The 288358-nt window shown below is 43.1% G+C and overlaps 1 protein-coding gene across 2 annotated transcripts; it reads right to left on the minus strand.

The window, feature by feature from the left end:
• Positions 1 to 17829: 17829 nt before the first annotated feature.
• PDZRN3 (PDZ domain containing ring finger 3) lies at positions 17830 to 151585 on the minus strand. 2 transcript variants are annotated; one of them, XM_021538961.3, is made up of 10 exons: positions 150675 to 151585; positions 144520 to 144606; positions 143297 to 143404; positions 33735 to 33976; positions 30914 to 31001; positions 23662 to 23760; positions 23021 to 23083; positions 22344 to 22445; positions 21165 to 21281; positions 17830 to 20253 (listed from the first exon to the last, which is right to left on the minus strand). In XM_021538961.3, the coding sequence occupies exons 1-10, from the start codon at positions 151389 to 151391 to the stop codon at positions 18712 to 18714; spliced, it is 3165 nt and encodes a 1054-aa protein (XP_021394636.2). In that variant the 5' UTR covers positions 151392 to 151585; the 3' UTR covers positions 17830 to 18711. The 2 variants fall into 2 exon arrangements, with proteins under 2 accessions (XP_021394636.2, XP_021394637.2); XM_021538962.3 differs by lacking the exons at positions 143297 to 143404; positions 144520 to 144606; positions 150675 to 151585 and adding an exon at positions 48129 to 48277.
• Between the last annotated feature and the right edge of the window lie 136773 nt (positions 151586 to 288358).

A 288358-nucleotide genomic window follows, 5' to 3' on the forward strand; every position in this document is an offset into this window, starting at 1 on the left:
CTCTGGGTGCCTCTACCCAGCCTGGGAAAGGCAAAGTGTGCTCTGTGAGAGGCAGGAAACTTGGACTTTTTGGGGTAAAGAATTAGAGAACAGCTTTGCTGAGCAGTGATGACAGGTTCTCCATAGCCATCACAGCACAGAAAACATTCCTGTTTATTCCAGTGTTGGTGTGCTTTGGAGTTCCCAAGATAACTTTTGTGAGTTATTTTGATTGACTCTGGGAGCAGGGGAGTAAATATTATCAGCTGTTTTGATTTGTTTATTTGCTGAAAGAAAGGTGGACAGAAATTGTGGAAAAGCTGGGCTTCATCCCAGCTGTTGCCTATTTCAAGCCCCAAAAAGATGTAAATAACCAGCCTGGGAGTATGGAATGAAACTCTGGACAGCAATACTGCAAAATTGCAATGCAATGGCAGCAGTGCAGAGTCAGAGGATTTTTGAAGGAGTTTTGAGTGAGTTAGAGATGGGATCTCTGAGTTTTTACATGATAGGGTTTATTTTTTGTATCTTCTATATAGATAGGAAAGGTGAGTTCAGTTCACATCTTTACTGCATGGTTTAGAAGGTCATAAGACCCTTAGTTACAAGGCTTTTTAAGGATTTCTTGAGCAATAAAATACTGTTAACAAGGATATTTATGTTTCTGACCTAATCTTTAAATATTTTGTCTGATGGACTTATGCTACAGTAGGTTTTCTTAGTCACTCCTATTATGATATGCAAACCTATAATACTGTATTCTAAACTTCTTCTTTGCACAGCAGTTCTGTGGGGTTTGTGGTGAGGAATCAGGCAGCCAGTGATTTCTTTGAGATGATTTTCTTTTGAGATTTCTTTGTTGCTGCTTCCCCTGGTGACCAGTGAGGGTGGGAGATGCTGGAACTCTGCCTGGGAGGAGTCGAGGATGGAGCAGAAGGGTCATCCCCTGGGATCTGTGGCTTGGGCCACATCCAAACAGGCTCAGTGAGACAAACACAGTTTGTCAAAAGTATGGCTGGGGCTCTTGTGCACAAATCTTAACTCAATTTGGGGTTGGCAGCAGTGTCCCAGCAGGAGGGTTTCACTTGGGATCAATAGGAAGGGCTCAGATTGCTTTGGGGGCAGCTTGTTTCAGGGGAAGTTAAAAGTTGTGTCTGTCAACTGGAGAGAATCACAGGAGAATCACACAAGCAATGTGTTTGTTTTAATTCTTTCAGGCATTTCTGCTCCTATTTAAAAAAAAAAAGAATTAATAACATTTCAAACTTAGAAATAATCAGCATTTCCTTGCAAGTGTGCTTGCGTAGAAAGGGAATGTGAGAGCTAGAAGGAAAGCAAAATTGCTTCAGGATCCTGTATCACATCTTCCCCTTTGTTTTTCCAGTTGTTTTGGGATGGGGGAAGAAATTACCAGCTCCACAGCATCAGTCAGTGCCTGGTCAGGATGAGCCTGTCACGGGTGCTGGTACCATTCCTGGCAAAGCACAGCAGTGCAGCTGAGGCTGTCCCTGGCAGATGGGTCTGGCTGTGGCACCCAGCTGAGCCCTGGCCTTTCCTCACCCTCCCTGGCACCCGTGCCATGCCAGGGCAGGGATCTCTCCAGCCCTGGCAGCTCAGCTGCCCCAGGAATGTTTTTATCTGCTTTGCTTTCTGGTTTCAGTAGCCTTTGGTGGTGCTCTGTGCCTCGTGGCATCATTGCAATGGAAGATCTGTCAGCATTTTCAGGGGAAGGTCTTAATTTCAGGCACTTAAAACTCAGCAATAAAAGTTGCTTCAAGCAGGGATGCAAAACACAAGTGCTTAGTAGTGCTGTTAATATTTATGCCCATTCTTTCAGAGCAGCAGTTTAACAACTTAAAAGAGATTTCAGCTGAACTCTCCTCTGTCTGCACTTCAGAAGGTGGATTTCTTTACTGGCCATATGGGCTCCAGGTTTGTTTCACACTGAGGATGACAATTTGCCTGCAGGGGACAGCCATTCTCGAGGCAGCTAAGAACCCAAAATTATGGGTGCCAACAGCAGTAACCAAAAATTTGGTGTTTAAACTCCTCACAGCATCCAGCACCACAGGATCTCCCCTTGTGGCTGAGTGAGGATCCTTTGGAGAATAAACCCCAAAACCAACACATGCTGTATTCCTTTTTTAACTCCAGTGAGAGTTTGGCTGAGACTTCCAACACATTTGCTTTCTTTGGGAGTTTGCCAAAGGTTTCTGTACTTATTCTTTAGTTTGCATCACATTCTCCAAGTTGTAATGCTGATTGGGTGTCTTTTCATGTCAAAACTAGTATTTTATAGTTCAAAAAAAGGAAATCTATATTTTTTTTTTAGTCTTTTGCCATATTGAAGCAAATGGCCACAGTCAATCTGTGAGAGTGAGTTTGCTGGGCAGAACCTCAGCTGTTCTCCAGCACAGCTATCAGGGTTTAACCCAGCAAAGGAGCTCTGTGGGAGCCCCTTCTCCATCCAAGAGTCTTACAAGTGTAAGGGATCTTTCCAACTTGACCATTATTTCAAATTAATGGCAGCAGCTCCTGAATTCCAAACACAGCAAGATTTGAGTGATGTTCACTTACTTCTCACAGTAGCACTATGGTCAAAGCTGAGACCCATAAATGGTGTTACTGACCCATTCCCAGCCAGAATTCCAGAACCAAGGATGCCCTGGAAGGTTTCCCTTGGAGCTGCCTGGGCACTAACACTGGGTAAGAGCCCTCTGGACTGTCTGGGAGTGCCTTAGCTCTGATTTTCCATCATATCTTCCAGTTTTGCAGATTAATATTTGGGATAACCTCAGAACCATGCAGAAATGTGGAATTTGTAGTCCCATATCTCGTGTTAGAGAAACCCTGTGGGTGTGTTCTGGTTTTGGTGGCAAAGACCTGTGGGGTGTTTGGGATTTTGGAGCTTGCTCTTACACCTACATGGTCCCTACCAAAATTGGGGCTGGAAAAACATCCTGCAAGCCTGTCTCTTTCAATATTTTCCTGAGCTGCTTGGCACACTCCTTTCTCTTTACCCTCTCCATGCAGTAAATCCTGCTCTTGCTGACAGGCCTGGTAATTGCCTTATGTAGAATGAAAGTCCTCCATTCTCTTTGTTTTTATAGTATGTAGCCTTCCCCAGTGAAGTTTAAAAGGACAGAAAAATTCATGGTGTTTGCAGTAAGAGCATGTTTTATGCTTCCCTGCTGCTGCAGCAGAGACAATACTGCCCTGATATGGAGATGTCAGGGGCACAGGCCTGTATCTAAGGCAGTAAATGTTTCTTTTATTTCTTTTCTCCCTTTATTCTGGTTGCCATTAATTTTAAACTTTTCTTGGCATTTGCAGCAATAAAAAGGATAAAATCTTGAGGCTTTGTTCTTCTTCTGAACCAAGACTTAAAAGAGACTCAAATGGGGCTTGGGCTTTTTCTGCTGTCAGAGACAGCTGGGAACTCTTAGAAATACATGTGAGCATTGGAACAGCACTGCCTTGGGGCTGGGGGAACATTATCTGTTCCTGATGAGCTCCACACAGAACATGTGCATGGGGATGAATGGAGACAAATGTCTAAAATCATTGTATAAATAATTAAAATCCATTTTCCAAGCCCTTGTGACCACACCAAGTGTGGTGCTAAGGATGCTTTGGTGGCTTGAGCTGCAGCCTCCAAAGGATGGAGCCCTCAGTGCCAGGATTGTGCACACCCTGGAGTGTGCAGAGGGCTCTGCTGTGCCCTGTGCTGCCCAGACCATTCCCCCTCTCACCCCTCTCTGTGTTCCAGGAGATGGGGGGCACGAGGTTCCCCTCCTTCTGCACTGGGATGATTCATTTAAAACTTGTCCTGGCTTTGGCAGATCATCCCAGTATATCAGGATTCCAAAGGCTTTGCAAGTTGAGCTCAAATTAAGGAATAAGTGGTGCTTGGCAGGAGTGTGTAGGGCTGGAAGATAAACTCAGCTGTAGGGAAGTGCCAGACGAATTTCCACAGCCTTTGATTTAATCACTGGGGTATTGACAGGAGGGTTTGGCTGTGTTATTGGGGTCCTAGGCTGAGCAGGTATTGTCATGTTAATGGAGGCATCCCCAGCAAGTTCTGCCCTGGCTCACAGCCTGAACAGCCAGGAAATAGCAGCTCCTTGCTTGACCCAGACTGCTCCAGGAACTGGGCTTGCTGGAACAGGAAAGGCTGTGTTCAATTTTTGGGGAGCGAGAGGCTGTGAGAACCCTGCAGGGGCGCCAAGTGACAAATGCTGACCTGCCCTCAGATGCTGTGACCAGTTTTGTGTTGTTCATCCCACACGACTGTACGAAATTCAGCCCTGTAAATAAATATTTCTTATGTAATTATGTGGTGTTGACAAATGTGGGCAAATTGGGCTAGTGGAAGGCTCTCTGCCCATGATGAGGTGATCTTTAAAGTCCCTCCCAGCCCAAACCATTCTGTGGTTTCACTGTCAAAGTCTTCAGGAGACCTTCAGCAAAGATGCTGCTCCATTATGTCATGGGAAGGAAGATTCCTTCAGAGCATTCCTCTCTCTGAAGTGAGATTTCCATTCTGTTCTGTATAAATAAGCATGGAACTGCTCATCCTCTTTTTCTGATATTACAACAGAGGGGACTTATATGTGAAATAAATCTTTGTAAATCTTTGCAAGGGTGCCTAAATTATTTATGGGGGTTTTATTTTGGCTTGCATGCCATATTGCTCTCTTGTGTTAAACACTTTATTCACCACCCAGCTTTTCACATTAATCACTGCAGGATGTGCTCAGTTATCCCTGCTCAAGTGCCATTTATTACATTCCAGTGGCCACAGCCAAATGGTCTAATTTTTCTGTTAGTTCTTCTACCCAATGGTTCATAAACTCATGGCTGTTATTACAGTAGCAGGGATGTTTTGTTATACCACATTGATGCATTTGCTATTTTCATGCTTTTGTCGTTTTCTTCTCTCCTTTTGTGGAAGAAATCATGATGGAAATGGGGATCTTTGTTCAGCGGGTCCTGTCCTGAATTTCTTTGTCTCCTTATATGTAAATAGGCCCCAGGTATTTCAGCTGAGGCTGCTTTCCAAACCAGGTGATGACTGCTTTTTTGGGAACGTGTCCAAAACCTTACAGACATTGCAACCTTTTCTCATTTTGATTGGAAAAAAAAAATAACCTTGACAGACCACATCTTTTACGGTGTTGTTGGCACAGAGTGGGAGACTGATGCAGGTGACCTCAGCTGGCTGGGATGAGCTGCATTAGAATTGGCCCCAGTCCCTAAATGTGACCTCTGTCACTGTGCCATAGAAATGCTCAGCGTCTGTGCAGCTCTCTGAGTGCTTTAGGATCTGTAAATGCCTTTTCTAATGTTTAGGTAAGTCCTTCTGTGGGTCTCTCAGTGCTGTGCTTCATTACAAACAATAAATGGTGCATTAATTTGTATGTGCACGCACAGCAGAGCTTTATTGTGCTTGTGGACATGGATGTGAGCTCCTAGAGATGATGAACTGCATGAAGATGTGCAATTGATGAAGTTCTGGAGCTGCATTTGCCTCACAAGTACAGCTGATGATGTCTTTGAGGATATTTTGGTAATTCCTGGGGAGACTGAATTCCTTATCTTTGTGAAGCTGAGCTATGGGAGCTTGAGGACAGTGCAGGCTTGTCCTGGTGCTTCTCCTCCCTGGTGCTTCTCCTCCCTGGTGCTTTCCTCCCCTCCCAGGTCCCCTCTCAGCAGTGCAGGCTGATCAGCACAAAAACCCAACACAACTTTGGTGGGAACAGCCAAAATGGTGCATTAAAAATACATGAGTGCAGATGGCTGCAGAGCAAGAAAGTCACAGCTGTTTGCTCTCTTTTGGTTGTCAGGAGCTTGTTTTTAGCTAAGGTGCCTGAACCACCTGAAAACAAGAGAGGGGGAACCTCCTGCCTTTAGGAGAAAAGCACAACAGGAGCCTTGTTCTGCTGTAATTCATGGGGGTGTTGCTCCAATCCCTAAAGCACAGCCATGTGTTCACATCCCAAAGGGGCATAATTATTTCATGATAGCAGCTCTCCCCAGAGTGGCCTTACTGGTATTTTAAAAAGCAATTATTGTGGAGAAAACCTATATTTTTAGTGCTGACAGTTTTAGGAATATCGAACAGTAGTTGCAGCTGAGATAGTGATTCACAGAGATTAATGAAGCTCCTCAGACTTCCCTCTTCCCAAGCCAGAGCCAGGGGGAAAGAAAGAAAGAATTCTTTACATAAAGAGCTGTAAAAGTACAGAACTTTAAGCACCCTCACGCAAATACCAGCAGATGTCAGGTCCAAGGAGAAATTATTCATATTTTTCTTTTAATAGAAATATTAAATAGAAATATTTCTTTTAATAGAAATATTAATAGGCCAAAGTGTGGAGTTCTTTGATCCAAATCTCTGCACTGGTGCTGGCTCAGGTTCTCCCAGGTGCTCTGGGAGGGCAGTGAGTGTGGGTGACATTTGCTTTGTGAGGGAGGAGAGGTGCTGAAAGCCTGCAGGCTGTGGGGGTGAGCTTGCCACTCTCTGAGCACTCCACAAATAACTGCAGCATTGGAGTTGGGCTTTGTCCATCCCCTGGTGCAGATGCCCATCCTCACACACAACTGCCTCAGCTCTTGCTGTGATGCTGCAGGAGAGTTTTACTTCGACCAGCTTTCAAAAGCACATTTCAGAGCTCAGAAGTCATTATTTTCTAACAGTTCCAGCGAAAGAATGAATTTGCACATTTCCTGAGGTTGCTCTGTGTTAATTCTTCAGTGATGCACCTTTCTCCAGTGCTCACAGGAACTGTGTGAGTGAGTGGGATTCCCTTGGCCTGGGCACTCTCCCCATTTCCTCTCTCCCAGGGAAGTTGGGATATAAAAGCACACGGTGAGTTTGGCTGGCTGGAATCTCTCTGAAGGAATCCTAAAGCCTGGGTGTCTTTCACCACTAAATTTCCCCTCTGCTCTGGGGAGGTGGAACACAGGGTGGCGCAGCAATTGTTTTTGTTTTTAATAACAAGCTTTAAGGCAATAACAGGCAGGCAGTGTCAGCCTGATGTATTCTGCTTTGATTTCAGGCATTACACAAGGGACCAGACTATTTTCACATCTCCCCCTAGAGCTCTTTAGCAACAACAGCAGCAATAATAACATCCAGGTTATTAAAAACAAGAAAAGAAAGGAGAAAGCATCAGCCAGTTCCCTTAAGGAGCAGCACAAAGCCAAGGTGGAGGTGCACAGGACTGGGCATCTTTGCTCCCAGGGTAAGAATAGTGCACATAAATAACAATTTCCAGCAGCGTTGCACTTTGAGCATTTCTGGTATTCAGGAAAAATAACCTTCCTTTCAGTGAAGGAAAAATGAGTCTTTTTCACAAAAAATGTTGCCTTTTCAACCTTTGCCTGTGTAGGAAAATGAAATAATTTTTAAAAATCTCTTTAGAACAAGCATTGAGAGAACATATGGGATTGCAGTGAGTCGGGCTGATGCTCGGGGTGCTGTCTGGGACAGAGCAATGAGTTGTGTCATGGGGGCTTTGCCTCACCTGAAGGGAGGGACTTGGGGCTGGAGAAGGGGAATGGCACCAGAGGGAAGAGCTGGTGCCTTTTTTAGGGTGGAAGGGTCAGTGGGTTGGCAGGAGGAGTGATGAAGTGCCCCTAAAACGTGCTGTGTGTAACACTGAGGCTGTGCCAGGGCTGTGTGAGTCTCAGACTTGCCATCCCCTACAGCTTCAGTTAAGTCTTTCCTTTCTGTCTTATTTTTTTTTAATCTAAAATGATTAAAAAAAGAGAACCTCTAGGCTCTTTAGTGCTAGAACTCTCAAGAGGATGCAGTTCTGGATTTCCTGTGTGGTTATCAGGTGTGTTTGATGCCAAAGAGACGAGGTTATGAGAGGAGCTGAGGAGATGGGGAGCAGTGCTGGAGGGGAGAATTGTGCAAATGTTTGGTATGAAGGTTTCGTCAGAGGAGGAACAGCATAAATGAAACTTCTTTGTGGGCTTGGAGAAGGCTGGTAGCACTGCAGAAATGTTTAGAGCCTTATTCAGAGCCTGTGACCTTATTTTTTCCATTCAGAGCCATCTGTGGGCATAAACAGAATCCCAGAGCCAGGTGGGAAAACAATACCCAGGATGGAGCCAGGTGCAGAGCCTTTGTCTTCTGGGCTGTGGCAGACATGGAAGAGTCTTCCAAGTTTTGAGCCATCATCTGCAATCCTGTTGCCATTATGGGCAGAAGATTTCTTTTGCATCAGTTTTAAATTAATTACCAAGTTTTTGCATTGATTTCCCTGGGCAGAGCGTCCTGAAAATCTTTGAGGTGACAGCTGTTGAAGAGTTAAAGAAATCCTGTTTTGCAGTGGAGGGTGTTATGGCTGCCCTGTCAGCTGAGAGTTATGCTAATGGAGAGTGCCCAAGAACAAATGTGAGATGTGCACATTAGTGAGCACACTCCTTGTTAATTAGTGCTTTAACATGTGCATTGTGCTGTGATTCAAAGGCCCTGGAACATCTTTCTGACTGCATTTCCACTGAAGGGCATTTTGCCTTCTATGAAAATGTTTCAGGAATGCACCTAAAATAGCCAATTTTTCAGATTGAGAGAAGCAAAGAAAGAATTCTCTTTGTTTCTTTCTTGGTTTAACCTTCTCCTTGTTCTTCAAAACAAGGCATTAATCAATGACAATAGAAACTGCTACTCTTAGGGCTGTCAATGTTTATAGCTTGGGGTTTAATAGCAAGGACATAAATATATACCTTTCATTACATTTTTGCTGTTATTTGCTCATCATCCACAGTGTCTGATATTATCATAACTCTTTGGTTGAAGCCATTAAAGTTATGGTTTGCAGCTCACACTGGCATGAAGCAGACAGAGAGTCATAAAAGCAAAAAAAAAAAAAACCCTCATAGTCTGAGATCAGCTATTAGGAAACCCTCACAGACAGATCAGCTATTAGGAAGAACTGGTCATTTTCTACCTGGTCACATAACAGCACTCCCATAATCTTTCCTTCCTTTCCTTCTTTTCCTTCCCTTTCTTCCCTTCCTTGTTTGGGATGGACCAACACTACAGAGCAAAGAAAGTCTGTTCCTGTGCAAAAAGTGTTTTCCTATTTTTTGTTCCTGCAAAAGCAGCACCTTGAATAGGAATTAGAGCAGAGAGGACTTGAGGCTGTGCTTGCAGCTGCCATGGTGGTGCCCAGCCCAGTTCTGACTCTAAAGATCCCCTGGGTCACATATTTAGGAGGAAAATGGAGTTTTTCTCCAATCGAAAATTTTTGCAGGGAAGCTTTTTCCTTCTGTGTGTTGGGTTTTGCCTGGCAAATTCCCCCAGTGGGGCCCTACCCACGAGCTTCTGCTCAGCACTGGGAGGCCTCTTTGCTGTCAATACTTTGGCCTCTTTCCCAGTGGGTGGGTAGGAGGACAATGAACTGGTGGAACCAACTCATCCATTGAAGATGGCCAATAAGCAGACAAAGCTTTGGTTGAGACTTGTCAGGGTAGGAATGATTGAGGTGGTGACTTCATGGATATAAATCATTCATCTTCTGGTAGAGGATGTCTGGCTTCCTTCAGTTTGAAATAATCAGCAAGACATTCTAGATCAAATTCTGATCTGGTCGGAGCCGTGCTGGCTCCTGCAGCGTTGCCAGGTTCTGACAGGCATGGTGAGAAGGATCCTCCTTCACAGAAGCCTGATCAAAACCCCACTGCCTCTGGTGAGCTCTGGACCAGCTTCTGAGGCCTCCCAAGCATTTCATACTCTGTGTCTAAATTTCTGTTTGCACACTGTATTCAAAATATAAATTTACAAAGAGCACCAATGCTCTGTCCTATCTCCCCCTTCAGAACCAGTCAGCTGTTGGAAGAGACTTACTTTTGCTGGGTTTTCCCAGCTTTCTGCAAATAATCCAAGCTAATCCTTAAATAGTGTAATTCTGTGTGAGAGAATTTTAGGATTTATTTCAACCTCTAACATTTCCTGTGACTACCAAATAAAATAAAACACCCTTAAAAAAAAAAAAGTCTTTATACAAATCTAATTGTATTTCTCTCCAAAGCAGCAGCAGCACATTTAGCAGCTTCAGAACAAATTTGATTTCTATTTCCAGTAAGGTGTTATTCTTACATTTATATTCTTACATATATCTTACATTTAGCAGTAAGCTGCTAAATGCTTGCAGTAACCCCCAGCGAGGAACCAGGAGTGGCTGCATTTCCCATCTCCCTTTCTAGGTGCTTTTGCTGTTTCTCACCTGAACCAGCACCTCAGGACTCTCCCTGGCTGTGGAATCTATGTCTGAAGGCTCAGGAGCACGAGCTCTACCTGATGCCTGACTTAGCTTACATAGAAAAGTTCTGCCTGTCTTTGTGAGTGCTGTTGGAGTGAAAATCCATCATTTGATCTGAACGGATTAAAACAAAAATATTTTAGTACTTTTTCAGATGAGTGATATGCTTGGTCTCTGAGCTTGTAACTCTGTTTTTTTTCCACAAATGGTTGTTGTCACCCGAACTGATCAAGCAGGAAAGTGAGAGAGGGGGAGAGATGTTCGAGGGGCTGCTGGCAGAGTTTTAGGGAATATTCTGAGTCCTTTGCTGGGGTCTGCTGCTGCTCTTTGTGGGTGGCACATGGGCAGCCTCAGCCAGGAGCAGGTCTCCTCCTCCACATCTGGAGAAGATGAAAACCTGAACTGAGCTGTTAAGGCACCCTTGCTGCCTCAGATGTTGGTGATGACTTGAGGCTTAGGGCTGTGCTGGGAATACACAATCTCTTTGGCAGGCACTTGTTATTTAGCAGAATTACTGCATTTTGGGCTCCTGTGCCCCTGCTGATGGCACTAATCTCCATGTCAGGAGACAAAGTACCAGCTGTGCCTGGCCCTATTTGTACTACTTTAGCCACATGGATGTTCACCCATTTAATCTGGAAATATTTCTCCATGCTCATCAACAGCCACATGCAGGCAAATGAAATTGCCACATTTATTCTGACTTAGTTTTGAAAGCGACAGATGCTGCATTACTGTAAAACAGGGCAAGAGGGTTTGCTAGCTTTGGTTTTGTTCCTTCCTTGTGAGTGTTTGATATATGAGCTATTCATGCTGATGAGTGAAGCTACTTTTCTTCAAGGTTGGCTCCTTCTCTCAGAGCATCAAGCAAAGCTTCCACTGCAGGACTGGTGTCATTTATGCTCAGACAAAGGACTTAGAAACTGCCCTGGGACTCAGGAAGGAGAAGAGCTGGCACATGTGCGACTTGCAAATACAGGCAGATGTGTTGTGTGGTAGTTATTACATTTTTTAAAATAATGTGACTTTTTCCCCAGCCTGAATAATTCAAAGGATGCTGCTGTGCATATGCCTGAAGGAGCAGGACCTTCTGCATCCTCTGGGTGTGGGGTGTGTGCTGCTCCCAGGGATTTTAAGGGAGCAAATACAAAACCAGCTGCCAAATCTGGTGCATCGAGAGTGAGCCTGGTACAGCTGCTTCTCTTCTCACACCTGACGACTTTTAGGGCTGTGCTACACCCCTTTTGCAGGGTGAGGTTTGAGCCTTGTTCCCATTCCTGACCTCGTGGACCAGCTGTGCTTGGGTCACCAGAGAGGACAGGGATGTCTCTGCTCCTTAGAGCCCAAAGGACTCTGTTCATGCAGGCACTGCCCTGTCCCACGTGCCAAGGGCCACTCAGGTCACCTGGCTAAAACCTGAGCCTCTGTCAGATTTAGGAAATCTGGCACTGGGGGTCCTAAATGAAAAGCCCTGCAAGAGCAGGATGTGAAGGACATGCTGTAGTGCCTGGCAGAAAATGTTTGTGGAGGGGAGAGAGCCTGTGTTGAAACTGTTAAACCCCTTTTAGTGTCTGGTTCATTGTCCCTTTGGGATTTGCCTTGAAGCTGCATCCTGCAGCACCTTGTTTGATTATTTTGTGTTTTACAATCCTCCCTAATGCCATGTTTGAGTGGTGAATGGGGCCAGAGGATCTCCAGAGGTCCCTCCCAGCCTCAATTACTCTCTAATGCAGATGTGCAGGGATGCTTACGAAGACTCCTGGAAAGAATAAATTAATCAGAACCTCTCAGCCTCATTGGAAAACACTGACACAGGAGAAAGCTCTGTAGTTGTAGGTATATAAAGGCTCAGTTTTTCCTCACTAGAGACAATTTCTCATGACTTTGGAATGGAAATACTGAGAAAGGCTCATCAGTTCATTACCAAACAATAAGCAGTTTGTGAGTTCAAATACAGCAGAGCAGACAGGTGTTTCTGGAACAGCTTTGTAAGTTTGCTTTTGTGTTTTGTTACATTTTGCATCTGTGTTTGCTGGCTTTTATGGTGTAAACAAGTCATGTTTCTTGTGGAAATTATTTGGATGTGACCTTACTGCTTTTATTTGGGCTGGCCCCTTGAGCCTTAAGGAATATAAATTTTGGGTGCTTACACTGAACTGGAGCAAAGCAGCAATTTCATAAACCTCGGGTGCCTTCAATTTGCAGCCTTTTGATTTCCTTTTATTAAACAATTATAGCTGGATTTGCCTTTTGGGGAGCCTTTGTTTATGGCATTCAAAGCTAACAAAGCCCAGCTAAGCCTGAGGATGGATTATGGAAAATCAAAGCTAGCTCTCCTAATCGGGACAATGGAGCCTCGCCACGACACCTGGGAGGCCACACTCCAATATGATAAAGTATTTTCTTTGAGGGAAGGTCACCAGAAGTTCACTTTTACAGAGAAGTTCTTATTCTCAGCTAATGGGGCTCCCTGTAGCACGATCCTGCAGTTGCTTCACATAAAAAGGATGGATTGTCAAAGAAATTACGTTTAAAGCTCCTCCCTGGCAAACGGATTTGAAAGGACAGCCCAAGCGTTGTGTCCTGGCCAGAGGAGCAGTCCCCGAGCCAGCCACTCAAGCTGTGGTGCCTCTCTGCACTTGTGAAATTTGGGATTTGTCAGCAGTTTGAGCCCAACCCCTGTTGCTGGGCAAGTGCCATTCTTTAGGCTTTGCTTTATTATAGAATCTCCTGCCTGCCTTCCAGAGCAAGCCATTTAATCTTTTCATGCTGTGGAAATGAAGACATTTTCAGTCCTTTGGGGATATTATGGGCTTCTCATATTGTGAGCGAGATGGACTAAGTCCTTTTTTGGTCCTGAAGAACTAAACACAAAATCAAAACACATAAGTGGAGCCAGACTTGGCACTTGTTCTGTGTGTTACATTTGTAATTTCCTGCACATGTAATTGATCCCCAGTCATAGCTGGGCCCACACCCAGCTCTGGGAGGCTGTGGGGATTATTCTTTCTGATCCTGTTCTGGCTTAGCTGGCTCTGTTTTCCCAGAAGGGGGAGAGAGATGCAAGTTGGGTGCAAGAAGTGTGACCTAAAGCCAACATGATCTGCTGGCAGAAAGGAGTGGGCTGTTTGGGCTTGCTTTAACTTGATGGTTCTTAGAGGTGATTGAAGAAGATATTGGAAAAATGTAGTTATCTTTTTAAAATTACTTTGATTTTTCATAGAAGGGAGAAATAATATCAGCCCAGATGTTTATTTGGGCACCGGCTCCACTGATTTGGCTCCACTGATTTTTTTTTTTTTTGCTTTATGCTATTGGCATTATACTTTTGTAAATTAAAACCCTAATTGGAGCATTGTTGCCAAGTCATTATTAATTGATTTGATTAAATCTCCTGTAAGAAACATTCTGTGTCAGAAGATGACAGTTGTTCATAGGCAACTGGTAGAACTTTGTTCTCATTTTGATCAGTAAAAAGCATTGCAGTTATGCATTTAGATCCACAAGGCTGATGTACAAATTGAGGTAAAAGAAATCAGGGAAACTTTTTAATTCCCAGCATTAAAAACTGGCAGATTGACTCCAGTAGAACAGATACGTAGCTTTTAAATTAATTTGGGGTTTTGTTCTCTACCTAGTTCTCAGAGCAGGCAACTGCATTTGTTATGCTGTAGGAACGAGGATGTTTCTTGTGTTTTTGGGTATTTTAGGATTCCAGCAAGAAGCTTCAGGCCCAAGAACGTTGGGCAGTGCTTGCTGGCTGTGAACCCACTTCAAGGCCAGTCCTGCAGCAGCTGCACAATTCATTTTGCAGCAGGAGCTCTGGTACAGCTCCCCTGGAGCTTCTGGAGGAGGAGGGCACAGGTTGGGGTGGCAGTGCTCTAGCAGGGCTGCAGGATGGGTTTTTTTGAGCAGTGACCATTAGAAGGTCTGTGGGAGGTTGGTGAGCAGCAGGAAATGCAGTTGTGCTGTGATGGGCTGTCCCTTCAGATACTTCAGTGGCACAGTGCAGGGTAATTAACTGTGTAAGTTAATAGAGTGTTTCAAACCCTCTGGGACTGCTTGGAGTGGTTCAGCTCACATAAGTGGGCTTTGTGGCAGGCTGTGCATTAAAGCCCTCATGCTTCAGCATGAAATCAGCCCAGCTCCCCTTTCTTTGTGACCCCTTCTATTCTATAATGTTAAATCCATACCACTGCCTCCACCACCCAATCCTGTGTTTCTGCAGACAGGATCTGATGGTGAGAAACCCCTGAATTTGGAGCTGCTTTGTGCCACTGCAGACACCTGGAGAAAAGGGAGGTTCATTCTGCACCTTTGCACTCAAACAGAGAACACATCTCCACCCAAACCCTGCGTGGCTGAGCTGCTGCACTGGTGCAGAAGCCACCACTCCCAGCTCAGCTGTGGATGGGAGCTCACAGAACTGTTCTGATGAAACCCCAAGCAGAATCTTTGCTATTTTGTCACATCAAACAATTTACATCCAATAAAACCAAGGGCCTTGGGATGGAGGTACAGCATCTGCTGTGTCAGTCTCTGTCTCACTTTTGGTTTTTGAGTTTTCTACTTAGTTTATGTATAATAAATCCTTAATACAAAAACTGCTTTCAAACAATTGAAAATAAAACAAAGAGAGGAATTTAAATTGCTTATGGCTTGCTTTGTATGGCTTCCAGGCATTTGAGCAATTTTGCTAACAAGTATCCGGTAACCTATTTCCAAAGGCCACTAGCAGATAATTATATTTGGTTAATTTACATACTTTCAGTTTATAATCCTAATTAGTTCTCCAACCAGTAGTCCCTAGGCAATATGTAGTCTTACCTCATTTTATTTGCCATCCCTACTGTGCAAGTTCTCTTAATTTACAAAAAAATGCTGTTAGGTTTGGTTCAGGGCTTTCCCATTTCAGCGCACGTCTAAACCGGGCGATTCCATGCCGCTTTAAACCCTATTTGCAAATAAGTATTTTACATTTTTATAGATTTTTACATCTGGGAGACACCGTGCAGTTCAGGGAAGCTGACCCCAGTTTGACACAGAGCTGGTTTGCAGTGCAGAGGACCTGCCAAATTCTGCAGCAGCCTGCATCCAGGGTGTGCCCTTGTCACCTCTGGAGGGATGGGGACGGAGGTGCTGCCATGGCAGGAGCAGGGACAGCCTGTGCAGCAGAAGAAATGTGCAGGAGCTGCACACACACATCCTGGTTAAACCCCTCAGCTTGGCAATTCCTTGTTCCCTCTGTTCATTTAGGATCTCTCCCTGCAGACTCATTATTCTGGGATAGTTTTGCACTCAGGCTTGAGATGATGCTCAGTAAAGTGGCGGAGGAGGAAGCTGGGTATGAAGTTTTATACTTCCAGGTTTCAATGGACTTCAAAAACCACTTGGAATGGGCATGCCCAGTGGAAGGAGCACATCTCCCAGTGCTGATCCCTGCAGGACTCTGGAGCTGAAGTTGTGTCCTGCCAGGACCAACCCACCACGTTATCCCACAGGAGGTGGCTGTGGTGGAGGGTGTTGGGTTTTGGGTACAGCCTGTGGTAGCCCAGGGGACAAAGCCTCTGCTGCTGCCTGGAGATTTCCTGCATGAGAGGTCCTTTAGATAACAGAACAATTTCCAGAGTTATCCCTTAATCACTGGGGTATGTACTACTATGTCATTTTTAGAAAAACTGTTGGATGAAATATTTCCTCTTAGGTATCCAAAGCTGCTTTTAGTTGGATTCATTGCTCTGTAATGTCAGGTTTGGATTAACGTTATGGTAATTGCCAATGTTTCCTTGCAAGCAATAAAAAGAGTCCAAATCTCCCTTTTCAACACCTCATTAAGTACTTTGATAGGGCAATGAGAAGTGGGATGACAACTGAAAAAGGAAAAAGGAAAATCTGCAGTTTGCAAAGCTTTTCAGATTTCCAGGATAATGGATGGATTCTGTGAACTGATGCTAATTAATAAATCCTAGTGCTAAAGGAGAGAGGTGATTTTTAACCGTCCAAAATAACAAGTGTTCAGCAGGGAAAAAAACTCAAAGGTGTGAGAGTAATTCTTGGACAATTATTTTATTTCAGCATCTTAATGAATGTAAATTTTATACCGTGGCTGCTTTGCTGTAATTCCTGCATATCACACTGAATTCCCAAACATATTCCTGCTGCTACCCAATGCACAAAATGCTCAGCACTGATGTCACTGGTGCCCAAAGGAACCACTGCATGCCAGCTTATTCCAAAAGAGTCTGTTCTTATGAGGAGCAGCTCGATAATAATTATTCCTAATTAAAACATTTCAAATCTTACTCTAATATTTCCAGGCAGACTAAAGGTGGCTTAGCTGTCTTTCCATGCCTGGTTTAAGGATGGTTATTCCACACTAATCACAGCTCTGTACATCTGAGTGTGTGGGCTTGAGGAGGGGCAGTATTTTGCTGTGGCTCTCACACCTGCAGCTGGGATGAACAGAAAATGAACTCAGGCTGAAGCAGATTTGAGACAGAGATGGAAAATGTCTTACACTGACAGCAGTGTGTGAAAATCTGGTGTTTTTCCCACTGTTCCACCACTGATGGTAACAGCTGGGGCATGTCAGGTGAAACCCCAGCTCCAACAAAGTCAACAGATAAACCTTCCACAGACTGCAGCAGGACCAGCTCTTTATCCCCAAGGAAAATACAGTTTGATGATAAATTTGCAGAGGCTTATTGACAAAAGTGCCAGATTACACAGGCTGAAGGAGCATTTCCAGGTATATAGAAGTTGTCTGTGGAGTGTGGCAGACACATGGCATGGAATTCAGTGCTAGTCCACAGAGGAAGCAGAAAAAAACCTGGACAAAGCTGTTGTTTGCTTCTCCATGACAGACAAAATAGGCACAAGAAGCTGCTAATCTCTCCCCTTCCAGTTTTTGCACTAAGATTGCAATTTTTGCTCATTTGAGTTATGACAGAAAAGTCCAGAAGAAAAACTTGGAAGGTTTGGGAGCAAGTTTTCAAGGAAAAAAGGAGAGGGGATGGAGAATCTGTGAACTATTCATAATGAGTCTACATCACTTAATCCAGCAGACTATTCCAATTTATATATGAATTCTTAATCAGAAATGAAAAACACAGGAAAGAATGTCATACCTTGTTGACACCTCTGTTATTTTTTTCACCATCTCCTTTAATTTGTATGTTGATTTGCTTTAGTTTTTATATGCTTTAATTTATATATTTTCTGGTTTTAATGCAAATCCTCACTGAAGGCTGTAGGTGGGGTTTATACACCACTAAGAGACCACAAATCAAAGCAAAGCAGTAGAGAAGTTCTATTTCTTTCTTACAAGTCACCTTAAATAGCTTGTGAGCTGAAGATAAACACTGCTTGATTTTACTCTTGATATTCCTTGTGCTTCTCCCTTGTCTCTTCCCTCAAGAAAACCTCAATCCAAGTTCTCCCCAAAGTAGGATGCCAATTATTCCCTCATGTTTGGCTCCAGTGGCTGTCCAGGCATTTTTGCAGCACAGGAGCTACACTCCATAAAATTATATCCTAGGTGGTGAAACCAGAAGGGAATAAAAAGAATTTAAAATAGTTTGAAATATAAAACAATAATTTATTTTACTTCATTTTACTTGTTAACGTTTGTAGCTAATGATGATTTCATGAAACTGCTTTTATAATTCAATACATTCAAATCTATAAAGCAAACAGTTACTACCATGGGCTTTTCAAATTCCACAAACTGTCTTATATAAACAAATTAGCTGTACATGCACGTTTCTTCAATAGGTTGCAACATTTGCAAACATGCTTTAAAATCCTTTAAAGCTGCATAATAGTGTACTTTGCCTCAGGCTTTTCAGATGAAACCTCTATACTTCTTTCAGAAACCTTAAAGAGAAAAATGTTTAAATGTTGAGCATAACTCTAAAAACTGCTGTTTGATAAATGTTAAATATTACAAGAGAATGATTCTGAGTTTAAACCTTGAGCTAAGTATTGATAAACAGCACTCTGTGTAGAAGTGAAAAACAGCAAAATAATATCACAAAAAATGGTTTCACAAACAAAAATACATATGTGCAGTTGCTCTTGTGGGTTTCTTGCATTTTTTTTTTTAGGTAAAGAAAAGCACGGGTACCTTTTAATATGAATATAGTTTAAGCAAATTACCTGTGTAAGTATGGTTAATACATTTCTGATATTTAAACACTTCGTGTAAAAGGTAACAAGTAAAAAAGTACAATCAGTACTCCAAAAAGCACTGCTAATATTGCCTTTGAAGGAGATGGGCAAGCTTCCTCTCCACTGCAGAATGGAGATCCTGGCACCCACGGTTGTAGAGTTCAGTATTTGAACTATAAACTCAGTGACTGTATCTTATATACAAAAATCTTGCCACATTGAACGAGGCATGGATTCCTACCCCACTGGTAGTGTTTTATGTACATAATTTAGCACTGGGGATTGATTATACAGTAGTCACTGACAGGAAGGAATTGTACACCCGCGTGCCGTCCGGTGACTTCGTTCCGTGGGTTAGCAGTTCTTGGATTGTCATCCAATTGTCAAATATTTTTTTATTTCTCTTCTTCATCATTTTTTTGTGGCTCAGTTCAATGATGTTCATCTCCTTCTTCTCCTCTGCACCTTGCTGTTCCTTTAAGCACTCTAACCTGCTCTGCATCATGAACTCCCGCCGCCTCCTCTGCTCCTTGGCTTTCACCAAGTGCTGCTTCCTCTCCTCCTTGCTCCAGTACCGGCCCATCTTCATCTCGCTGATGGCATCGTCATCCGTGGTCATCCCGCTGCGCTCCTCCTTGATCTTGATGGCCCGTTCCCTCAGCAGCCTGTCCCTCACCGGCCTCTTGGTGATGTAGCGCGTCCCGTCGCTCCTGACCTTGACCTTCCACTCCATCCTGGGCTCGCTCTGGCCCGAGGCCAAGTCCTTGCACATACTCACCAGGCTCATCTGGCTCTGAGCGTATTCCACGGCAGATTTCTGCTGGATCAGCTGCATGTAGCTCTGGTAGTGCTGGGCGTGGGCAGGGATGTGAGCGTGTTTGTAGGGGGAGTGGTGGTAGGGGGACACGAGGGGCTTCTGACCGTGAGTGGGGCTTTTGCTGCCGTCGCCGCCTTTCCTCTCCTTGCTCTCCAGCTGCTTGCCAGGCTCAGGCTCTTTAGCAGAGGCGTGGCACTTACCAGGGCTGGATTCACGGCTCTCTGAGCCGGCACACAAACTCTTTTGGGAGACGTTATAGGCCGCTGCCCCCTCGTTCCCTTGGCAGCCCACGCCTTCCGCCGTTCTGCGCAGGGAATTGTCGGGGGAGATCTCCAGCGTCAGCGGCGTGCTCCGGCAGCTCTCGCCCGTGTTGTAGGCGCTCGAGCTGTCCTTGTCCGACTTCTCGGGCAGCTCGGTGATGTCCGACAGCTCGTGCCTGCGGACGTCGATGCTGGTGTTGTAGTTTCGGAAGCCGCTGTTGTGCAGCATCCAGGGCTCCCGGTACTGCTCCTTCAGCTGCTGCATTTTGTGCGCTCTCACGATGTTCAGGCACTCCAGCTCGATGTTGCGCAGTTCCTCGTTGAGCATCTCCAGCTCTCTGTCGACGCTCTCTTGGTCGCTTTTGCTCATCTCCAGGCTGCTGTTGTGGTAGTACAGACTGTAGGGGCTGGCAGACTTCACCTGGCACTTCAGCTCCAGCAGCTCCCGGAACCGCTCGCACTCATCCACGGGGATGCCGAGGAAGTCAACGTCGGTGCAGTCAGCTGAGATGAAGGACTCGTTGCTGAACTGCATGTCCCCGCTTCCCAGGGTGTCGTGGCTGTAGGTCAGCTTCTTCTGGCTCCCCAAGGTGTTGGAGGAGGTGGTGTGATCGTCCCCGTTGTTCTCCTGCTCGGAGCTCTCGTCGTTGCGGGTGCTGTCGTCCGTGCGCCCCACGCCACTGTCCTTCTCGTGCTGGTTGGACAAAATCGTGGCTGTGTCTGTGGTGCCTCCGTCCTCCTCGTGCTTCTTCTAACAACAGAAACAGCAGGACACAAAGAAAAATTATTGCAAGCACATGAAACATTTCAAGGTGTTTTTTTTTAAATAGTTCTCCTAATCTGTCACTTTTTACACTTTCTGTGTATTATATGGAAAGAGTATTATTAAGAACTCAGAGAAAAGGTGACCAAGCCCTCAACCTGCTGTGGATGTCCTTTGCAGAAGAACCTGAGGTCTGAGTTTCACCTATGCAGCAGCAGTGGTAAAGTCACATTTTCAAAATATTTCTACTCTCACTTAGGTGCAGAAAAATATCCAGTTGTCCTGAAGTGCCTAAGTGAGAGCATGACTCCTCACAACATGGGGATGGCACAGAGTTCTAGAAAACTTTAGGAAAAAAAAAGCTAGGCAAAAATTGAGAAACTGCTTTAATCATAGCAGAATGATGGAGAAGATAAGCCTGTATCTGTGACCCTGCATAATATTTGTAATGTAAAAACCTTTCCTTTGCCTTTTTCCCCTTGTATAGATCTTACTTCAGTCATTTGCCTGAGTTGTCCATTTGGGTTTCCAGGGCTTGGGAGGCTGTTTCTAGTCTGTGCATGCACATCAAATAGGAGATTCTGTAAATCAGCTCTCTGCTGTTCTACCCACCACACACCCAGGACTCCTCTCAGTGACCACAGTGATAAGAGATTTCCAAGAACTGTGATCATGTTGCTGTAAGGGGCAAAGCACAAAAGGTGCTATTTTAAAACATCTTGCTCCCTGAGTTGAAGCTGTGGACAGCCATGTAATATCTTGATTTTACAGAAAGTCCTTTTTCTTTTTTGCCTTGATCTCAGTGTCACTTGAGACACAAAGTGTATTCAGCCAAGCCCAATATTGAATATTGAGTGCAGTGGGAAGTTTGACAGCCCTGCACACCAGAAGGGCAGTACCTGCTGAAGCATGCTGGCAGTAAATTGCATTGCCTGGTGGTGCTGTTCCTCTAACATGTCCATGTGCAAGTCATCCAGAAAATCATTTCTGTCATCATCCATCCATCCCTCATCCAGCTGTGTGAAAAGGGAGGGAAAAAACAAACCAATCGTTGTCAAAAGAATGAAGACTGACATAAATTACTGCTTTTCTTTGTAGACAGTGGTTGGGAAATCTCAGGAGATTCCTTGCTGTGACAGTGCTGCTGTGTCTTGGGAAGAAGCCTGTCCTTGTGCTAAGTGTGGGTATTGACTGGCCTACCTCCTCCCACAGCTGCCTCCATCTCCAAGAGCAGGGTTTTATCTTCAGCAGCCCTCTACATATGAAAAAAATCAGTCTTTTGATCCGTGGAAATACATGTAAGAGCTGAGGCAGTTTTGGGCTGTGCACAACTTGATTAAGACATATAAAAACACTCCAGAGCCCAAAGCTCTTGTGAGGCAGCATCAAACACCAGAAGGAAAATCTGGCTGGGGTCTGTCGGACGTTTTTACTCCCATTCCCAATTATCCCCACGGGAAAGATGAGAAATATCCAGGCTAAGAGGACAGTGATGATCCTGACCCTGTGTCTCCAGGTGCACTGCAAGGGCTGCTCTCCCAGCACCAGGAGCAGAGACAGATCAAACAATGGTGCTCCTGGCTGTTTGTTCAACACCTTTATTGTGCTAATCCCTGCTCTACAAAGGGATCTGCTTCAACCTTTTATTACAGCTCAGGGGACTTCTTGACAGTATTCAAGTACTTTAAGAGACTGTGTATGAAGGGCTAAATAATAGGTGTTTTAATGAATGAATAATCAATAGCTATAGGAATTAGAGTTCAGCATGTTCTTCAAAACTGTGGCTCAAAACCATTCATAATACCTTGCACCGGTGTTTGTAATAGCACTGCAGTACATATAAATCACCAGATGTCTTAGAAATTGAATTTTAATATAAAATATATATGTAAGTACCCTGACTGCTGAATTCCATTATTTTATGCCATATATATGCATGTGCAGTCAAAGTGTAAAATATGGTTTTAGGCAGATGTGGTAGATTTAGACAGGTTAAACAGTTTGAAAGAACTGCTTTCTACAAAACAGCAACTGTTTTAATTAAGACTCAAGTGAGTTTTTTTTTGTTGCTACCATACCTGAATTTCTGGCCTTGCCACAAGCAAGGAGATATTCTTGCTCTCCTCACTGGAGAGAAGTGCCACAGCTTCCTCTCGGTTCTGCACCTCGATGCCATTGATCTTGAAAGAAAAAAAGAGCACCATGAAGGGTTTTCATGGGCACCCCTGGGTGCTGCTGTGCCCAGCCCCATGGACGTGCTTGGCTGGCTCCACACACACATCCCCAGCCTTGTGCAGAGCAGTGCTGGGCCAGTGGGGTGGTTTGGAGGTGTGATGCTGCTCCACCTCCAGCACGGCAGGTGCAGAGCCTTGTTAGGAGGGCAGGAGATGAAGCTCTGGGGTTTAGGACACTGGAATTTTGGGGTTTAGGACACTGGAATCTTGGGGTTTAGGATACTGGAGTTCTGGAGTTTAGGACACTGGAATTTTGGGGTTTAGGATACTGGAGTTCTGGGGTTTAGGAGACTGGAGTTCTGGAGTTTAGGATACTGGAGTTCTGGGGTTTAGGACACTGGAATTTTAGGGTTTAGGACACTGGAATTTTGGGGTTTAGGATACTGGAGTTCTGGGGTTTAGGACACTGGAGTTCTGGAGTTTAGGAGACTGGAGTTCTGGGGTTTAGGACACTGGAATTCTGGGGTTTAGGACACTGGAGTTCTGGGGTTTAGGACACCTGGAGCATCTCCCACACGTACCTGGATAATGCGATCCCCTTCTCGCAGCCGCCCGTCCTTCGCTGCGATGCTGTTGGGATCAATCTGCAAAATAAGATTTAATAAAATTTTAAACTCTGCAGGTTTGGGAGCTCAGTATTCACTTCCCCTATTTCCTGGGTGGTGCATTTCAATGGAAGGTTTTAGATTTAATTATGAGTTTCTTTCCCCAAATTGGTGCAATTAATTTGAAATGGCTCTGCGTGGTGAAAAAACGTTGCTGTATAAAATGCTACTTTTTTTCATGGAAATGCTACTTTTTTCCATGCAAAGGGACAAGGAGAGAGAAACAGGCCCCAGGTGTTTGCAAATAAAAGTATGTGGGTTTTTTTTGTAATTTATATTGTTTCAGGAATAATCAAGAATAAAAATTAAATGGGGAATATATGAAAATACTATGAAGGCATCATCTGAAATAGAACATTGTTAATACAATGAAATTTGACTTCAGTGGGAGCAGGACTGCACTCAGTTTGGAGAAAAGGAAAATAATTAGATTTCTTCCAATTACTGCATTTTGGCTGTTTATTCAGCATGGTACAAACAGAGGATAAATATCTTAACTGCTCAACAATGCAGCTGAAAATACAAATGGTATCTTAGGGAAGGCAGCTCAGTCTTACCTCACTCACATAAATACCCATGTCATCTTCATCATCCGTTCTGTAACAGACAGTGAGGCCAAGCTTGTCCTGGCTGTTCACTCTGTGTAAATCCACTTCCTGAGGTTTAAAAAAAAAAAAAAAGAAGGAAAATAATTGTCAGTTAGACATTGGTGACTGATGGAAGCAATTTTTCAAATGCAATGAAAATATTTTGCTTAAGTGATATAGTGGATGTCTTTTGATTTCACTTGTAGACGAGGTTAACTTACTGAGCAAAACGTGATTATATGCAGACAATCAATACCTGGGACATTTTTGACCCTTCAATCAATAGGAAGTCATTTTGAAAATAGACCTTTTATTGATCTTAAGGAAGAAAAATTACCTATATTTCATGTAGTGCTAAGACTTCAAAGGCGAAAATACTTATAAAGTATGATTTCAATATTTGTCATAGCCGATACATATTTCCTAATAAGCAGGGTAATTCTCTGGCTTTTCAGAAAAAACTAATACTCTATTACTTTAAATTGTATCATTTTCATGAAGTCATGTAATAAATTTCTCAAAAGTGTGACTGAAGATCAATATATTGTCAGCAAAGCATTTGCTATTGGTAATAGAAACATAATAAGCATTTCAGTATCTTGCAAGCATTTGGTTTCAGCAGGTCATGGTGGTCTCATTAATCTCAGAGACATTTAACCCATCTTAAAAATGTATGCTCTTCCTCTACACTTTTTCTTTTTTTTTCCACAAGGAATTCCTGAGGGTTATTTTCTTTTTTTTTTTTTTTTTTTCTCTTCTGTGTTTGTTGCTGCTGTGTGACACTGGTTGGTGGGAAGGGTTGTAAAATCCATGGAGATACCCCCAGGCTGGGGGATGTTCCTGGCTGGTGAGCATCCCTGTGGCACTTTTCAGTCCTGCCTTTTTGCTTGGCAGGGATATCCCGGGGGTTTAAGGTGTTGAACCCACTGACTGTGACTGCAGGGCTGCTCCTGAGGATGCTGCCCTGGGGAGGAAGGGTTTTGCAGCACACACAGAGGTGTGAAAGCACCTGGAGTTTGTTTTTACCTCCTCAGGTGTGAGCGAGGTCCTGCTCCTCCTCAGGCCAGAAAGATCTGGGCTCTGCTGAAAGGGACAAGTGGGAGCAGCCAAAATATCCAGAAGATCCAGAATGTCCAGAATGTCCAGATCCCTGTCCCAGCCCCAGGGCAGACCCTGCACCCTCTGTTTGTGCTTGGACCTGCCATTCCAGAGGAGAAGTCCTGACAACACAGCTCCTTCTTTCTGACATCTCTCTTGCTGTGCCATTTGGAAGGGGCAAGACAATAAAACAAGCTGATATGAATAATTTATCGGTGTGTCTAGCTGACAGCTGCCAAGATCAGCAATCTCGTGTTATTTACTTGTCAACATGTGTAATTTCTTTTTTTTTCCCCCCTAAAGAAGCGTAGCTGTAAATGTCAGTGACATTTCAGCTGGTATTTAAGTGGTTTCAATCAATAGTATCCATGGTGAACTGCTGTGCTTTTTTTTCCCCCCTCTTTTGTTACTTGAAGGTTTGAACACAATACTTTAATAGTGGGGTTTTCTTCACATTTCTAAAGCTTCGGGGCTTTCTAGAGAGGAGATGAGATTCTTCAGAAGAAAGATGAGACAAAGTGGATTCTGTTCTGGTCTCAGCTGATCCTCCAGAATGTCACTGCAGTCAATGGGTTTATCCTGCATTTACCCTTGGAGTGAACTGGGGGTGAGGTGGGAATTTGTGGATTGAGCCTAATTCAGGCCCAGAACAATTCCCATATTCCCTGCATACTTTAACAAAAAAGTTTCATCATCTTCAGGAATGCTTTTATATTGATTTGAAAACATGGCAAGAAATTTGTGCTGTGGCTCATTCTACTGCTTGCCATACTGGCAGTGAAAAAATATATTTATAATGTTAAAAAAAACCCACAAAACCAAACAGAAATATATGGTGACTTTGGCTATTGCTTAAATAGACCCTGAATAACTACAAACTCTTGGAGTGGAAAGAAAAGAGGGAGCAAGATGTTATTTTCATTCTTACTTGCCACATGTTTTTACTAACAATAGCTATTTTTCCAACAGTGTACAACTATAAAGGCTGTAATAATTACAAATAAAGAATGGGTTTATATTTAAATTGTACCATCTGAGATGTGACCTGTGATATACTGGAAGGTAATAAATCATCTGGTAAATTAAATTATATATATTTTGAAAGGTAAAGCGCTATCTGTTGTTTAAAAACACACAGAAATAAAGCAGCAAGAAAAGCTAGGGCAGAAAAAAATTATAGAGCAGGTGTTTAAAACCTGAATTTTTATGAGTAATTACTTGACAGACTTACTCTTGAGTACAATCCCTCTAGTCCTTGGTAGGAAGAGAGAGAGTGGATTTGATGCTACCCAAATATTATAATTTTATGAACTTAAACACAGCAACAGCTGCTTTCTGTAGGTCTTTACGTCAATGAAGTTTTAATATAATCATAAAGGTTTGAAATATTTGAGAGATAAAAGTGTGCAATTCCAGTTGGAGTTGAAGAATCAACACCAGAGTCTTCAAAGCAAAGGTTATTTTCCATATTCAGAGGCAAGTCTGTGTAATGCAGAAATACATGAAAGGGAAAAATGGAAAACTGGCACCTGCAAGTACAGGTATTATGGCAGCTTGAGTAATTGTACCAGGAATTAATTAAACAGAGGAAAATTAATATGGGCCTGGAGGAGTTTAAAAGTGCAAGTCCCTGTGTTTGGAGTGCCACAAAACTTAAAGTTTTGTCTCGGGGGCTGCACCCTGGGCAGTGGAAGGGACACACTGAGGTTATTGCACACCTGCTCTGCAGCCACAGAAAGCAGCTGGCAGGCAGAGTGGGGGAATGCTGGGGTGGGTTAATATGATAAATGTGAAAATCCTGTCTATGACGATTTTTACACTCACAGATAATTCAAATCTGCTTCTTCAGATCAGGTAAAAGTGACATTTTGAGAAATGTTCAAAGGAGGATTTGGATGCTCTTTCAAAATAGTCTGTGCAAGAGAAGTGTCTGAAAGATTATTGGCTCCTCATCAAATGCAGAGCCAGGGAGGGCTCACAGAGCTGGCTGCTGAAATCCATCTGGCATTTACAGCAAGACAAGAAGAAATGAACGTGCCCTGTGACATTATACCTGCAACCACTCATCATAATGAATTAGGAGCAAGTGATAATAGTAAATTAACCTCTATAAGCTCAGAAGATCCTTCATTTGCAGAGGATTATTGAATTATTGTACTGCTGATTTAGAATTATGGCCTGCCTGCAAATTTATAAAACTCAGAGTCCTTCCTCTAACAAGACAGAAATGAGCAGTAGAGATGTGAAATGACAGCAGTGGGTAAGAATAGTTCAGCCACTCAGAAAGCCTCACCCACAGCTTGCATGGTAAGGCTCTGTCCTCCCTCTCTCTGTAAGATGTGCTGGGTTTTTTTTCTGTGCTGACCTCTGCCATACCTAACCAGCAGTGTCCTCCTTTTTGTGCTTCCTTTTGCTACGTTTCACACAGAAAACAGAGCCAGGGAAATAAATATAAAGAACTATACTGCATAAGGCCCTTTCTACTTTTTATCAATTGACCCTGTTGCAGCAGGAGGGAAAATCTTCCTCATGCTTTCTTGAACCTAAGAAAGTAATCTTTGTGTTTGTATTTTCATATCAAAGTGGTTTTCAACACAGGTGAATGGAAAATAATCCCACCCTTTCCCTTTTCAAAGGAGAAAAGCTATAAGCCAGATTTTCTTTCCAAAATTCTCTGCTCTAGAGAGGTAGAACTCTACCTGGAGGCTTCTGTGGCAGCCCAGCTCTGTGATGGGAACTCTCTGTCAGACCACAGAGGCTGGACCAGCTTTAATCACCAGTGGTGCTGGGGAAGGCTGAGGAGAATTGTTTCTCACCCTGATGAAAAGAGGTTTGGGATGGCTCAGTGAGATAACTTGGAGGATGCCAGGCTCTCTGCCAAGCAGACAGGCAGAGCTCCATCACTCAGACCTTTCTCACACGGCACGAGGTGGCGAGGCCAGGCTGAAAACCTCCAGAGAGCTGAGGCAGGACAACCTTTCAGTGCTGCCTTGTGAGCCAGATGAAATGTTTTACCACTTTTGCGTTTGTTCCAAACACAGAACATACAAATATTTGTGTTAGAAAGTACAGCTGTGAAGCTTTTCCAAACCTTTCCATATTCAATCGCTGCCTGAAGCAGGCCAGCTCGGGCTGCAGCTCTTTGTATTCCCAGACACAGCCCTGCCTTGAGAAGCTCCTGATCTGTGCAACTCCCTGCAGAGCTGGAGTTTTCATAGAGAAGAAATATATTCACATAAAAGATGCTTTGAAACACTTTGTAAACCAGGATGGAATAAAAATTGCAGAGTGCCTGTGATGGAGCCTTCCAATTCACATGCTCAGAGTCGCCTCTCGCCTCCCTTGCAAACAAATTATTGGAGAAGTGAAAAAAGTGAAAAGTTTCAACCAAAGTAGCAAAGTACAGCAAAGGGGAGAGCTTGAAACTCTGGTACTCTGCTTTTACTCATGGTTTCCTAAAAGCAGTGGAGTATTAATTTCAGATCTTGAAGCTTTTTTTTTTTTTGTGCTGTGTTCATCTTTTGCTGATCAGCTGTTGTGGTTTCATGCTGGGAACACTGGGAGCTGTGCACTGGGTGGGCAAAAAGCTCTTTGAACGAATTTGGTGTCCTCCTTCAGTCTTCTGACAAGAATGCTTCATTTCTGTCCAAGACTGAGTGAGAGTATCAGAGGGAAATGTCTCAGCAGTAGCAAACATTGAATGTAATATTCATCTCCAAGCTTCATTGACTTTCAGCTAACCATTCTGCTGAGTTCAGTTCTTTCCTTGGAAAGAAAGACCTACATACAAGTTGCATATTGGGAAGGGTGAAGACAGAAAGTCAAATGGGAGGGAACAGGCCCCTTTTTGATGTAGAATGTTCTCCTTTGTAATGTGAGAAAGTTCCACTGAGAGAGCCCTGGCTTGGGCTGTGTCTGACAGCTGGACAGACTTGTTTGAATAAACATATTAATGCATAACACTGCTGGGGAATCCTGGAGTGACATTATTCTTCCTTTATGAGCCTGAAATGACTTCTAGCTGGGCCTCCGTGAAGAATGAATGTACTTTTAATTTATAATAAAATAGGAGTTCACGATCTAGTTCCTCTTTACTTGTGGCATGGAAACTTCAAAAGAAAAGAAATGGTATTTATTTATTTTTGTAGCAGAGAATATATGGCAGCTACCTCTGAGTCATCAATTTTAAGACAAATGTTGAGATAAAACCGAGAATGCAATTTTGGCACCTCAGCAATAGTGCCAGCATAAATTCCTTGCTATGGATATTTACATTGGATGTTTGTTGTGAACTTGGCTATTTCACCTTTTTTGTCTTGTTTGCTTGTTACAAATCACTAACCAGTCAGTTATAGACCATAAAAGTTTAGATGAGGAGCTTCTGATTTAAATTCAAAGCACATTTTATAGACATAGAAACCCAGAAGGCTGACTTGATGGCTTTCTTACTTTCAACATTCCTGCTGCAGTCAATGAAACAGTGCCTTTGTGGTCTTTTAAAACATATCTATCAAAAGGCAAACAAAAAAGCAACCAGCCAGTTGAGTCCCTGTTAGCACTTTGACCTTACCATTGATCACAGTCTTTACAATTTGAACAGGAATCTTTAGTGGGTTTTAAGAAATACTATTAGGCTACAGAGACTTTCCTAATGTTCATCTGCCTGTGTTACTGAGCTGATCACCTTTTGCCATCAAGTACTATATCAATGTCAAAATTATTAATGTTGTGGTTTAAGGCATATTAAGGTTTGGCTACTGGAGTGCATGTGTTTAAACTGTTTTCAGCTCAACTGGTTGACCTTCTAATGGAAGCAATAGAATTTATCCACAATATTAGATTTCCTAAAAAGTAGATTTTGGAAAGATACTGATAAAAAACACTGACTTGTTCTACATCTTCCTTTGAGACTGAAATCTATATTGTATTTGTTTTTATTTAAGAGAGAGGAAAAAGAAAAAAAAAGGCCCTTGTTTGAAAAGTAAGGCCTTGAAGTCTGCTAAGTAGCATTTGTTTTACTGGCACTTTGATTTTATCCTGCCTTTGATTTACGTTTGTATACAGAGATGAATTGCTACCAGATCCGCAGAATTTGAGAACAGCTTGCAAACTTTTTATGGGGTTTTAGTCCTTGATCCTGCAAACACTTTTATAGAAGGAAACAACCTGGTGCTCATGGAAGGACTGAACTCTGCTCCCACTGAAGCTGCTGATAAATCTGCACTGATTTCAGCAGAGCTTCAGGCAGGTCAGCACAGCTTGCTGTGACAAAGTGGTGTTAGCAGGACCAGGATCTAAGAAATCAGAAGTGCAAGCCAGCTAAAGGTACAAAATATTCCCTTAGTCTTGGATGGATCAGCTGGGTCAGACATTGCTGGCTGTATTTAGAACTATTGGGATACTTTGCTACTATTTATTACAAAAAATTAAAAACATTTCACCGGGTCAGTACTGTTTAAGTGTCTTGCAGAGCCTCACAATTTCTGTGCTGTACCTTGAATGGTTGGGAGCAGCCTATTCAAATTAGGAATGAGAAAACTGAAGATGAACTTCTGATGGGATATACAAGCACTAAAACCAAAAGTGATTTTTTAAAAATTTGGCAGGGAAAAGGGCTTACATACTTTCATGACTGGTTCAACTTTTATTATCTGTAATTTCATATATATACATATGTCACTTAAGTAATGAAAAAGGGAGGAACAGCTTAGTATAGTGGCAAATCTATCCTGGCCTTGTCTTGTAAACTTCACATACGTCAAAATTATATGATCAAGAACATCTGTTTCTCAGCCAGGAAATATTTAAGGGAAACTCACACATTTTTACTGTGGTTATGTGGAACAGGTCCTGCCACTCAGCAGAGCTCTTCAGATTTTCAGAAAGCTTAAATCAGTACGCTTACACAGTATTTAATTAAAGGAATCAATGACTTCATTATTTATGTTAATTTGTTAGCTGATGATCATCAGTGCCTGGCTCACAGTTCAACGGAGTGATAAAGGTATCAGCAACTAGTGAACAATGTTATCACAAAGATCTGCTTTGAAAAGTCTTTCCACTTTATGCAATTCAAAGACCTGGAGGTGCATATGGAAATGAAATAGTCACTCCGATTAAGTACCTCTAATTCCAGCTCATCCCGGTCCATTTCTTGATGAATTCCTCCCATGTAGTCATTTGGGTCATAGTATTCATGCACGGATGGATGGCTGGAAAAAAAAAAAAGTATTTTTTAGGACAACACTCTGGACTTCAGTGGAACTTGTTAATGCATTCCAAGCTTGTAGAGGAGATGATGGAGTGACCCCCACACTGAGGAGCTGCATGTGGTTAATTCTATAAGCTACACCACTTACCCCAGTAAGTGTTTGAAATGAAAATTCCATGTATTGTAGGAGGACAGCCTGCTGCTTTTTACTGCTTGAGCTCTCCCACACTTCCACTGCCTTTACTTTGGAAGTTGTAAGCAGTGTGATGCTCTTGTGATCACTGTTTTCTGTGCTGGATTGTTTTATCTGCAGTGAAAGTAAACTCCCTTTAATTCTCTGTTAACTAGATAGTGGCTGAGGCTATTTATGTAACAGCATCTGCTAATTGGCCAGGATAGTCAAGTTGTTAGAGGCAGGCGAGATTAATCTGAATGGAACTGGGAGAAGTGAGAGGAAACACGAGGGAAAAATGATTTCACGGGCTGGGTGACAGCACAGCCAGAGAGCTGAGTGTGGCCCTGGCATGAGAAAAGCTGTGAGGAGGAGGAGGGGACCTGGTGATGCAGCAGCTGGGGTTAATAACTAAGGAACAATATGGAGCTGCTAGGGCTAAGGTGGAATGATGCAGGTGCATTGCAACCTAAATTACAGAATGATAAAATTGTGGGACAATTTGGGGTGGAAGGCACCTTAAGGAAAATCTTATTCCACCCCTGCCATGGGCAGGGACACCTTCCACTAGACCAGGTGGCTCCAATCTGTCTTGGACACTTTCAGGGATGGGGCAGCCATAACTTCTCTGGGCAACCTGTGCCATGGCCTCACCGCCCTCACAGGGAAGAATTTTTTCCTAAATGATTCATCAGGAACGAATCTTTGCTATTTTCTAAGTGCAGTTGGGAAGTCAGAGGTTCTAAAAGCCCCTAGTGCAGATGAGGTTGGGAGGTGCAGTGTTGAAGTCCTAGGAATAATCATGTCCTCTCCACAGACTCCACAGGCTTGCAGTTTGTTCACTGCAAGCTCAGAGCTCCAGCCTTTTGTCAAGTATTTCCACTAAATGGTGCTGCTGTGCTTGAATTTTGAGTGGGCTGGGAATAGGTGGCTGGAACCACCCTTTGAGTACCAGCAGAGAGTCACGAGAGGAGCAGACAGTGCCATGGAGTGGTCCTGGCTCGGTGTGTGAAGGTTGCTGTGCTCTGGAAGTTGCTCAGGATCAGTTCCTGTCTGCAGCCAAAGCCCATTTCCCAGCAGGGCAGGCAGGGATGTCCGAGAGGTGCCCTGGCAGGTTGGGTGCACACCAGTCCTGCTCTCACCACGTGTAGCATCGCCCCAAAACCACGAATGGCTGTGGCTTGACCAGATCAGTCCCTCACACACAGCAGGGTCAGAATCCTTCCCATTCCCTGTCCCTGTGGAGGGACAGTCCCATTCCCTGTGCCAGGATGACAGGCAATCTGCAGGGGCTCCCTGGGGAGCTGTTTTCCTCTCCAACAGCATGTGAGGGCGGGGGTGTGTGTGCCAGGAGATAATTGTCATTTGTATTTGTAAGTACAAAAGCATCAAATTACCATTAACAATAATTAAAATTTGATTCTAAAACATCCACGACAACACTGGTAAGTAATTTTAGTCCCAGAAAATAACTTATTCGAGTAACAGCGCTGCAGGGTTATAATAAAGTAATTAATACACTGGAACAGAATGTAGCAGCTCTTAGCATTACACAATTTATAGCAGCTATAAAAAATAAAGTTAAAACATAAGCAACCCAAAGAGGCAGTGAGAGGAATTACCAAATGCAATAACTTTATCCATCAAATGCCAGCAAAAAAAATGAGCTTTATGAGGCCATGTTGTGACTCAGTGGCATTACTCATGTGAGTAATGTCTCACTAATGTGTAGGAAAAATGAAAATCCTGTGAGTTATGGTGCAGCAGTGGATGGATTCTGGCTACTTCTGGGAGTAGATGTTTACATGTTTCTGGGAGTACATGTTTATATGTTTCTGGGAGTAGATATTTAGATGTTTATGGGAGTACATGTTTATGGCTCAGTGGTGGATGAATCCTGGCTACTTTTTGGGAGTACATATTTATATGTTTCTGGGCTAATTTTTGGAAGTACACGTTTACATGTTTCTGGGAGTACACGTTTATGGCTCAGTGGTGGATGAATCCTGGCTACTTTTTGGGAGTACACATTTACATGTTTCTGGGAGTACACATTTACATGTTTCTGGGAGTACACGTTTATGGCTCAGTGGTGGATGAATCCTGGCTACTTTTTGGGAATACACATTTACATGTTTCTGGGAGTACATATTCACATGTTTCTGGGAGTACATGTTTCTGGGCTACGTTTTGGGAGTAGATGTTTACATGTTTCTGGGAGTACACATTTACATGTTTCTGGGAGTACACGTTTACGGCTCAGTGGTGGATGAATCCTGGCTACTTTTTGGGAGTACATATTTATATGTTTCTGGGAGCACACGTTTAGATGTTTCTGGGAGCACACATTTATGGCTCAGTGCTGGATGAATCCTGGCTACTTTTTGGGAGGACACGTTTACATGTTTCTGGGAGCACACATTTACAGCTTAGTGCTGGATGAATCCTGGCTACTTTTTGGGAGGACACGTTTACCAGCGAGCGAGCTGAGGTTGTGAACTCCTTCTAACACAGCACGTGAGGGAACACCAGGATTTCTGAGGCTCAAGAAGCATCACTTACTCTTCGGGCAGCAGGAAGGGGTCCAGGCCGGGGACGGGCGGGCTGGGCGAGCCCATCTTGCTGAGGGCCATGATGTGCTCGAAGGTGACGTCGGTCTGGGTGGCCGCGTCCACCAGCTGCGGCTCGTGGGCCTTGGCGCGTGGGGCCCTCCGCAGCACCTGCACCACGATGGGCTCCTTGGCGGTTTTGAACGCCTCCACCGCCTGCTCGTGGGTGGCTTTGGATAAATCCTTCCCATTGACCTGCAGGAAGAAAGCAGCAAAGCTCTCAGGGACCCAGGCTCAGCTCCCAGCCATGGAGATGCCTCAAGTTTTAGCGTTCGTATTTCCATACTCTACACTGCAATGGTGTATTACTCCAAACTCCAGGTAAAGTGCCAGCAGCTCTGCTCACAGCTCAGGCACACAGAACAATCCTTTTCCAGCCTAGAACCAGCTCATCACACAGAACAATCCTTTTCCAGCCCAGAACAAGCTCAGGCACACAGAACAATCCTTTTCCAGCCCAGAACCAGCTCATCACACAGAACAATCCTTTTCCAGCCCAGAACCAGCTCATCACACAGAACAATCCTTTTCCAGCCCCAGAACCAGCTCAGGCACACAGAACAATCCTTTTCCAGCCCAGAACCAGCTCAGGCACACAGAACAATCCTTTTCCAGCCCCGAACCAGCTCAGGCACACAGAACAATCCTTTTCCAGCCCCAGAACCAGCTCAGGCACACAGAACAATCCTTTTCCAGCCCCAAAACCAAGGACACTGCTGCAACTTCAGCCCAAAAAGTGCAAACAGGGAATGGAGGAAAGCAACCTGGGAGGGTGGGACTGCATCACCTAGAGCTGGAATTGGACAATGAACTCCAATATGGAAATGGACCAAAACTTATAAAAGTATAAAATCTCATGACACACTGTCCATCTTGGGCAGAACCATGGCCAGGCTCTTGTAGTGCCCAAGGTGTATCCTTTGAAGGCCTTTTAATAAATCCTTACTTTATTGTTTTAGCTCTGTCCAGCCTCTCTTCTAGGTCAGCCTCTTCAGGCATCACCAAGGTGTGAGCAGCCAGTGCCAGGAACCATCCCCACAACCTTGTGCATCTCTCACTTTCCGTTTTTACTACAGTAACTTTACAAATCCTCTGCTCTGCCTTTTATTTTGATAGATTTTACTGGGCTTGTTCTTTGAGGTGAAGCAGAAACCAGCACCCCATTTGTTTCTTGCAGATTAGAAATCCCTCAGCCCTTGTTCAAACACAACAAGTTATTGATTCTCCTGGCGTTTTTCTAGTTTTGGTTTGCTTTTTGGACTTTTTGCCTTTTTGCTGAACAAAACCAAAACTACAAAACTATGTGTTTGTGTCTGATAAACAATTCTTTAGATGAAACATGATGGTAGTACTCAGTCACAGCAATAAAAAACTCCATTTTTAGAGTAGTGGATATAAATAACAGGAGACATGCCAGGCCATGGAACTGGGGGGCTGAGCAGAGAATTCACACACTGCACTACATACAACTATAATCCACATTTAGTCACATTAAAGTGGGGCACCTGAACAAGAACATTACTCAGCACAATAACTGAATTTAGCCCATATTTAACATATTGCCCAGGGCAAAAAACTGGCTGATATAAAGAGGGTTAACATGAGTGCAGAATAGATTGAAAAGGTTAAATTCCTGCTGAATTACCTTGTGCAACTAACACTTTTCCCCTGCTGTCATCTTGAGTTTGCCTTAGAGAGGTGATGACACCAGGATTTTTGTGAAGCCAGCTGAGAGGGGAAGGTGTTAGCATGACATTTACATCACACAAACACTTGCACTGCACATTGCTCCCAGTAATGCACAGCATGTAAAGTTTGGCCTGGTCAAATTAAATATCATTAACTCGCCCAATTGAGCAGATTACTTTAAAACAGTTTGTACAGCTGTAAAATTAGGTTCAGCGTAATGTTTTCTCTGGAAAAAGGAAATGCTGATTATGCTTTGAGTTTTATTATTTGCTGCAAATTAAATGTTGCACACTTTACTGTGTGCATCCTAATTTTTTTTTTTTTTTTTTTTTTGTATAACAAAACCCAACAAGCAATCAGAACAAAAGAATATAAACTGCAGTGTATAATGTTTTTCAGAAATGTGCTCAGAATAACTCTTGAGCAGGAAACTATTTATGAAGATCCTTTCTCCATCTTCATAGTAAAACCGGTTAAAATCCTGCAAAGGACAGATTTCCAGTTCATTCTCAAATGCTGTAATAACCTGGATTACAAACAGTTGAGTACAGACCTGCATTTTAATTTTGGTTCCTTAGGACACTTTTATTTCTGTAAATCCATGGACTGGCATCCTCTTTGTGCTCTCCTATGCAATTGTTACACAGAAAATCATAACTTCAAGGACAGGTTGATGTCATGCAGGGAACAGGCTGTAGTAGCTGCACTGTGTCATAAATTCTTACTACAGGAATTGTTTCCAAGTAGTTTCCTGACTGTGCTGTCTGCAAGCTGATAATGCCATGAAAAAGAAAAGTGCTGCACAGCCAGGAAGAAGGACATGGGACCAGATTTTAGAACTGGGGTGATGAGCCAGCTACATTTTAATCTAAACCCTCTCCTGCTGCAGAGGGACCTTGTGTAGAAAAGGTTTGTGACTTTCTGGAATTTAGCTTCCAGTCGGTAAATTGATTACTCTACAAGCAGAACTATATTTGATGTGTATATGATTTTAAAGGATGGGTTTGATAGGATGGCAATGATTACAGTGAAATGGAAGCATAAGTCACTGCACAGCTGTTGTTATGGGTTTCTTAGCCCACTCCAAAGAAATGGTTGGGGATTTTGTCTTTAAGAATTAATATTTCTATGAGCTGTGGCAGCACCCACATCATGTTAGGCAAACAATCCTCTGGACAGTAGCTGTCCACATGACAAATAGTTTTGGGGTCATTCTGTGGATTCCTTGCAAGAGATGATTCCTAAACTCCAGCTGAGTGGAATCCTTTCAGCTCTGCAGGCTCCTGTTCTGACCAGCAGCCTTGGCCACTGTGGTGATGCTCATCTATGAGACGTGGTCAGAACTGCCCTAACAAATGATGAAAGAACACACAGTGACACAAAAAATGCACTTAAAAGTGCTTTACAGCAGGGAATTACATTTCTGAATATGGTTCCTAAAAACCTGCAGCAAGTGTCATAATATGTGGTAAATACTGAGCAGTGAATAGTTTGCAATTACTTTTTGTTTAAGCATTTTTTAAGCATTTCTTGTCTCAGCACACCAATAATATCATTTTCCATTACAGGGAAATAAGGAAGGCAGTGCTAAATATTTGGATAATAACAAGCAGTAATTCCCCAGTCTGCTTGTGCATGACAGAGATAAATTGCTTTTTAGTCTAGAAAAAGTAGCAGGTATTGGAATTTTATTTTTAGCAGCACAGAAATGATGCAGAAGAGAAATACACTGGGTTGATCTCAATGGCCTGATTTCTGGTGTCTGTGTTGAGTCAGTACTTGTGACTAATCCTGATTCTAGCAAATAGGTGATACTAATGTGCTTAGTTTCTATCTGGAAAATTTGTTACAATTGACAAATAATCATTCCCAGTGATTAAAAGCCAATAAATACATATTAAAAGAAATAAATTAATAAATCTGTACCGATTTGCTTTGCTAAAAAGAAAGGGGTTTTATATTCTAGACTTTATTCCTAATGCTTCTGAATTGTGCTCAGCAATTTCTTTCCTTATAAACAGTTACATCTGAAATAACACAGAAAAAAAAGAAATCCATGCACATGAACACTTCAGAAGACTGCCAAAAACGACAAACATGCCTAATTTCTGAGGAACATGCCATGTGACAGAGACAATGGGATCTTTCATGGCACAAAGGATGGATAAATTAACTTGTCTGAAAGGGTGAAATGCTTAGCTTTTGGACCTTCTTAGCATTGGAAGTATACTGAATATAGAGAAAGCTGTAGATAAAATGCAGTGACTGGAGCAAAACTGAGCTGAATTGACTTGGGTGAAATTTGTGGTGCAGCCAGATAGTGGCTGCAATGAGGCAGGGACACAAATACTCTGTATGAACAGCAGACAGTAAATAAGGAAGGCATATTTGATTTTTTTTTAATAGAAGCTATGAAATGATTATGAAATAAAATAGCATTTACAGTATTTTATGTTATAGTATATACTGTATGTTCTTCTGCACTAAAGTAGGCTGGAGAGAGGACTAAGAAATCTATAGATGCAGCAAGAAATCTATAGATAAAGATGGCATAATCCTGTCCTGGAGGTCTGTGTCTCCTGGAAGTTTTAATACTTGGAATGAAAATAAAATAGTCACTTGAGCATGATCTGATGCTCACTGGAGTCAAGAGGTGTTTGGCTTTTGCAATGCCTCAGCTCAGGCTCTGACTGAGAGAGGACATTAACAGCAAATCAAGAAGTTGAGTGTGCCACCAGCATTCCATGGCCAAACTCAGATAATGGAAAAGAAAATTCTGCCATGGTCTATTAAGGTAGAAGTGATGTGTATTTGTAATTGAGAAAATGAGGGATGATGCCCAAAGGCAGAACAGGGGAACCCATGGCACAAATCCAAACAGGTGATCCCAGCAAACAAACAGAAGAATGTCTTAAACTCTCATTTTGATCATGGAGGTCTCATTAATTCCTATACCCAAGAAGTAAATGGTCAGAAAAATAAACAGGAATTAAAATAAACAGAAAAATAAACATGAAAAAATCTAATATGCTGTTTCTGGCCCCAAATAGAAGCAGCAGAACTTCATTGAGGAACCCTAAATATCAGGTGGAATTGCTGAGGTACATCCCATGACAGCTTAAGAGGTGTGAATGCAGCAAATATGTGGGTAGAGTTTGAGACCAGACTCCTCAGAGCCATGCAAAAAAACTTTTGAGTGCTACCTTGGAGATAAAAGTATAAAAAGAGGCAGTATAATCTTGGGGGGTGTAGGGTTGGTAAGACCCAAATGCCTTCCTGAGTCTGTTTTCAAATCTCTCTGAGTTGGTAGCTACATATTAAGTAGAAAAAACAAATGAATCTGTGATGATTTGTGAGCAGTGATGCTCTCAACAAGGAGGGAAAAAAAAAACAAAACCAAAAAACAGGGAAACCCCTCATATCTCTTTAGGCTTGTGAAGGATTTGCTCTACCTCACTAGGAGATAGCTTTCCATATAATTTTCCAGTACTGTGAGTGTGTAATATACACTGTGGATTGGATCTACATTGGCTTCTCTCTGCTGGAGCTGTGCAAGGCATTTGGCATCCCTCCTGTTGAAATCTCCTCTTTCTATTAATTCCAGATACATCACAGTGAAATACCTTTTACAAGGACAGATTTTCTCACATTTTTATATTTATATATGTGTTTTTACTTTAACAATTATTCTGCTGAGAGGTTTGGGATCCTCCAGCAGCTCCTGAGCCAAGTGCCACTGCTCAGATTTCCTGAGGTCAGAATTGGCACAGGGTGCAGAGGATGGAACCTTCCAGCTTTCCCACTGGGAGGGCAAGGCTGGACCTCCTGTGCAAGGCAGTGGGAGTTTGCAGGCAAGGATGAGATGACAAAATTGTTCTCTGCTACTAGAAAACACATTTTTATTTTTGCCTGAGGTTTGAGGCAGGATAGGACACGGTTGTGCTATTACATAAATGTCATTTTATCAATAGCTGCTGTTTAATTATTGAGCAAGGTAAGTGATTTACATGCTTTATTTCTCTGGGTGGGAAGAGAAGGCTAATTGCCACTTTTTAATGGCAGACATAAATTAGAGGCCTTCAGGTGTGTCAAAATATGTCACTTGTTTATAAGTGGACAAAACTTCTTTCTGGTTGCCACCAATTCTGATTTTTATCACTTGACACAGCGCTTATGGAAACCCCAGCAGGGGTGATTTCTCTCTTGACATCATCTGCAACAGTGACTTCAGGCACTGGTGGAAGTAGTTACTGAAAGGTTGAGAAAGCCACAAGATCCCTGTGCAGAACAGCTTAGCTAAAATTATTTTGTATTTTGTTTTTGAAGCAATAGTGTGTAGCATTGTATTCTGGGTGTTGGGAGCACACAGCAGAAACCAGATGGGTTTCAGTAAATTATTTTTTTCCCATTAATTTAGATTGATTTTGGTGGGTTTAATGCCATGAATGACAAACATTTGTATGCATTGTACAGCTTGTTGCCTCTTCTATGCCTCACAAATGTCACAGAGAAAAAAACTTTTTTGCCTAAGAATGAGTAAGCAGCTTTTCTTTGTAGAAATTCATGCAAATCCTTGGGAAGTGCACTATAAAAATGCTAGTTCTGTTAGACTACAGATGCCTGTGCTCCATTTAAAATGCTCTTTATGGTCTGATTCACTTCTTTAGCAAGTTCTTAAGGAGTCTGCATGCTAAGAAAAAGCAGCACAACTTTAGAGATTTTTATAGAAGCAAGAACAGCAAAAAGCCTATTTTATAACCCCCCTTTTTGTCAGGAATTGGGAAAAAAAGGTTCAAAATACAGGTTAATTCTTCTTGCAGATCCATCTAATCCCTCTTTTATTTCCCTCATATGTACAGTCTCCCTCCTTTTCAAAAAACAAGAATGATATTGTTTAGTAATAGACTGTTTCCATGTGTGTGCATTTCCCTTCTGCCTTGCGAGCCATCCATGACAAAACAGTCCAGACCAAGGAAAAATTCTTTTCCTTAAGAGCACAGAATATATTTGTTCTCCAAACTGTTAACTTGCAAATGGAAAATCTTGGGAAAAAGAGCCTGGAAATAAAGGAATTTTTATTTTGCTAGTAATCAGCACATTTAGGTATTGCCCAGGCAGTGCCAGGACTGTCTGTAGCATACTAAGATGCTCTTGGTTGGGTTCTCAGGCTCTGCTCCTGTGGATCACTACTCAAAATAAAACCACAGGGAATATTATCATTTGCTTCAATGAAAAAGCAGAGCAATGCTGGGGCTTCTGAGACTCTTGGACTTTCACTAGAAGCAAAGTTTACTTGGAGCCCTTTTTCTCTTAAATATGCATTAATCGTGCTGAATGGCTTTATATCAGGGCAGAAATGCTTTTCCTCATTTTTAAAAGTGATCTTTTGTGTGTCTTTTCACGGCTTAATAACCCAGGTCCACCTAGAACACAGCCAGAAGTTTAGAGGCCTCTGCTTTTCATGCCTCTGCCATTTCTGCAGTGCCCCAGAGGGGGCCAATCAATGGGATCTCTGAGTGAGCTACAAATGAGCCATAAATAACCCTGAATTACTAATGATTGGATTCAGCAAGTGTAATTACCCGTTTTCTCACATCCTCTGCTTTGTCCATCTCTAGCACTGCACCTCCAGTGTGGCTCCTTGGGAAATGCTCGTCTTTTCCACATGTGCTTTTTCCCAAGAGGCAAAAATCTATGTCTACATGTTCATCTAGTGCAGCAAATTACAGATTTTTATGAATGACAACTTTCAAAAAGCTGTGTATTCTATATTTATGTTTAAAATAACACACAATGAGAGTGAACAGCATGAAGAAGTTAAAACCCTTTTAGTTGAGGGTGCAATGTTACGTGGATTCAAGCTGAATTTGAGTAGCATAAGAAACAATTCTTGTCCTGAATCACACCAAAGGCCCCTGCAGAGCAGCACCTCCGTCCCACAGAAAAAGGGAATGGTCAAAAACAGATTTGGAGGGCGCTTTCCCCTGCTATACCCTCCCAGCACTCACAGCTTGGTAAGGCAATATTTATCACCATTACCTCAGCTAAAATCAGAGTAGTTCAGGTTTCTGGTGTAGAGAGCAGCACTTCACATAATCCTGATACCATTTCAGCAGCATATCAGACTGTGCAAGCACAAGCAAAGGGCAGTGCTGCCTCTGGAGACTGCTCCAGGCACACAGACAAAAGGCATCCCTACAGAAGATGAAGCACAGAGCAAGTGAGTGATCTGCCTGAGGTTCCAGACCTCCCATCCCACCACCCAGGCACTCTGCTGAGGATCCTGCTGATTCCCAGCACCCTGTTTTCACACTGCTGCTCATCGTTTGGAGCTTTGAGGTCCATCTTCCCACTCCCTCCCCTCTTCCACAAATGCCTCAGGGATGCAGGGCAGGGAAAGGGCAATTTTGGACAGCTCTGAAGATCACCTGTGTTGAAGAGGTTTATTGAAGCTGGTTGCAAGAAAGGGTGGAAAGAACACCTGGTGTGGTTCTGTGGGAAGCCAGTGACAGATCCCAGAGGGTTTCCCAGCCCTGCTGCTTCAGGAGCTTTGTCACCTTGGGCCTTCCACAGGCAGAGCTGAAGTGGCTGAAGAACATCAACCTCAGGAGGGAGTCCCAGCAGCACCTCCCTCCGTGCTGCCATGGCCATGAGTTCTCACAGTGTGACACTGACAAAAACACCTTCATTCTCCTTTGCCTTGAACTGATGGCAGCTACACAGATTTATCAGGTCAGATGCAAGAGCTTCTGCTGAACTCTGAAGCACCTTGGCCAAATTTAAAAGTTATCAGCTGTGATCTCCCAACATATGATTGCTTTCTCTAAAATATTCAGTTTTCACTTTGCAAGAATGTACAGACTTTTGGTTTGAAGTTGCAAAAACCCCTCTAGTTGCACTTCTGTGTGTAGTTTTTATCATTATTTGGGATAATTTTGATATATTAGTGCCCAGTTCCTATGCTAGTAGACAGCATGTCCAATCACCTCTGTGTCCCTACCCAGGATTATCCCTGGATGGACACATGGAAGAAAACAGTGCCTGATTCTAACCATTTGTGTTTTGGAATCTGGCTTTTTGCCTGAAGATATTCCATATTAATAGGAAGTTTTTCTTCAATTGTCACTGCTTGAATTAGCGAGTATTGTAATATTTAATGTTTATGTACATTTGATATTATTTATTCTGCCCCTCTCCTATCAAATCCCCAACTAGTGCCCAAGTTCCAGCTGGATTTGCTTCCCTTTACCCAACAAATCTCTGCAAGGACCAATCCCAGTGTCCATGTAACTGGAGAGTTGTTCTGTCCCAGTGAAAATGAAGCCTGACCTTTTATTCCATTATTAATGTACACAAAACCCCCCACATTTATTGAATCTGCACTTTTTCATTACTCCATATGTTTCCTTTTTTCCCAGCCCATGTCTGACATGTGACAGTAGAGCAGAGTGATTGTCTCTGGTGCCTTCTCCCTTGTGACTTCTTGCCACCTGCTTTGTAGCATTAAACAGATGTGTAAGTGTAAAGCATCACACAACTCATCCCTTCAATCATTCATCATTTAAAAAAAAATCCTAATAAATCCATGCTATGGCTGAGCATTTTATCTGCCCACTGTAAAGATGAAAGGCACTGTAGATTTCAGGAGGATTATGCAGCACTGAGACATTTCACGTGCAAAGTAGGTCAAATTAGGTATTTATAGCACAGGTGACCATTATGCATTTGTTTATTTCGTATCAGATCTTGTTTATGTTCCTTTAATGGCCAAAATATCCCTCTAAATTCACAATAAAGAATATCTTCCAGAGAAATCCTAACAGAGGCACTGCATTATTCATCATCAAGTGAAGAGGAAAATTTCAATTGCCAGTTTCTGGTAAATGTCTAATTAGTAAAGGAGAATTGTGAGCCACAGACAGGCGCCACGATCATTAAAGGGCAGTTTTCTGAAGATTATGAGTCTCCAGTCTGTCAAGCAGAGTTTTTCTACAGCTGAACTAATTCTGCAGTAGAAAACCCCATCTAGAACAAAGCCCTCTGAATTAACATCTTGTTTAAGCAAACACATGACTACTTTGAAGTAAGTGTGATAGGTTCACAACTGTTATTGAGGTTGAGTTTAATGGTAGTGAAGTGACAGAATCAAACTTCAGCACGAGTTTTAATTTCAGCTGCAGCACAGGCTGCACATACAGAGCACTTGAAGCCATACACTGTATTTCAAGTAGAGCAGTTCCCTATAATTGGCACCACCACTTTGGTCTTAACATGGAAAACTACAGAAACATAGAGCAACTAATTCTCTGGCTACCCAATTAAATTTGAGGGTGTGAAAAGCATATGTACAGAGGCAATTATTTCTGTTTTCCAAATCTTACCATTTTGATTAGGTTTTTTTTTTTTTTTTTGAGCTGAATGTTTATTTTGGCAAGCTTCACTTTGGCCCAGCTTTAGGATAACATCATTGCTCAGTGGGTTTAAATCTAGTTAGGCTGTTTCCTTGAATTAGGCTTTTCTTACTGATTGATTACTTTGGTCTCATTTTCTCACATCTGAACGTGCAAATGGAATTCTGATGCAAGGGGACCTGCACTGGTGATTAGCTCAGTGCAGCAGCTTTGTGTGGGAGTTCTGCTGGAGAACAGTGCCCTGCAAGTGATGCCATGGAAGCTGCCACTGGAAAACAGTGTTGGCTTGTTCCTCATCCCTGCTGACCTCCCATTAGCACAGAATTTGTCTCTGACCTTGGTGCTTATATAGCCTCGGCCACAGAGCATCTCAGCCTGGTTTAAAATGCAAATCCAGCGTGCCCACTATTGTTTTTTACCAACACTGTCATTTTTCTGTGTCTCAGGGACGGGCCAGGCTGGGAGCATGTGAGTGAGGCTTTCAAGTTTCCGACACGCTGCAGGATCATGGCAACAACTGTTTATTTATATATGAACTTTAGTATTTGTGAGGGGTGCCAGCTCAACAACCACAGAGCAGAATCTTCTGACCTCGGCTCAGCTGAACCAAGGGCAGTGGCAACATGAGCTTGTTTCCTGCCAGCCTCGAGGAAGGGGCTGGGCTCTGTGTTCACTTATCTCAGGGTTTCTCAGCTGCAAGTGCCACTTTGGACAGGCTGTTCTCATGCTTTCTTCCCACTGGGTGCACTCCATCATCCTAAATCTCAGGGAACAGTTATGAGCACTGCCCGTGCAAGTTTAGAGTCATCTGTGATTTAAAATTCTATATTGACATCCTTGGAAATTCTTCCAGTGGAAGGTGTCTCTGCCCATGGAGGTAGGGTTGGAATGACAGGATTTTTAAGGTGCCTTCCAATCCAAACCATTCTGTGATGCTGTGAGGATTCTCTAAAACACTGTGTCCATTTAGGAAATTACTTCACTGTATGTTTACCTTCCATACTGTGGGCAACATGTGCTTAGTGTGAAAAAGGCACCAAGAAACTTCCTTAAATTGAAGGCTTAAACTTTTTTTACTCTATTTTGCACTCTCAAAAGCTCTATCTCAGATGACTCATTCTTCTGTAAGTTTCTTCCAATGGAGTTTACTTTTTGATCCCTCAGGAATTTTCATACAAAGGGAAAAGCCCTTATCTGTGTTATTGTTTGGCTAGGAGTTTATGACATTGAGGAAAAGCACATCAGAAACTTGGTGTTAAACATCCTCCCAATTTTCTGGTTTTCTTTCTTCCCCATTCTCCTTCCATTTCACAACTTTAACTATCTTCTGAAGAAGACTCCCATTTAACCAGACACCCGAAAATCTAATAGTGCATGTTACTTCATTTAATATGCTGTATTCAGCTGGGGAAGCCAACCTTGGGACATCTAAGATGGGACATGCACCCCATTGCTGCTCATCAGTGGTGACACTGCTCTGCATCAAGCTGCCACAGACCCCTTTGCATTTGTAGCACCAAGCATTGATATGCACAGCTACGACAGTCTCTAATGACGAGGTGTCTTAATTTGGTTTTTATTATGTGATTAAAGGTACAATAAGGTAAGTGCTCAACAAGAGGGAAGACCATTGTTCTGCATCATTAAGCTCACAGCAGCCCAAAAAGAAATTGTAGGCAATGTGCCAAAGCCCTTAATGAAGAGGATCTCTTTGAATTATCTATGGATGAGGAAGGGATAAAGCCTGAGCCCTGGTATATTTGATCCTCTTTGTGCTCACTGTTAGAGGACTTACAGAGCCAGCAGTACTGGACCTTCTGGAATTGTAATTTATGGAAGCATTAATTTCCCAGCCACACTAAAGCTCTTGGCCTGATAGAGAAAGTGCAGTTATGTACTATTATTAATTCCTTCAAGTGTCTTCTGAATTCCTACATCTTGGAGTCATGAACTTTAAAAAAATAAGACTAAGGAGATTTATTTGCAATGATGCTCAATAGTCCCTAAAACCAAGTTATGCAAATTTTGTCTGAGATTTCTTAAATAGCAATGCCTTCTTATCACATGATATTAGCGTTACATGGGTGACACAAAAAACCACTCTAAGAGACATTTTCTACTCTTGGCAGATTTTGAAACTTTTATCTTCTATATCCTGTAATTTTAAATGGCAGTGATCCTTCACCTCCATCACCGTTAAATTTTAAGTGATTGTTCTTGTGTGTAGGTTATATGAGGACATACTTTTATAGTTGTAGGGACATATAATTATCTGGATGTGCTCCATAAGCTATAGAATTCCCTCCCTCCTATCTTGCAAAAGAGAGAAATCAAAGTAGACCCCTGTTAAAATAATTTTGCACAGTTATTTATATTCTAGAATAATCAGGGATTATATTCTTAAATAATTCAGGTTTTGCTACGTTAGAAATCCCAGTTTTACAGGATTACATGCACCTTTCACTTCTGTGGAAACTTGAGGATATTCCAACAATATTTCCCAAAAGACTTCCATATTTAATGAGGAGCACTGGGCACTCACACAGGCTGCAGCACTTTGCAGGTTGACAGAATCCCAAAACCAAACTCCTGCCAGGGATCTGCACCTGCAGCCAGCACTGGATAGTTCAGTCATCTCAGATATCAGCAGGAACTGTTCCTGGGACTGATTTTAGGACATGTATTTAAAGAATGTTGTCCTGCATCTGTCGGGAGATGTCAGCAAGTGGCAAAGGTTCTCTGCCACCTTCCCTGCACAACAAAAACTGAGCAAGCCCCTGAGCAACCACAGCATTGGTGACTGGGTGCTGTCTCAGTCTGTCCTGGTTGTTGCACTCCTGAAGATGACTAACTGACAGTGCCCAAACCCAGACTGCACAAAAACTTGGCAGGATAAGGAATTATTCCCACAGCCACCGCTGTATCCGAGCGGAGCGTTCACACAAACCATACCTGGCCCCAGGTGTGCTGCTGCAGGAGCATCTGCTTCTCACTTCAGGACACTGGCCAAAAAAATCTGATCACCTCCCTCTAAAATTCCTCCCCCCATCACATGCACAGCGGCTTAGCAAGTGGAAGTGTGCTGGTATAAATAGAAATGACAGTCAACATGTCTTTCTATTTGCTCCCACAGGGTTTTTTTTATTCCGCAAAGCGTCAGCGTCCTTCGGGTGAGCGAGCGAGAATTAGATCACAACTACGTGGTTAAAATTTAATCACTTCCCTACTAGCATAACGCACAGAGCACATCTTTTATTCACTTTGTTGTCGGTGACATCAGTATCTGGGACCAGCTGCAGGTGGGAAGGCAGCAGGACACGGCATTGCCGAGCAATTCCCTCTGCCGGCAGCGCGGAGCAGCGCTGGGGATGTCACCCGGCAATTGTCACTGCCCCTAAACCTCCTCGGCAATGGCGAGGGGGGAAAAGCACAGCTCGGAGGGTCTGGGTAGTGTCTGTCCACCCGGGGTCTTTGTGCAGACAATCCAATCCACCTTCTCAGCACGGAGCACGAGTGGATATATCTGCGAGTATTTCCAGGGAGATCTGCAGGAATACACCTGGCCATCACTTTGCAGGGCTCCATCCCCCTGCCTCAGCCCAAATTGTACTGCAGATATAACAGAGCAAGGAATTTCAGAGGCAAGCAGAAGGAAAAGCAGTAATAGGAAATAAAATATTTGCCACAGAGGTTGATGTGTTAATACATTCACAGAAAACTTCTCAGAAGGCTCATATAAGTAATTTGGTATAGAAAGATCTGTAGGGCAGTAGTTTTAGTCTGGTGTCAAATCTGTTTTTACACAGCAAGGTACAACACCTACCACAACTAGCTACAAACTCTGTGACAGGCACTCACCGACCAGACTGAGCACCAGTGAACACACTGCACATAAGTACTTGAAAACGGGTACAAAACCTTCCTCATGCATCTTTTCCACTTGTGCAAGGAGTGTGTGACCAAGCCATGATCCTTGGCAAGGAATTTAACCTAATATACAGTCTTATTTTGTGATGAAAGTTTAGTGAAAAGTTTCATGTATAATAGCTGGATTTAAATATCTGTTATTCTGCAGATGTGAATGGGGAGATACAGGCTAAAAACATAATCACAATCACACAGATTTCAAACAAGGCAAACTTGCTTTCACTTCCACTCCCCGATGCTCCAGCTTCCCTACGCTTAACAGCGGCTAGAAACCTAAAAGAAAACACTCGCTTTTAATAAAAAAAATTGGAATTCTTTACCTGGCAAACTTCATACAGTAACTTGTACTGCTCTTCTGGCTTCTGCAGAGCGCACAGCCGGCATCCCATGATTAAAGAGCGGCGGCACAAAGGCTCCCGGCTCCTGCCCGCAGGTGAGCGGCAGAATCGCACAGCTCTGCCCGTGCCCGGCTCGCAGCTCTCTGCCTCTCCCCGCGCCCAGCCGCGGCTATATACCGCCACTCATGCATATTAATCAGCTCTCATTGCCTATTCATAACAGGCAGTGATACACAAGCTATAATTGCCAGCTATGACAGCTGAAATTTCTCTAATTAACAGGCGAGTGCTTCAGTAGCAGGCGTAATAAAGGACACTAACAATTTTGTAAAGCGTTTTGTAGCAATTACAAACAAACACGACTGCGTTTTGCTGCGGTCCCTCAGGATAATTCTTCCCACATTTCAGCAGGCTGGGAGCAGGGTTTAAACGTAAGGCGTAGGGAAATGAGTGTCGTGGTAGAGAACTCAGCCAGGGTGAAGTTGAATGTGCTCAGCAGCATTTATTTCCCTCCTGGACTGTGGTGCTATTTGAGAGCCTCAGTTTTACAGCAGCAGCTGACTGAACCGGCTGTTTAACAAGCACAACAGAGAAAGGCATCTCTGTCCCTGAAAGCCTCCACAGCCTTAGGAGGCTGCAAAGCAAAGATATATGTGAATATATGTGGATTTAGGGGGAAAAAACCCCAAAACAACAAAAAAGTGTCTTGTATTAATATAGATTAGTTTTAAATTAATATGTATTCCAAGTGAAAAATGGCTATTTATGCTACTGACTCCCATTGTGTATTTGAATGGTGTAAATGACAGCTTCACATATTATCTGTGATATTAAAAATATGAACTTTATGAGATTGTAAAAATATGTACAATAAAATCAGTATGGCATTTATGAGTACTCAGCATTTGAGTGCGCAGATCTGCATTAAAGCTGCACCACAGATGTAAAGGATAAGACAGCAGTGAACTGCCCAATGAGCTAGAAAAGTACTCGTAACTCACAGGCTTTATGGATATTTTCCAGTCTGTGAGAAGCACTACCTTGTGCTGGGAGTGTGGATCGACCGTAATTTTCCCAGTTGTTTAAGCATTCAGAAGGGGCTGCATTTTTACAACCTCACTGCAACTCATTCTGCCACAAAGAAGATGACAGAGCAGCCAGGAGTGAGACCAAGGGTGTCATTCCCACAGGAATTGCAGGGAGAGCCTGGATGGATCCTGGCCATGGTTATCTAACTGCTTTTGACTATTTGCTCAGCGAGTTTCTGCAGATCACAAGGGAAATGTTGTGCAAGGACCATCTTTCCTGTCCAAACCCTGCACACAGGTGCTTGCTGTGTGATCCTGTAGGATACTCAGCTCTTGCTACAATGGCACTGGCTCACAGTTTGCATTAAAATGTTCATTACAGCAATGCAGTTCATGCTTTAGTACAACTTTAGTCAACTGAGACTGACAAGAAGGAGTGTCTTGATTGTGAGACTTTATTTTGATAGCAAAATTTGCCTGCCTACAGAAAGAAACAAAGAACAGAAAGAAAGGAGACCTCATTTCAAACAAGGGACAACGGGCACAAATTGAAACACAGGAAGTTCTATCTGAATATGAGAGGAAAACATATTTTTGTGAGGGTGGCAGAGCCCTGGAACAGCTGTCCAGAGATGCTGTGGGGTCTCCTTCTCTGGGGTCATTCAAAACCCACCTGGACATCCTCCTGTGCAACCTGGTCTGGGTGACCCTGATGTGGCAGGTGGGTTGGACTGGATGGTCTCCAGGGCTTCCTGCAAATCCCACCAGTGACTGAAAGCCCTGCCAAACACCCAAAACAAGCAGAACTTTATCCCTGAGCTGTGACTGTGCTGTTTCCCTGTTGAGAGAACTGCTGCCATGGTGGAGCAAGGCAGAGGAAGCCTGGATGCTACTGCTGCCCTCAAGGAATGATTCAGGCTATCCCTGGTCAGATATGCCACTCAAACACTGCAGCTTTTCCAAAGCTGCTTGACAGCCAGTGACTGTGGATCTTGAACAACTGGAAAATTCTTGCATGAGGGGACTAGTGTTCCCTAAAAGCAGAAAAAGATGATGTTGATGATAAGTGAATTAAATAAAAAAACCTCAGACTCTATGGAAATTTAGAAAAATAGTTTATGGCTTTGATTAGGTAATTTTTTGGTTGTGAAATTTGATTAAGCAACTTAAGGTGAAGCTTCCAAAAATGTTGTCTGTGATTTTGGTTTTCTTCTTAAATGCAATTAAGTTTCTTCTCAAACACTAGATGCTATTTAAATAAATGTTAGTGTTCTGTTCAGGTGGTTGAGGTCAGTCAGGATTTTTTCTTTTTTTGTTTTTCCTTTTTTTTTTTTAGGAATAGCACGCAGCTGGATCTGCTTAGAAATAAACCAGAAACATGTGGGATATTTAATTTCCAGTTTCAACGGAAACACACCTATTTGTTATTTCCCTATAGCAACGTGATAGACTGCAGGAGATAATGTTTCATCTGATTCAGAGAGATAATCCCTATGTCAGGCCAGGAGAATAATCCCAGCAGAAGACTTGTTTTGATGTGTGAGTGGAGGGTCCCATAAATGTGATGTTTGGGATTCTCCAGCTGCCAGGGCCCCTGGTAAATGAGCTGCTCCTGGAGCCAGGCCAGTGCCCATCTCACTGGAGATGTTTCCATTATTGAAATATAACTTGCATCTCTCCTATTTATCTCATAGGCAAAAATAGTAGCACTGCCTCAGGTCAATATAGATGGTTTTTACAGCATTTTGCCAAACTTTAAACATTTGGGCTGTAAACATGTGTTCTGGGCTTTGTCCGGCTATTTCTACCTTTAATGGTACACTCGAGCTGAAGTTTCAGTCATTTCCAAGAGTAAGATTACAGGGAGGGAAAAGAAGTTTGCCTGTGTTCTGAAATTCTGGATGCTTTCTTTGAGAGGGTTTTAGTATCAACATAATTTGAAACAAGAATTCGAAGTTTGGCACCGGGATGGTTTGCGTTGTCCCTGTGAAATCTGCTAAATTTGGTCAGCTCCTCCTAAACTGTTCCAATTTGTGTGTTCTCAGCACAAAGTCGGTGCAAGCTTCCAGTTTAATTCCTGTGAGACCTCAAACGAGTTCAGTGAGTGGTGCCAGGTCTGGAGAGGCCAGCTCCTTTTCCTGGTGGCTCTTTGTGAGGTGGGAGGACGGATTCCAGGAACAAAGGGATGCTCTCTGTGCTCCTCACCCAGGCAGGGAGCTGCTGGGATGGGCTGGGTGTTGATTAGGTGACTTTTTAAATAAAATATTGACCGAGGAAGCCCTCAGCAGCACCTGCTGTACCTGGGGCAGGTAAACCCAGGCGTCCTTGGCGTGTCCAGGCCAGGCAGCTCGCCCTGGGATCTGTCACCAGCGCTAACGATGTGCCATGTGTGGTCTCGCCGGGGCCACAGATAATGAGCTTAACCAAATGGACGGCAGCGGAGGGTTTACATCGCGTGTAATGGGAATGTTCGAGTGGTCCCAGCTGAATCCCAGCAATCCAGGCTGAATGGGAAGTCAGCGAGCCAGCTGACCGGGAACAATGGGAAATAGCCTTTGAATACACAAGGTGCCAGCAAGAGCTTTCATTAGCATTTATCTAGATTACTCACTCCCTGCCTGCCTGCGTGTGACCGCGGCTGCAAAATCCCCTCCGCCACAATACCTGGCTCCCACTATCAGACATTTGCCTTTGTGTCCAAGAGCTAATTCCCAGGGAACGGGAGAAGGTGGGAAGCAGCCAGGCTGCCACCACAAAGGGGAGGGTGATGCTCTTGTCCCCGAGGTCCTGGACAGACAAGGAGGGAACAGACAAGGGCAGCAACTGGCAGAGCAGGGGGACACAGTCTCAAGCTACGTCAGAAAAGGTTTAGGTTGGATATTAGGAAAAAAATTTTCACTGAAAGAATAATAAAATCCTGGAATTGTCTTCCTAGGGAGGTGGTGGAATCACCATCTCTGGATATGTTTAGAAAAAGACTGGAAACTGGACATGGCACTTGGTGCTGTGGTCTAGTTGTGGTGTTAGGGCATAGGTTGGACTTGATGATCTTAGAGGTCTCTTCCAACCTCATTAATCTGTGATTCTGTGTGATTCTGTGGAATGCTGCCACAGACCACAGGCTGGTTTGCTTTTTGCACGTGTCTTAGCTTCAATTTGCAACCTCTCAGCTTGCAAACCTCATATAAATTTTGCTGTTTAAATGTTTGATTTATTCCCTGATTAAGCCTGCCAGGTGCTGGCAGGTAAGGGGAATCCACAGGAGGCCGATGCACTTCAGGTGTCCTGCCTGTCTGCACGGGATGGTGAATCAGAATAAAGAGGGAAATGAAGCACTCATGAGGGACCTGCACCCTGGAGAGGATCATTATTAGGGAACTCAAAGGCTAAAAAGCACTCTCTGCCAGCTTTTCAAGGGTAGGGACTGGCGCTGCCAAGGGTTGGCTCTCGGACAGCAGTTCCCACCAGCAAGAATAAACTCGTGTCCTTTGTGTGAGGAGCAGATGGCACACAGCTCCTGCTCAGAGCTGGCCACACACCAAACCCAGCTCGGGGCTGGGAGCTCCTCATGCTGGAGTGGCTGCCTGCGCTATCAGTGATGGCTTGGCATTGTTTGTTTTGTTTCTTTAAATGCAAGTTGGCTTTCCTGCTCCGCAGTAACTATTTAGCACTGTATTTCTGTACATATACTTAGCAGGTTCTGTTTAAACAAGTGATTCCTATTTAAGCGGCGTGATTAGGGAAGCGTTTGCTTAATGTATCAATACTTTAATTACTTTTCTTGTTTTTACAAATATTTAAGACTTGTGAGAAACAAAAGCTAGGAAAAAGAACAGCTGTGACTTTATAAATAATTCTTGCTTTGGTGTGTTAAATAAACAGAAGTCATGGAAGTGTACAGATTATGGTTACCCAGAGCGGTGTGAAAGAGAACTGTGTTACACAACCATACTTCAAAGTTAAGTGTCTGGGATTTTTCAAAGTGTGAGAGGTGTTTTTTAATTATAACCATTGGGTTACCTTTATTAAAGCTCGAGTGCCTCTGTTGGGAATGTGTTCAGACTGAGTTCTGTTTCCCTGTGTTTATTTGAAAATGTTCAATAATACAACCCACTGATAGCTGTGAAGCATTGGGTTCTTAATAATACATGTAATTAGTGTGGATCTAATTTAAAAATACCCTTCTGAAAAGTTCTTTGTTGAATATGTGAAAGCAAACCAGGGTTTTCTATGGCATCGTGCAGGCACAATAATTAAATACACACTCTAAATATAACAGAAAAAAAAAATCTCAATTCTGGTGGGGTTTTTTTGCATGTGGGCATAGCAATCTGCCTATGCATTGGAAGCTTCAAGACTGAGCCAAAATATTTAAACTAAAACATACCACAAGAGAGGATGTGAAAGCAAATGTAAAACTTTGGCTTTATTCCCATCAGTTAATGCTGAAGTCTTGAGATCCTTATTTGCTCCACTTAGCGTCTCTGAAAGAGTTCCAATCCTCAGAAGTAACTTAAATGAAATGGTACTTATTGTTAAACGGCTGAAGGAACTGTTCTGTCCTTGAAGCTCTTTAAAAGTCCAAGATCTCTGTAATTTATGCCACTTGAGGAAGGCAGTGATGCCTCAGGAGCATCCCTGCACCATCCCCGCGAGCTCTGCAGATACAACACTATTGTGTTAATTCAGTCTCCCATGAAGCAGAACGATGAGGTCAGAATAGGGTAAATAACTGTTTAATATGCCACTGAGACCCCGAGGTGGGGAGAACCAGGAGAGCTGACCTATGGACCAGGAAACTCCTCCTCCTCCTCCCCTGGGCTGCCTCTCTGGGTGTTGATCAGTGCCAAGAGGTCTTGGTCAAAGCTGAAGACAAAAGGTGATGCCTGAGCCTGAGGATGTTCAAGCTGGATTTTCAGTGATGGAACAGGGTTTGAACCCATCAAAAAGGGATCATCTGCTCTTTCACCTCAGCAGAACCAGCTCCAAAAGCACCAGCTGCCAGCCCAGCAAAGCCCAGCTGAGGGAAGGAGCTGGAGGCAGATCCCACTCCTCATCCTTTAGCTCAAATCCCTCGTCCCTTTTCCATTCATGGCACAATGGAAGCAGCCACTGCAAACCACAGAGCCAAAGGTATGGAGGGCTGGCAGGGAAATGAGAAAATCTGATTAGAGGCTGGATTTGTGTTCTAAAAGCTTCTTCCCTGTTAGCTGAAACCTCAACTTCCTCACAAAAAAGCCTCCTTGATTTCCTGGTTTTGATGCTGCATCAGCCAAACTAATCTCCATAATTTTTTACGGGTTATTTAACTGGACAGCTTCTACTTAAGAAGAATGATGAATTTAAGCTTGCACAAATTGTCACTTTTTACATGGAGAAAAGTGCTGTGGTTATTGTTAGCAGTTACGAGAATATGCAATAGCAAATTAGGAAGATTCAAAGGAAGAAGGTGGATAATGAAAGTACAGGAGTGTGGAGTCAAATGTTAGTTCTACACTTGTGTTTATAAGGTTCACATGCTCACAAATCTGAAATTACTTACAGAGCATCAACCCCAATTTTGATTTTGCTGCAAAATATCACTTTAGAGAGACAGTATTGGTAAGCACAGACTGCTCTAAGTGATGGTTATTTCAAAATAAGAACATTTTCTGTAAAAGTGATAACACACTTTTAATAATCTCAGAGCATGGCAAATTATTCAGTGGACTTGAAAGCGGCATAAAAACTATTGACACAGTACTTCATCTTTAAAACTGATAGACACATGCCCCAAAAGCTAATAAAGTTCATTCTAATACAAACGAGGAAGTAAAATAGTATATCATAGCCTGTGATAGCTTTGGCTCCTGATCATATAACTGTAGCCCAGGGACAAAGAAAATTGAAGTGATTTAGAAAGGTACCCAGTAGGATATATCAGATATTAGGCAGTTTGCTGAAGCAAAACAGTAATGTCAGAGAGATACAAAGGTGTAAAATCCATTTGACTGTGTCCAAGTGCTTCTGCTCTCTGACCTTAATGTCTCCAGATGAACTCCCCTTAGGGTCAGCTGGATAATGCTTAATAACCTATGGCCAGAAACTGCCAGGACCTGCTAAGGATCACAGTCTTCACTTTTGTGTTTTAGCTACTGTATTCATATTAAGAATCTTAAGCCATTTCTATTTGAAAAGATATTATCTTTCATCTCTCACTTTTTACTGCTCCACACTTAATATGAAACAGAGCAAAACAGGAATGTCATCTATGGTTCATTAGGTTTTATATTAACCACCCGATGAAAAGACTATGTGGGAATATTAAGTATTAATGGTAAATGGCAGCACTTGCTTATATGTTTGCCTTTGTTTTCATTTCTAGGTTCAGGTGGACAATGAGGGGTTTGATTGCTAATTCTCAGCTAGAGCTCCTGTGCAGGGAAGACCCAGGAGATGAGCAGACCTTCAATGAGACAGGATTTGAGTGTTTTAGGAACAAAGGAACTGTAAGTGTTCATTTCTGTCTTTGAAGCTGGGAAAGATGTGTTCTCACTGAAGGAGACTGGCATGAGCTCCAGACTGGTGTGTGTGATTAATTCCACTGTGGGCTCTCAGGGGGGACAGCAGGGACTGTGTGAGGCAGCAGCAGAGTCTGTGCTGCAGCAGAAGCACAGCAAAACCAGAGCAGGTGTGTGGGTAAGAGGAGAGGAACAGAGGGAAATGGGGACTCTGGCTGGCTGCAGTCCAGAGCCAGGCTGTGCCTGTGCTGGGAGCTCACCTGTGCTCCGATGTCGGAACCCAAAATGTCCCTCAGACATTTTTGGATGTTCCGGGCCCAGGTCAGAAGCATTTGAGACCCTGGCAGGCAGCTGGAAACAGCTGTGATTTTGGGTTTGAGCCATGGAATGATTTACCAACCTTGCAGGGAGAACAAGAAGTCACAAAAGTTTAGATATTAGAGTAGAAGTTGTCACAAAGTAAAGGGAAGAATTTCTGAGTGCTGTACAGGGGGTTTTGGTTTTGTACACGGGGGTCAGAGGTTTTAAGATGGATTTGGGATTTGGGCCTGCCCTGTCCTCCCTCTTTCTCCTTCCTCACCTCCATGTTCTTGGTGATGTTGGCACTCCCAGATTGGTTTAGAGTAGAAAGGCACCATTTAATATAGGTAATAGGCATTGGGAAAAACTGTAAACATGTAACACATAATGTACCATATAAAAGATAGAAAATCACCATTTAATATAGGTAATAGGCATTGGGAAAAACTGTAACCATGTAACACGTAATGTCCCATATAAAAGACAGCAGCAGCCCTGGCGGGGAGAGAAGAAGCAGTCGGGGTCAGAGAGGATGTCAGGGTGTGTGTGTGCCTCTGCCTGAGCTGTGAGCAAACCACAGCAGCCCCAGGAGAAAATCTTTTAGATAACTTGCAATAAACTGCCTTAAGACCAACAACAGAGACTGCTGAGCCTTTCTGTGGAAGCTCGGGCTGGAGGATGGATTTTTCCACCACACGGAGCCACCCTGACCTAGGGTGAGCTCTGGCACTTCCCCAGCACCACCAATCCTGAAACTATGGGAGGACACAGCAGGTGGCTCAGGTCCTACCCAGTGCAGATTTCCATTGTTTAGCTCATGGAACACACCAACAACACACAGCAATATTTGCTTCCCATTTATCCTCTTTGCAATATAATGTCACCAGCCCGTGGAATTGCAGTGATGCTGCTTCATGTCTCATTTCATTATAAAATCAATCCTATTGCAAAAACATTGGTTGGATAAAAGACACTCTAAGTATTAATGCCTTCTCTGACACAAGAAGGACACTTTTTTATGCTTGGCTCGTCTTGAACAAGAAATTCTGGTTCAATGAGGAAAGTCATAGAAACATTTAGGCTGGAAAAGACCTCTGGGGCCATCAAGTCCGAGCATTAATCCCTGTTGCAGGGCACATAATTCCCAATTTTGTTCCTTCTCCAGGTCACATCACCTGGCTTTCTCTTCAGTGGCAATGGAAGTGATTTCCACCTGTTATTAGCACTGTATTTCTGGAAGCTCTGTGAATCAATGTTTACCTTAATGAAAGACATAAATTACCCATATTGGCTCTTGTATTGGCCAACTGCATGGAGCTATCCCACAGCTGTACTTCCTTTGCCATTTCCTCCTTTAAAATACACATTCTGATAAGCAGCATTGATCAGGCAGTATTGAAATGAATACAGATATAAATATTTGATAAAAGAAAAGGCAAAGTATACAGGGAATCATAACCCAGAAATGATCATTCCTACCAGAAGACATATTCACCCACTAATCTTGTTATTTCCAGTGAAGCCTCAGAGCTGCTGGCTTTCCCTAATCCAGAAACTGCATTCCAGTTTTCCTGCAGACTGATGTTTCTCTGCATTTCTCTGCAGAAATAAACCAATGTCCTCGACAAGAATTTTACAGACAGAATGGAAGTAGGAATCCAAATATCAATGAATGAGTTTATCTAGTAACAGACAAAATAAGTGGTTGTGTTTCTTTGAATTCTTTGAAAGTTGTATTATTTGTTGAGAATTTTCATCTTGGTGGCTGCAGCATGAACTTGGCATGCAGAACTTGAAAGTTTGTGTCATTTATGGTGTGACTGTATTTATTTTAAATATTTTTATGCTTTGAGTTGCAGTTTGACTGTTTTGGGGTGTTAGGTATAGATGGGAAATAAGATTTCGATGACATTTCTTATCCCCTGCCTATCTTTGCTCTCCTCTGTTGTTTCCCAAATGAGAGGGTTCTGCAGAGTGCTGTGCTTTCTTTTCAAATTATTTGTGTCTGTTCTGACCATGATGATGGCAGAAAACTCAGACTCTGTTTAGGACACAAATGTGTTGCACTGCACATGCATATCTTGAGGAACAATCACATGGCTGGGGGATAGAGACTGGATTTCTGAGAAATACACCTATGAAAACATTAATAAGTCACAGATGAAGCCCAGATGATGGGGCTGCCTACTTAAAACACTACATTGGTCACCAGGATGATGATCAACACAATTTTCTGTGCTGTTGAATTTTTTTTTCCTGTTTCTTGGCTGTAGTTAGAAGGTTATAAACTGCCAGGCATGTATCCCTAAGACTTTGAAATTCAAGTTGCTCTCTGCTTTCTTTGGGTTTCATGTTCTTAGCGGAGGAGAGAAATCACAATAATTACAGCTTAAAATAGTCTCATTTCATGGTGTGGCTAACAAGTGAAACTACAAGTAATGATGTAATCTAACATGTCAAAAAAGAAAATGAAAAGAGGAGACAGAAGGCAGGACGGAGCCAAGGGATGCGATGTGCCATGTCATCTTCTAATTAACTAACTGATCCTTTAAACTGTCAAAATCAGCCAGGAAATCCATGGCCCAGTGTCTTATTAATATTCATACTGGGCCATGAGAAGCTCTGATTCCAGTCCCAGTGGTTATAGTTAAACATTAAACTAAAAAAAGAAAAAAGAAAAAAGAAAATAAAGCCTGGCTACCCAGGGCTGCAGGAGCATCACATTGATGGGGAAATGCAGAAAATGCAGGCAGGCCACCCTGCTCCCCAACCTCTGCTGGAGAGCCCTCCCAGGCTGCACATTGATTTCTGGATTATTAGGGGGGGGTCATACATTGAAAAAAAAAACCAAACAATTATTTTTCCTCTTGCTACGAGCTGCCACATTGTTAATCACATTAAGCTCCACGTTGTCAAAGGAAAGAAGGATGCATGGAACGTTTTTTGCAATATAGGCCCATTTTTAATTTTGCCCACGCCAATGGAATACGCAGTTAATAAAGCTTGGTTGTTTGGAGGAATGGGGGAATTCATTTTGCCATGTAGGATGCAATTCAGGATTGTTTTTGCAGAAATCTGGGGCCCGCAAGAAAAATAATCTTCCATAATCTTCTTATAATGCAATTATTCTCTTACATTTCAGCCTGCCAGTCTCTTCCTACTCCCACTAAGCAGTTTCCTGAACCTTGAAGTCTGAGGGAGCAGCTGACATTTGGTTTCCCCATTCATTTTCTGTTTAATTCTTCATGGCAGGACAATGCTTAAAAAAAAAAAAAATCCTCTCTGCTCTGAATTACATGGACTATTTTGGGGCCCAGTCTGCCACAGACAGGGATGTGCCTGTGTGCAGGAGGAGATGGGGATGAGGAGATAATTCAGCACCTTCTGAAGTCAAAAGGAGTTTTGACATCAGCCTTTTACAATTAATTTCAAGCCCAGGCTATTTTGAGGGCAGTTAATCCTGTTTTATTCTTGCCATTTCTAGCTGTGCATGGCATGGTAGAAAGCAATATATTATGTAGTCCTTTATGGCAGCATGATCAGTAAAGGAGTAGCTGAGCTGTAAATCACACGCTGTACCTCTCAATGAAAAATAATTAAATTGTTGGAATCTCATTAATTGATATCCTTTATTTAATTGATACACTAAAGGAAAAATATCTTGGTTTGCCCCCTATTTCTTCTGTTCTTTTCCCTGCCCTTGCCAGTTTCCTGTGATATAACTTTCTGCAGTTTGACAGAGCACTCAGAGGAAATAAAGGCCATATTTCCCATCTCAGCCCCCCTGTGTGTATCCCTCTAAAGAGAGCATTTAGAGATTCTGGCATGGATGTTCCTAGGAATCCTCTGGGTGAGGAGTGGATTTCCTGGGAATCGCCCTCCTGCTGCCCTGGGCTGGGCCAGCACCTCCTGCATCCCACCAGGACCATCCCAGCAGATGGATTTGGGGTTCTCACCACAAACCCTCCCAGCCCTGGCTCACAGCAGCCCAGTTGGTGGGAGCTGAAGGAATTTTCCCTGGTTTTCCATCAGCTGTGGAGCCTGGCTGTGCCCCTGCAGCAGTGTCAGAGTATTCTGGGATAGTGTGGCAAGCACATTTCTCTCCCTCTCAAGATTCTTCATAGAGGTGCACAGAGAGAAATGAAAGAGAAAACAATTTCTATTTCTTCTCCTTGTTTCTCCCATATGGAATGTGTTTGGAGAATTGTTTCCCTGGGGTGATGCTTGGTTGGATTTTGGTGAGGATTGTTTGAGCTGGTGGCCAATCCAACCCACCTGGGGCTGGACTCAGAGAGGGTCACGAGTTGTGTTAGAGTCAGAGAAAGTAGTATGTAGTTTTAGTGTCCTCCTTTTATATAGCATATTAATGTATTTTAGCATAGTTATAATAAAGAAATCATTCAGCCTTCTGAACTGAGTCAGACATTGTCATTTCTTCCCATTGGGGTTGCCTGCATTTACAACAGGATAGCACCAGAACTGCTGCTCTGGAGTTCTTGTCTTCTGCCCTGGCCATGAACACACCAACCCTGGGGCAAAGTCCTGCATCAAAACATCCATGCTGTGCCCACAGAGAGCTGGGACTTCTCTGGGAGCCACCCAGGGCTTTCTCACCACCCCTCAAAAAAAAAAAAATTATCTTCAAGCAAAGATATGACCCAAATATTTAACATCATATATTTAACTCAGTTATTTAAGCTCTATTATGGATGAAAGGCAGGCTCCATTTAAGAAAAAAAATAAAATTAAATACTCCAAAGTGTCTATCAGCTGGGTTACATCAGGCACTGAACTGTCAGACCACAAATCTTGAATATGTTGACGCTAAATGTCTACGAGGAGCATATGTTATGGATCAAAGAACACACTGATTAATCCAGCAGAGACAAAAGTCTGTCACTTTGGTCATGGTGCCATGATACCACAGAAGACAGCACTGAGGAAGCACATGAATAGAGAACAAATGCCAGTGAAAGAAAGAAAAGAGAGAAAAGGAGGTTACAATCTAAAATAACAGTTTTATTGGGTCAAATGCTTTTACCTCTGGATGCAGTTTCCTAATGAATTTCCTATTTTAAAAAAAATAAAGTTCTCAGAATTTTGAGGGGATGTAAATTTCTATTATTTTATGAATAGAATTTTATATTCATTCAAGCAGCCCATAATTTCTCTAGTGAAATTTGTCTACCTGAGGCTGTCTATTTACATTGGAGCATCATGAGGGAGCAGGAACCTGGAATATCAGCAATGCATTCTGAGCTAGGCTGTTTTTCTCCAGTAGTTTGTTGGTTTATTTTGCATTTCTGCCAAGCAGTTTAGCATGTTCATAGGTAGTTTTACTTCAATCCTTCAACTGAGATGTTAAAGTAGAACACACTCTTCTTAAAATCTACTTGAAAGCAGAGGAAGACTTCTTCATTTTTAGTATTTTAAAGTATTTTTCCATTCACTGTCACACCCCTGTATCTGGTATTTCTTCCCTAAAGAATGCTTCAGCAAACCTTTCCCATAATTTACAAAGGAACACTTATTTCAAACATTTTCCATTTAGTTTCAGTGTTTGTTTGAAAGTGTTTCAAATATTTGCTTTTTCTGCATTCATATCTTCTTCCTCACCGTAGCACTTAGTTTTTAATTATAAAGGGAGAAGAAAACAACTTAGGAAAACGAGACTTTCCTAAATTCAAGCTTTAATAGTGAAAATATTTCTTATGCAGGAGGTATCAGAGCCTGTGAGCATCGCCTGCCTGTAAACTGGGGGATCTGTACACGGATTACATTCAGGGCAACCTGATTTTCTGGCAAGAATGGGATTCCCAGCACCCTTTTTAGCTTCCAGAAGGGTTTGTGGTTGAGCTCTGCTGCAGGGCTCCCAGTCCTGCTGTCACTCAGTGGTGTTTTAATGCATCCCCTACATTTTGACAAGGTGGCCACCTTCATCATCATAATATCCTGTCCATGCATGTGCAGTTGGCTAAATTAATGTATAATGCATGAACTAGGTTTCTCAAAAGTAGTCTATGAGGGGGTATATTAACTATACATGTTCTGTCACTTTTCCATCTCATTTGGGTACAGATAAGTTATCAGTAATCTCAGACAAGATATATTTCTGTGTGAGTGGCTGTGCATATTATGCTGGCAATAGCTCCTTATACCATGGACTTAGCAAGCATGTCAGAAAGCACATGCACCCTCAATTTTACCTGATTTTATTGCAAAGTGATGCCAGGGGTACTCTGAAGGAATAACCACAGCTGTATCCAGGAGATTCCTTTAACAAGCCACTGCTCAGCTCTATTTGTCCTCAGCTTGTTTTTCTGCATAATTTACAAGGCAGCTGTCACAGCTACCTGCTGTCCTGCCTGAAACCTGGAGAGTGTTAAATAAACCTGACATTTGTACAGTGCTGAAGAAACCCCACAGTGATGGGGAGAGGCCCAGCCCTCTCCATGAGCCTCCCTGATCCCATTCCCAGCAGCCAGGCTGGGATACATGGAAAACCAACAGCAACAACTCATCACATCACGTTGCACTGCCAGAATGAGCAGGACATCCCTCAGAGAAAGAGTTAAAGTTAATTGCATGGTAAAGACCATGAGATCAGAATCCTGGGACTCAGGAACTGATTTATGCACTGCAAATGTGTATATCCTCTGCAGAAAAGGCCATTTCCTGTTTAAAAATGTAAAAATACTTGATTAAACTCTGCGGTTCCCAAACCAAACACATTACACTCTTTAGTCCATTAAAACTCCGCGAGCCCGTTACTTATCGTGCTGTGATGGATTGATTGTGTTTAATCTCTCCTCCTTCTGAAGTTGTTTTCATTTCCTGCAGCCCCCTGCCCTCCCAGCACCAACACACCAGCAGTGCATTCACTGGCCTCCAACAGAGCTGCTTATAAAAACCTATTGTCACTTGGACAATGTTTATATGAAAACAGCAACATTTTGTGAGTCGTTATTATTGTTATTATTCTCACAAACCCAGGTGGAAGCTGGAGCAGGGATGGCAATAAGGACACCTGAGCAGGCACCACTGAAAATCCTTATCTTCTACCATTAAATTAAGTCAGTGTCAGAAGGGCTGACACATTCAAATGATGCTGCACTCTTTTACTCTATGAAAAACACCCTATAGCTGGAGCTAAACACAGAGTAAACATGTTTTTAAAGGGAAAAAAGAAGTGGATTGTGACCTTTACTCTAGCTGTCCAATAACAGTTTGCTATTTACCAAGAAATAAAGGTAAATACTATTAGTAGAGCAACCTTCCCTGCTGTATTAGAAACACACAGGGGCAGCGGTGCTGTCAGCCCTTTTCTTTCTCACACCTACTCAGGGACTTCTTGTACAGCTGAGACTCTCTTAGAAGTGTTAATCAGGCTGGTTCAAGGAATTTATGAAATAGAAACTCCCACCAAGTTTGAGCACAGTGCAAAGCCCTGGTGTACAATATTAGTGTCGTAGATAATTAATTTCCTTAAAGATCAAGTTCAGGAATCTTTTTCTGTGGAGTTTCTGAGTCATTCCTCATTTCATGGCTTAGGGCTTTGTTTATTCTGAGATTGGTGAACACATACAAACTTCTTAAAGCTGTTTTCCAGGTCTGTGCTTCTAAATTATTTTGTTTCTCTCTGCCACTCACACATTTAAAAATATGAAGTGTAACATAAAAAAAAATGCTATACTGTAGTATTCATCAGTACATCAAATTTCAAAAGCATGGAGTAATTTTTCTAACCCAGTGTGTGTTCTTGAGAAGGTGTAATACAGATCAATTCTACTGTGGACTATTTTATATTGAGAAGGGAACCTGCTTGGTGTTTGTTTTCACTTAAAGAGTTCTTAGTAGTGCCCACCCCAATTTTCCTCACACCCCCTTGTGTATGAATTCTATTGGGAACTTTCTCTAACAAACTTGGGGAAATGCTGATGGGGAGTTACAGACTTCATCATTCTTGGGACACTGAGGTTGGTGCTTTTCCATTTCTCTAAAGCACAGAGATCTAGCTAAAACTCAAGATTTGCTTTTTCAGTGCTTTTTCAGTTCAGCGTGGAGATCAGGAGGCAGAACTAATGGGATGGTTTCTGAGTTATTGCAGGCAATCTGAATATGTTGTTCAGACATCAAGAACAGTAGTAAAGAGGAAGGGAAGAATTACTGTTCTTCCAACAAACACATGGCTTCTGAGTGGTGGGAGGCAAGAATTGCTGTTAGGAAATATAACGCAGCCAGAAATTTCCAAAAGGTGTCATGTTGGGATTTTTAAATGCCTAACATCAATTTAATTCAAAATGATGTCCCAATGGAAATGGGATTATTTTATCTGTTAACTTATATCCAGGAATCTAAAAAGCTTTGACTCAGTCAAAAAAGCTTTATATCAGTCAGGTATAGCTAATGTTACACCTTTCAGCTCTTCAGTAAGTAATTTTTCAGATCAGTCTGACTGTGTGGCTTTTACAACTGACCATTTGCTGGAGAAAGGGAAGCAACAGGAAGAAATGGTGTGAATTTTTCCCTGCTGCTGTGGATATAGCTTTTTGGTTGCTCTGGTAATTACTTGGATCAGACCACAGGGCCTGTGTGATTGGCCTGCAAACTTTGCTCTGCCCTGGAAGTGAAAAGATTAATCTTTTTAATCTTTCCAAGTGTCACAGCACACCCTGGCATTGTGCTCTTGGTCAGGGGGGTAATTTCTTAATTATGAATGTTTGGGGTTCAAGTCTTGCTCTTGAGTTGCAATATGTGTCTAGGGTTTAAGTAACTGTTATGTGTGATTAAGAGTAATTCTGAGCAATTAAAGAAAACAGTTCATTTGTGGCAGGTGGCAGAAAGCTAAAGAAGATAATTACTCTTTTTAGCCATCTGTGTTAAGTGCCATTAGCAGAATTAAACTGGGATTCACCACTTTGAAATTTGAGGCAAAGTTCTTTTCCCTTAACTACATAATATAATATTGTCTGTAGTTTCTAATTACAAAAAAAAAAAAAAAAAAAAAAAAAAAAAAAAAAAAAGAGTAATTTCACCCTGCTTGCCATGAGGTGCCTATTTGTTAACTTTGTTAAAAATGTTGGCACTCCAAGATAAGATAAATTGGACAAGTGCTTGTACTAAATGTCTTTGAATTACGTGTTGCCTCTGAAAAGCTGTTCAACTTCGAGTGAGTTTATCCTGAAAAGCCCTGATCTGCAGTGATGAACTTCTGCTGGAAAGAAGAAACATTCCTACCCTGGTCAGGTGGCTGAAATACCCCACTGCCCTTCCCAGGTCTGCTGAGCACTTCCAGTGCAGTGAGCAGCTCCAGGAACATGTGCTGAGACGTGGAAAATACACATCACCAAAGCAAAAAGGCGACCTGGGAAAACCTTTCCTGGAGGAATAAACTCACAGTGGAGGAATTCCTGCTTCCTGGAAGCCTGCAGGGAGTACTAACCAATCCTTTCTCTCTCCAGCTGCGGGATGATAGCACCAAGCGCTGCTGGAAATGAAAAGTACAATTCTGGAAAAGTAGTCATCTCTGAAAATCTGGATTTTTTTTTCCCAATTTCTCTGTTTTCTGGTAATTAAAAGGAGGCTGAGTTTCATGACTATAGGACCTGGCTCGTGTTTTATCTTCTGGTATTTATCAGTTGTGTCTGCTCTGTAGTCTCACTTTGGGAATTAGGATTCTGGCAAAATTCATGTCACACACCACACACACAGACACAATCAGTGTATTAAGGTCACTCTGGAAAAATTGCAAATTTTTTCAAATACTAATGGAGCTTTTGATTATAGAAGTACTTGGGCTTGGGATTTTTTACAGTAAACTTTAATCACCAATAGGACTTTTCATGTTCACAAGATGATCCCAGCTAATTAATGAATCTTTCTTACTGATTAATACCAACCACATTTCATTTAAAAATGGGTGGATTAGGTTAAGGGAGTTTTATCAGACTTTAATGACTGTAAAGACCAATTATAAATTTAAGGGTATATTAGGATTCCTGGCTTGTGTGAAGCACTTTACAATAGCATTTTTTCATAACCTGAAGCTGTGTTTATTGGCAGTACTTGTGTAATTCTGTGCCAAAATTGGTCTTTAGCAAGGACAGGAACAGGACACCCACAAGGACACTACAACAGGGCTGGGTTCAGAAGGTGCTGCTCTCTGAAGGCAGCACAGGACAGGGATCTGAAATGGTCTTTAAATAAGGGAGAGGTTCACAGCCTGAACCTCAGTGATGTAACAGACATATAAGAAGTGAAGGACTGAGGATGGGAGCCCCAAAATCTCATTTATCTCCTAAGAGCACTAGGAGAAATAATCAGGGCTTTCAGATGTTTCTGGAGCAGCATCTCCAGCTCTGCCAGAGGTTTTTGATCTTTTCCTTTTTCAGCAGACTTAATATGAATGTCAGTCTGGGTGATTTGCGTTGGCAAACTTGGGTTAACAAAGTTGCTTTTTGCTGTCAATAAATTCTACATTTCTCTTAGCATAGTATTAAAACGGAAATGTAGATACAGACACCCAGAGTCACCCAAGATTCCATCAGGCATCCATGCACCTGGCAGGTGGGATGCAGGGCTCAGGAGGACCTGCAATATCTGCAGGCCAGTCCTGACTTTCCACAGTGCCTAAAATGCCACTGAAATTGGATGTTGAGGCAGTAAAATCCCAATTCTGGCATGGTATGAATGCTACTGCCAAGCTGATCAGGCTGGTGGAACAAGATGAGCTGAATTAAACACACATTTACACAGATTAGATGTTATTCTGTATAAGGTTTCTCACTCTGTTTATTGTGCTTTGGTCTGTAAGTCATTGCACTGTTCCTTTAGCTGGTGAGATGTCTTTGTTTGAAATAAAAACAATGTTTGCTATGGAGGCAATATAAGCATGTTGAATTCCAATGAGTAGGTTTATGTTAAATATCCAGGACAGTTATTCAAATCTCCTCTGTGAAGCAGACATTCTGGGAGTGATGTGCTAAGCCAGCCCTGCTGTGGAGCTGTGTGTCCTTCCCAGATACTTCTCCCTTCATTATTTCCTTCCTGAGCTGTGTTCTGGGACTGGTACAAAAGAAAGGAGTGGGAGGCAGAGATTGTGCAGGAGAACAAAAGCCCTTCAAATAACTCTTTTAGACACTTTTCACACTTTAATTGAATAAATTGTACAGAAAATCCTATGTCTGTGGTATACAACTCCCCAGGTGCTCTCAGCTACCATATCCACAGCTGCTTATATTCAAACAAGGTAATTTAATACACTTTTATCTGTGTATATTGTACAGTGTCTTTTAAAATCAAATGGCTGTGAATTTTGACTTGGAACAAAGCAAACACCCTGTGAAGGAACACTGCCTCCCTCCTTGGATGCTGCTGTTCATCTCTGAGTATCTGAGCGCCATTAAAAAAAAAAAACCCTTTATGCTGATGTGTAAACTCTGTTTTCAGGCACTGCGTAATGCCACTAACATGACATCCATGCACAAAAAAAATGTATGGCTCGTGGCAGTTGGCAAATCAGCTCCTGCCTGGTGCTCCCCAAGGGGAAGGATTCATGCATGAGGCTTCCAAAAGAAGGGTCATGATTCAGTTTGGCAGGGGCATAGCCTGGACACATTTTCCTTTAATTGCTCCTCGTCATGTGAGATGTGGTCCTGGGTGACACTGTGGCTAGAATAATACAGAAAATAAATGCTCACTATCTCATCCATGCCAGAATCTCTAAATGCTCTGTTTATTTTGCCAGTGATCATTAAAGAAAAAATAATTAGTGTTTCATTTTCTCCCATCTTTTTTTCTTTTTCCTTTTTTCTGAGCGGTGCAGGAGTCAACGTAAAGGAATGGCAGCACATGAAACCATTTTTCTGGCTGATCCCTAATCTTACAATCAAACTGCTTGTGCCTCACTTTGTAACTTCATCAGCACAGGGAAGAGAGGCTAAAGATATTTCCTAAGTGTCCCTGTAAAGCCTGATGGCCAGGGATGTCCTACAGGTCCTTCACAGCAGGAATTGCTGTAATTGTCAGCTCCGTGTCCCTCCCCTGAAGAGCTGCTCTGCTGAAGGCAAGGAAAGAAATGTGAACAAGATTTTACAAATTTGGCATATGGCAGAGCAACTGCAGAGGCTGGAAGTGGCTCAGCAGCTACAAACTACAGGGAACAGCATCATTCTGAACATAATGAAACTCCCTCTGCACCTGGGCACCCTCCACTCCAGGCTGGGTTTATTGGAGATGCAGTTTTAGAACCAAGGAGGAAGGAACTGCCTCTGCTCCAGAGTGAATTTGCTGGAGATGAGGAACATTACAGGGAGGGATGGGAATGTTTTTTTTGTATTAACACAGGACTGAGATGCATTCTCAGGTAAGACATCGTGCCTCCAGGAGGCAATGCTATGGTCTGCATATTACTGCAGTCTTCTAACAGTTCCTCTGCTGGGCTCAGATGATATAAACTGATATAAAATGATATAAACTGACCATGAAGGATGGCAGAGATTCCACTGGCATCACTGAACCACTGGTACAGAAGTGTCCTGACCTGTTTGGTGGCTGAGCTCTGCCAGGGAACACTGGCCTGGCCTTGGGGCAGCTGGAGAAGCTCCAGCCCAGGGCAGAACTTGTGGGTGAGGGTGGCTGAGGACCCTTGGCAGAGCAGCAGGGCAGGCCAGCAGAGGGGACACTTCAGACAGAGCACGAGCAGTGACCCAAAAACTCATGCAGAAGAGCCAGACCACCCTGGCTTTCCAACTGATCCTTTACAGGCACCAGGAGAAAGGTCTTTGTCTCACTTGTCCCCAGTCAGTTCCTTGTGCAATTATCATTAAGAGTGTTTCAAGTGTTTGAAGGAATTGGCCATTTAATTGTATGAAAGCAAAGGTTTAACCACAAAAGCTGCCAGGCACTCCCACAATTATCATTTATCAGCCAAACAGAATGTCCTCAGGTTATGTATTCATCAAATGGTTATTGATTTAAGCTTTGGGCATTTTACAAGATTAGAAATTATTACTTGTGATTTAAATAGTGTTTAGAGGACAGAAATCAAATATAAACCAGTGTGTTTATAAAATGATGGGCTTTTATAAAATTGCACAACAGAAATATTGTAGAACCGGAGCCTCCTTCCAGTGCTTTGAAACTAAAGAATGGTCCCCATACACAATTAGCCAAGTATTAAAAATACAGTGGCCTCATTTTTCATGTCAAGGGTGCTCTTCCCTGTGACTCTGTTCAAAATATTAGAGAATATCAGGTACTCTGAAAATCTCTGGAATTAATGTGAGAACACAGAAACATGAAAGGCTTCTCCTGTTTCTTCCAGTCTAATTAGTCAGAAACACCTGAAAAATGACAAAATTCTTTTGGTTTTCATTTGGAATGCATACAGTGGTCATGGGTTGGGTGTTTGGACTCTGCTGGAAGTTGTGGCTGCTCACTCAGGGGAGATGCTGGCAAATGATGAGGGAAATGCTCCCAGCCAGGGAGAGCTGATCACCCCACACAGCAAGGCTGAGCTCCTCGGCAGGACAAAGCACTCTGTCCAGGATGGAGAAGTGCACAAATTACCCACTGAACATGCCTCTGCCACGGCTCAATCCCATCCAAATAACCATCCCTGAAGGTGGAGCTGATCCAGGCAGGGCTCAGTGAGGACATCCCAGGAGGAACCCAGCCAGCCCAGGGTGTCCCTGCTCGAACCCCACCCCGAGGGGCAGCCTGGCACATTCCCTGCTCCCAGCCCTTCTGGAAGCTCCCTGGAGGCTGTGTTCATACACACAAAAGCTGTGATCATTTCATGTTTTCCCTTGGCCTTTGTTTGCTTGGCCTCTCCAAGTGTGACATTTGTTTACAGTGGAAGGTGTTTTAAGTGAAGGACATTTCTCACAGCAATTTATCTGTGTCTAAAGAGCCCGGGGCAGGGGGTAGACATTTACTTAAAGAATCTTTAGACTACTTCAACCAGGCCTTTGGGACCTCCTTAGTGACCAGCCTATAACACGGCCTTCTGTAGCATTTCTCTGCGCTATTTCCTTTAATTGACTAACCTCAACTCTGGCTGTTCAAAATCACTTTAACCCAAACATGCCCCTGGTCTGAAGCGCCTAATGACCTTCCCCTGGCCCTAAACACATATGCTGAGACAATGCAAACATCATTTGGAAGATGAGTAAATTCAATAACCCAATTACCACTGCACCAAAATACCATTTATCAAAGCCTGGCCACAGCAGTTCAGATCTTTAGCTCTCTCTGTTTCGATGGCCCGGCATTTGGGTGAAAGTAACTAATCGATTTAGGAATGATTAAATAGAAATTTGTAACACTTGGCATTATTAAACCTTCAATCTTCATTACAACTGCTTAACAATTACATCATGGGCTGTGTAAAATACATTAACGGTAGCTGGAAACAATCTCCTCATAAATAAAGACAGCAAAGGTATTAGGCTAGCATTCAATAGGAAGTCTAATAAAAATACATATATTGTGGCATTATTAGTAGGTTGTAAATTCTGAACTTTGGAGGCGCTTCAAGACTGAAAAATTTAAAAAGCCCAATGAGAATCCCCCAGCTGGTATCTAACACTGAACTCATTTATTTTAAAAGGTCTTATTTAGTGGCAGAGCCAGCAGCCTGAGGGTTAGAGCTGAACAACAGGTCACCCCTCCATCCCCCTCAAACAGGAGAAACAATTCTTCACAGCCATCCAAATCCCAGGTTCTCTCATGGGCCACACACTCTCATCCCTCCCTGAAGTTCAGGGAGTTTCTAATTCCACCTGCTCCTTTAGACATGCAGAGGACTTTTCCTTTCAGTACCAAAATATGCAATAATTTATATAATTAATAAATGTTCTATATAATTTTTAATTTTTAAAATAATTTCCGAAGTCCATTAGAATTCTTTTACTGAATTTTCCTATCATCTTTGTCAAAGCCTGACCTTCCCATGAACATCCAAACTGCGCAAACCATTCCACTCATTTTGGAAGCCTCACTTATTGCTAAAATAAATCACAGCATTTTAAAAAATTACTCATGCTAGCTATTACACATTTGGTCTGTGGATCACTAATCTAAAATATATTTATGTCCTAACACTTGGATGCTAATACAGCAGATTTCAAAGTGAAATATTTGCCTCATTGAAATTCAGTATTTACATTAACTTTTGTGTGTACTGAATTAGCCTTAGACCAGCTCCTTCCATAATCTGACAGATACATTATTCCAGTAAAATGTTTGGATTTAGAATAATTCCAAAGAGCATTTAGAAAAAAATACAGTGTATTTTGAACAGTTAAAGTGAAGTTTGGTATGAATTGTCACTAAATGCATCTCAGTCAATTTCAAATACATAAAGCACTTTTCCCAGGCAGAGCAATGTGTGTTCCACGGATGTTTAATAACAACAGAGCTGTTATTAAACTTCCACAAATCTGATTTTGGGAAGTTCTGCTCCTCTTACCAGGCAGTTCTGATAATCAGCAGTGAAGTCACACATGTTAACTGTAACAATATTAAACCAGGGATTGATTGTGGGCTGGGAACTGGGAAAGGTGTTTTATCTCAAGGCTACTGGTTCGATTTATCCCAGGTCAGTGGCTGCTGAGATTTGTTCCAGCTGAGTGAGCATCACTGTCCCATGGGAAGGAGCTGGGTGGGCCTGGACCAGGATCTGGGGAATCTCATTAAAATCCTACAATGATCAGGATCCTTAAAACACAGCCAAGATGCTAAAACCCAAAGTATTAGCCCATTGCTCCAAACCAACAGGCTTACAAGTCGTATTGAAGTAATGGGAGAGGAAAATTGTTTTGCTTCTGGCTCTCATATCCCACAGTGTTCCTCTAAAAACAGAGCTTGCCCTTAAAAGGCAAGGAAAGCTGATGACACTGTTCCAGAGGGATGAAGCACATTTCTACACCCACAGCTTTAAAAGCCAAGTCCCAAAGTGTCTGAAGCCAACAGAAGGATTTCTGTAGACTTCAAACGCCTTCACATCAAGCTCTGGGGAGCACACGTGTCCCCTGGGATCCTGAAGAAAGTATCAAAGAGACTTGAAATTCAGATGCTTCCAGTTAGGTTTATTTTATGACCACACCACACTGCATCAGATATTATCTCTGGGACTGATAAAAATGTAATTTGTGTAGGGAAGGGCTAACGTCACCAGTGCCCCAGCCAGGGCAGATCACGTCCCAGGGCTGGCATCTCAAACCCTGGTGTGACAGAGTCTGTTTCCATTATTTTTCAAACTAAGATCTTAACCAGAAAATGTAAAATAAGCCTTAACTTTCCATAGCCTAATGAGGTTTATTTGCATTAACTCCCCAGGCTTGAATATAAATTTAGGATTTTGTTGGTGGTCTGAACTAATTCCCACATCACCGTCTGTAGTCCAGAGGTTTTGAATCCTGTTGGTGCAAACAGGTATTTCTAGGTTAATTATCTAAGACTGATCCTGGATTGCATGGACAAATAAACTATTTAGGTCATGCACCTATGCTTTGCATCCAACTTCATACATGAGGCTTGTATCTGAAGTTCAGAATCTTTATTTTGACCAAAATATTTAGCAGCTGTTATAAATCTGAGAATATAATGACATCAGCAATTCAGGCATTGAAAATTCAGCCGGTGAGGAGCAGACAACTTTTAAATGAGGATTGCAAAGGTGCTGCAGCCAGGACTGAAGAATTGAAGCTGAGCCCAGTCCCAAAGGCTGTGATAATGTGTGTTAGTCTGACTGAAGGTTCTCTAACACCAAGTCGTGTCATCTTGGACTTCTCCTTCAGTCCCAGGATGTCTGAAGGTTGGACAGACAGCTGAGCCTGGTTAGGGGTGACAATGGCTGGGCATCTTTTCAAATGTTCAGCTTTGCTGAGCTTTGTTTAGCTTTTGCAGACAGTTTAAAGAGCCGCTACTGACGTACATCCCGCCAAGCTCTGCGGGGTAATGGGCAGCAGATGGGGAAATCCTGCCCCAAGCATGGCCAGGCTCTTATCAGCTCACAGGACACGGTCCTTCCTGCCTCCTTGCAAGAAAGACACTTTGAAATGGTTCCTGAAACAGCCACATATCCCTCGTGGTCTGGCTGCAAGGACCAACTGCTGGAGGGTGAAGAACACAGTTTTGGGGTTACTGGGAACAGTCAGGACTCAAACACAGTAAAGATGTTTGAGTTCAGCTCTGTACATTTCCCCCTGGTAGTTTTTCTGTTTTTGTTTATTTACGGAGAAATAAAGAGTATAATGGGGAACAGTAAAGCTAATCGAAAACATTTCAGCTGGGTGTGTTTGAGTTGGCAGCACAATAATAACTGCAATAATCTCACAACAGCACTGGGTGTCTCAGAGAACGAATCCAGCCTTCACTCATAAATGTCCAAGTGTTTATGGAGGAGGATAAATCCATTCCCTGAGTTCACCAGCTGCTACTGAGCCAATTATCAGCGCTGTGTTTGAGGTTTTCTGTAGGTGTTGCTGGGGAGCTGTGCCTCGTCAGACACCTAAATCATCCGGGCACAGAGCTGTGAGTAACACGTTGTGCTGGCTGCAAACACCGTCCAAGTGTCAGCTGGCTGCCTGGCCCTGCTTTTATTTGGGAAGAAACCACACACCCACTGGTGTCAGCCTGGTGTCTGGGAGATGCTGGCACAGGTATCCTGATGATGTTGTCATCAAGTGCCACCTCTGTGCTGAGCCTGCCCTGTTCTGCTGTGGTTCTCTGGATTGAGGGGGATGTTTGAGGGTAGAGCGGGTGGAAGATGAAGAGACCCATTGCCATGGGATACCCCAATCAGTTCAACAGTAAAATTAACAAACTGATAAGAACAGGGGAGAATTAATGGCCTTTCCTTGAATTTCAGCCTCTCCTGCTTCTCCGTTCTGAATGTGTAAGGCTGGCTCTCCAAAGCAGCCATGGAGAAAAGGACATCAATCTCAATATCCATTTCATTCATTTGCTAGAGCCTAAATACTGATGATTCTTACAAAACATATAGCTCAAATGCACTTTTTAATTCATGCTTGAAGTTCTGAGAAATTAATCTAAAGTTGTAACTAAATGAAGAAAAGCCCAGTGTAACCACGTGATATTTTTAAAGAGACATTTCAGTTCTCAAATGTAATTTTTCTGTTGGTATCTTTGGCATACTCAAACCAACTCAAATTTCTAAAGCTGAATTACAACCTATGAAAAATGCAGTTACTGATGAGGCACCAGCCATATTTGTATTGGTGCAAATGATACCATTCCAACACAATAATCAAATGAGTTTCTCATAACCTCTCCTGTAATGCAATAAAGTAACAGCCTTTGTTATAAAACCTTTATCAATCTCAATCTGTAATATTTACATACATATCACAGGGCATGAAAGGGACCTGGAACAACAGACAAGCAAACCGAGATAAATGACAAATAACCATCATTATGGCAAAAAAAAAAAAGCAAAAGGCAGCATTATGTAGAAACTTTATCAAGTAATTAATGATCTATCTGGGAATAATTACATGTGACTCACCACTCCCATTTTCTTAAATGAATTTAAAAGCTATTAAATATCCCCTCAACAATAACCAGCATGTGAGATGCAGCTTTGCCTCTTTTGTCCACAAAATTTTATCTTAATCAGGGAATATGGAGAGTCTTGAGGAAGAGCGGGTGAGCGGATACAGCTGTCAGGTAGTGAGGGATGTGTGTGCTTGTAAGGACAAGGCTCTGATGCCTCAGGTTTGAGGTTTTATATATTTCACATTCTGTGCTGCTTTAGTGTGTGGGTCTGGGATTTATATCAGGGGATGGTGAGCTCTCTGCACAGAGCAGGGACACAAAACAATTCCTGCTCCAGCTGGGCACCAAGGACAAATGATCCAAACCTCAGCCCAGGAGCACAAACACCGTGGGCTGGAGAGAGAAAAACAAGCAGGGTGGGACTGATGGGCTGGAGCTGGAATGGGACAATGAACTCCAAGGTGCCAATGGAGCAGAACTGATCCCAGGGAGAGCCCCCGGGAGCGCTCGTGCATTTTGGGACCATTTTGGTTCATCTTGGGTTCATTTTGGGACCATTTTAGTTCATCTTGGGTGCAGCCCTGGCTGGGCTCTGGTGCTGCCCAAGGTGGATCCATGGAGGAGATCCTTGAATAAATCCCTGCTTTATTCTGTGACTCTGCCCAGCCTCTGCTCCAGGACAGCCTGCACAAGGCATCAGCTGGATAACAGATGGAGGTGCAGAACCTTGGGAATTATCAGTGGGATGTTACTGCAGTGTGGGATGAACTCGTGGATGAACTGCATCTTTTCATGGCTGGTACAAGATGGGCCCAGGGAAGGCCTGTCACAAAATTCTGGCATTTCTGGAGTGCAAAGCCAGGCTGGGAGCAGGATGTTCCCTGATCAGGGACCCCAGAGAGCAGAAAGGTCTGAGGGGGATTTAAGTGCAGAAGATGTTTTATGCACAAGCAGTATGTGCTCCTCTGAAAGTCTCAGTGTCACACTGTGATGTATTCTTGGAGAATAAAAACAAGTAATGCTGAGTGCAACCATGAGGACCTAAACCCAGCGAGCTCACAAGCTCAGCAGGAGAGACAAAATGTATTTTCAGTCCTTTTCCTGTGCAAAAAGTTAAGGTGTTACTCAAGGCTGTAACCTTGATTTACACAGAGGTATGCTGTAAGAAACCTCTGCAGTTCCGTCCTGAAATCTACACACAGGCTGAATTTGAGGACAGAACTGCACAGAGGTTTCTAACTGTGTACCCTAAAGACTCTGAGATTATTATGAAAGTTATTTGAGGCACTATTTTTAAAATACTGCTTTTTTTTTTCTATCATGGGGATAGGGATGGAAAGAGCCTCCCCACCAGACTGACCAGATCAGGTTGGGTGACTCAAGCAAGGAGTGTTTTGCTTTTGCAATTTAGCTTAGCTAGAATGGAAGTGCTGAAACACTTGGAGTGGTGATGGCTTTGTGAAAAAAGAGAATTTAGGGCTCCTGAAATTTTTTAAATTGAACCAAAAATAAGAACCATTTCTATTTTACCAAATTTCGTACCAAGTCCTGTATCTTCTTCAACCTGTTCTACTTCATCACCATGTTTTATAATGAGATTATTTTGCTTGTATTTTAAGATTTTATCCCATTTATCTACCTAGAATGTAACCTTTAGGGGAAAAGTCTGTGTTGATAAAGGTATGCATGAAAAAGTCAGTGCTTCAGCTGCATTCTCTCCTCGTGGACAAATAATGCAGCAGAACTCACATGCACAGACACCAAAGTTTTGTTCCTCATCAAACAAAACTCCCTCTTACACTATGCAGCTGTTTCAGTTCATGATTACAGCTGGGTTTTCTTCTAAAGCTAAAATTTGCTTAAAAATCGAACAGAAATTTCACTTATGAGTCTACTTTACTGCATTTTACATACAAGCTAAATATCTCAGAAAAAAAAATTATCAAAACATCAGCAACCTTTAAATCCTAGTTCAAAAGACACAGTCTTTGCCATTAAATCTTTTTATTTTCACCAACAAAACTGTATTATGAAAACTTGAGATAGTTTATTGTCATTATTGGTGTTCTGTATGAGTGCTAACAACCTTGCAGAAAGCAGACATAAATTATTTTCACATGTCATCCCTCGAGTAGCTTTATGGAAATGCACAGAGTGATTGTGTACCGAGCTCTTCAATTAAATGCCAGAGAAAAAGTGACTTTGGTATGATTTTGCCATTTGATTTCATGGGATGATCCCATTCCCCAAAGTGACAGTAACCTACTTTAATGCTAAAGGACAGTGGTTTGAAGGATCATATCAAAAATCTGTGCCTGTTGTAGCTAGCATTTAATTTCAACTCAATTAAATTGCAATTTGACTGGGGAGACATATATTTTAAATATTCAAATGCAAGCATTCAAAGACAATATTTTAATCTGAAAGGAAGGAAAAGGAATACTTTTTGTGCAAAATTATAAATTCTGTATCAAACCACAGGCCATGTTCATGTTGGACTTTTCACAGCACAGAGGATATGCGTGAGATATGCAGGTTATAGATGTTTAAAAACATGAGTTGGTTTGATGTGGACAAACTGCCAGGAATGTGGTACACACACCCCTACTCAGTTTTGTAGTTATTTCCAAACCAATGTATGTTATGAGGGAAAGACAGTTTTGCACAGGCACACTGTAGGCTACAATTAAAACAGATATATCTGTAAATATGTCTTTTTGTGGAGGGATCAGGTTTTGTTGCAGCTTTTGGACCCAGATGTGAATTTTGGAGCTGCCAGCTGCCGTCCTGGCTCTGACCATTTGCTGTCCTCTCACTTGAGTGCTTGATTTAAAACTGGCTTCAATAGCACACCTGATGTTCCCAGAGAAGCCTTCTGGAACTGACGTGCTGTGCTTAAAGGATTCTCAAACAACTCCATGAAATGCAACACAATGGAGGAACATATGTGTATCCTGTTTGTGTGACTTCAGCTTCCCCAGGTGCTCCTGGATTAAATTTTAAATTTCAGCAGTTTTTAAAAAAAACCAAACCAAACCAAACCTCCCCAGATATTCTACACCGAGTAATAGATATGTAACAACTACATATATATAATTTAAAACAAAACAAAACAAAACAAACCTCCCCAGATATTCTACACTAACAACTAGATATATATTACTTTAAATGTTTTATATCTCAGGATCAAGAAGAAGCATAAGAAAAGAGTTGCATTTTGTTGTTTGCAAGAGATTTTTTTGGTGCAACATATTCTGGTGTCTGCTCACAGGAAAGTTAGTTTTCCTTAAAGAACTCCTCTTTTTTCCTCCTAGTTTGAAGGAGAGCAGCCTTCCTCTGGGAAATAACACCTGAGCTGACACAAAGGATTGTGCAAGCAGCTTGTGAGCTTCACCAGCTCAAGCTGCTGCTTGTGACAAGGTGGAATTAAAGCCAGGGCTCCTCCTGGCCTGGGGACTGGTGCATGGATGGGCTCCAAGCAGGGCAGCTCTTCATTCAAAGCCCATTTTGCAGAGATAGCTGAGCTGCAGGAGACAGACACACCGTGTGAGCTCTGGAGCAATTCCCCAAGCCTTGGCCAAGGTTCCCACTTCAGCCTGACACAATGGCTCACTGTGTTCCCTGTGCCAGGTGCCACCAGCCAAGAAATGCACGCTGCATTTCATCGTAAGGAAAAGAAAACCGGGATTATTTAATTTGACATCGATTTCTCCTGAATTCGTAGCTTAGCAATCATACAGTGCAGTGACTGGGCTTTTTTTGTGTGTAAGGAATAAAATCACAAGCTTGGAAGAGTTTCCCCCTTTCTTGTTGCCCAGCACATAGGGAAAATATGGGGAATTGTTATCTTAGGCCTCCGTATGACGTGATGAAAGTGATGCATATAAAATACGTGTTGACAGAAAGCTGAAGTGGCCTGCTCTTTTCTTTTTGATCATCTCTACTTTAAATAGCTTCGACTCTGTATAATTCTTCCTTTCCATCTAATTTGCGAAGAAAAAGTGAAGACAACTGTTTCCAAAGATAAACTTAAGGAATTAAAATTATATTGTTCTTTAGTTCCTTGCTCCTATGCTGGTAAATTCATTCATAAATGGAAATATTAATACTTATGATGAAAATACATCCTATAATTGCCCTGCTTAATAGATAAAGAACCATGAGAAAGACAAAGCAAAATATGAATTAAGGAAAATTAGTGTTTTCATTTTGAGCACGAAGTTTTGAGTTGCAAATGAAGATAAGAAAATGAACCACATTTCCTGTTTATGTTACCGAGATTCTCATTAAGGTGTCTCCTCTTTGACCTATGTCGTTACAAGAAAGAAGCTAAGGCAAGCAAGCTTATCCTAATGAGAGGCAAGAATATCCTTGCTTTTTCACAATTAGAATAAATGTACTGGTGAGCCAGATGGGGCCTTTAAAATTTTCCACAATTATATGCCTGCTGCAGATAATGGCAAAGACCTCATTGGTTATGTTAAGGCAACACTTAAATGAATAGATTAGCAAATTTTTGGTTTCTAGCTTCATTTGTCCTCCTTTCGTTGTGTTTTGATGTTTAGTGAGTTCTAGGGAAGAGAGGAGAGGGGGAAAAGAGGTGATTTGCTGGAATGTTTTAATTTCAAATGATAAATTTCATACAGCATAACTAGAAACAGTTTTTTACTCGATAAAAGGCGAGCTGAATGAATTACAAAAAAAAAAAAAAAAAGGCAAGCTTATGGTGGCTTTCATAAGCATCAAATAATTCTGTCATTTTTATCTAACTGAAACACCAGTGTCCTTGATACTTCCACAACCTTCAATGTTGCTTCTCTGCTTATAATCCCCCTGATTTCCTCACGTGTCCCACGTCCCTGGTTTGCCACAGCAGCTCCTCCAAACCACATCATTCCTGGGTTTCACACCCTTCTCTGTACTGAGAGCTTTTTGCCTGCCTGTGGCTCTGTACATCTGCTTCTTGCTCGTTTAAGAATGCCCTATTTTCTTCAGAATACACTTTTTCTGGGCTGGTTTAGTTGTGATGTTTCTAAATATTCTGGGACAGAGTGAGAAGAGGAGTCAGAGATGTGCTCGTACACCGTTGTGGTTCGGTGGCTTCAGAGGGACCTGTGCATGAGATATTGGTAATCTCCCAAAATCAGACTCCTTCATGACACCTGAAACTTCATGTTACCAATGAAGTGAACAGGGACACTGGCTGAGCATTGTTTAATTGTGCTGTTTAGTGTAGTTCAAACAGTAATTTCCAAACCCTTCACTTACTCTTTTCTTGGAAAGCCTCTGGCAAGAAAAGGAGTTAATTTGAGTGAATTTGGATGACCATGAGGAGGAGAAAACTCCATGCAGAGTCTCAATACAAGTACAGTAGAAGGTAGGGGAAAGCTGTTTCAAAATTTAAACCCAGTTGAGCTTCACTTGACTTAAATCTGAAGATAATCAGGAAACAAATAACCAATCCCTGCCTTAAACCTCCCTGGGTATCTGGACCATGGGTTTATTTAACTGCACTGACTGCTGAAATCAGTAAGTCAGGAAAAACTATTTTGGCACCATAAACAAAGTCCAATTATTTCATCTTTACCGTGGCACCCAGCAAAATTATCAATAAATAAAACAACTGGCAAGTCTTTAAGATCCATGAGAATATCCAACAGCGTGACAAACAAAACAATCGAGTTACAACTGTTATAAAGTGGGTAATAGACACAGTGGGCCCAATTTTCCCAACTTTACAATGATTTGAAAAGCCCTGCAGAGCTCTTTTCACTTGTTCATCTTACTTCCTTCACTGGGGCTCATAATTAATTTAAACCGTGCAATTCACGTAACAGTTGTTCCATTGTATTGTCGACTTGGTGGAGTTTTAAAATTTGTAGGAGCACTTATTGGAAATAATGATGGAAAAACTGAAATTGTGTTTGCATCTACCTTGGCTGCTTGCTTGAGTGCAAGGGGTGCACTCAAGCAGTGTCTCCTGTGGTGGGCCTGAATGTGGAGAAGGTCTGTTTGCACAAAATCCACAGCAATCACTCCACAAATGTCTGAACTTCCCAAGGATGGGTGTGATCTCAAAGTGATGGGGATGCAAAGATTGCAGCCTGTCACGGCCCTGAGCAGGGAAACTGGGCTGGATGGGAGCTTATAGACAAGAAGTTATTGACAGTCAGCTGATGGATGGTAACTCATTAAGCCGTGGGAATATTATTGCTTGCAATGCTCTGTCCATACAGCTAATCAATTTTCTAAGTGAATGAAACTGCATTAGGGTCACTTTAATTTCCAATGAGAATGTCGACACAAGCACTTAGTGAAGTTTGACTAATCTATTTAAAACAAACTTAGATTTGTTTCTCTGAGTAGCTGTACGTAGGCAAATCTTGGACAGGATCAACACAGCAACTTCAGGGTTAACATGCCAAGTAATTCTGCCATTTCTCATTTCTCAAAGTGTATTTCACCTCAGCATCTTCCAGATATGGCTTCAAGCACCTGCCCTTCAAGCTGATGTTGAAGATTTATTTAAAATCCAAAAGACAGCAGACTTACTTTGTCTTCATGGTTAATGTTTCTATTTTTTCATTATAGGGCTAGATGGAAGTGACAAGAAAGTGATATTAAAAAAGAAAAGGAAAAGAAGAAGGTTTGTTAAAGACCAATAGTTGTCATATCAAGTAATCCACAGGAAACGTGGGAAAAGCAAAGCATTAGCATAGCTTGCCACTCAGAAGAAATCTCCCACTGAGCCCAGAGAACTGAAAAGGCACCCTCATCTCCTTGAAGCTGATGGGAATTTTCCCACTGACTATGGGGAGACGGGTTTACACCCACACTGTCTAAGGGGAATGCTTTGCTGCTGAAGCACACTGTGGCAGCCACCCCAGAAAAACAGCAGCCTGCTGCACCACGACAGATGCTGACTCAATTCAAAACCTGCTCTTAGCTCACAGACTGAGTTTTTGGCATGGCTTTATACCTGCTCCTATTTTATTTGCTACATATGTAGGGATGGCACAAAGCTCAGGGAGAGAATCCACTAACAAACATGAAATGGAGATCACAGGATCACAGAATAGCCAGGATATTGAACAGTGGCAGGACAAGAGGACTGGACACAAATGCTAAAGGAAATAAGCATTTATTTCCTGCTATGAAATATTCAGAACAAAATCAACTGATTAGACTTGATTTCATCCCATGAAAAGATAAAATTTTTGAAATGCATCTCCTGTGTTCAAAACATTTTGTATACAAAACCAATCATTTTTCTTCCTTTCTACGGAAGCAGTTTTGCCACAGCCTTGGATGTTCTGGTAGGCAGAAAACCTGGTGAGGGATAAAAAATAACTTTGTTGTACTGACTGTTAAGGGAGCCTCAAAACATGATGCAGCTACTGTCCTATTTCGGACTTATGCCTCAAGTTACCTGTCCTGTTGGTTTAACATGGATTTGTCTAACAAAAGTGTCAGATTATTTGAACTACTAGCCAGCCTCCAAGGGGTAATTACAGCAACAAAAGAAGCAATCACCTGAACACAGCTGGGAATTTGTTATCTCTTACTGGTCACCCCAATAGCCCAAATAAACCACAGCAAAGGCCCTGATTAGTTCTGAGTTGTGAGCTGCTGGTTCAGCACACAATCAAACTTTTAACCCTCAGCAGAAGACTTGGTGCACCTCAGTGAAGAATTCCTCATCTTTGTACAAGAAATTCATGCACCCAGGAATAGCTGGGTACAAAAAGCAGAGTTTTGAAGGGATTCTCTGCCAGGCACAGACTCCCTGCAATGCAGGAGGGCACTGTCCTGTACGGACTGCGAGGACCCCAGCACAGGAAGGGTTTTCTGGAAAGCATCCCTCTGCAAAGGGGCTGCAGTGTGAAACTCCAGTGAGTGCCTTCCCCTGTTCCTCTCCAGAGCTGTCTCCACGGGATCCAGTTCAGCAACCTTGTCATGGCTCCATGTGGATGGGCCAAGAGGTGAAGGAGGGCGAACCTCTCCTGTCCAGGGGGATTGTCAACCACGTACAAAGAGTATTCAAATGATCTCATTAGCCAACAACCCTGCTTCCAGAGATCCTTTCAGATGCCCACGGAAAGACAATTCCTGTTAGCCTGGCATGATTTCCATCTGATGTTTTTCTCTTAAAAAGAAATGTGCACAGTTGGCTGCAAGCTTTTTGTGCTTATCTTGGAGTAAATACCATAAATTTGGGGCTCAGCAATGTTTTTATTTCTAGTAATGTTCCTTTTGATTACTTCTCACATGAGAAAAGATATCTAATTCTAGAAAATAGCTGCAATATATTTCATACCGTGCAGGAAATCAGCTTGCACCTAACCCAACACAGGCATGAGAGGGAGTCAGATATTATGGAAGGAGAAAAAAAACCCCAACTTTTAAAGTATTTCAGCTCCATTCCCCTCTTGCTGTCTTGGATGCTGAAGAGCCATCCATCTCTGCATGTCTACAGCCAGAGCTCATCCCTTTCCCAGGGAAGCCAATGCCATTGATTAGGAGAACTGCCTCGTTAGCCACCTATCCATTCTGGAGAAGGGAGAGGTCTGCCCATGTGTTACATCCTCATCTCCAGTTACAAACAGGCCCTGCTTTGCCTGAATTAATGGTTACAGACACATCGATCCCATGGCAGGAAGGTCACACTCCCCAAAGCCAGACACATAAAAGAGAAAAATGAAGATGAAGAGCCTCCACTTCCAAGTGAGTGCTCTGCCTGCTGAGCTGCTCAGCATCTCTTCAGAACTCTGCCTGTATCCAGGCCTGGGAGCTCAGATTTGCCTGAGCTGCAATATCCCAGTTTACACAGCCCAGTCTGCAACATCCCAACCTTTAAAAGGATGGCTGTGATTACAACAAAGCCATGTTTTAATCACAAAGAATGTCACCTTCATGTTAAAACCATCCAGACAGTTTTCAGCGGATGTGGTTCAGCAGGGTCCTCTGAGGCTGAAGGGTGCCCGTGGTATTATCATTGTTTTATACTGAATGAAGAGAGAAACTAATTCACTGTCCTTTTGTACTGGGAATAGAATAATGCATGTGATTTTCCACTTTGAAAAGGTATTTAATAATCCCATTTAATGTTGAGTTAAACATTTCATTGTTTGCCATGACTAATCCACAGATTTGAAGGGAAAATTCCACTTTAAAGTGTAATGGAGCTTCTCTGCTCCTTCATTTTTGAATTAGTACTAACACAATTTTAAAAATAAGTACCAATTTGTGGAGATATTTTGCAGCACGTGTCCTAACACACTTATCCTAAGTGCAGTTAAATAGAGGGTGCTTTGGATAACAAATGCAAATTCGGTAAAACCAGTGCAATCTTCACACAGAGAAACCTTCTAATTCTAATTAAATGAATAAACTTATTCTGAAAGATGTTCAATGAAGGATGCAGAATAGGATTATTCTACTCCATCAAGCACCCTTTTGATGTTTAATGAAACTACAACACCAGGTAAATTATGGGTTTGTGTTCACTGCACACTTTTTAATGGGATTATAAAGAAAAATCCAATATATTACAAGTGGGTTAAATATATTTTTATATCTCTGTCTGGAGAGGCAACCTCCAGAATGATCATTTAGAAATACCCAGCTGACTACGGGAAAATATTGAAAGAAACACACTGTTATTAAAACACAGAAACCACAGAACTGTTGCTATTTTCAATCTGTCATGGCCAGTGAGTACAATATAAAGATATGTAAATATTTATGGGTGCACAGTAATGACCTATAATAATAACTTCCATTACAGTGTTTTTAAAGAAATACAACTGCCACAGCCATTTTTGCTATTTCCATATTTTTTTTTTTATTTAAAAAACACCGTAGGTGTCAGGATTAAGAGGAAGGAGGCACTGAAGCCTCAGGGGCCATGAGGCATGAGCCACACTGCACGAGGTTGCAGCCCTGTTAACATTTCTTAGGAAATGAGCCTTATTATTCAAATACTTCAATTATACGAGCTCTCTGCCAATTTGAAGCAGTTGAAAATGTCACACCTCAGCGCAGAGGGTGATCCTGGCACCAAATGGTTTCTGTGTCGTGGCAGCAGGGATGGAGCTCCCTGTGACTCCCAGGGGACACAGTCAGGCTGTGGCAGCTCCCAGCTGGAATAACCCACGGTGCCAAGGCAGGGATGCTCTGCTGTGCCTCACCTGATCACCAGAGCAGCTCCCAAAGCCACCCAACCCCACTGAGCATCCCCAGTGAGGTTTGCTATGATCATTGCCTCTCCTGAGCTAAAGGAGAGCCTCTCCTGTTGTCCAAAGTGGGTCAGCACGCAGCTTAGCTCTAAACCAAACAGAAACATTTCATCACCCCGAATTCTGCCCAAAGGAGGAGCCCAGCCCAGTGTGGGTGGGAGCAGGACCCATTTATCTGGCACCTCCTGCAAGGCAGGCACTGTGCCTGCGAGACAAAGCCTTTAAATCCTGGCCAAATGGCTAAATCACTCCTCCTCTGCTTGTCAATGCTTGCTTCTGTGGAAAGACAAGTTGTCTGGGGAAGGCTGGATGCACATCTCAGCAGTCTGAGTTGGACACAAGCTAATTGGAAAGTGCAGTGCAGATGAAATATTGCCACCCTGCTCTGCCAGCTGGGCAGCGGCTCCGGGCGCTCTGCACCAGCAATCAAAGCAGGGCCAGATAACAAAAATCAGGGTTTGGACACCACAAATAAAAAAAACCCCAGGGTTTGGATACCACAGGATTCATCTTGCAATTTCTCCTGAGATTCTGGTGTTGGATGGCTCCAAAGCACCACAGACACGTGGGAGTTGTGATTGGAGACAGACAAACAGACATTCTCAAGCACAGATTTGTGAAGTTTGGAGAAAGGTTCACTTGCTTCTAAAGCTTCCATAGCTAAAACCAATATTTGTCTGATAGCCAGGTGACATAAACTGAGTTCCTGTATTCAGCAGTTACAGTTTTGATAAAGCTTTTTCTTTTACTCAGAGATTTTCAGTCATTGATGACACCAGTTCCAATGCTAAAAGCATCTTCATGCAATAAAACTGGTACCTCAGGGAAAAGAATAAGACCCTTTTCTACTAAATCAACAGGGAAAAAACATGGTTACCAGGCTTGGACATACTGGGAAATATATTTTTTTTTTCTAAAAATAGCACAAAACAGGTCTTGAGCTTAGCTCATGTAAAGTACTAAAGGGACATTAAACAGTGGAATAATGTCATAAAACTGTGAGTAATTTTAATTTAAATAATGAGATGGAAGCTCCTCACTTTGACTCCTCGTTCAGAACTGATTCGAAGCTGGTGAGTTTTGGCAGGCTCTGGTTGAGGCATTAACACCCGTGGGGTGGATGAGACTGAGAAGGTGCTCAGTGTTGTGCTGGCAGGGCTGGACTGCCACACACAAATTCTGCAGCTCTGGTGGCACCTTTGGCTCTCGCTGTCACCCTCAGCTCTGGCTGTTGCTCCAGCCCAGCTGGGGGCTGTGTGTCCAGCACAGAGCAGGGAGTGTGTCCATCCATCCCTCACTCCTGCATCCCACACTCCCCCCACCAGTGCTGCCAGCTCAGACTCCAGGCTCTGAACTGGGCTGCCACACGTCCCTTTCTGTCCCCCTCTCCAGGGGATGCTGATGAGGGCAGGCAGGGAGGCATCAGGGGAGCAGCTGGAGGTGCTCAGGTCCTGGGCCCCTGCAGCTGAACCTGCCAAACCACATCAGTCAGAGCACACAGCTCACACATTCATGCATGTGGAACGTGGGCATCACCAAATCGCTGCTTTCCACACAACTGCACCAGCCTGGGTGAGATCGATTAAAGAAGAATGCAAGGAACAACTGGCACAGCTGAGTGCTTCAATAGAAAGCACAACCTTAACACAATTTAGGGAAATACAGGATGCCTAAAGTTTGCATGTAATTTAATAATATTCTTCAGGATAAAGAAAAAAGATGTTATCTGCTCTCTTGATAAATGCTTCAAACTTACAGAGATCTGATCTTCATCTGGTTTAACTCAGAGTGACTTCACTTAAAGTCAGAGGAACCACAAAAGTCAACAGCAGATGAAGAGCTGGCCTTAGTTTGCTATCACTAATCTTCAGGGAAATAGTAAGATTATGGACAGAATACTTTCTTTCTCCAAGATAAGGAAATATAATATCCCTAGAATACCTCTTATCTACCCTCCAATTCAATCTGGAAAGTCTTTCTTCTTTTCCAAGCTCTCTGTAGAACTTCTATTTCACAGGCACGGCCCTTCCACGTTTATCAGCATTTTTAATGTGTTAAAGCTGCTGCTCCATTTTTGGCCACAGCTCTTTCTTTTCCTGAGTCCTTTCAAAAAATCAAAAACCTGTTCTTTTCCTGCTCCTTCCACTCTTCAGAGAAGTTCCTTCCATTTTTGTGGATCAGAATCTTTGCTCCAGTTACAATTCCCTTGAGCCTCTGAGTGGTGTTCCAGGTTCTGACCTCCTCAGTGCAGTGTGTGGGACAGGGCAAACCGGTGTGTGTGAGCTGAGATCTCAGCATTGCTTGCTCCCTGGCAATTCTCATCACCATCACACCTCATTTATGCTATAAAAGCAAACTGGATTCCAGATAAACTCAGGAGCAGGTCTTTCCCATATTCCCGGGGCTGTGGTGCCATCTAGTGAGTTAGTTATAATATCTGTGTGTCCATTATTGCACAAAACCCAAATTATTATGTTTATTTTAAAACATAATACTAAATAAATATACTGCTGTCCTCTGGCAACATTCCATCAACAGCATAATCAAATAAAATAATTTTTTTTTTACCCAAACATTGCCCTGTAGCATTTCATTCCCAAGGCACTGGAGCTGCACATAATTTAACATTCCACTGAAAGTATAAAACTTGAATCTTTGATAAAGTCATTCCAAGCAGAAACAAAGGTGCTTTAGTTAGTGGTACCCAGCTCGTAGACTAAACACATCTCTTGTATAATCTGTCTTAAAAAGCTGCTGACACTATTTGCCACACTGGCAAAGGGATGTGTAAGGGCCTGTTATCTGCCTCAAGTATTTCCTTGAAATCTCAAGTCCTGCAGAGCTTCTTTCTAGCAGATGCTCAAAACCACCAAGAAAAGTGGCTCAGTTTGAAGCAAATGCTTCAAATTGGGAATTTTCCATTTAACCCTTCCTGGACCTCCAGGTGGGACACAGGATTTCTTTCTTTAGGTCCTCACCTCCTTCAGGTGAGCTGGCTCTGAGCCACAACTGGGGCCCACGAGGGGACCCCAAGACAGTTTTAATGACCTCAAAGAGTTTTTAATGTTACCCTGCAGCCTCTGAATATCCCTCACAGCCCGGCAGCTCCATGTCCAGCTCCCGGCCAGCCTGGCCTCCCTCCAGTGCACAGAAATGAAAAAACAGTGCCCACCTGGTGCTGCTTGACCCTGGATATCATCCAGCTCAAACAGTTTGGGAGAGTCAGTGGAACCACACAGGCATTGTTCAAAGCTCCATCATTTGTCTTTGAAACTCCTGTGAAAAATCCCGTGCCATCAACAGCGTTTTCTTTTGTCTCACGTGTTCCATCTCACCTCTGCTATTGCTGCTCCTTATGGTACTGTAAAAATCAGCCCAGGCCTAGAAAACAGCTCTCCTGTGTGATGGCTGGGACAGCTGGAGACACTTCCACCCACGAGGTTGCAAATCTGATCAAAAATCACTTAATGAACATCTTGTCACCCATCTCAGAGGGTCTGGAGCAGGCCTAACACCAAAGATGTTGTCTATTAAGTTAAATTCTGTTTTGGATGACATTTTGGAACTGTTGGCATAGTTCATACTTCAGTTTTCCATTGTCTGCAAACAGATGAACTTAATATTTTACAGCAGTTTTACGTAGAGATTGGAAATCGGATTTAAGTGATTCCTACTGCTGCTTTAATTAATTGAAGGAAATTGGTATTAAATTGTTGGATATATTTACGTGTCCACATTTGTTACTACTTTAGTCTGTCTGAAGTACCTGCAACCTCCCATACTTCATTCTCACCATTAATTAAAACTTTTCCAAGCTTAACACACCCAGGAAGGAGGATTGGGGAGCAAGCGTTGTGTAACAGATGAACTCATATAAAATCTAAATGTGATTTAATTAGTTGATAATGGATCATTAATTACAAAGCCAGTGAAATGAAACACATTGTTGTGGAAACACATAATGGAACTATTGAGAAAGAATGGATTTGTTTTTACTAAGTACTTGTCTGCTAAGAAAACCACCTGTGCAAATACCCGGCTCAAATCAGATGACAAGCAGATTTTTTATTGCTCAAGAAAGATTTGGGTTTCCATGACAATGCACCCAGGTCAAACCAGCAAATTCTATATTTTTCTGCAATAAACATCTCATTTACTCTAAAAGGTTTAACATCCAGGTTTATAATGTGCCTAAAATATATTTATTAGCTAGGAATTATTTAATACAGCAGCTTCTGCCCAGAAATGGCTGTCCAGTGACTGGGGATTCAGCTCCAAGTGTATGGGATCTATCCTAAGCCTTCTGGCATTTTAAACAAATGCTGTAATGCTGTTTGGCTTATAGTAACCTACTGTGAGCTCTGGGGAGAACTAAGCAAACGTTTTAAATGTTATACAAAAATTTTTATTTAATTGAATTCAAGCATTTATGAAATTACATTAAATTAGGTCATATTCCTAGGTTAGCCAGTATTTAACATTTTCACCCTAATTGCCTATCCATCTCATTTAAAATTTAATGACATTATTGAAGAAAAGGGTTTTCTTGATCTGAGGGCAAGCATGCTTTATTTATAGGCCCTTTCTTAGAGGGAGAATGGAAAGTACAAATGTGTTACTCATTAAGGCCCACGTTGTTACGTGGCTGCGCGACTGAATCCCTGCCTCCCCAGGGTGCCTGCACCAAAAACTGCTGCAGTCAGCACAAGGAGGAGAAGAGGTGTTCTCCTTCCCAGCCTGCTCAGTCGAGAAAACCATGAGTAAATCTCCCAAATGATGAGGGGCTCCACGCACCAGAGCTGCTCCAACTCTGAGATCTGATGGAATTTTTACCTCAGCCAGGGAAACAAAAAGCTTCCCAGGCCACAGGCCGGAGCCCACCTTTGCTTTAGGTGTGACTCTGTGCCTTAAAAATGCTGTTCCATAAAATCCTCTCCTTCTCAGAACACTCCACATCCCACAGGGAGGACAAGGAGAAGGAGCCTCAGTGTCCAGCAAATGTTTCCAGGGCCCTTTTAGCCTCAAATGCAGCTTGTACAAAAGTGCTCTCATCTCCTCAAAACTCCTCAAAGTTTTTGGCAGCTGCCCCAGCTGTCCTCAGAGCTCCTGGGGGCTCCTCAGAGCACATTTTGCTCTGGGAAATCCACAGCATGTCCAAGTACTGCCTGGTGGATGGGACACAGAGATACGGGGCTGAGGCTCGTGTGGGAGGAAAAAAAAGGGAGATCCTTGAGGAAAAAATGGCTTTAATTTATACAGAAATGCTTGATTAGTGTTTACGGGCATAGAACAATGTCGCTGTCGAGGCAGGATGGGAATGAAGAGACTCTGACCCAGAAGGCTGTAATACTAAAAACTCTTATTTATTCAAAATACACTGCTCTTTTATACAGAGCTCTGCAAGGACCAAATCCATTGGTTCTGAAGTGAAAACAACCCACAGCATTGGTGCAGAGTGCTTGATGCACAGTGATAGAACTTCATTATAAACAATGTGAAAAACAAGAGGGATAAAGAATTATTTACATTCTTTCCAGCTCTTTCCCAGGCATCTGCCTGGCTATAAACTCTCAGTTTCTTTATTTGACTGAATCTGAGACCCACAGAACAACTTATTTTCTTTTATGGGATCAGCCCAGGCTAGATGGTAGAACCTCCTTCCACCGGAGTGATCACAGTGACAACATTGAATCCCTAACTGTTGGAACTCAAAATGTCTCTCAGACATTTTTAGAGGTTCCAGGCCTTGGTCAGAAGCATTTTAGACCCTGGCAGGCAGCTGGAAACAGCTGGGATTTTGAGTTTGAGCCATGGAATGAGGTATCAACTTTGGAGGTGGAACAAGCAGTCACAAAGGGTTAGATATTATAGTAGAAATAGTTACAAAGTAGAAGGGAAAATTTTTTAGTATTGTACAGGGAGGTTTTAGCACCTGTACAGGGGGGGTTTTTACTTTGTACATGGGGGTCAGAAGTTCTAAGATGGAGGAAAGTGGGCTGATCCTGTTATTCCTCCTTCTTCTTCCTTGCCTCCATGTTCTTGGTGATGTTGGCACTCACAGATTGGTTTAGAGTAGAAAAGCACTTTGTAATATAGGTAATAGGTATTGGGGGAAAACTGTAAGCATGGAACACATAATATATCATATAAAAGATAACAGCAGCCCTGGGTGGGGAGAGAAGAAGAAGACACCAGACAGAGAGGATGTCAGGGTGTGTGTGTGCCTCTGCCCAGGCCGCTGACCAAACAGCCACAGCCTGAGAAGAAAATTTTTTTGATAACTCGCAATAAACTGCCTTGAGACCAAACAACAAGAGGCTGCAGGGTCTTTCTTTGGGAGCACGGGTTGGAGGAGAAACTTGATCACCACATGAGACCCCTGAACCAAGCCCAGGGCTCTCACACCTAACCAAAGAGACTTTTTGAGAGCAGCATTTCTTTCACAAAGATTTTCTCCTCGTTTCGGTCTGAGCCGTGTTCAACGAGGGGTTTAGGGCAGTGCTGCAGCTGAGCCTGCTCTGGGCTGTGAGGGGCATGGCAGTGGGCACAGCAGGGCCAGCTGCTCCCTGCTGGCCCTTCCTGCTCTGAAGTGACACACGGGGCTTTCCCTGCACTCTAAGCATGGGGCAGCTCAGAGGAGAATTGCTGCAGCAGCAGCAGGAAAAGCAGGGACTGGACTCCAGCCACAGCTCTGGAGAGCCTGGGCTGGGCTGGAGCAGTATGAAGGTGCTTAACAGGGTTTTATGGTCACTCTGGAAAATAAAAGTGCAATAATCACCTTCGAGTCTGGAATTCAAAGGTAGATTGTTGTGTTGTGGATCAAACACCTTTTAATGCATGACATTTTTTTGAAAAGACTCTCTGAGGGTAGTTTGGGTAAGTTCTGTTCCTTTTTTCTAAACTGCCAACTAAAAGAATGACTTTATCCTCTTTCAGTAAGAGTACATAAATACCAGTCACACCCCCCCTGAGACTTCTTTAGAACAAAACCTGAATATAAAATTCTTGATAAAAGGAAAAGTTTGCTTTACATAATTCTGCTCCCAATATCCACAACTCCCAAGCGGATAAAGAACAACAAAGTAAAGCTTAAAAGGAGAGACTGAGAAAGAAGCAGTGAAAATCAAGGGCTGGTGGAGCTCAGAAAAATCCCAGCATGCTCAAACACCCGACATGCAGCTTCCAATCCTTAGAGAACATCCTTTAATCTGAACAGACCTTGCACCACAAGTGTGGAAGGAGTTTAGGGGATTAGCTCTGCCCTGCCCATACCTCCGGTCCCACCTATAGCAACATTGCACAACCCAGTGCAGGGAGCATTTCCTCCCCCTCCTGTCTTTGATTAATATCTGTAGTCAATGTGTTGATTACTATTCAAAATAAAGGTTAGATTCTGTGAGCACTGCCATGCAAATCATCAGAAGAACCAAAACATTTCTATATCCTGTCAAGATTCCAGGACAGGACACAAACCTGGGACAGTGGATTTGGCACATCCCACGTGCCTTGGTTTGGTTTGGGATGTAGTTGGGCAGTTCGTGGTCACTCTCCCCATGCAGGGACCAGGCAGGCACTAGATGGCTCCCGAGTGACAGGCTTGGTTTGTTTGGAAATCAAGTTTTCTAATGATACCTTCCCCTCCTGGCTTAGAAAGTTGGCCAAAATCTCAGTTCCCTTCTCCTCGCAGACTTTTTTCTTCAACTCAGCTTTGCTTTCCCAGGCACTGTGGAGTTTGCTGTTTCTTGAAGTGGATGGGACAAAGCAAGGCTGCACTGGGTTTGTGGCACTCTGGCACTGCCAGCGCTGCCCCCACATGTGGACACAGATGTGGAAGGATTTCCTGACTCTCAGATCCTGCAGAACTGGGTCAGCCAGCTTCACTGGCACCAGCTGGCTTCCCTTGGCTGCTCGTGCCTCTCCAGAAGTGACTTTCATGTCACTTTTCCTGACCTTTTGGGTGAATTTGAGCCAATTTTTTGGTGATTTTGGGGAGAATTTCTGCTGATTTTTGGTTGATTTTTGGGTTAATTTGAGCTGATTTTTGGGAAAATTTGAGATTATTTTTGGGTGATTTTTGGGTGAATTTGAGCCAAGTTTTTGTGAATTCGGGGAGAATTTCTGCTGATTTTTGGGTGATTTTTGGGAGAATTTGAGCCAATTTTTGGGGTAATTTTTGGGAGAATTTTTGCCGATTTTGGCTGAATCTGTCTGATTTTTGGGTGATTTGCTGCTTATTTAGGGTGAATTTGAGCCGATTTTGGGATGAATTTCCACTGATTTAGGGTGAATTTATGCTGATTTTTGGGTGAATTGCCGCTGGTCCTTCTGAGAATGTGACAACACTGTCACCCTTTCCCGAGGCAAACAGCTTCTGTCAAAATCAGCTTTTCAAAAGGAATGGGCTTTGTGAACAACAGAATGCTCTTGAAATCTCCCTGTTGTGATGTGGTGACCACACAGGAGTACAACTGCTCCCAGCATCACAGCTCCGAGTTCCACAGAAAATCTGCACTCTGAGAGCTTTAGCAGCCTTTCTCCAGTAAACAGAAATAAACAGAAATACCTAATTTCCTCCCTGAAAACAGACAGAGGAGCACACTTTCTAAACATGGCACGCACTTACCATCCCAAGGTAAAGCTTTCCACATAGTGAGCCTGTCATGGAAAACTCGGTTGGTTTGCCTGGATTTGTGTTCAGTGGCTTGGACACGGACCCTGGAAGTGCTGGGGAGCCCAAGCTCAATAATGATGGGGTTTAGATGTCAGTACAATTGTCTGAAGATTGTAACACTGAAGTTTCTGGCCCATTTAATGGTGGCTGGGTGACAAGGGTTGGCTTTGGGAGCTTTTCAGGACATCATGGGTGTTATCCAAGTGCCCATTCTCCACTCTGCTCCTGTTTCTGCTGGAAGGAAAGGTGCATGTGTGGGCAGAGGGGTCCCAGGGGTGGAATGGCAGCAGGACTGCAGGACACTGCAGTCATGAGCTGTTCTGGTCACCTCTGCCCTCAGGAATTGTCTTCTGTAATTTCAGAGTTGTCTGGGTGAGGAGAAATGTATCACTGCAGTCTCCTGCAAGTACAGTCATCACTAAAAGTCTTTCTGGATGTGTGAAAAGGGTCTAATTAAGGTCACCTCAATAGTCTTGAAGCCCTTTGCTGAGATGGGACCTACTGGGCACTGCAATGAGCCCAGCTGGACTGTTCAGAAAGAACAAAGCCCAAACTCAGACCATTACCAGCAACACTGGGGAATTGCCATCAACACACAGTGGAGGCACGATGTAGAAAATATCAATTCCTATTGAGTTTCTCACTTTCCCATTCCCTGTTAGTGAAACAGTTCACAGGACTCCAGCAGAGAAGCTGAAATAAAGAACAGTGGCAGCTCCTTGTGCATATTAAATAGATTTCCTGAGTCCATCCTCCACATTAGATTAGGCAATACCAGTGTTTAAAAATTTTTAACCATTTTCATTTTGAGGGATGAGACAGAGTGAAATGTTGTTGAGCTGCACATTAAACTTATAAAAGCATGGCTCAGTATCCCATCACACGCCAGCAGCCTTCCAAACTCAGACAGGAAACACCTGGACCTCTGTGGTCAAACATCACTGGCAGTGCACTGTACATTTTGGAACAGATCATTTCGAATTGTTAATAAATATTCATCTTATTGCACTAAAACACTGTGTGTCCCCTGCTATAAACATTGGTAGAGCTAAATTAAATATGTGCAAGGTTAGTCATCTTGACTTTTTTTCTCCATTAAAAAAAAAAATAATAATGCTTGACTTCCCCTCCAAGAACATCCAAAGTTTAAAAACCTTTAAATCCCTGAAGATAATTCTATGGGACATACAATTTAAATATCTCCATTTTGGTTACATTTATTCTTTGTTAACACATTCTTCCATCTTTTCTGAAAGGCTCATTATGAAGCTCCCTAAAATGAAGCCTTTGTTTCCTTTTCCTGGGAAAAGCCTTGCACCTTGGCAAACAGAGCCCTGTAGGCTCACACAGGAGTTCACTTTGCTCCCCTCACGGTCTCAATTTGAAAAACAAATCTGGAGATGTCCCTAATTAATGTGAGAGCCAAAGGGCAAAATGCAAATTGTGTACAAATCCTCAGACCTTTCCTCAAGAAACTGCACCAAATCCGTGACTCTAGGTTTGCTGCATTACGTCTGAGGTAAAGGGCTCCAGAATCCGACCCAAGCTGAGATTTCCCAAATTTTAGAATTAATAATTTAATTGTTGCAAACCAGCCCTGAACAGAATGAAGCCCTGAACTTTCTGCTGCTGAAAGAGGCAGAACAGATGATCCAGGCTGGACAGGATTCCAAATCATAACACAGATTTATTAAAGATCATTTTATACAAATCTTGCTTCCATATCCTTATACGTAAGGCAGATTCTTTATAGATAATTTGCACAGGTTTGGGGGCTGTTTCAATCTTTCTCTTGCCTAGCTATATTTTTTTTAAAGCTTGCTTGCTAATACTGTATTTCCATGTCTTAACAGCTTCCATTGTTTATATTTAACATAAGCATTCACCAATTTTCTACTAAAATATATTGCCTGTGGAAAATTAATGTATTTTTCAGTCTTTTCTCAAAGCATTTTAATACTCAGGAAAACAAGATATCATAAATCTAAGGAAAGAAAAGCTGCTTTCAATTGAACAGAAAAAAATAAAAGGCAAATCTGTTGTGCATGTGTGTCAACAGCTTTCAAAGCTGCGAGTGAAGCACAAAAAGCAATCAGAAAAATCCTACTGCTCATACAAAAAATATTTCCCTTGGTGAGAATTCCACCAGCACTGAAGCAGCTTTAAAACTTGGCTTATTTTTTCTGTCTGTAGCTCCACAAAGAAGACTACTTGTTTCTATTTTCTGAACGTGTTGAAAACTAGAACATGGCAGCTGTAATTCTGCTGCAGAGCTCCCCCAAACAAACAGCAAAACAACCCTGGCCACCTGTTTTCAGCAGACTTCAGCTGTGGAAAATGCCTCTCCAAAGGGAAAGTGTTGGGGAATATTTATGAGACCCTAAAAGCAAGTGGGTTCTAGCTGAGACTTTTCTACGGCCTGTGTTATTTATTAAATATCTGTTGCTTTGACCCCTCTGCCCCAGGGAAGTTGTTTATTTGTGCAGTCATCACTGCTGGGAAGAGCAGCATTTCTGTACAGGCAGGTGCAGGATGCAGGCAGAGCTGAGATTCCAGCCTCAGGTGTTACTGCTGTGCTGTGGGGACAGGAGGAGGAGGATGGACCTTCTGATGGACCTTCCTGACCTTCTCCAGACTTTCTCCCGACCTTCTCCTGACCTTCTTCAGACCTTCTGATGGACCTTCCTGACCTTCTCCTGACCTTCTTCAGACCTTCTCCAGACCTTCTCCTGACCTTCTCCAGACCTTCTCCAGACTTTCTCCAGATCTTCTCCTGACCTTCTCCTGACCTTCTCCAGACCTCTCCCTGGGCTGATGGCTCCTGAAAGGGACCTGCCAGGCTGAGTGATGGTCAGAGGGCACAGGATGCTGAGCCAGGGGCATCACCCATCCCTGAGCTCCAGCTCATCTGGAGCCACCTCAGGTCTGTGAGCCTGGCCCAGGCAGCCAGTGCAGCTTTGCCCCTTGAGGGGGTGGGTGACATCTGGAATTTCCAGCCCTTTGGAGTGACACAGGCACTGCTCACACACTCCTCCTCCCTCTGAACACTGGTCAGCCACCCTGTGGAGCATTCCCTGGGTCCTACAGCAGTCCCAATATCCAGTAGTGAGATAAGTAAGTGGAACCATAGTTAGCAAACCTGCTCTGCAAATCGTCTCTGAACCCTCCTCTTTTCTCCCACCAGTGATTTGTTTCAACTGTACCTTCACAGTGCAGTGGATAAATAATACCACAACCCCCCTGCCCTCCATCCATCCATTGCCTGAGGATATCCATGGAGCTGCTCTTCACCACTGCTGCTCCCCACACCCTCCCAGCTATTGCCACACTCAATTTCCTGTCTTCTGTTGACACAAATAAGCTTGCAAAATTGCAGACATTCTGGAAGGCCATTGTGTTCCACAGATATTGGTATTTCCATAAGTATTCAGGCAGTCTAGGATTTACAGGACACAGAAAACTACTGGAGACGCCCAAAGTGTTCAAATAAACAAATAAATTCTGATAATGAGTGGTTCAAGAGCTTGGAAAGGCCCATGCAAAACATTCTCTGGAAGTTTGTAAAGTTCTGGTTAGCAGCATTGCCTACAAAACAGAAGGATGAGTAACAGACTCAGACACTCAGCTAAAGATGGACAGAGAAAGGTGGAAGAGCTTCCTCAGTGGCTGAGCTCTCTTCTCTAAATCCATCTAAACAGGAGCAATTTTCATGTAATAAAGAGATCATAAATCATCTGACATGAAGACTGTTTCAACTGAGTGGTAGCTAAGCAAATCATCCAGTAGCTTGATTTGTTTTTTTGGCTGATCACGGCCAGTGTGCTGGAAATACAAAGGAGGAATGGAAGAAGATTAGCTCATCCACCTTGAACAGATTTAATAATCCTCTTTTTTTAATTTTTTTTTAAATTTTTTTTTTTAACAACTCCCAACTCTAATTAGCAAAGAAGGAGAAGCTCTCACCAACACCAGCCCAGCATCATTCCCTGCCTGTCCCCAGTGCTGCATATTCCCATGTTTCTCATCTGCTGCCTCGAGCTGCTGCCAGCCTCGGAGGTGACTTCACCACAGACACTCATGTGGAGACCAAACGTTTTCCCTGCAGCCTTCCAAACATTCACAGCCTCACTTGGTATCTGGAGACCTTTCATTTCAGAATTTATTCCAGCTGGACTGAGGAGCTGGGCTGGGATTTCCTTGCTGGCCTTGCCCCACGCTCTGAGGGAAAGCTCAGGCCATGAATGGCTCGTTTGTACGGCGCTTTTGCCACCAGCCCCAGCACTATGAACACGCTCACTGTTACTCTTTAACTGCAGTAAATCAGTTAAAGACTAACTGTGCTGTTCCGGAGAAATATTTTATTTCATGCAACGAGACTGGCCTGCAGTCAGGGATCTGAGTCCCAGGCTGGAAGGACTATAAAGAACAATGATTTTGGACTTTGCTGTGTTTCTCTCTGTGATTTCAACACACACACACACAGAGTAAGGAAGAGAAGGACTTTGTGCCTTAGGAAGCTCACATGTGAATACATCTGCCTTTTTGAGCCTTAGGAAATAGTCTGCTGGGTCTAAAAAATCAGCAAATAGGTATTTTTAATGAAAGGTTTCATTGTGCATTTCTCTAGCAAACTAAAGAGCTAAAAGCAGACATTATTATGATAACTCCTGAGTGACCAGTTCAAACAGGGCAAACACGGCCCTGCCTGATGGATGTTAGGAGAAATGCCTTTCCAGGAAACCTTCCAGATTCTGAATGACAGCATTTCATTTTTCCAGGAGCCTCTCAAGTGCGACCATGTGGATTTTCAGTGGTAGAAATATCCTGCTCACAGCTGATGTTTTGTTTTTTTCCCCCAAGCCAAGTCAGGAGAAAACACATAAATATTCTTCCAAGCAGATCACTTATTTCCCAGATGACATGCATTTTGCATTCCCCTATTTTCACTCTATTTTCCCTACACAGACAGTCCATATTGTAATAGGGAAAACAGTTTACATGAGAACACTGGCCTGGCAGAGCTTAAATTCTCCTTTAAAATCTTGAGTAAAAAACTATGTGGAGGTCTTTTCATTGAAGATTGGAGTATTTCTACTTAATCTGAAGCCGTTAGGGAAGGATTCAACTAAACCAAAGTTTAGTTTAAAGACTAGAGTTTGGCACCAGTTAACTCTAGTTTTTGTTTGTTTGTTTGTTTTTCCCAAAAGACAGATTCAGATTATATAATGGAGATTTTTTCCATGCAGAGAAACCCTTAAACTCTGTGTCCTTTTGAGATCCAAAGTTTCCTGCAACCAAACTTACCAGCTTTAGGATACAGAGGATGGTAAATCTGTTTTGCATTATTCACCATCTGAATAGGGACTAATCCCACTAGAACATGCAGCCATAAAAGCAGTGAGGGATGAAAATCAACTCAACTGATAGGCAGGATGTCAGAGGAAAAGGAAAACCCTTGATGCAAAATACTAGAGAAAATGAGTTTTAAATCCCTGTATGAACAGAACAAATTTCTGGCATCTGGAGCATGATTTAATACTCCACCAGGTGCTGCTGTATTTTGTGTTTTCAGAAAAGCATATGACAATCTTGTATAGGATTTTTGCTTTAATTATCAGTGTGTGAAAACAGCATTAAGGAGGTGATCACAGTAAGTCTGAAGCTTTGCTCTGATTAACAAATTAGCCAGTTCTAAACAGATCAAGTAACAGTCAGAAAAGCTGATGACCCTTGAAAGCAGGCTTAAACTTTCATTGGGCCACTTATTACAGACCACTTGCTTTGGATGCAAACCATATCAGGTGTGCCCCCTTGGACCAGAAAATCTCTTTATTAAAAAATGAAAGAGCCCTCGGTTTTCACTGGATGCTTTGAAGTAACAGCAGTTATTCCAAATAAGAGGGATTTTCAGGAACCAAAGAGTCTGTATTTGAAAAGAGATTGCTTACACTGGCATACTCCAATTTAATTAACTCAGATTTATAAGAAGAAAGTCTGTGTTAGTTGCATTTATAATAGGAAATAAAAAAAAAATACTAAAAAGAGTTTGTAGTGAAATAGAATTCATAGAAAGGGAAATAGTATTTTAAAAGTTAGCACATCAGAAATATGTTGTCGAATGCTCAAAAACTCCTTTTTTGTATTGGGGAGACCCTTTGAAAAGTTTTTGCCAAATGCTGAATGACTCTAAAGTGACATTCACTCCAGCAGGTGCTGAGTTGGGCAGAGGCACACTGAATAATGAAGCTTTTTACTTTTATCTCTGTGGTTTCTCAAATTTTAAAATATTAAATCCTTCAGCTTCTCCTCAGTCTTTACAGGTGTTATTTGGCAGGAAGAGAAATGATTTCTGTGCTGGAGTAACTCAGTGTAGCTGAGGACCTGTCTGGAGGATTTACTTGCTCAAAATAATGTTCTCCTACACACATTTAAACAGGTACAAACTAGGAGGGATCTCACAGACAGGGTCAATGCATTAATGAAGTATTTAACAAACCATTTCAATGATTCTATTTGTGGAAAATTCTATTTGTGAATAATTCATTTTTGGCACAGAGTGAGACTAGGACAGTACAGCAAATGACAGTGTGTATTGAGCTTACAGCAGTGTGAGTGATCTGTTCATTAATTATATCATTGATTACAGATTCCCTGTGGGAATGGCATTCCTCCTCTGAAGCTACACCATCATTTGCTGTAGCGTTAAGTCATGAGTGGTTTCACCATTAACATGCAGCTCATAATTGCTGCTGGGAGAAAATGTAGGTCCTGACCTTGCAGGTACTTCTGCATGAGTAACTTTATAAACAAATGGAGTGCACAAAGAGCTCTCTCTGGAAAAGCAGAATGCCTTTCTCCAGGAATTAGAGAGTGGTGTGTCAGAAATATCTTTACTAGAGGAGGGTGACATGTGACAGAGTCACCAGATTAAAGCTGAGAGCACATCCAGAGTTCATCTCTGTAGGACACACATTGCAGAATGCACCCTGTGATGGGCAGCCAGCTCAGGGGCATCTGACTTTATTCAGGGGTATATTTATTCAGAGTCCAGAACATATTTTCTCAATCTCCAGGTTTCAATCTGCTACAGGATTTCAGTTCCAAACTATGATCTAGTCTAGCTTGGGAATTTTCATGTGAAGGCTGTTCCTGCATCTGGTTTGATTTGTTTCTAATCAACCACTGTGGACTTTTAAAACGTATTCCCTTGGAAAGTTTAGCTGATATTTTCAAGGAAAACAATAAAGCAAATTCAGCTTTGACATGCACTTTTTTTTGCTTACACAACAAAAACTTTTGCTTTCAAGTCTGTGGTGTTCCAGAGACACTGGGGAACAGAACTATTTTTTCATGCCAAAGTATGCATTTCTGTTGTAAGTAGATTATTTAAAGAAACCTGTCCTGTTAAATGAAAACCCTCAGTGCATCAGTTCATAAGTGAACATTACCAGTATCAAATAAAAAAAGATCAGAATAGTCAACAACAACAAAAAATTTGCAGATCTTAGTATTTTTATCAGCTACTGAAATTACCTGTGGGGAATCTAAATTTTCTGTGAGTCAGATCCATGCCCCAGCAGATACAAGACCCAAGGAGGCACCAGGGAGCAGGTTTTCAAATTCAGCTTCAGCAAGCACTGCTTACACTTCATCCTAAATCTGTGTCCCTGCGGTGGGCTCTGATTCTCTGCTGCCTTCTCCTCGTGTTTTCACTTGGCTCCAGCATCAGCCTGTTGGTTTCCTGCTCTGTGTCATGTCCCAGCTCCCATTTTTGCCTGGATATTTGTCTTTCTCCTCGGTTCTCCTTCCAGCCTCAGCCGGCTGCTGTAATTAAGGCTTTGATATCTGCCTTATTTCATCCCTACCACTTTCTGGATCACTGAAATCCAGCCCTTTGGAATATTTACCCACTTCCCTACCCTCTGGTGGGTGCCTGGCTGCAGAACATGCACTGCTCAATAGAACTGCCACCCTTTCCACACAAAATATGAAATAACTAGGCAGGTTTCCAAAACAAGAGTTTTTCACAGCACCCTTTTATTTTCTATATGTTTGAGATTGGTAAAGATACCTGCAATTAGTCATGCTGGGCACCTTTTCAGATTATTTTTAAGCTACTCACACTTTACTAGCTTTATTTAGGAGGTTGAAATTATCCACACTGGATATCTGCTTCACATTCAGTTTTGTGGAAAAATTTTCAAGAAGAAAAAGGAAACAAACAAACAAACAAACAAAAAAAAGCAGGCTCATCTGTTTCTGAGAATGAATATAGGGGAAAATATGAAAATATGCTGGTTTGCACACAGGGAGTGTTAGGACATCAGTTGCAAATTGTGCCTGCACAAGCAGGGTCTAGATGGGGAATTTTAAAGGAGATTTAAACCATGGGGTGCCGTGCCAGGGGAAAGGAACCCAATGGACACAGAGAATCAGAAAACCATTAAAGCTGGAGAAGACAATGATGGGAGAGTTTTGGAGAAAGTATGGCCTGTTTTTTAAAACACTCGAGTATTGCTGCTGACCACTGAAAATGAGATTTTTGCAGGTGGCCACAAGCTGGACACTGCCCATTGTGTCGATGCCCAGCGTGAGGCCCCTCATCTGTCTGATCTGGAGTGCTGCCACCCCACAGCCTCACAATACAGTCCTGTCCCTCCTCTAAACATCCAGAGTCATGGTGTAACTCTAAATCCTCCAAGAAATCCCATCTAGGGCTCACAACATGCCAAATTTCCTGTCACCCACCACGGAATTACTTTTTCCCCTGTGTTTCATGTTCGTACCCCTTAAGGTCCGGCTGTGCAGTTGGGGAGATTAATTAATGTTTGGGAAAACGCCACAAACGGGGACAACTGTGGCAAAATCAGCAATTCTGTCCTTGCAGCGCTGTGTCAGGGATTCAATCATGTGAAACAGCCCCTGAACAATTTGGGGAACACAAAAGTCCTGCAAAGCTGCTCGTCCCAGCCGGGCTGGCCCTTGCGTGCCCTGAAGGGAGCTTGGGGTGGGGGGACAGTGTGTGATCAGAGGAATGAAAAAAAGGACACAGAGCTGCCCTGCCCGTTGGGCCTTTCCATTTGACAATTTACCAATCCTTTAATGCACTTTGGGCATGTAAAGGAGCACACGGCGCAGCTTCTTGCTGCTTGCTTCAGGAATTCCAAACCAGCCAGCTGCTGCAGCCCCGCGCGCACAATAACCCCGACAAATTGCTCTCGCTGCTAATCAAGGTGGCAAGGGCCAAGGTCAGAGTTCAGCTCCTTCTGATGTCAAGGGCCTTCCCTGGAGCCCATGCGATGCAGGGCTGCTCTTTCATGCCAGCTCCATTAAGGGCTGCAGCGTTCACGCTCCGCTGGAAGCTGCCCGGGACATTTGCTTACACCAGGGGGTGGCTTAAGGCTCCTGCTGGTTAATCCCACTGGCTGCTTTCATGAGCTACACTGGCAAGATTAAAGCTGCCTGGTTTTCTTTTTCGCCCTGAAGTTCATGAGAAACTGGCAGCGTCATTCCAAAAACCCGCAAAAACGCCCAAAAATGCATTTGAAAGAGAAGCAGGTCTGTGAAGGATGTGGATACTGAGTTTCCTGTTTTTCAGACCAGCTCCGAGTGATTATTTAACACATATCATTCAAAGAATTAGGAAAATATAGATTATATCTCTATTATAGTTGGGGGGAAAAGGCAAGTCTGGTACTCAAAGCTTTTCTCCTCCACAGCCAAGCTTTTATGTTCCCTAAAGAAAGCTGCCATGCCTAAACAGATTATAGGGCATATCTGACACTTTTATTATTGCCTTTTCAGGAAGAAGCTAATATTCAACATGAAACAACACTTTGCCCTTCAAACTTTAAAAACCTGAGTGTTAACTGTGACATTTATAATTCTCACCTCAGCAGTGAAAGTCCTGCTGACATGTGTGAAAAGGTGAAATCATAGGAGCTGGAAGGCAGAGTGTCAAGCTGGGTTTGGCTCTTCTGAATGTTTAGGTGCTTATCTCCTTTTACTGGACTGAAAAGTAGCTGGGTACCTGACCTGGGGATCTGGGTTTCATTAGGCAGCAGGGATCTTCACTGGAGCCTATGGAGCTCAGGTTTGCACCATTCCACATTTATTTTTGGCTCTAAAATGGGATTTGGCTGTGGCTCTGATTTTATTCCTTCTCATCTCACAAGTACCCCAGGTTTTCTGTGCTGTCTCCTCCTCTGTGGCTGCATTCCACATGAACTGGGGTTTCTGCTTTAAACAGATGGCATTTTGGATAAGGTTTTGTCTGTGCAGATAAGCATGTTCCCTTGTGTCACCATGTCTTATGATGACCAAGAACCAACATAACTAATTCTCATATTCAATTCTCTAGATAATCCCAACCCTTTTTCCTTCTAAACTTGAAGTTAAAAGCAAGTACAGGAAAAAGAAGTTGTTGTACTTTTCATTCTTTGAAATCCTCTCTTTCCTCTCCTATTTCTTCAGCCAGTGGGAGAGGGTACAGAGTAAGTGCAGTTCAAATCAAGATATGTTACTAATCTGTTTAAAATCAAAATAATGGTCTCTGTACTTTCTAGCTGATGTTTCTGGGTTCTTCCACAGCATTTCTTCTACTGTAGGGGGCACTGGGAACGCCCTTGGAATCTCCATCCCAGACTGTTGCTGCTGTTTTGCTGGGAGCTTGGAAATTGTACAACTTGCTTTTTCATCCTTATTTTGTAAATGGTCCAGAAAAATCAGCCAACTTCTTACCCACACGTTGGCCATTCTTCTGAAAGTGTGAAAACATGACAGCATTTTTTCCATCTTAATAGAAAATGTCTTTCTCAATGTAAATATTTGCAGATGAAACTCCCTCCTCATTTTCTACACTAGCAGCTTTTTTCTTCTTCAAAGGGCAACTTGAAGTATTTATAACTTGAGCTGATTACAAATAGCCCATTATTTTAGTTTTAGGAAATTTTCTCACTACCAGTCAACTGCTTTTACCACTTTGCACTCCACTAATACACTTACTAATGGTATAAATAACTAGGAATGAAGGATTCATAGGTCTGCAGAACAGATTCATGTAATTAGAGGACAAATGCTGCTTTTCATACATACATCCTTAATTAATTCTTCTTACACAATCATATGGGAAGGCAATCTGATCCACATCTTGCCTGTTCAAAACTGTTTATGGTACATGATTAGCCTTTAATAAGACAAAAATGTGAATTTATATTTTCTTTTGCACCCAGGCAAGGCTACAAGTAAATATTATATGACTTCAGAGGAATTCAGTGTATAATACTGCCAATCAAAAAATCCAGCCAATTGACTGGGAGAATAAATATCATCCATAACTCCACAGATCTTTAATTGGAATAAGAACATAAATCACTGTGGTGGGTTGATCCTGGATGGATGCCTGGTGCCACCAGAGCTGCTGCATCACTGCCCTGCAGTATTTTGGAATTATCTCTGATTCCCAGTTGGGCAGGGGAGAGGAAAGACAAAGAAGGGCTGGTGGAGGGTGTAAGGGCAGGAAGATCCCTCACCAGTGGCTTTCAGAGGCAAAGCAGACTCCACTGGGCAGACTGGTTTCATTTATTACCAGAGAAGGACAATGAGAATTCCAAACTAAACCTTAAGACACCTTCCCCCCCTCCAGCAAAGGTCTTCCCAAGGGATGCAGCTTTTCCCCTTCTCAAATCTGTTATCCCAGAGGTGCCACCACTGCTGCTGATGAGCAGCTGGCACTGGCTCCACTGGGCATGGGGGGAGCTTCTGGAATCTTCCCACAGCAGCCACCCCAGAGCCCTCACTACCAAAACCTGCCCAAAACCCCAAAAAATGGTCAAGCAGCTTTCAAACCACCAAGTCATGTGAGAGATGAGAAATATCTCTAAGTTTAGATATAACGAAAAGGAAAAGATGAACAGAAAATGAAATTGCAGGGCACATCTCCTGGTGTTCTTTTTCCACTAAGCACAAAAAGCAGTGCTTTATATTAGCTAAAAACCCAACCTATCATTTTTTTAACTAACCATATTTTTTCCAGCACACTCATGAGCTGATGACAGCTGCTCAAGGCTTTCCCATAAATGACATTCCTCAGCATTTTACTAACACAGGCCTGAGCTGCTCCAGTATTTCATCTGCATGAATTAATCTCTATGAATTAATGTTATGGCTGTGCTGTACTCATTTACCATTACTTACATGCACATATATTCCATGACTACTTGTAAAGGAATAAGGTTCACATTTTCTACATAAATACATAGTCTTTATGTCTCTCCTGACTTGCTCTCATTAGCTCTGCACCAAATGATGTTAGACATGAGACCCAGTCAGTGTTGACTCTGGAATGCAGCAGCTACACGTGCTTGACTGGCCCCTTTGCTAAGGTTTATAATGTAGTTTTGTAGTTCATAATGCAGCCAATCTTTACAATCTAACACCCTTGCTAATAAAAAAAAAATTGTTATGTAAGGCCACTGCTAAATAATGAAACCACTACTATATTTAATTTACCTATTAATTTCTGTGTGGCAGTAAATGCTGTTATAGAGTTTGTTATTAATGTGAGTAACCTCAAGATTGCTGCCAACACTTCAAACATAAAATTTCTGCAAAGATGTTGAAAACAAATGATACAATGCTCTGCAACTTAGTCCTTATTCCAAAATCAGGGACAGGCTCCCAGTGATTAAATGAGAGTCCCAGTAAGATTATGGAGTGCACTGGAATGGAGAAAAGGAGAGGATGCTGAGCCCACCTGCTAAATCATCTCAGGTGCCTCTTCCACGGGATTTCAGCACAGTTATAGTGCCAGTTGTTTCTGGATTGACTCCGTTAAGTGATTCCTGTTCACCTTTTGAGTAGATCATGGAATAGTTTGGGTTGGAGGGGATGTTAAAGATCCTCTCATTCCAAACCCACATGCCCTTGGGCAGGGGTGCTGTTCACTGCACCAGGGCCTCATCCCACCTTGAACACTTGCAGGGATGGGGCAGCCACAGCCACGTGAGTGTGCATGAAATGCAAGGAAGTCTCACTATTGTGATGGTTTATTTTCAAAATTGCACTTATTTCCTTTAAGGACAGTGTAGGACCTCCACAGAAGGTCCTACAAGGACAGCTCTCTCACAGGACACAACCCTCTCCAGCTCCAGCCTCCTTGGATCGTGGTAACAAACAGCTCTTTGTTATAACTGAAGCATACATAACTGTAAAACACAATCATTATCTATCTTCATATTGGAGGAACTCTGAAATAAAACTCCATAAATAATTAAAAGAAAACACAGCTTTAACAAAGTTCTGCCTCAACAAATCTTCACTGTGACCTCAGGATTCAATTTTAACAAGTTGGTTTTAATCCTGTTAGTTTAAGATCAAAGGAAAAGACTCATTGGCAGGGTTAAATGAAGCAACATTGAAGGATTTGGAAAAATAAGGCCAATACCCACACCAGTCCTTCTGTCCTAATTAAGTTTATATTTTTTATAAGTATTGCTGGCAGGAATTAATACTAGAGACCTAAGCCAAAGTAGCTCACTTTAACCCGAGGACATTTTTTCACTTACTCTGACTGTAGTTCAAGTTTTCCATTTTGAAGTATTTAGCTTGATTTCCTACTTGAGGGAGTAAAATTCTTCTCAGCAGCTCTTCAAGTAACAACCATTTTCCTTTTACATGACCGAGTCCACACTGCTGGGCTTGACATTTACCTATTCTGGTTTTTCTGAACACTTCCCTCTGGTAAAGGTGCTGACCACACCACAGTGCAGCTTTCTCCTCTAAAGAATATTTATTTCTGTTCCTGTGGCTGCTTTATCAGTGTGAAAAACGGTGAGAAAATGAATCCTAAATATCAATGATCTTTGTAGTTATGGGCAAGTAAATTCTGACATGCAACAATACACATTTATTGTTCACTGCTCAAAAAAGAGCCCGTGGTGGGGTCCAGTTCTCAGTGGAACTTGTGCCCACTCCAAACATCTGGCACCACTCAGAACATCTGGCACCTGGAGGCAGGTGGGCTCTGCCTGCTCTGACAGTTCAACTGCTGTTCAGATTATCTCCAGATGAAAACATTTGGGCTACTGGAGCTGGTAAAACCTCAGAGCTTTGCACAGAGAAATTAATTCCTGAAAATACTCCCTGAGAATGGGTCACCTGTGGGCTTTCCCTTGTTCTAGAGGCATTGTGAGGACGAGGGGGAGGCTGGAGGGCGCCAGTCTGCACTCAGCCTACATGGAGAATAGAAGCAGACAAGCCAGAGTTAGGAACCTCGGAAAGAGAAGTGAAGATACAAAACTACTGCCTCTAATAATTTTATTTATTATTCTCCAGTCCTTCCAGCTTTACATTGCCTGTCCCTGAAAAAAGAGCTGTCTTTGGGCTCCCAAGACAAACACTTCAGTGCAAGTTAAGTACTTGTTACATCCCCATCCTGTTTCTCCTTTTGTCTGTACAAAAGCTTTCATTAACTTTCACTGATCTCATTCTATACTGTGGTCTGGATAAATGCTGTAGGAGTTGCAATTTTGGCTGCCTCTTTGATCTCTGTAAGATGAAGGATAATTTCCATTTTTAAGTGGTTTTGCTTGGCTCTTATACAGCCTAGCACATGCTGAAGGATTGTCCTGAGACAAAATGGAGAGGCTGAGAGGTGGTGGTAAAATATCCAGAGTGGTAATATCAGTTCTTTGTGTTCCTCCTGAAAACCAGGAGACCAACAGTTAACTCAGGCCATCCATTTCTGCATCTGTGTGCGTACATGTCATGCATAAACTTAATTAAAACCAATTGTAACTGCTGAAGTGTAACATTACTGAGTATAACATGTATTTTGTCATGACTTCAAAATGAAAATGTGCCTTTTGACTTGTTATGGAAGTCCTGCTTGCCAGACATTTCTAAATAAAGCCCAGGAGACTGGATTTACATCTTCCCTCTCTTAACCCTTCTCTTAATCACTTCCCTCTAATTCCACTTTTTTCCTTTTTTTCAATGTGTGTGGCTTGAGCAAAGCTTCTTCTCTGTAATTGTCTTCTAAATTGGCAAAGGGACAGTGCAGGGTGTGACCCTCCTCCAGTTTTTGTGCACAGTTGTATCCTCCCGGGCCCCATTCTCCTATGAGCTCTCCCACATCTCTGTTAAGTAGCCAAGATTATCCAAAGCAGTCAGATTCCTGCTACACATCTGTGCCTTCCTGCAGCAACTGGAGCCATAAAATGAGTTGTCATCGTGGTATTTGATAATATTCTGAGCCAGAGGTAGTGTATGTTCACCTCTGGGACTGTGGGCTCCCTCTTTGAGGTGCAGAGGATGGTGCATCTCACCTGCACAGAAGTGGCAAGAGATGCAGCCAAGGATTTCAGAGAAAACGAAGGGAAATGTTTCTTTTTGTCAGGGATCCACGTTGAGCTCTTTCCTTTATTGTGTATTTTGCAGCCAGTGCTCAGCTTTCCCTGAGTGAAGGTTCTCTCAGCTCCTTGTGAGCACTGAAAATGCTTTTCTTGCCTCACAGGCACATCCCATTCCCTGCTCCAGGGTTACACACCAGAGTGCAGCTCCCAGGCAGTCCCAGCCAATGCAGGCTTGAACAACAATCAACATTGTGCTCTGGAGGACCAATTTTAGAGAAAAAACATACAGTGTATGTTAGTCTAACATTATTGCTTTTGCCTTAATTCTCTTCTCTTTGCTAAACCCAATGTTTTCAGCACCTGATGCTCAGCAGTGAGCTGGGCTGACAGCTTCTGGCGTGCAATGGTTTTTAATGACTACCATCCCCTGGCACACACTGCCTGCTTTAATAAGTACCAGCCACAGGCACACATACCAGGGATGTAAAACACTTTTATTAAATTAGGTGGAGGCACAAACAATCACAATTATTTTCTTACTAATAAAGGGAAATGTTTGCATTTATTTACACTCTACTGAGTTCAAACTGAATACACGATTGGCTGTTTTGCAATGCCTCCCCACACGAGTTTTGGTGGGTTTTTAGAACTGGGTTTTCCTACCAGACACAGTATTTCCCAACATTTAACTGTTCCTAAGGGCACTGTCCTACAAGCAGCAGCAGTTTCACATCCTTGGTTCCAGCCCTGCCCTGGGGAGAGGTGTTGCTGTCACCTCTGTGTCACACAGGTACAAACCCAGCAGTGCTGTGTGCTCAAGCTGCTCCATCCCTGTCAGAATCTGAGCTATTGATGATTCTGAGATTGTAAAAGTCTCTGTCTGTCAGCCCCGCTGCCAAAGCAGAAGCCATAATTGGTCTGTGCTGGTTTCCAGGTTGTTTATTCTGTTGATCTCTCACATGTTCTGCTGCCCTGCCCAGCTCTGTCCTGCAGGGCAGCGTGTGGGGCTCTGCCCTCAGTGGGATGTGACAAACATTAAATACCAGAAACTCCCTGGGCTGCATTTACAATAACGTGCCAATATCTGTCACCTATGTTGGACAGTGTGTCCCCAGCCTGAACCAACAGAAAAATGCCAACACCACAGTGAGACATGGAGGGCATGAAGAAGGAGAAAAAGGACAAGGCACACCCAATTTCCTCCATCTTGTCCCCTTTGGACCCCTCATCTAGAATCCTAAAATTTTATTTTGCACCCATGCCACACTTAATTATTACTCATATCAAACACTCAGAGCTGGTAATTCATCCTGTAAGATTGAAAACTCTTTTCCATGGCCAGAGATCACAGCCAGTGTCTCTGGGGGCTCTGTCCAGGGGGGTTCCTGACCCCTGCCAGGGTCCCAGACCTGCCAGGGCAGCCAGAGGGAAGCTCTGGATTCCCACACATCACCTGCACTGTGCCCGATTCCTTCTCCTGAGAATCCAATTTATCACCTCAGTGACTGAAATTGTGTCAACAGAAGGGACCAGCACGAGCTGTGCCCCGTGGCTGATCCAAACCACTCTGCTCTGTTTCTCTGACCCACCAAAAAATACCCAAATATCACTTATCCCCAGTGTTTCTGTGGAGAATCTTCTGCTTCTCTCCTACAAGCATCAGCCAAGGGTTTCACTGGTTTTTCATAGCAGGGTTTCGCTGCTGTTTAACTGGGAGAGGTTCCCTGGAGCAGTTTAGTGTGCCAGACTAACACAACCCCACTGATGGCTGCCATAGGTGTGTGGGCTGTGTGAATCTGTAGAGGTGACCTAAAAGTGAATCTAAATTATGAGGAAAGATTAATCTAAGCCCTTGGCCATTAATTTTCTTCATGGCATCACAAGTGCAGCAAGAAAAGCTTACTGTCTTCAGGATGCATAATGCAACTTGGTTTTATTTCTGTTATTTGAGAGAAGCTTATAAGAAAAGGATAAATGTATTTTTATTCACTATTCACTGAACACTGGAATAAAAAAACTCAATCTGCTTTACATGGAAATTAGTATTAGGAGCTACTGCATACTTTTCCAGCAGAAGATGCTCTACAAAAGAACTAGACAGGAAAATATTCTTTCTGCATAAATACTTACTTTGTTGTGCTAAACAATAATAGTATGTTATGTGAAATGTATCATGTCATATTTAGAAACTGCTATTGTTAAAAAAAGACCATTCACAAAAATTTGATCTTCCAGTTGGTGTGTTTTAGTACTATGAGTAGGGGCTGGTAAAACCATGGTTACTTGAAACCTGCAAACAGGGCACTTTTGAACAGTTTCTATCTGCAAACATGAGTATTTTGGAGTTATCTCTGATCAATCATCCTACCAACAGCCATACTCAACTCCTCCCTTTTTCCTTCTTTTCTCCTTGTAAGATTTCTCAGCAACCAGGCAAACATGGGGTAAGCAGAGGGGCCAGCAGATCTCCCAGCAGCACTGACAAAACGATTTTCACGCTGCAGCATCAGCGCAGCAGGAGTGTTATAAAATACACCCTGAGTTCTCAGTGGCACATCCCCACACCTTCCTGCTGAGAACAGCACCTGCCTCTGATCCCCCTGCTCTCCCTGTGGATGCTGCTGCTCTAGGGAACGTGGGTTACAGATCTATGAAACACTTTGCTACCTCCTGCTGCATTTTTTCATTTTTTCCCCCCTATAACTCAATATGCTTCTTTCAGGTAACATGATCTCAGGCTAGTATCACTATCATGCTACTTATCTCCAACAAACTGCCCTTATTGAAGTCATAAAACCACAAGATTTATCTGTAGGTATTTGTGCAATCTCAGTATTGTATCAGCATTTTATAGGGTGTATCTGGAAGTTCTTCTGATTTCTCAGATGTATTTAATTTTCTGCAGTAGTGTAGGTAAGATTAAATGCAAATCTTGGCAAACAAACCTCTGGCATTGCAACAACAGAGAGATACGGGTTTTTCCTTTATAATTCTTCTAGAAAAACTTGGAAAATGCAGGTTTATTTTCTCCCTAAACTCCTGCAGATCTACTTATATTACACAAAAATCTTATATTTTGTGCAGGATTTTTATCTACTTGAAATTAGAGGTCTGTGGTGAGAGTGGCCTGGCTCTCCCAAAGGATGTGGCATTGCCATGACTGCACACACGTGGCCTCAGGTACGTCCCATTGTGCAGGATGTCCTGCAGCTGATTCTGCCACAGAGGGAATGGGAAAAGGAGCAGAAATGTGTTCCTGTGCCCACATGGCTGGTGTGAGCTCAGGGAAAGGCTGGGGTGAATTCCCAGCTGGAGTCAGCCCCACAGCCCTTGATGTCAGCGGATCTGCGCTGAAGAACTGCAAACTTGAGCATATTTGGATCACACGCTGCTTCTTTATGGCTCTGTAGATGTGACAGATTTCCTGTCGAGTCCCAGCTGCTCTCCCTTTCCCGTTTCACAGAGCAGATCCCAGCGAGGTTTGTAAAACCGTGGAAGATGGGCCAAGCCACGGCTCTGCCCCTCGCACACGGAACAGCTGAACTCCCTGGAAGCTGTGCAAAAACCACGAGCACAGAGTCAGGACCCAGCAAATATTCCAGCCTTGGAAATGTCTGGAATGAGCCTGGATGGCCGGAGGAGGCTGTGGACTGTGATTTATGTTTGCTTCCAGGTGCATGTAAATTTTCCATCCCCCATATAGACTCCAGCTCTGGGCTACAGTCACAAGAGATTAAAATTCCTGCGTGTTTTCTGGAACTATCAGCCTGGGATAGCAAAAGGGAGCCTGGGAAGCAGCTCACAGGAATCCTTCACAGATACATGTATTTTCTTAGCGTTTCATATTAGCATGAATTAAAATATTCCATTTGGGCGAGATGTTATTTTAGCTAATTTCCTGCAGACTCTCTCCAGCCCTCTCCTCGGTGAATGGTGAATAACTCTTCAGTGGAGCCCAGCACTTTCAGCCCCTGCTGCTTAGAATAGCTCCTTGCTTCTCAAGTATTAATTGTGTCTGGTTATGTTTAAATGTCATTAAAATATGCAGCAAGTGATCTACGGGGATTCGTATTCCTACCCAAAATCGAGCCTGCACCTTAACTTCCCGCTGCAGGAATCTGGGATGGGTTTTTCCCGCTGTGCCTGTTGCAAACATCTGCCACTTCTGAACACTGAATAGAGCCCTTGCAATCCAAATTTTAACATTGTAACCCAACGCTTTTAAGAGAGAATATTGCCATTTTATTCATAAACTGTTTGGAGAGAGGAAAGGGGGAGCAGAGGCGAGGAAGGAAGCCAAGAGAGCTTTGAGTTGCTTTCTGTTTTCAAGTGTCTTGGGGAGCGCTGTGCCAAGAAAAACAGAGTGCAGAGCAGTGAGCAGCGGGGAGATCCTGTTACAGCAGCCCAGCACCTCGGGAGACGGGGCTGCCTCCGGCAAGGAGAAGGAAAGGAGGGGAGGAACAGGGACCTGGCTGCCTCTGCACCCCAACAGCTGCTTCTTAGGGGGGTGGTTAATGACAGGGACCCCATTCTTCACGCCACGGCAGCTCAGCGGGGTGTTCATGCGGGCAAAGCAAGCAAAATCTGGCCCTGGCTGGAGCTTTCAGAAATGGGTGACAGGAGAAAGGGAGAGGGCTCATTATTATCAGAATAATAAGCTGAAGTAGGAAAAGTGTAAGTGAACTTACACATGGGACTGCAAACTGCTACACAGCCAGTGTGGCCAGCTCTGCACTTTAGAGCTTCACCAGTCAGCTCACAATAAGGGAAGGAAAATAAAGACTCCCTCTCCCCAGCACAGATGTGTATTTTCTCTGGGTATATTTGTTAGTCTTATATGAGAAAATGAGTATTTTTGTCTAGTTATTGTGGAAAATTGCTCAGGACAAGTCAGCAACTCACCCTATATATTTGTACAGGGAGCTGGGACAAGCCTACAAAGCTCCTATTTATCCCCCTTTTAAAAAGAAAGTCGGGCTGCAAGTCCTTCCAGGCAGGCAGAGAGGGAATGGGAAAAATGCAGAGCACATACCAACGAGCCTAAAGATGGAGTCTGGTCAAGGCCAGACTGTCCCCCCGTTACACACAAAATCTGTCTTTCAGAGGGATGACAAACACAAGGAGTTAAATTAAAAAGTAAACTTGTTATGAGCAGTGACACCAGCCTGGCCATTGCCCCGTGCTGCCACTGAGAGGGGCAGAGCTGTGAGCCCAAGGAGCCAGGCCAGACCCCGTGTGTTTTTGAAGGATCATTATTTTATGAGGGGTCAGGGCTGGAGCAGGTGGTGGGTGAACTTTCACAGGGGGCAGTGACCTGCAGCAACCCTGCTATTCCTGTCCCTCGTGTCTCCAAGGACAGCTGCCACTCTGCTGGTGACAAGGACTGCACAGGTTGGGAGTGCCAGCGACGGCACAGAAACAGGAGAACACAGAAATAAAGCTGTGCTGGTTCTTGGCAGCAAAGGAAAGGCACTTCAAGGGTCTTGCGAGCACAACAAACCCCCTCCAGAATTAGACTGGGACAATATGGACTAAAGCCACCCTGCCTCATGAACAGAAGGTTTTTGTGCTGCCCTGGGAGGGACAGGGACTGCTGAGAGCACTTGGAGGTCTTGGTGGCCCTGACTAACTTCACTTGGGCTTTCTGCCCACCCCACCCACAGCCCAAAATCCACTTAAGCTCAGCTGTGGGGCTTTGGTCCCTTCCTGAGCCATGCTGGGGCTGTCCTGCTGTCTGTCCCTCTTCCTGAGCTCTCTGTGCCTCTTGGCTTGACCGTGGTGCTGCCTCAGTGTCCTGGCTCTGCCTGGAGACCACCAGCTATGGGTAGAACATCTTGTTATTGCTGCCCTGCTTTCTTTGTAATGGGCTGTTTCACACTGCTATCAAAGCTGCATTTCAGTTGTATCAGGTCAAGATCTGAATCTTGCTGGGGTTTGGCACCTTGCCCGTTACATTGGTTGCATCCTAATGAGCCTCTCTGCTAAGGAAGACAAGGAATGAGCCCAGAAATGACCTGGGAAAGGTTGTGTTTCATGGTGGGTGGAAGTGCTCGTTGCTGTGGTGCAGTTCCAGGCACACAGTTAAATCCTGAGCCAAGCCTTTCTGGGAGACACTGCAACCTCTTAGAAATGAGGATTTCTCCTGGAAGGGGAGGCTCCACCAGCCCTTCCACATCCTTTGGTTGGAGAGACTTTGAGCTTTTGGCAAAACTTGGAGCAGTTCAGGTTTGCTCTGATTTGTGCCCACAGTCCCAAGCTGCCAGGGATTGCTGGGGAAGAACGAGTGATAATTTGCTTTAGGCATTTCCATGAGGTTTCAGCCTCTGAAACTGCTCAAACCATCCTCTTCCTCCCTTCCACTGGAACTAGGGAAACCATGATGTGGCCCTGGCCACTGGTTTATAGATGTGGATGGCAAAATCACTGACAGCATTGCCAGATACTCCCCAGAGTACTGAACAATCACAAAGATCTTTACTGTGGTTTCCCTGCCATGGTTGGATGTTGCTGCTTATTTCTGAACACAGCAAAAATAGCCAGTGAAACTTGAATGTATTTTGCAAAACTGACTTAGCTTACAACTAATCCTTTAAATCTGTATGGAGACAGGAGAATTCAGTGGTTGGAGCACAGAAATCAGATCCAATAAATTGGTTTCTAGCATTGCATTCTGCCTCTTGCATCACCCTCCCCACCGATGGATCTCCATCTGTAAAAGCACTGCCAGCAGCACCCAGCCACCTTTCTACAGGGCTGGGATGTTCTGATGAAAAAGGATCTTAACATGTGAAAGACATTAATGAAACTGCAGAGAGAGTAAAAGGCATCAGCCAATATCCAGACAGAAATGCATTAACTGTAGTTGCTCAATGCTGGCTCTCTCACAGAGTACTTTCCAAGATAAGGTACAAAACACTGCAAGCAAGCAGTCCAGAAACCTAAATATGAACTCCAATTATCAAGGGAGAGTAAATTATTTTGGATTACAGAAGTTAATGCATTTCAGGATTGATTAAGTGAAAGATTGTTCTGAAAAAAACAACCCTGTAATTAAAAATATATGTATTTTTAAGGAGCTTTTCTTACTCTGAAAGCCTTGTATACAGTAGTGGGAGGAAAGCTTATGTTATGTATGTGTGTGTGTGTACATACACTACCCAAATTCTGCTATCAATTACAGATACAAATCTGGAACAACTCCAGTGCTGTTTGCATGGGCCTAAATTAGAACAGACTGTGGTTTGTTAACGAGGTGTGTGCGTTCAGAGCTGCTTGCTGCTCTGTGAAGGCAGAGACTTGTGGAAATCAGCTTTTCATATTTACTGGTGTCATCAGTGCTTGAGGGATCTCTTCTACTCTACAGCTCTGACTGCAGTTGTAGTATTGTAGAATTTAAAATTATCACCTATGAAAACTCTGTGGTTGCTTGAATATGCTATGATGACAAATCTTTTGCATGTATGAACATCACTTGCTGGTCAATCTCAGTACTTTTATTAATTTTATTCTGATGTCCCCACATGCATTGGATTATTCATCCTGTTTCTTAGCCAACATTCAAGGTCTTGATTATTTTCCAAGGTAAAGCTTTGCATTACACTGGGTTTGTCTGTGAATCTCTGTGTAGGTTTTAGCTTAAATAAGGTAATAGGAATGATATGCAATTGGAAACATGACCTGTATTTTCAGATTCCTAATTACTGAGCCAAGAAATATTAAGCACTGATAGATGTTTGCACAATAAGCCTTGCTGCACAAATTAATGGCCTGAAAATTAATTTATTTTAAAAAAATAGTATCGGATCTTCTTCTACTTTAATTCCTTACATGCATCCAGTGTCAGCTGTGCTTTACTACATTCAGATGGCACTTCACACGCCACAAAAATATAGTTTGTGACCAAATTACAGTGTAGTAACACTAAGATTATGCAGCCATTTAGGTCAGGAAACATAAAATAACATCTTATGACTTATTACATCAGCTTCTAGAGGTGAGGAGAAATGCAGTAATAAAGGATTTGAGCATTACTCATTTCTCATTTTATTCTTGCTATAAAAATCTATCAAATTCTCAACTATTTTCTTAAAAAGGTGGAAAGACAGGGTGGGTAAAACTCTTCCACTGGTGTGAAACAAATCTCTCCAGTTTTTAAAACTCCAGTTTTGAACAACCTGGATCAGTACCAGAAATAGGAAGCTGACAAAGCATGTTCAGCTCACTAACCATTGTTAGCTGCATTTTCTAACAGGCCAGCCCTGTGTGGCTTGGGCAGTGCAAGGAAAATAACTGGAATGGCAAGGAACTGTGAGCTGGGTTTGCCAGACAGCACAGTGTCACCCAGGACACCGAAGTGACTTCTGGAGTGGCATTTCAGAGCATTTTTATTCAAGCTTTAGGCTGCAGTGATTTTTAAATCATGAATTTCCTACAACTGATTCAAAACTAGCAAAACTCATCCTTCAGCGTGCTCAGCTTTTTGGTCCATTTCTGAAAGAAAACATTCTGCTGGCTTAAGGAAAGCAGCTAGTTTGTGTTTTTAAAATTTGCATTATCTTTACTTGGAAGTGGATCATCGGCCTTGGGTCAGAAAATCTGGAAATATTTCCCTGGCTCTTTCTGAGCTTGTTTCCTCAGCCTGACTGCAGGAGCGGGGTGGACCATGTGGTCACAATTTATGCTTGATTTCCACCAGCAGAGGTGAATACTAAGACCAGGACTTCAGAAAAGTTTTAGGGTGCAGTTCTTAAATACTAACTATGGTAGAAGTGTTCAAATAATCCTAATTGTTACTGGATGAAAATATTAACTTTATTTATTCATTTGTGATTTTGCTGGTTTTTTTTCCTTTTTTTTTAACATTTTTAACTTTACAAACTTCTGCTAATAGAGTGCCCTTCCTCTCTTTATTCCTATTATGAATTAATGAATGAAGTCCTAATTGCCATTAAGTCAAAACCAAAACAAAGGCAATACACAACCCCTTCATAAAGTGAAATAACTAAAAATCAGGAACTAATTAAAAACTGCAAAGATACACTCGTATAACACTACTATATCAATATCAGTGTGCTCTGCTCTCCTGGACCAGGGACTGAGGGAGCTTTTGTACAAACACAGACAAGAAACACCAGAAACCCAATCTGGGTTTGTGTTTTTTTGCAATGACAAACATGTTTTAGTCACCGTCAACACCAGACCGCCAAAATATGGTTTATGACAGTTGAAGGCTTTGCTGATGCAAATTGTGTTTACATGCCTCAAAATCAGTAATAAAAACAGCTTCAGGGGAGTTTGTTTAGCCACCAGGAGGGGGGAAGGGGTGGTAAGAGCCAGGATGAAAGCACAGTACCTTGGGCAGTCAGTGACAGGCAAGGCTGAAATGTCATTTCTTGCAGTCCTGGGATGCATCCTGGCACACTAAACCAGCTTCCCAGGATATTATTATTATTATTATTATTATTATTATTATTATTATTATTATTATTGTAAGATATTATTTCACTTGGTGAAACTTTCAGCTCTTACAGCTGGCAGCTCCTTTTGTTTAACACCACCACCAATTGTTCCATGACCCAGGCAGCACCACGCAGAGCCCAGTCCAAGCCCAGCTAAAGACATGACAGCCTGGCCATTTACTTCCATGGGAGCTGGAAAAAAGCCATAACTTTTATTTCTGAAAACATTCCGGCTGTGTGTGTCTTGACTGAGTTAAATGCAATGTTCTTACAGCTACAAATGCCCTTAAATATTTCAGCACAATTGGATTACAAATATTTTGGTGTGCTTAGCCCTGGAGACACTCATGTGTCCACAACAGAGCTGAGTGCAATAAGATCCCACAATAGGAAGGAGTTTTTCTCAAAAATGTGGTATGATTATATGTATTTTTTAAAACTCCTAAGGGTGAGATGTTTAAAGTTTGCAGATGTATGCATCTATTTTGGGAAAGCACTAAATCATAAAAACATTGCCCTGAAAGTTGTGTTCAAGATGTGTGTACATGTGTATTTTTTTTTTTTTTTTTGTGGGTGTTATTTAACAGTTAATGTGACACATGAGCTGGTTTTTCTGGGGACAGTTGCTCAGGTATTTTGAGTGACTCTGGAGTTTGGTGGTAACCAGACTGATATTTCATAATGCAGACCTTGCCTTAGGTTGCTTCCATGAGAGACAGGAGTGTGAACATTTGAAAGGTTATTGTTGTGCAGGTGACACTTCTGTGGAGCATTTTGGATGCACAATATTTTTGTCTTGGAGATATTTCTCCAACTGGCCACTTCTAAATAATGAAACATTGAATAGCTCTGCTTAAAGAGGATGTACATTATCTCCATTTGACATTTGGTAGCAAAGGTTTGAGTCATTTTGCCATACACCTGCCTGGATTAAATTTGCTCCCTGACATAGTCACTACATTAGCTTAATCACTGAGTATTTTCAGGTTTTGATACTCATAAATATTACCATAATTTGCAGCATGTAATAATGGAGGGAAAAAAGAAAGTTTTGTTGTGTTAAATTCCTTTGCCCCAAAGTACTTGTTAGATCTCCCTTTGAGAGGTGCAGGAATAGCAAAGTTGGATTCCTTGGTCAGTGCAGTTCTAAAATCCTCTGCACCTGAGGATCAACAAAACCCCCAGGGACTGTTTCATTTAAAACAGCACTGACCTGAAATGCTCTGAAATCCTTCTGTGTGTTAAGCCTGACAGGTTGGTGCCACCTGCCTGGGGCCTCAGCTAAACACAGATTTCAGATGCAAGTGTGATTTTCATGAATCACTGAACTGTTGGCAACCAAATGTTTTCTGGATGGTGCTGCCGAGAGCACAGAGCTGTTTTCATGCTTAAACTTTGTTCCTAACACTTTCTGGTAACTTCTGCTTATTCTAATAATTGAGACTACAAGGGAGACGAAATAATTAAATCAGGCTGTGAATGTTCTGGATCATTAACAAAAGTATTCATGGTATTAGTCTAAGATATCTTCAAGAAAATGTGGTGTTATTCATTCACTATAATGCACTGCAGTCAGCAAATGGATGAGGAGAGTGACTGCAGATCACTGTGAATATCAGATTGGGCTGGCACACAAAGTCTCACTGACTTCAGCTGAGAATCATTTCGGGCTGCATTTTCCATTTCAGTGCTTCTTCTGTAAGTAAAAAATATTATTGTTCACACAGGACTCAAAAGAACTCCCTATACTTGAGGGTAGGACTTTCTCCATGGATTTGCTCATGGATCCTTCCTTTGACTCTGCCACCTCTGTATATATTCTTTCCTGAGCTCTGTGAACATGAAATCCTGAAGATATTTGAGTCAGACCTAAATGTCCCAAGGCCAAGATTCACAGCATCACTTCTGACTCCTTATTTTTGGTGCCTGTAGGAAAATCCTGAGCTTTCTTGCAGCCTGGCAAGCCAAAGGATGAGTGTGACAGCCTGCTGTCCCCTGTGACAGTGGCAGCTTTTCCTGTGAAGTTCCTACATCACTGCTAGATATATTCCTGTGTCCAGGAAACCTTTATACACTTGCTGGGCAATCAGGACTTTTAAAGAGCTGGGCTTTTGCCTAGGAACCTTAACAAATGATCACTGACTGTATCAATTGTTCCATTTGCTATATTATCAACACTTTTATTTCATTCTGTATGGACACATTGTGTTTGTACACATTTCCCTGCTTGAGCAGGTCCCTTCCATCCTGCCCTGTTCTGTGGTTTTGTCATTTTTGACATGCATCTTTTGTGCTGGGTATGTTTCTGTTCCACTGTAGGACTCTGGGACACTTCTTTGCATACAGCCCAAGCAGAATAATTATAAAGGCTCCAACAAGACATATGTGAATAACAAACAAAACATAATTCTTCTCCTCTTGCATTATATTGTCATAGATGTCTTGACGTGTACTAGCGTGAACTTTCGCAATTAACAGAAAATCATCACCAAATACTTGCAATTAAATAGTATCTAGTGTTAGGAACTATTGCACCAATCAAAGTTGTGTTCTGGAAGAGGACATGCAGTGATTTACACTAAGTTTTCCTTGAAAGGGCTGTGGAGATGCCTCGGTGCCTTCTGAGGAGAGCAAAGAACAATAAATCAGGCTACTTTGGATTTGATTTCACAACTGGGAAAGATTACACTGATCTTGACAAAACAGAGAGGCCAGTGCTCTGGTGCACAGAATTTGATGGTTACCACTCATTTTTGTCAGGGAGAAGAAAGGAGCAAATTGTCCATATGCTTTTAAATGGTATTGTCAACATACTGTGTTTCTAAATCAGCCTAATCCCCTTTGCTATAAATGGAAACCATGCTTTCAGTATTTCTGGTGGGAATTAGTTAACTAAGTGCTAAAACTTGCCAAACTACATTTTATATAAAAAAAAGGAGCTTCATGAATCAAAAGCTGTGTTCAGCTGCACATAAATAGGCTCCCAGAAAAACGTATGCCTTGTAATCACATCTTGATAATCTAATACCTTCTATAAAATCCAGAAACTACTTTTTGCATCTGACAGTGTTTACAACATGGAGCCTGAAGTCTGCCCTCCTATAGTTCCTGCTGGATCCAACTTTATTTATGGCAAAAAAACTCAACAGGCTTCCTGTTTACAGCAAGGATATTTATCTGTCAGGTGAGCATCAAGTGTCCAACTCCAGTCCCCATTTCTGTGGGAAATAGGATGTGAGAACAAATGTAATCCAAAGCAGAATGTAAATTGTCAAATACCTGTGAGCTTGCATAAAGCTCAGCATCCAGTGAGGATTGTCCCTCAGAGTTTAGACCTTCTATGCAAGGACAAAACTTTGTTTATGTGTTGCCTTGTTTTATGGCTGTGGAGAGGCAAAGATTGCTTGAAACCAGAGAGAAATGTCAGCTGCACACAGAGCAGGTGCTGGATCAGTATTTTACTGCATTACCTGGAGCAAGGAAGCAAAAGAAATGGTGAGAGGGGGTTGTGTGGAATTTGTGGAACTAGGTTTTAAGAATCTGGACAAACTGTTCCCATTTGAGGCAAAACAAGAGGGATGGTCCTGTGAACTGGACTTGGCTGGACTGGGCACCCTGGTGTTCAGCCTCTAGATTCACTCTGGTTATTCTGGCCTGATACACTGCAGGTATATTTATATCCCACAGGGTTTCCTGTGGATTATCAGGTGCTTGTTTTGCTTTCAGCTGGAGAGGCCCTTTAGGGGGGAGGTACCTTTTACTATCCACTTGACAGCAGTAGATTTGATGGATGTGATTTATAAAGAGGGAAAAAAAATGGAGTAAGTGCTTGGAGCTGATTGACAGCTGCAGTAAATCTAACCCAGCCTTTGAAGAGAAATGAGTGGTGGGGCAGATGCAGCCCCATCCATTCCCTCTCTGTGGAGGCATTTCAGCCTGTGAACAGTGCCCTGACTTTTTCATGTGCTGCTGAAAACCAAACATATGGTTCTGCTCAATGGAAACAAGCTGGAATCCCTGTCAGATGAAGGCAGATTAAAAGCAGAGGAGAGCAGTGACCCACTGGGGTGCTGTGGCACTGCTGCCCTCCCACCCAGCCCAGAGCACCAGCACTCAAAGCCTCCTCCCTTCTCCCAGGCTTTGCTGGCAGCAGCCTGGCAGCAGGAGAGCAGGAAATGTTCCTGTTAAGGATGATGTATGATCTCCAAACACTTTGCACAAGAAGAAGCTGGTATTGATGTGATTATTTGCTGTGAAGAACACGCTATCACTGCGTGGCCTCGTGCCCAGCCTTTGTGAGGGAGCCACGGTCCTGGCACAGCCTCTGTTCTCCTCCTCAGCAAGCAGGAGCCGAAGTTGTGCAGCTCCTCTGATGAACAAGTGACCCTGATGTAATGCACTTTGTCTCCTTCCTCACTGCTTGTTTTCCCAGGATTGTTATCCCCCCTCTCCAGGGGTTCAGCTCACCTTCCCTGCAGGTCAGAGCTCCTCCTGCCAAATGTGCTGGGTGGGAAAGCTGACTCTTCTGCCTCATCCATACTCCAGTGCCTCTGCCAATTCCTGTTTTACAGGACCAAGTCCAGCAGGGAGTGAGGCCCTGGAAACCTACAGAATCCCCCCTCACATGGGTTATTTTAAGCAGCAGAATAGAGGGATCTTATGTATAACATCAGGGGTTGTCCAGCCCCATGGCTGCAGCTTTTCCTTAGGTGCAAAGCTTTGTAAGGCACATCTTGAATTCACTGCAACAGCTGCAGCCCTTAAATCCCACAGGAAGCTGCTTTGGGTTTCAGGATAGGGTGAGACCAGCCTCTAACAGGCTGCTGACCCTGTGAAAAAAAGCCTCTCACAAAATTAAGCTTTTTGCAATAAAACCACCTAAGGAGATGACTGCATTACAATCATAAAGGGTGCAGCGCTTGAGTTACTGTTTAAACTATTTAGAAATATATTGCTTTGTACATGTGCAGTTTATATGGATCCCAAAATGATTTATAATCCTGCATTTAGATAGTGACCAAGAGGATCAGTGTGCCAGTCCAGTGCCAGTCTGGGGGTTGATGTCACATCTAATATGTTTCCTATCTGATTTCCATGAGTCTGTGACATGTAATATCCATCCTGCTTTGCTGTGCTAGATCACATCTTAAGAGATCTGGTGCAACACTTGTCAGCTTCTTTATAGAGCAAAAAGAAACCCAAGGAAATGTCCTGGTGCACGTCTGATGTTTAGCTAAACATGCAAAGCTGATAATATTTAGCAAATGCTGCTCTAAAACCCCAATAGAGCTGGTAACAAATCTGCTCTGAGAACTTGCTCTTCTAGAGAAACTGCAATTTCCATTTACAAAACCCAATTCTTAGTCTTCATCCATTTACCCACACATTTAAATTTATTTTTTGGAAGGGTAATGATATCACCAAAAAAAGTAATGAAACAATATAGCTGAATTGCCAAAGGAAGGAACATCACTGCGTTAAGAAAAAAAATCCCAGGAAGAGTTGCACAGCTTTTTGTGCACAACTTTGCTCAGAAGGAGCTGAAATCCTTGGAGGAAAAGTCTGTGGTGCTGCTCTGTGCAGCACTGCTAAAGGTTAAGTTGCTGGCTGTCAGAGCTCAGTTATCCATCACATTTCTGAGGGGGAAGGGAGCAACAACTGCTCCTTTTCCAGCTTTTCTGCAGCCAGACTCTCTAAACAATTTCCTGCACTGGGCTCATGTAAGAGACTAAACTGTTTCTAATACAAGGAATGTAGTTAACTACAACTGATAGACAAATACCTTTTCTTATCACTAATGGATTACAACACTTGACTGCAAAAGCAATTTAAACCTTACAAATGGCACATTCAAACCCCCACCAGCAGCTACGCAGGGAGAATTGTAGTTACAGCAGCTTTTCATTACATCTTTGAGTGTTTGCACTGAAAGATGATTGTATTTTGTTGAAAAAAATTCAACAATATAGCTTTTTATCCCCTGTATCTCTGCCAATGATATTTTCATGAGAATATTCTGTAGCTGTGGACAATATTTCATGTTTAGCAGTTCATACTCGCACTCAGCAGCAAAACAGTGATGGCTCAGGAACAGTTTAATGAAAAAAATCACTGTATTTTTTAAAACATCTGAGCTTAGTGTCCCAACATGATGGTAAACGTTGTGGGTAAAAGCTGCAAATGGGGATGTACATAAATAATCCTCAAAGACATGAAAGTATCACAGGTAAAATGGGATTTGCCTGATATTGCTTAGCTCAGGAGACTGGAGCTAAGAGGAAAACACTCCTGTTTTATGGACTACACACCTCATGGGCAGGCAGCAGGATTGCTCCTTCCTCCTCTTCTCTGGGGCTGTCATTTGTATTCCTGTGAATATTCAGTGTGTGTGAGGGACCCTGGGGTCCCTGCAAGCTCTGTAGATTCCAGGGGGCCACTGCATAGAAGAACCTGTTTTATGCTCTGCTATTGTTTTATTTTCTGCTATTAATGAAATCCCAGTTTTGTGTTATTCTATGCTTACCCCACTCAAACCCTAATTATTGACAGGTTATCTCAACCCTATCAGTTTTACAGTAAATCTGTGACTACACAAATCAACACTTTCTAACATAAAGCACAAAAGATTATTTTCCACAAATCTTATCTAAATTATAAGTACTAGCTCCTAACCTACAAAGGTATGTTTGGCAAAAATCATGTCCCTAAGTTGAAGTGTGTTATTCCAATGTATTGAGCCAAAATCATCCTGGAAGTGATAGGTTTCAGCAGTCTGAGGAAGTAGAAACAAAGATTTAATCTGAATTTGGTACCTCAGCTGCCTACTCAATGACTACCTAATAGTCCTGGGTGAAATGGATTGGAAAGGTACATTTTTTTCTAGATAATGGCAGAAATCAAAAGTCTGTTTATCAAACTTCCTAGGCTGCAAAAAATCATGGATGTGAATCCTGGGGGTTTGCTGGGGAGGCAAGAACATGGAGTGAGCAGAGCATCCAGGGGCAGAAAACAGAAATTCAATGAGCAGCTTTTTCTGCACAGAACTCCACCTGCACTGAATCTCCTTCCCTTCAACTCTGTACCCTTTAAAATTACAGTGAGTGTGAAACACCATCACTGAGAGTAACAGTGTTTTACACCTTTATCACATTAAATAAAACAACCACCCATGGGACAAAAAACAGAGTATGACCCATGGGAAAATTAATCTGTAATAATTTCTTCTGAGTATGATAATCCCCCTGAGATGGTCTGAGAGTTCTACTTTGATTCAGATTTGTCTGGTCTGAATCTTAATTGCTCTGCTCCCCAGAATTAGAGTCCCAGCATGTGGGGAGTAGTTATGAGCTGCAGGTCTCAGCATTTTAGGGCAGCATTCCATCACTCCTCTGCAAGCCATCTTCCCCACTATAAATACCAGCAGCTCAGGGGCTGAACCATCTTTGGTGAAAACAGCAGCAGGTCCTTGCTGGGTAAAGGCTCAGGTTCAGCAGACCCCCAAAGCATTCCCTGCAAACACCTCCATGTTATGCCATTTCCCTCTGTAAAAATTCAGATTTCATCACAAATGTCAGGCATGGCACTGAATCCTTACCCAGCCAGCCTCTGGGGGCAGGTCATGCTGAGCTGTTTTTTTGGGAGTGGGTGCCATTTGCTGGAGCCTGCCCTGAGCTGTCACATACCTTCCCCATCACAGAACAGCTGCCAGACTGATATAGTCCTGCCCCACAGCCCTGCAGAGCTCATGTGCCCCCTCTTATCTTCCCAGGGGCTGGAGCTGCTGATACCAAATCACTAAAAATGGCAGCAGAAAGAGCAATTTGGGGCTGGTCTGACAGCCAGGGCTGAAGGGAAGCCACAGCCCACCCCACCCTGCATTCCTTGGACACCCCAATCTCCCTCTGGGACTCTTAGGTACACACAGAATAAATGCTTTCTCCATCTGACACTGATGCACATTGTGCTTTTTATTTAAAGGAGCAGTGTTAATTGTTGTTAGCAAGCTACAGTTGAATAAATAATTCACGGATAAACCAAACTTTAATACAATTGGAATTTTAAGCAGCTGATATCCATATCATGGCTGCTTCCCATTCTTGATGGAAATGCAGGTAAAGCTTGTTTATAGGGTATAGAAGTGCAGGTGCTCTAGCTGTGGCTCAAGAAGCATTTCAACAATCTAAGCTGAAGTTTTCAAAACTTTTCTGAAAATATTCCTAATTTGTCCCAGACTTCTTACTGTTCTCGTAGTCTCAAGGTATCTGATTTATATTTTAAGGGTGAGTAAAATTCTAAAAAGCATTCTGTTATTAATGAAGGGCTATTTTCCCTAATTTTCTCTCTGTTCTTTTTCTGTCACTTTATGCTGTGCCCTAATTCCACTGGTTCCAATTCTGTTAGAACTGGTTAGCAAGTCTGGTCTAGCATAACCAAAAATACTCCCAAAAACTGTGTAGGTGTGATCTACATTTTAATACAGATCCTAATCCTTCCCCTGTCTAGGTCAGCATACAGTAATTTATGTTACATGTGTCATACACTGAATTTTTAGAATTATCTATCTAAATCTTAGTCTAGACAAAGGCACTGTGAAACTACCATGAGCTTCCATCTATACCCAGCAGTAGCACTAAACCTGGAGAGGGTTACAATTGTGGATTTATTCCCCCTGCAAGGGAAGCTGCTGCCTTTGTGGTTAAGTCACTCCCTGGACTAAAGGCTTGGTGTCCCATCCCATGCAAGTGGGTAAATTGAGTTTCTGAGAGTCACTTCTGACAACAATTGTGACATAACTCCTCTTGGCTTTGCCCTGTTGTACATTTTTGAATATTTATGTTTCACTTTTTATCTGTCACTCTGGTGACAATGGGGATTTGATTTCTGTGAGGGTCCCCAGGCACTACTCCAGAAGAATAACAAATGGTGAGCCACAGCTTTGGGTTTGGTGTGAAGGTTCTGTGGTGGGGCAGAGGTGAGGAGGGCAGAAGGTGCCCACCCTCTGCAGTGAATGAATAAAACCCTCTGCAGTGCAGACTGTGTGAAACAACCCCACTGCAGCCAGAACAAATCCTCATCCTGATGGGCAGGATGCTCTTGCTGGGTCTTGGGGCCTAAATCTGGTCCCATCCAGAGGAACAATAAAAACAACAGAGAAAATTTTACAGTCTCACCTCAGGCCATGAAAGGAATTTACATTAATTCAATGTAAGAAAGACCTTGAGAAGAGTTTGTGTCTTGGTGGCTCATCCAGCTCTGTCATCAGGAATCCTTTAACTGCTCAAGTTCAAGCTGAACATTTTTAAAATGGAAAGAATTTCATCTATGGACTGGAACAAAAATATTTTAAAGCATAAACAAGACATCTGGTCATTGTGCTGCTGCTACATATGAGATGAGATGTTTGTTTGCTCACACACATTTTGAGGCAGAAAGAACAGAAACCACCCTTGCCATGACTGCTTATTAGAGAAAGCAAATAGAAATTACGTGCACAACTTGCTGAAACTCTTTTCTCACTAAATGAGAAACAATTCATGTGGCTAAAATGAAAACCTTGGAAAGACTACAACTTTCCTGTACTGCAGTTTGACTCTAACCACCTGTTGCAAGGATTCAAAATAGTTTCCAGTGTCTTTCCACGTCCCAGGGCTCAGTGAGAGGGGTGTCTTAAAGGGGTCTTTGAAACAATCCCAGTCCCCACCTGGAAAGGAGAGTGAGTGTGAGCCTTCACAGCAGCCTGGCAGCTGCTCCTGTGGGATTCCTCCTCTACTGACAGGGCAGGAATGGCCATTTTGATTTATAACTGAAATCTTACCTTGCTTTAATTGTGTGAAGTCAGAAATTTGCCCTGGTGCCTCTTAAAATGGATTGGACATTCATTTTGCTTCACTGAACCTCTTGGCTTTTACAGACTGATAATGATTCTATCAGCACAAAACAGCCACTGCAGGAACATCTGTTCAACCAGAAAACCTTCAGCTCCATCTTGAAGAAAAATCAGCTTTTCCTTCCTCCTGCAAACTTCCCTGGTGTCCCCTGCAGCTGTTCTCCCACGAAACAATAGATGGATTCACACTCGCCCCAAAAGAAGAGCTCACAACCCAAATTTCATCCCCTCAGGGTTACCAAGGCAAGAACACTCTCACTTCTTGCTGGCTTGCAGCACAGGAGCACAGCCTGTTCCACCAGCCAGGATGTGTCCACTTGGCCTCTGCACTTGTGCTCTTGGATTCCCCAGCGACTGGATGGAGATAAATGTGTTTGGCAATAAAAGGTTTTTAGCCCCTTCTAAATTCCTCCACAGTGTTCTCATGGAAGCTGAGCAGCCAGACAAACAGCACTGAGGTGTAGCTGTTGTCTCTGGATAATATTCTCAGTGAACTTCCAACTTCAGTTGACAGCTTTTTTATTTCTTTGTTATTTAAAGTTCTTCATGCACTCAACGGAATGCCTGAAGCTGATGGTGGTAATGCTCTGCCTTCAGTTCACTGCTCCACTCCAATCTGTGGTTTTGCAGTCAGATTCTCCTGTTTTGGGAAAATCTATGATTTGTTGGTGAGCAGGAATCCCCAGGGACAGAGCTGCCCCTTAATCAGATGTAGAATTTACTGTACAAAATGCCCCAAAACAAACCAGATTATTTAAGGGTGAATGTGAATAAAGTTAGGTAAATATTTCACCCAGAAGTGAATTTTAAGCTAAGATACATCTATTTGTCACTAACTGAGACTTTATAAAAATAGTTTATAGATAAATTGCTTGTTGAGATCCCAGAAGAACTTAAAACATCTTGCACTGTGCTTTCTTCCCTAAAAAAAGCCTTTTCTGGAGAGGTGCATGCTTTATTTTCTTTCCCTTTCTTATATATTTATTAATTTTCCCTTCTTTTAACTGTAAAGTCAAGGAATTATGTAAGAAAACATCTGAATATAGACAGATTTTATAACAAGTTAAGTGTATAAAATTATATTAGGTCTGTCTAGAAAGTCTCTAAATGTCTGTCTAATGGCTTTCCTTTAAGTGGCTCCTTTTGCTTTTTATTTCCTCCCATGTAAAACTATTCCAAGCACCAAAGTGTTACCAAAATGGAATCATATTTTATTGTTCCACTAATTTTCCACTAAGCTTTCCCTTATTTGTTTGTTGCTGGGCTATGGCTTTTTTCTTCTTCAGAATTTCAATTACTCCCCTCTCAGGGTAGGTGGTCTGTAACATGAAACCATCAGGCAATCAGTTTTATGCTTTCCTTTCCAGCTCCAGCTTTCTTTTCCCAAACAACGGTAGGAAATCCTCTGTCTGACACAGTACAGGATAAAGAAAAACAAAAATCAGGCCCATTTGTGATTCAGAGATAGGCTCAGTGCTCTTAATCTCTAAAATGCCCCGTGTTTTGATATAACAAAATACTTTAATCCAAAGGCAATTTAAATGATGGACAAAGTAATGGTTGGGAGAGAACAACCAAAATAAACTCGAGCTTTAGAACTGACCTTGATCTAGAATTTGTTGAATTTGTACATCCAAGCAAAAGAAAACTTTTAACTGTGGAGCTGAACTATAAACTTGAATAGAATAAATCTAGTTAGATCATGACATGCACAAAAATTTACATTCAGGGAAAAAGTAATTTTAAATAACTTGGATGCCTGACAATAACACAAGTCTGATGCCTCTCTAAATCACTTAGAGTGGTACAAGTTTGTGTGTTTCAGTTGAAAAGTCATTACTCCAGGTCTCAAGCCTGTATCTACTCTGCAGTTAATGACAGAAATCAAAATTTAAAATCAGGACTAGAAAATGACTGCACTGTAACAAAATAACAGGAATATTCTGGGGAACAAAAAAGCCCAACGTTTTTCATTTTCAAACATTAAAATAATGCTGCATTTCATTTGCTTAAAAAGGAAATATGTAATACTTAGGCAGCAACATAATACACTGTGGTTCACTTTCTCCTGTCAAAAATTTGGTTTATTGGGAGGATAAAAGCAGTTGCAAATGTGGATATTAGGAACTGAAGGAAGCAGAAATGGAGCTGTTTACAACAACTGCATTATTACAAAGCAGAGACTGAACTGAAAATCTGAAATTGTTTTCCATAAAATTCTTCTCAAGTGTCAAATACCACAGTTGGGATTCTCCAAAGATGAGTTAATGTTTTAAGTATTCAAAAGAGATGGAAAATACATTTGTGCCTCTTACAGACCAGCGAATTTGTCACTTGTATTTTCTCATGTTTATGGACCCTGACACTGAGCAGTGCCTAAGACCCCAGTTGTTTATCTAATGCATATCCTTTAATTTAGGCAAATAAGGAGCAACTTTGGCTGTAGTAAAACAAATCCCCCACTTATAAAACATATAAAAACAAGCTTAAGTTTCTGCACTGTATAGACAATTTATGGGGCAGCTTTATCCCAGGGTGTCTGCTCACCTACAGATCCTATAGGCTTGCACAGAACCTCCAGTTCCAATAAATAGTTGTTATATAGTTATAAATAGTTCCAGTAAATAGTTGTAAATTGACTTCTTATCCCTAGCTTAGAACAGACTTTATGAATGTGGCCATCAGCTCCCAAAAACTCTCTTAGTGAAATCTGCACTGCTGACTTCAGCTAGACAGATATCAAATTAATCACACATTGTGCTTCTTACTTCAGGGCAGCGTTTGCCTTTCCATTTTTAGCAACTTTTAAAATACTGTCCCTGGCCACCCAGTTCATGGATTGAAATGTTGTGGTTTGGAGTTAACATGTGAAGGATAGATACAAATAAAGGCATTTATTCTTTCAGCATGTTGCACTTACACCCTTAACTTCCCAGTCCTTTTTGCCCCTGCAGAAGATGATGTACATCACCTGATTGCCTTGGAATATGAACAACTGGGGGTGATTATGAGCCTGGTAGCAAAAAGCAGTCAGAACCTTTCCCAAGACCCCCATTTATAGCCTTAATTTGCATTTTCCTACAAGGATAAGTAAATTCTACCATGGTTTATCGCTTCAGTGACAACTCCCTTGAAGCAGCCATGATAATTGCATTTTTTTCCCTGAAATGGCAGGAAAACACTTCCTAAGCAGTTAAAAGCTTTTGGGCTTAGTTTTTCTCCAAAGGTTTTCCAAAGGAGGGGAATTCAGTCCTTGCAATCAGACACAAACAAGAGCTAAGCACCCATCTCTGCATCTTGTCCATACTGAAGAGCACCTCAGGAAAGGGGTTAAACAACAGGAAAGCAAGTTATTTTTAGTTATTTGGGACAAAAGGGACAGAGGCAGTGACAAGTGTATCACGTTAGTTCTGTAAGTGTTTGTTCTGTAAATCTGTTCAAATTGTAACACAGCATTCCAAGCAAGCAGAAAGTTTAAATGACTGTTATTCCAGTCTGGAGGGCTTTTCTCTTACATTGTGCACAAAATCCATTTCATCCCAAAAGAAACTTCACATCTTCTCATCCTCCTCTTTCTGCCCGAGATACTAAAGTCACTAAAAAAGCCAGAGATACTGAATCACTAAAGTGTTTGCGTGTCTACTTTCAATTGGTCAATATCTAAATTGACCTCTTTTTTCTGAGAAAATTCTTTTTCTGTGTCAAACCACAACACTCTACCCTTTGCCTCTGAGAACACAGATTATAAAAATTACTATTAAAATTGTATTTAACACACTTCTACATAAAACAGTAACTTACACTAAACCTCTACCCTAATTCATCTCATAACTCAACACATGCTTTGCTCTTATTCCTCTTTGATCCTGACTGGAACTAAAAAGAGTGAGTTTTCCTGGGAATTTTGCTTTTAACTCCTCTGTGTTTTCAGAGGCATGTCTACTTTCAATTGGTCAATATCTAAATGGACCTCTTTTTTTCTGAGAAAATTCTTTTTCTGTGTCAAACCACGACAGCGTTTCTCATTAATCTAACGAGTTTGGGTGTCTAACAAAGACCCACAGCAGGGTCTGGGTCAGTGTCAGAGCAGGGAAAGTGGCCTTCAGTGGGCTGTAAACCTGGCTGAAATGTCATGTACTGAAATGTCTCTCTGCCACCCCTGGATCCATCCTGGGCTGGTAACTCTAACATCAGCTGCTCAGCAATTCTGCAAATGCATCCTCCAGTGAGGTAGCCAAAAATGGGGCAAAAATTGTGCTTTTGGGTCAACTTAGAAGCAGAGAAAGACAGAGAGCATTTTAATTAGCAGCAGGACAAAAGCTGGCTAAAACTGAAGGAGAAGGTCCTCCTTGCTAGAGAAAGGTTTCTAATAGAAATGGTGAATAATTCCCCAGCTGCACAGGAAACTTGGCCTACAAAGATTTTAAGGGGAAAGAAGGAGGCCAAAATGAAGGGAAAACAACGAAAAGTTGGATTAAAAAGAAGTGGCTCAGTATGTCCTGGCTCCTTCAAACACAGGAAGGAATCGCAGGGCTGGCTGTGTGGACACTGAAATTAAAACAAGAGATGCTAGCAGGACACTGAGCTGTGAGTGCAGCTAAGACAGCTCAGTGCATCTGTTCAGCACCCAAGGGGCCAGACTTGCACTCCAAAATGAGAGTTAGGGTTCCTGACAAACTAGCAGGAAAAGGGAAATACCACTAGCAGAGAAAACACAAAAGTGAGAATTACAGAAATTGACATTTTATTCCTATTTTATTGTGGTTAAGAGAACTGGCTCAGCTTAAGTATGGGAACATAACTGGGTGTAAGACAGTGACTGGCTCCAAGAGGTGCAGCTTCCAGAGCTTCCCTGGGTGCCAGCAGTCTTGGTTTTTCAGCAACATTTCATATTCCTGATATTATCATCACCTGGCTTTGTTTGGATTTGGGATGAAGCAAGCTTTAAAGAGTTTGACACACACTTTTTTTTTTTTTTTCATTCAATCATTTAAGCCTTCCTTGTAACTCCAGACAGGAGATTTCTTTAAGACTTAAAAAAGAGGAATGAATTCTGAATGAGGTACAAGGGAGAGATAAATAAATATGCAGTCAATGGAGTATCCTGACCAAACAAATATTATTTTTTTTCTTTGCAAGAAAGATGCTTGGAAAAAAAAATGCTGTAAAGAAAAGGGGTTATTTGTTCTTAGTTTTGATGCAGATGATCAACTTGGGTTTTTTTTTGCTAAAGGGAAACACAATTGGGCAGAAAGCAATTTCATCTCCATATGTCACACATCTAGAAGAGGATGACAATTTTCATTTTCCAATTTCCATCCCCTCTGCTTGCAGATCCAGTTGTGCACTTGGGGATTTCCAAAGAGGACCTGGTCTGAGCCAGCAGTCTGTGTCCAGTTTACATCTGGAGTGGCCACAGAAGCTTTGTCCTTCCCACCACGACCTCGTCCTTGGCAAACCACAATGTTCCTCCATCCAAACCCATGCTCCCAGAAATACAGGCCCTAAATCCCCATCATTTCAGCCACAAAATATTTTTTTTTTGTCCATGGTGTGGCTTCTTACTTATAAACAGTAATAGAGCTTGAAGTAGCAAACATACAAATAATCACCTTATTCACGAACCTGATGAAAACTCTGCCCAGAGCCCCTCACCATTTGCTGTCAGATTTTGGGCTTGAGAAAAGAGGCTTGTAAAAAGAAAGGAGAAAAAGATTTCTGTTTAGGAATCAAGTTAGAGAAAAACATTTTGGAGAAGGCTGCAAGGGTGGAGATCAGATGATCTTTGTGTGTTTCTTTAGGAGCAAAAAGAAGTTATGCAATTCCAAGCAGTCATGTGGTATGGCAGCTGCTAAAGTTACTGCTAATTTTTATTAGAGCTGGCCAGAAACAGAAAAAGGTCTGCTTTATAAGCAAGACCTTTTAAGAAGTAAACGAAATCTTCCTGAGCTGGGAGGTCTGCAGAACTGAGAGAAGGAAAAAAATAGCACTAAAAAGTTAATTTTTTTTTCTCCTCCCACCTTCAAATGGTTCAGGAAACATTTTCACTCTCCCTTCCTGTTGCTGGTTTCTTTCTCATATTCATCCAATCAATCAAGCAGATGTATAATATTTACCAGTTTTCAGCTCAAATTCCTGCTCAGCCCAAAGGACTATTCACGTGCAGAATGTGTGTGAGCTTTTATTCCCCCCAGGCAGACACGTGGCCCTGGGTCCAGGCTCTGGCTGACCCTGCTGGGAGCAAGGGCTGGATTAGCTGCTCTCCAAAGGTCCTCTCCAACCCCATTCCATGCTTGGAAACATCCAGTGATTTTCCTCTGATTGATAAGATTGGAGATGGGATTCCAGTACTCCCAACTCCAATACCTTTATATGGCATTTTCCAGGAGTGAGCACCTGTGGCTCCTGTCTTTGAAAAGCTGTGCAGGAATTAAACTGGATCCTGAGCCAGGCTCCATCCCCAAGCCTGTTCCTTGCTTTCAGCTTTGCACAATTTGTGCCCTTCAGAGTCATGTGGATGATGGCAAAAAATAAGAAAGATTAAATTCAAATACTAGGAGATAAAATTCACCACACTGAAGAGACCAGACACAGCTCTTCATATGGCAAAACAGGATTAATTTTGTACTGCTGTTAAATGGAGCATATAATTAATGTGGATACTCCTCTGGGGCTGTGGATGATAACTGTGCCAGGGGAAAGGGAATGCCTTTCCTGAGATCCACAGGTCCTGTCCTACAATAAGGGATCTAGAAATTAGTGATTTTTTAAAAGAGTATTTTAACAACATAATTAGACTATGGAAAAGGTCTGTTTTCCACACTCTGCCTCTTCTTCCACCTGCTGCACACAACTGAAGCACATTTAATGCAGAATTTAGGCTGGAGAAAAGACACTTGCAGCGTTTGCACTCTTTGGGATGAGGAATCCCCTGGTCCCTCACAAAAGGGATGCACACAGGGATGGGATGTGTCTCACCATTTACTGCTCAGCCCACACCACCCTCCTGTACCACTCCTCCCTAACCCCAAAGGCTCAACTTTCCTTTCTGGATGGAATATTCCCCCACACAGCCTTTAAAACCCAAATTCCCCTTTCAGAGGTAAATTCTCTTTAGAGATATAAGGCTCTACAGATAGAAGCTTCTTTAAAGATGGCACACCTTTATATGAAAGCCAACACAGCACAAATTTACTTTGGATACTAAAAATGCATAAAAAAAGTCTTAAAAGGAAAATATTGTTTTCATTTAAAAGCCTCAGTGGTGAAGCAAAATTTTTCAACTGCTATTATTGTCAGCCCAGTCCCATTTGTATTTATGAGAGCCTAAAAACTTTACAAGTCCTGTAGTAGCACTTTGTAGTGGAGCATAGGCTACATTGTTTTTAAATTTATCAAAACATGCAGAAAGTAACTTTGTAGTGGAACATGAAGTAGTCAGGTTACATTGTTTTGAAATTTATCAAAACATGCAGAAAGTAAAGCAGCAGCCAACAGTGTTGGAACTAAATTCCCAATGCTGATCAGTTGTCAACTCTCAGTGTTTCGAGCCCAAAACTCCAGTTCATTGTGGGAAACTTTCATAGTGTAAAGAATTAATTAATTAATTAAGGAAAACGCCTCATGTATGAAGGATAATATGAATCTAAAGCCATAATTGCCATACAATTTGCTAGAGTAATCTGATAAACTTCTACTGAGCACTCTCCTTTTCCAGGCTTTCCTCTCTGGAGTGTTTCTTGTCCTACCATACCCCACATTTGACAACTTTGCTAAAACATACAAACACCCCCCCACACTGGAATCGATTTTGTTTACTATTAAACACCTTATTTGGCATTAAAACTACAAAGCTCTCTAGGCAGGAGAGACTTTCTTTGTCCTTCTCACCAGAACAGCACCACGCTCTTGTCCTGAAGGAAACTCCCTCCATCCAAATGAACCAGGGCTGAGCTGCAGGATCAGGATTTGGGATGCCCAAAATTTGGGCAGATTTGGTCATTCTCTCACACTTGCCATTTTTCACGTTTGCTGAACAAATTCCATTTTTAATTCCAAATGAAGAGTTATGCAAATGTGACTCAAGTGCCTTTTGATAGCGCTGGTCTGAGCTTGCTCCTTTTGTCAGTTAATTTGCACTTCATGCATATCTGTAACCCACTTGGCATGGTAATGTGCCACATATGTACTAAATTAGGGATGATTGTGCCTGATTGCCCAATTATGATACCAAATGTGTGAAAATAGTTGATAGGACATTCTGTGTGTTTTCTCTAAAAAGACTCTGTGCATTCAAAAATCTAAAAATAAAACCTAACAGTTAATCATAATGGTTTGGCTTGAAATGTGGAAAACTGACGAGATGATTTAAAATGCAAGGAATTGCACCACAAATGAAAAGATTAAATTATCCCATTGTTATATGCTCTATTAGCATCCTTTAAAATGGCCCAGCATTTGCTGGAGTCTGACACGTTTCTCTCTGATGAGCTACAGAGGATGAACCAGCTATTATTCATTTCTTTGACAGAGTAATAATTCCTAACCCCAAATTCTAGCTTGATAGGTGGTTTGTAATTTGAATTCATCACAAACTGTCCCAGGTCCCAAGCACCTGCAGCACCAGGTGCCACACCAGGCTTGGAACAACCTCTCCCTGCCTCACCCAAGGCAGGCAGGCACCCACCAAGAGCTGGATTATCCAGGCAATTAGCAAGGATTGGCTTGATTTTAGCAGAAAATGGCAAACACAGCTGAGAGAGGCTGGATGAGGGAATTCACCACCACAGCAGTCAGTGGAGTGAGTCCCTGACTTCTTGTGAGATTTGACTGGAAATTACCAAAGCAGTTTGCATTTCCTCTCCTGTCTTGCTCCTTGTGGTCCCAAACAAGTTAACCACACCAAAGAGAAACAACATTTGTTAAACAATCTGTGACTTTCGCTGTGTTTTAAAACACTGTATCTGTAGGACTTTTCTCCCAGTTTTTCCAACCTTACAGTAATGCAAAGTTTGAGGCAAGAGGATCCAACCTGGAAAGCAAATTCCTCATAATTGATTCTCCTTTTTCTCAAGAGCAATTTCCTGTTTAACCACAATTCCAACACAAACATGAGCAACATTATTTAACTTCTCTGCAAGGACTGTGGATGCTCTATCCCAGAAAAAAATTTGGCATTCCTCCCAATTCCAGCAGTGGCAATTCTTTTCCTGATTTGTGCACAGTTGTCCTGGTCCCCATCTCGAGAGCACTGATGGTTTTATGGGAGAGATCTCACGCTGGCTAAAGACTGAAATGATTGTTTTCAAGCAGACTGTGTGAGCAAGGAAAGCCAGAGCAGAGAGAAGTGCAGGGGAGAAAGGACTCCAAACCATAATCCCATTAATTTAAGATGTGTTACACATAAGGGATCTATTCCTGAGTTTAAGAGAGCTTTTTTTTTTTGATAACTTAATTACCTCTTATTCATTCAACACGCCCTTGAGACCAATATTCTAAGCTTTCACAGATTCAAAATGCCCACATTACGCTTAGGGTCAGCATGATGTGGACTTCTATTAAAAAGAAGAAGGAACAGGATGGTGTGGAAATTTGAGGGGAGCCCACACTGGACCTTTTCAAAAGTTGCAGCATGAAGTGTGCTTATAACCTGAGCTCTGCAGCCTGCAGGTCAGAGAATGTTGGTCCATAATATTTGAAACAAAATTGCTTTTTCTTATTTGCAACACTTATATTTTTGTTCTTTCCAATTTGTTTTTCTGGTTTTGTTTGTGGGAAGAACAATATCACAGGATTTAGTGTAGAAATCCTGTTGCACCTCTTTGGTTCATTCCCTGGCTCATCCCCCTGCTTTCCCCACCTCCCTGCCACAGCTCAGCCTGTAGTGCTGGTATGAAATCAGGGAAACAAATTTATGAGAGGAAAAAATGCAGCGACAACCGAGGCCGCCTGTTTTCATTTACATTTTCCTCTTCAGGTTGTTATTATTGCTCCCTTTCGACCGAGCTGTGGGATCTGTGTTTTAGCACAGATGCTGCTTTGTGAGACACCATTAACAGATATGGACAAAGGCCCTGGACAGTTTTCTGGGCTTTTTCTCTTTTTTTTTTTTCCAAAAAAGAGCTGACTCTGCTGTAGCTGCACTGTTCGTTCCCCACAAATGCTCTCGTGTGCTTGCGTGTCCTGGCAGGAACTGCAACAGCCAATTTTAAGTCACTGTCTGAAAATGTTTTCTTCTAGAAAATTAATTCCTGAGCGTACAGAGCTGCACAGTAAATCTTGTTGGCAGAGCTGAGTTTTCCATTCATGACAATTCTGTTAAATCCATATCCTTGTCAGAGTTCAGCTGGCACGGAGCGTCCTGCGAGGAGCTGCAGGCTTAGGATTATCCAGCTGAAGCTGGCATTGTTTTAAAAAGTGCTCAGCAGCAAAGCAGGAATTGAAGGCGGTGCTCAGACAGTAATTTTATTGAGTGGTTGTTTGTGGAAGATGCCTGTGAGTGGTGGTAGGTGAGCAGGGCACCCAGGGCAGCACAAGTGTGCAGCCAGAGCAGGAGCACACTGAGCCCTTTCAGCCACAGGCTCAGTCTGCTGGAAAAACGAGACCCATCACGCACCACCAGACCACAAGGAATGCTTCTTCTTTTATTCATTCACTCAGCTTTACAGCCATCCTCGCCTCACTTTGTGTCCCTGTCAGGGAAAGGTTCACCACGCTCCTGCCAGTGTCCTGTCCTGCCATTCCTCGGTGGCTGATGGATTTCTGTGCGCCGATGTGACTTTTCAGAAGCTGTGCTCTGAACACAGCTCCCAAATTAATCTCCCTGAAATCCACCTAACCCCCTCCTGCGAGCAGAAAGTGGCTCTGCCAAAACCCCACACTTACGACGGGGCGAGCAGGGAGCCCGCAGCAAACGGCAAATTTTGTTTGTACATCCACAAGATTTGCTAAAGAGTTTCATTGTTCTCGTGTGTAATCTGTGAAGAAATGCACGTCCTGGAAAAGCAGCCTGTAATTTGTAGCACATGAGTGTGCTTTGGGGAAAATCAATCAAATGAACTAAGACGTGTTCTCAACTCCTAAACTAATGATCCTTCCTGTGAGCAGCATGAAACAGCGGGCGAGTCCCAGATGGCATAAATCCTCCAGGTTTCAGCAAAGCTGTGACAGTTTATACTACCTCAACAGTACCCTAATTGTGCTGCAAACTTCTTAAGGTGGCGAGCAGGCAGCCTTTTCAAAAGCCTCCTTCTTCCCAAGCAGTCCCAGGGCTAAACAAACAGGTTTACCAGTTAGTGAGAAGAGAATGCCGGATTTAATTTATACTCTTTCAGGGCTGATGTGCTTAAAAATAATAACTCCGAAAATCTGATTTTGTCTTAAGAAATGCCAAGCAGCTGCGTAGAGGCATTCAGGGCTGGGACCCGAACCAACTTCTGTTGAGAGAGGAAATTAGGACCATTTTGTTACCCTGACAAAAATGAAATCTATGAGAACAGTAACTCCTTTGCAGAAAGAAATCAATAGTTTCAGCATGTTTTTAACGTGGCAATTTGCTGTGGAACATCTTAACAATACCTCAGTATATCACCAGTTTAAATCAGCTGCTGGCTTTCAGTGTACAAGTATAGAACTGCATGAAAAATCTGCAGTCAAAGCAGAAGAAATCTCCCAGAATTGTGACTTCCTCTCTCCTAAAGTCACTGTGAAAAATCTGAGAACAGACACAGGTAAGGAAAACCTTTGGTTTACAAAGAGAAGTTACAAGAAATTACAAAACCACCAAAATCCAAATCTTTAACTCTAATCTGGCAAGAACTTCAAGAACTTCTTTCCCTCTGTGCCTCAGATTACCCATTTACAGAGTAAGGGTATTATTAAACAGTGAGGGGAAATTATTAAGCAGTTAATAGCCACAACATGATCTTCATGGTCATATGGAAACACTAAATATCATTATTCAACAGATTCTGTAAAAGAAAAGACAAGAAAAGGCAATTTCTCTGTATTTTCTACATGCTGCTCTGATGACTGAGTAGTACAGACCAGGCAACATTCATCTTGGTTTCTGTCACTTAGTAGTAGCAGCATAGATCTCACAGTGCCATTACTTATTTCAGTGATATGAAAAGGGGCAAAAAATTGCTTTTAAAGAAAATTCAAGTCAATTCTTAAACTGATTAAATTTGCATTTAACCTTCTGAAAAATGCAGAACAGGAAATCCAAATTACACAAGGAAAATATGTTTAAAAATTATCTCTGACATAATTCCAAGGTTATCTCTGGATCAAATTGTCAGGGGATAAAATTTGCAAGCAAACAGCAATAAAAACCTTCTTCTGCTATCAGCTCTGAACAGGACCCTGATGTGCCTGTGTTTCATTCTGCCTAATCCCTGATCAGTAATTAGAGATGTTGTGGCAGCTCTGAAAATGAGAAGTGACGCTCTTATTTTATATGTGCTCCAAAACACATTCACCAGGAGATCTGCAGCAAAGAAACGTTTTCCAAAAGGAAATCAAATGATTTGTGTTTTACTTCATTGTAAATTCTCTGTGATGGATGCTGGAATTAATTAGGGAGATGTTATGCTCAGCATCTTATACTGGAATAAGAATTCTTTGTGGAAGAGTCTATTTAGAATCATGCTGATGATACATAAAAGCTTAATATTGAATGAACAAGTTGAAGAAGTTCTAGATAACTAAATTCAGTTCTAGGGACATAAGTTACCATCTTTCCTCACCATTTTTTATGCATTTGAAAGCAAATGTGACCTGCTAGGATGCTCTGCTCTGTGCCAAGTTCTCCAGCTGTGTCCTCCTAGTTACAGCTACATCTGTAAATAATTTTTGAGTCAAACTCCCAAATCAAAACTTTGACAGTGTGCAGGTTATAAAAAAAAATTGCCTCTCAAAAGACACCACCAGTGGCCATTACTAAATCTCACCTAGATTGTTTACAGATATTTCAGTTCTCTAAGATAATGAGACATCAGGATGATAACACTCACTTAGATGCCTCGATGCAGGAGGTATCCCCTTTTTCCTTATCCAGGGCAAGGCTAGATAAAATGTGCTAAATATAAACTGCAGAGAACACAGGATGAAACAGCTGCTCTCAGGAGATGGTGTCCACAGTATCTGCATTTTAAAGGGCTCACTTTTAGAGCACTCCAGTCTAGTGCTGTGAACTGGATGCCTGTAGTGGCTGGGCTGCATGAAACAAATTAATTTATCTAGAAAAGCATTCCATTAGCACTCTTGGAAACTGCTCCACCATGGAAATCAAACCACGTTAGCTGGGCACCACTCAAAGCTTGCTTCCACAGGACACTCCTGGTCCAGAGTGAGATGCTGGTGTGGAGGCACCCAAAGCCAACCCTTGGGAAACAATGTGCTCCATTTTCATCAGCATTCTGTGTATATTTAGAGGTGAGAAGAGTGAATATGACAATGAGTTTGTGGTCAGCACAACAAGAGCTGTCAACACATGTCAGCCCCATGTCAACACATGGATTCCTGCTACCCATGGCATGTTACTAATCCAACAAATCCCTCTAATGTCTTTGTTCTGGGCTTTTCTCTTGTCTGAAAATGCAGCTTGAACTGTGCAAAAGGCTCTGCACAACCACTGCTGGCACAGGCATGGCTCTGTTCAGGGAGGGGACAGGGCAGGAAAGCTCACCCAGCCTGGCCCCTCTGTCCCTCTCAGCTCCTCTGGACACTCAGAGTGGCACTCCTTCCTCAGCCTGTACCAACACTAAGCCTGGGGAGTGCTAAGGAAGGAGCAAAAAGTAAAATCAGAAGGAAGGAGGTCCTTTGTGAGAGAGCAGACGGTGCAGAGCCCGTGGAGGTTGGCTGACCTTGTCCCCTGCACTCTGAGCCAGGGTCACTTCCACAGCTCACAGAGCCTGACCAGGACCAGCACATTTCCTAACCTTGGGCTATTTGATCTCCCAGAGTTTTGGTTTTCATACAGTTGTTTGGTTTATGTGACTGTGCACTACTTCAGAAACGGATGTCAGCTTTCCAAGGAGGCTGTGGGGAAATTCAGGCTTATGGGAAAGCTTCAGCTGAAACAGAATCACAGAGTTCTCACAAAACTATCCAGACCTTTTCGCAATTATGTTACATCACACACAGGCTTTGAGCAACTCTGGATCATTTCACATTTCAAGCTCAACTTCTTATCTTTTTATAGTTCTGCTACTGTGGCTCCATTCTTTCCCAAATGAAGAAACTTAATTAATATTTTATACCCTTACTAGATTGTGAATACAATTTGCCATAACAGTACAGAAAAAGCAAATTCTGTTGTCCCCTGCCAACAGAAAATCCTTAACAGCTGTTTATTGCTCATTTGCAAAACATAAGAGCAATGGAATTCCATTACTTAGAGAAACTGGCTGTTCCGTGATAGCCTTGGCAACAAACACCACACTTATCTTTTTGAACAATAGACTCTCAAAGTTTCTGCTGCCTACAAAAATAAGACAGTGAGGAAGACTTTTTCTTAACTGCAAAATGCCAAACAATGGGAACTGACTCACCGTCAGCTGCATTGCGTTTCATGAAAATGAAACCTTTTCTTTCTCTCTCTCCCTCCTTAAAAAAAGAAATTTGCTCGCTGCAAATTTAGAGAAAAGTTTCATGCAACCATCTCCTTCACAGGAAGAGCTTTTTATTGAGGTCAAGACTTTGGCAAAATGAGAAGAAATTCAGACTGCAATCTAAGTAATGTAAGAACTCACAAACAACATTAAAGGAGTTACTTAGGTTTATGATAAACCATAGAGAAATCGCAGAGCAGAATTTTCCCTGACTGTTCAAAACTTAAATACCAAGAAAAATAACATCGTGTTTTACACCACAGATATTTCACATATGGTTTTAACTAAATAACTTCCAAGTTTCCAACAGCTTAAAAAAGAACTATCTATGGCATACCAGAGAGATGCGAGCTCCTCAGAAAGTCAGGACATGCACATACCATCCATAATCTGGTTTCTATATTTAGGGAAGGACTATACCTAAAGCCCTGGAGGTCAGCACTGAATCAGACCCAGAATATTTTCACAGACAGATGTTCTAGACAGTGTTTACCACAGTCCACTCTCCCAAACCCACAGCAAACGTGCCATGTGAAGACCTGAGCTGGAGCTTGCACTATTAAAGGCAGTGTATTCTCTCACCTCAATGATCCTGTCGTGGATTTGCAGCCCTCCTTCCTTAGCAGCAGGCCCACTGTCAACTATTTTGGATACAAAAATTCCTTCGCTGGATGAGCCATCCTGATTGTCCTGCAAGGATGAAAAGGAAAACACATTATTGTCCCTCTCGTCTGCCCTCAGCTGAAGCTTGTCCATGTCACAACAGTGCACGTAATCTGAGAGAAATATTCTTACTGATGTCTTAATATGGAATTACTTTGTGCTAATGAGAACACCTGATACTCTGATTTTGAAAGATTAAGCAGCCAGGGACGGGCTTCCATTAGGTAAATTAGTTGCTTGATAATCATTTTCCTCTGACTTCAGCCAGCTCAGGAGTAATTGTCATTACAATTATTCTCACAGCAAAATCCAGTGAGACACAGCCTGCTTGCACATCAAACATAAGACAACAGTGCAATTTTCATTTTTCGTTGCACAGCTTTTCCTCTGGAGACTTGAAAATAAACTCATGAAAACACCTTACACCTAACAAGGTATTTTCATATTCCTGTGTGTTGTGCTTCTACCAGTGCAGAACAATGTCTCAGAAATTTGAAAAACTCTAAAGAAAAATAACTTTCAAGTGAATTCACTAGGAATAAATCGTGATTAATGTCAAATTTCTGAGCAGCCAAGAAGTAGCTCTGAATACTTTCTAAATTACTAGGACAAGGTATAATCCATTCCTTGATGTAATTAAAGTCATATGCAGCAACTCCAGCCAAAAAGCATCCCAAAAAAATACATTAGTGAGTGTGTGGTGCAGGAAACATCTGCTGAAATCACAAAACTCAAACCCAAGCTTTTTAAGTTCCACCCCTTCACCTGCACAGAGGGCTGCTGGATCTCTGCTGGAAAGGAGAGTAAATTTTATTTTTTTTAAATGAAAGGCACTGAAGTTGTGGCTCTTGACCCATGAACTTCACAGTGGTACGGTCTGAGGAAGAGACACTGTGGATTTTATCATTTTGGGAGTGGCACTGCTCTAGGATTAGGGGTGCTGGCTGTGATATGCAAGAATAAACAGGCAGGCAGAGAAAAGGCAGCCTAGTTAATAGACATCCACACAATCTCAATGGAAGAACTGCTCTGAAAGAATCCCAAGAGGACCAAATGCTTGTCAGCAACATTTTTCCTCTAAGTGTTGACCTACATGCTTTTCCCAACTGGAAAGGGCAAACATATTTTAACAATTAACATACCACGCACGGCCGGCCACCAATAATATTAAATCCAAGAGATCCAGAGTCCCGATGAAGGACCAGAGTCAGTGCTTTAGTTTCTTCACCCTACAAAAAACAGACAAACACCTTCAAAGCATCGTGTGTAGGGGATAAACAGGACAGGTAATACTTCCACCCAGGCTTTTTGTTGGGTTGCTTTCTCATTTTTGTAAAATCCCAAACGTTTGGAATAACTTTGCAGCTCCCAGTGGCTGCTCCAGCCACCCCACTGAGCTCCAGCAGCAGAACCTCCCCTAAGATTTATGTGTCTTTTTTATTGAGATCTACAGTGAGACACTTAACAGCAACAGAAGGGGTTTATATGCAATGCTGGTTCCTGCAACTACTTGACCCAGTCATATGTGATGTGTTATGTAAAATACTCCACGTTTCCAGCAGTCAAACTCTTGGACTTTCCCAGTGCTTGGGGGTGACTGAACCTTAGGACTGGATCCTTGCTTTGCCTCTCTCTCCTGCTGACTACGTGACATTGTTTTAAACAGTATCAAGCACAAAATTCTCTGCAGAGTTTTAGAAAACAGCATTAAACAAAACTGTGACAAACTTTGCCACAGGCCTGGAATGGCAATTGCTATTCACAGCACCTGCCATGCATGATTTTTTTTTTCTCTGGCATTTTAAGATTAGCAAAACAGAAATCTCCCATCCCTGAAAATCATTATGTTAATCCCCTAAAATATGAAATTCTGCAGTGAATAGTTTCTGGATAAACAGCATACAACAAAGATATACTGGAAGGACATGTAATATTTGGAGGGCTGTGTGAACAGGCTCTGTTATCCTGGTTTCTCATCCCAGCTTGTTCCAAACTACAAACTCCTACAAAATATCCTTTATGACACAGGAATGCTATTTAGGCCTATGAACTTTTATGAAGAGAAAACTAAGTGCATGAACTGTTAAAGACAACTAAATGTTCACAGTGTTCTCCCTTCAGTCTCAATCTAATGTTGTTATTTACAGCACAACAAACAACAGCAGAACACTACAAAAAGCCCTCTGAGTAACAACATTTAGAGATCTGAAGAGGATCAGTGTGTGCATCTAGAGATACTGATGAACTATTCTATCTCCAAAACCATTTTCTTTGTTTTATCCAAGGGGTGAAAAAGTTATGAACACAAAAAAAGTTTGAGGAAGTTATCTTAAAAGTCTGTTTTTCATAACCAATTAATGACAAAAATTGCAACAGTTACATTGTAATTCAATGCAGATGGTTTTAGTTTGCGCATTTTTCTTCTGACATGTCAATTTGAAGTTGTCAATCAAATATTAATGTCTATTAAAGTCATATAAAATGTCAAAGTAATCCTGGATTACTGAATTACTCCCAGAGATTTGGGGACGATAAGGAAGCCCAATTCCCTGCCAGTGTGAGCTGGCAGAGCTCCACTGACCACACACTCCGAGGGGGAACTGCACCACCAGCTCCACCTGAAAATGTGCAAAATGTGCTTTACAACTTCTACGTCAGCTTCTGATCATTATCTCCCCTAATGATCGAGGAGACTTGGACCTGATGCAGAGGAACATGAACAAACTCTGATTTCATTTGAATCTGCCTGCACTTGGCAGCACTGAGAACCAGGTACCCAGAAGAGAACTGAAAAATGAAGTAACATCTATTTCCCTGCAAGTCTACAGACCCAGACCTCAGACAGGATTTCAAGGAACAAATTTCCAGTCCTGTGGGACCACTTTCAAGGACTGATGATTCTGGATTTGAAAGACAAGCACATGCTAGCATGACTGTTTCCTTCTATTATCCCTATTTAAGAAGGCAAATCAATTAGAACAATCAAAAACCAATTACAACATTGCTCTCAAGACACTTTCAGTAATTAGAGTTGCCTATTTTCATTAAAGCCTCCTTATGTGGCTTTGATTTGACACTTTTACACCTGGCTGAACAAGCATTAAAGCAGGTGGGATTGAATGAGTCGGGTTGTGAGGGAAAAGAAACAACTAATGCAGCTTTCTGTAGGTACTTCTGAAAAAGTACTTCTGTCTACAGGGGTTTTAAAGACATTTCCAGGTTTTTCTGCTTTGTCTCCATGCTCCCCAAGGCAGCAGTCACGTTCCAGCCCCACTGTGGGTGCAGAAGTGGGGAGGCAGCAGCACCTCGCTCGGACACTTCTGCACAGCTCTTAACAACCCCTTCACCCACCTTCTCCTTTCTCTCCATAAGGAAGCCACGATGTAAATGATTTTTCCAGGGCTCTGCCTTTCTCTCCCCCTCCAGGACCTGGCGTTCCAGAGGAGCAGTCATTAAACAGTGAGGTAACTGTGGAAATGTGGTGGCCAGGGGCCAGCCCTGCCCCGGCAGCTGCTCCAGCAGCAGACCTGATGGTTCCTGGCATCTTCTATTCCCACAGCTGAACAGAACTCTTAAACATAATTCTTGAAATTACTGCACTTCCCAGCTGAGTAATGTTCAGCTAATAGACTGCCTTTCCCCTTTGATAGCAAAGACTAATTTCTTTGGTAGTGCAGTGGCTAAGAAGGTCTGTCTTCACCAGAGGAGGCACCTCAGCTCCTTCTGCACTGGGGAAAGGGCTGCCAGGCCCATCCTGCCTGGGGACAGGCTGAGAAAACCATCATCTTGTTTTAAAGGACTTCACCTGGTTCTTACAGAATTAAAATCTGTGTCACCACCACCACAGAGGTCCTGAATGTCAGATCATAACTGGTTCTTGCCTGGCTGATGCATTTAAAGTCAGTCCCTGTCTCTGGTTGCCAGGGGAGGACAACAGTTTCTACCCTGGGCTGTCAACTGCTTCCGATTCCCTCTCTCCTTGCTGCTTCCCACAGGACTTTGCTGGCTGTGTAAATAAGGGATTGACCAGATCAGCTTATCAAGAGGTGTGCACAGTGCTGTGTTTCATCAAGGATTAAGCCTTCTTTGAATTGTACAAGTTTTTTTCTTGATTGTTTAGACTTTGATATTTCAGGACTGACATGTCTGATGGAAGGAAATACTAATTTTGAGGGAGACACTCCACCTTCCCTCCCACTCCCTCCTCAAGCTCATCCTCAATAAACCTCTCCTCTCTCCAACAAAGAATAAAGTCATTCTCTGAATAAACCTTTGAACTGTACACAGTAAAATTAAAGTGTTGCCTCAGTGACAATACACATGGGTAACATAACTGGGGTCACTTAAGGCACATCTGCCTGCCTAAGGGGCTTATAAAATTGTGACATGATCACAGGTGAGTGTGTATATAAAAATATATATTTATTTATGTCTTCTCTCATTATGGTCATGGTGTTGTTATAGAACTCACCTCAGAAATGGGAGATGAAAGCACAGCAAAGCATCACAAAGTCTATGCTAAGGTGAATCCCAGCGTGGGTCTCCAAAGCTGCCAAAAGACCATGAATTTGGGTCTTTAAAGAATGGTCTAATGTCACTCAATATGGTATTTCCCCTTTGACTAAGCATTTAAACTCAACTGTACGTGGGCATTTCTTCTGTTTAGACTATAGGATGTGTGATCTGATTTATTCTGGATTGGTTCTCCATCTGCAGCAACAAGCAGCCATCAGGCAGGAGAGCCAGAAAAGCCCTTTTCTCATCTACTGAGGAGCCAGAACATCCCACAGTAAGTTCTGCAATCACCACTTGAAAGCTACAAACCCGGATTGTTGGTCTGTTAGTACAGACCAAACTACTACATCTGAGAATGTACAAAAGATGAATAATGGTCATAATTTTAAAAATGACAGCAAATTGGTTATTTCACACTACCATACCTCTAATCCCTGTGTTCAGGGACATAATCCTTAGGAAAATCTATATATCCTGCAGAGTGTTCCTGCACAGTCTGTGCTACTGTCTCTGAGAAAACAACCCCACACTTGGAAGCCTGCCACAGCCCCAAAGAAGGAAAGCATCCCTGCACTAGGTGATTACCACAGGTATTTTACTAAACTCTCTGTGTGACAAAGATGCAAGTTTGCTATTTGTGCTTGCCTGGGAGCTGGGCAGCAGCGAGCTGTTAGTGTTGGCCAGCTGCCCAAAATGCTGTGAAAGGCACGGAATTGGCTGACCAGGGCTGTGGTGACACGACACCTCCCAGCTTTCTCCAGACTGGTGGCTGCTCCAGAGAACTGCACAACAGCCCTTTGTAACGGGGCTGGACCCGGCACAGGGGTCTGGGCCAGCTGTACCCATAAATCTGATAGGAAGTATAGCTGAAAATATGTGTCATGAACATTTGCAGCCAAGAAGGAGCAGCTCTGAGGATTACAGCAGCTCCCTACACCGTACAGAGCTAAACGATGCCAACCCAACATCAGCAGCACCAGCCATGGAAAAAGGGTGGTGTGGGAATAAAGGAGAGCAAAGAGGAGGAGGCAGGGGTTGGGTGAGATGGTTTCTGACAGCAGGACAGTGTGCAGGGCTCTCCTGCCATCAGCAGTGGAGATGGAGCTGTGTGCCAGGCTGTGGGAGCAGAAAGCCCCCAGAATGCCATGGCAAAGTGCTGCAGGAAAAGGGGGAGACACCACTGTCCTGAATCTTGATATGACTGTGAACCCCCAATTTATTTTAATGGTATTACTAGCATTTTGACCAGCACACACCCAGTATTGCCTGAAGTTAGAACACTTCATTTAGTATTAAAATATTTTCTGGTTTGAGTTAGGAAAAGAAGGATGGGTTCTGTCCTGGATTCCTAAGAAGGTTAAAAAAAAAAAAAAAAGATCCTCTGACATGAAGTTTTATTTCCTTTACACAGCTTTTAGAGCCTCAACATTACCAGAGGTGTGAATACAGATGTTTGACAGTTTTGAACAGTTTAATACTGCTGTGTCTGTGGTAGCACATTCCAGGTCACTGGGAGGACTCTGAATGTCTTAATTTAAAAGATAATTGGCTTCCAGGGCTTTCCTCGCTGGGGAGCCTCATTCCAATTAAAACTTGGGGATTGTTGTAGCTCTGGCATTTAATTCTGGTCATTTTATAAATGGTCTAATTTTGAGGGGTTGAAATCAAGTTAATTTTTCCCTTCCTAATTAAAAAACCCTGTGTGATGATGGAAAAAAAAAAATCACAAGTACACAGCAAATATCTTGTATGTGGATGTGGATTTTACAAAGATGATGACCACAGATCCTGAAATAGCCAGTGAGATCTCCAAGTTGCATCATAGTTAACCCCAAAGCCTGCATTTTGTAGGAAGCCCTATTGTGGGATGCCAGGTGAGCTCAGGCTCTGGAAAGCATCGGATCACAGCGGCTTCTTCCAATTCACTCCGCTTTGTGTGACTCCTGGGAGTCAATTTCTGCTGCCTTAATACCATTTCCAGCCCTGGAAATTCCACTTTTAGAGTTTCTTCGGGGAAGAGAACCAAGAGAAAACAGTAACACCGCGAATTGTTACTTTTCTGTGCGAGTTAGGAGTCCAGCCAGCAATGACGATCACACTTAAAAACATACCTACAGAAAGATGTACCTATAGATGTGCAACTTAAAGATACGCCTAGAGAAAGCGGCGTATTACCCCTATTGAACCCCAAAGCTCAAATATTTGAAAAGATTTGCGGCCGGATGGGCTCTCCAGGAGAAACCCTGCACATGGGAACGCCCCGGGCGCCGCGCACGGGACAAGGCGCATCCCTAAGGATCCATCCCGGGGGACAAGGCGCATCCCTAAGGATCCATCCCGGGGGACAAGGCGCATTCCCTAAGGATGCATCCCGGGGGACAAGGCGCATCCCTAAGGATGCATCCCGGGGGACAAGGCGCATCCCTAAGGATGCATCCCGGGGGACAAGACACATCCCGAGGGACCAGGTGCATCCCGGGGGACAAGGCGCATCCCTAAGGATCCATCCCGGGGGACAAGGCGCATTCCCTAAGGATGCATCCCGGGGGACAAGGCGCATCCCTAAGGATGCATCCCGGGGGACAAGACACATCCCGAGGGACCAGGCGCAACCCGGGGGACAAGACACATGCGGAGGGACCAGGCGCATCCCTAGGGACAAGGAGCATCCCTAGGGACAAGGCGCATCCCTAGGGACAAGGCGCATCCCGGGGGACAAGGCGCATCCCTAGGGACCAGGCGCATCCCGGGGGACCCCGGGCAGCGCGGGGTCCATCCTTACCTTGCCGGGGGAAGCTGCGCGGGCGCGGGCCAGCGCGTCCAGGCGGGCGCTGTACTGCGTGAAGCGCTTCTGGTAGCGCAGCGCCGTCACCTGCAGCTCCAGCTGCGCCGCCGCCAGCCGCGACAGCAGCGACTGCTCCCGCTTGCCGGCGCGCAGCGCCTCCTTCTTCAGCGCCTTCTCCAGCGCGGCCGCCCGCGCCTGCAGCGCGGCGCCGTGTGCGCGCAGCGCCCGCAGGCAGCCGTGGGCGCCGGCGCGGCGCTCGCCGTGGGTCAGCACCAGCCCGCAGCCCTGCTCGCACAGCCCCGCGGGCCGCGCCTCGCAGCGCTCCCGCATGTGCGCTTCCACGTCGCGCAGGTTGAGCACCTGGCGGCAGCCGCGGTTGCGGCACTTGGCCGGAGAGAAGTCGCAGGTCTCGGCGTGCTCGCCCAGGTGCTGCAGCGGCACCACCGCCTCGCAGCCCCGCGCGTGGTTGTCGCACTTGATGTCCAGCTTGAGGATGAGGCTCTTGAGGGGCAGGACGTGGTTGAGCTCCTTGGTGGAGATGCGCTGGCAGTTGACGGGGCAGCTGCCCTGCTGCACCACCCAGGGCAGCACGCAGCCCGCGCAGAAGACGTGTCCGCACGGGGTGGTCAGCGGGTCCTCCAGCACCTTGTTGCACAGGTTGCACTTGAAGTCGGGATCCACCTCCCCGCTGAAGCGATCCAGCTCGAACCCCATCCTCCTTCCGCTCCGCCGCAAACAACAGAAGAAAAGGAAAAAAGAAAAAAAAAAAAAAAAACAACCCAGAAAAAGTACCCGGAGTGCAGCGACGGGCCGGGGCAGAGGCGGAGAACGGGAATAAATTAAGTCCGAGCCGCCCGAGAGGCAGCTGAGCCCCCGGCGCGGCCCGCGGCCGTGCCCCGTCCCCGCCGGTCCCGGAGCGCCGGGAGGAGCCGCGGCCGCGCCGCCGCCTGCGCGCAGCGCCCGCCCCGGCCGGCACCGCCCCCGGCCGGCACCGCCCCCGGCCCCGCTCCCCGCCGGACAACCGGGCTTTGTGCCGGCTCGGGGCTGCGCCCGGCCCCGCGCTGCTGCCCCGGCCCCCGAGCCCGCCGGCGGAGCGCGGCCGGGGCGGCGCCGCGCACACGAGCGAAAGTACCCGCGGGGACGGGATGGGATGGGATGGGATGGGATGGGATGGGATGGGATGGGATGGGATGGGATGGGATGGGATGGGATGGGATGGGATGGGATGGGATGGGGCCGCGCAGGGGGAGCGGGGTGAGAGCAGGGAACGGGAGAGGGAGGGATGGAGGGGATGGAGGGGATGGAGGGGATGGAGGGGAGGGGGAGCGCTGGGAGGGGCGCGACAAGGTGAGAGCGACCGGCCTCGGCCGCCGGCAGCGGTGACGGGAGGGATCGCTCGGAGCGACGCGGGGCGCATCGGCTGAGCACAGGGCAGCCCCGAGCTACCTGGTGTAGTGGAAAGCGTTCCTGACTGTGGTAAAAGGTTTGGAACCGGATGGTCTTCAAGGTTCCTTCCAACCCAAACCATCCAATGGCTCTGTGATGACTTTTGGAAAGGGCATTCACGGAGTTGCCCCTGGGGTCAGGTCCTGGACGAGTTGCTTAGAAATTGGGATGACTCCTCAGTCCTCAAGAGTGAATTCTTACATTACCGACGAGAAAAAGTGCAAACAGAACAATCTGCCGGTGTGTGAGGGTCTGCCAGTGTGTGAAGGACCGAAACATTAAGGGTTAATGATTTGCAAAAGCACCAGGGTGCTTTGCTGAGGTCAGGTTTGCACCCCGCAGCTGAAGGAGAGATGAAGACGTTTTGGGTGTGTGGTGGCAAAATCTCTGATCTGCCCAAGAACAGCCCAGATAGGGGGGGGATGAACACACACCGCCAAAGGATGGCCACGACAAATCAACCTTTGTTTAGCAACAAACCGAGTTTTGAGCCAGATGGGGGAGAAAGCTGGTAAGAAACAGACCCTGTGCAGGTGGGGAATGCTTTCTGTCATGCCCATGTCCTCCCTTACACACCTGGCTCAGGTGTAAGTGCCTTCTCGGGTCGGGGTATCGGGACGTTCACACACAGACCTGAGAGTTTTCATCCCTTCTGAGAAGGCACAACTGGCTCAGCTGTGCAGTCATGTCTGAGAAGGGGCCATAAACCATCAAAGATTCCCAAAGTGCCCCCAGACTCATGATCCAGTGTTGCAACAGAGAGTGGAAAACTCCCCCTCCAGGGGAGGCACTAGCACCTGAATCTGAACCTGTGTTATGCCACCAAACTTTATGTTCCATGGATTTCCTGTAGCCCTGATGGATGAAGGCTGAGACCATCACTTTGACAAATGGGCATCAAAACTGCAGCAGTCAAATCTTGTTTCTGGATCCACAGGTGGTGATATCTTTCCTTTCCACTGTCTACTCTTATCCTTTCTTTCTCTTTCTTCCTAATTATTTTCTTAAGTGATCTTATACTTTCATATTGCTCCTAATAGAGTAATATACTTACATATTGCTCTATTACTATAGATAATACCCAGAAGAGCTATGTACCTCCTTTCCCTTACATACAAATTGTTCCAAAATAAACTTGCCGTATATTTTATATAAATAAAAATACTCCATTCAGTGTCATTTCATTCTAATCCCCCCAAGGGATCTGTGAACAAGAACCTCAGCAACCAGTGCTGTCCACATCCTCATGGAAAAGGGATCAGATTGTTCTGTGTTTGCACAGGCTGCTAATGCCCCGTTGCTGCCCCTTGGATGTAGCTGATGTAGCTCATTAAAAGCCACCACTTTTGATACCTGTTCCTGCCCAGGGATGATTGAAAAGCACTCCTGAATATGCTGTAAAAAGCCAGCCAGACCACACCTGAAGCACCAGGCACAGCATTAGGCAACAGCAATTTCTCCTACAAGGCAGATATTCAAGTACTGAAAAAAAAAGCAATAAAAGAGACCAGCTTTGTTCATTGTGGATAGTGATGAAGAATTCTCACGTGCACCAGAGCCACAGAGCAGCTCAATTGTTCTTTTAAAATGTTTTTCTTTATGGCAAAGCAGAAGCCAGCGAGAAACTTCAGCTTCAAGTGGCCTTTATTGTGTGTCTGTGATGTCCCAGTAAAGCAACTTTCTGAATGCCTGCGATGACTTTTTGTGTGTTGGTGACCTCTAGAAGGTAACAAGACTCGTGGTTACACAACTGTGTTCCCATTTCAGTCTCAGGCAAGTATTTTTTAGTGCTAAGCCTTTTTCCTTTTCAAATCTGAATTCCATCTGTAGTGCTCATTCTAATTATTAATGTTCCATAAAGCTTGAGGTTGCTTTTGGCTCCATACATTGCCCTGCCGAAGGGAGCATGCATCAATATTTAGGGTGATATACCTAACTAAGGAATTTTTAACAGATTTGTTCCTTTTTTTTAAAAAAAAAAAAAAAGCAGATGATGTAATAGAGAACTGTGCATATAGGTTTCTGTTAACTCCATCTGAAGGTTGTGTGCACTGCAGGGTGATAAAATTTAATTAATACACGTATATTGCTGACTTTTGGATTCTTCTAATTAAACTGCAGTAGTTATTCTCATACTTCTTCTTGTGTTTCACTGCCTTTTGCATCTTCCTTCTCTTTGCCATCTGTTTCTCCTCGGGATATCTCTGCTCACGTGTCCCTCCTGCCATTCCCCTTCCTTCAGTGCCACTTCTGCTCCCTCCATCCCCTGGGGCCAGCAGCCCTGCCCTGCTGAGTCCCCACATGCAGCTGCAGTGTCAGTTCACACTTCCCTAGCAGGACTCTCTCGTCCTCCACTTTGCCACAAAACTTGGGATTGCTGCTATCAATCACAGCATCTGCTTTTTCCAGGGGCATTTAAATGAACTAAAACTCCACACTGCCTGCTCAGGGGATGCACACAGTCCAGCTGAGGGGGTTTGGTGCTCATTGCTGGAGCTGCTGTGTCTCTGATGGGGAAATCCAGCAGTGCACCTGGTCCTGAGCAGGCTGCTTTGAGAGAGCTGCTCCAAATCAGCCACCATCACCCCACAGACTCCTCTACCCCGGTTTATAAACTGCCCCGTGTGCTCAGGATGGTTGTAAATAGAATGAAATTAATTCCTTCAATGATTGCTGTGGAGGTTTGGGTTTAGGATTTCAAAGTTGTCGCTCCAGGATGCTCGAGGCCACTGCCTGAAGCCAGAGGCAGAGCTTTTATTGATTTCCACCAGGGTGACGTCAGGACCAGGTTCCTTGGGCTATTTGAAACTACACAAATATTTGGATGGAAAATACAGGCAAGAACTGGAATAACATTTTCACTTGGAGCCGTGGCTGGGCAGATGCTGTGCTGAATTCTGTGATACACTTTAATGTGACATTTATGTAGGAATAGATACTTTATTTATAAATTAAAGCTTTTGAAGGCCACTGCAGCCTTGCACTGAGATTACAGCTTGGACTGCTGACAGGGAATTGAAATTTCCCTCTCCCTGCTGCCTCTGTCCATGGGAGAAGGCACAAATGGAGCTTTCCCTACTGGAGACACATTTCTGTTCTCTTTTGGAAAAAAAAGAGAAAAGTCTGAAAAGCAGCCTCTCATCATGAGACTTTAATGTTCTTTTCAAAGCCTGAGGTTTGTAACTGAGGAGAGGTTTGGGTTCCAGGGCTGAAATTACACTGCCCCAGCTAAGGAAGGTCGTTTTTATTTAGTAAATTCTCTCATCCTCAGAGGTAGTGCTGGGGTGGGACCACTGCTGAGCCATTAAGGCTCTCCCACTTAGCTTTGCTCCCTTGTCAAAGGAAGGGTGAGGAAATGTCAGTTTGGGATACAGCACAGGCAAAAATGCCAGCCCTCAAAGGGCTGCAAAAATGAGGGGTTTGCTGCAGGTTTCACTCAGATTGTGGATTTTTTTTCCCTGCTGCTGTGAAGTTTCCAGTCCCACAGAAAATCAAATGGAATTTATCTTTGCCTGCCTTTTGTCCATAAAGGTTGGCATTATTTTACACTGGATTATGAAGTCTCCGCAAGAAACCTGTTTTTTTTTATTATTATTATTATTATTTAATCAGTTTTCCTTTAAAAAGGGGGAAATAATGAGGTAATGCAGAGAAAGAGTTGTGTCCCTCTCCATGTCAATCATCTGGGTCACTTTGACAAATCCCCTGTGCTTAATGGGACATGTCCAATGTAACTTGGTTTCCTCATCCACTTAATTTAAGAGTTGGACCACTCCCAGTGGCCCTGGACATGTTTCAAATATATTTAATCTATCTAGAATATGTGCAGTATCTTAAAATGTACCTAAAATGTTAATATCTTCTCAACATTCTGTTCATTGCCAAGCACTGTAGAGAGTTATAAAGTTGAAAGATTCTGTCTTCTTTGACATTTGACGACCTTTCTTGTACGATGTTTGTCTTACACGGGTTTCTTTATCTATCTATGTAGCATCTATCATTAAATTTCAAGTGAACTCGCCTCGATCCTTTATTTTTACTGCTGGCAGAAATATAAGTTTGCATTAATAGAAGGTGCACAGAAGAGCTGGGGAGCACGGGCCAGATAAAATGTCATCTTGTGATGGTATAGCCATCAAGCCCAGTAGAGATGGTTCATAATGATAATGATTTATATGACATTTATAGGCAGTATTTTGTGAAAGGTCAGGCTCTGACTTGGCAGCTGAGTGACATTTCTGGGTTTTACACATGCAAGTAGAAGTTGGATATGAAATAAAAATGGGTTCTTGGAGATAAATGGTATCTTAACAGACCAAGCTGCATGTAAATCCATACCAAATCCCTCTATTTCAGAAAAATACATCTAAACAAGAAGTGAAAGACAGCACTTGAGCATCCTTTCCTGACATTCCAGAGGTATTTTTGTGTTGCTGCTTAAGAGCCACTTCAGTGCCTCAGAAATGTTGCTGTCTTCAGACAAACTTGAAGGACTGGCAACATCTGAGCCTGTTTCATAACTGGCTTCCTTCTCCTGGTCCCTGAACACAGCTAATGGAATAGAAGAGTTTCTATTTTATTTAGGAATAGTCAAGAGGAAAGAGCCACAAGAATTTTGGCTCTAAGTATGCATTCCTGTATTAATATGGATAGAGAAAAATATAAAATAATGCTCTTCTTTCTGGGTTTTTTTAGGAAATTTGATCAGCCAGCCATGTTGACTTTTGAATAGTTACATTATTCACCACTACAATATCTGACTCCTAAAGTTATTTATTGTACATTTTATTATCAACAGTCCACTTTGTGATATGGGAGAGTTAGCCATGTTTGAAGTCTGGGCTTAATGTAATAGAAGTGCTTGTTGTAATTCAGCAAATCTTTATCTGAAGTGCTAAGAATTGAATTCTGCTTTTCCTGAGCTCTTCTTCTCTGGACACTGGAGCCAGTTTTGGTGAGAAGTTGCTTACTCTGAGCAAGTCTGGGATTTGAGAACAAGGCTGAGGCCCAGACCTGACCACTGCTGGAAATGACACAGGGATTCCAAATTTCACTGGGAGCTGCATCCCAGAAAGGTTTTGGTGCCCAGTTTATAGGGCCACGAATGCTGCATCTTTGGCTGTCCCGAGCACTACAAACCCATGCAGTAGGTATCAAATTCTGATGTAGACACCACATTTTGCACTATATAATTTCTTGTCTTTTCCTCCCTTATTTAAACAATTTAGAGCAAGAGAACTGGCATCATATATGCCTCCCCCCTTTTAACACATCTTGCACGTTGTAAGTAATGATAATGTTTAAATCCAGGCTGTAACTGATGGGTGGGACATAAAACACAAGCCACAATTTAGAGGCACATTCTGGAGGGGTTTGGAGGATGAGTTCAGCCCTGGTGGGGGCCAGCCCACATCTCAGAGGGTGGAGAGAGCTGAGTGAACACAAATTGCTGAGCATCCTCTCCCATTTTCCACTCCTCCATGCCTGTGGGTGCTGCAGAGCTGTCAGGTGGCACTTGCTCAGGCAGTGCTCCCCACGAGGAGGTGTGTTTGGGATTGTACTGAGCTGACAAATCTCATTGCCCTTAATTGACAGTCTGGCCCCATGAAAAAGAGGTGAAGCTCTATTTATCCCTGTCTGCTCGCACATAAACATTCCCTCAAGTCTTTTTAGATCCAACCTTCCTCTGTTGAAACATGAAAAAAACCCACCAAAACTATTCCTGTTTTCAAGGACAGGGATGGAAATAGATTCCCTTTTCATACTGGCAGGATGACTGTGAAGGATGTGGAATGTTCTGGTTTTTCCACATCAGCAACGCTGCTTTATCTCAGGATGCTTTTGTTCAGTTTCCAAAATAAACAGCTCTTAATACTTGCACGAGGTGTATTTGACAAGCAGGCTTTTGGGATCATCCACCATTCCTAAGGTAAGCAGTCATCCTGCTTATGTATTTACAGCTCTGTTTACATTTGTATAAACTAAGGAAAAAATCCCTTTTTAAAACATGTCAGTTCAAAAACAGAAGCCTTATGGAAAGCCCAGGCTGTTTAGTACAAATTCTGAATTTTTGGGTCAGGTGTGCCCAAAGATAGAAAAGAATAAAAGACTGGGGGGTGCTGGTTTTTCCTGATGAGTGTCACAGCAGGATGATGCAGACCCCAGAGTGTCTGCACTGAACCCTGTGGGTTCAGGTAGGCCATGGGGCATCTTGGGGCAATAAACCCAGCTCTTGGTACTGACCTCTGTCTCCAGAAGTTTCTAAATCACTTTTTGCCAGGAGCTGGAGAGAATCCCTGCAAACAGCCCCTGCCATTATCTGTGCAAGATGAGGATCCCCAGCTGACTGCTCTTAGGCAGGATTCTGGGCTCAAACACCTCTAATTTGATCCTAATGGAGTTTCTGGCTGTATTTTTTTTTTTCTTTTTCTGATAGTTGAATTGTTTTGGAAAACGGTGGTGGCTTAAGGCAGCCTTTCAATTCTTGGATCTTCTGTGCAGTTTATATTGCTTTCAAACAAGTCTTTAAAGAGGAAGTTCTAGTAGTTGGTGAGCACAGATTTCAGAGTTGTTTCTTCATTTCTGGTAGCTAAGGGTGTTGGGATAAACTGAAGCCATGGGTTGAGAGGTGGAACAGGGCTTTGTGAGGTTGTACCAGGTCAGGCCATTGCTTTCCTCATCAAAATGCACCAATATTTACCTGAATTCAGCACGCTGGGAGCTGTGTGTATTTGGAGCCACAGACGCTCAGTTTAGAGCAGAAGGGACATCCCAGCTACTGAACATGCCTGGCTTTGCTCTTCAGAGACAAAAGGTACTTTTTTTTTTCACATGAGGATGTTTTGTGGTTTTTTCTCTTAAAAATCAAAAACCTGACCATACCTAGAGGTATGAAGACTGTTCCTCTTTGCATGAGTCCTCAGGAAGCTCTGAATTTCTTTAGGGTCATGGCTGAGGGGGTTCAGAGACCCCCAAGGCCTCCCCTCAAGGGCTGCTTTATTCATTTATTATTTGTGTGAGGACTGAGGACAGTCCTACTGCACAGGACACTGCTCCACACCCACCCCACTGACATCCCTAAACGTTCATCTCCAGACCTATCTCCCTCTAATGAAAAACATTTTGTGTAGCTTTCATAACCATTTCACTTTTAGCCTTTTTTTTTGTGTTTCAAATATCTTGATCTAGTCAGCTTCCAGCTCCTTTCTTCTTCCTTTTTATTTTCTTATTCTTTTTCCCCCTTTGTGAAATAGCTCTCATACCTATTTCACTCTTAGCCTTTTTTTTTTTTTTTTTTTTTTTTGTGGTTTAAATGTCTTGATATAGGCAGCTTCCAGCTCCTTATTTCTTCATTGTTTTTTGTAAAGGAACTTTGTGCCAGGGAGGCAGGGACAGCTCTGAAGGCCAGCACAGCCCCAGTGCCAGCTGTGGCTGTCCCCAGCATCCTCCAGCACTGCTGCAGGACCTCCCTGACATCTGCTATTTAAACAGCTGCATTTTGGGGCTGGGAGCTGCATTTCCTGCCCAGTCTGCTGCTGGATCATCAGGGCTGTAGCTGAGAGACACGAGGGGAGGGAGGGCTGCCTGTGCCTCCCCCAGACGTGTTTATGTAAAACCCTGCTTGCTGCGCCTCTGGTTTTGGCAGTCAGAGTGGAGGTGTGCTGCTGCAGCCCCCAGGAGCTCAAACTCCAAAGCCTGTCCCTTTAACCCAGCCTCTGAAGACTAAATTATTTGGTTCTGAAGGCAGATATTACCTAGAGATATATATTTTTTTTTATTCTGCAATGACTTCATGCCTTCCAATGTTTTTTTTTTATCCATGGTGGGCTTCCCCCCGCTTAATGTAAAGAGAAATTCAATAATGTTTGTAAAGAAAACTAGTCTGACTGGTGAAAAATCATCAAAAAGCCATGGCAAAAATAGTTGTTTTATAGATTATTGAAGCTTGATGAAGTAGGCTCTAGTGAGTGATTTAAGTCATTGAATAACAAGATAGAAAGTAATGGAAAAAGCCAAAGGTAACAACCTTGATGGTAGAGTTAAATGATTTATCTGACTACAGCTATTCTAAAGGCAAAGGTTAGTGTACTGAGCTGGTGTTGGGAATTATGGCAGGAGGCATGCAAAGCTCTTTCAAGTTGCTGAGATTTGTTTTTGTTGTACATTTGCCATTCCCTTAGCATTAGCCTCAGTTATTTTATAAAAGCACCGCATTGACCTCTGCTGTGTGAAGTTTGCACACGTGCAAGCACCAGGAGTTTATTGTGACAAATAGATTGAGAAAGGGGGGCAATGGCAACTGCAAATAGTAACGGGGAAACTGCAAATAGTGATGGTAAAACTGCAATTAGTAATGGTAAAATTGCAATTAGTAATGGCAAGGTCATAGGTGGTTTTTTATACCCAGTAAAACACTATTATTCATAATCTCATGTTTTGCCAAACACGCTGCCCATGTCAGCTCTCCCAGTTGCTCTTCTCTTGTTTCTCCTTTCATTTCTCCTCTCATTTCCCTGTCTCCTCCCTTTCTGCTCATCTCACACTGCCAACCAGTGCAATTCCCACTCGGTGCCTTTCCAAGCCACCGCATCTGGTTTTACTTGGCTGTCCTTGGCAGGCCTGTTCTATTGCTCAAGGGGTTGGCTCCTTCCTGGAATATCCACCCTTCTGGGGCCTTGGCTGGTGCATGTTAATGCTCAATCTGTGTCTGCACGCTGCTGGTGGCATTTTGCAGTTGTTCTGCCTCTCGGTCTCTCACGAGGGCAGGGGCTCTGTCTGCTCCCAAACTGAGGTTTCTGCACAGCAGGGCATCAGCAAAGTGACCTGGAAAATAAAAGGAGAGCAAGCAGGCTGAGGTGTGCTGTACATACCTTTGAAAGTTATGAAACTACAGAGAAAGCTTTGAAATAGAACAGTAGAGAGAGGTGGAGGCAGGTGCTGAGTTGGGAAAGTGCTCCACAGGGAGCAGGACGAAGGGAGAGGGGTATAATCCTTAAAATAATGGTGGAGAAGAAAAGTATTTAAGGAGGGAGCTGCAACTCGAGTGAATATAAATTGCTGAAGTGACACTCAGTTCTGCACAATCCAGAGCAGGCTGTTTCTGTTAAAACAGTGCCTGCCTTCTTGAAAATTCACAAAGGCTGGATAAAATTAATGATAAGCCAAGAAGGAGGAAGGTGTGAGACTGTTAGATTTCTTAAAAGGTGTGGAGACATTGGTGTATCTCTCATCTTGCTGGGAGTAGCAATGAAGAGAACTGAGTCTAGAAACAACCCAGCTTAGCCTGGTGCTTCCCTAGCAAGAAATCCTGCTGCACACAGAGTATTTCTGCCCTAGCACTGATTTATCTGAGGGACAAATCAACTTCTTTCATTATTATTTGTTGTTGATTTTTTTCATATGGCTCTCCTACTTGACTGCTATTTTCCCATAGCATTTTCCCAGCATGCCTTCAGAAATATCAGAAAATGCTCCCAAACTCTCCAGAAAAGTGCCAACTAAATATTCCACAAAGTGCTTGCAGAGCCTGTGCAATGTTTCCTCTGGTCCTTCCCAGCTGTTTTTGAGCATTGATCTAATATTTCCCCCGTGAGCAGTTAGCATTTTTGTGACATGAAACATAGTGGGGAGGTTGTGTTTCCATGTGGGAATAAAGTGACTGATCTGATTTTTCAGATGAAAATAAAAGTTCGGTGTTCCTCCTCTCCCAGAAATTGCTGCCTAAGGATTTGGTTTGTTCTGCTCTTTTGGGGTTGTCTGTGGCTTCTCCAAAGGAAATAAGGTATATTAGTGTTACAATTCTGACTACTCCAAATACATAGCATGTGACACTTTGGTTTTCTACTGGCATTGGATCAGGCTCTTAATAGTCTCTGTAATATTTAAGCAGATTACCTGAGGTATTTTTCAATGTACCTAAAGAGGAGGTGGCTATTCCAGCTGTCTGCAGCAGGAGGAATTTAGGTTTTATGGATGTAAATAGAAGTCACACAAATCCTATTCATCTCATGAAACACTTTGAATTCATTTTACCAACAGTTCTTTTCTTCCCTGCAAATTGTGCCTAAACAACATGACCCAAAGAAAGGCTGACAAAACCAAACAAACACAAATTTTGTGCTGTTTGTTCAATGGTAATTGGTTCATTACAGGTCAAATGCTGAATTGTAGCACTGCAATTGGGGAGCTTTGAACCTGTTCATGTAAACCAGGTGGCTTTGGGAAGCACAATAATCATTATGCAGAATCAAGCCTCTAATTAGACTGATAAAATCTCAGTAATGCATAAACTTCAGCAGGACAGGTGAAACCCATGTTCCAGTTTGCAAAGCTTGTTGTCTTTTGAGGAAAAACATTTTTATACAGTATTGCAAAGTATTCGAATCCATTTCTCTGTGATTATAATTGACATAAATCAACTTGTGCCGTTTATACAGAGCTAATGGATGTCTTGAAAATGTTCAATATGGTCTTAATGTAACAAATTTGCTGTTAAGTAGAATTCATTGGTGAAGCCCCAGATTGCTTGTCTGGTTTTTCCACTTCATCCATTTATCAATTTACCCCTAATTTCATTCAGAAAATGTTGACCCAGATGATGTTAAAGGCAGAAATTGTAGTGCAGGCAGCACTTTTCTGGGTATCTTCTGCAGCAAACACCCAGTTTCACGAACTAGCACTAAAAATTGTCATTAATGCTTTCAACACCAGCAGCACAGGGGTGAGCACAGAGCTTGGGTTCCTCTCTCAGACCTCTCATGGGTCCTGTACCTCTGGAACAGGACCTGGATGTCACTGTGGGTTACAGGAGCACATGGAATAGTTTCTATGTTAGCAAGAATATGTGTATAGATGTAACTAGAAAAGTTCATGCTGTGAAAAGTATGTGCCTGTAAAGCAGAACAGTAAGAGAAAGGAGAAGAGTTGATTAGCAGGGACTGAAAAATTACCCACTGTTGTAGCTGTAATGCAGTACTTACACCAAGTGGGAGCTGGGGTGCAATCCCTGGCTGCAGACTTATACAAAAATCTCTATGAAGGAGAATTTCTGTTGACTTGAAAAATGACTGTTAGCAATTTCTTTTTCCTGGTGATTTGCTTATTTGTTCTCAATACTGATTAATTAGAGAGGATCCAAACCCAGACATGCTCCAAGGCTTTCTGAGCTCCTTCAATCAATCCAGAGAGACCACTGCTCCAAATAAAACTGGCTGTATAAACACACCACTGTATAAATGTTTGAGAGATGCTATTGGACTGGAACAATATGCCAGGCATCACTTCTAAGATTTATTGTCTGGGAATCTGAATAATATTCTGTAGAATCTCCATTATGGGTCAGGCCACTTTAATTGAAAGGCAGCATACAGTGCAGCTTGTTATTTTTGCTATCTCCTTAATCCTAGTGAGAATAAACCAGTCTCTGGAACCAGCAGTGCGAGGGAAGAAACCATCAGAGTTTATATAAACCAGCCTTGGGGTTCAGAGCCAGGAGTCGTCTCTGGGCTCAGGAGTCCTTGCAGGAACAAGCCACCACGGGGAACCTTTGTGTTTGCTCTGTGCTGAGCTGCAATGACCCAGCCCAGCTCATTTGTCTCCTGCTGAGCCCACGCCAAGGCAAGCAGCACCTTTTCTGTGCTGCTGACAGCGTTGCACTGTCCCTGGGCTGTAAGAAGCAGGATGCTTTCTGCAGCAGGCTGTGCATTTCTGCTCCAGGGCTGATTTAGTCTAGCACAGTTGGATGTCTGCATGTTTGACTTTTAATTTCGACCTTGCAAACAGAGAGCTGAGAGAGAGATCCAGGTTGCAGATGGCATTGGGATGCCTAAATAAGACAAAGCGTTCTGAGCTGCCCAGGGAGATGGCAGCTGTGTGAGTTCACAGTTAGCTTTCACATTTCACAGAAAGGAGTTTACATTTAGGCCCTTCCTTAGGGAGCTGTTTGGCTCCTTGTGTAAACAGCCAGGGCTTCCTTGCCCAAAATAGCTCCTATCCCAATCTCAGCAGGCATCCCAGCACATCCCACAGGAGCCAGAGCCCTGAAGGACCTGCAGCTCTGCTGGCAGCAGCACACCTGAAAGGTTTCCCTGCCAGGACTCCTCCAGAGGTGCTCCAGGGGTCCCTGCTGCTGCCAGGCAGAATCCCACCTGGAATACACCTCAGACCCTGCTGTCCCCTTGTGGGAGTCCAGAGCTTCCCTCTGGCTGCCCTGGCTGCCCTGGGACCCTGGCAGGGTCAGGAACCCCCCTGGACAGAGCCCCCAGAGACACTGGCTGTGATCTCTGGCCATGGAAAAGAGTTTGCAATCTCACAGGATGAATTACCAGCTCTGAGTGTTTGATATCAGTAATAATTAAGTGTGGCACGGGTGTAAAAGTCAAATTTTAGGATTCTAGTTGAGGGGTCCAAAGGGGACAAGCTGGAGGAAATTGGGTGTGCCTTGTCCTTTTTCTCCTTCTTCATGCCCTCCATGTCTCACTGTGGTGTTGGCATTTTTCTGTTGGTTCAGGCTGGGGACACACTGTCCAACGTAGGTGACAGATATTGGCACGTTCTTGTAAATGCAGCCCAGGGAGTTTCTGGTATTTAATGTTTGTCACATCCCACTGAGGGCAGAGCCCCACACGCTGCCCTGCAGGACAGAGCTGGGCAGGGCAGCAGAACATGTGAGAGATAAACAGAATAAACAACCTGGAAACCAGCACAGACCAATTATGGCTTCTGCTTTGGCAGGGGGCTGACAGACAGAGACTTACAATCTCAGAATCATCAATACCTCGGATTCCAACATCCCCTCAGCAGCAGGTGCCAGGAGCAGTTCTGGGCATCCCCTCCTGTGCCATCCCTGCTGGGAGGAGCTCTGCATCTCCTCACTGCTCCTTGGGAAAGCCTCGGGAACCAAACAACAGCTGGGAATGGCTCAGCCTTCCCCTAACCAGTTAAGCCATTTAGTTACTTAATAATTAACTGGTTAGACTTGCCCTAAGGGGAAAAAAAACCCAACAAAACACCATATGACTGATTTTTTTTTAATGGAGAAAGCAGTGTTGCCAGGGAACAATAGCAGCAGTTGGATGGGGGTTGCCCTTAGCTGGGGTATTTTGGGTGGGTGGAAAAGCAGGAGGCAGAAACTACGTGGATTGTGGTTATCTGTGGTTGTATCTGGTTATCAGTGGTCATGTAGGACTTGTGTAAATACACACATTCTCCTTCCTGAGCTCTTTGCAGTGGGGGAGTTACTGGTGATGGGGCTGAATGTTGTATCATTGTCCAAATAAGCCATTTGTTTGGAGTGGAAAATCTTTTAAGGCAGAGCAGTTTTCCATCTATTATTAGATCAATTGATTTTGTTAAAAAGAACACAAAGTTTTCTGGCACTCAGGCAATTTTTTAAAAGATCTTGTGGGATTCTTTAGGGCTCTTCAGTGACATGAAAATGAATTATCTGTTCCAAATCTGAGTATTTTTTTTCACTGTATCATTCAATCTACTAAACATTATTACATCTTGCAGGCCTTGCCTCCCTTCTGCTCTTGGAAACATTGCAATTTGAACTCATAAACCTCCACTTGGGAATTGCAAAACCTCACATTACGTGTCTTATTCATCGAGGAATTTTAAAGGAACCCCTGGAGCCCTACTTGCCACGTTTTCATAATACTTAATCTGATTTCTTGTCTCATTCTCCAAAGGTTAATCTGAATGGTTTTCAATTGGGTGGAGGGAGGATCCAGGGATTTATCTTAAAAATATCATGCAAGTTAGTTAATCTACTTAAAAGAAAGACAAAATTGTGGTTGGACATGAGCCTGATCTTTCAAATGTGGTGCCTCTCAGCTGAGTCTGTGACAAGCTCCAGAGCTGGTGTTTAGTGATGCTTAGAGGTAGCATAAAACATCAATGTGATTTTTTCCAGTCATTTTTAAAATTCCCTGTCTGATGCTTAAAAATCTCTCTCTTTTTTTGAATGCTTTCAAGCATTTTTCAGAAATTTGAAACTTTTTTTGACTCACAGTTACTCTGGGATAGCACAGGTTCATTCTGATGTTAAACTCTAATGTGAATCTCAATGAAAATCTTCTTGTGGCTTTTCTTGTTGTTTTTTTTTTAATCTGAGACAAATATCTGCCATACTGCTGTGACCACTCCAGTCACAGAAAGCTGCCAGCATTTTCCAAGCCAATAATGTTAGGGAAAAACTGGAATTACAGGGACATTTAGGGACATTATTTTTAAAAACAGTAAGATGCTGAATAGACTTGATCTGCAGACGTGGCTTACTAAATTCTGAGTGAACTTTCCTCACAGAAGAAAATTAAATGTATGTGGACACAGATGTGTGCTCAACTCTTTTGTCAGGATGGTTTGTGTCCCCATCAGTATATTAAATATGGTTATATATGTTATCTATATAGCATTATATGTGTTCTGCTGATTTCCTCTTAAGCTATGTCTAATACCAGAAGCTTAAATGAGATCTGAAAAAATGTAAGAGTGATTTCTAAAAGCTTCCAATTTTACCCTTCTCTGTTGCTTGGTAGTAATAGTTGCAGCCCAAATAAAACTTGAAAACCGAAAGAAGTGTGGCTTTTATTGTAAATTAGAAAATATAAAATGGTCAGACTAGAAATCATCCAAACCTCTTTCTTTGCAGGCCTGTTTTGAGAATCAGTTTTCCCCAAATGCTGCAGGGGGAAAAGCCAGCCCTTGGCTCCTTCCAGTGGAAAATGTTAGTGGAGTTTGCATGGGATGTAAATTAAAGCAGGAGAGTCGTGGGGAAGCTGACAGCAACAGGGCCCGTTTGAAAGAAAACAAAGTGAAAGTCAGTGGGAGCCTGGCTGCCCTGGAATGCCTGCCCCAGTTGTGAACTGTGGGATCCAGATGGTTTTCCTCCTGGAGCAGGGAGCACAGCCCAGCCAGGACACGGCTCCCAGGGCTGCCCCTACCTGTGCAGGGAGGCTGTGCCCCAAATCCCTGCTCCAGGCTCTGGGGAGCCCCCAGGGGTTGCCCCAAACCCCTGGGGATGGTTCCAGGCTTTGGGGAAGGTATGCCCCAAATCCCTGAGGATGCCTCCAGGCTCTGGGGAGCCCCCAGGGACTTCCCCAAATTCCTGGGGATGGTTCCAGGCTTTGGGGAGGGTTTGCCCCACATCCTTGGGTATGCTCCGAGCTGTGAGGAGCCCCCAGGGGTTGCCCCAGATCCCTGGGGATGGTTCCAGGCTGTGGGGAAGGTTTGCTCCAAATCCTTGGGGATGCCTCCAGGCTCTGGGGAGCCCAAAGGGATTTCCCCAAATCCTTGGGGATGCCTCCAGGCTCTGGGGAACCCAAAGGGATTTCCCCAAATCCTTGGGGATGGCTCCAGGCTGTGGGGAGCCCAAAGGGATTTCCCCAAATCCTTGGGGATGGCTCCAGGCTCTGGGGAGCCCCAGAGATTGTCCCAAATCCCTGCTCCCAGTTGGCTCCAGGCTTTGGGGAGCCCATGAGGGTTTTTCTCCTGTCCACGAGGAGAAGCAGAGCTGCTCCATCTCTCTGGACAGGGAGGAAGAGGAGGAAAGTGGCAGGGACAGCACCATGCAGTGTGTGCCCCAGGCAGGGGTAGTTTAAATGTGAAAGGAGCTGAAATATTCCAGATATTTACCAAATGAAAATGCCCTGTGTTCTGCAGAAAACTGTTTCTATTCAGAGGCAACAAGAGCTTTCCAGCTTTGCCAGCGTGCTGAAGCTTATGTGGAATTAACAGCCCAAAGGAGAGGATTCAGGCTCCTCCAGGAGCTGGAACTGCATGATAACCACCTTGTTTGCTTTGGGCCACCTAGGCCAGCATCACTCTGGGTGCCAAATGTCCCTGTGAGACTCGTGGAAGGATGGGGGCAGGTCCTGCCTGGGGTGTGGACAGGGATCTCTGGTCCTTGCTGGGAGTGGATATGTCATTGTTTTCAGGCACATGTCAAAGACAAGTGTCATTGTTTTCAGGCACACCTCAAACCCAAGTGTGAGTCCTCTCCACTGACAGAGGTGGGACAGTGGGTGTGGCAAGCACGTTTCTCTCCTGCTAAAGATTTTTCATAGAGGTGCACAGAGAAAAATGAAAGAGAAAACCATTTTTATTTCTGCTCCTTGTTTTTCTTATGTAGAATGTGTTTAGAGAGTTGTTTACCAGGAGGAAGTGCTTGATTAAATTCTAGTGAAGATTCTTTGAGCCGGATGGCCAATCCAATCCACCTGTGTCTAAACTCTCAAGAGAGGGTCACAAGTTGTGTTAGTCAGAAAAAGTAATATGTCGTTTTAATATCCTCCTTTTATATAGCATATTAATATATTTTAACATAGTTATAATAAAGAAATAATTCAGCCTTCTGAATTGAGTCAAACATCATCACTTCTTCCTGTTAAGTTCGCTTGCATTTACAATAAGTGGTCTCCTAATTTTGGAGCCCTCTAAAACGTTAATAATACTCATGTTGTAACTGGAGATTAAAGAACACTTTCAGAGGACTCTCTGCCTTCTGCAGCTGCCACAGTGCTGCAAGGTCACGTCTGAGGCTGCAGTTTCTCCATTATTTTTTTCTAAGGAGCTGGTGTTAATCAGCTTTCAAGGGCAGGCTGGCATGTTAATGGAAATATCTAATGCTCCTGCTTTTCCTGGCTATCTCTTGCCTGCCTTCCTTCCCCCATCTATCAAGATTAACAAGAATTTATTATGTTCAGCTTCCTTTCAGGAGGTGTCATTGGAGACACGTAACCATTTGTAAGATTTATTTATTCACCCCAAGGATGCTGGAAAGGTGTGCAAGCTTGAGGAACAGACACATAACTCGGTATGGGATGAGGGGAAGGCTTCATTTTATCAATATTGTTCCTTAATGAGGAATAAATATCAGCCCAGGGCACCATTCTGCTCAGCATCAGTCTCCCTCTAAAGCAGATGCTCTCTGGTCCTGGTGTAGTTGTGTTTATAGAACTTTTAAAGCAAGTTTGGTTGCCACCAGGAGGCTCAAGATACCCCCAGTGCTGCCTGTGGCACATCTTTAACTTCTCCGTGATGGATCTCACCTTGAAACTTGATCCACCACCTCCCTGTCCTTGTTAGAATCTGAGCTATTGATGATTCTGAGATTGTAGAAAGTCTCTGTCTTTCAGCCCCACTGCCAAAGCAGAAGCCATAATTGGTCTGTGCTGGTTTCCAGGTTGTTTATTCTGTTTATCTCTCACATGTTCTGCTGCCCTGCCCAGCTCTGTCCTGCAGGGCAGCGTGTGGGGCTCTGCCCTCAGTGGGATGTGACAAACATTAAATACCAGAAACTCCCTGGGCTGCATTTACAATAACGTGCCAATATCTGTCACCTACGTTGGACAGTGTGTCCCCAGCCTGAACCAACAGAAAAATGCCAACACCACAGTGAGACATGGAGGGCATGAAGAAGGAGAAAAAGGACAAGGCACACCCAATTTCCTCCATCTTGTCCCCTTTGGACCCCTCAACTAGAATCCTAAAATTTGACTTTTGCACCCGTGCCACACTTAATTATTACTGATATCAAACACTCAGAGCTGGTAATTCATCCTGTAAGGTTGAAAACTCTTTTCCATGGCCAGAGATCACAGGCAGTGTCTCTGGGGGCTCTGTCCAGGGGGTTCCTGACCCCTGCCAGGGTCCCAGACCTGCCAGGGCATCCAGAGGGAAGCTCTGGATTCCCACAGTCCTGACTAATTTACAGCCTGGGATGGATGCAGAACCCCAGAGACTCCTCTGGTTCGTTCCAGGAGTGAACAGAGCCCAGCAGTGATGCTGCAGGAGATGCTGGAGCTGTGATGAACAGCACACTTGCTGCAGAGGTGATTTGCACTGCTCCAGGAATCCATCAGGATCCCTTTAGCCACGCATCCATCAGGGCCTGGCAGCCCCAGGGCTCTGCTCTCCTGGCAGGTGCATGGCAGAGTTGATCCATATGTGGGCAGGCAGGGCTGCTCAACATCTGCAAGTGCCAGACACAAAAAAAATCCTCCTTTTTTTTTCCCTTTGTGGGTGGGAAGGAAGATTTGCTTCATTCATGCATTCTTTCATTCATATGATCCTACACTTGTCAGTAAACCCAAGGAGGAAAATGCATGAAAATAACACAGATTTTAGCTGTAATTTCTGTAAATTTCTTTGAATATGGAAATGGAACATTAGTAGCTGCCTCCTTGCTTCCAAAACTTTATAGAGGATTGAAATTAATACAAGATATTGGGTTCCTCTGTTATGGAGCTCTGCAAATGAAGTGTGGGGAGCTCATGGAGTGTTTCCTACCTCCATGACTGATTGGAACATTCTCCTGTAACCTTGATGTTCTTCAAGGTTATGGTCAGGTCATGGCAGTGGGAAAACTAACTCAGGCCCTTAGTGATGCTGTTGATATTCCTGAATTTGAAAACCCATGTACCTGAACAAAAAATTGGTAAAAATATAAAACGATTTATATTTTTATATAAGTATTTTTATATAATTAAAATAAATTAATACATAAATATATATTTTTATATAAATATATAAATAGTGTCTACGTCAATAAGGTCGCCTGGAGCCCACATGTAAATTATTAAATACTACTTGCAATGTAGCCCAGTATTCTTGGAACATGAAGCAGCAGCTAAATGGAAACTTTGGCTATTACCATATTCATGTTTCATGCAAAAATATTTTCAAGATCAAAGTTCTGTTATTAAAACAATGGGCATGAAAATAACAAAATTGCTTTTCATAAAACAAACATATTCTTTGTATCTGAGAGGCTTTTCACAGAAATCTGTATTTTGAACCAGTAATACATTACAGATTTCTTTGCTGTACTACTTTGATTCATTCATTAAAATAGTTTTGATTTTGGCATGTTGCAAAGGTCTAAATAAAAGCATTTTAGTTACATAAATACAGACTCTGTGGATTCAACAGTAATATAGTACGTTTGGAAAAGTGTCATTTATTCTGAAAATACACAAAGACCAAACCACTGACAGAATTTTCTGTACATTGTAAACATTCTCACAGTACGGGTATAAATATCCCTTTTTTGATTCATTGCATGCCAGGTCATCAAGAAAAGAGATAGAAAAAGAAGCTAAAGAAAAGGGATTATTAATTTACTAAGATGCTTAAAGGCAGCGAAAGCCAAACAATAAAAGAGCTTACAGAGTTTTAACTCACTGCATACAGCCAGGGCCATAACATTACAATAACAATAGCAGATAATACAATCTCATATTTACCTCACTCTCATCCACAGGATCCCCACAAGCTGTGGCGTGTCTGGGGATTGGTGGTGGGGGTTTGGTGTCTGGTGGGTCCTGGGCTGCTGTCCCACCTCAGAGGGATGTTTAGGGAAGGTTTAGGGGGGTCAGTGAAGGTCCTGCTCCAGTTTGCTGAATTTTCAGTCTGAAGTCTTTTGAGCCCAGAGTACAATTTATTCCCCTTCCTTCCCTAAAAAAGGTTTCCCCCTCCTTCTTTGCAAGCTCTTCACTGCACTGATTTCCTTCCTTTATGGACCATCTTGTCCAATTTCCTTCCCTTATGGACCATTTTGTCCAATTTCCTTCCTTTATGGACCATTTTGTCCAGTTTCCTTCCCTTATGGACCATTTTGTCCAATTTCCTTCCTCTGGCAGCTCAGAGTTTTACTTCTTTTCCAGGCAAGGGAATGCCCCAGTTGGCAATCACACCCTGCACTTCCAGGCATGCACTCCTCCCTCCTTTTGGTCCTGCAGGACCCAGCAGAAGGCAGGAGCTCGTCTGACATGCATGAGTGCATCAAACCCATCCAAGCAGCAGCAGATGTTCTCATTCTCCACACCCAGCTGTGGATTTGGAATTGCATCCACATCTCTCATTCTGCTGTACCCTGTACATATCTGCTGTCTGCTGTCCAGCAGCACCTCATTGTCTTGGCCAAGGGGTGACAGACAGATCAGATTCCTTCTCTTATGAAACAAACTCTTTTTAAGGAGATTTGGGCTGTTCCCTTGACCAACCACCCAGGAGAAATGACCCCAGCTGGACCAAGGAATGAAGAGGGAGAAGGTCCCTGGAAGGTGGGGAGGGACCTGCTGGGGGTCCCCATATCCTGCTAGGCTGCCAGGCAGAGGAGCTGAATAAAGCCTCATTTTACATGTAAATGTATGTAAATTTTGGCGGGTCTAAGGGAAATTTAGGCTTCAGAAACGAATGATTTTGGTGCCTTTTGTTTTTTTTTCTTTTATCTATTAATTGTATTTTAAATATACATTTAAAATGCAGCAGTTTGTGCCCAATAGAGCAAGTCCTGAAGCCTTTCTCCAACTGAATTCCTCTTAGGAGCCTTGTTTGCTCTTTTCCTGGCAGAGCTCCCAGTGCCTTGATAGCAGTCTTATCAGAGTAAAGCCCTGCGTATTTGCATGACACTAAAGAGCTAAAATTATCTCTAAATTGAGCAAAAAAAAGGAAAAAAAAAAAAGCCAATATATATTGTTCTGAGAAAGACTGCTCTTTGGTGGGCCCAGAGGGGATATATTGTAAATATGATTTAAAAATGTCTCTGCTACTACTGTCTGATCTTATCATCAGATGTTGCTGTGGAATTTGTCTACACAGACCCCAGAAAAGAAAAACAGATTGAGAACATTAACTTGTACTGTGAGAAAATATCTCCAATTTACTTTGTCTGGCACCAAAAAAAACCCCTCCAACCCAAGAACTCTGCATTAGAAATGTGCTCTAAAAATGGAAGCAAACATTAGAATGCTGTCTGTTTGCTTTGATCGCTCTGAACTGAGAATGTAAATGCTGCTTATGCATTCTTTGATGTCGGAGAAGTGACATTTTCCCCCGGTTCTGTCTGACTGCTGTGATGAACTTCAGGTTTTCATCTGTCTTCCTGACACCAAGGGTACAGCACAGCTCCGAGCAGGATCCTGCCTGGAATCTGATTACAACAGCCAGGCAGCAAGCTCTTCTCAGGCTTCTTTATGTTAGAAATCTTGTATTTGGCCAATAAATCATTAGTTCTCTCACAGGCTGACCTAGAGAGAGGCTGGCTTTTTGTCAGTTGAGTTTTTTTAGCTTAAGTCAGCAGCATACTATAAAACCACAATTTAATTTTTTTTTTTTTTTTTTTTTTTTTTTTTTTTTTTTTTTTTTTTTTTTGAGGAGATGCTCAATAATGCAGCACTGGGCAGTGAAGATGATGAGGCAAGTCAAGTCTGAAGTTAAATGCAGTTTAAAAACTAGAATATGCAATTAAGCAGACATCACAATTAGTTTTGCAGAGCCAAAAGCTTTTATATTTTGTCATTTTCTAAGCACTGAAACACAAAGTAGTCCTGGAAATAATATTCTGTTATTGAGAATAATATTTGCATTTTAAAGTTGTTTTCAATGAACCTAGGAAAGAGAGGGAAATTCTTAGGTGTGAAGGAATATGTGCAATAATCTGGCAGGATTTCTAACATGTATTCTATGTAATTCATACCTTGGGGTCTGTGTTTAAGCTACCAAAGATAGGATTTCATGGGTAAAAGTCAATGCCATTTCTGGGGGTGGCAGCAGTGTCAAAGGCAGGATGGAGAGAAGCCCAGTGCAGATGTGCTGAGGGTCTGTGGGCAGGCTCAGAGAGCTGAAATCCATCCAAGGCCACTCAAAAATTCCTGTCTTGTAGCCCAGCACCAGCATGAATCTGCCTGCACTTGTCTGCTCTCAAACCTTCAGCTGGGCTGGAGCTGTCCTATGCTGGAAGCAAACTGAGATCCCCCAGAGACCAGTTATAATTAAACACCTAATGAAGATAAATGGAGGGAAAAAAAAAAATAGACCATTTTTCTTCTTTTTGCACTGTAGGGTGCTTGGTGCATGGCCATCCACAGCCCACGTGTTGTGCAGAAATGTGTAATAAAAAGCATTTTTCCTGTTCAAAGAGTGCTGACCAGGCAAATATTCTGCCTTGGGTGGAAACTAGAAAAATAAGTCTTGGCCCCAGGACTTGGATGTATTTGCCACTTCAGGCTGCTGATTGAGTGAGATGAACTAGGCTGGGTCTATGGATTCTTTAAGCTCCTTTCCAGGCTCAAGCACACACACACAGCTCTGAAGAAACAGAAAGAGGAAACCTGGCCTTGTGTCCTTGTTCTGTACCATCATCCCATCCCATCCTGACACTGCTGAGCCAGGGATGGGCGAAATGAGTCGTGCAATTTCAGAAGGCAAGTGAGTGTTTATTCAAAAGCACTTCTCTCTTTCATAGAGAACATCCTGAACATTAATTCCATTGGTCTTAGAGTAAAAACATTTCACCTGATTGGAACACTGGACTCAGGTCAGTGTGGTAGAATATATCTATAAACAATATGAACAGAAAGCAAGATAATTAATTGTTTACATTCCTCTTGGACTTTTTCTCAGGCTTAGCCTGGCAGAAATCTTCTCTTTTTCTCTCTGACTGAACTGAGGATATCCACACCATCCCATCCCTTGTTCTGTACCAAACATCCCAGCTTAGTGAACATGCCATCCTTCCCGACCTGGAATGCCTCGTGGCTGCATGGATTTACCCAACCCAGCCTGATCAGCCAGAAGTGAGCACTGATCTGGGAGCAGAGCTGCAGCTGGGGAGGGTTTTATCTATTTGAGCCAGGTCTTACAGGCTCTCATAGACAAACACCATACCCTTGATAGCTCAGCTACCTCAGGAGGCATAAAGTAGCAGGGTGGTTCCTATGACAGTGTTGGAAACAAGAAAGTTTTAATAAAAGGCAAAATAAAAAAGCTCTTTACAGAGAAAAACCCAGCCAGGGCAGAAGATTCTTGCTCCTGCTAAAACTCTTCACAAAAGCACTTCTTCACAAAAAACACTTTTTTTGTTCTCTTTATTTCTAGTGAATGCTTAGGTGGGACTTTTTGGCTCCCATCCAATTTAAATTTGAGGTGAAGTCCCCAAGGTCCTATGAGGTGTCTTTTAACCAAATTGAGGAGAGAAACTTCTGGGTTTTTCTCCTTTTTAAAGAGACAAAGGGTAACTTGTTTACCTCCCCAACAGGGGACACATTCCTGCAGGCGAGATCTCCACACACAGCCAGGGTGGGAATGAACAAACAACAAAACTTAGAATTTATGCTTCAAACTGTGCTACAGGAGAGCTGACAAGGATCTTCTGTGCCCACAGCTGTGGAATTCAGGAGGATGCTTAGCAGGAGTTGGCATGGTTGGAGAAAAAAATAAATGTTAACCTGCAGGAGCTCAGGGAGAGAGTGTAATCAGAAATAGGGCTGAAGGTACAGGACTGTGTGAAGAACAATAAACGAATGAATGATGAGTCCTACAGGCTCTGTGTAGTGATTATATTTTTATAGATAAGTATTTATGGTCAAAGGAGTTGTGCACTTGTATAAATAGAAGCTTCCACATGATAAGAATGCTTGAAAAGGAGTGAGGTTTGTCTATTTTTATTACCTCAGCTGCTTTTTTGGCTTCTCTAGCTGCTGCTAATGCATTCTGTGGCTTGTCTTCTTTTCTGACTGTATTTAGAGACAAATGGAGGAAGAAAATGTTACTGGAGTGCTTCCCAAGAGTGAAATTATTTTGAGCAAAAATTGTACAATCAAAATATTTGGAAAAAAACCCTAAAATAGTTCACATTTTAGTAATGTGTATACTCTGCTCTCTTGTTGTTTTCATTGTTTTATTTCAGGAAAATGGCAGAAATTGGGGAAGTTGTTACTCTTTCCTCCCACAGAACAATCAGGCCAAATGGCAATAAAATTTCATATACAGCAGCAGTCAGTGTAAGGGCATTTAAAATCATCTGTCTTCCCTAAATTCTGATTTGGAGTTATTTGTTTCTATAAAGATTGTTCAAGGAAGAATAGAAATAAACTTGTTTAAATTTATCCTCAATGCTAGTAGTTTTGAAGTCATAGTGTACACCTACTTTAATGGTCTGATTATTTTGGGTACTTTAAAATGTGGAGATTATATAGAATAAATCCCAATAAACACCATTGGAAATGTCTTTCCTTTTCCCCTTGTGCCTGTTTTGGAGCAGGCTGGAGAATCCCAGTGATGGCAATGTGTCATTTTGCCTTTTGTTTTTCTGACTATTTGAATTCCAAAGGGAACATGACAAGGGCAAACTACACTTTTGAACTCTGACCTCTGCTTTAAATTGAATGTGAAGTCTAAATATCTCCCTTTTTGACTGTATCCAAAGAGAGGTTTGTCAGAGACATCTTATAACCTTGTGGCTGCAAGGCTATCCTCTACTAATTAAAAAAAGTTTTCTGAAGAAGTTCTGAGGGGGCAAACGTGGGGGAAGAAAGGCACATTGTTCCCGTGGACAAAGACAGGGGATCAATTTTCATAAATCTGCATTCCCAAGACAACTGTTCAAATCTGGTAAAAGGTCCATTTCTTTGAACTTACATACCAGAAAGCTTTTATTCCCCTGCTCTGCAGCAGACAGGAGTGCAGGTTAACTGTGTCTCATCAATGTCATGCTTTAGATGTTCCAGCGAGAAATTCTTTAGTTCAATGAGGGAAGGTACCACCTACCTCAAGGAGAAAAAAAAAAACAGAAAAAAAAGAAGAAAAGGAAAGAATGAAAGGGTTACCTGTGGTGCCAGATTGTGTTTTAGAAGATTCAGTTTCTCTAAGTTTTCAAAGCCCAGCTTTTAAGCTTCGTGGTTTAAAATTGCTGAATGTTATAATTAAGGATTTAACGTCACTCAAAAAATTGCTTTTTTATTTCTGGAATAGCACGTATCAAAATTCTAACCACGAGTGCCCTGCCTAACCTAAAATCTTTTGCTTTGGAGTTCCTACTGCTATTTATTCACTCTTTTGAGACTAAATGATAGTAAAAAATGAACTTTACTTAACCACAGGTCACTGCTAACACAAAATCCACACCACTTTGCAAGTTCTCAGCAGCATTGCACTGGAATGATGTGCTTGGCCACTCATGCAGAAGAAGCATATTTTTATTTCCAGAGCTTGTGAAGCACAAACATTTGCCTTAGTATTTTCTCCAATAATATTAACATGCATTGAATATTTTTGGTAGAGGAGCTTCTGGATATCCAGAGTGCAAAGAGACCATAGGTACCTACATTTACATTGAAAAGTAGTGCACAGTCAAGAAGTAATTCCAATCTCAAAAAAAATTAAAATAACAAAGACAGGGAGAAAATATTTATTTGAGTTATTTCCTAGACTGAAAATCCTTTTGTCCTCTTGCCCTATTGCTTCCATTCACTTTCTTGTTTTCAATCCTTTTTTAAAATATTTTTGAATTTTTTTCCCACTACCAGGAGGACCAGGAATAAACTTTCCTAAAAATGATGAGTCCTGGCACCATCACAGCACTTCCACAACTGGGGCTAAAAGACAGGAAATCCAGGAAGATTGGGACCATAACTGGGATCTCTAGATGAAGTTTGTCTGTGCCAGAAGAGAAAATGCCAGGAGCTGCTCTCAGGATCACAGGGTGAGGAGGCAGGCTAGAAGTTAAAACACCAAGAACTTCATTTGAACACCAACAACTTCATTGATAAATTTCCTGCTCTGAGTTACAGACTGCCAAAATCCTGCCATAAAGGGAATGAAGCAAATCTAGGGAATGCAACCTGTAAAAAAAAAACACCTGCTGAGGTGTAGAAATATATTTTTTTCCCTGTTTTCTTTCTTTTCCTCTTTGCTTCCCTGACTATTTACCCCTCATGGTTTTTTCCTCATCTCTTCAGATGAAGGTTCAGCCAGACTTTAATGAAGATTTTACTGCATCACCTTTGGGTCTGTACAGATGTGTTACACCTACCTAAAAGAGTCCTTTTCTTCTCTAGCTACAGGCAGACACACCAAATGATTTGTTTTCTGCTTTTCAGACATTTTTAATATGAAGACAAAGTCATATACATGAAATGAATGAGGAAAAAACCTCAGAGGAAAAAAAAACCTGGCAATTTAGTTTGAATGACAGCATCTGTTTGTAGGTGTATATATAAATATATATATATATATGCACTTATGATTTAAAGACAATTTGATAATTTAAGTAGCTGATCAGTATCTTTACTCTTTTAAATAGGAGAAGTTCTTTGAATTGGTGAAATTTGGGTCAATTATAGAATCAACTAATTAAACACAGTGAATAATTTTTTATAAGGAATAGTTATACTCTGAATGCCCTTTTCCCCCAGAACTAAAGGCACAGGAGTGTGGTGTAACCAAAATTCCACTTCTCACCACTCTGGCCATCTGTGCTGTCACAGACAATTCTCAGGAATTATTCTTGGTCACTTATTCTATGGCTTTTTCATACATATTTTAAACTTTATTTCATCATCCCTTCTCAGTGTCGTACAGCCTCTGCTTGTTGGAAAAATCTGCAGAGATTTTGAGGAATAAATTCTGCTGTCTGTGGTGCAGTTTGCAGCCTGCCTTGTGCTCTAGCTCCTCTTGGCTTTGGTGAGAACTGAGCTGCTGCAACTCCTGCACAGGATCCTCAGCAATTACCAAAACCTAAACAGACTGTCACTTCAAAAGGATCAGCATTTCCTTGGGAAGAATTTAAGTTAAAAAAAAAAAATACATCAGGAAGGCCCAGGATGACAGAAAAGATGTGGAGTATTCCACAGGAAAGGAGAAACTCCAAAGCAGAGGATTTATGTGGTCTAACTCCACTGTTTCTGTGTGGAATTATTATAAATGTTTTTCATCAATGGGAAGAGTTGAAATATGGAATTAACTCCTGATGAATTGGAGATGGGCATGCACTCCCAACTGGAGAATGTAACCTAAGATACAGTGGCCCTTTAATCTTCAGGTTCACAAAATAAGTGACGTATTCCAAGACTTTCCATGCTGGGTCATCTGGAAGGCAGTGACCATTATGGTTTTCATTAGGAAAGAATGAGGGAGATAAAGACTGAGGGAGATAAAAGAGATTCACAGCCCTTGTAGGCTTTAAACAAACACAGAACTGATTTGTTAAGGGAATATCTTTTTTGCTTTCTGGACAAAGCAATAAAACTGCAGTTAGGGGAGAGGAAATGCTGGGCCCTGGAAGTGTGGGATGTGTGCAGTGGGAAGGTTTTCACTCTTGAGAGGTGAAAGATTAGGGTGGGATGTGTGCAGTGGGAAGGTTTTCATCACTGAGAGGTGGAAGATTAGGGTGTACATGGCTGCCAGTAATTTTAATGTGCTGTTGGGTTTTGTGATGTGTTGTGCCATATATAATGGGCACTGATGGGTTATTAACAGAGCAGGAGCTGGCTGGCAGCTCTGGGCTGGATTTATGGTGTGGCTCTCGTGGAGAAGGAGCTGGATAAGCTGCAGTAAATAACACATCAATTAGATTGCAAAGCAAGGAAGGTCATTCCTGCATTGTGGCCCAAGGAGTTTGGCTGAATGCATGGGCAGGGCTCACACAGCTGGGTGGGAGCTGCAGGAGGCTGCTCCAGGAGTGTGGGATACCCAGTGGGACACGTACAGGAGCTGTAAGTGCCCCAGCAATTGTTCATTTGTTCTCACTCTGTGCTGAGGATGGGCAGAGCTGGCACAGGTGTGTTCTTGACCCCCACACAAGATCTGCTGGGAAGAAACCCCACAAATTGGTGTTGGTTCTTGCAGTGGCAGATGGGAGTGGCTGTCGTTTCTCAAGCTGAGCAACCAAATCAGAAGCCCATGGTCAAGGCAGAGAGAGCTCTGATCCCTGAGTGCTCAACAGCACTGTTGGTAGGAAGCCCAAAAATAACTATAATTTAAAGAGATTTCCCAGAGAAGGGTTAATGTCTGGGTAAAGGAAGAGAGAAACCGTGAGGTGATGTAGAAGTGACTATTTAAATATTGATATTTAATTAAATCTTGATATTAGTGCCACTCCCAGTTTGGTGCTGTGTGTGAGTTCAAAACTGATGGTCTGCTCAGTGCAGGGGACTGCCAGCAGTGGAGTTCTCCTTGTTCCATCAGAGTGAACCACAGCTAAGTCTGCTGTAAGCAACCCATGTGAAAGGATTCTTTCAAACTCCATGATCTTACCCTGTTTATTTATCATTTACATTTATGGAATTGATTTCTGCAAAATATTTGTAACAGAAGATTGAGGTGGTCAAACTCTCCTTAAAAAAACTGACTTGATTGGCTTGCCACAGTTATTAGTATTTGCAGAGTGAAAGAGTTATGAAAATCCCAGTATTTCCAAGTGAGGTTTCCTTAGCTTGAAGATACACTCTCTGTGTTTACAGAAAACTGAAGTTTTAGAAAGTGATTTCATAATTCCCAAGGAGAACAACAACATCACGCTTCTGTCCAAGGGGAAATGGATCAAAAGTGGTTTGTTTAGAGAGCAGTCACATTTCTTCACATCACTTCCAGTTGTTGGAGGGCTGCTGCTGCCACATCATCACTCCTAGAAGTGCATCAGCCTTGGAATGCTATTAAACATTTTGCTGTGGCCTGCAAAAATATGTTCTGCTTTCTGCTCAGTGCCTAGGGGAGGGGGCATTTTTCTGAACCCATTAACAGTGTGCCCAAAATGATGTGAGGAGGTTTTTGAGCTGGAATGTTTATGCAGAGGTGAAACACCAGGCTGAGGTTTCAGGAGCCTGAGACAGGCGTGAGCTCCATCCCACCTCAGCCAGATGCAAATGCTTTCCTTGCAGAGTGTCAGGGAAATGCAGAAGAGAACGCTGGAGCTGTGTCCTGTCGGAACTCAAAATGTCCCTCAGACATTTTTGGAGGTTCTGGGCCCAGGTCAGAAGCATTTGAGACCCTGGCAGGCAGCTGGAAACAGCTGTGATTTTGGGTTTGAGCCATGGAATGATTTACCAACCTTGCAGGAAGAACAAGATGTCACAAAAGTTTAGATATTAGAGTAGTAGTCACAAAGTAGAGGGAAGAATTTGTGAGTGCTGTACAGGGGGGTTTTGGTTTTGTACATGGGGGTCAGAGGTTTTAAGATGGATTTGGGATTTGGACCTGCCCTGTCCTCCCTCTTTCTCCTTCCTTACCTCCATGTTCTTGGTGATGTTGGCACTCCCAGATTGGTTTAGAGTAGAAAATCACCATTTAATATAGGTAGTAGGCATTGGGAAAACTGTAAACATGTAACACGTAATGTACCATATAAAAGATAGAAAATCACCATTTAATATAGGTAATAGGCATTGGGGAAACTGTAACCATGTAACACGTAATGTACCATATAAAAGATAGAAAAGCACCATTTAATATAGGTAATAGGCATTGGGGAAAACTGTAACCATGTAACACGTAATGTACCATATAAAAGATAGAAAAGCACCATTTAATATAGGTAATAGGCATTGGGGAAAAACTGTACCCATGTCACACGTAATGTACCATATAAAAGACAGCAGCAGCCCTGGGTGGGAGAGAAGAAGCAGTCGGGGTCAGAGAGGATGTCAGGGTGTGTGTGTGCCTCTGCCTGAGCTGTGAGCAAACCACAGCAGCCCCAGGAGAAAATCTTTTAGATAACTTGCAATAAACTGCCTTGAGACCAACAACAGAGACTGCTGAGCCTTTCTTTGGAAGCTCGGGCTGGAGGAGAGACTTTTCCACCACACGGAGCCACCCCAACCTCGGCTGAGCTCCGGCTGTGTCCCTCCTGCTGCCCTGCCCCACTGCAGCCCTGCAGCACAGCAATGCAGCTTCCAGGGCCTTGCAGGGGCTGCAGCAGCCCAGCCACAGCCTCTGCCTGCCCCTGGCTTTTCCCTTCCCTCAGTTTGTGCCAGCCTGGAGTCCCAGCTGATGCCTCAGGATTTGATATTTTCCATCTGTTTGTAACCCTGCAGTTCTTCAGTGTGTAACTCCAAACTCCACACTCAGTGTGAGTTGCTGCTTCCCCATTTGGGGCAGACACAACAATTCCTCTCCAGGCCTGGCAGTCAAGGACCCCTCACTGCCTCAGGCCAGAGAGATGGGAACAAAAGTGAGTTTGGGGAGCAAACCTGGGGTCAGTGACTTCATTACCTGCAGCTGGAATTGGCAGATTCACCCCCAATATGCAAATGGACCAAACTTATAAAAATGTTAAAATCTGTGACCCACTGTCCATTTTTGGGTGTAGCCCCTGGGGGGCTTTATCTGCCCTAAATGTACCTGAAACCCTTCAATAAATAGAACAGCTTTTATTCCCTTCATTCTGTCTGGCCTCTGTTTTAGGTAGCCCAAAGGCATCACACTGGGATGTGGGGCTCTCCTTCCATCAGCTCTGCTGGGCCAGGCTGCCCTGGGCACTTTGTTCTAAAATCCAGGCTGGGGGTGGAAATGCCTGGGGCTTCTCCTGTCCAGCCTTCACAACAGCAGCACTGCTGCTTTCTGCTTGTTTTTCCCCAAAACCACTTTCCAAGTCTATTGGATGCACCCAAACAGCCACAGCAATACTGATTTTTATTCACCCCAAAAGGCTGTGAGGAGATTTAATGACAGATACAAGCAGCGTTCAGATAACGTGAACCAGGATAACCCTGGCCTGAGTTTTGCTATAAGGAACACATTTTAAAAAACGAATTAATGAGGATTTCTACTTTTATCATCAGTGGAAAAAAAAATCTTTTAAAAGTTGGAAAACAGTATGTTTTGTTTGCTGCTTGTTTCACAAAACTTTAGGCTATTTTGAGAGGCCAATAAAGATTCACTGACGTCAAAATGGAATATTAAAGGCAGATGTTCCTGGTTAGCTTAGTTATCCCTAACCACTTTTCCCATTTTTTTTTTGAGAGATAAGTTTAGACTAAACCAAGCACATTTCCGAAGTGTGCTTTTAACTGGTTAGTTGGTTATTCAGTGATTTTCAAAATAAGGCTATCAATTTTATTTTCTCTACCTAGTTTCCTTATTAATTAGTGGGTGACATTTTGATAAGCCAACAATATAACTGAGCTTTATCCAGGAAAATAAAAAAAGTCTCAGCAGTATTATTAGAGACAGATGAAATGTGCCACTGGCTTGAAAAATTAAACATCTGGAGAAGATGGATGTTTAGGTGAATGGTATAAAAGAGCTTTAAAATTTAGATAAAGCAACAAGATTAATATTTATGAAGAATGTTGCCTCAGTGAATTATTTTCAGTTCATTCCCTGCCATAACCTCAAATATATTGTACCCAGAGTACTTTCTCAGAGGAGGCAAACTCAGGGATGGAAGTTGTTTCAGAGGAGGGTGAGGAAAGCTGAGCAGCAGCACCCACCCCGTGCTGATCAGAGAAGAAATATTGCTCCATTAGCTCTCGTGGTAAATGTGCTCTGGATCAGGACAGCAATAAATATAAATACAGAGATGGTTGCTGGAACCAGTCTGGCCCATTTGCAGGAACAAAAACACTCAAGGCTGCTTCCAGTTTTGCCACCACATTTTAGGCAGCTGGTACGTTCCTGCCTACATTCCTTTTCCAGCAGAAAATGGATTTTGCCTCTGACAGGGGTCACAGGGATTAAGGCAGCAGACGGAGGGATGACAGGCTGCAGGCTTTGCTTGAGGAGGTGAGGATCAGGTTTTTCACACTCCAGTCTGTGTCCTGCCTGTGCTGTCCTGCTCCACAGCTTTCCCTGTGCTGGGGCTGCCTGGGGGGCTCCTGGGCACTGGGAAGGGCTGCTGCCATCCAGGGATGGCGTGGGGAGCGTGGAAAGGAGGGGCAAACAGGACAGGGACTCCCCTGTGCTCACAGCCCAGCCTTCCTGAAACACCTCAGTGCCCTCCCGGCCTTCTTCCCAGCCTTTCCTCCATTCCTTATTTCATCCCCAGTGTCCCCACCTGCTTCACATCTCATTGGCCTCTCCCAGCCTCTCATGCCCCGCTCACCTTCACCAGGAAAACCACAGTGCCAGCCAGACTGGCCCCTCAAGCCCTCTCTTGTCACTCTTTGATTAAGGATGATGGATGGATGGATGGAGGGATGGATGGATGGATGGATGGATGGATGGATGGATGGATGGATGATAGATGGATGATGGATGGATGGATGGGTGGGATGGATGGATGGATGGATGGATGGATGGATGATAGATGGATGATAGATGGATGATGGATGGATGGATGGATGGATGGATGGATGGATGATAGATGGATGATGGATGGATGGATGGATGGGTGGGATGGATGGATGGATGGATGGATGGATGGGATGGATGGATGGATGGATGATAGATGGATGATAGATGGATGATGGATGGATGGATGGATGGGTGGGATGGATGGATGGATGGGTGGGATGGATGGATGGATGGATGGATGGGATGGATGGATGGATGGATGGATGGATGAATAAAGCAACATGAACTCTCAGGTCCTCAGAAGGTAAATGTAAATGTATTAGATAGCAGAAATTATTTTATAGACAGATATGATAGAGCTGGACCTGACTGGTCTTTAATCAACACCCTTTACACCATTGGTTAATTAGAACAACACCCTTCTTGTAAACATCGTACAAGAAAACAACACATTCAAAACACCAGCTGGAAAGATTAAGAATTGTTTTAATTACCTCTGGGAAGAGAAGCTCTGGTGTCTTGGAGCAGCCCAGGATCCTCGTGCTCCTCTTGCCATGGTGCTACAGCAGCACCCCGCATTTAGCTGAGCCTGTGCCTTGGTCATGAGGCTTTTGACCTTTTTTCCTGCCTGACTTAGTGCTATTTTTAAAACTGAGCCAAGATTTCTTTTCCCCCTTGACAGCTGGATTTGGCTCAGTGTTTCTGTATGATTCCATAACATCTTTTTACAGTATTATCGTATTACTTATTTTCATTTTTAGCCCAGGGCTTCATTTGAGGGCGCTGAAGGAGTTATTGTAATAACTAACATTCCACCAGATGTGTAGAACAACAGCCAATGGCTTCAGACAAATCTTTTTATGGTTTTTCTATAATAATAAAACAATAAACTTTGAGTTTATGTGAAGACACATTAATGTAACTTTCCACATGTAATTCAGCTTATAGGAATCTTAAACCTTCCAGAAAATAATGCATAAGTATATTAACATGAGCCTTACTGGACATTTAAGGGAATATATTTATTAAAATGTACTTTGGTCATGGGGATGTGCTTTAAACATGCAATTGAAACCATTTCAGCTTGTGCTGCTGGGCTGTGACTTATTCCAGCTGAAATCCAGAGGTGACTGCTGGAAGGATTCAGAATCATTTCACCTGAACTGAAGTGCCAGAGCTGGGTCTGTTATTTAGACAGCTTCTTATTAACAATTAGTTGATTATGTGGAATATAAGCAGGTGTGTCTAGATGTGACCTACACAGTCCAGGTGATGGGATGTGTTCACAGCACTTACTCAGTGCTTTGCTCTGAGCTCATTGCAGGGGGCTCTGCTTCCCCGTGAACAAATTGGGGGTGGACTGTGGCTCTCAATCACGAGTTTTGTCCAGTTTTCAAGGGTGCATTTGCAGTTCTGGGAGTAGGCAGCATACCCTCTTCCCTCTCCCATCCCTTGGAGCATTTTGCTCCTTAAATACCAGGACATTTCCCCTCAAAACCTGCTCCTTTACAGCCCTGCACATCCTGTGCTCCTCAATTCCACTGCTCACACCCCTCAGTGTTCTCACACTTAGATCACTTTTCCTTCTCCAAATCCTCTGGAGAAACTCTCTCTCCTCAAGCAGTACCTTCCTTCCCAGGGTTACTCCAATTCTGTTGCTCTTTATTGTCATTTTAGGAGTGCCAAAATCTGGAAACAGTCTACTGCTAACTGGAGCAACAAAGAAGCTTTGATTGCAGTAAAGCTTGAGCAAAATATATAGCATGAAATTATGAGATGATCCAAATAAGTGGGAGTGTTGCCATTGGCTCCAACAGAGCAAAGATTTCATGCTTGTTTAAATTCAAAAGCTGAAAAGCTAAAGGAAGTGAAAATGTCATAAAAGATGCTGGGAGACAAAAAGCCCCAGACCACTTAAAAAGGGCTGATTTTCTTTGAAGCTCATTTCTTGATAGCTAAACTGAGCCTGGATGAGCATCAGGGTCTCCAAATAAGTAGAAACTGGGTTTGGTGGGGGAAGAATCTTCCAACAAACATAAAAGAGCTTGGACAGCAGAACATGGACATTTCTGCTCCTTCCTTTGTTGATAATTTATGATTTCAGTTGATTCCCCCTCCTCATTTTCTTACCTTGAGCTCTTTTAAAAGAAACAAATGTGGAGGGTTGGTGCCTGTGAAACAATAATGTCAGTGCACAGTTGCTGCACTGAAATCCAATACATTCCTTCACATTTCGGGCGATTTCCTTGAGAGCAGAGCTTTTACTTTCTAATCTGTCATGTCAAATTCTTTGGCACTCACACATAAATAATCACTCCCAGGCAGTTGTTAAAAGTGGCACTGCACGAAGTTCTCCCTTATCCAATACTTCCACAGAGCCCACTATTCAGCTGTGAATTATTAGGGAAGAAGAAGGGATGTGATTAGCTCTGAAAGCCATTTCAGTTCAATTGCTGCTGGTATTTCATAGAAGTCTTGCTCACCCTCCAAAATCCAAAACCCTTCAGCAGCCTGGCAGCTTTGCAGCTTGCCCCTGTGATTTTTCATCCATCTCTTTCACTGCTGGTAGCTCACATTAGGAAACCACATGTTTCCTTTCCTGTTATCTGCAGAAAGTTTCATCAGCCCTGAAACACCTTGGAAAGGTCTTGCAGCTCGTGTTCAGTTGTTTAATCTGGAGTCTCCCAGGTTCTTGCCAGGTGTGGGAGCTGAGGCTGAATCCAGAGAAATCTCACTGCTGGCTATTAGGAGCTGGTTCATTAAAGCAACTCTGTTCCAGCCTGGGGCTTTTCCCAGGCTCAGCTTTTCAGGCAGAGCTGCTCACCAGGAGCTGCAGGCTGGGGGTTATTTCCTGTGTTTCTCTTGTCTGACCATCTCATTCCAGGGAGAGGGACTGTGTGGATAACCAGCTACACTGCTGTCTCTGACTCCTCCTGTGCAAACCAGTTCTGATGTGGGTTTGGTGGCAGTTTGAACTTGGCCAGCTTGAAAATAGAGATTTTACATTTCCCCTTTGCACCTTTAATTATCTAAATTTAAAAGGAAAATTCAGGGTCAGTTTTCTGGATAACTTTAAAAAGTTTTCTTCCCTATGTTCCTTCCCTTTGCTGTGTGGTTGTCTCTCAGATTTATTCAGAAAAATTATTTGGTCTGTTTAGGTGGGTACCTTTACCCCAGGTCGCTCTGCTTGAGTGCTTCTTGTTAAAATCAGCTGGGCTCTCTCTGCTTTTTCCACTGCCCTCAGTTCCCCTTGTTCCTATGGAATATCTGGGTAATTTCAAGGACAGAGGCATTTGTTTGCTGGGGTGGCTGGTGCTCACCAGTTCTTTCAGGTCAGAGCCAGCAGAGCACGAGGAGCAGAAATGGGGTTGAAATGTCTCAAGATCATTCCAGACCTCCAGGATCTTAATGCAGCATTAGAATATTTCCTACAATTAACCCTCTAGCATTGCCATCTAGCTATCATAGCCATAAATCTACACTTTATAAGGATTTCAGACCAGCTGGATTCTTCCCCACTGTACATTTTGCTCCAGTTTGAATTTAAGCAAAGCCACACAGCCGTGTTGGAACAGAGGGTTCCATTTCACAGGAGTTCACTGTGCTTGCAGATCACTTTCTGTTCCAAAATGAGAGTGTAACACACTTTTGGATTCTTGTGGCATGAGATTTTGGGGGTTGGTATTATTTTAATACAGCAGCAAGTTTTCAGTTTAATATAATTTTGGTCTGAAATGGATTTTTCTCTTTTATATTGTGTAACATGAGATTAAAAGGATTGAAAACGTGCATTTCAAAGCAGAAAAGTTCCACTCAAAGGAAGTCTGAGCGTTCAATCTCAACCTAAGCCCTAGTCCAGCATTTTTCAAAACACAGTGTCACTGAAATGGACACATTTCTGCAAACATTTTGGATTCAAGGAAACCAAATTTCCTCCTGGAAGAATGTCCTGCTGGAAAACTCCTCACCATCTCCATCTCATATTACTTGGCAGATTTCACATTAGGCACTGCTTGTTTCCTTAGCCTTATTTAATACTTTTCTTGGAAGCACTGCCAATTTTTCAACCCAAATGTGGGGAACCTTAATATGTGAGGAAATTCACATCAATAAAAGCCTCCTGCCTGCAGTGAGTTTGCCTGTGGCAAGGCACAGCTGAAAGCTTGGAGCCCTGTGTGAGGATGCTGAAGGCAGAGGGCTCTTTGCATCCACCCAAGGTGTGAGCTCCTGGCACAGCAGTGTGTGCCCCAATTTATTTGGGGCACATTGGGCAAGTAGTTATTTCCAATTCGTGTGTGCAAGGACTTTTACAGGACATTTAGATTGGCATTAAACTCTGGAAAGCACTTAGAGAAGGTTTTATTCATGTGGCTACTTCAGCTCAGGGGGCTGTAATGTGGCTGCGCTCACCCTGCAATAGCAGCAGGCTGCTGCTTGTTCCCTTCACCTGGGTTTTTTCCCCATTTCCCTTTGTCACACACAGCAATTCCCCTTCTGCCTTCCCAGTCAGGCACCAGCACAGGTGAGGCTGATCCCCATCCTTGCAGGGGAGACTTTTCTCTGCAGAGACACCCGTGCTGAAGGCAGAAATCCTCCCTCCCCATTCCTGGCACGCTGGAGGTGTGGGATGAGCTGAGGTGAAGAGGAAAACATCTCCCTGCTCTGGGACAAACCCAGCCTGCAGAAGAGATCATCCCACCCGTGTGATGGTGTCAGGACCATCCACACCCCCCTGGTCCCCTCTGCCCCAGCTCCTGTGGCCACTCTCTCCTCACAAGAATGGATCTTCTCTCACTTTGGGGCTCCCTGCCTGTCCCTTGCAAAAATCAAATCAGCTGGCACACTTCAAGCTTGCTGTTAACACACACAGGCCGTGAGAGATTAAAGGGCACTCAGTTCCTCCTCTCCACATGAAAAGGGTTTGAAAACTCTTTCACTGGCTTTTTTTTTCTTAATACTTTTGCTAAGGAAATAAAGCTGAACCAAATCATTTTGCAAGATCCAAGGCAGAGTGCTCGAGGTTGTTTTGCACCCAGCCTGGGGTAACATAGCTAATAACTCAGATTTCACAATGCACAGGGTTGTGAGAGAGGCACAGAGAGCTGTTGCCAGGGAAGTGCAAAGAAATGCAGGAGACTTCAAGAGACACCTCAGAGCAGAGCTGTGAGCTTCTCAGCTGCTTCTTAGCTGGGCTGGAAGTGGAATTCCGCTGTGAGTGTTAATGTCATCACCTCCACAGACTTTGGTATTGTAAAGTGACACTTCCTGCAGCACTGGAGGAAGTTTTCTGCCTCCATTTGGGCTTTTAGATGTTTGCTTACTCTTTTTTCTTCAGCTTTGAAGTGGTGGTTTTGATAGCTGGTACATTTTGGGGGTCTTTGGGTGAGTGGGACCGGGCAAGAAGAGCAGACCTTGTAAAGCCCCTGTAAACCCCTGGAGACTCCAGTGAGGGATGTGATGGGTTTGGATGGGCATCTCTGGGGCAGACAGGCAGCAGCATCCTCTGTGCTGGGTGCTGAATGCTCCCCAGCCCACACCAGTGAGCTCTCCCCTCCAAATTAATGTGCAAATTAATGCCACAGCATCAATGCAAATGCCACCCTGGGAATCTGAAAACACCCAGAGCAGCTTTGGGGTGTGCTCCTTCACTGTGACTTTCCTTATGGGCCGTGGCACACACAGGGATTTGTGGCTGAAGGGTGTCTGTTGTGAATCCTCCTCCACAGGCAAAGCTCAGGTGGGGATGTGCTCCCCAAAACTCTCTTTAGAGTCCAGCTGGAGCAAACATCTGACTTCAAAGCTAAATGTGCTCTGTCTTGTCTAAATGAAACTTTTCAAGCTGATCATTAAGCAGCATTAATCCCCCCACTTTGTCTTTCTGTGAGTTGAAACCAAAGGCTCTTGCAGCAAAAGGCTGCAGGTTTTAATCCCTTCTTAGAAAAGTAACTTTTGCAGACCAAATAAACAAAGGGAGAGGAAATGTAAGATGATTAAACAGGATTCCTCTCTGTTCCCCTATGTTCAGCATTTGCTGTTTCTCTTAGGTCATCAGCCACCATGAAACCAACATTTCAGTCACAGACTGATTGCAGCAGCTGCCTGAAGCCCTGCTCATAACCTCAAAAACCAAACTCCAAAAAATATCCAGATGAACTCAGTTTAATTTGCTCAATATATTTGTAACGGGACATGGTATTGCAGATTGGCATTGAAGTTCAACATTTCATCTGCATTAGATAAGGAAGGGAAGTGCTACTTTATACAACAGAAACTACTCTGGGTTTAATTCAATAAATTGTAATCATGTGCAGTGCACTCGTGTTCACAACAAATGTCCTACATATCCTGGAGAGAAAAACATGAAAGGCTCCATGTCTTTTAGCTTTGGAGTTGTTAATCTTTTTGAATTCATTTGTTTGGTTTCCCTTGGTGGAGCACTTAGTGCATGTAGAGCATGACAGTGGTTCAGTGAGCATGACTGGTGGGTCAGAGCACACAGTGTTTTTCTAGTTTTAAGAACATTCCCATCTGTCTGTGGAATACAGGTTCTGCCTGGTGGAGAAGGAAAAAATCCATTTTCTTCCAGCTTGTGTTGCAAGTCTCCTACATCAGCACGTGTGTCTGCAGTGGAGTCTTTCTCACTGCAGCACCTCTGTGTTTATTTGAATAAACAAATGAAAGCACTGATGGAGCAGGCAGTGGAGGGGCACTGAGGTGGAGGGGGATGTTGTGACCCATTGAGGATGTAAATCAGCCTGAGCTACTGCTCACACTGCTGAACCATTCTGTCCCTTGTGGCTGGGCAAAATCAGGTGGTGATGGGTTGTTCCTCATCTTGGAAGGGGATCAGAGCTGGAGGAGACAGATGGGAAATTTTCTCTGTATTATTCCCAGAGTATACAGGCTCTGTGTGCTGGCTGTTGGGCAAGGGCCACCAAAAAAGTCCTTAAAATGTGTCCCCGTTTTCCCAGGATTCCCAGCTAGTGAAATCAACCTTTGCCACTCAAAATCACAGAATACTTAAGACTGGAAAAGACCTCAGAGATCATCAAGTCCAACCATAACCCAGCACCACCACCATGTTCACCACTAAGCCATGCCCCCAGCTGCCACACCCACACGTTTTTTTGAACACTTCCAGAGATGGTGACTCCTCCACTTCCCTGGGCAGCCTTTACAACACTATTTGTGATTTTTTTTTTTTTCCCTGGTGCAACCACTTCCTCTCATCCTGCCAAACCATGCAGTGGGTGATGCTGCAGTCAGTCTGATGATGCTGCAGTCATGCTGCACGTGGGTTTTGGGAGCTGGGCAGTGCTCTGGGTCTTGCTAAAGCCAGGAATGTCCCTCTGGGGTGGCCAGAGCTGGGTGCCTGGTCCCTACTGGGACAAACAGGAGCTGCTGTGGTGCTGTCCAGTGGATCAGAGTGCATGAGAAGAGTTCCCCAAGCTCTGCTACTGAGGCTCAGCCTCCAGCAGCTGCTGCTGAAAGAGCTGCTCATTGTGAACACCCCAAATCTCTGGCAGAGAGGTGTAAGAGCTAAGCTGCTTTGGAAATCTCCTCCTAAGACTTCCTGCCCTGGCTCTGGTACAGACTGAGGTCATTGCTGGGCTGCTGGACTCTCTGGCTCTTTCCATACAGGGAAGATTTCTGTAATTAGGATGATTCCAAATATTTCTATTTGCCTCATGCGCTTTTCATTATTTGTTGTTTATTTTCCCGCATGAAATCGTTAAGCTGCTCATGGCAGGAAACATTTGCATGAACAAATATTTTGCTAGTTGTGCTCAGATCAGGCAATCCCCCAGCAGGGATAGTGCATTTAGTTGCTCTCACTCTCTCTTTTAAAAAACTAATTCAGAGCCCCATTACCCAGCATGGGGCAGCAGTCATTGGCATTTCAGTGAGAAATTTCTAATGATAACCGAGGAGCAGTTGGCTCTCCATTGAAAGTCATTGAAACGCCCCACCTGTCACAGCAAATTTACACATTCATATGCTAAAAAGCCCTGAATCAGCTGGCGTTGTGTTTCCTGTCTGAGGCAGATTGTTTGCCTGTCACCCAGGAGCAGATATTTCCTGCAGGATTTCCACTGGGCTGGAGAGCAGAGGGTGAGCTTTGGTCTGTCTGCTGTGCTGGGAGGCACAAGTTCCCCACCTGGATGTCCTGGGGTGGGAGGGAAAATTCTCAGGTTCTGAGCAAACCCTGGATCCTGTGTGGATTTTGGGACTGAGTGTGCCAGGTCAGTCTGGGCTCGGGGTTTTGGGAATACCTAAACACAGCTCAATTTGCAGTTATCAGGCTTTATTCACTCAGGAACATGCCTCTCATTTGCTAAAGATGCTCCTGAATCTGCTGCACCCTCCACCTCGTGCGAAGGTATCTGAAGTGGTTGGGGCAGGTAGATTTTAAGTTGTGGCCAAAATAATGCATTTGGGCTAATTCCCCAATGTGGCAAGCACATTTCTCTCCCTCTCAGGATTCTTCATAGAGGTGCACAGAGAGAAATGAAAGAGAAAATAATTTCTATTTCTGCTCCTTGTATTTCCTATGTGGAATGTGTTTGGAGAATTGTTTGGATGGCTTGGTTGGATTTTGGTGAGGATTGTTTGAGCTGGTGGCCAATCCAACCCACCTGGGGCTGGGCTCTCAGAGAGGGTCACGAGTTGTGTTAGAGTCAGAGAAAGTAGTATGTAGTTTTAGGATCCTCCTTTTATATAGCATATTAATGTATTTTAGCATAGTTATAATAAAGAGATCATTCAGCCTTCTGAATTGAGCCAGACATTGTCATTTCTTCCCATTGGGTTTGCCTGCATTTACAATACCCCAAGGTGAGGCCCTTTGCAGTGCTCACGAACTTCCCAGGCTCAAACTGGCGCCCAGGCAGAGCACACACACATCTGTCTGCACCCTGCAGTGTAACCAAAACTTGTCTGAGCCCTCGAGAGGCTGCAGCACTTTTGCTGTGGCTGAAATTCTTCATAACTGTGAGCCCATCAGCCCTCCTCCTCCTCCTCCTGGTGCTTGGCATTCGCAGGGTCCAACACGGCATCTCCCATTTTCCACAATGTGTCCCAGGGCTGAAAACATCCCTCTGAACATGGGCTGGGGTGGTTGTCCTGTGATTCATCAGAGTTATGCTGGAAAATCTCCACCCAGCCCAGCAGAGAGCCCGATGATGCCCAGGGCATGGGCTTTGGCACGAGCCTGTGTGTCCCTGAGTCCCCAGCTCTGCATTTGGGTACTTCCAACAGAGCAGATTTAGGTGTTTCCAGCAAAGCAGCTATTTCTGTGGGAAGGATTTTGGCTGCAGCCACCTGACGGGCTCCCGACATGAATGATGACTAATTGAGCGGCGGATGTGTAATTTGTCTTTATTGAGGCTGCATTTGTGCTGGCAGCTGCTGCTTGGGGAGGCTGGGCCGGGGCTGGAGGCGATGGTGGATCCAACACTGCCACCTTCTGCTAAAGTGTGGGCAAGGAGAGGATGCTCCAGCTCCTCCTGCCCCTTCTGCTAAAGTGTGGGCAAGGAGAGGATGCTCCAGCTCCTCCTGCCCCTTCTGCTAAAGTGTGGGCAAGGAGAAGGTGCTCCAGCTCCTCCTGCACCTTCTGCTAAAGTGTGGGCAAGGAGAGGGTGCTCCAGCTCCTCCTGCACCTTCTGCTAAAGTGTGGGCAAGGAGAGGGTGCTCCAGCTCCTCCTGCACCTTCTGCTAAAGTGTGGGCAAGGAGAAGGTGCTCCAGCTCCTCCTGCCCCTTCTGCTAAAGTGTGGGCAAGGAGAGGGTGCTCCAGCTCCTCCTGCTGTGCCAGACTCCACAGATCCATCCCATGCCAGGACATTCAAGGTCACCCTCCAACCCTGCACTCATTAGGGGAGAATTCAGTCCTCCTGCAGCTCCCCAGCTCACCTTTCCAAAGTCCTGTAGGGTGGCAGTATGTGCAGGCATTTGGGGTTAATTTGGAAATAAAAATATTAGATTTAAGCTCTAATGTAATAGGAATAGGTGTAACTTGTAATGTTGCCGTTGATGAATTGTATCAGGAGATATTACTGATAAACTAAAGTTAGTTCCACATACAAATCAGCTTGTATTGCTTGGGGAAGTCACTGAATAAAGTAAAGCAGCTCTAATGAAAATGTAATAGTTTGAAGTGGGAAGTTTTCATCAACCTGTTGAGATAAACTGCTCTGTTATTCTAGGATGGACTGGGCAATGGCTGATACTTCTTAGGGGTGAATTTTGGCATCAAATAAAAAGACCAGATGAGAAAGATTTGTGCCTTAATAGATAATACAGCCTGGAAAGTGTTCTTGTTGCACCCAAGGTGATGTACCCCGATAAAGGGAAGAATTTTGTACTCGGTGCTGACAGGGCCTCAGAGGAGATGTCAATGATGGGATGGAGTAGGGAGCTTCTGATCTGAGCCTGACCTGGGTAAAACTGATCTCAGAGGTGTTAAGCTGCACTGGCTCCTCAGAGCTGTTTGCACAAATGTGCTTTTGCACATGCACCCAGTGCCCTAAAGACCCCAGTGCAAGCGTTAGCATTGAGAGTGTGTGTAAATTCATGACATTCCTCCAAGGATTTGGGTTCTGTAAATTTAAAATACTGCCAGGCTGGGACAAATGTAATTTCACTTCCATATGCTTCTTGCTGCATACAAAAGAAATGAAGCATATTTACTTCATGCTCACACAATGGAAACTCAAGCCATTAAAATATTTCTTTTCCATTTGAGACCAGCAGTTTGTTTGATACCTTCTGTTACCACCAGGCTTCTGGGATGAGCAGAGCCAGTGCAGCATTAATTAATCCTTAAGATTGCAAGCAAGATGAGACCAGTGTGTGGCACAGGGGAGAAGAGGGGTGGTTATCTCTGTGTTGCATTGATAAATTTCCAGATTTCTCTTTGCTGTGATCAAAGGATGATGCTTCCTTTCTTCCTGAGGAGACTCTTCTTCCATGGAGTCCTTTCTTTGATTCCTCCCCTCCCTTCCTGCTCTGGGTCAGCTCCAGACCTGCTCTCATTGCACAAGGGATGGGTCCAGTCTTTTCCACTGTTGTTGTTGAGTCTAATATCCAAATATTTTACTGAGGCACAGCTTGGCTGGATGATCAGAGTTACCTTGACTGCCCTGCTGGCTTGCCTGTGTCCCTAAATTGTCTCTCATCTTGGTTTAATTGCAGCCTGCCTCGGGCTGGGTCGTGTCTTCATGTTTGCACAGTAGATCAAAGCACTTGACCAAAGCTCACAGGTCCTGCAGTAGCAGGATTAATGAGAACATTCTGGAGGTCTGACACTATTCAAAAGGGTCTCTTTGGACACAAAACATCTCTAAAATTGTCTTCAGAACAGCAGGGTTTTGTCTGTCATGTTTGATTTTGTATCATTCAGTCCTTTGGAAATATTTACTGCGTTTGGGAGTGATTAAGAGAAAAGGATTTTGTTGAAGTCTGTGCTATTAAGGCCAGGTTTTGCCACAGAGGAAGGCAGTGCCAAGCCCAATTAACCCAGCAGAGCCCTCACACATCACACCTGAGCTACTCTGCAGGTGAATTTGAAGCTGGAGAACTGCTCTTGTCTTTGAGTTTTACAAAACTACCAATGGTTCACCCTCGTGGTTCCAAAGGGGCTCAGCTCCATTTCCCCACCCTGCAAAGCCTGGCTGCAGTGCCTTCCCATAAATACAGCCTGCAAAGTTTGCACAACATGAGGCAATGTTAGCAAAGCCAACGTGGTGTCCACGCTGTAATCTTGTCAGGGTTGAATTCCCCATATTGTCTGGTGTCCTGATGCTCAGAAATAGGCACTTAATGACTCTGTGGGTGTGTTGGGAGGGCTGTGGGGGCAAGAGGATGAAATGTTTATTCTAAGCTGGCTGTTTGCTGGTTTCTCTGCCATGAATTGCCCAAGCACAGGGGCTGCTCTGGTCTCTACCCAGTGGGCAGTGGCCTCAGAAGTCCTGTCTGTCTGCAGCTGCAGGGGTCTGTTGATTTTGGCTGTCGAGGTCCAGCCGTGTCACAGGGGAGCTGCTTACTGGGAGAGCATCCCTGCTTGTCTCTGTCTCCTGCCATCAGTGCTCTGAAAAGCTCCCAGGAAATTCCAGGTCTCTGAGGATGTTTCTGGTACACACAATCCTTATGAATAATTATTCCATATTTACACCACCACACTTTTCACACTTTTTTTTTTTTTTTTTTTTTTTCCCCATAAGCCAAACATTTGTTCTCTTTGTGTGGAATTTTTAAGGCCTCAGTGAAGGTGCAGGCTGCTGTAATCTGCTTTGCTGAGCAAGACTCCCCTGCTTCCCAGGGAGTGCAGTTAGCAGGGATCACACCACAATATTTGCAGCACAGTTCTGCCCAGCCACCCGCCGAGGGCTGCCCTCCAGCTCCTCCACAGATTTGAAATTCAAATAAATCCCTTGGAAGGCCCTTACTGCTGTTATTCATCCCCAAACCTCAAAAGCCCCAGCCCACATCTATCCATCTTTGAAAGGATGAAGGGTCTCTGGGTGTGGGAAGGGGACAGGAACACCCTGAAACAGAGCAGAGGGGAGCTGCTACGTGCACTGGGCAGAGCCAGGATTTTTGCTGCTCACTTTCTGTCCTCAGCTCACCTCCCATCCAGGGCTCTGGACCATCACTCATGGGAAGAGGCAGCACATTTTTGAAATTATTGTGTTTTTCTGCATTGCATTTGCTAGGCCTGCTGCTCATCAGATGAGCTGCTGTGGAGAGGCACAGTATTCCTATAAAAAATTTAAGATGTTTGTGTAGCTACAGCCCAAAGCACTTGCTGGTCTAAGCCAAATGCAAAAAGATATTTAAAGGCATGAGGCTTAAGCACTGAAATAGGGCCTAAATGCTGCTTTGGGACTTTGAAAATTTGACTTAATTTCTAGGGCACTTGGGAATTGTTGAAGACATTCCCTTGGAGCTATATGAATCCTGTTTCTGGCCAGCTTTGTATTTAATTTTCTGATGGTGGTTGGAGCATGTATTACTGTGACCTGGAAAAAGAGAATTGTATTAAATAATGATGGGGGCACTGGGGCTATTTTTCTTGCTGTATGCCAGAAGGTGTTTGAATAAATTGACAGTGTATTTTCTTTTTGCTCTTCATCTTGATTTATTTCCATTCTTGAACTTTCCCCCTTTGGAGAATCCAGTTATAGGTTTTCCTCCTGAGCTGTACACAGAGCCAGCCTTCTCTGAGAAGTCTCTAAACATATGTCAAGAAATTAAATCACTGGCTTTTTCCATTTGTGTGGAACAGATAAGACAAATAGGGGTTACTCTGAAACACTGGATTTTGGAAAGAGAAGGGGAGTGAATTCAGAACAAAGACCACCCAAAATATTTTCAAGCTCAAGACTCCAGCGAAAACAAACACAACAAAAACAATGTGCTTCTGATTAGCTACATAAATTAGCTGGTATTGTTCTTCTTCCCAGGGCAAATGATTTACTGGTTTATCCCACCCAACATTAAATGTAAATTGGAAATGTGTAAATGACATTTGACTGTGGAGCACACAGTGGGTGAGCAAGGCCAGCCCCACATGTTCTGTACAGGGACACAGTTCCTGAGTTGTGGCATGAGCTGCCAGCTGCTGGGCCATGGCAGGAATGATCTGCTGTCACATGTATCAGTCTGGGACAACTGGAAAATGAACTTATTGAAGACGTGGTGACATTGCTGGACCAGCTGTGGGGTGCCCAGCTGCTCAGTGTTCCCATTTGCTGCATCATAAAAGGAAGCTGTATTCTTGAATTCGGAAAGAGCAGGGCAAGATTGAAACGTAAATTTTAAGGAATTTAGAGATTTTAGAAGAGCTAAGATTTTAGTTAGAAATAAGCCTTACTAGAGTTAATTAAAATAAATGTGTAGGCCTTGATGAAGTTAAGAGTTAGTAGTTAACTAATAATTGATTGTTTGTCAGCACAATGTTTAGTTAGCTGGGTTTATAATGAAGAATACACAAACTGACAAAGAGCTTTTAGGAACATCAGACAATTGTGGGCCTGCTCTGTTCTGAAACCAACTGAAGACAAGGAATGGGAGTTCCACCAAGAGTTCATTTGTCACATTTGCATTGAAAAGGTAGAAAGGTCAGAATGAGGAAGACTTCATTGACTTCCTCATTTTGGGACCCCTCCCCATGACAGGGACACTGACCCATTTCAAGGAACAAACCACACATGCTGAATGGCTTTTGGAATGATTAGCATATGAAGCAAGGAATGGGATGTACCAAAATGATGAATATGTATTTGTATTTTAGGTATTCAATACCTGTATGGATAAAAAGACTCTGTAATCACCTGGAAGGCACAGTGTGGATTTGGGAGCTATCCCACACACAATAAACACACACTTCCTAACTTTAAACTGTTAGAGAGCTTTTCTCCGTCACAGTTGGATATCAGTACTTAGATCAATATCCATATTTTTAATAAATCAAGATGGACCAAGGAAGGAAAACTTCTGGGATTTGGGGAACAAAATCCAAAGGGGGACCCAAAAGTGTTCACGGGCAGCCCCTCCTGCTCACCTGAGCAGCCCCAGCTTTGGCAGCTCCTCCTGCCCTGGGCTCCTGGTTCAAGGATGATCAATGCCAGCTCCTTCCCCATGCTGGGTGTGCTGGGCAGGGGTGAGAGAACAGCTCTGAGAACTGCTTGACCAAGATAAGCCTTTTGCTGCTTGTTTTGTGAGTCCAGACTGGCCTTAGGATGCAGGGAACTTTGCCTTCAGGAGTCAGGATGTAGCCCAGCTCACGAGTTCGTGTCCCTCCCCATGTGGAACTGGATGGTCTTTAAGGTCCCTTCCTAGCCAAGCCATTCTGTGATTTTATGAGAGGCTTCAGCCAGTTCCTACTAGGGTGAAACAGGCTCTGGTATGACAGAGACCTTCACACACTACTTGAAATTACTCAAAGAGGCTTCTAGAAAAGTGCTATTCACTGCTCAGCATAATGCCATCCTGTCACACCCTTCTGGTTTAAGCTCATTTTCATTTCATATTTTAACACAAAACGCTGCCACTATGCTGGAGGAAGTCTCTTTATTCTCTTTATTTATCTCTGAGCACCAAGAGTTTGTGGTGTGCTGGCCTGTGTGTGTGTATATTCACACCTACACGTGTCCATGGGGGTGTACATTTGTCAGGGGCAGCTGAACAAGCCCTGCTTTTTTACACACCTGCCTTTATGCTGCTTGTTTATTGACTGATGGAGGTTTTCAAAACATTCCTCTTTCCCATGTATTGAATTTGTGCTGGTTTTATTTATTTATTTATTTATTTGTTGTTTGATTTGTGCCTCTTCTGACTCGTTCTGCCTCATGTTTTCCTTATCGGTGTCAGTTGTAGTCAATTACTCTGAGTGAAAAGATTGAGGACCTAATTTATGGCATGATGACACACAGTAGATACACTGTTCCCATTAGAACCTGATGAAACTTCTCTATTAATTTTCTCAGTGTGCCAAGCTGAGTCACAGAGGGTAGAGACCTTTGATGAATAAAGCATATTTTCTTACTTAGCTCCATTCCTAACTAGCTCAACTTCTAGAAATAACATCGGTTGGCCAATGAAAACACTTCTTTGATAGTGGCAGGAATTTAAGATAAAAAACAGCTGGGTGAGGTTTTTTTAGACGAAAGGAAACAACTTTGAACTCTGCAGACAATGTAGTTTAAACCCAAACAGATGTGGTTTAATCTTGTTTTTGATCCTCTTGTAGATTTTCTTTTAAAATGCATGCATGTGCACAGAAATGATGACTTTCAGATGGCTGGACATAATTTGTTAGAGTATCACCTTGGTGCATAAATCTTCTCTGCCAAAGGCTCCCCGTCTTTGAACGTGGCCTGAAAGGTACCAGAGGGAATTGATGTTGTCCTTTTGGTGCTATCCTGCAACTGTGTAATAGGAAGGTAAAGTCTGTAAAATGAGAAACTCAGATGTGCTTTTGTGGTTCCCAATAAATCTTTTAACCACGAGGGCCTAAAGTAACTCCGAGACAGAGGAGACAGTGTGAGACTGACTCCAAATCAGCAGAGCCCTTTGATCTGAGCCCAGCCCTATCTCACTTTGAGAGCTGTTAGTCACATCTGGCATTTTCATATGCTAATTCCCCTCTCCTTTCCCTGTGTATCAACACAAGTGGAAGTAAACATATAAACAGACTTCCCTTCAATAGAAAATCAGCTTTCCATATAAACATGGTAGTGGCACTTTCAGCACATGTTCCAGTCACCATCAAACTTCAAAGCTCTGTGCAATCAAGACCTGCTTCTTCGCCACAGCCAAATCAGAGGATTGAATACAGGAGGGCTGGCTACAGATGTGCCTCTGCACAGATGTGAGCCTTTCTTTCTCCCCATCTCTTATCTTGACTAAAATCAGGGAGGTGGGGTGAAAACCAGCATAAAGAACAACCTCTTTTCTTCTTGGCAGAGGTAAAGAGCGTTCTGGAAATAAAAAAGATGATGCATTGAGGTTTGGGAGCTGCAGCAAGGAGAGCTGGGCAGAAGAGCAGCTCACAGACAGTTTGGAAAATGGGTGCATGTTTTTGGCGAATCACATATTTAGCCCCCAGGTCTCAAACATATTTAGGCCTTCATATACTTTGAAACCAAGGGGAATTAGTAATTCAAATACATTTTGGATGTCTGAGCCTTGCCACAGTTTTCCTAAAGTGTCTGTTTCTCAGATACTACATGAGGCTCAGTAAGGGAAAAATTGTTTTTGTAGACTTCATAGTGGAAGGTAAAACACTGAAGATGTCTTTAAAAAACAAAACAAACCAGAAAAATAATCAAGATCATTATCTTCAAACAAACAAATTAATAAGATTTCTGATTTCTGACCGTTCTCTTTGGCTGGTTGGTTGGTGATTTCAGAAGAGAATGCAAGTGCTTGTTGGCTGGGATGTGTTGGTGCTGTCCTGCCAGCCCAGCTGTGAAACGAGCCAGGCTTTTCCTGCCTCACCTCCTCTGGGACAGTCACTCCAAGGCAGGGACCTGGAAGTAGATCTTTTTCAAGCTAAAGGTAAAACCATCACATGATTTCTAACAAGATTAAAAACAGAGCTTCTAGCAGAATAAACACAGCAGATATCTTGGCTTTTTACCATGACCTAAGCAGTTGTTATTTTAGCAGATAGCAGGAAATTATTAGGAACCCATTCTCAGAGCCTGGTGGAAATGGGGCTGAAGCTGCTGCAGATTTGACTCTTAAAACCTTATCGGGTCTTATCTAGACCTTGCCAGAGGAGGCATCTACTACTTCTCCATTTCTCTCCAAATCTTAAGGGTGGCACTGTATTTTATCATTATTTTCTTTTTCGTCCATCAGCAATAAAGGGTTATTTTTTATATACAAAATAGATTTATTTTACATGACCTTTTAAGGATCATCTTGTTCCAAACCCCCTGCCATGAAAGGGACAACTTCCACTGTCCCAGGCTGCTCCAAACCCTGTCCAACCTGGCCTTGGACATTGCCAGGGATCCAGGGGTAGGCACAGCTGCTCTGGGCACCTGTGCCAGGGCCTCAGCAACCTCACAGGGAGGAATTTCTGCCTAATATTTAGTCTAAACTTGCTTTGTGTCAGTTTGAACCCATTCCTGTGTCCTGTCCCTCCATCCCTTGGTAATTGCCTCTCCATGTTCCTTGCAGCCCCTTCAGGTTCTGGAAAGCCACACTGGGGTCACCCCAGAGCTTCTCCTGCCCAGGTGAACAATCCCAGCTGTGCCAGCCTTTCTTGCCAGCAGAGCTGCTCCATCCTCTGATCCCCTGGAGCCTCCTCTGGGCTCCTCCAGCAGCTCCAGTTCCTCCTTTGTTGGAATCCATGGTATTGATGATTCTGAGATTGTAAAAGTCTCTGTCTGTCAGCCCCGCTGCCAAAGCAGAAGCCAGAATTGGTCTGTGCTGGTTTCCAGGTTGTTTATTCTGTTGATCTCTCACATGTTCTGCTGCCCTGCCCAGCTCTGTCCTGCAGGGCAGCGTGTGGGGCTCTGCCCTCAGTGGGATGTGACAAACATTAAATACCAGAAACTCCCTGGGCTGCATTTACAAGAACGTGCCAATATCTGTCACCTACGTTGGACAGTGTGTCCCCAGCCTGACCCAACAGAAAAATGCCAACACCACAGTGAGACATGGAGGGCATGAAGAAGGAGAAAAAGGACAAGGCACACCCAATTTCCTCCAGCTTGTCCCCTTTGGACCCCTCATCTAGAATCCTAAAATTTTACTTTTGCACCCGTGCCACACTTAATTATTACTGATATCAAAACCTCAGAGCTGGTAATTCATCCTGTAAGATTGCAAACTCTTTTCCATGGCCAGAGATCACAGCCAGTGTCTCTGGGGGCTCTGTCCAGGGGGTTCCTGAGCCCTGCCAGGGTCCCAGACCTGCCAGGGCAGCCAGAGGGATTCCCACACTCCCTGAGCTGGGATTCATTCTTGTTTCTGACAGTCCCCGCTGGTCCTGCACAGCAGCTTCAGGTTGTGCTCCACTTTTTTCATAGCATCTCCCAAAAGTGCCCCAGCCCAGGGATGATCACACATCCCAAATATCAGCATCCTCTCCCTGGGAGCCCCAGGGCCCTCGTGGGGATTCTGCTGCCCTGGGAGCTCCATCCCTCCCCAGAGAGCAGAACACTGAAATGGGAGCTGGCATCCCCACGGGGCTGACAGACACAGGTGGGGAAGGAGGCAGCAGTGAATGGCAAGAGCAGTCATTTGCACAGATGACTACAGCAAACCTGTAATCAATTAATGATTTGCATGTTCAGAACGGAGACGAGCTGAGCAGTAAATTATTATCTGCACTCTAATAGCTCCAGCTCGATGATAGCAGATAATTTGCTGTGCTTACATTAGCAAATAACTGAGGCAGGCAGGATACAGCAAAACCCAAAGCTGTGGAGTGGAATCAAAAACACATCTTGAACAAAATTTCCCTATTGCCATGTCTTTTGAAGAAAAAGGATGCTTTTTTTTTCCATTAAAGAAAGCTTTAACTGATTATCTTTTACAAAAAGTTTTTTTTCTTTTTAGAAAAAGGAAGAGAAGCTTGAAATCTTCAGCCTTCCTCTCTCATCTCCACTCCCTCCAAAGTAAAAAAAAAAATAAAAAATTGGAATTTTGATAACCCCTCTGAAATTTTATGAATAAGTTCTTTAAATCTGCATTTAGATGTTTCATCTGCATGGACATGTACAGTAAAGTGCCACTACACTCCCAGCTGCATCTGTGAAACATCCTGCCATATCCACCTGAAATTCTGAATAAACCTGCTGTGGACACCAGTGAGGCTATGCCCAGACCTCTCATTTTCTCAGAGGTGGCCAAGTTTTCAATGATCTGCACCAAATATTGTCTAGCAACACAAACACAGCCTTTGTTTGTTTGGTTTTTAAAATTTAAAGCCATGTATACATTGCAGGATGTCTAATTTCATGGCAAGTATGAGAATCAATTAAAAATATTTTCATTAAGTAAGGAATGAGATTTCAAGTAATGGATTTTCTCTTTTTATTTTACATTTCAGGACCATTTCCCTTATTCTGCTGCTTTGGGAGTAATTCAGTTTTTTTAAAGCATACTGTAAAAGCATAAAAACTGGGATTGATGAAATAATGGGAAATATTTAGCTATGAAACAGCTGACTCTGTGTAGTAGGATTAAGTACATGAAGGGAGCCTCTTGGTCAGTATTATGATATAAAGATTTGCTTATGGCTTGTAATTAATGTATGACTTAAAATTGGTGCTTTAAAGCTTGTCCCCTCGACTGCTGGCAGCTCTTACCTTGTCCTAAAGCTTCTTAATGGCTACACAAAGTTATGTCAGTGATATTCTGAAATATTTGAGCAGCCAAATGATGAATAAAATCCTGGGACTGGGATGCAATGATCTTTTCTGATAACATGGATTTATCCTGCCTTTTTTTCCCTTTTAATTCAGCTCTTCCCTGCCAGCTGATCAGAACATGATTTCTCAGGTATAAAGGGCATCAGGAATTGCATTTCACAGGTGAAAATTTCTCTAGAGGACTTTCCAGCCCCTGCCATGCCCTCAGGAATTTTGCTGCTGCAGCATGTTGTCCATACATCCTGTTGGAGCCACCTTAGGATAATTCTTGGCTTCAGGCAGAGCTGAGCAGACCTTGCTGGTTAAAAAGAGTGTGTGTATATAAAAGCCCTTTTACTATCACTGGGGTGCCCTGGGGGCTCCATGAGATGCTTTCCACCAGGACATGCCATGACTTGGGCCAGTTTGGGACAGGGACGTGCCCTGGGAGTGGGAAGGGTGAGATGGGGGCACAGGGGGGTGGTGGGTGATGGGGTGGTGCTGCAGGGAATAATGAAAACCTGACTGGGCAGCACCTGGGGCTCCTCTGGGCTGAGCTGCTCAGGGGTTTCTGTGTCCTTCTGAGCGCTCTGCAAGTTTAATACTTGTTTTTGCTTCCATTGTGGAAGGATTTCCTTTTTCCCTGGATGCTGGTGTCATTCTTGCCCTCCTGGCTGGTTGAGTGCAAGACATCAGCTGTGTCTTTGTTTTAAGAGAAAAAAAAGTAATCCTCAAAGGGCTACAAGTGCTAATTCTTCTGGAAACCCAGCTTTGATTCTGGCTGCACAGAGTAAAGTTTTCTGGATCTGGGAGTGAGAGAGAAGCTCAATGATCAGTGTTTAAATGCCACAAGAAGTATGAAATTGCTCTTTCAGCATGGAGAAAAGGAATAATTCCAGGATTTGATGTCTGAAGGTCTCTCAGCTCTAGGAGTAATACCAATAGGAACTATTTCCTATTCAGAGGTTTTTAAAGGGGAAAATTCCTGAGTTTAGTGCTGAGAATCTCTTATTGGTACAGGCCTGAGATCTGCTGTTGTTGGTCTTAAGCCAAGGCATTTTTTTGGGGGGAAATACCTTTTCTGTGCAATGTAAGCTAACAATTTTCTCTGGGGAAAGCAGGAATAATTTCCTTTCTGTGCTGAGCTGAACTGGAGAATTTGAGCACTAAATAAAATCAGAAAGCATTTAAAAATCTAATTTCTGTAGAACTATAATGGTCAGCTTCATAGTGGTACTTCTTACGCAGGTGGATGGGGATGGAAGTGGAAAGGACTGGTCCAGAAGAAGGGTAGATTTACTTCAGATAGTTTTAGACTTTTATGTGCTTCTGCATGACCACATAAGCTATTCTGTCACTAAAAAACTGAGTGTGGAGCAGAAACACAGGGAGTCCTAAACAGAAAACCCCTGTGCTGTGATTTCTGGGGGCAGCACCTACATGAACACGGCAGGCAGAGCACAAGGAACCTTTTCCACCTGGAACAGCACAAGACTTGTTGGCTGTGTCCAGCTCAGGAGGAGGCTGCTGTGCCTGCTTTAAGCCTGAGACTGAGCTTTGCAGGTGACCTGAGCTCAGGCCAGCAGAGGAGCAGCTGGGCTGCAGGAAGGCTCTTGCAGAGGGCAGTGCCTGGTGTGGCTGGCACTGTGGGAGTCAGGGCTCTGGAGAGGTTTGGGAGAGGATTTCCTGGTGTTTCCAGCTCTCACTCTGGCTGCAGCATTGCTTTCCAGCTGTGTTGCTGTTATTCTGCTCTTTCCTCCCCGTGGCAGAACTTTTGTTCTTGCAGCTCCTCAGCGTGGGAACCCTTCTCGTGGCAGGGATGTGCTCAGCACCGTTTGCTCTTTGGCTGAGCTCCCTCAAAAAGCAGCACCTGAAATGTGGTAAAAACTCATAGAAAGCTTTTAAAGGTGGGGAGGAGCTTTCCCCTTCCTTCACGAGCTAGACTTGCTCCCTGGTAGCTCCTGTGCAAGCGATGGTTTGGTTTTTGTTCCAGAGTTCTCCCACTCTCTGCTAGGTCTGCCCTTTTCCTTGCACTGCAAGCTGCTGACTCTCCCCACTTTCTGTGCTGCTTTTTTCTTGCTTTGCTCCCTTTTTAGCATGAGAGTCCTGCCAGTGTGGAGGAGTTAACAGCACTGTGCAGCTGCCAGGAGGTTTGGGTTCTTGTGTCCTGGTTAAAGTGGAGACACTGGCTTCTAACTATTCCACCCTGAGCTATGATTATGCCTTAGACCAGAGGCTACAGACATCTTCCTACAATATATTTTGGCAGGGCTGAGTTGATTAATGAAGCTTGAAGCATGAGAAGGCAAACCCTGGGAAACTCCTATGCAGCACTTTAAATATCTCATGTAAATTAATATTTCTGAAACATGTTGTCTGCTTTAAACTTAGACCCAGGGGAAGAAAAAGTGCTGATACATATGAGAGCTCTGATTTCCTTCCCAAGCTCAACAAGAGTCTGTGCCAGTAAAGGGCAGCAAGGAGCTCTGAGCAGGGAAAATGGAAGTTTAATGTTTCTAGCTGTTGACTGAAAGAATTGGGCCGTTGTGGAGATGACAGAAGGCTGGAGCAGCAGCATCTGAAAAGCACCTCAGCATTGTCTGATGCTGTCCCTTTAAAAAAATGCTGTATTAAAAAATGGTACTTGAGGTAATGACTTTTTAATGTATTTAAGGGAAACAAGACCACCCTGATTAACTGGAGTTTTATTTTCAGAAGAGTTGTGATTACAGAAATGCTGTCATGCCATGAATCACTTGATTCTGTGGCTGAGGTACTGCAGGCCTGCTGCAAAACCATCAATTTTAGGGGCTGGGCCCCATAATTTCTTTCCCATTTTGTGGCAGTTTGGCAGCTGAACTAAGTCTGACTATATTGATGCATTTTTTCCTATTGGAATAAATGAGCAGATAGCTTGAATGTAAAGACAGTGAGATTTTTGTGTTGGATTGTGACAGTAGGGCTGGGAAAGAGATGCTGTGAGCACTGTGGAGTGTAAAATATTTGTGGGGAAACTTATCTCTGCCTCCACAGAAGTGCAGTAGAACAGATTATCTGTCAATTCCCTTGAGCAAGCCTGTATAAGTTTGGACAAAAAGGTTTTTCCACTGGACAAGGATGTTCCAGGAGTTGTACTGTGCCTTGGAAAAGCTGCTGGTGAGCTTCACTGCTGGTGGAAATCCTTCATGGCTGAGCTGTAGCCTTTCAAGGCTTAAAGAAAGGTTGTCCTTTTGGTTTAGTCCTGTTTTTATGTTTGTACAACAGGCTAAAGGCAGGGAGGGGTCAGCTGAGTGTGTGTCAATGTGTAAAAAGTGTCAAAGCAGCTGTGGAAGAGTCAGCAATGCCAACACATGGATATGGGACAACAGCCCCTCCACGCTGGACTAAGCTTCAAGTGACCTGCAGAAGGCCATGATATAAATTCTGATTTTTCAGTGTGGATAAATTATTTTAAAGGTTGTTTCAAGCTGAAAAAACTCAATTTAAATCCCCATAAATATTAATTTTCAGTGTGTTCCACCTGGAGGGATGACAAAAGTGACTATACCTGCATTATGTGGCAGCCTGGAAGAGGGGGTAAAATACCCTCTTAGGAGTTAAAAAAGATTATTCACTGCAAAAACTTGTCAGTGAAAGGCTATCAAGCTAAAAATGCTGGGTGGACTTTAATTCCCAGGATGGGCATTGCTTTGCTGTTTTTAGGTGTTTGCTGCTACTGTGATCAATATGAGTTGTACTTTTCATGAGTCTTCATATTCTGCAGTTCAGTTCTGAGCACAGGGCTGGTTGTGTATTTCATTGTCAGTCTCCTGTAACTCATTTTATGTTCTCCAGCATTAATCTTTCCTTGTCAATGTTTTCTAAATCTAATCCAGCACAGCCTCAGGAAAATAAAGCAATTGTTTAAATTGATGGCTTTGAACAAAATAAATCATAAATCAGTCTATGATCTTTGAAACCTCTCTTCATCTAGAAAGTGTGGGCTTTTTTTTTTTTTTTTTTTTTTTTTTTTTTTTTTTTTTTTTTTTTTTTTTTTTTTTTTTTTTTTTTTTTTTTTTTCCTTGTTTTTCCCTTCTGGAATGTGATTATGGAGCATGGGTTAGAGATGTGCAGGAAGGCCATGCCACCTGCAGGTGCTGGGGAGAGGATGCAATTCTCAGCAGCATCCAGGGCTGGCTGAGCTGCCCCTGCACAGCCCTGCAGGTGACCAAAACAAACACACTCCCTTTTCCTCCCCACCCCTGCAAAGAAACAAGCTCCTATCATATTCCATGTCTTCTGAATATGATAGAAATATTCTATTCTGAATAGATAGAAACAACAGTTTCTATCATATTCCATGTCTTCTGAATATGATAGAAATATTCTATTCTGAATAGAATATTTCTATCCTATATGATAAAATCTTCCTATCACATTCAGAAAATGCAAAATATGATAGAAATATTGTATTCTGAACAGAATATTTCTATCCTATATGATAGAATCTTCCTATCACATTCAGAAAACATGAAATACGATAGAAATATTCTATTCTGAATAGAATATTTCTATCCTATATGATGGAATCTTCCTATCACATTCAGAAAACATGAAATACGATAGAAATATTCTATTCTGAATAGAATATTTCTATCCTATATGATGGAATCTTCCTATCACATTCAGAAAACATGAAATACGATAGAAATATTCTATTCTGGATAGAATTGGGTAATAATATGCAATAGTTATTGTATGTGTTGAATGCTCAAAAATTATGTTTTGGCTGAAATTTATACCCAGCCAGACCCCTGGAGGGCACCAACAGCCAACGTTAGGATTTTTCACTCCCTTTTAGCTCTTGCCCACCGACATGCAGCACTGTGAAGATGGCAAATATATCCCCACGTATAGATTAAAGTGAACTTGCTTTGCCTCGCATAATTTGAAAATTCAAAAGACCAATTTCTTAGTGTAATTGAAAACGGCTACATTTCAGGCTTATTCATTGAATCAGTATTTCCAGTTAGAATTCAAATTAATCTCCCTACCTTTAAACAAGATAACAAGGGTGTAGTTATATTTACTCAGCCTTTCAACAATCAGGTTCAGCGTAGCTGCCTATGATCAGCTGCACACACACAATTGCAGGAGGTGAGTGCTCCTGCCTCGAGCCAGGAGGGGAATTCATCTCTAAAGGCTGAAAATCTGAACTGACAGTTCAACACTCAGCCTAATGCCTGAGTCCCTCTGGAAGGGAAAAAAGGAAGGAAGGTGAAATGACCAACCCAACAGAAGAGCCATGTCAGCTTCTCCAGGGTTCCCCATGGAGTTTTTTATTTTTTATTTAGCCCAGGGGCCTCTTGCTTTAAAGTTGCCTTAATGCAACTTTGCTGAATTACTTCCAACACTTGTCAGGGAGATGTGACATCCAAGAGAGCATCTGGGTGCTAGAAACACAACTCTGAGGCTTGTGCACTCCCTGCTCTGCACCACAGGACTGATGTGGGAGATAAATTGGGGGATAAAAATCCTTAATGCCTTGAAATAACAACAGATGGGTTTTAAGAGCTCAGCTCTCTAAAGAGAAGCCTAAGGGATAACTTGACCAGTCTCATCCTGAGACTTTGTGGACCCGTTTGGTCTTTGAAGGGGCTTGGACCACAGCCTTGGTGTTTCCAGCAGCATCATTCCTCTGCTGGCTGCTGATGTCAGGTGGGACTTGGCACCTTCACTGCAGTCCGTGAGTCCATCAAGGGAAATCTGACTTTTAGACGTGGGAAGATGAGGGTTGAGTTTGTTTGGGCACCCCCACAAGCAGTCCCTGTGCTACTTTTAACTTGTAGGGAGTCCCCTGTTCATAATATTTCCCCTGAATTGCTCAGCATAAACTGGAAAGAACAGAAGTTGTGCCCCAATCCATTAGTTTTGAAAGGCTGGATGTTGATCCTGCTGTGTGAAATCCTCTGTTCAGCTACCAGGGGGTTTTTATTCTGGATGGCACCTTGCATATGTTTTTCAGTCACAGACTGGAATAATTCCAAGGAAGCTATTCTGTTCTGTTGCCTAATTAATAATACATCCTTTTAAAGAATAAATAATAAAATAAATCAATGCATATTTAGCTGATAAGCTAGAGTAACTTCAAAAGCACTGGTTTGGGCCATGAGCTGCATAAAACAGTGCTGTGCTACACTGAAAACCCTGACTAGACCAAAACTTGGGATGTGTGAGTTTGCATTGTGCTTTTAAGTACTTGGATGGTTTAATGTGTTGAATTTCATGGCTTTTTTCTTCCTTCTCTTAGAGAGAAAGGATGAAAAACACAGTGTAGTGAGCTAAGTGAAGTCGTGGAGGTAAAATTGTTACTTTTCCAAAAGGGATTTGTAGCTGAGATGAAATCTGCAGCCCAAGGTGAAGTCGTAAAGCATCACCTTATCCCCAACCAGCTGTTAGTCAGCAAACTGCCCTGGAAAGCAGCTTATGATCATTCCCTTCTGGTGAGGAATGCAGGGTAAAATATGGAGTAAAACCTGGATTTGGGAGAGGATTTTTACCTACTGCTGTCACTGTCCCTGTGCAAGGCTGACCAATGCTTTTCTTTGTGCAGTTTCTTATAACAATGTGGGAGCTGAGCTTTTTGCATGAACTTTTGCCACTGTCACTTCTGCTGATCCTTGTAGCAGCCACTGACACTGGGTTTTGTGATAATTTTACTGAGGGAGAAGAAAAAGTTGTTTTTGCAAAGATTTCAAATAATTGTGAAGATACAAGTTGTTTTTTTTTTGTTTGTTTTATTCTTTAATGGCACTTATTCCTCACCAACACAGACTGGCATGGGGAGAGGAAATGAGTGTGAGTCCTAGTGGGAACTTCCCCAACAGACCAAGTCTGCTTGTGCAAAAATCTTTAGGTTTGTTTCCCTCTGGAAATATGTTTCCATACTCAGAGATTTCCTTGGATTCTAGAAGAGTCTTTGGCAGAGGTGATGGGCAAACAAGCAGAACCTCTCCATCTCTGCTGTGCTCTCCTGCTCTGTGTGCATCCCCTAACCTCCTTTTCCAGAGGTTTACTCCAAAATTCCCAGGGCACAGGCCACTTCCCACTCTCTCTGTCTTTCACATGATTCAAGGAGCAGCAACCAAGACCAAAAAAAGGCAATAATTGCATTTTGTGATGCTTCAGGAGCTGCCTGCACATGGGTGAGCAACACCAGTGGCATTAGGCATTCAAGGCTGGAGCTTGACAGGATCAAACTGCACATCCTGCAGCACAAACCAGGATTGCCTGGATGAAAGCTGAGGCTCTAATTTAATTTGCATGGGCTGCAGATGAATGGCCTGAGTGATGAAAAGGGATGGTGCTGTCAATAGGTTGGGAGAGAGACGGGCACTGCGAGGGAAGGGAGCTCGCTCTGGGGGCTGGGGGCAGGAGCTCGTCCTGGCCTGAGCTGGGAGTGATGCTGGCAGCTTTTCCTCTCCTGCCTGTCACTCAGGAGCTCTGACAGCCAGCTCAGCTCTGGGAGAGTTCTGCTGGAGGGCAGAGGCAGTGCTGAGGTCACTTGCAGATGCAGGAATATCCTGCTGTGCCCTGTGTGCCTCTGGAGCCCCAGCACTGCTTCCATTTACAGTGCTAGGGGTGCATTTTACCCCCCAGTCAACAACCAAAACTCAGTCAGCTCGGTGGTGTTCAAAATGTGTCCTAACAGTCACAGAGGCCATTGATTTAGGAAACTTTAAGCCCCATTTCCTTCCAGTGTCTGAAAGATTCACTGGGGGAGCTCAGGCTGGAGATGGTCAGGAGAACATCTCAGGTGGTCAGTTCTGTACAAGGGTCATTACAGGACAGATTCTTTAAAGTTATCACCAGCATTTCGTTAAATATTTTTCTTTGACAAATGACTTCTACAAGTGGAGATCACCTTTATTTAAAAGATGTCTTATGTTGTCTTACAGCTCTGAAATTGATCTCAGAAAGGCCAAAGATTCCATTTTTCAGTCATCTGGTTCCTGGGAACCATCTGGCTGCATTAAAGGTGAGAATTAACTTACTTAGCTAGTAAGTTAATTGATCCTAATGGGTCCCTTCCAACTTTGAGATAGTCTATATTAAGCAAGAATGATTTGGGAGCCTCGCCAGTGAATGACTTGGAGGAGATCTTGCATTTTAATTCTCAAAAATGGTGTTTAAACTCTTTATTTGTTTCCCCAATATCTCCCAGGCTGGATATCAAGCCATGTTAGTTAAACCTTTATCACTTCTGCAAAAATTAAGTCTTTCAAAGGGAAAGCTTTAAAGATTTAAAGGTCTCTGCCTTTCAAGGGTGCTTTTAACAGATGTATCTTTGCTGAAATGTTCCTTAGCACAATTGCAGTGCAGTTAATTTACCACCCTTTGGAACTGACTTCTGAACTGGATAATGGAAATTACCCCAACTTCTGTGCCTGCTCCCAGCTGCTTAAAGATGGTGATTGCAACAGCAGGGAAACAAACAGCTCTGTGCTCCCTGAAAATGAGATTTATCTTGTACTGCTCCTGTCCTCCTGAGGAATCCTGGAAATTACTTTCAGTTCTCAAATCCAGCTCCTGATTTTCAGAGCAACTGTTACGAGAGAAATTCAGTGGAATAACCTGGAAGGATGTTGGGAGGTCATGTAACTCATCCATCAGCCCCAAGGCAGGATGAGCTGTGTATTAATCCTGACAGATATTTATTCAATGTGTTCTGAAAGATCTCCAATGGTCGAGAGATGCTCAGCTAATCCATTCTGTCTCCTCATCCCTGCTGTTAGAAAGGTTTTCTTGACATTTACCCTGGATGTTTCTTCTTGTAATTAGTCAGGAAAACGGAGAGACTTGTCTTATCTGTCCTAGGTATGGAAAAAGATGATATTCTGCTCTGTGTGTGTGAAGACTTTGAGGTCCCCCATGAGTTGTCAGTTCTTCAGGGCAAACAGACCATAATGTTTTTAATCTTCAATCATGTCACATTTGCAGATCTCTGATTAGTCTCGTTGCACTCCTGGTGCTCTCTGCAGTCAGGTTGTATCTCTCCTGATCTAGAATATCTTTCTCAAGTGTCTAAAATAGCCTCCATCACCCACTTTTCATTCTGGAGCAGTGTTTGGAATATGTATGCTATCAGCATTAAAGTAAATAAGTGCTATTATTTAAATATTATTTCCTCTAACTGGATCAGTCTTCCATAGTAACAGTAGTCCTGGTAAAATTAAGCATAATACCAATTATTAGTTTGGAGAGAAATATACATGTTAAGGTGAAATTGGAGTTCTGAAACAGGATTTAGCAGTGGCAAACTCAGTATTTTTGCCCGGTGATTTGGATCCACACAGCTTTTTGTCTTTTCCAAACTGATATTTCCCTCTCTTCTTTACCTGTTTGCTCAGCTCTGAACACCCAGGGTTTCACTGACTTTTGTGTGTGTTTTTATGCCTTATATCGCGTTCTAGATCTCGTACTGTATTACTCCTCATTTGCACATGTTCCATGGTGTGACAACTTATTTAATAGCAGATGACACTTGTTGCTGATTCTGTCACATGAAACTTCTTCGGAGCCTTTTTTCCTCCTGCAATTAAATCCTGCATCTTAGTAGCTGCCTTTTATTTCCTTTGAACTCATCAGGGGAGGAATATAATCAGATATTTGAAATTACAATCTTGGCTAAGAGGCAACATGAAGGTGATGAGTGCTTCACATCTTTGTTGAGCATTCCAAAGCTGGGAAGGAGACAGGCCAAATAATCTGCACTCATTTCTGAGCAACAATTTAGCATTTTGGGGACTTGGACGCTGCCCTAAGAAGCTTTGAGGAAATAAGATTCAGATGATCAAGGTGGGGGACTAAAGCTGCAAGAGCAGAAGCTGGAGAGATTTAATAGTCACCCCCAGCTTGGGGTGCATCTATTCTTCACCCTGCTGCAAGTTAGGGCTGTGCAGAGGTAGAGATGGCAGGGATAACATGCAGCTAAAAATCTGGGATCAGAGGAGTCAATTTGATCCCTTTAAACCAGCCCAGAAGCTCCACAGAACCTCTGGCTCTCCCCAGTGAACCTCTCCACGTCCCCATGTGGGTGCAGCAATGAACTCCAGACCCTTGGCAGCAAAGTGGAAAAAGTTGTGACGTGCCAAGGGGAAATCAAGAAATAAGAAACTCTCACTGGTGCCTTGAACTAGTGAATTAGCAGCAAATTTGCTAGCTAAAAGAAGTCCAGCTGGTGCTCAGAAACGAGTTGCTTTCCCAACTTCAAAGCCTCCACCAGGCTGTCCAGGGAGGATAATTCCTTCTAGGAGCAGCTCATTTAACTCCTGAGCACGTGAGCCAAGTGAGCTCCTGATAGAGGTTTTCTTTTTTATTATGTCTTGCAAAGAAGTGTTGAGCAGTTTGGGCTTAAGGTGAGAGAACACCTCTTTTGAAAGGTTTTTATGGAAATTGCTTCTGGAACAGAGGCAGGGAGGAACCTTTCTGCTCCAGGATTGCAGGAGAAAAGGACCCATCTGAGTTACAGCTGAGGGAAATTTCCTTTATTTTTGAAGCTGTGGTGATTTTCTTAGAAACTCAGTTTTTCAGGAAGTGTGCCAGGGGAGTTTAGGAGAGTTTTTAACTCTGAGCATTACTTGGGTTTTCCTTGTCAGATCCTTTCTGTCCTGTTGTGAGGGGGCAGTGGGGTTTAAGTGGATTATTAAAGTGTTGGTCAGTTTGGATGCTCCAGAGCAGGCAAGGAGAGGATAATTTATAGGGAGACTTTAGGCTCAGTCTGGTGTTTATTCTCCTTTTTGAATGCAATTTTTACCAATGCAGTTGATAAAATTTGGCCTAATTTTTGTAACAGTGAAACTTCCAAAATTGCTTTATCTTTATGTGAGCTGGCTTTGAGAAATGTTGGCTTCCCCTGCCATTCTGCACACTGTGCTGAACTCAGAAGGGCTTTTTTCTGTGCTGAAGTGGAGCTACAATAATTTCTGAGCTCTGTGCCTTGTTTCAATTATTTACCTCTGCAAAAGAGATTTTTATAAATCCTCCCTTCTCTTTCATATTATTAACTTTCTTGTCAAACTTTTATTTAAACCACAGAGACAAAGACGGATCTTTTCTTTATAGCTCTGCAAAGTTAGATTTACTTCTCTGACCTGTTTCAGCGTGATTGAAAGCTAATCTGTCTCCTTTTTATTGGCTTTTGGTAAAGCATGTATTTCTTTGTTTCCCTTTCTCATTTTGTATTGTCTTGTGGAAATATGTAACTTCACTTCGGGCTGTAAAAAATTATTCTCCTATGGGAAAGCAAAAAAAAAAATGACAACCCTTAATCCAGTCCATGAGAAGCTTTATGTCTTTAATTAGCTTGTTGGATTGCATTTGTGGATGATTCAAGTCAAATGAACTCTGAGCAATAATAAAGGTCCTGTGGCCACCTCTGACCTCGTGGAGACGAGTGTTAAAATCAGAAAGCTTTTTTGGCTCGACACCAGTGACAACTGCTTGAGTTTCTCTTATTTTTCCTAGGAGTTAATTCTGCCATAAAAGCCTGTGCAGTGCTCTCACTGCAGTTAACTTGCTTGGCCAAGGGCGTGATATGGCTTGTGGGCTGCTAACTGCAAAGAATGATATTTTTAATTGTTCTTCTCCCCTTTGTAATTAGTCCGTTTTATAATCAGTCCTTTAGGTGCTCTAATCCTGCAATATCTGTTTCTAACCCCTCTGCAGGTGTTATTTCCCTTTTTTTTAAATGCACTTGAGGGTATAAAATTCCCTCGGTGTTATGTTAGAGTTTTAAAGATTATATTCCACTTCCTAGAGGCTGTTCATGTTTTGCCTCGCCCAGGTGGATTAAATTGTGATTATACACAGCATTCTATCAGGCAGAGAAGATTCTGCCCCAGATATTTGCAATTCTTTTTGTTTCTAAAGAGCTGAATGAGCACAAGGGTAATACCCAGGGATGTTGATCCTGGGACTTATTTTGCTGGAAGGTGCTGACTCACAGCAGCCACCCAAAACTGATCAGTTTTCCTCCTGTCCATGGTGAAGCATCTCTGTGGTGTCTCCAACACATTCCTGACCCTCTACAGCAGGGCCAGCACTTCAAAGTCATCTTGGCAGACTTAAAATCTTGCTATTTGCAAGGTGTCTGCAGAACTGGGAACGCCAATAAATTCTGCACGCTTGCAACCTGCAGTAGTTTAAATTTATCAGAGCATTTCACTTCTTTTTCTATTCAGAGGCTTCCACTGTCAGTGTGTCTATAAGTGTAAATAATACCATATATGTGCAAATAAGTGCTGTATCTAAGTGTAAATAAGTGCTATGGCTGCTTTTTGCTTGTTTTTGGGGATGAAATAGCATTTTACTGGCATCCAAGGGCAGGTTCAGGTGCCTGAGAGCAGTGTAAGTATCATAGGGATAGTATATAGATAAATAGATATATTTGTGTAGCTACTGTTCACTGCTGCTCTGTTGCTGAATGTGTGAAAGCACATTAAACCCAACAAAACCCCAAACAAAGTAGAATAAATGCTGCTAAAATTAAGAGCTGTTCAACCTGCCAGTTACAGATATAAAAATCTTCAAAAGAGCTGTGCTGTGAACAGGACTGACACGTTCTGTGGTTTGTGTTTTTGGGCTGAAAGAGTGTGAATACAGGTTTTCATTGATGTTCCTGTTCATTCTTCAGGCATATTTTGTTCTGGTGTCCCCGAGTTATTTAATAATGCACCCTGACATTCATTAAATTTGTGCCCTTTTTATATATAGACTTTAAAAAATAATTGTAAAATGCAAGTTAATACTGCTTTTTTAGTTCTTTCACATTAATTATGAACAAATTATTTATGCTGGTAAATAATTTTGGTGCTGTTTACCTGTAGGATCTGTATTTCAGTCCCAATTCAAATACCCTACCAACAAAAAGTCTCCAGAACCAACCAAAGAACCCCAAAGCCCCTGTTTAAACCAGAAATATTGATATAGAAGGCATTTAAGTACTACAGGAACCTCCTCCCTGAAATCAGATGGGTGGATAATATAACCTGGGAAAGCTGGAGAGTGTTCTGAGCACAGATGCACATTCCTGAGGGAGAACTTGGGCTCAGGAAGGAGCTTTGACAAAGTTCAGCACCCAAAATTAATTCCTGAATGTTGAGACAATTGTGGGGGAAGTGGAAGCCTCAGCTTTGTGAAGTAGAAGGCTCAGGAAATAAAGAGGAGAGGGGAACTGCTCAGAATTGGATGAGAGAGGAACACAAGTATTAAAAACTTAGACTGTGTATGGGTTAAAGTGCTGCAAAGAGAATTCAATGTTCTACTGGCTAAAAAAAACAACAGAGAATTATTTTCTACAGTCCTTGTGTAACTCTGGAATGGTGGTCATCCCCATTTTAGTCCAGGTGGTAAATTATGATCTGCCTTTCCTCAGATTTCCACCCAAAGGAAAATCTCTATGGAAAAAAATTCCCTGATTAGAAATCTGGAGAAGAAACACCAGTGCAGAACTGGGTGTGCTGAGGAAATTTCAGCATCTGAGCATCTCCTTCCCTGGCACAGGAGTTTTGAGGAGGGGTTTGAGTTCAGGGGTTGTGTGGGGGAAGCTCTGCCCAAGCATTCAAGGCAGAGTGGAAGGAAATCCAAATAAAGGACATCACCAGTGTGACTGGGTGTGGCCTTGGTTTTCTGATTTGATGGCTTTTTTTTTTTTGGTAGGAAAACTAAATAGAAATAAAAATGTCTGACTAGGAAGGGGGAAGAAAGGAAATGAATGCAGCCAGATAGAGCAAGTCTTTGATCACAGATTAGAAAGATTATTTCAGTGCATATCAATGCAAAGAGTAATGATGTCTTTGAAGAGTTTTTAACACAAAAGTCCATGTACCAAATATAAAGAATGGAGGGGGGCAAAGGATAAAGCAAGGATAAGAATTTGTGCATCTCTGACTGACGAGGAATAGAAAGACAAATTAAAAACATCACTGCAGAGAATGACAACTTTGATTCGTTTACTGAGCTTAACACAAGGATTTAAAGAAGTAAAAGAGGAAAAAAAGCACAAAACTCCAGTCTGTGCATCAGAGTGTGTGGGGAGATGGTAGCAACCATTCTCCTCCAGAGAAGGAGCCAAGAGCCAATTAAGAAGTGATGCTCTGGAGGGAGCTGTGGCTAATTTGAGCAGGTGAAGCCCAGGGCACCTTGCCCAGGGGAAGGGCACAGGGGAGCCCAGGCTGGGTCTGTGCTGGCACAGCTGCCAGCTGGGCTCTTCCCAGCTTGGGAATGTGCTGGGAAGAGGATTGCTGGCAAGGTGTGAGAGGGGGAGCTCCTGGCTTCTAGAAAAATCCAATGTGTGGAGCTGGGAGCTGCTGCCAGAGCTCACCTGGTCCTGCTCCAAGGCCAGCCTTTCCCTGTTCCCATGGCACTGCATTCCCTGCCAGGAAGTTTCTAGGCAGAGTTATCTCTCCTTGTTTTCCTGCTTCCTGTAGGACTGTCAAAAGCAACAGCAAAAAATTCAAACGCAGCAGGTCTGCCTCGTGGTTTATTAATTCAGGATATTCCCAGCACACTGGATGTTTCTACCTTGTCCTGTGATTATTTAGCCGTGCTAGGGGGATCTTCTACCATACATGATGTGCTGCCTTAGAAATATAGTTAATTTCCAGTTGTCTCAGCTGGTACTTTCCCCTCTCTGGGGCAGCTTTGTAAGCCAAGATTCAATCCATTTGCTGCCTATTTATTTCCCCCTCTCACCTTTTCTCTGAGGAGCTTTACTGTTCCTGTTGGAGCCTGGCAATGGGAGAAGCCTCTTTTAATCTCCAGCCTGTGAATCACTGGTGGGATCAATAGAGTGTAATCCCAAACTTGTGCTGAAGGTTTTAAGGAGTCTATAAAACAGGCAGGAAGAGGCAGCAGGACCCCTCTGGCTGCCCGAGATGTGAACAGGGCTGGGCTGGCAGCTCCACCTGAGCTCAGGCTGCTCCAGAGTGGAGCTGAGGTGGATTTTGGGGCATCCTCCAGCTCTCCTGGACCAGAGGGAGCTGCAGCAGGGCTGTGTGAGTAACTCTGCACCCATCAGCACCTCCCAGCACGGGGAGAGGGGAGGGCAGGGCTGAGCACAGCCTGGTCCGGGCTGCTGGCAGCTTTTGGGGCTGTGTGTGAGCATCAGAGCTCCCCTTCCCACAGGCTGGGGTGCACAGCATCACAGGGGACAGCTAAAGGATTGCTTGCTGCTGTTGGTACCCAGCACCCCGAAATGTAACTCCACAGCAATGTGAGATTTCTACAGAGATCTTGAAACTTGGATGAAAAATGAAACTTCATAATTTTAATAAAGATTTGTAGGGAATGGGTATGTATGGGCACCTCTGAGAACTCTTGATTTTTTTAAATTATTCTTACTAATTTTTAGATGCATAGAATTTCACAATAGGTTCATGCATATTTATTATGCTGATTTTGCATTACACTTACAGCTAGTTACAATTGTACTCAATTTATGTCAGAAAATACAGAAAGAACTCCTGTGTCACTCTGCCCTGTCTGTTTCAAGGTCCGAGGAGTCTTTTTCATCTCTATCTTTTAGTGTGGGAATTTGCAATTTTTTTCTTAGCTGAGGTAGTTTTGCTAGAGCTAGACTAAATAGCATATTTAGTAAGCTCAAAGTAGCACATTTCACTTAAATCTAAACAGATTTCTACTCTGTTAAATTTTTACTCTGTCTCATTCTCATGAATTTTAGGGATGTGAATGGCTTGTCTGTAGGCACTGAGATAAAGGGGTTGTGAAATGCCATCTGCCTGCTTGTGCTGTGTGTGCTGAGACAGCAAAGAGCTCGGGTTTGTTCAGGTTTATTTCTTGTTTGATTTTATTTATTTATTTTTTTTTATTCCAGTAAGTTTTTCCAGCTTTGCTCTTGGTTGTATCTAAATGCAAACACTGAGGATTTGTGGACAAGACACAGCCAGTGTGTTGTCTATTCACACTGTATTCTCAGAGTCCACAGTTTGAGAATAGCTCTAAATACAAAATGTAACAAGGGTTTTACTGTGAAACGTGACCAAAAATTACTCATCTTTGCACAGAAACTTTTTCTAAGTGGTACAAAAGCCTGACAACTGTGCTGCACTGCATCAGCACATATGTTTTGGTAATTAAAAAGCATTCTTTCTGTGATGCTCTCCCATCTGCTGCTACCTCTGATAAATTGAATGCTGCTTTTGAGCACTGAAGCACGGGGATTCTTTGTTCTGGCATGTGCTGGGCAAGGAGATCTTGAATCTCACAGGCTGCCTCTCTTGTGATGAAATATATAAACAATAGGAGGTTTGGTGAAGTTAAACTAGTAAAAGGAATCACGGTTTATCTATAGTTTTAAAAAAAAATCAAACCCATCAAAACAACCCAACCCTTTTCTGCTGGCCTGTGTATGAATTTTTTAGCAGTGTCATAGGCAGGTGATAAAGTTTATACTGAGTGAAGAGACCTGGCTTTTCCATTTGCTTTTAAATCACTGCAGAGCCTTCACCTACAACTGCTGAGCCCACCTGGTGAGGAAAATCTGCTCTGTGCTGCTTTCTGGGTGTCTGGTCCAGCTCCTGGTGCAGGGCTGAGAGGAGGGAAGGATGGACTGGCAAATCCCTGTGTCTCCCAGTACAGGCAAAAATTATAATCAACCCCCCCCCTCGCCCCAAAAGTCAGTTGTTATTTTGAATATATAGCTTTAAAATAGTATTCTTTAGTTTTTCCTCATTCTTAAAATGGTTAGATTGGATTCCCTTAGCTAATCCCAGCCTGCAGAAGCCCTATTGCCTTCTTCATTTTGTTTTACAGAATCTGGAATAATTCCATAGGATATATGTACAAGTTCAATCTCAGCCTGGCTTTGGATCATTAAGTAGCTTCTGCTTTGGGTTTTGCTTTGGCTGAAGTTGTGAAATGAAAAATCTGAAGCATTTTGCTGGTGGCAGAGGAGCTGCTCCAGCATTTCTCTCGCTGGGATTGGAGTGTTCTGGGGAGATTGGTGCCTCCAATCTGGGCAATGCTTCAGCCAAGAGCAGCAACTCTCCTAAAATGTCTCTGATGATCTATGAGGCCAGAAAAAAAAACCAGTGATGTTTTTCATTTGTGAAAGCTCAGCCTTTCATTCCTGCACAAGTGGTGGTGGATGGAAAAGGATGGGAAAAGGAAAAGGATAAAAGGATGGTGCTCAGGACACAGCTGGATCAAGGAGATGATTTTGTGTTGCCTTTCTCCACTGGCATGCACTTTTGCAGTCATTTAACACCTCCTAGGCTGATTGTGGAGTGATTGCAAAATAGAACAAGCAGGTGGCTTGGAGCTCATTTTGAACTCTCTTCTTGCAGCAGCAAATGAACACAAAGCAGAGCTGAATCAGGACCCCAAACAGGTTTTATTAGAAGAGTTTATTTTTAATGTGCATCAGATGAAAAGCAATATATTTGTATTGTCATATCACTGCAAATCCCTGTAAGGAGCAGCTCAGTGGCTTCTTCAGGAAGGTTCAAGATATTTGAAACCTCCCTTTTATTGTCCTGTGGCACCTTTTCTCCTCAAAATGCCTCACAGAAATACATCCAGAGGATCTGTGCTGGCACTGGCAGACAAGTCAGAGCTAAAAAGGAATTAAATGTAATGATAGTGACAAAAAAAAACATGAGAAAAGAAGTTTTGCTATCAAATATTCCACTTGGTGTGCCTGGAAGAGGTGAAGTAGGACCTGGAGGATCAGTATGGCTCATCAGCACAAACACATGGTTCTTTTCTTGCTGCTTGGAGATGGTGGCTGGAAAAATGAGGCTGGGCAAGGCCTTAAAAGTTATTAAAATATCCAGTGGTCTTTGTTTGGTTTTGTTTTGGAAATAATTATGTTTATTTGGCAGGACTAAGCAGAGAATAAAAAGGTTCCCTTTAATCTTTCAACATATATTAACTGGAAATCATCAAGTTAAGGAAATTCCCATGAACAAGTGATGTCCTGCCTATGTCAATATCTCCAGACTGCTACAGTCCATAATTATTTGATTTGATGGGGATGCAGCAGCAGTGCAGATACCCCTGGGTGCAGAAGATTCCTTTATCTCCAGCAGCTCCAAAATCAATAAACAGAAAACGTTAATTTGGGAACTACAGGTAAGGTGAGACTATTGAACACGTGTGGCAAATAATTTCCAAAGGAGCTGAACAGCAGGAAAGCTCTGAAGTGCCTTCCTTTCCTGAAAGTTGTGATTAGCTTAGGGCAAGCATAGAGTTAAGGGAAATTCACCTATAGGAAGTTGTAATCCTTGGCAGCCATCAACAAAATCAGGAATTCCATGTGCTTTAAAGGAGTGAATTTAAAAAATAAATCCTCCTAATGAGCTTGTCTTGCCGTGGGATGCATTGGGCAGAGGAGACAAAGGTGTGGCTGGGGCAGGGTGGGAATGCACTTTGCTGCCTTGCAGAAGATTTGGGCTGGGCAGTTTGTGCTGCTGCATCTCCCTGCTGTGTGCCACCACAGCCACCTGATTGTCACAGCTTTCAGAGCCCGGACCAGGCTGCTGCAAAAGATGAGAAGGGAGCACAGAAAAGGTGCTGTCAGCCAGCTGTGACTGTGCCAGGGTGCCCCTGCAGTGTCTGAGCTGGTGTTAGGAGGGATGGAGCAGCTCAGCCCCAGTGACCTGTGTGGGGCAGTGCCATGAACACATCTGGGACAGACACGTTCCCTATTCCCTATTCCCTACCCAAATAACGTTTCTGTGTCTTCAGTTCCCAAATAAACCCTGCAGCTGGTGACAATTACCCAGTCTTAGCAGGTGAAAATGCCCCAGATGGTTTCTGGATGCTCAGAAGAGCTGCTGGAGATGAGCTAAAAAAACGTGTTACAAATAGGATTTCAAATAAAACAAAAACTGAAAGTCCTATTAGGGAAAAAAAAAATAAAGGTGATTCTGGGTAACCCCATGGATCATCCACCGTGGCTGGCACGGGCTGGTGTGACTGCCCAGACATGAGACATTGGGAGAGCTGGAAAGGGGCAATTATTTTAATTGAAAGGGCTTAGAAATACCTCTTGACTCAGGGGGTACCATTAGTATTACCTTTCACCACCCAAACACGTCTGGTTTCACAGATTGCACCGTTCCCTTTTCTCCCAGCCACTAATATAAGAAAAGTGAAATCTATTTTAGAAAGGCAGCCAGGAGAACTGGATGCTAATGCTAAAATGTTCTGTTACAAGTTGGTTTTCAACTGCTGCAGCACCTGCAAGAGGCTTTTAAAGGAGAGAAAAAGGAGAAAACCCCTCTGATAATTTTACTGCAAAATGGATACTTCATCTCTATAGAGAATAAAAGTGTCATTGATCTCTATGATAAATTGTATCTTGGTGTCTGAAAATATAGACCTTGTTTTTTTTTCATTATAAGGATGACCTTGCTTCTATTGTAAATCAAAAGTAACCAGGGATTTGTGGCTCTTACAAGAGCTACGGGGGGGGGGGGGGGGGGGAAATGACTCTGAAGCTGCAGCGCATTTTGGAGCTGGGGGAAGGTGAGGGCAGAGCTCCCAGTTCCATCAGGGATGGATTTCACTCCCTGCTGGAGGGATGCTGAGTGCTGCCTGCCTTCCAAAGCCTGGGATGAAAGCAGCAGCATGGGAGGCTTTGGGCTCTGGCCAGGACAGGGTAGGGAAATGCTGATTCTCCCTTAATCAGAAGAATTTCCAGCAAGTTTTTCCAGTTGAGGTTCATGTGCCAGCTGTGTCCTGCTAAGGGACTCTGTTTATTCATAAATACTGCAGTGGTGCTGAAAGCTTGATAATTTAAAGCATTTCTCACGCTGCTCCTTTTAGAGTTTGAATTACAAACGGAATGGCAGCACCTAGTTTTGTTTTATAAAAGTGGGGAAAAAACAATTATTTAAATATTAAATGGTTTTAAATTGTAGTAAATTCCAGAGCACAACCTCTTTTGGAGGAACCCAGAACTGGTACAGGAGAGGTCCGTGGAGATGACCTTCAAAATGGGAACCCAAATTGGAAAATCAGCCTATTATGTCTTAAATGAAATTACCTATTTTGCTTATCTCTTTCCAATTTATTTCAGATCTGAACCAAAAATGTTTTGCCTGTCCTAGAGGTGGATAATGGTTAGAGCTGGGATTAAAGGCCAGTTGGTTTTGGGATGAGCTGCAGATCAATCAGACCCCCTGACTGGGGCTTGGGTTGCATGGACACTTTAGGCCTGGCTTGGAGACCCAAGGTACAGTGAGGAGTGAAAATCTTGGAAACAGTTTGCACCATTGGAAAAATTCCTCTGGTCTCAGAAAACACTGATTTTACTGAGAGTAAAATCTTCACCAGTGTCAACCAGAACGTCACCCTCATTAAACTGATCATTTCCAATGGATAAGCATCAGAGCTGGGGCTTTGTTCGAGCCTGACCTTGGCATTAAATGTGTCTGTGGGGAGTTTGGGAAATGCAGATGCATGGTTTTTGTCAGGGGTACCAGAGGAATGTCTGTTCTGTGAGTCTTATGATTGTGGAGGTGAAAAAGGCTTTAATTCCCTTCTCAGGTTGAGGAGCATCTTTGCCACAAGCAGATAATCCATTTTCCTGCTTTAATGTTGCCTGCTGTGTAATCCTACAGACCTCACTCCTCAGACCCGTGCTGATTGAGGCAGGATCTTAAAACTGGAGATGGTGTTCAGGTAATTAAAGCCCACCTCATTATGCACAGGCATGAGGGGCAAACTGAGGTTGCACAGCCAGTCTCAAGGCTGACATTTCCAGCTTGGAAGTGGTTGACTTTGCATCTCCACCACTGGCAGAGAATGTGAAAAGTTAGTTTTCTTTAATGAAATCTGAAATGGAAGTGTTTTGTAGGGAAGTTTTGTGGTAACTTTGTGACATAATGTTCATTGGAAAGAACCCTTTTCTGCTTATTTTGGGAGTTCAGTTCCAGACAGCTGGAACTGCCCCACAGTGGGACACATGCACACAGTTTACAAATCTTGCCTTTCAAACAGCACCAGCTACTTTGGTTCAATTATTTAAAATACACTTCCTGCCCGTGCCACTCTTGTTTCCCTGGAAGTTATTTTCATGTCTCAGTGTTCTTCACAGCTACCAAAAATACTTCTGTATAGTTTGAGTCAGAGAAGAGTGAAGATGCAGTGAACCTTGATTTATGTAACTCTCAATCAGGAACTGACAAAATGCTTCACTTAAAGGGCAAAAATACACCCCGAGCTACCCTGGAAAGCACAGAGAGCTCTGCAAGCAATTGAAGTGGTGATACTATTATTGTTATGATATTGATTCAGAGCCTGCCCTGTGCCCACAAAGGAAATGGGGTTTGCCCACTCTGGTGGTGGCAGCAGAGGGGACAATGGGCACAGGGGCATTTGGGCACTGACCATGGGACAGGGACAGGCCATCCCTCCTGCTCCAGGCACATCCTGCATTTGGTTTGGGCACAGACCTGGAATGCAAGATGTCATAAAGAGGAAAAAAAACCTCTGCAATAGGTGGTTTTATTTCTTTTTCAATTGGTTTCTGAGCTGGAAGGATGGGCTGTACCAAAAATCATGGTGAAGACCTAAAGGCAGGAATGGCTCCTTGTTTTATGGAGCCTGAGAGCAGCAAGGGTGGGAGAAGTGCTGTTAAAGGAGCTCCAATCAATAACTCTATTTACAAAGAAAGATAAATCACTGTTCGTTGAGAGTGGTGTCATGTATCATAATAAAAAGAATAACAGTCCAAGAAGAAGTCCCTTTCTAGACAGTTAATGGTGTGTTCTGGGAAAGTGGACGTGTTCATCCCTAGATTCCACTAGAGAGGCTGGATTTTTCCTGCAGGAGCTGGTCTGTTACTGAGCTGAGTGATGTTAACAAGACATTCAGGCACAGGTCACAGGCTCTTGTGCTGAACGAGAAGACAATCAGCCAATTCTCCTCTGCTCTTCTCATATTTCAAGGACCCTTGGCTCCTCGGGAATGATCCAGGTTCTTTCACCCAGCAGTTGACTCTGAACAGAGTGACTTCCCTGCTCCAGCCAGGATGCAGCACTGGGGGATTGAGTGCATCTTTTTTTGTTTAGTGTTTCTGAGGTGCTGAAATTGGTGGAAAATGCAAAGCTCTTTGAAGTTTCTCCCTGAACCTGTTCTGACAGAGCATCCAGACATGGAGGGGAGTTTCCCTGACACCCTTGTGCCTGGCTGAGGAAATGAGTCGTGTTTAGGGCTTGAGCACTAAAGAAATGTCAGGAGGCCAACACAGATGAAACACTTTAAGAAGATAATTCCAGCAGTTCAGCGCTAGTTTGCATTTATGATGACATCGTGTCAAAACCTACTTTGAAAATTTATTAACTCATGGCTAAGCAAATTAATATTTTACAAGGCTTGCTTTTAACACTTTTGTTTTTTAGAGGAGGATTTGTTGTTGTTGAATAGCAGTGTTTCTTCTGACTTGTTCCTGAAATGTTGGTGGTTTAAACAATTTCTTTGAAAAATGCAGCAAAGAAACTCAGGGTTCCTCTTCTTACTGGGAAAAATACCTTAGTGGGTGTTGGAAAATTTATCTGTATAAGCTAATCAGTTAGGCATTGTAAATTTGGTTGATGATTATGGCAGCTTCATCATAATATAATTTTATTACTTTTTTTTTTTTTTTTTTATCTGAGGGATTATATGCTTGAGTAGCTGTCTTTGAAATACCTGTCACACGGAGCATCCACTGCACCTGTGACAGTTTGTTGTTCAGAGCCTTTGAGGAATATCAGCATGGATTTTTAGAAGCCAATTGAATAGCCAAACCCCAGAGTACAGTGAAATAACTTTATTAGGCACTCTAAGTAGTGTCATTGAGTTTGTTTTGTGTCTCTTATTAAATCAGCTCGGTTAGCTGTTGTCCCTGTAGCTATTAAGTTGTCATTCTAGAGCAGAACCCATCTTGGATTAGCAAGGCTGATGAAGTTCCAGGGGTCTGTTGGCTGAGCCAAGGGATCATCAGGCTCCTTTGGGGTCTGGTTTGCTGTCCTGGAGGGATGCAGAGAATTCCTGTTCCAGCCCTGATCCTGGCACCATCCACTGCTGCCTGCACAGGCTGGGGTGGGCTGAGGGGGCCAGTAGGAGATTTCTGAAATGATCCAGGTAATCATCAGCAGCAACGCCCTTCAGAACAGGGATAGACCCTTTTAAACTCCAAAGACTCACCAGGTGAACAGCCCGGGGTGTCTCTGCTGTTCTTCACCTCTGAGACACCTTCTGGGGACTCCTGCATGTGACTTGCAATCCAAATTTTGGGCATCTCGACGGAGAACTTTGGTTTGGGCCTGTTCTTTGCTGGGGTCTGAGCTTGGTTTGAGGTGGGTGGTGGGAAATGAGGGAAGGGAGCAGGCTGGAGGATCCCAGATCAATCCATCAGGAGCTCCCTCCAGCCCCTCTCCTGCACTGCAGGTGATTTCACATGTGGGATGCTTGTGCAGTGGATGTGGGGATGCTAAAGGGTTTTGAATATTCAGAACATCCCTTTAATGAGGCAGTAACATTATGAAGCTTGGACCAGTTATTTCTTCCATTTTTCAGAATAACTTTAAATTCCATGTTTTTTAGGAAAGTATTATAGAGCGAATTGAATTTCCTTTATTGAATGAAATAATTTTTTCCCTTGAAAACCAAATGTAACAAGAATTTAATAATTCATGAATTGAGCTTCAACATCTTTTAAATAATAGATGGACTGTCATGCCAAGTTCAGCTGAAAACTTACAGAGCATACGTTTTTATGTTTTTATTTGACATTTCGAGGAATTACAGAACTGCAAACATTTATTTTGTATTTTTGCTCATTGCAATATTTTATTCCTTTCAGGTTGATTTAAGAAATAAAAACAACACTTTAAAAAAAAAAAGTAACTAGCTTCAGGCTCTAATGGGAAAAGAGAATAGAAGGGAAAGAAGCTCTAGGTACACATTCATAAATGATTCACTGGACTTTTGGCTGACAGATAGAGAGCTTTCATAATAACTTTGTTTATTATTTTTCTTATCAGTGGAATCAAATGTTAAATAGCTCCACTGGAAAGTGCTGTAAGGTTGACTAACAATTACACCTCTGTCACCTTTGCTGTCTTTGTCCTTTTCAAAATAATCAGACTGGATTTATTTTATTGGCTATTTCTCCCCCCTCCATGAAACAGAAATGATTTTCAGATGTGCCGAGCTGCAGGAGCAGTCTGTCTTTTTCTGGTATTTTTGGAGAGGAGGAGGATGGGGCAGCCTTTTGCTTAAAGCAATAGGAACCCAAAAGTTGCTGTGCTGTGCCACAGCCCTGGGTGTGAGGTGTCCAGGAGAGGTGGAGGTGAGGCTGTCCCTGTGTCCCTGTCCCAGCTCTGTGCTGGCCCTGCTTTCAGGGACCCAGTCAGGCTCTTTGGGGTGCCAGGGCATCACAGTGTGTGACCAGTGGGTGCTCTGCTCCTGACCAGGTCTGAGCCCCAGGGTCAGCTCTGGCCAGCAGGAGCAGGACACGGAGCTCTGAGACAACACAAGTTCCTCCAGCTTTTCAGCAATTAGGATTTTAAGTTGTTGGTGTTTAAGATTTCCCTGCTCTTGCCCATCCCAGTCAGACAGAACCCCGACTCAGCCTGTTAAACAACAAATAATCTACAGCTGTAAATGTCCCAGTGTTGGAATCCAGAGCATCCCTCTGGCTGCCCTGGCAGGTCTGGGACCCTGGCAGGGGTCAGGAACCCCCTGGACAGAGCCCCCAGAGACACTGTCTGTGATCTCTGTCCATGGAAAAGAGTTTTCAATCTTACAGGATGAATTACCAGCTCTGAGTGTTTGATATAAGTAAGAATTGAATGTGGCATGGGTGCAAAAGTAAAATTTTAGGATTCTAGATGAGGGGTCCAAAGGGGACAAGCTGGAGGAAATTGGGTGTGCCTTGTCCTTTTTCTCCTTCTCCATGCCCTCCATGTCTCACTGTGGTGTTGGCATTTTTCTATTGGTTCAGGCTGGGGACACACTGTCCAACGTAGGTGACAGATCTTGGCACGTTCTTGTAAATCCAGCCCAGGGAGTTTCTGGTATTTAATGTTTGTAACATCCCACTGAGGGCAGAGCCCCACACGCTGCCCTGCAGGACAGAGCTGGGCAGGGCAGCAGAACATGTGAGAGATAAACAGAATAAACAACCTGGAAACCAGCACAGACCAATTATGGCTTCTGCTTTGGCAGGGGGCTGACAGACAGAGACTTTCTACAATCTCAGGATCATCAATAGCTCAATTCTGACATCCCAGGAGCTGCAATCCCAAGCCCAGCCCAGATCACAGCACTCGTTAGGAGCACCCAAGGCCATGTCCCAAACCCTCTGCTGCTCCTGCCATTCGTGTCCCTCCTTGTAATATCAATTCCAGAGAGCAGCCACTGGCTCTGAGGTGATGGATTGCCTCATCTGTCTTGGCAAGACCTTTCTGAAAGCCACAGAATACTCCTGCAGATTTCATGAATAGGTAGCCTGTTCTCTGTTGGTTTGGAAAGTTCTTCAAGGGCTGGAAGTGAAAAGAATATTTTCTTCTTTTATTCCCATGAAAGTGCATATTTCTTTCCAACTCCTCCTCCTTCTGTTCAGTGGAACTTGAGGCTGCAGTTGGTGAAAATGAAAAGATGTTATTTTTGCAGGTATTTTTTAGTGTGTCCTATTGTGAGCAGGGCCCAGTTAGAGGTTTGAAGATTTTGAAATTAATGATGTTGCTCTGCTCCCTTGCACCAAATGAGGCAAGGGGAGCTTGTTTGAACAGATGTAGTTGCCCTTCTGTCTGTAAGAGACTTTAGATATCTCTAGTAAAAATTTGGGTTGATTATTTCAGCATTACTGTTTCTATTGTCCTGCTCTGCAGAACAGAGGAGCAGAGGGGGATGAAGTATTTAAGAACCTGATGCAGATGACTTAAGTGGCAGCACTGTGCCTGTGCCTTTGTCTCATACTATTTACAAACTACAAACTTCTCTTATTAGTCAAAGGGGAACAATCAATTTTACAGGAATCATTATCTTTCCACCAGATATTACAAGCATTGAAAGAGAACATTGGCACTTACAGGGTATTAACAGGCAAAAATAATTCACAGCTTCTCTGTGATAAATGTTCCCACTTGTGAAATTACAGGGAATCTGTATTCAGTTCCAGCTTGTTCTACCCCAAGGAAATACTTTGGTAATTTAGGTGGTTACTTACAATAACTCATCAAGCTGATAATAGTGTTTATTGCACCATATGTTATCACTTAAGACTTGAACTGTAACTTTTACAATTCCATTGAAGGGGAACTAGGTGAATATGGAAATCAGAGGAGCTTGGGGTTCCTTTCTTTTCTTTTAGATTCCTATTTCTAGGAGCCTCCAAATATGTAAAAGTATTAGGAGAAATCCTATTAGCTGCTTTTTGCACCAAGCTGGGCTGATTTCACTTAGGTCGTTTTGTAGAGAAAGGACAGAAAAATTGATTTTGATTTCTTTTAAATTTGGAGTTAATAAATAAGACTTTTCTTTCCATGGCTCATAGGCTGGAGCCCTGAGAGAAGAGACAGCTCAGTTTAGTTTCCAGCTCCATCCCAGCTTGTGCTCTTATTCCCTGGAGAACCTCACATAGGGAAGAAGACGGAGTTTGCCCTGGCTGGGTATTTTCAGAACAGATTCACCCAAATGTTCAGATTTTCATTGATGGGCTTGTAGCATGAGTATAATTTCCAGCAATGATTCCTTGAACAAGAAGCCATACAAGTTGCTTAGTAAAAGGTGGTCTCTGTCCCAAAACTTTTCTAGCTGTGTCGTTTGAGAAGCAAATTGTGCTATCTGGCATGAAACCATTTTATTCTTTGTAATACCATTTAAAGCTGTGCCCCTGTGTCCACTTCTGATCAGGGTTTTTTGGTTCTTTTTTTGGTAAGAAAACTTGTAAAAATTAAAGTTTTTCCTTACTCAATCTTTTACCGAGCACCTTTTCACCCAGGATGTTTCTTTTTTCTCTTTGGGAACATTGCAAGCAACTCCATCCCAAGGGGAAGAGAGTGCTAATATGCAGTGGGGGAAGAAAATAATTTGAGTGCGAGCAGGAACATTTTTATTAAAAATGCAAGAATATTCAATCATTCTATCTCGCAGACCATATGTACATGAAAAGCCTATCTTCATTCTGATCATTTGGGTGCTTGTTCTCAACAGGATGATTGATTGGCAAGATTCCTATTCCTACACCTTTCATCTATCTTCAGTACTTTCATAAATGTTGAATTAAGCAGTTTTTATGGAACTTATCATAAAATGGAGTGTTCATTGAAAGTGACTGTGACAAAGTGGATTCCCTTACTCTTGAACTTGAGCAGCAATGTTACACAATACATTTATTTCTGGCTGCTTAAAAGCACAGGGTGTTTTTTTTTTTTATTTAAGCATCTTTCACCCTGATGAAAATTATAGAGAGTGGAAGACTGAAGGGCTTTTGAGAAGAGCAACAGTGTCTTGGAATAAAAATGTTGCTCTTTCTGTCAGCACTTGGAAAGCAAGACCATTGACTCTGTGGAGCTGACCTCTTTCTTTTGTTCTCAGCAAAGTTTTGTTTTGGTGTGTGATTGCCTTTTTGGGGAGGTGATACCTTGAAGCCTCTGTCTGTCTTGGATTATTTCATGTCCTTGGAATGGGTACAGCCTTCTGATTCATGCAGATTTTCTCTGATTAAAAGTAAATTATGTTATATTAACTCTTGCCTTGCAGGTATCCTGTATCAACACAAAACAATTGCTGAATCAAGTTAATATTTTTTGTTACTGGCATCAGATTTTGGGCTTTAGGAAGAGAAGATATTCTGAGGAGATTTGTAGCTGAACAGATCCGCTGACAACTTACTGCAGCTGACAAATTTCCTCTTGGGTGACCCTCATGAGTCTTCCCAAGTTAGAACTGGATAGGATAAATTTCCCACTCCCCCTACAATGATGCAAATCCAGTCATATTCAAATGCCCAGTGTTTTTGGGAGTTTTTTTCCTCTGGAGATGTCAGAGCTGCATCACATCTGCTGGTACTTCTGGTACTCTGATGTTCCATTAAGTACCTTCCAAATTGGGTTTATGGTTTTCCCAGAAAAAAAAAATTAAAAGAGATATAAATACTTGATTTATGGGAACACATGGCATTTGCAGATGTGTCAGTGTCACGGTTTCCCCCAGTAACTGAATTAAATGGCTGGAAAAGGACAGTCAAGGTGGCTGTCACATGCCATTGCATGGAAGTTAGCACAACATCTGCTTTGCCTGCTGTTTCAGGAATCACTGGTGCATGGCAGAATCGGGAGCAGAATCTCGAGCACTTTTTTCCTTGTTGGTGCAGACCATGCATGGGAAATGTTTTCAGTTCTGCTGAGAGGAGCCTTTTGTGAGTTTGTGGCTGCAAGTTGATATTTTTATCCAGTTCAGCACTAAAGTTACAAGAAGCTCAGAAAAAAGAGCATTTCTGTCTTTCCGTGCTCTTTCTTTTATCTTTCCATCACCTTCTCTTCAGATCTTGCCCCTGGGAGTGCCTCCATTCATTGAGACCCAATGAGGATTTTTTTATTCATACAGCAAATTAATTGTAGCTCTAATCACTGGCAGCGGTTGATGTTTTGCTGTTCCAATTTGGTATTTTCCCCCAGAACCATTAGAGGAGGATGTGATATAAAGTGCTGGTTAAAAGCTCTGTGATTCATGGCCTTTCTGGAGGCAGGAGGGAAAACGAACTGTTGGTAGCAGAACCTCCAGTTAGAAACATTTATGGGGCTTCCCTTGGGGACTATGATGGGAGAGTAAAACTTTTATACTCTCAGATGCTTGTAAGCAATTCTCCATCTGGGACTTTAGATTGGAATAGCTCCATTATTCATTTGTACCCCAGAACTCCTTGGGTAATAATCTGCATCATCTTCTAGCTGTGAGTGGCCACAGTCCCACGTGCTGCTGGGGGAAGCACAAATGAAATGCTGCTTGCTGGCCTTGGAAACCACAAACTGTATTTCTTGCACTACCAGATGCTTCCTGCAGCATCTTGGGCAGTCTCTTGCTGATAAAATCACTTTAGATGCAATTAACTCTCTGCACACATCACGAATATTTAAGTGACTCGCTATCGAGGTGATTTCTGTACCTGACTCTGCACCTGTGATTTGGGACGTGACTGAGGTGGAGGGAAGGTGTCAGATCTCATTGCCCCTGCTCTGGATGTAGAGCTCTGAAATTAAATTATGGTGTAGAAGCAGGAGCACAATTCCCATCTCTTTTTTTTCCATGGTTGTGCATGAACTGGTGTGTGAAGGCACCTGGTGTGTGCATTTTCCAGCCTGCCCTGCCTTCAGCTGGGGTTTAGCACCCAAATGATCAGAATGAAGATAGGCTTTTCATGTACGTATGGTCTGCGAGATAGAATGATTGAATATTCTTGCATTTTTAATCAAAATGTTCCTGCTCACACTCAAATTATTTTCTTCCCCTATTGCATATTATCACTCTCTTCCCCTTGGGATGGAATTGCTTGCAATGTTCCCAAAGAGAAAAAAAACATCCTGGGTGAAAAAGGTGCTTAGTAAAAGACTGAGTGAGGAAAAACTTTAATTTTAACAAGTTTTCTTACCAAAAAAAGAACCAAAAAACCCTGATCAGAAGTGGACACAGAGGCACAGCTTTAAATGGAATAACAGGAGAGGAGGTTCATGGAGAGTTTCAGGGCCAAATCCCGCTGCACAAGAGAAAACATACTTGAAGGGGAGTTTATGGTGTGTATTGTAAATGCAGGCGAACCCAATGGGAAGAAATGATGATGTCTGACTCAATTCAGAAGGCTGAATTATTTCTTTATTATAACTATGCTAAAATACATTAATGTACTATATAAAAGGAGGATACTAAAACTACATACTACTTTCTCTGACTCTAACACAACTCATGGCCCTCTCCGAGAGCCCAGCCCCAGTGGGTTGGATTGGCCACCAGCTCAAACAATCCTCACCAGAACACAACCAAGCATCACCCCAGGTAAACAATTCTCCAAACACATTCCACATGGGAAAACAAGGAGCAGGAATAGAAATTGTTTTCTCTTTCATTTCTCTCTGTGCACCTCTATGAAAAATCCTGAGAAGGAGAGAAACGTGCTTGCCACAGTTGTGTTCCATAGTTTGGGCAGCAAGGCAGTGAAGGAATAGGCACAGAGCATTTTTGGCTCCAGGAGCACCAGAAATCCTGCTGTTAGTGAGTGCATCTATTTACCAACTCTTGGCTGTGACCTACTGCAGCCTGGCTGGCTGTTTGCTCATTACCCCAAATTGGATTAATAGATCAAGGAGCAGCTACTGGAAAAAGCAGCAGGATTCAGGGTTGGGTTTGGCAGCTCTGACCACCCCGAGGCTCCAGCCATGGGGACAGAGGTCTGGGTGTGGCCACAAGGTCCCCAAATTGTCAGCCAGGCCAAGGGGACATCAAAGAGCCACATCCACTCTCGCTGGGGAGAGCTGACTCCAACAAACCAGAGACTGAGGACCCCAAGGGTTTGAGAAAAAGGAGTTCTGGGAGATTTAAATTGTGCTCAGCTTGCCAGTGCCACAATTTCTGGTTTTCTGAGGGCATTGCTGGTGACTGCACATAAGGTCTGTCGCAGCAAACACCTCTGAATTATTCATAAGTGACTCGATTTTGCAGTCCTAGAAAATGAGTGTTTTCCCACCTAAAGCCTGTCTCTCATGGGGTCTTTCCTGGTTATTAGAAGCTGTTGCTGATCACCAGTCCCAGGGTATTATCCAGGGGCTGCTACAGCTTCTCCAACTCCCCCAAACTCAGCACACCTCGCTGCAGGCTCCCAAATTCTGTCCAGTTTTGTGCTGGGGGTTGGAATGAGATGATCTTGAAGGTCCCTTCCAAGCCAAGCCATCCTGGGATCTATTTACTGCTCTGGTGGATTGCACTGGGCTGGAGAGGGTCCTTGAATGCACCAAAAAAAAGAAAAAAAAAGAAATTTTTTGTGTTGAACAATTGGTTTACTCCAGAAGCACCGACTCAATTGAAATTTTTACTTACCTCGTGGTTGAGGAGGCATCTCTGAACCTGTTAGCGTAGGAACTGAAATTAATTTGTGAGTTTATCTTTTAATGAGTTTAGTGCAGCAACATCAAATAATTTCTCTCACAATTTAGCTCAACATTGATTCCTCATTTAGTTAAAAATTCAGAATCTTACAGGCTACACAAGAAATTAGGTTCTTAATGACTGTTTTATTCAATTATTACAGAGATACTCGTCCTATCACGGTTAATGTTCCATTGTGAAATTGGTTTGAGAGCCACTGTAAAATGTTACTTTTCTCCCCAATATCCTCATGAGTAATATCCTCACGTGACAATTTAATGAACTTTTCAACCATAGTGGATCTCCTTTGTGTGGTTCTGTTTCAGAATTTTAACCAAGATATTATTGAAATGCAGTTTCAATTGCAATTTAAAAGCTTTTTGTCTCAACAAAGATTGTTTCTTACCAAGTTTTTATCACTTTTTCCAAAAATTCATTTAAAATAACCCATTCAGTGCTGCTTGTCTTAGGATAAAAGTCTCCCAATTCTTTATTTCTCAAGTAGCACTAACTTTCTTTTTCTTTTTCCTGCTTGATTTTATTTTGGATGGAAGTTGAGTGATTCTGTCCACCTCTTCCTCTGTTATTTCTTTGCCATGCATCATAGGTATCCCTTTGAAGGGAAAGATAATGCAGGAGTTGGCTACTGCCTGCAAATACCCAGCAGAAATGTACATGCATATTTGATTATGTATTTCTTCCCATCTCTACAGGGCAAAATAGAGGTAATAAATGTCAGAACTGCAAGAAAGCAGAGTTCTGTTTTAAGAAGAGGTGTTGGGTTGCTTCTCTGGATGAGATGTGGCACAGGGAAAAGGTGGAGAAGAGGTGGGAATGGCTGTGGAAGTGAAAAACACTTCCAGAGTAAACACTGAACATCTGCCAGATGTGATCATCAGGGGGAAGTCACGATTCTTTTAGTGACAATGATTCTTGGTGGTTTATATCCATTTCCAAAATCTTAACACAGAAACAGCAGCTGCATTTCGTGAGTGCTGGGGCTGCTCCATGGACCTGCCCCTTCTGAGCTCCTTGCAGCTGGCTTTGGGTGACCTGGCAGAGCACTGGAGAAACTCTTTGTTCAGATTCGTGTGGTTCCTCTGCTGCTCTGAGTAAATCAGAATAAATCAGCTTAGTGGGAGTTCACTCTTTTGTACCCAGAGCTCTCAGGCTGGCAGATGAGTTTAAATATGAGGCCTGAAATTAATCTGAGTGCTCTGCTCTGTATCCTGTGAAGAGTAATAAGATGCTTATAGATTTGCCAGCACCAAACATGGTACACAAGAATACAATAATCAATATGTGCTGTAGGAATACCAACTCTTTAATTTACTACTTATTACATTGAATTGGATTACAGTCTGCTTTGTCTTTTCCTTTGCTTTAGCGCAATAACCTTTAAACCCTGGCTTATTTGTTCAAAATAAACCCAAATCTCCCTTTCTTTATTTTTTTCCCCCCTCAGTAACCTGCTTTATTTTGCAGACACTTCCCATTTCTATCTCTTTGCTGGCATTTATCTGCTTGCAGATGGATTTATCGTGGAATAATCCCAGTTTTGAACAAAATGTGGTTTGCTATCTCAAAGCCCCAGGCTCTACTCTGTTTGCTGGGCTCCCAATTAAGTCGAGTGAGTCAATGAGAGCCTTTTCCAGAGCATCACCCAAGGAGGTTGTGCAGAAGGAAATCCTCATGGCTGCTCTGGAGCTGAAGCAGGTGCTGCACACAGGGGTTGGGAGAGGCAGGGAGGATGGATAGTTCTGGCAGCAGATTCCTTAATTCTTCCTGCCTCTTTTCCAAGGAGCTATTCCATGCCATGCATGTCTGGAGTGCTGCAGTGAAGGATTTCTGAAAATGAGGGGGAAATGTAATAGCCAGCTGAAGCAGACCCAGGGCCACCATGATGCCATCACCACTGTGGCAGCACAGAAAATGGTGTTCGCTTTCTGTGTTCCCATTCAGAAAGGGGAAAATGTCTTAATTGCAGAAATAAAACATGAATAAAATGGTTTTTTATAGGTATGATAGGGAGTTCTGTGGTTAGTATGCTCTGGCAAAGGAAAGGGGATGGGGATTACTGGAGAGGGGAGTGCCAGGGCTGCCCTTTTCAGCAGTAACCTCATCTTAGTTTAGCTTAACCCAAGAAAATTGCTATGGTGAATTTGCATTTTTTTGTCAGTGGCTCTGTTTTATGACACATCTGCAAGTCCTGCTTTGTGTTTCTGTGCTGGGAAGTGTTTCAGGTCCCTGTGATTAGGGCAGGGCTTGGACCCAGTCCCTGCCACAGTGGAAAAAAAGTTCTGCTGACTTCACTGCATGGTGCACTGGGCAATGTTAAGACTGTAGGGACTTTAATTTTGCCTTTAACATTTAACTGTGGCCTTCTTCAGCCACACAGGATCCATCACTATTCACAGAGATGAAAGTGTCCCACCTCCACAACAACATCCTTCCCCATGTAGGAGGTGTTGATATTTACACTACAAATTGCTGTAACAACTGAATTATTGTAAACAGGAGGAAGCAGATAAGAAAGCTGCCAGCCATTTATTCAGACACTGGTCAAAGGAACTGCATTTTATCCCAGGATAATTGCAAAAGTAATCCCATCCTGATAACTCTGATACTGCAGATCTTTCTGTTTAAGGGTTTGGAGCAAGGAACAGAGGATAAACTCAGCTGTAATCCTCAAATTTAACAAAAATCCAAGACCCCTAGGAGAATCTCTACTTATACTCCAGTTTTAGCAAACCTGGACTAATATTTGTTTTGGCGAGGATGGTGAGAGGACTTTCACCACATTAAAGAGAGAAATTTGAAACCAATGAGAGAACCCCACACTAATCTAGGGCCAGCAGCTTCGAGATCACAACAGGTATAGGGGGAAGACAAATGTGCAGTAAGCACAGCTGAATTTGGGTCTGTTCATTGGGAATGAAGGCAGGTAAAGCCCAACTTATCTCTGCCCTGCAGTGCTGTGAGCACACTCATTTCCCAGCACAATCAATTTCCATAGGGTGGGAAGCCCTTGTCACGTGGAGGGATGCAAGGAAGGTGTGTCCAGGAGGTGTGTGGGATCCTGCAGAGCAGTGATCAATAATCTGGAGCCCTTGTGCCACAATCTGCTGCTGCAGCAGATGCTGGGTCGGTGTCACAGCTCCAGGCAGCACAGTCCCTGCAGAGGGCTCAGGGTGGCTCTGCAGCAGTTCTGGGTGACCCTGCCTTGGGAGGGTTTGTTTTCAGTGGGGTCTGGGGACTGCCCAAACCTGCAGTGAAATGTGGTGCTGCCCATCGAGGAGTTCTGTGGCTCTGGAGCTGGGAAGGTGCCCAGTGACAGCAAGTTCAGAGAGCAGCTGATGGCCCCATGTGGGAACCCAAAATGTCCCTCAGACATTTTTGGATGTTCCGGGCCCAGGTCAGAAGCATTTGAGACCCTGGCAGGCAGCTGGAAACAGCTGTGATTTTGGGTTTGAACCATGGAACGATTTACCAACCTTGCAGGAAGAACAAGAAGTCACAAAAGTTTAGATATTATAGTAGAAGTAGTCACAAAGTAGAGGGAAGAATTTTTGAGTGCTGTACAGGAGGTTTTGGTTTTGTACATGGGGGTCAGAGGTTTGAAGATGGATTTGGGATTTGGGCCTGCCCTGTCCTCCCTCTTTCTCCTTCCTTACCTCCACGTTCTTGGTGATGTTGGCACTCACAGATTGGTTTAGAGTGGAAAATCATAATTTAATATAGGTAATAGGCATTGGGGAAAAACTGTGAACATGTAACACGTAATGTCCCATATAAAAGATAGAAAAGCACCATTTAATATAGGTAATAGGCATTGGGGAAAACTGTAACCATGTCACACGTAATGTCCCATATAAAAGACAGCAGCAGCCCTGGCGGGGAGAGAAGAAGCAGTCGGGGTCAGAGAGGATGTCAGGGTGTGTGTGTGCCTCTGCCTGAGCTCTGAGCAAACCACAGCAGCCCCAGGAGAAAATCTTTTAGATAACTTGCAATAAACAACTTTGAGACCAAGCAACAAAAGACTTCTGAGCTTTTTTTTTGAAAGCTCAGGTTGGAGGAGAGACTTTTCCACCACAGAGCCACCCCTGACCCAGGGTGAGCTCTGGCAGCCCCAGGGAACCCCCAGGGCCGCCTCACTCCTGCTGCTCCTCACCCAGGCTGAGCTGTGCCCCTGCACAGCTGAGAGCTTTCCAGTAGTCTCAGTCAAAATTCCTGAACAAATCCCAGCCCAGTAAGATCACATAATGAGCTGTAAGAGGTGATGACTTGGATGACATTGTGCTCCTGAAGTCAGAGGAGGGGTGGGAAGGAGAGGATGCTTCTGGCATCTCCTCACACCCCTGCAACCCAGCCAGACCAAATCCAGCAGCACTTAAATAGCTCTGAAAAAATCTCCCTGCTCTGTAGTGCAGGAGGAGAAGTCAGATGAGGGGATGGCAGGCTGGAAGGATCTGCCAAAAAAGTAGCAGGTGGGGCAATAAAGAAGAGGGGATGAGGTCAGAGTGCTGGTCCAGGGCCTGGAGAATTACCTGATGAGGAGAAAAATGAATATTTTATCACTACTCATCACCATTATGGCAGCATGAAAAGGCAAAGAAAGAAGTGGGGAGAGGTAGGCTGGGCCACAAAATGTTCCTTTAGTGGTGCTGTGGGCTTGCTCTGACAAATGTGCCTCGTGTCTCACCCAGGGAAAAGGAGCTGGCTAACGATGTGCTCTGCAGATGGATCCCTGCTGGCACAGAAACCCTTCCACAGCCCGAGCACAGGTGCTGGATTTTGTTTTTGTTAACGAGCCAGTCGCAGGCAGATCCAGGGAAAATGGACCTCAGTTACTGTGCAGAGACAGAGTTTCTGTGGCTGTTTGGAATCCAGCTCCACCATATGTTCAGTGGGAGCCCAAGCCACATCCTCCAGTGGGGCACCACCCCTGCATCTGCTGAGGGACAGGGATGGAGCTGCACCTCCCCGTGTTCTTCTTCACCCTCCACGTCCTGCCTCTGACGAGCCTCCTTGATTGTTTGTCTTGTCACAGACTCCTGTGGCTTTTTGCTGTTGCTTGCATCCCTTCCAGAAATCACTTCACAGCAGATGTTGGCTAATGCAGGAAGTGCTGGAGGAATACTTGTGAAAAGTAGATTTCAAGGGGTTTTTTATATATACGTACGCCAGGTGCAGTTATTCAATAAGGATGAAGTAAAGTTGCTAGAACTGGCAAAGTCTTCAAGTCTATTTGAAATTAACTGTGAATTTTCTCTAAGAAAATGAGGGAATCAAGACAGTCTGCCCACAAACCTAACAGAGGAAATGCAAGGAATGGTCCTGATGGACAATTGAAGAATCATATAGGTGCTCCACTGGATCAAGAATATATAAACTCAGAAATCTTTGCTGAAACATCCATGAGACTTAAGGAGGGATATTGGTAAAAACTCTTGTGCCTTTTGAGGTCAATTTGTGAAGAGAACAGGAAAACAAAGTGAAAAATGTAATATGAAATGAGTAGTAGGTAAAATGTCCTCCTCTCCCATACCTATGGATACTTGCAGGTAGAATTGGTTAAAATTATCACAGTGACATTGAGTTTTCCCAACCATAATCCAGATCATGGTGAACTGCATGTTCTCTTTACAGGAGCTTTTTTTGTCACAGCAAAAATTATTGCTGGAGAGAAGACAGGGAGCCATCCTTGTTACTCCTTGTTACTCACCCTCCTCTTCTCAGGTTCTCTTTTATTTTATAAAAAAAACTTCCTGCCTTCCCCCCACCTTTTTTTTTTTTTTTTTTTCTTTTTAATTTTAGTTGTTTGCCCTTTAGAAGGAAAGGCTCTTTCTCGGTCAGTTTGTCACAACTGGAAATGAAACCATGGCAATACCCTTTATCTGCAGTGTTACAGAGACTGTTCCAGAGTTGATGGGAGTCACTCCTTGCTTTGCTTGTTATCTTCCATCCCTGACTGATTTAGAATGCAGCTAATGCCTCTCCCCGGGCTGCTGACTCACTATTAAAGTACATGCTAAACCCCACACATGCAGCTTGAGTCACAGGGGAATATATTGTCAGAAAATAGTGCTTTGATTCTTTTCTTTGCTGGTGTAAACAGGGTGAACAAATAAATCTGGGTACTTTGAAGTCACACAGTGCTCCAGGGAGAATGGAGAGGGGGTGCAGTAACATGTCTGGGTAAAGTCTTTTAAGGATGACCAAAATACTCTGAGAAATTCAGAATTCAACAGTTCTTCAACTCTCACTTTTAACTCGCTACCATCATTTTATCTTGGATCATCACAGTTTATTGTGAAAATATTGTAGTGTGGCAGTCAAGGAATGTGTGGTCTGTATTAATCATATTTATGATCATGTTGTGAACTAATACCTTAAATTTTTATGGCACAAAGTGGCATTTATGAATAATTCATTGATGATATGGTAAACTGAACTGTAGCAATTCCTTCACATGGGTTATTTGGAAGAGCTATTGACAGTAAGGAAAACAGGCACTTGAAATCCTTCTGAAAACTCTCTGGAAGTGTTGAAATGGGATGTGCAGGCTGTGCCTGGGCTGACCTTGAGCTGGAAGAGCTGCCTGTGGATCTAGCCAGGAATAGGGAAAGGGCTTTGCCAGGTGCTGGTGCCACTCAGGGTTGGGAGGGGGAAAAAAAGATTTTATTTTCTCTCTTTTCTCTATAAACACAAATTCACATTATTCTTAGCCAGCCTGCTGACAGGAACTTGCTTTGCCCACTCTCTGCACTGCATCTGCTGCAAACCCTGCACGAGCAGCCTTGCAGGGGCAGGGGAAGGAAGCTGTGCTGGAAATCCCTGTTTCCCTGCATGGGAGCAGAGCCAGGCTCCTGCCAGCCCTGTAAATAACCCCTGGGATATTGTAAATGCAGGCGAACCCAATGGAAAGAAATGACAATGTCTGACTCAGTTCAGAAGGCTGAATTATTTCTTTATTATAACTATGCTAAAATACATTAATGTACTATATAAAATGAGGATATTAAAACTACATACTACTTTTTCTATCTCTAACTCTAACACAACTCGTGACCTTTTCTCAAGAGTCTAGACACAGGTGGGTTGGATTGGCCACCAGCTCAAACAATCCTCACCAGAACCCAACCAAGCATCACCCCAGGTAAACCATTCTCCAAACACATTCCACATGGGAAAAACAAGGAGCAGGAATAGAAATTGTTTTCTCTTTCATTTCTCTCTGTGCACCTCTATGAAAAATCCTGAGAGGGAGAGAAATGTGCTGCCACACTGGGAGGCAGAGCAGGCGCTGTCACCCTGCATTTCCCTGCCACCCGCTTCCCCCGTGCTGAACACGCTCCAAATCCTGCCCCAGTGTTTTCCTTCTGCTCGACAGTTGTTTCCTTCACTGTGTGGCTGCTCACGAGGGAGCTGTTTCATAGGGATTTCAAATGTGCTCCTTGTAAAATCTGCAACTCCTCCCGCGTGCAGCAGATCGGGCGTTTTATTCCTCTCGCGCCAGTTCGTTTTTCCTAAACTAAGCACTTTGCTTCAGAAGGGTGTCCTTGTAAATCTTTGTCCTTTTAAATCCAAAGGTCAATGATACTTTCTATATGCAAATTCAGTTGTTAAATGTATTGCACATTACTACTCCTGGCAGATGGGGGAAAACTGCAAATTTATCATGGTGATGGCTTCAGGAACAAAGTAAGTAATTATAGACACAGTATGACAACTAACAACAGTGTCTTTTATTCTCTAGTGTTCTCAGTAGCCTCTCAAATGAAAGAAGAGAATTGGAAGGTTACCTTAGCTATGTGCTTGAATCTAGGACTGTATTACCAGAAACTGCAGTGTATTGCCTTTATTATTACCCATTCGAATGCAATTTAACTTCTGGCCCCTTAATAAAACCCTTCCCATAGATACATTAATAAACAGAAGTTTATTTGGTGTTCAGCTTTGCTTTTGTTTCTTGTGCAGCATAAGGAGGTCTAGGCAGTTGGAAGGAGACTATTCTGCTGAAAGGTTTTTTTTTTTTTCCCTAGTTATATTTTATGTTTGGATAATCCAGGCTAATACTCAAAAATATGAGAACTTTTGTAGAGTAGCTGCTTTGTTTTTATGATGGTGATGGTGGCCGTGAGTTCTGTGTGACCACAGGTGTCAGCTCAGGTGTCACCGGAAGTGCAGCACCCAAAATCCAAAATACAGGTGGCTGTAAGGAAGGGAAATGCAGGCTTGTGATCCTCTTGGTGCAGGTGGGATTTTGGAAGAGCTGCTCCCCATTTCTGGGGGAACAGAGAGGGGCAGCACAGCCAAACTGCCCCTTGGGAATGTGGGATTCCTGTCTGGCCAGGCTGGGTCCCCCAGCACCCCAGGGCTGAGCTGGGCTGGGCTGGGATGGGCTGGGTTTGGCTGGGCTGGGCTGGGCTGGGTTTGGCTGGGCTGAGCTGGGTTGGGCTGGGTTTAGCTGGGCTGGGTTTGACTGGGTTTGGCTGGGCTGAGCTGGGATGGGCTGGGTTGGGTTGGGCTGGGTTTGGCTGGGCTGGGCTAGGCTGGGCAGGTTTGGCTGGGCTGGGTTGGGCTGGGTTTGGCTGGGCTGGGCTGCGTTGGGCTGGGTTGGGTTGGGCTGGGTTTGGCTGGGGTGGGCTGGGGTGGGCTGGGCTGGGCTGGGCTGACCTGACCTGACCTTACCTGGGCTGGGTTTGACTGGGCTGGGCTGGCTGCCTCCCCTCGAGCCAGCAGCAGATGCCTGGGGGCAGATCATGTTCCCATGTCTGCCATCTGCACCCTCTCAGCTTAGATTTAGGCTTTGTCTATCCTGATAAACTCAACCATATTTCCTTACCAGCTTGCTGTCAGTTGCTATATATTGATCCTCAGTGAATGCAGTGATCTGCACTCCAAATGACTAATTAAATATGCCATAAATCTGCAAGAGAATGAGCGCTTCAAGCACCAGAAGTCCTTTTTTGTGTAATAAAAAAAAAAAAAAAACCTTGTTAAAAAATCATGCTCTATCCACAAGTGATTAAAACCTAGTTTGAAGTTATTTTACCAGAGACAGAACTTTATAGATTATTGCACAGTGATGTTTACAGAGCTGCAGACATTGCACAGAAATCCAGAGGTCAAAAGTCCAGTGGATAATATCCATAAAAGTAAAAAGGAAAAGATGTAATCAGGCTAGCATCTTGTGTACCTCAGATGTCACTTCTCTGATGTTTCGGGAAAACCAAATTAATTCCCTTGGTACTGATGGTTTTGGAGAAGACATCAGTTTGTGATTTCTTGGATGTAGCTGAACAGCCCAATCCAAATAGGAATTTTTGGCATAAACACCTGCGGGTGCTGTGTTACCTTGTGCTGACAGGTGCAGCAGTCACAGGGAAATATCAGTGTGCTGTGACCTGTCCTGGCACAGAGAATTCGGGTGTTTCACCTCCTCCCCTGTAACCCTGCACCAGTTTAATTATCACTGGCAAGCAAAATGCCTTGTCCCTCCCCAGACAGAGGGAAGGATTTTCATGGGAATAAATTTGATGGCTGCAGGTTGCCAAAATATCCACTGCAAGCCAGAGACTCCTTTAGTGCTGATCTAGGTCTGATTTCTTGCTGAGATGAGGTGCATGGTCTGTGTCTTGTGTCTGCAGTGAGCGTTTTCTTAAAAAAACCCCAAAATACTGCTCTCATCACATGGAGTTAGCTTGGATTCTCCTCCTCCTCCTTTTCCTCCTCCTGACCTCTGGCAGCAGAATAATGTGTGTCTTGACTGAAACAAAATTCAATTCTTGTGCTTAAACAGATGCTCTTACAGTGCTGACTCCCTGTCTCTTCCATGTGAATCTCCATCTATAAAATGATACTGATCATTCTAAAACTCTTTGAACATTGCTGTAAATCAGCAGGAACATTTAGGAAAACAAAATGTGTGTTTATAAGGATAATTTAATAATCTTTATACAACTTTGTAGATAAGAAAATGGCAAAAAATTGAAATTCACTGGTTCTGCAAAAGTGCAGGCCTGGAAGAACTTGTATATGGAAAAATTTATTAAAGTTTTGTAGCGGCAATGTAACAGTAACTGCAACAGAATTTTAGTCAAAACCAGTTGGCTTTAGTTTGCAGAGGTTGTTGTGGGCTCTGCAGATACAGCTCTGTTGTATCTGTCAGCAAATACATTCAGAAATGTCTTTAAATAGTACAGGTAAATGAATTCTAACAAATATAATAAATGTACAGGAAATAATATAAATTATGCAAAATATGCATTTGTAAGTATGTGTCAAACACAGATGTATGAGATAAATAATTAAAGCAATTATGAATACATATTTATTTTGTATTTTTTTTAATATTTGAGACAGTCCCTGATATTCCCTGATGTTTTGGCTATTCTATTCCCTTCATTACACTGTGGTGTTTTTATCCAGGTTGAAGGGCAGTAGAGTTGAGACCAAAATATTTCTGCTGCAATATCAATTGTTAAAATCTGTGATCTTTTTGCTGTCCTCTTTTGGCTTGGGATCTTGAGGAAAAGATTTCTGTTTTTTCAGTGATATTTCAAGGCCCATTTCTGTTCATCAAAAACGTGGAATTCCCAGTGATTGACAAACTTTTGTTCCAAAATGCCACAGCTTCAGTGGGAGTTTGCTGAGTATCGACCACAGGATTGGGATTTCTAAAGCCTAACACATTCCCATAAATATTTACTGCACAGTGGAGACTCCTGGGGTGCAGGATGTGGATGCCAGCACTGCTGAATAGAAGCGTCATGTCATGGAAAATGTCCTACAAATGCAGAATTATAGAACCCCAGAGTTAAGGCTGGAAAAGATCTCCAAGATAACGTTGAGTCCCACCATGACCCAGCACCACTGAGTCACGTCCCCAGGTGCCACATCCACACATTTTTTGGTCACTTCTAGGAATTGTGACTCCACAACTGCCCTGGGAATCTGTTCCAATGCTTGAACACCCTTTCAGTGTCGGAACTCAAAATGTCCCTCAGACATTTTTGGAGGTTCCGGGCCCAGGTCAGAAGCATTTGAGACCCTGGCAGGCATCTGCAAACAGCTGTGATTTTGGATTTGAACCATGGAATGATTTACCAACCTTGCAGGGAGAACAAGAAGTCACAAAAGTTTAGATATTAGAGTAGAAGTAGTCAAAAGTAGAGGGAAGAATTTCTGAGTGCTGTACAGGGGGGTTTGGTTTTGTACATGGGGGTCAGAGGGTTTAAGATGGATTTGGGATCTGGGCCTGCCCTGTCCTCCCTCTTTCTCCTTCCTTACCTCCATGTTCTTGGTGATGTTGGCACTCCCAGATTGGTTTAGAGTAGAAAGGCACCATTTAATATAGGTAATAGGCATTGGGGAAAACTGTAACCATGTAACACGTAATGTACATATAAAAGATAGAAAAGCACCATTTAATATAGGTAATAGGCATTGGGAAAAACTGTAACCATGGAACACGTAATGTACCATAGAAAAGCCTTGGCTGTCAATACAGAGGTTGCAAAGCTGTGAACAGGCCCTCGCTTCCTACTTGGAATTCCTTTGGCAAGTGAAATAATGGTGGAAGGAAGTGTCACATTTTTAAAAGTGAAATTCAGATGCTGCGCAGCCACAGCGGCTTTGATTTGAATCACAAAGATTCTCAGATGAAAACAGAGCTTTGAAGTTTCAGGGAAATGTTAAAATTTTTTCTCCTGTTTCTCTACCAGCGTGACTTTGTCTGGATGTCCAGACTTAAAAGCTGTTATTGACACACACAAATCTCCTTTCAAGTGGGTGATCAGCACTGGGGCTGTGCTCTTGTGCTAAGCAGATTGGAATATTGCTTTTAAAAAATGACCATACATGAAAGGCTGTTTTCCCCCTTCAAACCCATCCTGAACAAAGTGAAGTTGTTCCATCTCATAAAGACAGATGATTGACATTATATAGTGCATGAAATTTTCCTTTTCAGAATCATGACATTTTTTAATAAAAGTGGAGATAATGCTGGGAGCTAGTAATTACACTATATCCACCCCCAACAAAAAAAGATCCATCGGGGGAAGAAATGAAACAATATGTCTTTACAGAGAATGCAATTAAGTAAAGCCAGATTAGAGTAAGCACTGAGGGTAAGCGACATGCCTTATTATCTCCAATGTGTAAATTTAATTTTCTTTTTTCCTCATAATTCTTCTTTCCCCAGCAATTTTTCCTCACTCCACGGAGATCAACTTGCAACAGCTTCATTTTCCTATTGATCTATTTAATATTTTTCCATTGTGCATAATAAAACACCAAACAGGATTTGCTATCAATGCCTGAGCAGCCTTTCTGTCTCAGAAAAGAAAGAGATAATATTGTTGCAAAACTGTTCTCCCTGAGGTAGATGATGACATTAACATTTTTGTTAGGGAAGGAGTGGCTCAAAATTAAATCTTGAAGTTGTCAATGTTTATCAGAGCTACTCACAGAAGAGGAGGGGAAAGGTGAAATGGCTGAGTAAATATCATCTTCTCTGCATCTCTGAAGGCGATGCTAAAAAGGCTTTAAAATAAGGATAGAAAGACTCCCCTCAGGAATATTTATCAGAGGTGCTTCATCTTGATGACAAATCTAAGACATGACGTGCATGGCAATGTCTGTTGGTCTGAAGAGTTTGTTAACAGCAGGTTTGGTTTTCTAAAAGTGAGATTTTTGTCCCCGGGACAAAGAAAATCTGGTTTTGTAAAGGCCAGGATGTGCTGTAGATTAGTTCTGCACAACTGGACAAGGAAAGGAGTGGCACCATCTGCTGAAGAAACCACTTGGAGGTTAGAATTCTGTGAGTGCCTTCTCCTTGATAAAAAGGAACTTGTGTGAAAATTTGGTTTGTGTAAGTGGGGATGTGTAAGGAATTATGGTCACACCTGATTGTAGGAAGGTTGGAAGATTCTGTCCCATTTTATTCAAAGATCTGCATGTGTGTTATAATTTCTGAGCTCTAACAAACACAAATAAAACCTTGACTGTAAGCATTTGTAATTTAAAACTTATCAGTGGATCAAAACTCACTGTTGCCGAAATAACGAAATATTTTGAATGATGAGTCCCTCTGAGACTGTGGCAACCTGAGCGTGGGCAATTTGTGAGCAGGAAAGGGGAAATTACTGGTTGTGAGTTCCTCCCTGATTGGTATTTGATATTATTGTCCTTGAAAAAGCTCCTGCCCTGAAGCAGTGATGATGAAAGGTGATGACTTCTTGCCATTAATGTCCTTTTATCGTAAAAATGTCCGAGTTCATTGCCACGGAGTGGATAATGGCAGCAAAACAACACCAATTTCATCCCTGCCGTGAGCTCCAACTGCTCAAGGTGCATTTCCCTGCTGCTCAGTTGGTGTAGGAATTGTTCTGGTGTGGGGAGTTGTGCTAATTATGGATGCTGCACACTGAGGCGTGCCAGTCGTGAATCTTGGCTTGGAGAGGAGAAGACAAGACTTTATAAATGAGATTCGTTTAGGCAGCATGTCATCAAATGACCTGATAAGTAGGGCCTCATCTGGGTAATGATTAGGTTTTATGTACTATTACAAGGATTGATTTCTAGAAAGGCAATGAGCAAAAAAAAAAACCCCGTATCTACAGCAGATTTTATCTGGCTCAGCAAATTACCTGACAAGATAGGCAGACCCAAACCAGGCTTTTAATTCCTGAAAGGGCAGGATTTTGACACCTTATCCAAAATACTCTGTGTTCTTTATTGTGGATCAGTAGATTTATTTGGAATAAGTTATTTTGAGAGGAAAATAATATCAGTTTCCACAGAAGTATCTCACTGCCTTCAGTGCCCAGCTGAAGGGATTTCTTCACACTGGCACAAATGTGGAAATGGTCTTGGAGTGGCTTTGTTGAGTGTTTTTAGAGTACAATCTGATGCTTGTGAAAGTCAAAAATTTCACTAGTAGATAGAGAGAGATAATAGATCTGTCATAGATTCTTTGTGGTGTGGACTTTCACCTACAACCTCAGGAAAGTTTCCATGAAAGTATGAATTGAGTGTTATCATAATGCAGGTGTTTTGGATGAAAAGTTTATTTCAGTGTAGGAGAGGCACAGAGTTGTTACTAATCATCTTTCACTTTCTTCAACTCCGTAACGGAGTAAGTAGAAATTTCCCTGTTTTTTTTTTTTGTTTTTTGTTTTTTGTTTTTTTTTTGGTTTTTTTTTTTTTTGGTGGATTTAAATTTTTGTTCCAGAGCCAGAGAAAAACAGGCAATGATTCCTTTAAATTGACTTTGACAAAGTTTATCAACTTTTTTCTTTCATGTTGGCCCCTCCATTATGCAAAAAAAAATACTGAAATATGACTGTAAAAAAGAGCTGAGTGAGACTCAACTACTTTCTGTGTTTGAGATTAGTAAAAATAAAAGGAAACACCCATAAATTTTAATTCAGCTCAAATTAGAGCAAAATGGCACATCCTTCAGATTCCCCTCTTTAATGGTTGTTAATGGACAGCTGGACCATGGTTTTGTCTTCAGGAATCCTGAAGAAAAAAATTCAGTTGGATATAAATATGAATCCCATGCAGGAAACCCCATATAACCCTCTGCAAATATTCAACTGGCTGCTGCATGGCTGCTCTCTGATCCAAAAATAAGGAGTATTTTATTGAACCAGCTCCTAGAAATCCAGAGTTCCTTTTTACATTGTTTTATTTTGGAAGATATGGATACATGAGCTCTGGGATTTATAGATTTATGGTTGGGCTTGGCAGAATTACACAAGGCATTATTTCAGCAGTGGAGATGTTGTGATGAATCATATTCCTAAAAACTTCTGGGCAGTCTCTTTAAAACAAAAGCCAGATCTGAGGCTGGAGGTTGTCTTTCAATTCATCCATGTAAATAGAAGTTAGAAATTAAATCTTCTGAATTATTCACATAGGATAGAGGACTTCTATTTCCACTGCTGCTGACCTCTCCATCTTGCTCTCCCTTTTTAAATTTCCTGCTTTTCTCCCTAAATTTACCCAACTAACAGGACTCTTTGCAGGCAGGGTGATTTCCTCCCCATTTCCCACACCAGGTCTGGAGCTGGAGTGCATCACAAGCAGCCCAGCTGTGTGACACATTTTATGGTCCTGGGCATCCCCCCTGCAGGCAGAGGGATTTCCCATCACACTCAGGGATTCCTGAGCAGTTTTATGGGGTTTTTCTGGCTGCTGAGGCTGTGGAATGTGCTGACACAGAAGAAGGAAGCTCCCTGTTGTGAGTGCTTTCCCTCAGCTACTGGTGTTGTCTTCAATCCTCCCAGCAGGAAGGAAACCCTGAGGGATGAAAACAGGACTGTGCTCCCTGGGCTACAGAGGTGGGGTAAAGGTTTCAGCTGGGGCTGGAGGAAAAGGGGGAGCAAAGTTTTAGGCTTGAAAATCATTGTGTTTTGTTATTTTTTAAAATTTATTTTATTATTTATTGTTTAATTTTTTTTTTATTCTAACCCAAGATTTGAACTTTTTTGTGGTAGTGAGGGCCATTCAGTAACATTTTATCCATGTTAAAAGCCTTAATTCAATAAATACAAATTGAAATGGTTGGTAATGAAGTTTTTCAAAAGCTCCAGAATAGGAGCTCAGTGCCTGAATTTCTCTTTCTGTTGGATTTAGTATTGATTTGCTATCTCATTTGCCTCAGTTCAACTTGAGTTCTGGAAAGGCTGCCTTGTGTTATGATAGTGTTCTTTTGCCTCTTTTTATTTTTTTCCTTGCAAAAAGCTGAAATGAGCATGATTAATTTGAAAGGATGAGATTTATTTCAACTTAGCAGATGTATTTGAGACCACTTGTAAAACAACTTCGAAGCCTTGAACATAAATGGCTGTTACAAAGATTCTTTGTATTTAAAATAGAAGCCTAGACACATATTAATAATGAAAAAGGCCAATAAATGACCTTTTCTTCACTTTTATAGAGTAAATGCAGTATTGAATTTTTCATCTGTTGTTTTCTTTTGAAATGTGAAAGATCACAAGAATGAAAGCAGGTGAATTAGATTGTATTCTCCACAGATACAACCTTGATGCTGTAGCAGTGTTTGGATACAAAAGAATAATTTTTTTCATTTATTCTGTATATTTTCTTGATCTCCATGCAGTATTACTGTTCCACATTTTCATGATCTAATTTTATTCATTTTTACAAATTTAATAGCATTTCTTTTGTTGTTTTCTCTGAGCTTTTTGTGTTGTCACCCTTCAACTCTGAGCAAGTTTATTCCTCTGGTAGTCAATGGGGCATTGTTCTCTGAGATAAATCAGGACAACCCTGAGCAACCCTAGAAGAGAAATAAGTTTATGGCTAGCAAAGAATGGCTTCTATTATGCTATCACCTTATAGTTAAAAATCCTGACTCTGTGCATTAGGAGTGGTGAAATGTGAAATGTGGAATGTCAGTGCTGGGAGATGCGGGCTGGGATCCTGAGCAGGATGAGAAGGAACAGGCAGAAGGGAAAAGGATTTGCCTGGGTCAAACCCCAGATTGCTTTGGGTTGGAAGGGACCTTAAATCCCATCCAGTGCCACCCTGCCACGGCAGGGACACCTCCCACCATCCCAGGCTGCTCCAGCCCCAATGTCCAACCTGGCCTTGGGCACTGCCAGGGATCCAGGGATAGCCCCAGCTGCTCTGGGCACCCGTGCCAGGGCTGCCCACCCTCACTCTAAGCAATTTCTTCCTTAAATCTCATTTGAATCTCCCTTCTTTTAGATATCCACGGGGCTCCTTTTGGTCAGGCAGCTTTACACTTCCCTGAATTGTTGGCCTTGGTGATTTATTTCTGGAAGTTGCATTGTTGCTGCTGCTCCCAAACCCCCAGCACTGCTTTGGAGCATCCTTGGGAGCAGCCCCAGCCAGGAGGGGCTCATCTCTGAGGCACTGCTGAGGAGGAATGAATGCAGAGGAGTGCCAGAGCTCACCCTGGGTCAGGAGTGGCTCCGTGTGGTGGAAAAGTCTCTCCTCCAAACCGAGTTTCCAACGAAAGGCTCAGCAGTCTCTGGTGTTGGTCTCAAGGCAGTTTATTGCCAGTTATCTCAAAGATTTTCTTCTGGGGCTGCTGTGGTTTTCTCACAGCTCAGGCAGAGGCACACACACACCCTGACATCCTGAACGACAGGAGCATTGTGGCCAATGTTTAGGAATGCAGTGATGCACAGTGGTGGCCCCAGGAGCAGCAACTCAGCCCGGAGAGCTGGGCTTGGGCAGAGCAGTGGTGCTCAGGAGGTACCAGCATCACTGAAGGAATGTGGACTAGCATGAGGGGACAATTTCTTGTTTATTTGAAATTTAAACCTTGTGTCTGTAGTGCTGTCTGGGTTGGGGAAGTGGAAAGTAGCAGAGAAATTTAACAGGAAAAATGTCAGGGAGAAGCAACAGAACCTTCAAGTCTTGTGCATCTTGTAGGACTTGGCTTGGCTCTCAGATGGGTGTGAGGGACTCTGCACTTGATTTATTCTGCACTCAAAGAAAACAAGCCTCTAGTCATGGATGGGAAAAGCCTTAGAAAGATATACAAGCCAAATAACAGGATGCAAAGTACTTATTGCAGTTGAATATGCATGTTCATGAATCCAAACCCAAATGAAGCCAATGAAATTATTCCCTAAGCTTTTGCATTTTTTTATTTTTGGTTGATTTTTTTCCATACCTAAGACTACATAGTAGCTTCCCAGATTTTAATGGATGGATTCCAGTATCTCTGTTTACAGCAGCTGATTACATTCCCTGCTGCAAGCTCCACTGTCAGGGATAAGTCTGCAGAGACCTGCATTTGCAAATTTATTGCCTCTCTTTTTATTTGTAGGTAAAATATTCTCCAGTGATTCATCTCATCACTGGAGAATGCTTTTCCAAACAAATTGCATTGCTTCCTAAAATTTAATTCCTGTTTCATATTCCTATTGTTTGCTTAGTTTATATCCTTTATCAAATGGCTTTGGGCAGGTTTCTTACAGCTTTATAACTCTGATGGCTCTGATTTCACTCCTGCATTTCCATCAGGGTGAGTGTTTTGTATTTCCTGTGCTTCTCTGTGGGTTGAATCCAAGGATGGGGTTCCATGTGCTGCCATGCACATTGCATTTTTTGGAAGATGCTCTCAGAAAGCCAAGGCTTGAACATTGCAAGTGGTACTGAGATAGAAGCAGAGTCGATAGATGTGGTTTTGTGTTAAACCTCGCTCCCAGCACAACTTGAACTCGTTGGAATTCAGCTGATTCAGCTCATTTACAGCATCTGGGAGATGCTGGAAGACAAGAGGTTTCCTCTTAAAAGTTGTGGTTTTATTTGTATTACTGTGGTATTTGGAGTTCCAGTCACAGACATTTCGTTCTAAGGCACTTCAAAGAGAGACCAAAATAGACCTTCTTGCTTCAGAAAGTTTGAAGTTTTTATCAGAAGACAGGAGAGTGTACAGATTACAGTGCACAGGAGGCCCCATGAAGTAATTCCAGTCAGCATGAGCTCTGCAGCTTCACAGCTGTGAAGTATTTTAATGAAAGCTCTGTATGCACACAGATATGTTGTGCTTAGAGAATGGCTTTTGTTTCTTTACAACTTAAACCAGACTTCTTCCTTGGAAAGGAGGTAGATTAAAAAAAAAAATAATTTTGGGGTTATTAGCTTGAAAGGAGAGCTCATTTCTCATGGTTGTGCTTAAAATTTCTCTAGCCAAGAAATAAAGTGTTTCTATTGCATTATGCTTTATCAAATCTCCATTTTATGTGATTACAAATGCTGTGCACGATTCTGAATATCAGCAAAGTACTGTTGTGATATTTATCCTGGGGTAACAGCCCAAACCTGCTGCTGGAGTGTAACCCAGAGGTGGGGGAGGCTCAGCCCTGCAGCAGCTCCAAGAGTTTGCCTGTTCCAAGTGAAGCCCTCCTCCCCCTGCCATCAGAAATAAATTGCCAGACCCCATAGAGAACTCCTGGCACCTCAGTGGAAAAGCAAAGCTCTCCATTGTCCATTAGTTCCTACTGCTTTGAACTTTAAAAAAGATGTAAGCAAGTCCATCCCGGTGATAAACGACCTCGTGCCTGCTTTTATGATGACTAAATTATTGGAGGAGAACAAAATGCTGGGAGGATTCCCAGCAGACCTTGTCCAAACGACTGCCCTTCTGTTTTCCTGTGGTATTCCTATTTTCTGTGGGTGGGAGCTGCCCCTTCTAATTAAAAATTATGAGTAGAAGCACTTCTGTTATTTCAGAATATGGGAAGTGGTTTTTTTTGTGAAGCCAAGACCTCCTCTTAATCGAAGGGATTGGATAATGATTTGCAAAAGTATTCAAGAATTCATTGAGAATATATTGCCCAGGTCTAGTGGAAAGGTTAGTGCACATAAAACACATTAATGCCCCCGGTGTTTATTTGGCTTTCTGTACCAGGATTAATCCCATTAGCTCTGGTGAGGTAAGTGGGAAAGCATATGGAGAATCGGTGTCTCAGCTGGAATCAAATGAGTTTATGAGTGTTTGTGGTCTCAGCAATGGGACTTGACTTTTAGTTTTGCTGTGCCTTATTTATACTGTCCCATCTGTAAAGAGAAAGCAGAGACAGAGAGGGAGCCTTTGCCTGTCTGTGGTACAGCTGCTGTGAGTTCCTGCTGCTGTCCCCTGGACCCTGAGTTTGAGTTGGCTGTTGGGAATGTTTGTGGTGAGTTAAAAACTTTCACGACTCTCACCAAAAAGAGAGAATAAAAAAAAGATCTTTAAGCTCATAGCAGCCAATTCTGTCTCTCTTTCCTCCATTCACTTAATGCTGCAAGATAAAAGTGTGCTTTAACAGCAGCATTAGCATACTCCTCCACGCTCTGTTATCTCATACATAATCAATCCACTTAGGCACCAATAGCAGAAATGAAAAAGCAAAAGCTTTGACTTCAGTGAGCTCCAGCCCCAGCTGTAATCACATCAAGGCACTGATTGGTGCCAATAATGGTATTCCCCACCTTGCCCAGAGCAAACTCCCTTCACTTGGAATCACACTCTCCCTGCTCCACCAGCAGTAATTGAATGTCCAAATGTTTTGTCAGCAGTACAGCTGCAAAGAGACCGACTGGAAAGGGCTGGGAGTGTTTCCCCCTCTGATGGAACTTCATCAACCATCAGAAAAATAAACCCAAAACACAACCCCCACCCCTTCTGGACGTGCAGCTGCTGTGTCACAGAGACAAAAGCAGGTTTGGGGGACGTTGTGCCTCTTGGCAGGACATCCCTGGGAGGACACAACTGTTTGGGGACACCAGCCAACATTGTGACATTTCCTTTCACTGGGAGCATCTGCTCTCGAGGTGGTACCCAGCCTGCATGTGTTGTTTTCTGTGTGGCTTGGAGTGGCTCAGCAGATTCTTGGGATCTGAGCCAAGTTTTTCAAAGTTTAAATCAGGTAAGTTAAGAGTCCAAGGCTAAAATGTTGACATCAATTTCTCACGCAACACCTTTGATATTATTATGCTTGCTGGAGTGTGGAATGGCAGTGGGAGAAAAGGGCTCTGCATATTTTCGTTGTTACTAGAGTTAAGCTGAACACAGAGGGTCCAAAGTGTCTTTTCTGGGATTACTTCTAAGAAGAGAAGACTGAAATGAACAAAATTGGTAGCTGTTTACAGCTTTTCATGTTATTATGGTCATTTTGATGCCTAAGAAAATGGTGATGTTGTTTATTCACAGCATTTGTCTTCAAGTATTCATGTTTTTTGATGAGATATCCCGATGGGGAACTAATACTCTTATGAGGAGCAATTTAAAACCTCAAGAATAACTAGAAGTTGAGCCCCACAGTACAGATGTGTTGCTACACTTTAGTAGGAATAGGAAATAGCTCCAAGGATCTTTATTGTGATCCAGCTGGAAGCAAGCCAGTGACTTGTGTGCTGGGTAATTGAACCTGCCAGTCACAGCATCCAAACCAGGGTGCCTGACCCAAATGCAGCTCTGGTCTTGGTGGGGTGGAAAAGGTTCTGTATTCTGAGAAGATTTTGAGCTAATAAAGCCCTTACCTCAGCATTTTGGTTTGCAGCTCTTCTTTTCCGTAGGAAATGCATTTCTCAAAAATTACACTGCAGCATCCATGCTCCAAGATCTGTTGGGGATGAAAAGATGCTGGGGTGTCTGTGGTTCCAGGTGCAGGAGCTGTTTGCTGTCTAACAAGAAGCTGGGAAAAGGGGGGGAACAGAAGGATGCTGATAGCACCCTGCTATTCTTTCACTCTGTGTTCTTGTGAGATTGTCTCCAAGGAGGAAGGAGCTGCAGGAAGGCCAAAGGACTGATTTGTTACTGCCCTCCTCACACTGCCATCTGTTGCTGTCTTTTTCCAGCATGAAAGGGAAGCATTCACAGTTCTTTTTCCATATAAAAACTGCAGTACATCTACCAAGAGAATAATTCAGGTGTCTGGATATGCTGCCTGCATACTGCAGAGTGAGACCACTCTGCAAACAAAGCAGGGAAAACTCTCCTGCTTGAGGTGCAAGATGAAACCACTCCTGGGGTTTCTACTGGAATGAAAATTTGGATAAGAACTCACAGCTGCTGCTAATTCTTTATAGTTTCTCAATATTGTATTGTGGAGAGAGCCATGGGGCATGAGGCATTTTGCATAAAGGAGAATTTATTGTGTCTTATTGCTGATGCTGTCATACCTGCTCTGTGTCCAGTTGCTTCTGGCACAGTGGCCCCTCAGAGTCCCTGCAATGCTCCTGTTTGTCCTGGCACAGGAATCACTTGGTGTTGCTTATCTCCCTTGGCTGAGTGTCCTGAGCCATAACAGCAAACAATCCTGTGTGGCATAAACGTGTCTGCCCTGGCCTCGTTTGCAGGTGGAGCTGCTAATTGCAGAGAAGTCCTTCAGGGCTGGTTTGATTCCAGTTGTGCTCACCCCAGCCCTTCTTAATTTTTCAAGGCAAACAAAGAACAGGGGCTGAAAGTATTTTACATTTATTTTTTACACTTGTTAATCTAAATGGCATTAGGGAAGTGCTTCATCTGATGCTGTTCTCCTTCTGGTAGAGCAGCTTCCATGTGTGCTTTTGGCAGGCAAAGCTGCTCCAGCTATCAGGAAAACTGCAGGTGCTATCAGAGAATGTTTTTATCCAACTGTTGACTGACATCCAGGGTTTTCATGCAGAGATCCTTCCCTGTGCACCGTGTGGTTGTGGCTCTGAGGGAGAGTGCACTGCCAGGGGTGAGAGGCTGAAGGGAGAAGGTTCTGTGTTTATTGTACACCCTCATCCTCATTTCAGCATTCAGCAGGGCCACAGAGGGGGCACTGGCCTAAAGAAAATCTTCAGAGTTATCATTAAATTGTGAGGTGGGTGTTCTCTCCAGCCTGCACCTCCCTACGACTTAACAACAGCCTTTCCTTTTCCAGGGATCTTCTCTTCTCCTTGGTGCTCGTCGTGTTGAAAATGAGCAATATTTTTGTACAACAATAAAACCAAGTGTAGGACTGAACAACAACATTGGCAAGTCGCACTGCTGGATGTAGAACTCCTGAATAAAGCCTCACATGTTATCATGTTTTCCATGGGGATGGAAAACAGGGAAGGAGCTGTTTGCCTGCCACAGGTCTTTGTCCTTCCCAAGCAAATTGGATTTTTCCCAGCAGGAGCTGTGCCTGGACAGGGAGTGCAGCATCCAGGCACAAGGGCAAGGCTACAAAAGCTGCAGCTGCCTCTCGCCACAGCACCCAAACACACAATAGCTGCTCCTGTGTGCTTTAATTTAGTTTGTTCATAATTGAACAACACTTTATGGTAGCTCCAAACACTTCAAATCTCCCCATCGTGTGAAATGCCCAAGTTCCCTGAGTTGGGGTTGAAATTGGTGGTGTGGGGAGAGCACAGCTGCATTTGGCACAGCTCTCCTGGTAGAATCCTTGGAAAATACAGTGTGGCTGGACAGTGCCCAGGCAGAAAGGGACCTGGGGTGCTGTTGACAGCCGGTTGGATATGAGCCAGCAGTGTGCCTTGATGTCCAAGAAGTCCAGTGGCATCCTGGCCTGGATCAGGAATGGTGTGGCCAGCAGGAGCAGGGAGGTCATTGTCCCCCTGTGCTCGGTGCTGGTGAGGGCACACCTCGAGTGTCGTGTCCAGTTCTAGCCCCTCAGTTTGGGAAGGACCTTGAGATGCTTGAGGACGTCCAGAGGAGGCAACGAGGCTGGAGAGGGGCTGGGAGCACAAACCCTGTGAGGAATGTCTGAAGGAACTGGGGTTGTTCAGCCTGGAGAAGAGGAGGCTCAGGGGTGACGTTATTGCTCTCCACAGCTCCTGAAGGGAGGCTGCAGACAGGTGGGGTTGATCTCTTCCACCAGGCAGCACTGACAGAACAAGAGGGCACAGCCTCAGCTATGTCAGAAAAGGTACAGGTTGGGTATTAGGGAAAAAATTTTCACCCAAAGAATAATAAAGTACTGGAATTGTCTTCCCAGGGAGGTGGTGGAATCACCATCTCTGGATGTGTTTAAATAAAGACTGGACATGGCACTTGGTGCTATGGTCTAGTTGAGGTGTTAGGGCATAGGTTGCAGTTGATGATCTCAGAGGTCTCTTCCAACCTCATTATTCTGTGATTCTGTGAAAGTCACCCTTCAGGACGGCCTGTGGCTTTAGACAGCTCAGGCTGTGCCAAGCAGGCTGTGCTGGAGCAGCCCCCGTGTCAGAGCTGGTGGGTGTGCCCAGGGCAGGGGGGAGCCCCTCTGCCTTCCCTGCTGAGATCCTCACCCTGGGACACCCTGCTCCTGCTGCTTTGACAGATGAGGAGGTTTCCAGAATGATCCTGCACAAGGCCAGGTTGGACAGGGCTTGGGGAAGGGGTCCCTGCCCATGGCAGGGGGCTGGAGCTGTAGGTTCCTTAATGTCCTTTCCAACACAAACCATTCTGGGATTCTGTGGCTGCTCTTTATCAGGCTGTGCCAAACAGGCATGACAAGAATTGCATAATAAATGTGATGACAACACTTCCATGGACAAGTGGTCATAACCTGATCTGCCCATAATTTCTTTACAGCACTTATGCCCTGGGTTTTGCATACATTTTGTAATCAGATAATAATTTGAGCTCTACAAAGCTGATTCTGATATACCTGAAAAGTCTGGCAGTTGGTGATTTCCCACAGCATTAAACCATAGAAACAAATTGGTGTTTAATGTAGATTTTAGTTTTATTAGCTTCCTTCCACACTTCAAGAAACAAGTGTATTGACTACCATAAATCAGGAGTTTGAGACCTAAAATATATCTGTTCTCTGGTGAGACGAAAGAAATAAAAGACAATTTCTTGCAAAGAAGAACTGGTAGAAAATGAGGGAAATAAATGTGAGGATCTTCAAGTCTGTGGGAAAGGTTCACAGCATTAATGATGCTGTTCTTCCTGGAGACACCCTGGTGGTATCCCCCTCTCCTTCTGCACAGTGTCCACTGCAGCTGTTAAATGTTGTCTGTGCTCTCCATCCCAAAGGGTTTCCAGGGGTGGAGCTTTCTGTACCAATGATAACATCATTCATCTTCCTGATTTTTGGGAAAAGTTGAGCAAAAAACCTTTGTGCAACAGCCCTGGATTGGTATCATTAATCAGTGATCATTTCAAGGTGTTAATTAAAGCACTGGGCTTTTCGCCTAGAAAACAAACTTCAAGGCAGTTTTTTGCACCAATGAAGTAAGTGGTTTTCATTAAATGCAATTAGCAGAGATACAAAGGCAGGGAACTGCTCCATCTGATTCAACAACCCCATGAACAAGGTGCTGCCACCAGATCTTCAGCCTTAGATGAAAAAAAAAAAGGCTTATGAATGCCTCTATTATCTGTATCATCAGTTATGGAAATCTGGAGATGCTTTTCCTGTTGTAGTTTAGATATTTGCTGTTTTTTTTTTCCTGTATTCCAGTTGCATGCCATAAGAAAAAAAGCCCTTTGTGTTGTTTATTCAGAGTTTCTAAAAACACTTTAATGATGTGAATAGAGAGGGGGTTTTAAGGAAATGCAGAGTTCACAGTTAAACAATCCCACTGAAGTCTCTTTGGTGCTATTAGAGAGGAACTGCTGTTCATTTTAATGGTGTTCACCAAACTAACAAACCTGGCTTTCTTCTAAAGCAAGTCGTGGCAGCACTTTTTGTCAGCCAAGACTCCAAAGGCCTTTAGAGATCTGTTTGAATTCAATTATTTTCTTCTGGATTAGGAAGAACTAACACCCAATAGCTCAGAGGCCTCAGAGGTTGTTTCAAACAGAATTTTATTTGGTTTCTAAGTGTTTGTCGAGTTTGTCCTGGATAAAATAGATATTCCAGCTTAAAAAAAAAAAAAAAAAAAAAAAAAGGCAGAAACTTGAGAGATGGGGAAAACCAGGGGTGAGGATGATGTTTCTGTTCTCCCACCCTGTTCCCTGATGGTGCATCTCCATCCTCCATGGAAACCTAGGCACAGAGGGACAGCACTGCATTGCAGAACCATTTTATCCACTCTGTTTTATCCAGGTTTTTTGGCAGCTGAGAAGGTGTTCATTTGAGCCTGACGTTTCTCTGCTCCTCAGGTGACTCCCCTCAGGCTGACTCAGTTTGTTGTTAGGTAGACATTGAGCTGCACTCAATGTCAGCAAAAAAGCCAGGCAGGAAGGGAGGGTGGTGTGGGTTTATGGGTTGTTTTTTACCTTTGGGAAGCCCTGTGCATGAGCTACTTCAGGATAACTTATATTAAAAAACAAATTAACTGTGCTGAGAAGTGAACAAGATCTTCACCCTGGGCTGGAACTCAGCATTTCCCCCAAGGACAGGGGCAGGTCTGGAGCAGGGGTGAAACAGGCTCCTCAGCACTGGGATTTATCTGGGGAGCTTTGGTGCACAGGAGCAGCCAAATTCTACAGGTGCCCTGGTTTTGGTCTGTAATCTCCTGCTTTTCTTCTTGAGCATCAGCTTCTCTGCATGTGTTGGAAGTGCTTCTACCTAGACAGGGTTGAATTGGCCAGTGCTGGCTCCCTGACACTCCTAATTAGATCTAAATTAGCGTGGCTGTGATTTAGCACTCTGCTCCTTCTCAGTGGCTGCCTATTGATTTACTGGATTTGATTCTGCAGCTCCTCACTCTGACTCTGCAGTGGGTGAGGAGCCTGGCTCTGAAGCAGCACTGGGAATCACCCCCTGGAAACCAAGCAGTGTCCAAGGGTGTGGGAATCCAGAGCTTCCTTCTGTCTGCCCTGGCAGGTCTGGGACCCTGGCAGGGGTCAGGAACCCCCCTGGACAGAGCCCCCAGAGACACTGGCTGTGATCTCTGGCCATGGAAAAGAGTTTTCAATCTTACAGGATGAATTACCAGCTCTGAGTGTTTGATATCAGTAATAATTAAGTGTGGAAGGGGTACAAAAGTAAAATTTTAGGATTCTAGATGAGGGGTCCAAAGGGGACAAGCTGGAGGAAATTGGGTGTGGCTTGTCCTTTTTCTCCTTCTTCATGCCCTCCATGTCTCACTGTGGTGTTGGCATTTTTCTGTTGGTTCAGGCTGGGGACACACTGTCCAACGGAGGTGACAGATATTGGCACGTTCTTGTAAATGCAGCCCAGGGAGTTTCTGGTATTTAATGTTTGTCGCATCCCACTGAGGGCAGAGCCCCACACGCTGCCCTGCAGGACAGAGCTGGGCAGGGCAGCAGAACATGTGAGAGATAAACAGAATAAACAACCTGGAAACCAGCACAGACCAATTATGGCTTCTGCTTTGGCAGCGGGGCTGAATTGCAGACTTTCTACAATCTGGGGATCATCAATACCATGGATTCTGACACAAGGGGTCCTTTTTGGCTGTTCAGGTTATGCCCTAGTCCAAAAGGGAGCAGGAAAGCCCTTGTGAAGATCTTTGGACAGTCCCCACATGCTGTGGTTGGCTCACGTTGCACAGCTTTTTGCAAGTGACAAACCTCTGGGTTCCTTGAAGCAAAGCCAGAACTTTAACTCTGGGGCTGTGGGATCACACTGGGAACAGCTCCTGATGCACTGTCCCTGCAGCTGGGGATGAGGGGCATGCAGCCCCTGAGACCCTGCCAAGAACCCTTTTCTAGGGGGTGTGACAGAGCACTGAGTGTCCCCTGAGGAACTGGGGACAGCAGTTTAGATGTGAGACTGAATTAGACCTGGTTTAGTGGTGAATTAGACCTGGCAGTGCTGGCTTAATGCTGGACTCAACCAAAGGATTCTGATTCACTGAACACAAACGAAGAGTTCATGCTTTGTGCCATGGGCCCAGAGCAGACTCAAATCCTCTGTTTGGTGGCACGAGTGTCATTCTGCATGATGGCAGCACCTCACAGCAACCCCAGGTGTGGTTTCAAGCCCTGCTAGCCCATAAAAAAAACCCCTCAGACCTCTCTGCAGCCCTCAGGGAGCTGCAGCAGCACCAAAGCTCCGTGGTGCATGTTCTTAAGGGATCATTTTTCTTCTAACAAGATTTACTTCCCACAGAATGAAGCTGGGTATTTCTCATTACTGGAAAATGACTGCTGTGTTTGGGATGAATCATCTTGGCTGTTATCTGACAGGTGCCAATCATTTATTTGTCCTTGTTCACATGAAGTAGAGAGGGAGCCGAGGCAGTGATTTGTCTCTTTCAAAAGAGGAAACGTCTGCCTGAACCTCATTTCCCTCAGAGCCAGGGGCTGTTGGGGTGATCATCCCGAGGAGGCTGGGGGAATATTTGGGTCCCTCTTCCCCGAACTCAAAGCAATTTTCATCCCTCATCTATTTTACTCAATTTTACATGTTCAAATCTCAGCCCATGGAACTGAGGGGAGGAAGGGCAGGTTAAGGAGTGACAGAGCTGCTGGGACTCTGAATGGCCTGAAAGATGCATTAGAATGTTGAGGATTTCCCCTAATTTATCACAGTCCCCCTCATACTGTTTGCTCAGCGTAATTAAGGTTGTGATTATTCAATCAGGCTCATGGCAGCTTTCTTCTTTTACAGAATAAAATTGATGGGAGGGTTTTCTTGTCTTCAGGAGAAAAAAAAATGGTTGGATACAGCATGTCATATTGATTCCATAATGCATGGTTTGCCTCGTAGTCATTTTTTCCCCCTCTTGATCTCCAGTACATGCTGCAAGGATCTGATGTCAGTAAAATTGGCTGTCTGTCATACAAGAGTTATTAGAGGGGGCAAAAAAAGTAATTTTCTGATAATAAGATTAAATTTTAATGGAGAAAAGAAAATGGAGTCATGGGTAACAATATAGGACATTTTTAGGGAAAAAAAAACTGTTCAAAAATATTTAATAATAAATAACAGTATAAAGAGGTACATAGGCTACTTCTCAGAGAGAGCAAATTCACTGAAATTATGTGTGGCAGGAGGGAAGGGGGATCACATAGCCAGAAACCCACCTGAACATCTCCCAGTGAATCGAATTTTCTCCTCCATCCCATTCCATTGACATTTCTGGAAGTACCTTTCCAATAGGCAGAGAAGTTTTATCCAGCAGGAAGTCTCGGGGTGTTTAATGGCAGCAAACCAGAGTTGGGAGTTTTGTACCGCGAGTCGGAGCTTTGACAAACATCAGCTTTATTTATAAATGGTTCTCTGGGACAATAATGATGGCCCCTGCTTGGAAAAGTGTCTGAAGTTGCCAGGATGTGCAGTGGTGAGCAGTGCAGAGCACGGCGCTTTCTGCAAGATCCTTCTCCAGATAAAGCTGCGGCAGACAATGGATCACTGCGGCGCTTCCCCAAAGGGCCTGGGATTTGCTCTCTAATCTCTTCCTCCAGGACTATTTTCTAGATGCTTCCTCACAAAATAGATTAATAAGTCCACAGCAGAGCTGCCTTTTGTGCCTGTGTCCCGTATGCAAAATACATTTGCTGACATGGGTGAGAAAATTAATGTTAAATCATCTCCGTGCTACCATTCAGATTACTGCTGCATTTTGGGCGTTTTTAAAGCATCCCTCCTGTTCTTCTTTCCTCATCCCTGCTGGAAGTTATTTTTTTTTTTTGTTAAACTAAGGTTTTGCAATCTGTCTCAGGGCTTTAGAAAGCTGTAGATTACTTGCTGTCGGGATGTGAAGGCTGTGGCTGCAGAAGGAATTGCTTTTTTTAGGCGAACACAAATACCGGCCCTGTTTTCTGTTCTTTGTAGGAATTGTGTAGAATAGACAGAAGCAGGGAGAGGAGCTCAGCGTGTCAGGAAGGTGACAGTGAAGGCAGCCAAAATGCAAATGGATGGGAAGAAATGGAAGTGAGATGCCCAAAATCACGCTGAGAGATCAAACGGGGACTGAAGCGGGCATGAGAAAGCGAAGTTTAGCCGCAGAACAAACAAACTGATTGGCAACAAGGCATTGCTTAGAAACACAAAGAAAATAACCCAGCCAAGAGCAGCGAGCCCCGATCCAGTGAAAGGCTCTTAAGGGCTGCTTTTTGCATGAATGAGAGGGGAAGTTGTAGAGTGGCTGCGTGGGTGGCTGGAGCTGGTGTGCAATGGTCCCTGCTGGCTGGAGCAGATAGAGGAAATTATTGATTGTTGTTTTGGTCTGCGGAGCTGGCAGAAATCCCTTTCCCTGTGAGAAGCATCTTTGCTGAGTGAAAGGTGGTCTCTGTCCCCAGGGCACTGCTCTGTGTGTTCTGTGGGGGTGAAAGGTGGTCTCTGTCCCCAGGGCACTGCTCTGTGTGTTCTGTGGGGGTGAAAGGTGGTCTCTGTCCCCAGGGCACTGCTCTGTGTGTTCTGTGGGGGTGAAAGGTGGTCTCTGTCCCCAGGGCACTGCTCTGTGTGTTCTGTGGGGGTGAAAGGTGGTCTCTGTCCCCAGGGCACTGCTCTGTGTGTTCTGTGGGGGTGAAAGGTGGTCTCTGTCCCCAGGGCACTGCTCTGTGTGTTCTGTGGGGGTGAAAGGAGGTCTCTGTCTCCAGGGCACTGCTCTGTGTGTTCTGTGGGGGTGAAAGGTGGTCTCTGTCCCCAGGGCACTGCTCTGTGTGTTCTGTGGGGTGGGTGAGGGGGCTGGCTTTGCACAGGGGTCACGTAAATACAGAGTCTGGGTGAAATTCAGGCATCCATCATTCCATCCATCATACACGTCCTGCAGACCGCTCCAGGAGAATCCAAACCTATTCCTTAAAGCCGGGGACCTCATAAAACGGGAAAGCTGGACAGGACAGAATGCACATCCAACCAACATGGTTAATGCAACGTTTTCTCTTTATTCCAGAGAAGATGGCAGTTTTTATACACTTCCATATAGTTTACAGTTTACAAGGCACTCTGATTGGCACACTAACATTGTTTACCTTTGCCTTAAGGTGGTCAGGCTTTTCACACTGCAGCTCTACTCTAATTCACACTCAGCTTATTACTTTGTATTTACCTTAACATAATTTCTGACTGCACCACTACTGAATTCTCACTGCATCAAAGGCTTCAAGGCCCCATCAAGGCACTTATCAGGGGTAGCTCAATTCTCACTCCAGACATAAATCCTGCCCTCTCTCTCTCAGAAATTCTCTGACAGTTTCTGATGGGTGTGTGCAAGTCCTTAGCTTGGGCAGGGGCTGCTGCTGCTGTGTTGATTGAGATATGGCTGGGCTGATGCTTGGAATGGAAATTAATTCCTTATCTCTCCCCACTGACTCCTTACAGAATTCCCAGTCCAGCCCCCTGGATTAGGGTGTGTATGGAAGTGGGTACCACCAGACAGAACTTTGCACTTCAGAAGTGTTTGCACATAAGGTGAAGACTTCTGTTTGAACAAATGTCTTTGATCACTTGCTTGGAGTTGTGTTTGCCTCTTCCTTGGCACTCCCCAGCCCGTCCTGTCCATAGGCAGCTTCCTCCCTGTCTTCCAAAGGTGTCTGAGGCTGTAAGAAATGCAAAATGAAGTAAATCTGAGGCAAACAAAATAACTAAGTTTGGTGTTACCCACACCACGTTATCATTCACTCAGGGGAGGCTGAAGAATGATGTGGAAGTATTTAATTTTAAAAATAATTTAAAAGTCCTGAGGGAGGAAAAAGTGAGATTAACTCCTTTCCTTTAAAGAAGGAGGGGAGCTGCATAATCATTCTTTAAATGTAGGTCCCTCTTTATACTCTTGCTTACTGTGAACTTTCTTCTGAAGGCTGTCTTTGGGCTAAAAAGAGAATTTTTGCTTCTGTGCTACTTCCCTGCACAGATTCTGAAAGACCTTTATAGTTTCCTTGAGCACAAAATATCAGAAGTTTTTATTAATAGAAACATTTGGGAGCATCCAGCAAGTATAGATCTTGTTTTGAAACACTTTTAGAATGATATCTTTACTTTTTCTGTGCCTGGTAATGAAATTCCAAATGGACTGGAGCACTTCAAAGCTTGTAGTGCATCCCCCTGGATGCTGCAATTTTGCTCAGAGATGTCTCTAAATCCAGTGGCCTCCACGATGCTTTTGGTTCTTTGGTGATGAGCTCCAGCAGTATAAAAACTCTCCAGAAAAATCCCTGAAGGACTTGGCTTCTGTGCAGGCCTCCAGTGCCTCCTCTCTTCTTGTGTCAGCATTTAAATGGCTCAAAATTCCTGATCGTTCTTAAAGGCAGGAGTGACCTGCTTTGCTTCCCTGCAATGCTCATTATTTCTGTTCTGAAGTATTTACAAAGCAAATCACATCAGCTTTGGCTGCTGTCAATCAATAGCTGATGAGAGAGAGATCATTGCACCTATTTATGAAGAACTAATTGCAGGGCAATTTGGATTTCTTGGGTTTTTCACCTGTGCTTGTACTGTTTAAAAAACATCCTCTGGCTCTTAAATCTTAACACACAACAGAAGAAAAGCCTTAGGAAAAAGAGATGAGGGCTTCCTGCTAGGTTTTGTTTTCTGTTTTGCTGCGTTATATTTGTGTTATCACACCCCTCCTGGATGTTCAAGTTGTGATGCTCCGAGGAAAATGCCATATGAATGGCTCAAAGGAGCAGGGACTGAAAAGCTGGGCTGTGACTGTCCCTGGCTCAGGGCTGGGGAAGCTGAGGGCACAGAGGGAAGGATGAGCTAAGCCTCAGTGGGGTCTGTGTGGTAATTTCTCAGTGCTGCACTCAAATGAGCCCTGATTTGGGGCCTCCCATCAGCTCCATGTGCACACCCGGGCAGATCAGTTCAGCTCCTGGAGCAGCCTGGAGCTTTCCCAGCTGGCTGCTCCTCCTCAGAGGTTTGTGGGTTGGTGCTGAGGCAGCTCCAGCTGGGTTCCATCTCTCTGGGGTGCTGCTGGTGCTTTTTTTGTCTCATGCAGGCCCAGCAGGTGCTCAGCTCAGATCCCAGGTGAGGAGCACCAGGCTGACCCTAGAACGGAGCCCAAGCCCACCTCCCTGCTGGTGCAATCCCAGCTGGGGCTCTGGGCATTGCAGAGGGACACCAGCCCCAAATCTGGCTCCTCTGGCTCAGACAAGGGGACAACAAACATTTTTTGCAGCAGAAATTAACTCTTTGTGCTGGCAAGTGACTGAAACACCCATCAGCAAGTCTGATGTCTGCATTCCCATAAAAACCATGGAATCACCAGGATTCTGGTTGTTCTCTGGGCTTGCCTGACCCTGCAGCTTTTTCCATTTCTATCTCCAGATCAGCCCCACACTGCCTTTTCCCAGGTATTCCAAGTTACAAGCTGGCATTCAGGCTGTGATTAGCCACCCCAACTGCATGCTGATTTTTCCTGCTTTGTAATCGGATTACTGTAATATTAGCAAATAAAAAGCAGGAGCTGAACAACAATGAAGCTCTAACACAAAACGTGCCAGAGGGAAGGGAACATCAGCAGGCAGGAGATTTAAAAATATAAAAATGCTAAAGTGATTTGTTTCTCCCTTGCAGCTGGAGCACTGTGCAAACCCACGTTCACACATCACAAGTCTCACGGTGCAGCTCCTGTGTGAACAAGGCAGGAAAGCAGAAACTCAGGAGTCAGGGAAGGTTACACTTGATGGGCTGTAATTTCAACTTCATGCACAAAAAGGGAAGATTTCTGTGTTTTTTTCCCTTAATGCATTGACATTTTTCTACGCGCAAGTTCTTGATTTATCCAGAAGATAATATCATTTGCAAGTTTCATTTGTGGCTTTAAACTGGAAAAGGGCAGGTTTAGCTTGGATATTAGGAAAAAAATTCTTCTCTGTGAGGATGGGGGGGCTCAGCCAGAAGCTGTGGCTGCCTCTGGATCCCTGGAAGTGCCAGGCTGGACAGGGCTTGGAGCAGCTTGGGGTAGTGGAAGGTGTCTGTCCATGGCAGGGGTGGCACTGGATGGGATTTAAGTTTATTTCCAAATCATTCGATGATTCTCTGAAAATTCTCTTGATTAACCTGCCCTGGAATACCCATTTGCTTGAGAGAAAAGACTCGACAGGCCTTGAATTTCCATCTCTACAGCTGTTCATGCTCACACAAGCATCCTTAAAATGGATAAAAGAACCCTCAAAAGTGAATGCAAGTATTTAGTGAAAAGAAGCAGATTATCAAATGGGATTTAACATGTGGCAGCAGTTTTTGGCTGCTCTTTCCCTCTGTGGGATCAATCAGAGCTGACCACCAGGCTGACACAGGGGGAGTTGCCAACATTGTAAAGACACCAAAATTATCATCTTGCCCCCAAAATCTGGCAGTCCAATGGCAGTGGACCTAAAACCTCTTGCTTTAAGTGTGGCTGAAGCCTTACTGCTCATAAGTTGTCAGTCTTGGAGCAAAGCTGCTGAGATTGTGTTTTTGGTGGGATTTTTATGGGCTCCCAAGGAACCTGCTCTTTCCACCATGGGAGTGAGTGAATGATGGTGCTGGCAAATTGCTCCCATTTTTTAGGGGTGAGCAGCTTCCCATCCAGCAATTCCTGAATTAGCCTGGCCATAATTCGAGCCTTAAAAACAATAAGCAGATACCCAAAAGGAGGAAATCTGTCTGTGTGTCCCCTGCCCAGGCCATGTCAACATTCAGGGGTGCTGGTTTTAGCAATCACCTCACGTCACTTTATTCAAAACTCTTTTCCTATTCCTGCTGGACAAAACTTCAGCAGAACTGAAGAGGGCTGAGAGCTGAAGAGTTCTGATGGAATATCAGAGATGTAACAAGAAGGGAAAGCAAGAGAAATCCCAAACCCTGCCATGTAGATCAGTGTGGCTGCAGGAAGTGACATTTTTGTCAACTTCATGGGCACACAGCAATTTTACAGATTATTTTGCCCAAATCCTGTGTATCAATTATTCAAATCTCTCTGGCTGAGGTTGCTTTGGTGCCTCTCTGGTAGAGATTATTTTCCAGAGGCAACAGAAGGTAATAGATCACTTAGAGGGGGTCTGGCATTATCATCTCTTAATGAGATAACTGAACAAAATATTGATCTCACATTGTTAACTGATTGTGGCCTATCGAGTAGGGAGGCCTGGAAAGCTGTAATTTAGTTGGAGAATTCTACAAACACACTATAATTTCTTCTGTGTTCCTGATGAGCTCAATAGAAGTATTTCCACCCTGGACTGTGCAGACTGGTGGCTTACAGGCCATCAATCCTGGTCTTATTTTAGATTTCTAGATGATAAAACATGAGAATTCCAATATTTTTATATTATAATATAATATAATATATAAATTATATATAACACAATATAAATCAATATAAATATATAAGAATAGAATAGAATAGAATAGAATAGAATAGAATAGAAATTATAATATAATACAATAGACAATTTTTTATAATATAATATATAAAACATATTATATGGATTAATAGATTAATAGATTAATAGATGATTAATAATAGATTAACAGATTAATAATAATATATTAACTTTACAGCAGCATTGCCATTTTCTCTGTTATTATGAAGTTCTTATATTTAAATTTGAGGAGGTTTCAAACCTTTACCTCCAGAAGAATTTTTCCTGTAGTGTTGTGAGTGCTGGGTTACTGTTTATACACTAAGACCACTGCATGGTTAATTTCCTTTAAATGAATTTTTAAAGAATTCAGTTGATTAGTCTTGCTTTTTACTGTAATGATATTTTATAGAATAACAGATAATTTATCACCACTGTGGCAGATTGCTGGAATGTGTCTGCTTTTTATCTTTGAAGATTTTACTCATTTTTGGTTTAAAACATTTTTCCAATCCCCCCTCCCCATGCACAGAAATCCAATTCCTATTTTTGTCACCAGAGCACAGTTTTAATGGGTAGAACTATCGAGAAATTAGGAAACATTTTCACTATTTTTTTTTTTAAACCCAATTTTTGTCCAGAGAAATCATGTCTGGTCTTTTATTTCCCCAAAAGTCACATGTTGCAGGATTGTGATCAAAATAGATCTTAAATAGATGAGAGAGGAAAAGATAATTCATGCTTTCCTTAAAGGCTGATTTGGATAAATAAGAATTTGTTCTCTCTGATGAAAAAAAAATACTGTGTAAAAAGATCTCTAAACTTCTAAAAAGGCCTCTAGGAAAAGTAGCAGAGATGCAATTTGAAAGTCTTCAAACTATAAATACATTTTTAATTATATTTTAATACATTACAGAACAACAAAGAAGAAAGCTTTATTTTTAATCTTACCTGAGACATCTAATTAGGATTTTGTCAGTTGTAAAGACAACTTCTTTAATTATGCAAATTTAAATAGAAGAATCTGCTAATTGAGAAATGGAGCTGTAGATGGAATAAGTAATTTTTGAGGTACTCTGACTAAATTCTATCTCATGGTGACTCTTCAACTCCTTTATTTGGCAACATTTCTTGCATTTCAGGGCATTTACTGCTAATTTCAAAAACTTGGTGATGCTCTGAAAATTCTCAGGGCCGTGTGTGTGGGTAAGGTTTTTATTCAGCAATTCCTGAATTAACTTTGAGCTTATTTACAGTCTTTAATGAGAATTGGTTGTTGAACCAGGGGAAGGGGTTCCCTCCTTCCACCATGACATAGCAGGAGTTATGAAAATATAAAATATACATATGGATATTAATTAGGATGTCCTCATTTTGAGTTGATGTAGAAATAAATGCCAAACTCCAGATTTTACTATTCCCCAACAATTCTGCTGCTTCTGGAAACTAATCTCTACTAGATAGGCACTAAACCAACCTAAACCAGAGAGATTTTAATACTACTACTACTACTACTAATAGTAATAATAGTAATAATAGTAGTAATAATAATAGGACTGAGGGGGAAATAATCTGTAATGTTATGCAATGCTCATTATATTAACAGAAATCTTCAGTCCTGAAGCATCTGGTTTGGTCACGCCAGCTCTGCTAATTCAGAAAAAAGCAAGAATTTAGCCATGACTCCCACAAGTACTCCAGAATGAAAACTGTGTTTATGCACAAAGCTGGAAATGACCAGTTAATTTGTAGTTGTTGCTTTGATTTAATTGTCAATCCTGCACGCACAGGATGAAAAGCTGTTTGGTCTTTGTGCTGGGGTTGGGCTCTCCAGTGGTGATGCCTTGTGCAGGCTGCCCTGGAGCAGAGGCTGGGCAGAGTCACAGAATAAAGCAGGGATTTATTAAAGGATCTCCTCCATGGATCCACCTTGGGCAGCACCAGAGCCCAGCCAGGGCTGCACCCAAATGAACCAAAATGGTCCCAAAATGAACCCAAATGAACCAAAATGGTCCCAAAATGCACGAGTGCTCCCGGGGCTCTCCCTGGGATCAGTTCTGCTCCATTGGCACCTTGGAGTTCATTGTCCCATTCCAGCTCCAGCCCATCAGTCCCACCCTGCTTGTTTTTCTCTCTCCAGCCCACGGTGTTTGTGCTCCTGGGCTGAGGTTTGGATCATTTGTCCTTGGTGCCCAGCTGGAGCAGGAATGGTTTTGTGTCCCTGCTCTGTGAGGAGAGCTCAGCATCCCCTGATATAAATCCCAGACCCACACACTAAAGCAACACAGAACCTGAAAAATATAAATGCTAAAACCTGAGGCATCACTGGGAGCAGCTGCATTCCCAAAGGGAATGAGGTGATCCCAAGCAGTCCAATCTTGCTGATAATTTCCGTCTCAGGGACAGGAGGATCAGGAGATACGGACCTGGTGGAATGTCCATTATTGGCTCACCAGGATGGCCCTGGGAGCCACAGGAGGGGTGGAAGGAGCAAATCTGCAATCAGCAGGATGTGGGAAAGACACCTCAGGCCCCACAGCCCTGCCCCAGGCAGGGAATGGGATTTCAGCCCCTGGTCCCAGCAGGAATGGGTCACGTTATGTGCTGTGATTCCAGAGGCTCCAGAGCTTTCCATTCCAGGATATTTGTGTGCAGTGATAGATGGGGATGGACGGGACATCATCACCTACAACTCCTTTAGCTCAGTTTACCTGGGTCTCTTTCCCCAGCTGATGTGGCCATATCTAATTCCTGGCTCTGTTCTCGATTCCTACCCTCTAATTCTTTTCTCTGAGTACAGAAAAGAGTTGTTACCCCTTGAAAGTGAGAACTGATTGCCTCTCGTTCCACGGCTCCTCGAGGCGTTCTGCACCTTTGCTCACGGCAAAATGAGGGAGGAAAAGACAACAAAAATCTATTTGGAACAGCGTAAGGAAAACTGTCTGCATGACCCCTGTGAAGATGGCAATGTTTCAATCTGAAATGGATTGCAGACCATAAAAATCATGAACAGGTGAACTCTGCCTGTAGGACTGAGTGCTGCCTGGGCATGCAGCAGTAAATGCTGACCTCCTTACTCTATAAAGATAAGAATTTCAGCTGCATCTGTGGATGCTGAGGAATGATGTGCTCATAACCAAATCCCTGTAATAGGGAGCACGCAGTTCACACCGAGCCCACTGCTGGGAGCTCTCAGATGCTGTCGGAGCAGCAGCCACCCTTTTACAGGTGTGAACTGCAGAAATGGGAGTCAGACTTGGTGGGAAGCAGTAATAAAAGGCAAATAAACCCAAGATGGGAGCTATTCACCCATTTATTCAGCTCGGGTAATTCCCAGAGCTGAAGATAAGATCTATAGCTGGCATGAAGTGAGAACCCTCTTGTCTTGTTGACTTACCAAGGAAATTTAACTCTTACCTAGGCTAGGAGCTGAAAATCAGGAGCTTGATTGTTATGTAGCTTCATCTAGAAAAAAAAAAAAAAAAAACAACAAAACAAACATATTTGATTTGGTTTAAATTAAGGAGGCTTTTTTGGGAGGAAATTTGGCTGAATGGCAGTCAGGGTCTTCCACAAGGAGCTGAGCTCAGCAACCTCCTGGGAGAGCAAATATGGACCATGGTACTTCAGCCTTTCTGTTAGCATTGAAGGAGGTGATTGGTGTCACAGTGTACTGCTCACCAATAATAAAGGTCTTGTAAAATAGATGCTGGTAGGCAGAATATTAGAATATTTAGAGAAAATGAAGGTCTGGTGAGAGCCTGCTAAAGTAACAAATATTCATAATTTGTTTTCCCCACTGTCACTAATGTTCTATTGGCTGGTTATAAATATCCAGGTAATAATAATTTCCTGCATCTGAGGAGGGAGTAATTAGCAGCCTGAAGGCAGCTTGCAGGACTCAGAATAATGGGAGCTGGCTCCTAGGCCAGGACAGGCAGCGTGGAAGGGATTGTTCCAGATTGTTTGCAGAGGGAAATACATCCCAGTGGGATCCACACTCAGGCACTGCTTGTGCCACGGGTGCCTCAAACATTTGTGAGCTACTCCTAGAGCTGGGAATTACCCCAGTGTGTGTGTTTGGCAATAAGATTATCCATCTACTGTTAATCTCATTATTTTGGGACATTAGTGCACTATAAGAGAATCTTTCCAGCTAACTCAAAAATACCAAGTAAATTCTAGGCAAGGAGCAAGTTGTGGGTGTTCTGTAGCTCTGACATTTTCTGTGGTCTCTGGCATTTTGTCCATTTCTATATATCATCACCATGACTACAGTGGGGAATGTCTAAGAGAACTCCAGGATAAAACTGACAGCACCTCCTTAGAAGTACTTAAAATCATGTAATTAAGTAAGAAAATGCAGCTGATTGAGGAGGTTAGAGCTGCCTCGAAGAAGATTACAGCACATTTCATGATTAACAATCAGAACATTCTTTTCCAAACCTCTGCCTAATTTAGCAGACCAAGGTTTCAGCTGAGGCTCTGCTCTTAATGCTGCAAAGAAGGAGGGAGAAGGGTAATTTCCCACCATTTTCACTGTTTTCCTTGTGTTTACTCCACTGTCAGTCTTGGTTCTAATTTTGCTGCCTGGGTTAACTGACTTAACAGAAGTAGTGAAAAGGCAAAAAGGTCAATGCTGCTGATCACAGCTCAGTAATTCCCTTCAGTCCCTTGGCAGATGATAATTAGGATGGAGGAATAGGATAAAAACAAATCATTTTAGTGACAAAAACTTTGCACCCATCAGTTAACGTGCCAAAATCAGTCTTTTCTCTACAATTATAGGTTGGTTTCAGAGATAAACTTGTGTTTATTTACTGGTGAAGACACTTCTGTGGAACTCTGCAGGTAAACTGTTGGAGAAAAAGAAAAGTGCTTAAAGGATGGAATAGAGGGGTATTATTTAGAGTTTTAAATAGAAAATGTTGTTTTGGTATTAAAAAAAAATCATAGAATGGATAGGGTTGGAAGGGATCTTAGGGATCAGAAGGGATCAAAGTGTGAATGACTGAAGGGAGGTGACAGCAGGGAAGGGATCCTGAGAGAATTCCTGGGTTAAACTGCAGGAGTTTGCTGTGAAACCTGCTGGGTTTGAGGCTGCTCTCAGTGGGAGGACAATGCTCTGCTGAAGTGTCAGAACTCAAAATGTCTCTCAGACATTTTTGGATGTTCCGGGCCCAGGTCAGAAGCATTTGAGACCCTGGCAGGCAGCTGGAAACAGCTGTGATTTTGGGTTTGAACCATGGAACAATTTACCAACCTTGCAGGGAGAACAAGAAGTCACAAGAATTTAGATATTATAGTAGAAGTAGTCACAAAGTAGAGGGAAGAATTTTTGAGTGCTGTACAGGGGGTTTTGGTTTTGTACATGGGGGTCAGAGGTTTTAAGATGGATTTGGGATTTGGGCCTGCCCTGTCCTCCCTCTTTCTCCTTCCTCACCTCCATGTTCTTGGTGATGTTGGCACTCACAGATTGGTTTGGAGTAGAAAAGCACCATTTAATATAGGTAATGGGTATTGGGGGAAAACTGTGAACATGTAACACGTAATGTACCATATAAAAGATAGAAAATCACCATTTAATATAGGTAATAGGCATTGGGGAAAACTGTACCCATGTAACACGTAATGTACCATATAAAAGACAGCAGCAGCCCTGGGTGGGAGAGAAGAAGCAGTCGGGGTCAGAGAGGATGTCAGGGTGTGTGTGTGCCTCTGCCTGAGCTGTGAGCAAACCACAGCAGCCCCAGGAGAAAATCTTTTAGATAACTTGCAATAAACTGCCTTGAGACCAACAACAGAGACTGCTGAGCCTTTCTGTGGAAGCTCGGGCTGGAGGAGAGACTTTTCCACCACCCTGACCTTGGGTGGTCTTTGACACTGAAGCAGCTCCATTTCTCTTTGCCCTGCACAGACATTTACAGCTGGCAGCATTAGGGAAATCTCTGCAATTTGGTGACAAAATGTGGTTTTTCAGATGCCTAATGTGACATTGTGGCAGGGGGAAGAAAGGTCCTTAAATACATCTTAGCTCTGGGCCAGGTGTTTTATCTTCCTTCTGTCAGTTTTTGATGTATTATTGTCCATGGTGATCTAGCCATGTTCCCTAGGCTTTGTTGTCTTTTTTAAAAAATAAAAATATATACATAAATGAATATGTAAATTTCCACCTATTTGCTTGGTGCCCTTCAAAAAATTTGCTCATTTTGCCTTCCATGGTAACTGAGTCCATGTTTTTCCGGGAAAGGTATTAAACTTTTCCTCCATCACTTGGTTGAGTGCCCATGTTGTGAATTACAAAAAAAAAGAAAATATTCCTGTTGTTTAGTTCCTTGCTGTACACCCCCACTAAAAATGAGGGTTTGTTGGTTTTTTTTTTGCTAAATATATTATTTACAAGTGTGTTAAAGGTTGGAGAGAAAGTGGAAGTGCTGCAAGAAGGTTTAAAAAGGAAAGAACTTCTTATTTTCCATGAATATTATTTCACAAAATAAATACCAACTGCATGCAAGGGCAGGAGCCCTGAGAATAAGGAGTCAACACTTGCAACCATGAAATTGGGAATTTTTGCACTCAGATCCTTTGAGGGCATAGGTTTTTTTATCTTAAAATTTGTGGTGAATACTGATTTCAATCGCACCTCCTTTTGGATCTATTATGCAGAGTTTTTGCAATATTTTAAAGATATTTTTGCTTTCACATAGAAAGCAGGAATTGGAGCAATCATGGGGAAAACCAGCAAGTTTTTCTCCCCACAATACAGTACAGACTTAAATTTCCAAGCCCTTTAAATATGGGTAATGCACTGTGTTTCTATCTTTATTCTCCTATTGCAAAATTCAGCATGATTTCTGGAGGGAATTAAAATTAAAAAACACATCCCTGATCCTAGAGTGTAAATACAGCTGGAAAAGTGCTGTGCCTATGTCTGCATGTCCCAGGTGTGGAAAAACTGATGACGAGTCTGACTTTTTTCCTTAAAAACTCTCGAGGAAGCGCCAGCACAGATATCATTATTAGCATATGTTAAAGCAGAGCAAAAAACACTCTTTACACAAGAGCTGCCGCTGGAGTGATCAAATATCTCCATTGCTGCAGGTCAGAATGTGCAAATTAACAGGAATATTCAAGTATTAAACCACTGGCAGGGAATGCCAAAAGGTTTCCAGCAAACAGGAGTTTTTATCCAGCAGCCTGGCTGCGTGACAGGATGATGTGCAGTCCGCAGGAATTATTGACTCAAAGGAGAAGAACATGAAGCAGGCATTTAAAATTCAAGTCTGTAATTAACTTACCTCAAAATGATCCTGCAGGATTTATATTGCCAAGGGTTGTGGGGCTGGAAAGCTGAGATTTTCCTACTGAGCAGGCATGGCTCAGGTACAGAGTTAATCTGAAGGGGAGAACACTTCAGTGTTTGGAATTTGTGGTGCTTGTAATAAAATAAAGGAAAAGAAGCTGGAAACAGGGCGTGTGACAGACATTATCTAACTCTGTGTGTGCTGAGAGGGGGAGAGGAATCAGCATTTATTGTCAAGTTGAAGCAACAAATGGAGAATTTTGCAGAAAGTTCCTCGCTGAGAACAAGCCTGCACCTTTGAGATAAAAATAGGTAGAGCTGTGGATGTAACTCCGAATTATGTAAGGTCCTTTAGAGCAAGGATTTCAGCCCTTTTTCAGGCAGAGAAGCTTGATGCTTATAACAAGTTTTGATATTGGGTTGGTGCTGTTGAGGTTGTCCTGTGACTCTGTTCCTTCTCGTGATAGTCTTGAATTTAAGCATATTTATCCTTTTTCCAGCCATGCAGCCAAATGCCAGGAAATCTGAATGTCCAAGGGGGGCTGGCTCCATCCAAGGCCAGGTTGGCTGGGCAGCATGGGTGGCTAGAATTGGATGATCATTAAAGTCCATTCCAACATCAGGAATTCCGTATTTCTATGAAGAGATGCTTTGCTTGCTCAAGGCATTAATGCAAATAAGAAAAAAAGAATTTTGACAACATATTTTGTTCTTGCTCAGGGCATCTCCTTTCTGTGAATTGCATCCCGTACCTGAGAAGTGCTGGGTGGAAATTGGCTATTCAGGAAGATGTGAAAAGCTATAACTTTGCATGGTTTTCCCCTACAATAACCCCATTTTCCTCCTGGAGAACAAATTATCTTCCAGCTCTACCTTCATTTCAGACCACTGAAGATGCATGAACTTGTAATGTTTTTCCCAGTGTTGCCTCTTTAGCTGATATTATCCCAGAGTGTTGTAAAAATCTCAAGAATATATTTTCATATTGGAAAATTGCAGCGCTCTGCTTCAGATGTGTTGAAATGTTGAGTTCCAGCACCAGTAAATGGCTCTTTGCAGTTTTTAAACAAGATGTGAATCCTGACAGATTTCTGGTACTTCTGTTTTGATTAGTCAGAATTACCCAACAACAACAACCCAAAAAAATACTCTGCCAGGGAGGTTTTGGTTGTCCTATTCTGCTTTTTTTACAAGTGTAATTTTTCATCCATCTGGCTGCTGCTAGCCTTATTCTTGAATTTTTGCATCTCCTACAAGAGTGACTGATTTGAAGCATTTTTATTTTCAGCCCAGCTGCCCTGCAGTTCCTGGGTCAATTGGTGAGAAATGCCATTCCTGACCTAGAGGTGTGGCTCTCAGAAGAATTGCCTGGGGATCACAGAGGGAGGGAGTGTGATTTAAAGCTATTTTTAGACTTCCAGATGTACTTTACTGAATAGAATAACCCTGAATATGGTGATTCCAGCCCTCATCATGCTTCATCCTTCCTCTCTTTCTTTCCAAATATTTGGGAGGGGGTGGATGGACATGATCATTTCACAGAATCCCAGAAATTTTGGGTTGGGAGGAACCTTAAAGCCCATCCAGTGCCACCCTTGCCATGGTCAGGGATGCCTTCCACTGTCCCACTCACTCCCAGTCCCATCCAGCCTTGCCTTAGACACTTCCAGGGATGGGACATCACCAGCCCCATCCCTCTGTGGTATTTTATTTATGGCAAAATGAACCCTGAGATCAAATGAAGCTGTTGTCACAGCCAGTGTATGGAAACTTTGCTGGAAACCTGAGGCCCACATCATCCTCCTCATTTAATCTGATATTTTCCAGATCTGCATCTTAGTTGTGTTCTGAATTATTTCCTTAAGTGCTTCCTTAATCAGTATTGCTACAGGTAGTGCTGGAATGGGGATGAAATAATTCTTGTGGAATAGATGAGAAACTTTGAATTTGGGGTGCCTGTTTCACTCATGATGCCTGTTTCACTCACAATTTTATGAGAACAGCTTGTGGGATTCTTTTGGGTTTCTCTAATTGTTCCCAGCAACTTTCCAGTGTGCATTTGTGTAAGGAGTAGGTGGGATAGCACATTCCAGAAAAAATGAGTGCACCTGGACACTTGTTCAAAAAAAGCTTTTGAAAATATCCAAAAAATCCAAATTCTTTGAAAGGCAGAGTCAGAAATGAGAACAAGCAACCCCACAGTGCTTCCATGGTCTTCGCTGCAACAGGAAAGGGAAGATGAGGGATGAGTTAATCAGCCAGTTGCTAATTTCCCTCTAATCAATAACATCCTTAATAAGTCCATGTTATCAAAGCCTAAAGCATAAATTCCTCTGCTGCCTCCTATTACTGCGCACAGCAATCAGCGCTCACACTATTAATAAAACAGATCTAAATTTCATTGTCATCTCTCGAAATGAGCTTGTGTTCACCTCTGGCTCATTGTCCTCAATTGTCACAGCAATGGGGACCCTCTCCAAGGCCTCCCCACTGGGACTGGATTTCGGGCTGGGAGGGGAATTTAATTGATGCTTTCCTGATCCTCAGACTTGCCTCATCCACGTGGCACACACGTGAATTTCCAATTCAATTTTACCCTCAAATGGGAACAGACACAAATCCAAACGCCTTGCTGAAGCTGCACAAAATGAATTATGTGGATAACAATATTTCATCGGGCTTGGAAAGTGGCTGTGTTTTGTCCAAAGTAGTAAAATTGTGTAAATGAATCTCTAAGTCACTGTAATATTCATGACTTGGATCTCATCCTTTAAAAGCAGGGGGACAGAGGAGGGAATTGCCTCTTACCTTGATGGAATTCTTTTATTTAAGCCTGCAAATAATATTTATGAAAAAAATAAAATCCTTCACAGGTTTAAGTAATTTCAAATATTTTATGTCAAAGCTGCTGAGGGCCAATTCTCTCTGGCCTTCTGCTCCTCAGACTTTCTATTCTTCATGGGTTTCATTCAAACCTTGGCATTATCTTGGCCTCAGTGGGCTTTGGGTCATCATTTGGGGTCTCTTGCAACCTTTGGTCAGCTGTGCCACAGTTGGATGTCCTGGCATGGTTGCCAACTCTCTTTTTCTGTCTTTATTATCCTTTAACTCCTGTTGCTCCATCCATTAGTGCTCCCATTAATGCTACAATTCCTCCCTATTTTGAGCAGCTTTGAAGAATAAGCCTAAGAAACAGGCTAAGTACAAAAATGAAAAGAAAATAATAAAATAAACCTACCTCCACAATACCTTAAACCATATTTTCTTTAATTGCATTTCAGTTAACAGATCAATAAGAAGCTCTCTCAGTTATGTCCGACTTGCTCCATGGGTAACATTGTGGAATAAATAAGAATAGGGTTTCCTTTAAATGTTTCAAAGCCTTGTGTCATCAATAATAATTTTTTCCTGCTTTTTCTCAGCAGCCCTAAATTCAATAAGGCTTTAGTGGGAGCCAGTCTGGCCAGCACGTGATGCTTTATCAGAGACATCTCAGTTCTCTGTGCATCCCTTTTCCAAAGGATTTCCTGAAATAGCTCTGGGTTTACAGAATGCAGCTTCATATATTTTCTAGGAATTCCTACCAATGTTTTTGTGATACTTGATGGAAATATTTCACCTCTAAATTCCCAGGTTTCTCAGGCCCATGCACCCTGAGTGCTGCGATGTAACAGCAACAGAGACTTTTGAATGTTTGATGCAAATTCTGGGCTTCTAATGGGCAAAAAGTGATATTACTAATAATTGTTAAATACCAAATACTTTCAGCTCCTGCACTGTGAACTTCCATTGGCAGCTAAGTGGATTGCAGCTGTGAAAATTCAGATGTGCTCAGCCCAAGTTTATTTCTGTCAGCTCACTCACCAAACAACCTTAGGGCATAGATGAATGTTCAAATATGATCCAGGGGATGTCATTCCAAATCTGGAATTTGTGGTGGGAATCCTGCTGCCACCTGCTGTCAGACAAGAAATTGGGTGTTTCCCTGCAGAATCCTGTGATTCTGACCAATTTTTAAAAAGTTACAACTTTTAATTTCCACATTTTTTACTTATTGAATTTCAAGCACTTTGCATTTCCTCCCTTAAGAAGACATTAGTTTCATAACTTCTAATTTGTTTTCTTATCATAGTAGGTCTGTTGAACATCTGTTTGGCATTTCATTTTTAATATTTCCATAAACTGCAAGTGTGAGTAAATTGCAGGGTGTGATGTTGACAGCTTGCATTTATTGCAGGTGGGATGTGGGGAAGTGGAGGGCTCATCAGCAAGGGAATTTGTGCCTATGATTTTGTATCCCAAAGCATTAAAACACAGACTTTAAGACTGCCAGATGTTGGTTTAGATGGAGCGTTTCCTACATGACTCAGGAATATTTCTGACTGCCTTTTGTGTTCTGGGCTGGAGCATTGGCAGAGGAGGGGGAGAAGGAAGAGGACATAATTTCAGGAGATGAAAAGGGCATGTGAAAACAAGGTAGAGTCAGCACCGGCTTTGTCCTTGGGATGGATGGATGGATGGATGGATGGATGGATGGATGGATGGATTGATGGATCCATGGATGGATGGATCCATGGATGAGGGATGGTGGATGATGGACGGATCCATGGATGGATGGTGGATGAAATGGTCACAATACAAAGCAACACACTCCATTTTCAGAAGGCTTCAAACCTGGTTTTATTATAGCATGCATGCTTTTTATACATTCTTACGAAACTCTTAAGTTCACTCATTGGTCACGAGAGACAAACTAAGTGCTCCCTGGAACAGGCAGTTGCAGGTTTCTCTTATTTATCCTTTCTTGGTTTCTGTGTCAATGACCTTGGTAGAAAATTCTTTCAGGGGTAAACATGGATCCTCTTCTCTAACTTCTCTCTGGCTCACAGAAGTCACTGTAAATCCTCTTCCACATGGATAATGGATGGATGGATGGATGGATGGATGGATGGATGGATGGATGGATGGATGACCCATTCTCCTCAAGGCATCAGTCACTGCTGCAGCAGGACATCAGCATATTCCTACACTGAGGGGTTTAAGCTAAAACAAACTGCCAAGTGCTGCAAATCTGTATTGAATTAGTCTTTGAGGCAATACAGGCATGATCTAGAGCTCCTTGAAGCCATTGAAAATGCTGCCTTTGGCCTCAGCAGATTTGGATGAGACCCTGAAAGCTGGAGGAGCTCAGCTCCTTTGTGTGGTTATCTTAACAAGTAAAGCTGAAACGAGAGAATCTGCCGGAGTTAGAGATGGAAGGTGCTATTTAAACAGAGAAAGAATCTCCTTTCTCTTTGCCTTTTAGGCTCTGATTTCTGATGGTCACTATAGCAACAGGAACCAAAGAGATGAAGAACTGGAAAACATGCACTTCACTATGACAAGTTCAATTTGCAGCCAGCTCAGCAACATAACAAATCTGTGTCATATTTAATGAGAAGCTGTGCACAGGTAACAGAGCAGGGAAGGTTGGGATGTGCTCCGAGGTGGGGAAACCTGAGTTTGACTACATGCTAATGAGTCTTCCTCATTAAAGACCTCGGGATGAATGAAACGTTGTGATGGAGCCTGGACTTCTGTCAAAACAGCTCGTATCGGGCAGGGAGAGCATAAATTTTACATTTTGGGTTTTTAACTCGGCGTTTTTGATGCTCTGGGTGTGGCAGCAGCAGGGCTGGGGGCTCTGGGCTGCAGCAGTGCCTTGGCACAGAGCTGGGCTCACACTCCGGGCCAGGGGATCCCAGAGGCACCAGGGCATCTCAAAAAGCAATTCACTTGTACAAACAACTAATCTGTGAAAACATGGCCCAAAGGCAGCTCTTGCTTTGGGGAAAAAGGCACTTAAATCTTCCACCCCTGAGTGCTGGGGCCGCTGTGAACTCCCTGGGAACAGGACAGGACTTCTCAAGCAGCAGGATAAAGAGCTTGGAAAATCTGCCTTAAATACATTTTGTATCTGTCACAACTGGATTTTTTTGGCTGTCTTATACCATGAGCTGTCGTGGGCTTTGTTGGAGAATGGTTCTGCTCACAGAAATTGAGGTGTGTGGGTTGCAAGGGGGGCATAGGATCTGTGTCCATGAGTGTGGGGTTCTGGTTATTGTGTCTCACCCAACAAAATTTTCTTCTTTTGTTTTTTTGCTTCATTTCTCTTTCCCCCTCCTGCCAACAGCCTGATTTTCTCTCTGCTGATTAGGCCATTCTGTGCATTTTTGACTGTTCTCTCCAGCACATCTCTCCTGCCTGTCCAACTCCCTTTTCATGTGCTCCCTGCTGTGATATGAGCACTACAGATCAAGAGGACAATCAGCTGGAGAACAATATGACAGCAGGTGGGGATTATTCTCTCCCTTCTGATGTGACTCAAATATGTGTCAGTCACCAAACAAAACCCTCTTTCAGTTTAGAGGCAAAAATAGATTGGTACATGGGTAAATCAGCAACAATAGATTTTTTTTTCCTCTCCACAAATCTGCATTTTTTCCCCCTAATGCTGCTTTTATGCATCTGACTTTTAGCAGCTGTGATTTCTGTTCCTGGTGAATGTACATGGACTTTATTCAGCTAGATCAAGCACTTTTGTGTCAGTAATTACTGTGATGGAGCAGTTCAGTACTGGGCAAGGTTGTGCATGCTGTTAATATTATGCCTTACTACTAGGACTGTAGTTGTGCAGAGTCTTTATAGGCTAAGGAGTATAATCAGAAGATAAAGTGGATTCTGTGTGAACAAGATTAGACAAAAAAGAGGTTTAAAAGGCTTGCAGGAATGCAAGCTTGCCTTCAAACCATCAGTCCAGCAGATGTGAGAACCTGGGTGAACTGGATCAGCCTAAGCTCGTGTATAACCTCTCCCTTGCTGTCTTAGCACTGCCAGAACTTTGCAGCACTGAGCTCTCTCTGGAGCTGAGGGAACTCTCTCTGTGGGTCAGAAGATGCACAGTGTGCATTTGGCCTTGGATTTTGGAGGAGGGAGGAGGCAGCAGCATCCCAACATCCCATCATTTCATCATCCTAGAATCCCATACATCCCATACATCCCAGCTGTTGATGTCTCAGGGTTCAGAAGGTCAGGGTGACCTCGAGATTGTAAAGAGTGTTTGCTTCCTAGCCCAAAGCAGAAGGAGCCTGTTCTTGCCCTGTGTTTGGGTGACTGGCCCTTGCTGAGGGGCACTCCTGGTGTCACCTCCCTGTCCCACTCACCAGAGCTGCCCAGATGCTTCTGGCTCTGCCTGACTTCGCCACTTCGACTCTGCTCACTCACATTTTCCACTCCATCACGCTCAGATTCCTCATTCTCCCTTTTATTTCTTTCCATAAATCTTCTCCTTCCTATTTTAGTCATAGAAATTTTCACATCTCCTGCTTCCTTTTTGTTCCTCTTCATCAGTGCTGCTGCCTTTCTCTCACAGAAGCTTTAGACCTTGTTCAGAAATGCCCCTTTGAATTAACAATTAGATTTTTTCCTTCTTCCTCTCTAGCCCATGCCCTGGTGAATATTCGTTGATTTTTCCTTACCTAATGAGCATTTAATATACTTAAATAATTACTGGAGCACTGGTTGGGACCCCGTGTATCCTCTTTCCTGGGTGAATGCTCTGAGGGGCCAGATGAAGACGATAAGAAAAAAAGCAAAATAAATTCACTCTAGGTGGCACAACAAATCTTTAGTAGTCCTCTCCAAAGTGGAACAGCTTCAGCACAGCCTGCAGGCTGGCAGCCAGGGCTGTCTTTTGGGAAACAGGAGATATTTTGAGCCCAGCAGCAGAGAGAACAGAACCCAAATTGCTGAGCTATTAGCTGAAGGCAGCTCTGCTGTAACACACCACTGATCCTCCCTCCCTCTTTTTGTCTCTCAAGAAAAGGTCTTGGCTCCGTGATGTGAGGAGCAGTGAGCTCCCTGCACTCTGCATCCACCCTTTCATCCCCTTTCCCTGCTCAGGGCTGGCTGCTGGCCCCGCAGCAGCTCCTCAGGTCACACTTGGTGTCCCAGCTGGCCCAACCCAGCCCTGCTGTCCCCAGGACCATCCTGGATCCAGCCCGGGGAGGATGCTGAGCTCAGGTTTGGTGTCAGGGCAGGCTCAGCGCTGTCTGGACCTGGTGGGTTTGGGTTTGGATGTTCCTTGGGTGAACTGGCTGGTGGCTCCCAGCTCCTGGAGCACCAGGCTGGACATCCCGAGCCTTGTCCATGTTCCAGCCCCATCAGTGCTCAGGAAAGGCAGTGCTGCCTCCCCCTGCTCCCCACAGCCTCGGGACAGCTCCGTGCTCTTTGCCACTGTCCCTTCTCCCTCTCAGGACCAAACATGTGACTCCTTTACATCTGCAAGGACGGGGGCAGATCCCAGGGCATTAAGGCAGCAGCTCCTGGGGCTGAAATCCACGTTCCTCTATCAGTGTCTGCTCTGCTTTTATCTCTGCTTGACATTTTCTCTTTCCCACATTGTGATCCTCAGCCTGAAATAATTGAGAAGCAATACAAAATGTCTTATTTATCTTTGTTCAAGATAGCAGCTTGTTCTACCCTTAAATTCTCCGAGGACTCGGGAGCAGATTTTTTCCAAGCACTGCTTTATTTTTGGATGAGCAGTACAAAGTTTTCTAATGTCCATAAAACTTGGCATTGCTTTCTGCACACTCCAAACAGGTGATTGTGCAGCCCTCCAATCCTTCATTTATTTATGGGTTATCATTTTATGGCTCTCCAATTTTAAGGATTTTTTAAGTGCTGCTTCTCTGCTGTACTTTCATTTTGCCAAGATCTCACATCTTTGCTGCAGGTTCAGGACTTGGCAGACCTTGTCTTACTGCCATCACTTTTTAGGATCAAAGAAGATTTGTCTTTAAAAATGCAATTGATATCGAATTATTTTATTTTTATTAAGAGTGTTGAAAAAATAATCATCCCGGCAATAATCTAAATGGAACACTGCAGCTCAGTTATGTAAATACTTTAAAATCTTGTGTCAATTTAGGTAGAGAGAATCCAAAATGTTAAATTCTTCTGGAATGAGGACAGCTTTTAGGTATTTGCTCCTGAAAAACCACATTACTAATTAGTTGTGTGTTTTACTTTCCTTTATCTTTTTTTTAATATCAGTAATAGATTAACAAAAACCCGTGACATTTTTTTGGTTGCTCCTGAGCCTTGTCTCTTATAGTTTTAGCAAGATACTTTACATCATACACACACACACACACATATACATATATATATACATATACATATATATATATATATATATATATATATATGTGTGTGTGTGTGTGTGTGTGTGTGTATATATATATTTGGATCTGGTGTCTGTAATTTTATAATATTTACCAAAATAAGTTGCCTTCTTACTAAAAATGAGACAAAGAATTTGGGGTGTCATGCCTCAAGGTTTATGTGGTCTGTAGGGTTTTTTTGTTAGGCCCTAAAAATGTATGTATGCCTCTGATCTCTTATAGGCTGCTGCTTTTTCCTGTTTTTCTTTAGAAGTTTTATTTGGATTTGGCTAAGCAGGATCCTTGCCCCATAAAGTTCACGTAAGGTAGAGAAGTTGAAAAGGAGCTGAGGAGCCGTGAAGTGGAATCTCGAAATGGTGAGGTTTGTTAATCCCAAATAAAAGCCCTCAGCCATGCAGGGGGAAGACAACTGTGTAAAATCAATCATTCAATCAACCACAGCCCCACGTGCTTTGATGGCACCACTTAATGCAGCCATAAAATTAACAGCTCAAATAATGAGCACGTCAGCTGCAGCGGGGGAGGCAGGGCAGGAACAGGGCTGGTGGAGGAACCTCAGCACCACGAGAACATCTGTCAGAATCTGAGCTATTGATGATTCTGAGATTGTAGAGAGTCTCTGTCTGTCAGCCCCGCTGCCAAAGCAGAAGCCATAATTGGTCTGTGCTGGTTTCCAGGTTGTTTATTCTGTTTATCTCTCACATGTTCTGCTGCCCTGCCCAGCTCTGTCCTGCAGGGCAGCGTGTGGGGCTCTGCCCTCAGTGGGATGTGACAAACATTAAATACCAGAAACTCCCTGGGCTGCATTTACAAGAACGTGCCAATATCTGTCACCTACGTTGGACAGTGTGTCCCCAGCCTGAACCAACAGAAAAATGCCAACACCACAGTGAGACATGGAGGGCATGAAGAAGGAGAAAAAGGACAAGACACACCCAATTTCCTCCATCTTGTCCCCTTTGGGCCCCTAAACTAGAATCCTAAAATTTTACTTTTGCACCCGTGCCTCACTTAATTATTACTGATATCAAACACTCAGAGCTGGTAATTCATCCTGTAGGATTGAAAACTCTTTTCCATGGGCAGAGATCACAGCCAGTGTCTCTGGGGCTCTGTCCAGGGGGGTTCCTGACCCCTGCCAGGGTCCCAGGGCAGCCAGAGGGAAGCTCTGGATTCCCACAATCATCCATCCCTGAGCTGCTGGGAACTGGGTGCTGGAATGGTCTGCACAGAGCCTTGCAGTCCTGGGATGGAAATTTGCGATCATAAGACTCTAAAGAAATGTCCAAGGAAAGGGCTGGAGGGCCCTGAGCAAACCAGGAGGTGCAGAGCCAAATCCTTGAAGATGTTCCATGGTGCAGGTGTGGCCCCAGTCCTGTGTGGGACTGGGATGTGGAGCAAGGATGGGTTTGGTGAGGGAAAGCAATGGGCATGGAGGATCTGCCCCTCCATCTGGCTGCTCCATGCTGTGTGTGTTCAAAACCAGCTCAAAAAGGTCTCAGATTCAAGAAGAGAGCAAAAGTACTTTGGCTGTTCTTGTTGGCATGAGTTCCTGCAAGGGGAGATGAAAAGCCACGAGCTTTGGCAGAAAGAGGATGTGATGATTTAAAGCAAGGGCTTAAAAAAGAGAAGAGGGAAGAAGGGAGGGCTTTTGGCAGAAAATCAGTGGATTTGGTCAACGTGTAGATAGCAGTGGACATGAACAAGGAGAGGTGGGGATCACCCTTGGTGACAGCTCTTTGGAGCAGGGGAGCCTGTCAAAATGTCCATAGGGTTGTGCTGCCAATTTCCATAATGCAAATCTGAGCCATGTGACACCTTGCACATTCTCACTGCCTGTGTTCTCTGTCTCCTGTGATCTGGAGAGGAACTCAGCATCATTTTAAGCACATTTTTAAGTCTCCTAATAAGCAAAAATCTGAATGAGGCAGTCTAAAGCCAGGAGGCAAAGACACTCAAAAGCTTTTAGCTAAAATCCTCATAATTCAGGGGTTTCATAAATTTTTTTTTTTTTTTTTTTATTATTCTCTCAAGTATTTAATTTCACCCTTTGGTGTTCCTGCAGCCATCATGTTTC

Source organism: Lonchura striata, chromosome 12 (genome assembly GCF_046129695.1).
Source record: "Lonchura striata isolate bLonStr1 chromosome 12, bLonStr1.mat, whole genome shotgun sequence".
Taxonomy (NCBI): Eukaryota; Metazoa; Chordata; class Aves; order Passeriformes; family Estrildidae; genus Lonchura; species Lonchura striata.

Bases quoted from the DNA above. Each gene is read 5' to 3' on its own strand.
- PDZRN3 (XM_021538961.3), bottom strand. From the start codon at position 151,391: ATGGGGTTCGAGCTGGATCGCTTCAGCGGGGAGGTGGATCCCGACTTC. The intron at 22,446-23,020 runs GTACGTGTGGGA...TTTTCTTTCAAG, and splicing joins AAGGGGATCGCATTATCCAG to ATCAATGGCATCGAGGTGCA. The intron at 20,254-21,164 runs GTACTGCCCTTC...TTCTGTTGTTAG, and splicing joins CTGCCAGCATGCTTCAGCAG to AAGAAGCACGAGGAGGACGG.